This window comes from Thermobia domestica, chromosome 3, assembly GCF_964235325.1.
Source record: "Thermobia domestica chromosome 3, izTheDome1.hap1.1, whole genome shotgun sequence".
NCBI lineage: Eukaryota > Metazoa > Arthropoda > Insecta > Zygentoma > Lepismatidae > Thermobia > Thermobia domestica.
Window position 1 is genome coordinate 18,183,982 of NC_137456.1, and position 288,358 is coordinate 18,472,339.

The window sequence follows — 288,358 nt, forward strand, 5'->3', positions numbered from 1 at the left end:
TCACACTTCTTCTGCTAGGGTTCTTCTCGTCATCTGTGAGCTGTACGTAAACTTTAAGCAAAAGAAGGAATGCGTCATCCCAATCAGGAAGGGACGTCCCAAACATGATTTGCATCCCAAGAAAACAGTGTTGTGTATCTGGTTGGACATGGAAAGGATTATTCACAGTGAATTCCTATCCTGTAATCGTACCATCACTGCTGCTTTATACTGTGTTCAACTCTTACAGGTTCATGCAGCACTTGAAGGAAAAGTCCGAAACAACATGGCATCATCCATATGGACAAGGCAGGAGCACATGTGACATAGATGACAATTGTTGCCATTTAGCAGCTTCAATGAGATTCTTCCTCATCGAGCATATTCTCCAGATATGTATCCTATAGACTACCATCTTTTCCAGTCTCTATCGAATGCACTTCGGGGCATATGCTTCGAAAACGAAAGCAGCTGCAAAATTTCATTTATTGCTTCTATGCATCTAAACTATCAAGTTTTTTTTTTTCTTTTACTGTAAAGCTATCCAATTCTGCTTGAACGTTGAAAATAGATTGTGAACAATGCACGGGAATGCATTAGTAATCTATTATTTGGTAAGTTCAATCCCCAAACAGGAAATGTGTCCATTGGTTCCAAACGGCACGAACTAATGAATCAACCCAATATATAGCAACGATTCTCAAATGTAGTTTTTTTTTTCTTGTTTGACAGAAAGTCTGAATTTGATGGAAGACCGAATTACACACTGATAAACATTTTAAGAACTGATCATTTTGCAAGTATATTGCAGTATAGATCCCTTGTTCTTTCTTTTATATTGTTTCAGAAGTTGTGAGAAACACGTTACCTTGAAATATACATCCTTTAAAGTTCGTATTCAGCTAGGAAAGAAGTTACCGATACTCGATATCGTGAATAAACTTGCAGATCAGGTTACAAGTTGCATATGTTGCGAATAATACATATCATATATTTATATCTTTAAGATCGAAGTTAATTTGCGTACACACACACACACACACACACACATATATATATATATATATATATATATATATATATATATATATATATATATATATATATATATATATATATATATATATATATATATATATTCAAATTCTTACGCGAATACATTTATATTTTAAAAAAACACTTTCACACTATATTACAGTTAATTCAGGTACATATCGTTAGAGAAAGACTTAAAATTGTACGGGGCAGTTCTTTTGACTAGTTAGCGTCAATCGATCGTTGTCCAGTCTTAATTTATGCAAAATTTCATGGATTCTTAGTCGACTAGTCACTGACAGATCTCGTTGTCTGCTAAAAACCCAGAGTTTCTCTGAAAAAAAGAAAGTAACATAATAAGTGGAAGTGTAGAAACCAAGGATGTTATAAAATAGAGGATCTGCCCATACAACAAAATCGTGAAGCCATACGTCACAGCTTCGCCACACCTACTCTGCCCACCTCGCGCCACTAAGATCGCAATCTTTCGAGCCAACAATCATGGCGGAAACGAGAGTAGCCAATGAGGCGTGCCGGCTCAGACGATGTTCGGTTGTTGTTTTTTTGGCTTCATTGAGTTCATACGATAAGTATGGGCAGATCCTCTATTTTATAACATCCTTGGTAGAGACAATTCATATTGTACTGTATATCAGTGCTGCCAATCTGAAATGCTATAAAGTCCTATCGCGAGAGGCAAAAAAAAAAAAAAATCAAATTTTGCATCTGAATTTCAAAGAGTGCACTGTTAATAATAACTATAATAATAAAATGTCAAAATGATGCTTATGTATATTGGGTGTAACTTTTTTCAATTATCAATAAATTTCGATCTTCCATGTTTATAAAGTACATTATGAATAATTATTTTTTCTTACTTGAGAACGAGTATATTTTGTTATGATGTCAGAAATGCACTGACTCCATCACATCCTTCTAGCATCACTTTATACTGAGCCAAACGATGCTAGAAAAGCTTTATTCTTCACACATTGCGTGTGGAACGTTTGAAAATTCATCGTTTTTAGTTTAATACAAAGTATTTTACATTCCTTTTTTCATTCCTTCATTGTTTCGCTTTGTTCATTCTTCAAATACCGAAGCACAAATTTCATTTGTTAGTACTTGATTTTTAAGAATCACAAATGGTTAAGTCACTCCTCACTAGCATGCGCTTTGCTAATAACAAAGAAAAGACTCTACGCTAAAAGTTGCCAACACTGACACTCCTTATTGATGATTCATTATGCCTACTTCCCGCTCCTAAAAATTCTGTTGGCGTGAACTATACATATAGTGAAGGATCCCGTACATGCTGCCAATTTCAACAAAAATTCCCTTTACCTCATTCCCAATAAATAATGTCAAAAAATCCCACGAAATGAAATTTTATCCCCCACGGGTTGGCAGCACTGCAGTGTATCCTATTTACGAGGGCCGTGAAGAACGATTGCGCATCACGCGTGGCTCCGATCCCCAACACTGTGATTGCGTGCGCGGCAGTTAGCTTCTTTGTTCACCTCAGTGTGAACCAAGTCTCAATGCTGTGCGGTAACCCTACTTGTTTTTGTAGCAATTCAAAATGCCCGCGCCAATCGAAAAATCCGCCAATGATATGTGAAGTACTAAGTTCATGCCAAGAGGGGCAACAATAAACTCAGAAATCTATTGTGAAACTGTCCAATGACTTCGCCATTCAAAATGAGAGACAAGGAATGCTGTCGATAAAAGTGTTGATCCATAACGATGCCCGCCTCATGCATTAACATGAACACAGCAGGAACTTCAGCCTCTGTGTTCAACATCTAAAATGGGAAAATCTTTGGTCATCCTGCTAATAACCCTGACTTGGCACCAAGTGATTTTCACTTATTCCCGAAACTTAAGAAATTTTGGGGTGAAAAACAGTTCGCAAATAATGAGGAACTCAAGCAAGCAGTGACAGCTTAGCGGCAGATGAATATAACATCGGCATTGAAAAATTCTTCCCACGTTATAACAAGTTTCTTGACAACTATGGCAATTACATAGAAAAATAGAGTAAGGTCCTGTGGCTTTCTAAATAAAGTTTTGTGCTTATATCTTTTGTTTTCATTTAACCATGACGAAACGTTCTTTACTTTCTGGACGACCCTCGTATAAACGGTAACTGTATCAATACGTCACGAGAATTCCTAATAGTAACACACATACTAACAGATGTTGTTAGCGTGTAAGCAATTTGCCAGTTTAAAACGGTTGTGATAATTTAACTGCACTTAAAGAGCGCATTGTTTTAATGTAATAATTTCAAGACGTTAAACTAAAAATAAATTCATTCCATTTCATTTTTTTTTTTTCAATTTAATTACTTCAAAATGGAGACCGCTCCATCTCTTCATTCTTTTAAAGTTCGTTCTGGCAATGCTCTTGGAACATTCCCAACTGGTTTAATTTTATTTTTGATGCGAAAAATGAACAAAACACTGGACTCATACGAAAGTTAGATCGAGATTGTGCACATCTATCTCTGACAGAAGAAAATGTTCACTGTTTATCCTCTATCAAATATCCCATCAACCGCCCGCAAGTCCAGCAATAGTATTCACAACTGACAAGTAGCACTTCACTCCGTTGAATCCGGTATGGTGGAATGCGACACATATCTTGAAAGAGCCAGTTCTAATAAAGGTGCATATGGATTCTCAGCATCAGCATTGGGTTCGGGAGGTATGGAGCTGTAAAGTTAACATGGGATTCATAGGAAATACAACGTGTAGGCATTTTCTTGACGTCTCTTTCTGCTAACATTATGTAAACATACTATTTATAAAGCACGAGAGGCAAGTGGGAGATAGCATCCAAATAGACAACAAGACTGATTTTGGTTGAAATCAAAGGATTGTTATTGAAGACACTTTGTAAGCATTTACAGAGAACAATCGATGTACAGGTCAAGAAACAGAGCACGAGAAGCACAGAAAATTTGCTTACAGTGTGCACACTCGACAAACGTTAACTCATTACACATGGAACATGGGTCACTGTCGATTGAGTCAAAACAGTAGTCGTGAGGAGAAATCCACATTGCCAGTGCTTTGTCCAAGTAACCAGCTTTGTACAAAGCATACTGAATCAAGTTCCTGAACCTGGGAGCGAAGAACTGATAGATCGTGAACGACTGCAATGCTAGGAATCAGTCACGGTGCTATAGATGTTCACTTCACTCATCAACACCAGTGTGTCCGTTACGCAGCGCATGAATGACTTGTACTGCCTGAAGAAGTGCACATCCAATGGTTGAATCTTACCTGTATATCCTCCTGGAATCAGCCTCTTCTTGAAATCAACATATGAGGGTTTAAGGTTATTTTTTATGTCCTCGTTTTTCTTTTTGTTTTCTCTTTTTCATATACTACTATACATAATCCAGCTAAGTTCTTGGAATCACCCAGGAATATGCAGACCCTTGTGACGCGTCTTGGTCCACAGCGTTATACTATATTGAAATTAGCAGAAAGAGACTTCAAGGAAATGCCTAGACGTTGTATGTCCCATGGATTCTTATGTTAACTTTACAGTCCCATACCTTCCTAACCCATTGTTGATTGGCGCTGGGAATCCATATGCATCTTATTCTCTCATGATATGTATCGCATTCCGCTATTCCAGATTCAAAGAAATGAAGTGTTACTTGTGAGAGGGCAGGCAGAGAACATGAAAATGAAGGGTTTTTAAATGAATGATAAATGAAGTTGCTCTCTCAGCCCTAGCCCCTTCCCGAAGACGACAGTCGGCTGCATGAAGAGGAGAGCGGCTGTTTGAGTCAGCCATTTTACCACCGCTCTCTAACTTGAACTTAATCATATTAGCCAAGAAGCAAGCAAGAACCACTTTACCTGTATGAAAGAAGCTCATGTTGGAACAAGACCATATTAAAGCAAAGTTATCGTAGTCTGTGTCCAAAATTTTATACATTCCAACTCCAGGAATTACTTTTTGCACATATTTAGGTAATTTGTTGTTGAAATAAACATGAAACAGGGCTGTCTTGGGTTGTATTTGTTTTATATAGCCGTGACTTGCAGTTGTCATTCCAGACCTGTGAAAAAACATTGAAAGACTTCCGTATCCATGTAATAAGTAGTACACTCACAGTATAGACTTAACCAGAATCACTCTGATTCGATCAAGGATGTTATAAAATCGAAGATCTACCCATACAACAAAATCGTGAAACCATACGTCATAGTTTTGCCACACCTACTCCGCTCGCTCCGCGCCAGTAAGATCGCAATGTTTCGAGCCAACAATCATGGCGGAAGCGAGAGTAGCCAATCAGACGTGCCGGCTCAGACTATGCTCTTTTTTTTCTTTCTTCATTGAGTTCATATGATGAAGATATGTATGGGCAGATCCTCTATTTTATGACATACTTGGATTCGATGCCTTGGTATGAATAGTAAGTGGCTAAAAGGAAAAGAGTTTAGACAAATGTATCAGAGTTAGGATTGTGAACTCTAAAAAAAAAAAAAAAAAACTGCACAAGCTTATAATTTTCAAAACAACTACAGAATAATTATACTTTAAGCATTGAAATATATATAGTTGAGACGGACAAAAATGTCAGTCTGCCGGTAAAATATCAGTCGGTTGGTAACCTTAAGTTAAGTCTTAAGCTGCTTGTAGATGGTGAAAGAAAGATTGAACAAAACCATTCAAGATTTCAAATTTACACGTTCAAAAACATTGTTCAAGACACTTGAACAAGATTCTCGAATGAATTTGAAACCCCTTTTTACACGATCATAAAAGTATTGAATCGCATTTTGTCTACTTCTTGATAGTGGTAGATCGAAGCAAGTGATCTAAAAATATGCAAACAGCTGAAAGTGAAACTGCGATTTGATTTACTACAGACTGCAGGCAGTTAGTACAGGGGAGTTCAAATTTGCCTGCACTGTTTTTTATCAAGTTATTGTTACACTAGACCTTTCCCAATAAGCAAGCACGTTTACAATAAGTTTAACATAAGTTAGTCCTTAAATTTCCTTGATAGACCTAACCTTTGAAATCCTCTTTGAGTATGGCTTTCCTAAAGGTAAATTTCAAGTCAATGATTGGAATCATGATAGCTTTGACGTATAAACCTGTGTATGCTTAGACCAGATGTAAGAATAAAGGCTGCACAAGAATGCTTGAGTGTTAGACTTGGACTTAACGATTCTTTCTGTGCATGGTTTTGCCAAGTGCAAATTTTATATCATGTTAGAGAGGAGTGTCAAATTAAAGGAATTTTAAGATTAGCTGTACAGTATGTATATATATATATATATTTAAGAAAGTTTGAAACAAGCTCGCAATCGAGAAACTAGCAGGTTTGCTATAGCCTCGGTTAAGTCTACATCCACCTAAGTGCAAACTGCAAACTTGTGCAAGCCTACAGACTTGACCTTGAAGGTTTGAGTAATGCTATTACAGGTCTACAATCCTATTAGGAGTATCTATTGAATTTAAGTTGCATTTTAAAGTAAACTAACAACAGCAATATTTGATGTGGGTGGTTCCACTTTACATTTATTGTAGATGGTTACATATATATTTGGCAACAATCAAGACATCGTTCATTATTATGAAAACACCATTCAAGAAAGTCCGAAACCAATAACATTACTATAACACTAAGAAAATGCCCTTGTAAACTTCAGTGCTGCGTAAGAGACATAAGTAACAATTTTAAAAAAAATGTAAGTTAGGACTAAAAAGAAAATATCGAAAACAAAGGTGGATTACACTTAGTACCAAGAGGGGAGAGTCGCTAAATGAATTATTTTTGACAAAAATAACATAGATGATATTATAATAAAAGAACTAACACAACTGAATATCGAAAGCTCTTTTAAGAAACATTCTATCCTGTTAAAAAAAAGAAAGGGGGGGGGGATTGAAAATTTGAAGGCGTGGTTAAAATTGATCCCTTTCTGGTACTTCCATGATTAATAAACTAAACACTATTTACTTTTAAAAACCAACTTATCATTATGAGTAATGCATAACATAGCGTTATTTCCTTAGATCATAATTATTATATTTTGTTTCTATTCAAACACCATTCTCCTACAGTTTCTTCACTCACATCTGTTTCAGGACCAGCTCTAGGTATTTTGACACCCTAGGCGAGAAATATATCGGTGCCCCTGTGACATTGTCCTAGTGATATTTCTACATCCTCTGATTTAACGATATTACCTTTTTATTGCTTATAGAAAAGCAATTAACTTAAACAAAAAAAAATATCCTCCATTACCCTCCTGATCTGAACGTAAGTTACTTTCATTTCGAACAAGTACGTGGTGAAGCTTGCTGGCTGCTTGGTTTAATATTTTTGCGTAGCTTCTATCATGGGATAATAATTGCTCACTCTATCAATGTTACCAAATCTACAAAGAAAGAAAATCATGTGCCACGCTGGCACTAGTATTTGCCGTCCTAAGACAGGCTGTTCCTGTTGTTTTACCTCAATCTAATGTTCAAATTGCTTCTTTCCTTCTGTACAAACCAAGGATCTTATAAAATAGAGGATCTGCCCTTACAACAAAATCTTGAAGCCATACGTCACAGTTTCGCCGCCCCTACTCTGCCCACTCCGCCCAATAGGATCGCAATATTTTGAGCCAACAATCGTGGCGGAAATGAAAGTAGCCAATCAGACGATGGCAGAAACGAGAATAGCCAATCAGACGTGCCGATGCTCGGTTGTTTTTTGGCTTCATCGATTTAATAGGATGAAGATACATATGGGGAGATCCTCTATTTCTAACATCCTTGGTACAAACAAACTTCCTATTTACAATATTTTACAACCTTCCTATTAGTTTACGTTTCTGTTTGTATATTGGAGTGAAATCTTGGAAAAATTTAATTTTCAAGCACTTTCATACTCAACAGTAACGATGCCAGAGGTGGCAAATGAACCATCCCCCCCCTGACCACCTCCTCACTAAATATAATGGCCCTTATGCAGTCATTCTGACGCGTGATTAGTGCCATACTAATGAGTTCGACTAATATATGTTTCCTGCAGTAGTCAGACCTTTAGTAAGACGCTAATCATACGTCAAAACGACTCAGCATAAGGCCCAAAGTGTTTTTAATGGAAGTGAAGGAATATAAAATTATTTTCGGGACACAAAAAAAAAAAAAAAAAAAAAATAGCTGCCCTCCAAACAATGTTCATATCTGTGTCTTCGCTTGCCTCCCCCTCATAAAACTAAAGCCAGTGTCGTCACTGATACGAACTAGATTGTTCTAGCTTATCTTCTGTTTCTAGATTACTGTAAAATTAATCTACCTTTTAATCTAAAGTAATCTCTCTACCAGTAGCGTAGCGTGGTATTCCGAAATGGGGATGCCAAAGTTAGTCACTTGTCTGATATAATACAATACAATGCAATGCATTTTCAATGTCTATTTTCCTTAACAAGTGAAAAGATTCACTATGCAGCAAATGTTGTTTCGATGACTCATGTTTTAGAGCTTTCTTCATGAAATTACCCAACTCAGAAATACCGTTTGAACACCACTCCGACACCTTTGCCCCAAACATAATGCAGACGAAACATAACATTTTATTTCCTACAGAACACCCAGAAAGCCAAGAAAACCTATCATCATACCACGAAGACTGAAATATTTGCGACTGATTGCTAGTTGTCGTTTTTATGGAAAGCTTTGGGGTAGGTCGTATCCCTTTCAGAGAACAGCGCTGCTCGTAAGTCAACCAAGATATGGTAGTTGTTAACAAAAAAATTAATTAAATTTGTGTCTGGTACTGTTATCGTAGTTACCATTTCCTAAAAGTTAGTAAGGTACTATACCTTGTAGCAGCCGAACACTTTCCACAGCTTTGTTTCTTAGTTATAAATGTAATTTTCTTCATACTACAGTAAAAAAATAAAAATAAAACAAATATTCATTTCAAATCACAACGAAAAAAAATTATACCGCCAATTTTTCTTGACCACCAACGATCAATGTTGCTAATCAAAAGCATAAATCTAGTACAGAACGCAAGGGCATAGCCAGGGAGAGGTGAGCCAATAATTTATCACAAGAAAGGAGTGTAAAGCCATGTTCATTAAACAACTTGCAGAAGCTTTATATTTAGCACGGCATAATTTGCAACCATCCCATACGATTACACAACACAAATAGAAGATTAACAGGCTGAGTCTGCTCATTAAAGCCCACAACCAGCCATTAAAGTTTAGGAGAGAGGCACAAATATGCTAGGGGGTCCAATCGTCACAATTCTGGATCTCTTTTATCAATAACTACTCTTAATAAATAGGAGGCCAAAACATTTAGGGGCCCAGGCTCCCGTAATTGCACGCTTGGTGGGGCATAGAGTAGCAAATGCGCAGATTACGTTAGACGCCAATAAGCAATTGTCTCAGCTTCTTTTCTGCCACTAGCATTGTGACGACAAAAACCGGCTCCACTTTTGTATAAATATTGTTTTCAGTATAATTCCCTTTATTTCTTTCTCGTGGGCAGCTTCTTTCTCCGCATATCATACTTCAATCTCGTTAAAAAAAAAAAAATACCCAGATACGGAAGAGCACAAGTAAACTTTGTGAAGGGCAGAGGGTGGCCTACCGGATCGGTGACCGTGATTCTACAGAATGCATTATAGTTATGCTTGTGTATGTGAGTCCTCTCAAAGAATATCTGGCTACATTCTGGGACATGATATGTATTTATGACGTAGATTATTATTAGTTTGCCTTTAATTACTATTACAATTACGATGCATTTAATTACGATTAAAGCATAACTATTTTTATACTATCACTTACATAAGCGACATGCTTCATAATGGCGTTGAACTAACTATTTATGTTTTGTTCTATTTCCTTGACAGCGGTCGTACGTTCTATACAGAAACCACAGCTTAGTTCAAAATATATAGAGTTGGCAGTACTTGAGCATACGCCAGCTTATATCTAAAGCAAATGTTGGGTTGCAAAGGGATGGCGGGGAGTAGTTGGGCATGCGCATTCGACAGAAAGCAGACGAAAACCCCGATGCTTGCAGTAGGCCTGGATGCCCGAGGAACATAGCGTACAACAAGAGGAAAGACAGAAAATGTGCATCTGAGTGATGCGCATGCGTAGGTTCCGCTTGCCAAAGTAAAGCGAGAGAGCGCATCCACACCACAAGATTGCAGTGGAAATAATTGTGATAATTATAAGCAAACAATTTATAAATATAATGAAATACGTACTTTTTTTCTTATTAACAGGGGATGCCGGGCATACAGGCGTTCCCTTACGCTACGCCTCTGCTCTCTACCTAAATAATCATATTTAGATATTAGTGGCCCAAAAGTAGGTATACAGTACCATCCCGTATTTTATATCATTTCTTATTGTTAGCAAACAGGTAGACCTAGTTTCTTAGCCTATATATTTGTTCTTAATGTTTTTCTTTACTTATAACTTTAGCCCGGAACAGTCGAAGTAAATAAATCCATAAACTAGAATATTATACTTGATCAATGCAGGGGTGTATACCTACTTTTGGGCCACCCTATACAGAATTATCCAGCGGCTACTGCCTATACAACCCAAACACCCATGGACGTTTGGCTCGGTTGCAGACTGCCAGGCGTTATGTTGACTTCCTTTTCGTAATTAGAGAATACTATTGCCTTCCGCAATGTAATTAAAATATTTAATTAAAAAAGAAAAATAGCGTTAAAAAGGGGCTGTGGTGGCACACTGGTAGAGTGTTCATCTGTGGTGCGTAAGATCTCTAGTTCGATTCCAGTTCGCACCAAGTAAGTTTTGTTTATGGTGAACAAACCCATGTGCATGGGTTTTCTGAAGATTTTTCCGTTTCCTCCCATTTTTTCATTCTAGTATTTCTTATGCATAGTCGGTAACGTACTCGTCTTTGGTGTGAGCAGTCCCGCGTTCGATTTCCCGGTGGGGACACTCGGTCGAGGAATTGCAAAACGTTTTTCAGACCAGCCTTCCTGAGTGAGGTGTTCCTCATTCAGACCAGGCAAGTGCCGGGATGGTACCTACCATACAGGTCCCAGTCTACTTCCTTCCCTTTCATCGGATAGTGTGACCGCCGAGGGACATCATCCCTCATACGGGACGGGCTAGCATGGCCATAGATGTCAAAAACCCAGAAATATAATTCCTAATCCCGAATCATTCACTCTCATCACCGTCTCTTTTAGCCTACACGATATAAACGTGCGATATAAAAGTAAAAGATCTCATTGATAAGGAGTTTGGCAAAATTCATTTATATATTTACCGTATCCGTCCGTCTATTCGAGCATAGGCGGAGTTAGGAATTGTCTGCTGGGGGGGGGGGGAAGTGAGGGTGGCAGACCTTTTGGTCGGTCTCGGAGGTCTTGGTAAGTGGCCATTTTATAGGTGGCATTTTTATTTATTTTTACTTTTTGTCAAAAAGTTGGGGGCCATGCCCCCCATAACTCCGCCCATGCATTCGAGACAGGAAAAATCTTGAGAAGTACTGAATCAAATTTGATCATAGTGTAGAGGGTCAAAACTTAGGACTCGAATTCCGTTCGGGTCCGATACTCAAACCGGAAGTGGTCAAAATTAACCATTTCCGGTTTAAACGTTCATTGCTGTAGAGCGAAAACGGTAATAGATAGAGAGATGCGGATTTCTGCAAATAATTAAGCGACGCAAAAATAAATGACATTTTCATCCTTAACACTCAACTAAAACCAGTTTGTTGACATCCACTACAACTTCCGGCTTCAATATTGATCTGCATAGAACAAAAATAATAAGAGACAGCGAGAAGTGTTTTTTTTTTTAATTAATTTAACGTCCTGAGAATAGGTACCATCTTAAGTCCTAATCCTCTATTCAAACCAGAAGTAGCACAAATCATCCGTTTCCGGTTTTAACATTCATCACCATTGAACAAAAACCGTAGTAGATAGCAAGAAACGGCTTTAAGATATTCCATCTCCACTGTTATCTCTCTACTAAAACCGGAAGTGGTTTCAATAATAACTGAGAAAACATCACACTATAATAAGAAAAACAAACTACTTCACGTGGTGTACACGTGACGCTGCTGCTTGTTGAAATAAGCGTAGAAAATGTTTTTAAAATAATACGTTTATAAAATGCATTAAAAGGGATCAGTTTTTTTTAAAAAAAAATCAATCTAATTTCAATAATAATATATATTTGTGACTTAATAACTCTTGAATCACCCGACCTATCTCGATCAAATTTTCAATATAGATGAAGTTCGGGACTGGATTTTTTTTTTGTCATTTCACTTTGACAGTGCAACTTAGGTGAGGTGGAGGGGGAGATAATGAAAAAATGATTAAGAATAACCTGTATTAGTGTCGAATGCATAGTATTCGGTGTCGCTGAGAAGATCAGTGACACTTCCGATGCCGTTTAAATCCAAATTCAGTCCTTTATATCCAAAATGAAATGTATTCTCCCCGTGCGAAGAACGGTCATTCTGCTAATAAATTATTATAAAAATGCACCAAAATTTTTTCCACCTTTTCTTTTTCTTTTTCTTTTTTTTTTTTTTTTTGTGCGTAAAATGAAGAAACAGGACTAAAATTAAAACATTGGACGCGAGCCAATCACTTTATCCATAAAGCTTTGAGCCATTAACCTTAGGAAAAATTTATCAGTGTACCTCGCTTATGTTAAGCACTAGAGAATAAATCCAGGAAATACACTGGTAAAATCGATATCGCTGTCAGTTCAATGGTAGAACAACAGTCAACCACACAGAAGACCTGGCATCGATTCTCAGTTATTCTACAGTTAGTTCCTTTTCTTTCTTCGCTTACTTGTGGTCCCCAGTTCGAGCCCCGGATAAGTAAGCTTATGGTGGAAAACATCGTGTCTGTGGGTTTTCTCGGGGTTCTCCCGTTTCCTTCCACATTCTCATTCCACCAATTCTTCCATCATCTTTCACTTGTCTTTATCATCCGTCTCCTTTAGACTAAAAGACATAAACGTGGAACGTTAAACTGAAATATTTCATTTTGCTTTTTTTTCAATCATTTCCATTAGCACTAAGTACGCCAGAAATTTTTACTTTGCGGGTTTTCAAAATAAAAAGGGAGGTGCTCTCAGAATAGTGATATACATTTTTAAATAAACTCAAAGTAAACAGTATATTTTGTTACGCAACTATTAGCAAGAGTAAATGGTTCTATGTTCCCCCCCCCTCGCAGCTTTCATTTATGGAGCTCAATCTGCTAAAATAATAATAATAATAATAATAATAATAATAATAATAATAATAATAATAATAATAATCCGCTCAATGAATTTACATGAATAAAAATATACTTTACTAAAAAATAAGCTAGCGGCAAATGCGTTCCTCCATAACACTAGACTCAGTCTAAAATAAGTATATATATATATATATATATATATATATATATATATATATATATATATATATATATATATAATATTCGTGTAGTAATTGTGTTATGTGTATGCATTTCAATATCTCATCTATATACATGTATATTAGTATATATATATATATATATATATATATATATATATATATATATATATATATATATATAGGCCTAATTCTTACCTCGATCGATCTCTTCATTTCTAAAAAGATTTTGACTACACGCTTCTAACTTCCGTCCGTTGATACACCACTTGCAGAGTAGCACTTACCAACTGAATCTGGTATAGGTGTACTATATTGTCACATTTTTCCTGAGAAGGAGGTAGGTGAATGACCGCTCAAGACGTTGCCGATTTCAGTCTTCTGCATCTATCCATCAATCTCATTTCTCGGAAACGACTGCGAAGCCCAGGACGGTAGGTATGAGCGGGTCTGTTTTGTCAATTGTTTTGATCGAAACACCGCCCGAAACAATGAGGTCATGTGGTTCTCGAAGCCGTACATGAGAACGAAGTTGCTTCGTATTTTGAAGCGAAATAAATAAATAAGAATATTGCCTTCTTTCCTAAACGCTAAACCTTTTTTAACTTGATATAATAAATAGCCTATATGATACCGATTGATTCAATTAGATTTGGGGAAGTATTCCTTTTCCATCCCGGGGTGTGTGTAAAGAAATTTTTGGGGGTGTTAGAGGGTGTTGGAGGGATGTAGATTACTCCCTGTTCATTAAACATAATTAGCTTTTACGTCTCAAGGCTTCAGGTTGTCAAAGTACTCTGTATGGAATAATAATAATGTAATTCGTAATCCTTCCCACTGGTCTAGTGGCTATCGCCTTCGCCTTTAGTGTATGAGATCCCAAGTTCGATTCCCGATGCAAAATCGTTAAGGTGGTTCGAATTCCATGTTAAACTGTAGGTTCACGTCTCAAATAGCATTGGTACTGAAAAGAGATGTTAAACTTTAATATTCAAACTATTAGGTCAAACTTCGAGACAGAAGTTAGTCATATTAAAAGATGCGTAATTTCTTCCCTCTGGGAGTAACGTTAATTCTAAGCATATAACAAAGTAATTTTATTTTCTTCCCTCTGGAAGTAACGTTAATTCTAAGCATATAACAAAGCAATTTTATTTTCTTCCCTCTGGGAGTAACGTTAATTCTAAGAATATAACAAAGTAATTTTATTTTCTTCCCTCTGGGAGTAACGTTAATTCTAAGCATGTAACAAAGCAATTTTATTTTCTTCACTCTGAGAGTAACGTTAATTCTAAGCATATAACAAAGCAATTTTATTTTCTTCCCTCTGGGAGTAACGTTAATTCTAAGCATGTAACAAAGCAATTTTATTTTCTTCACTCTGGGAGTAAAGTTAATTCTAAGCATATAATAAAAGGAATTTTATTTTCTTCACTCTGGGAGTAACGTTAATTCTAAGCATATAACAAAGCAATTTTATTTTCTTCACTCTGGGAGTAACGTTAATTCTAAGAATATAACAAGGCAATTTTATTCACCTACTAACTTACCATTTGTTTACCATCTGGTGAAGGAATTGTATTTCAGGCCCATTTGTTGGAGCGAAAGTGATTGAGACACATCGTTTACCTAATTCAAACACATAGAAAGAACGTTCCACTTCATACCAACGTCCCATCATCTGAAATGGGAAATATAGTATTATTAGAAAGAGAGAGAAAATGCTTAAAATATATTAGAGACAGTGGTAAAGGCTTTACATGTCTTTCAAAAATTAAGAAATTTAGACGACGTTGGCAAACGCTAGGCTAAACAATCAATTACAATGGGGGCCAGTATTTGCAATTTATCCTACTTTTTCCAATTGGTGGGTCTACCGTCTGCTCTGCTAGGGAGAGGTCAAGTACGTTGACAATTGAGTCGTTTAGCTAACGCTCGGCTAAACAATCAATTAGAATATGGACCAATATTTGCAGATCGTTAGCCTACCTTTTCCCACTGTTTGGTCTACTGTCTGTTCTGCCAGGGGGAGATCAAAACTCATGGGCGGCGATTAGGGGGGGGGCTAATTTATATAGTTTAATTTGGAAGTGTAAAAGGGAGTCCACACAATTTGGAGAAAAGATCTCTGACTTTTCCTTGACTTTCCATGACGAAAGTTCCAGATTTCCCTGACCCCTGAATAACTTAAAAATATAGAAGAAAAAAAGAAACCCAGCCTCCACAGTCCCCATAGTTGGCCTTGTTTTCTTCCGCTTCTCTTTATTTCTTTTTTCAATTTTCTTTCCAAAGGAATGTAAATTTACAAACATGTGCATTAGGCCGATATTGATTAGGCCTACATATTACACAAAATGTAAAGTTACAAACGAAAGTGTGCAGCATACAGAGTACTTAAGATATGAAAAAATTACACATTATAATACCAATTACACAGCATTATAATATTGCCTATAGTAATAAACAGTTCATACATGATTTTACTGATTATTAAAAAAAACACACACATACACACACTATGTAACACACACACATTACTTTTGTTGGTGCAGTTGTTAAATGCAACCCATTTAGAAATTTGTTTTCATACTTTCTCGCATAGTTTTCTTCTTATTGATCTTAATATCCTTCTTGTCGTCTCCGCAGTTTAATTTTCTTCTCTTCTTTCTCCAGCTCCTTTAGGCACCATTTTTCAGAAAGTGGACACCCTGGTAAAGGTTTTGTATGTATTACTGTTTCATAGAAAAAATGGTGCCATATGATATTTGCCGTTGCGTGAGTACGTATTGGTTATTTGTCTTCCCATGTAGTTAAGAAAGCTACAGGAATTGCGTTTTAATTGCAATTCAAAGCAATTAATACTGTAATTGCATATTTCTTTAAATGTCATAGCATAAGCTGGCAGTACTTACTGTATTTTATTTTCTAAGAGAAAAAAAAACATTCATTTAATGGCATGTGTGGAATTAAAAGTATAAGTTGTTCATTAATCCCCAGTTTCAATATAACTTCTGCAAAACAAGCGTCATTATTCATTACTATGATTAATATTATCCTTTCTATTTATTTGTTTTGCGAATTTATTTTTGAATAATCTGATCAAACAGTTTTCCAGACAGAATTTTAAGATGTTCATGAGCAAGATCTCAAATCTCTTCTTACATTTTCAATATTTAAGAGTATAAAGTGCTAGTAGCTACCTGTATTATTCTTATGAATTTACTTAAAATAGAAATACGATATACGGCATTTTAAGTGAAAAAAGATTGTATCCTATTAGTTATACAACCTTTCATCAAACAGTGTTAGAAACAACCAGGAAACCTAACATTGATATACAATTGTTCAGATCATGTCTTGCCCCCCCCCCCCCACTTTTAACGTCCAACCGCCGCCACTGTCAAAACTGTTGGGTGAATCACGGTAAATTGATTGTCGGACAATATACAGTTAAACAACGTGGGACTAACATTTTTTAGCTTTATTTTTTGCAAACACAAATTTTGAAGCATATCGATATTTAGCCCACTTAGAGCCTGATATATGTGCTGCTAAAGATAATATCCTGTATGTTCTGAAGTCGAGTAAGTTTTGGAGCCTGTGAGTTTTAATTGACGTGTTTTACATTGGTATAATTAAGATGTGTCGTTGTAAGGGGGGGGGGGAAGACACTTCTGACGGTTAAAAGTTAATGCACAATTTTGGTTTAGGGAGGGCCAAAAGTGTTCTAGGGGGCTGACCACACCTGTCACCATCTAGTTATGTTGTCTTGAAAAGAGGAAATGCCTTCACATTTATCTACGTGAATGTTGGTTGGCATGATCCTGTAAATTGAAATTAGGCAAGATGACAAAAAAAAAAAAAAAAATAAATAAATAAATAAATAAAATAAAATAAAAAAAAAAACTTCCTTAGGCTAAGGGAAACGAGTGATTAAGGCAAGTGAATTATTGATGATGTAAGAATTGATGGAATCAGAATGTGGGAGGAAACGGGAGTATCCCGAGAAATCTTACGGACATAATATTGTCTACCAAAGCTTACTTGGCCGGGGTCGAACTAGGAATCCCATACACCAGAGGTAAGCACTTTACCACTGAGCCACAGTGCCCCCTCCTCATTGTTGGAACAGAACAGTTAATACTTGTGACATTATTAAACATTCACAAAACTATGCATACGATATCTTTGTATGATATCCGAACACACTCTCCCTATCCCCAAGGGCGCCGATCCTGGGGAGCCCGGGCCCCCCAAACCTCATGTGGGCCCCCTATTGTATTTATGAATATACAATATTTGGCATAATTTTAATGCAATTTGTCTTAAAATTCTCATATATATATAGAGATAGATAGATAGATAGATAGATAGATAGATAGATAGATAGATAGATAGATAGATAGATAGATAGATAGATAGATAGATAGATAGATAGATATACCTTCTGCATCTGAATGCCCATCCTCCAAATTTACAGAGAAATCGGCGCCCTTGCCTATCCCCACTTCCTATATACACTCACTCGACTTTCAAAATAAAATATTATCTATGAAGAATGCCTCTTCCGAGCCACGTCACGACTGATTTTATCCGAAATGCTTTCCTACTGTGAAATATAAACGTTATCATTATCATTGTCATCAATACACATAACTGTTCAACTCACACCACTGATTAAGATCGTTCTGTAGGTTTATTTATTTGTTTAGTCCCGATCGGGGATAAGCCTTCATTTGCTTACGTCACATGTGTTATTGCATACTATTCTATGTGACTAAGCCCAACCGATACGTTGTCATAGTAACTTCATAGCAAGCACGCATACAACGTAACATTGAAGGACATGAAAAGGTAAAAAAGAAAAAAAATAGAACAATATATATGATTATTATTGGCACTTCAGTCTCTGATATGACGTTGTGGAGGTCTCTTGTCAAAGAATTATATCTAATTCTTTTTTCTAATGTGTCTTTGGTGACAATTACGGATTGTTAATGGATTTTTGTTACTTTCTTCAACGAAGAAACAATGATTTCACATTCAGTTTCAATTATTTTAACGTTCTTGTTACTGCAGAACTTGTACGAACTTGTTTTCACAACAATCACCCTCCACAGATTTTGCTCAACTACTGAAGACTGTGAGACTAACCAAAACTGTGTAAATACAACCAATGGAATTAGTCAGTGTAAATGTAACGAGAAGCATTTCTTGTGGAACTCCGAATGTAAAGCCGGAAAACGTTACATGGAACGGTGTACGTTACACGAAGAATGTGAGCTTTTTGATTCAAAAATGCAGTGTCAAAATGTGTGCACGTGTCACAACGGATTTGTCTTCATTGTGCAAAATAGAAGTTGCATTAGTAAAGATTCCGTGAACGTCACAGGTTTGCATCGATTCTCTGAAATTCCGAGTGGAATTTACTCAGATGAATTTACAATGACAGACGAAGTTTTGTCTTCTTACGGAGGGCCCATCATTGTGGGAATTATAACTTTTGGGTTGGTTATGCTTTGTTTGTTTATGGCATTGTGGTGTCGATTTAATCAGCCGGCTTCTTATAGTTCAAATATGCCAGATCAAGAAACTGATATTACTGCTGATTTTGAAGGTGGTGATAAAATTTCTCTAAACATATACAGCGTTTCTGGAACGGAACAGTGGACTACTTCGGTTTAGTGTACGAAAATTTCCTACCGCATTTTTAAAACTTTTTTGTCTAACTAGGACACTTTGACCAATGAACTAACTCCAATTCGTATTTTTTACAGACAATTGAATACCGCAGATTCTGCTCAGTGTTGCAAACTCATAGTAAACTGTTGTGTAAACGCATACTAGAGACCTGCACGGGCCGGGCTTGGGCGGGCCGACTGTATTATTTCTTTGGGCCGGGCCGGGCTTGGGCCGATTAATTGCAATTCTTTAATAATTTTCGACATTCGTTAAACGATAATTAGAATAAAGGCAAACGTTGAAGAATTGTGCCCGTAAAAAATGTTACAAAATGAAACTTCGAAAATTTATCGGGCCCGGGCCGGGCTTGGGCCAAGAATTTTAAAAAACTTATCGGGCCGGGCCGGGCTCGGGCCGAAAATCTCCAAAACTTTTCGGGCCCGGGCTGGGCCGGGCCGAGGTACATTCGGACTGGATTGGGCTCGGGCCGAAAAATTCGGCCCGTGCAGGTCTCTAACGCATACGATAATTAATTCATAACCAGAAAAACACACTCACTTATTCCAACAAACAAAGAATAAAACCAGTGGCATTCAACAGTTACGCGCCAGTTCTACCGCACCGGTTGAAATTTCTCAGGCTCTCAGAACCTGTTATTAAAAATTGTCTTTCCACTTCTAGTTACGAAAAAAAAAAAAAAAAACTGTATCACTATTTTTGAGAAGCTAGTAGACCCTATGTTTTGTTTCCCTTGTCAGCATTTAAAGAAAAATTAAGACATGCTACGGTTTAATTTTCTACAGCACCAATGGAAATTTAGTTCTGCTTTACTGTCGCAGTTTGTTTCTGTAACACGTATTTAGTTTCCCGTCAGAAACGAAACGCAAATCTTGTTTTGCGCTTATGCAAACTAATACAAAATGGAGTCCTTGATGCTTTCTGTGTTTTGGCTTGCAAACAGGCATTGGTGCTATGTTTCAAAGTCAAAATATATATATATATATATATATATATTAGCTTGAGGGGAAATTGGATTGGACTAGAAATTTTCTGCTACGAGGGAAAAAAAATATATGAACTGGAAAAGTCAACATTATACTGTGTAAGCATTCTTATTAAATTATTTTTCATACATTTCAATATATTTTTCATGATGTTTTCGATATTTTTCCTGATGTTTCTTGGAAATAAAAGATAAAACATACCATTCTTTTGTCAAAAGTTAATGCTTATATAGCAAGTGTACTCCCGTTTGAATATTTCAGACTAGGAACACAGAAAACCCGTCTAAAAATCTGTTTTCTAACTGATTTTACTGGACTGTTGCTATAATAACCTTTCTTCTATATGACACCTGTTAAAAGCCTAAAATGAACGGAAATTGCTAGGTATTAACATTCCAGAATCTAAGTTTATAGTGTGATTGAGACTGGAAACTTTTCTAATACTTTCATAAGATAAAAATCCAAAAGATTTTTTTTTTAAATGCATGACATTCGTTATGATACCGAAAAGAAAATGGCGTCATTGCTCTAGTCTGTTGCATACGAAAGCAACTCGTTCATTTCTTCAGTTAAGAGCAGGAAACAAGTCTATTTTAGACACTTTTCAATAAATAAATTACAAAGTGATTTTAAATCAAGGGTTTAGTATGGTTATATTTTTATAATGTAAAGAATGAAGTTTCTTTTTTTTTAATTTGAAGATAAAAATACATATGAAGCGATTCTTTAAAATTAAGGTAGCCACACATTAAAAGTTAAAAACCTGTGATGTCAATGCAAGAGAAGAAAAGAAATAACAAATAAAGAAAAAAAAAGAGAAACTTTCGAACTCAGTAAACATATTATAAGAAATAAATAAATTTACTTATTTTGAAAGAGTGAATCTTTTTTAGAAAATTGTTTAACTTTTAGTGAAATAAACATTTTATGTAACTTCAGAAAACAACAGAAACTAAGGTATTTATTTGTGAAAAAAATCGGAGATATTTTGTGCACTATTTCATAATCTTAATAAAAAAATAACTCCGACTAAATCGTAATGATTTGTTATTTTATGATAAAAGTAAAATCATTTGGTTTTACGATTAAACATTTCAGTGTTACTCCTTGAGTTTACCAATTTCAACCAAATCAAGTTAAAAATTAGAAGATCTGTTTTTATAAAATTAAATTTCCAGCATTCCTTTTCAGCATTGAGACTGTACGAGACATGTACCTACAGTGTAATCCACACCATCGTAAAGCATTCAGATTTTAATGCTCTTTTACTAGGAATCGACCCCGGGACTACTAGCACTAAAATTTAAAAAATGTGTGCAATATATATATATATATATATATATATATATATATATATATATATATATATATATATGTATGTGCACCAAAATTTCATTATCCATTGTTTTCGAAGTAAAGAAAGCAATTAAAGCTTCTTAGTTACAAGGAGTCTTATTTTGACCGAACTGTAGGACTGTTGATAATCTTACGGGAAACATCAAAACGGTTGCTAACCATATATCTACTTCACACAGAGAATACTTCTTTCATTCTTTTAAAGTTGCAATAGAGGATGCCTGCAGTTGGAAAAAGTTAAATGTACAGGGTTAGCTTAAATGATTCATCGGGTTCCAATCAATGGTCTACCAGATATCATGCCATGTGATTTCTTAATATGAGGTTATGTTAAGGACAAAGTTTATGTATCTCCAATGCCAAGAACGCTGCAAGAACTCCAGGACTGCTGCTGTGACGAACATTGACGGAATCATGCTAGTGAACGTATGGACGGAACTGGGTTACCGTTTAGATGTGTGCCGAGTGACCAAGGGAACACACATTGAACATTTGTAGAATGTACCAGATATTGGTTAGTATATGTATTTTTTTTTCATATACAGTGGAAAATTCGAACTTCTGTAATTCGAAAACTTCTTTATTTCTAATTTTTCTCTTGGTCCCTAGAAGAGGCTAACCATTTACAAAAACTTTTCTAATTCGAATTTTTGTATAATTCGAATTTTTCTACTGGTCCCTTGAGGTTCGAATTATTCAGGTTTCACTGTATAACCTTTCTTTGCACGTCGTATACTTATAAATAAACAACACTTTGAAACATAAAGAATCATTTAGGTTAAACCTGTATTTTAAAGTAACAACAAACCTGTAAGCACAAACTTTATGGGAGGTTCTAGCTTCTTACTACGAGTATCATTACTGTACGATAAAGACAAAATCAAAAGAATGCTTTTTTTTTTTTCACTGGGAAAATGTTCAAAATTAACATTATCACGAACATAGGTATTTTTCAACTTGTGATGTTACGCTGTTGTAACGAGATTAACGCTACAACTGTGAAATTTCTACAGGAACTGCAACTGAAATTTGTGTATCCATGACACAAAGTTGCAGAAGTTAGCATAATCCCGAAATGATATTTCTTCAATTTGAAGGGCAATCGAATTTTGTCAGAAATATTTAATTCTATGATAATAATTAAATTCTGAATGCTCTGCTAAATTTTTAAAGTTTAATCTTCCGCAATAAATAGAAAGTGATCTGTCAGATTGGAAGTCGCATTTTTTAGTTGGATCCTGTAATTTTTTAAAATTAAAATTCTCAATGTACTCTACCAAAAAAAAAATTCATTTTTTTTCCTATGTTGTTTTAACCCACAAAAGATATTGGAAATTTCCCTAAAGTAAAGGTGATTTCATCGCACTTTTTATGACATTTTAAAAACAAAGACAGTATTTTCAGAAAATCGCTTGAAATTAAATTTTCTTGCTTTTTGGCGTATGTTCCAATATCATATATTTAAAATTTCCACTTCAAATTGAAGAAGCAGCCACTAATCCTTTCAGAAGCTCAAAATATTACCGTTAAATTTGATACATGCGATTTGATACCGTATAGGAATAGATTTTCGTTTAAAAACTCTAGGTATAATACGAACACAGTTAAAGACCCAGTTGAAATGATGGGTTTCCACACACAGATCCAGAATTTAGACAAAGGGAAGCTTTACGTGTTCATATGTGTTTTATCCATTGTAAAATACAATAAAATGATGTAGGCTAAATAAAAACATATGTATCCGTACAAGATCATCGTTGTGAGGAACCCACACATAATCACAAGCAGCAGAGACTAATATTCGTTCGTTGGGTTGACGATAAGCAATAAACTCTTAAAACGTTTGGTTTTCAGATTAAGCGCATTTTCACTTCGATAGTGTGGTTAAACAAAATGTGAGCTTTTGCGCTAATAAGAATTCGCGATTACTTCATGAGAAACATCATGCCCCGAGGATTATAGTGTGTGTCATAGTTTCCAGCCACGGACTGATATGACCTTTCTTCTTCGAAGAAATGGTAAACAGTAAGCGGTACTTGACGATGCTACCAATAACTTGTTCTAGCTTCTACAGCTGTTTGCTACAGCTTTCTCCATCGACACGCAGTGACTTATGCAGGATGGTGCAAGATCGCATACTGCAAATATTGTGTTGAATTTTTTACACACGATTTTCAACATGCAAGAGACTATTTTCTGTGGGAGTACCTCAAGGAAAATATTTTTTCGAAACACACCCAAGATTTGATGGGGCTAAGAAGACTTATGTTTAGACTTGCAGTGAAATTACCAAAACATGTGCCGTCGGGTGATCAATAACATCCATATTCGTTAAGGGAAGTTTCAAATCCAAATTATAGCCATGTTGAACATATTAGGCATGAGAACAATTCTCCACAGTTTATTCTTTTTTATATATACTAATTACATTGTAATATTCTTACTATAATAAAAGTTTTATAAAAATAATAAATAAACAAGTGTGGTTTGGTTCACAATGAAGACAAAACTTTCATCAAATATATATAGTACCGCTTAAAAATTTTTGAATACCCTGGATTTGTGTAAGCATCTACCGCGATCCTATTATTATAACACGAGAACTTTACCGCCCTGCATCAGCGGTACCTCTGCCTATAGCATCAAATTTGACGACAGCTGAATCGAGGTCTGAGAGGTACTGCAGTTGATACGTATGTCAAATCATAATTATTAAAATTGAAACCAAAAAAGATAATTTGTTATAGATATTGCATAGTTTAAACAAAAGTGTGGAAGATGAGGCAAGATTTCAGTTTTGTTTGGAAAGTATTGACAAAGAGGGTCAATGTAGTGACAAAAATTTTAAAGAGAAAGTAGCTTTCCAAATTCTGCAGCTCTTTATTGCTTGTTAATATGCTAATGTTTAAAATGCCAAAGAAATACCATTTTTTGAAAAGTGCTTCGTCGTAAACATTTTTTCAGAGAAAGGTGTTTTTAGCTTTTTTTTTTTTTTTTTTTTTTTTAATCCAGCATATCTATAAGGTAAGGTAACTACAAAATTTGGACAACTACTTTCTCTTTCAAATTTTTGTCATTGCATTAACCCTGTATGTCTACACTTTCCAAACAAAACTACCGTAATATATGGCCTCACCTTCCACACTTTTGTTTATCTTATGCAATATATATAAAATTTTCTTTTTTTGATCTCAATTGACGGTAGCATCTGCAGTGCCTGTCAGACCTCGATTCAACTGTCGCCAAATTCTATGCTTTAGGTAGGAGTACACCTGATGCAAGGCGGTAAAATTCCTGTGCCACAATAATAGGATCACAGAAAATGCTTACAAAAATCCGGATTGTTCGAAAACTTTTAAGCAGTTCCCTTTTCTCCAGATATTAAATGTGAGAACTTAAAAAAAACGTAACATAGTGTACAATATCTGCCCCTCACAGTCTTAGCCAACTAACAACCATAGTTTTATTATTTTTTTAAAAAAAATAAGGCTTGTTTTATTAATTCTGGAATTTAAAGTTTGAGAATTTGCAGTTTTCATCGTTAAGTTGCTTGACTTGATTTTTGAGTTTAACGTCCCTATCAGCAGCTAGGCTATATGAGACGGGACCTACTGATTAATGTAGAATCCGAACCACATGAGCTCTCGCCGGGAATCGAACCTGGGTATTACATACCAAAGGCGCGTGCACTAACCGGTTAGGTTGCTTGCAAACAATTAAACATTATTTTCATTTTCTAACTTTTCCTCTTCACCAAAACCATTAGATTAAATGATAATTTGTGTTTCTTTTACTTTAATTACCGTATGTGTTTCTTTAAAATTTAATCTATTCTATTAAGTTGTTAAAAAACACAGAGAACAAGTGACTACACACTAAAAATATTTCCTATGTGAGTATATATGCTTGTCAGCGACAATTGAACACCATAATGAGTGCTTTTAACCTGAGCTTTATTTAAATTGTAATTTACTGTATAGTGCAATAATGTAACTAACACATATTTTATCAAACCACGGGGGGAGGGAGGGCGAATATCACTTGTGTTCTTTGGTGCTGAACCTATGCAGTGTCGTAGTTCGAGGGAAATTTCCCTAATCTAGTGAAATCTTGTAGGTAAATTTAGCAGAAAGGGAAAAAGGGAATTTTTTCGATATAATGTGAAGATCCAGGGAAATTCTCATGAGTGATTGACCAATATAAATGCTTAAATTTTTCTTTGTTCTTCCAAATATAAACCAATAAAATAGCAATTGTTGTTTGGGTGTGTGTTAAAAGTAGCATGATTTTCACCCATTATTTGCTTAGTGTATTTGTATTTTTTAAAAAATAAAAAAGTATAGGAAAGAGAAGGGGAGCCGATTTCTCTTTAAATTTTGGGGGGGGGGCATTCAGATGCAGAGGATATATATATATGAGGATTTTAAGACAAATTGCATTCAAATTATGCCAAATATTGTATATTCATAAATATAATAGGGGACCACACATGAGTTTTGGGAGAGCCCGGGGCCCCCGTCCCCCAGGATCGGCGCCTTTGGGAAAGAGTAAAAGCAATAGAAGCAAAAAAGCAATCGAATGAAACAAATGTGGTTGGTGCTTCCTTTAATATAGATAAATTAATCTTATCATACAACTTCTGTCGTAGGAATTGGATACTCAACAAACTAGGGAAAAATTTATAAGAAATGGGAATTTTTTGTGTCCATCGAGGGATATTTTGTGAAGGAAACCTACGAACACTGCGCCTATGTTCTAAAACACTAATTCGAATGGGAATTACATTGGCACCATTTTTGCTGTTAGCAAAGGTGAATATTTTTTTTAGAGTTATATGTATGAAATGTTGACTACTTTGCATTGGGTCTTTTCAATTTTTTTCAGTATTTCTTTGGTTTGTTGAACACCTCTGGCATGAACACACATTATAGATTAAGAGGGGAGTAGGGTTTGGAGCAAGGATGTTATAAAATAGAGGAACTGCCCATACGTAGCTTCATCATTTGAACTCAATGAAGCAAAAAAAAAAAAAAAAAAACAACCGAGCATCGTCTGAGCCGGCAAGTCTGATTGGCTACTCTCGTTTTCGCCATGTTTGTTGGCTCGAAACATTGCGATCTTAGTGGCGTGGAGTGGGCAGAGTAGGTGTGGTGAAGCTGTGACGTATGGCTTCACGATTTTGTTGTATGGGCAGATCCTCTATTTTATAACATACTTGGTTTGGAGTCTATTTTGACGCAGGTTTTCTGTTTACGACTTCAAATACAGGGCAACTTACGGTATAGAACATTTTTTTTTTCTATTACTTTCGCTAATAACAATTTCAGAATTTTAAAATAGCATTCCATTATGCATATTATTCTCATGCGCTTACACTTCAATAGAAGCAGTTATCTTTCAGTGTTGTGCTTTGACCAGGGGCGCATTCACGGGTGATCCACTAGGTCTGAACCCCTCTGCAAAACTTCCTAACTCAACATACATTTGTGCATTTTTTGAATAAAACTATACTTGTTTAACAGGAAAATGATTTATGTGGCAGGAAAATTTGATCTTACACTTCTCCACACCTACACTTCGAAAGCTTTCAGTTGTCTTTAATCATTTTTACGTAACGTCCATGTTTCTGGCCAGTACAGTATAATACTCCACACGAAGCATTTTATGAATTTATTTCTCGTCTCTTTATTTAAGGTCCCATAAAACAGACTTTTCTTCCTCCTAAAGGCTTCTTTCGCCATTCCTATCCTTGCTTTTATTTCACGTTCACACTTCATGTCATCACTAATAATACTGGACTAAAGTAATGATAATCCGTGAAGTAGTTCTAGTTGAGATTTTTGTCTCCCGAGAGGACACAAAGAGTGGCAGAGTTAATATGTGTATAAAGGAATTTTTGGTAAACCAATCTTCTTAACGAACACACCAGTAACAACATTCCTATAGGGGCCGCGATGGCTCAGTGGTAGGGCGTTCACCTCTGGTGCTTGGGATCCCACGTTCGATCCCAGGTGAACTTTGTGGTGGACAAACATTGTGTGCATGGGTTTCCTCGGGGTTCTCCCGTTTCCTCCCACTTACTTCATTCCATTCATTACTCTTCATCATCGTCCCCTTTTAGCCTAACCGGCATAACCGTGGGACGTAAAACTCAAAGATTTCATTTCATTTCATTTCAACATTCCTATATTAGAGGTTTGAACTAGAATCCCGTAAATGGTACTCGAAAAGACTACTATTGCTATTATGCAGTATATAACGAAGATTTTGCCGCTAATTTCATGATCTGTTTTGACCTTGATAACGAGGAAATATTGAATTTATAAAAGGAATATAAATAAAACGTAGCTTATTGACTTGGGAGGGTAGGGGGCGGGCTTTTATACCAGCAGTAAATTGCCTTCCTTCGTTGTAACATACATTTATTCGTGACTTATTAAGTAATCAATGATGGTGAATCGATTAGAACATGACGTATTTTTCTCCGTGTATTTTTTTATCGCTTCTAAATAAATACCCGTCCCTAACGTCACAATAAGTCAAATAATAACACATTTACACACACACACACACACACACACACACACACACACACACACACACGAATAAAGACTTAATATCATATATTGTTCGAAAATGAAAATGAAATAAAGTCTATACTTTCACGTCACACATAGCCCTGTAGTCTGACGGATCCTTATAAAAAAAAAGTGAATTATTGAGAAATAATTGGTGGACTGAGAGTGTGGGAGGAAACGGGAGAACCTCCAACAAACACGATGTTGCTCACCACAAACTCAGGTGGCCGAGAATTGAACCAGGAACTCTTCCACTAGAGGTGAATACTCCAGCATTGATCTACCTGCTCCCTGTCCAAATATTATTGGATTTCAGTATTATTTTAACACTGGTATGTACTAATTGGATGTGGAAGTTGGTAGCTAAATAAGGATCAACATGGGGTGAGTGTTTCCGAAAGAAATACAAATTTTTACAATCTTTTCTACCACGCATTATACACTCCAAAATCTTTTGAAACCAGTCTTGGGTCTCAGTGACTCAGAGCTGAATGCTCACCGCTGCTAAGTAGGGTTCCTAGTTCGATCCCCGTTTGTGCCAAATGAGCTTTCGTGGTGACATACTCCGTATTCGTGGGTTTTCTCGGTGCTTCACCCCCTTTCTCCTAATTTCTTCATTATCATCATCACCGCACTTCTTAGCTTCGGAGCGTAATGCGTAATCCTTGATCGTTAAATTAAAGAAAAAGTTTTCAATCAAATCTTGCCAGGTTTCGTCCAAAATCTTGGCACACTCATCGTCCTAAGCTCTTAAGAGGTCATTATCGGTCGTAAAATGTATATCTTTCATTCTGTTTTTAACCTGGGAGAACAGTGGAAAGTCGCATAGGGCGAGGTTAGAAGTTCAGAGAAGGTTTTTTTTTTATTATTATTATTTCAGTACTGACCAAATATTCGGAGCAAACTTTGGAGCAGTGCACTGGAGCGTTATTGTGTTGAAGGAATGTGACCATCTTTGAGTTTGGGCAGAGCTTCTGTCTACAGCTTTAGGCAAGCATAAGGTTGCCAGATTTTGTAAATGAAAAACCAGGACACCAATCTCAGGCTATATATAATTTCAGAGTTCCTACTCATTTCGTCAGAATCAATTAATTACTTGCCCTCTAGGTTACTACTCACCATTTTCTAGGTTCATTTTATACATAGTTAACACGAATGAAGCTCCACAAAGGATTATAAAGAACGTGAAAAGCTGCCTGGCGTCCCTTATCCGAATTCCGATTTGTTATATTTGAAAAGTCCTAAATATTGCACCAATTACGAAACACCCTCCCATTTATGATTAAAGAGATACTTTTTCTCTTTGTTGCGTCATTACCTGAGTCAGAAACATCACCCTAAAAGAGATACAAATTTAGTATTTAGCAAGAAAAATATATTTACGCTAAATTCAGAACGATAAACAGAAAGTAAATCTTATTAAAGATTCACACAAGCTGTCCAAAAGTTTTGGCAGAAAAACATCCAGTAGACCCTATCAAAATCAAACACGACACATACCTTTATGTGTTTAACTGCCATTTCTTGTGCTGGAGTAAGTTGTTACGAAATTTTAAACTGAAAATTACTGAAACTTTTATCAGATAAAGGGAAAAAAATCCAAAATTATTAAATGCGTGCACAGCATCTTTAGAAATATTTATTCACACATTGGAAAGTATATTAAAGACTACTCGATTTTGTAATCGTTCAAGTAGAATTTCAAATGAAACTTAGATATAAGACTACACAGTAAAAAAAAAAAAATGATTGTGTTAATTCAACTCAAATTTAACACAGGCTAGTGGTTCCAGCGTGAATACTACTATGCGGTGGTAATTCAACACAGACCCCGCGGTGTTAGCGTTTAACACAGGCGGTGTGTTACGCTTTTAACACACAACCTGTGTTGAGTGGTGTTAAATTCGGATATGTGTTAGTATTTTCGGTGTTGATTCGACACCATGTCAGGGTCGGTAGTGTGGGGAAAAGTGTTGAGTGTTACCTGTGGCGATGTAGCACCAACATGAAGAAAGTAACACAGTGTGTAGTGTGTTAATTATTTTGTGTTAATATTACACCATGTCAAGTATTAATATAACACAGTCCCTGTGTTATTTCAACATCATTTTCTTCTTATTTCAATACACAATCTGTGTCATAATTCAAGCTCAAAGCCGTATATGTGAGTAACACTGTTTTGGTGTTAAATAAACACTCTCTATGATAAAATTCAAGGTCAGACCACCATATTAACACCGTTTTTGGTGTTAGCTCGACTCCAGTTCTGCGTTGCTACGACACCTATTTCGGTGTTGAAATAACTCCGTGTGCAATGTTGATGAAACCATTATTCTGTGTTGGAAAAGCTTGTGGTGTGCATACTTACGATTAAGGAAGATTCTACTTTTAAAATAAGAATAGTAAACTACAGAACACTTCATTTAGAAAATATTCATAAACTTTTTTGTCGTCCTCCGCAACACTTTTTGTGAAGTATTTCTTGATGGTTCGAAACACAACCTTCACCAACAACTTGTTCAAGAATGATAGGAAACTCTTACCTACATCCTTATAGTATGTTTGCCTCTTAATCGTGTTTCCACTGGTTTTCCACCATTTTTGAAACAGTCTCCGGTGTTGACTAGTGAGCTCTAGTGCAGTGTAGAAGTGACACATTAATACGGTGTTGTTTCTTGCTGTTGACATATTTCTTCAGAAACATTATGTAAGACAATTGAGGACATATCGTGCAGTTTGCACGTTGAAATTTTGCGAATACCTGAATTTGTTTAAGTATTTCTTTCTACTGTGTTAGATTGTAGCTTCAGACATAAGTCTTTATAATTAGATGCCCAACATATTTGGCAATCACGCAGAAAACAACACCGAATATTCTACACTTGTGTTAAATTAACACACAGGCTGTGTGTCATTTCAACTACTGGCATTTGACACACAACTACAAATGGAGAGTGAGTTGTTCTAGCCATCTGTTGGTGTTATATTTTAACACAATTGTGTTAACACATAAGCATATCGTTGAAATACCACAACGATTTTTTACAATGTACGGATCTAAATGCGACAGACACTCAGGTAACATTCCATATTACTCTTACAAGACGAATAGTAATTCCCCACAGCAAATGTATAAAACAGTTTGCAAGATTTGAGCCTACTTCCGGTTGGAGTTTTTAATTCATGTGTGATCAGCGTTTTCTTTCTTCTTGCATGCAGTATGTAATAAGCAAATACATTACACATACAATAAATTATAATGTCAGTGATATATAGTGTTCATTAGGCAAAACACTCCAAACAATAAAGATTCAACTTTTTGTTAGAGTGGAAAAATGGTTATCCATCTTTTTCATTATAATTTGGCCATGAAACAAACGCCTGAGGGATATGCAATCCCAGCATACAATTATATGGTGTTGGAATGTATAATGCGTAGGATATGATGCTTTAGTTTTTTTTTAATTTCAACACTTTCAGTGTACTCGTAAAAATGTAATAAAGAAATAATGACCACGTTTTTTAAATATTCAATTTGAACTTAAGAATCTACGCAAAATTTGCAATCGATCAGTGAAAACGCCATCTTTCTAGAGCGTGTAGTTTCAGAGATCTCATTGTCAAAATGATTGGGCACAAACATATAAACGTTCACAAACGTATTGTTTAAAAGAACTCCAAAGATGGCAGCACAATTCATTTGCATTGGTTTTGGAGAAGGCTTATTAAAATACAAAGACTTTGAACAATAATTTTAAAACATAAACTTTATAAAAAAGATCTATTTAAACAATTTATTTAAAGTACACGTATTTTAAAGTACACATGTTTTACATTTTTTACAAATGTCAGTTAACTTACCTTATATTCTTCTTACAGTCTATTATCCTTCTTTGGTCATGAAATAAGCGAGAATAAGGTGCAATAAATGTATATTTTAATATTTTATTATAACGTACTGTTTACACACGAACTCGGAGATGATTGATTTGTTCCTAGTTTTATATTTTTTCATATATGGCCATAATACTTTTTTGGTTTATTGGTCACTTTGAAATAGAGGAGCGTTTGGTTTCGTTATAATACGTACCGAAGATAATAACTGTTTTCCTTTTTAATTTGCGGCCTCTGTTATATTTCCTACGTGCAAGAAAAGTTTCATCTACTTCCAAGGTTGTTCGGGTTCCTCCTATTTGGATGGTTTTAAAAAGTAATTTTTTAAAAAGAGCTCTTTGTTGATTTGTTCTCTTGGAAGAGGGAGGGGGGGTGGAGTGTTCTAGAACTTCACCTCTTTTGGTTTCGTGTTATAGAGCCATGTATTACACTGGTATAAAATAATAAATTCAGCCATTTTTACTTTAATTTGGTACTATTTTTCAGCCCGCTCCAGAGCTAGGACTGTGGCAACACTGACAGACCCTTTAGCCCCACAAAAGTTCGTTTCTTTTGCTTTCCTCGAAAACTACTCATGAGATTTCAATCATGCTATTCTGTTAAGCTCCATGTGATCTGTTGACGAATGTATGTTTTATCATTGGAAACTATTTTAGTCTAATAGGAGGCATGGTAGCTCAGTGGTAGAGCACGTACCTCTGGTGCGTCGGGTCCCCGGTTTGATTCTAGACCAAATAAGTTTGTGGTGGACAACATCGTGACCCTGGGTTTTCTAGGGGTACTCCCGTTTCCTCCCAACATTCTCACTCTCCCGATTTATCCCATCATCATTCACTTTCTTTAATCATCCATCTCCCGTAGCCTACAAGGGCGTTATCGTGGGACGTTAAACCGGAAGTTTTCATTTTACCATTTAAAATAAATCAATAGAATCTAAATGTTAATATGAAGTAGCTCTTTAACTGACTTCAGGTGTTTCAAAATCATTAAACATTTGTAGTCTTTTAATGTATCGTATACACCGGCGTGTTTAGTCTTGTAAAGTTTTTCAATATTTGCTTTGATAGGATAGGCGCATTACAAAACACTATCGAACACTTGCAAAAGTAAAATGGTTATCTTTTCATGGACTGGTAGATCGTGTTTCAATGTTTATTTATTTATTTTTTCCATCTCAGTCAGCTATTGTACACGTGTTAATTCCTATCCACGGCATGCCACTGAAACGTTGAGAGCTGCTACTAGCACACTTTGCTCTCAGTTGGTCGATAACGTTCACTTAATTCTGGTCTACAAAAACTACGCTCTCATAATCTAGCCCGAACATTTCGCATGAAATTATTTTTGGAAAGCAACTGCCGACCCCTAATATGAGAGATGGGTTCGAAAAGTAAGGTTACAACGGCTAGTATTTACTGAAAAATATATATTTGACAAAATGTCAATTACAACGTATTTAGTGAGCAGCAAAAACGTACGCACGAATTTATTTCCAGGTGTTCAAATTCAATATGAGGATAAAATATACTAAAATTTGTAAAATTATCCCCAAAATAAGTCGAAATTTACAGAAAAGTCAGGATTTTGGGGGATTCGGACCCTAGAACGTACTCCCTGAGTACGTACCTGGGTGAGTAGGGTTATCTTTCTACGTAATTGCTGCCATTGTTCAAACACTTGTTAAGACTAGGTATTAGCTTAAGTAATCCATAGTCATAAAATTCCAACGACTGCGGCTGGAACCACACTTTAACTTCGTTCTTGTCTTCTTCATCATCCAGAACGAAGTTTTCATAAAGAGGGACAAATGCTTTGTGAATTTCCATTGAACGCTTACCATTGCTTGTAGAAAACTATAACGAAGCCCACTTCACATTTGGCGCCCACAATCGGTACATCCATTGCAAATACGTGTTACTCACACTAGGCTCCACGTAGCAATGAGAAACAGCCACGGGAAAGAAGCGGAAGGCTGAAGCCAATATAGCCAACTTACGCACGAAAATTTACTTATCCGCCTGCGAAGGTTGAAATCTTACTTTATGGATACGCCTCTGAAAGTTTCTTAAGTGTCTTCTTTCCTTTTACTCTAATCCAACGTTCCTTACAATTCCCATTATGACATTCCAGTTAAATGAATAGATATTTCTAAAATCAATAAACACAATATGCGATGTGTTTCCGTGACCTAGGGACAAACTCAGAGTGATGATAGATGATGAGTGATGACAAAAGAAGTAATTTGAGAACAGGAACAAGTGTATGGATGTGCACCTTTTGGAGATAGAGGCCACTGAAACTTGGTCGCAACGGATCAAAAATGGCCACAACCCGAGAATCGTGTTAAGATCTGGTTAAAGGCAATATGCATCATTTGTATCAAAGATTTCATTATTGTAGGAATGGGTTGGAAGCAAAAACGGAGAAAGGATATTCCTCCCTCTCCCAAAGTAGGATATTTCGGATATCTGAAACAAAAAATGCGACAAAAAATCGTCAATTGTACCCAATAACGTTGTATGTTCCAGGTAGAATGCTGTCCACCATCTGAACGAAATTGGGAGAAAACACGGATCTGTAAAAGTATCAACTAAGGATGGGATGAAAAGTCTAACTATAGGAAACATTGATAAGGATGGTGGGCAACAATGTCTTTCAGAAACAATGTTCTGGGGGGGGCACTGCTGATAATATTCTATTTATTATTATGTTATAGACGTATTATTTTGGCCTGTTCCGAGGGGCACTCCCAGAGATCCGAGAAGGGTTGTTAATGAATTGTTGTTTCTTATTGTTGCAGTTGATTACCATCGAAATCATGACTGATGGTACACCATGGAGGAACGGATCGTAATGAGCACTTGGACTCATAAACGACCACATATAGGAAAATCAAATAGAAATATTTTAGCATGATTTCATGTAAGGTTTTAGAAATCTTTCCCTCCAAAACCAACAATTTTACGATGGGAGAAAAAGCTCTTTGCAACTGGTTGCATAAAGATAAGGCCCGCTCAGGAGTCCACCGATACAATTGGAAACGTGTGTGGAAGTTGCAGCATGTATAAAAAGTTCGCAAAAAAAAAAAAAATCGTAAGCGGTCACATTAATTGGTCCATACTCGACATTACGAAAACAGATGAAGAAGAATTTGCAGTAAAGGCTTATAGACTCACTTTGTTTGTAAACTAATTGACTAAGAGTGACATGCAAGAACGTGAGCAGGCTTGTGGGTGAATGCTCGTTGTCTTTATAATTCTTTCTTCAAGGAGAAAGTATTTTTCTCTGACGGGTGTGCAACATATCGCAGTGCAAAAGCCAGAAGCGTTTATATCTGGAGTAAAGAAAACCCACATTTTTATGAAGAACTTAACACAGCGCATGTCATGATCTTGGCTGCAATGTCTGCAGCCCACTTGGTAGATCCATATTTCTTTGAACGTGCTGGGAATCACATTGAGTATCTCACCATGTTACATTATTGGTTTATTCCATATCTGCAAGATCGAGGACTATGCTCGGTCGTTTACGGTCCCAGCAGGATGGAGCCTATTATGTTATTGCCGTTAGAGAATACCTCAATGAGGTATTTCCTGATAAATTGATCGGACATGGTTCTGTCCATTTGCTTGCACTTTTGGACTGGCCACCCCGAAGTCCTGATCTGTCATGTTGTGACAATGCATTATAAGGGTTCATTAAACAAAAGATTGCTGCCACATGTTACGAGGCAGTTACGAAATTAAGGATGCTGTTCGATGTGGAGAATCATATTCTGTTATGAAAACGATGATGTACACATAGACACTCAGGAATAAATAGTAAAGAATAGTCACACTACCTCAAAGTTGTCCTCTGCCATGATCCCACATTAATACAATGTGAATATATGTGAATATGTGAACACCCGATAGGGGGTAACGGACTTTGTGGTCACCCTGTATATCAACTAATTTTTAATGGGGCACAAAGGAATAGAAACAATGAAGGACGGGAGAAATACTACCAGGCTTCAGACTCAAACAAAATTTTTGTAAGAATGTGTAAAATAACTGACCATCTCGTCCAACAGTGCAATCGATAAGAGATGATACATATTGCGTTACGAACTCAGTTAAAACAAACGCTGGAGTGGTCACCGAAGATATTATCAAATACAGAAAAGAACATCATAGCGCGTATAATTATCAAAATATCAAATAATTCCATATTTTTTAGTTTTGTATTGAGATCGAAGATGTTCACGGACTGTCTCTATTAACAAACTCGGCCGAGACACTTGCAGTAAGAAAAGCTACTTTTTATCCTTGTATTATAGGCAACTAACATTTATTTTCTACTGAGCAGGTTGCATAGAAGTTAGGGAAGGTTATAGATTTTAAAGGAATATGAATAACCAAATAACCAACGTTACTCGTCAAGGTGTTAACGGATTAATTTCTTTAATGAACTCGGCTGAACTTTCGCTTTCGTTCAAGAGTTATCGTGTGGAGTAACGGACAGACAGATGGAAAAACAGTGTAATAGCGTTATCATAGCAACTCCTACAGATAATAAAGCCTACTAATGATAAATAGCCCATTAACTTGTAATTTTTGTCTACTGTAATAACTAATTGTAGCTTGTTTAGTCCCTGTAAATTTCTATTATAATTTTAGGGGGAACGAAATTTATTTTGGAGGCATGTCTGTATGGTCAGTGGACAACAGACTTGTAAATGGAAGACAGTAATATATTTTGCCGTACTTATTTTTCCTCTACTCCTTAACACGTGGGTCATGTAACATAGAATATTGTTTTTACTACCGCTTCATTATCCTTGACAGCAATTGATCACACGTATCCTGTTGTTTTGATAGTGAACCAAACAGAGCCAAGTATTTTGGCGGATTATTTTTCTGTCTGTTTCTGTTTTCTTTCCATTCTGGTAAGGGAAGTGACTATATTAACGCAGCCGTATCTCTGTAATGAACCAATGAGGCGCAAGCAATGACCTAAATACGACTCTAATGACCTTTGTAGTAGCACGCATGTTTAGTCGTCTAATGAGCGGAAGCTTGTTCACTTCTATATACCTATATTTAATTTACGTATAAAAGTTGCAGGAGTTTTGTTTGTTTGGGGATTTCGTGCAGATTGACGAGCTGTTAGCAGAAAAGAATTGGTATACAAACACAATATTATTTCTTGTTAAAAAATTTCGTCTCCTATATTCATAATAATTCTTATTCTATTGACAACTTCATGTTTACACAGCTTTTCCTGCACAAACTTAGAATACGTGTGTACAAAGTTGATGTATTGTATTTATGGCATTCAGTGCACCAAATGCATGTGTAAATTGCATCTTGATATAAAACGTGTCAAAAAAAAAAAACATTAATCTGATTAGTATATGTTATTTCATAATCCAATTAACTATTCAGATAGTTAATTGATAACAATATACAAACATAGACCTACTATTTACGTTCAGTTTAACGTCCCACGTTTATGTACTAAATCTAAAAGAAAAGGTGACGATGATGTGGACAATATTGATGGAACGACCAAAGTGGAAGAAAACGGAAGAACTCCGAGAAAACTCAAGCAGACGGTGTTTGCTCACTATGAAGCTCACTTGGCGGAATCGAATTAGGGATCACATAATATACTGTTGACTAGAACAAAATAATAATCGTAACAATTGTCTAAGAACTAAAGTTTGTGTCTTCAATAAGAGTCTCAGTCAGGATCGCAACTAGAGAGAAGCAAGCGTAGCACGTGCCCCGGGCGCATGGTTAGAAGGGCGCCTAAAAAGGACAATATATATATATAAATTGGGGTCGTCGAATTTCGTATTTGTTCCGGGAACACAAACCCTAGTTACGGGCCTGGTCTCAGCTCAGAACCAATTTAATAAAAATTTCTTTATTCTAGCTTGAATCTTTAAAATTATGATTCAGTTTAATGATTTATCGTTTGTGATTGAGCAATTTTATGAATGTCAAAAAAAGGAAAAAGAAAAAAGAAAGAAAGAAAAAGAAAAGAAAAGAAATCGTACTATTTGAAGTCGAAGGAAAATGTAGATAAATATTTTCTTTAGTGAATTATGAATTTTTGAATTGCAAAAGTAAATTGCATAAGTAAATTGCAAAAATAACTTCTTTTTTTAAACCACAGTTCATGTACCTATGTGTTTATAAAATTTTGAGACTTTTGGTTCGGTGTTAGAAATTAGATTGTTTCAATAACTTTCAGTTACATATTTGTGATGGTTCTGGTACATTGTTCAATTTGTGAAACGTAACTGGAAGATTACTGTACTGCACGAGAATTAATATATTAACAGGCTGGAAAACAATCTTATCCATGACATAAGGATAGATATTTTTAAAAATGTGGACAAACTTTATTAGGCAAGAGCATAACATAACAACTATCGCTCTAACTAACTCTATGGCCTATGGACCCGGAGATTCAATGCCGCATTCACAAAAGCTCTACATTGACTCCTGTCTTTAGCCAACTGGATCCAGTTTCTACTTTGTATTCCTATTTCTACGAGATTCATCTTAATATTGTCCTTCCATCTGCGCCTAGGTTTTCCTAATGGTCGTTTTACGATTGGATTTCCTATTAAAACTTTGAAAGCGTTCCTACTTTCTTCCATTCTGGCTACATGACCTGCTCATCTGAGCCTTCTAGATTTGATAGCTCTAACAATGTTTGGTAAAGGGTTTATGTATTTCCTCGTTATGAAATTTTCGCCATTCCCCATTCACGTCCCTGTTGGGTCCCAATATTCATCTTATAATTTTATGCACAAACACTTTCAGTCTGTGTTCTTTCCTCAAAGTAAGGGACTATGTTCCGCAACCATACAGCACAACAAGCATGCTTATCATTTGATATATTTTAAGCTACAAATTTCTCGTCAGAATGCGCAACGACAAAAGATTTTGAAAACAATAATAACACAGCTTCCCCGCTTTCACTCTACATGTTTAAAATCGAATGCTTTACTCTAAATTTTGTTCGAGTATTGATTTTGTTTCATAATTTTAAAAAAAAGTAGGTCAATGCCCTGTTGCTACAATATTTTATAAGAAACTAGATTTGGTGTCATCGACATTAATTTTGAACTCTGATCAAGTGACCTCATCGTTTATAGGGCCTTGACTCTCTCTCTCTCTCTCTCTCTCTCTCTCATCTCTCATATTTATTGTTTACATGAATAGATACAAGCAAAGTTCGAATACATAAAGAGTGTAAAAGAGTGTAATGCGCTATTCGAACCAGGAAGCAAAACCTTATCAATTAGAATTTGCGTCCACATCTTTTGAGCGCTTTTCTTAGAATTGTGCTCGGATGCTTTGTATGTTCTATTTCTGCACTAGCTACAAATGTAACAGCAATTTTTAAACCCAGTTCTTATGTATACTGTTCGACCTTTTTCTGTTTCTTTAAAACTAATAAAAGTTCTATTTGAAAACATATAACAACATTTTCCAAGGATTCACGTTCGACCCTTGATAAGGAAATGCAGTGGCGTACGCAGAATTCGTCAAAGGGAGTTGAAGATCTAGAGTATTTATAATCTCAGGTGTTTGTGTACGTATCTTAACATGATAAATATCGGGAGCACGGTGGATCAGTGGTAGAGTGTTTACCTCTCCTGTGTGGGGTCCTGGTTCGATGTCCGGCCAAGTAATTTTGCTGGACAACATCGTGTTTGTGGGTTTTCTCGGGATACTGCCGTTTTCTTCCACATTGTCATTCCATCAATTCTTCCATCATTATTCACTTGCTTTAATCACCCGTCTCTCTTAGCCTAATGGGCATAATCATGAGACGATAAACTGCAAGATTTTTAATATAATAAATATTTACTTTAGCATAATTTCTTGTTCACAGGAGAAAAGTGGTAAAACTTCGAAATGTTACCTTTCGAAAACTCCGAAAACTTCTTGCGTACGTGAATGAAGACATATATAGTTTTGAATGCACACAAGCTCAATTAATATTGTTTAATCTTAAAAAATATATATATATATTTTTATTAAGACCTTTAAAAACTTGATGACTGGACTGATAGAAATAGAAAGCCACAACTGTCCGACAAGCGATTGATGAGGATGCAAATTCAGTGGCGAAACTACGATTTGTGGGCTCGTCAGTAGGACAATATTCATGAACTTTTCGTGTCTTCTGACTAGTTGTGTTATCCAACATGGCATAACGTAGTGTTAATATAAGCACAAATTTGAATTAAATATATAAATTAAGTATGTGTATCATGAGGATAATACAAGTATTAATATAAATTTAAAAATAAAGAAGGGGCCGCGGTGGCTCAGTGGTAGAGCGTTCACCTCTGGTGCATGAGATCCTTGGTTCGATCCCAGCTCGCGCCAAGTGACCTTTGTAGTGGACAAACACCGTGTGCGTGGGTTTTCTCGGGGTTCTCCTGTTTCCTCTCACTTTCTTCATTCATTTCTCATCATCATTGTTTCCTTTAGCCTATCTGGCATAACTGTGGGACGTAAAACTTAAAGATTTCATTTCATTAAAAAAAATAAAGAGTAAAATGTTGTCACGACATCAATTAAATTACTTTTTTAGTGATCATAAGGTTGAAATAATGAAAAGAATCGTATTTCGTATGCCAACGGATATACATGTTTGAAGACCTCTACATACGGACAAAGCTTTTTCTAGGATGTTCATCAGTCTGTGCGTGTAGAGGCTTCAAGGTTTCGTCTTTCAATGTGTGAACACTAAGTTTTAAACTTAAGGGGCCTTATGCAGAGTCGTTCTGACGCGTTATTAGTGCCATACTAAAGACTTCGAATAACATAGGCCTATGTTTCATGCAGTAGTCAGGTCTTTAGCATGACGGTAATCATACGTTGCTAAAGCATAAAGCAGATCTTTATAAAATTTCACAGGGATATTTTTTTTTTTTTAATTTAATTTACCATCTACACACAAAAATAAGAGCAATTCACTGGTGGGACACTGGAGGGTTTAATGTTACAACGAACAGTTTAGCGAGTGATTTTCCACAGAAGTTCATATTTTAGTAGTGAACCACTGCATATTGTATGTTGTGGTGGTTAAGTTCGATATTTTAATACTCCTTACTAAGATATCTTTCACATTTTTATTAAAAAGAAAACATTCAACTCGAGTGGATTCATAATTAATCAAATGGAGTCGAAGTGTACTTAATAGTTCCAAATGGCCACAGATGGTGCGTCTATATTAAATATTTTTGCAGATAACCATCAATGGCTGCATCTTAAGCATTTTAATAGGAATTTTCCCCATGGCCAGTAATGTCGCTACACCTAATGATGAACCCCTCCCCCCCCCCCCAAAAAAAACACTTCCGCTCTATTCGAACGTGCACATAAAAGGGTAGAGAATTAGGGACTGGCATAATGACCCCAGAAACTATGCTAAATGTATGTTTAAATCTGTACTTATTAATATTATAGTTACTGATACTGTTGTCGAAAGAACATTTTGAAACAATGCAAAATAAACTAATATAATTTTAAATTTCTGAATATCGACAGATGAACGTAGTTGATGAAACCAAATTAAAAATTGTGACCCTAATGGCAAATCGCTGAATGCGTGGTCATAGTTTCGATTCTCGATGAGGATGATTACGTCGCATATAATCCCGAATAGTGGTTCGAATTCCACTTTAAGTAGACAATTTTCTCTTGGTTAGATTATAAAATTCAACCAATCAAACATTCATTCGAGTACATAGTTAATTATAGTAAGTAATATTTGTGGTAGCAAATACAAGTCTTCTCAGACTAAAAAGACGTATAGAGAGCGCTATTATTACAACTAAATACGACAATGCACCATAAAGAAAGTATAGAATATATTTTTCAACTATTTTGCAGCGGTTTAGATGCAAAATAAATAAATAAATAAAATCAAAATAATTGAACCAGCCCTTAGAGCAAAGATCGTGATAAGCAAAACAGTATTCCGACTAAATATAGCGATTGTTTCTGGGGAAGAACCAAGTTCTAGATGTTAAATCTAAGAAATACGTGAAAAAATGCTGTCATGAAACGGAAAAAAAAAAAAAGTTTTACACTCTCTTCTATCAAGATTTTAGTTGTTATCAAAAGTGCTTCTTCTGTTTTCAATCTGGAAAAGAATATTTTTTTTTAATTCATTAAAAAATCAAACTGGATTGCTGTGAAAGCCGGACCTAGTAACATACAGTAGTTGTGCTCCAAATTAGTAACGTAGTTGTGCTAACGCCAGGCAAAGGTTTGATTTTTTTTTTGTGTGTGTGTGAAAAGCAAAAAGAGCAAAGTTTGCAATATTCAAATTCTTCTCAGAAAATTAATTTCATTCTTGTTTATAATAATAATAATAATAATAATAATAATAATAATAATAATAATAATAATAATAATAATAATAATAATAATAATAATAATAATAATAATATTCTTGAAAATGAATTTTCGGAATTTTGTAAGAATGTAATATTTTTTAAACAAATAAAAGTGACATACTATTTTCTTTTGCATTTTACTATATATAGAAAAGAAAAGCTCTGTGTCCTAATAGGAGACTTTAATTAGCGTTCTATTTTTATTATTAATTAGTGATGTAAGTTGCAGAAATGCAGCAGATATTCCATTTTTATGTGACCCACTTTATCTATATCCCTCATAAAGAACATAACAAAATATTTTGGGAATATCTTCATAACAAATCAACGAAATAAAGTTGTACTCAGTTTATTGCATGACACGAACATAAATATATAGTATTGGGAAGAGAAGATCGTATCCACACGATATGAGCAACGCGAGATTTACTTCAATTTCATTTATTTTCATGATATTCCTTCTTTCAGGAAATATCTTTTAAAAACATATAGTAAATAAAAATTGTAATTAAATTAATGATATTGTGCGATTGCTTCGGACATCATGAAGTCTTGAGCGGATTCCATAATATTCCAAATATTCATCTTTTATAACTTAAATTAGTTTTCTTTTTAAATAGTTTGCTTTCTAAAATATCAGCGTTTTATTTAAGCGGCATCGTATCGCATTTGCTACACAAAATCCTAGAAATACGATGCAAACGAAAAATTGTATCGCAAAATGTGATGCATCTATGATCGTAATTTATTACACCGAAGTGGGCTATTTTTGCAACAGAAAACAGTTTATCATTGTCTTTCCTTTATGACAGAATGGTTCTCTTTCGATCTTATATACAGTTAAAACTTGGTGATTAGTCTTCTTGGAAACCCGACGTTCACGTTCAGGTGTCTGTTGGCTCTCAAGAACACAATCTTCTACTGACTACAAACCAAATTATTGGAAACAGACAGTAAAACAGATGACAAAAAGCATATCCTCTTCGGCACTTGATTCAGTCTTTAAGAAATTGTCTCAATCAACTCTTCAAATCCAAGACTCGAGCTTACTTTTCAAAAACTAGATTACTATCTAAAACACGGGACCTTAGCAATACTCTTTTCTGCCCTCCTATTTTTTTCATATTTGTTTCATAGTATTGCCCTAGAGATATATATCTGTTTTGCTATGCTTGTTTATTTTACATTGAAGTTACGAAAAAATAACAGTGTTCTGTTTAAAATGTTTAAAATATGGAAAACGAAATGGATCTGAGTTGTAGTTGGCTCCAAATAGAAACTGGACTTAGTGTGAAATAAGTTATTTTATTTTATTGTAAAAGATGAACTTCACTTCGTGGTGCGTAATTTAAATTACCCGTTTCTTCAAGTCATTATGGGTTTAAAACTTTTTTTAAAAAATAAAAACAGCTACGAGCTTAAACAATCTGTAGAATGTCGAAGTTAAAACTTTTTAAAAATTTGCTGTTACTTTTTTCTTACTTTGCTTTTCAGTATCATACTTGCTTGTGATCCATAGAAAATCTTGAATTTTTACGTCCCATGGTTATTGCCGGATAGGCTAAAGGACACGGTGATGACGAGAAATGAATGAAATAGTGAAATGCACAAAGTGAGAGGAACCGGGAAATCCCCGAGAAAACCCACGCACATAGTGTTTGTTCACCATAAAGCTCACTTGACGCGAGCTGGGATAGAACCAAGGACCCCATGCACCTTAGTGAACGCTATACCACTGAGCCACCACGGCGCCATTGTGATGCATAGAATATCTTTACCATTTCACTGTATGAAATAATAATAATAATAATAATAATAATAATAATAATAATAATAATAATAATAATAATAATAATAATAATAATAATAATAATAATAATAATAATGTTTTTCTTGCTTGCCCAGAGTGCACCAATACAAAACTTGCAAATTGCGATACAAATTTCAATTTGTTTCGCTATAAATTTTGTGGAGGAGAAGTAAACATTTTTACTCTTATGTAATTTAATATTTGTTGTTTCACTAATTACATTTAATTATTACATAATTATTACATATAATTATTAGATAACATGAATATAATTTCGATATTTACTTCGTATACTGTATAAAGTAAATGGCGATCTAAAACTTTACATCGAAATTAGAGTTTCTTACATTTAATATTATGTAACTCTGTGACTCAAGCAGAGCTTCCTCGTAAATAAATAGTTAATGAATGCGTCTTCGGCGCGGGAGACCCGGGTTCGATTGCTGGTAAGAGCTCATGTGGGTCGGACCTCACGTTAAACTGTAGATCCACGTCTTGTATAGCTTCAATCCTGAAAGGAGTACTAAACGCTAATATAATGATCGTACAAGGTAGACTCTGTACGGTTTAGTAACAATGGAAGAAAGAGTAGCTACTCACAAAACTGATAAAATGAAATAGAATTACTAATTACCTTAGTGAATTATCGGTACTCTGTAAGGGAAATATGTGTCGTTCATTCTACTGATCTAATTATCTCAGATATACTGTAGTTAGGCAATTTTAGTGTATATATTTAAGAAATTAGTGATAAACTTACAATAAATTATCAAAGTTTCCTTCACTGTTAGCTGTTCTATCTATCTTTAAGTTTTTTCTTTAAATAATCATAAGCATAGTTAGCATAGAAAACAAAAAAGAAATTTGTTTTAAAAAGCTGTTATTATTAATAATAATTTACTACGTCTATTGTATTTAATGTCCATCGCATTTGTATTTCGAAGATGTTTACATGAAACACACTGTATAAACCGAGTGTATATACAAAATATAGAAAAAAACTAACCTTGCTAACTTCGAAATTCCTCATCGGTGGAAGATTTGGACATTTCCCCAACTGTGGATACTGTGTTTTTGTTTCTCGGATCAAAACAATCAAAACTACGCTAAACACAAACAACTTCACCCATATATGCATCATGTTTGGGTTTTAGTCTGTTTTCAGTAGCAAAAATCACTTTGCTCACAGTTTGTTGTGTTATGTTTTGAGCACGGATCCAATCACTCAATGTGAAGCGAATTACGTATAAAACCTCCAACAGCTGTCTAATGTATGCGATTACAGACATGATTGGTTTCTTCCTTTTTGCCGCGACAGTGTGATCACGACCTTGTGACCTGGCAACACCCTTGTATCACTATTAAAGTTCGTTTTTATTTCTTTTTTTCGTTTTCAACTACTTCATTTATTTCAGATTATCATTTGTTGCACTTTGCTTACGCAGATACAAACATATCGTTTTTGGCAGCATTAGCAACAACAACTGAAATAGAAAGTGTACATTTTAGAATACGTTGTTGATAATCAAAGTCCATTATATTTGGCTTCCTTTATATTTTAGCATCGATTCACAAAACACTATATGGGAGGCCATTTGCAAAAATAATTTAGACCTTCATTCCTATTACGAACGAGTTAATTATTGTAGCCCAATTTTGTGTTCTGACCTTGGCCGCTATAGCACAAAAATATATATTTACTAAACTTTTAATCTTTTTTATCTTTCCCAATAAATAATAGCTATGCTTTTCTCTAGCAGCACAATTGGTGGGCCCTTCGTAGGCCAGTGGTCGCAATTGCAAAGCTTCCAATCGCAATTTTATATCTTTCGTAGGTGCTACGCTGGCAAATTCTCGACAAATCTACCGTTTAGAACAGTTGGCAGTTGATTAGGCTACCGTTTCCCACTGTTGGATTTACTGGAGCATTTATTGATGAGACCACAGACAAAGAATACGTACCAGGCCCGTATCCACGGGACATGAGGGGCCAGGCCCGCCCTAAATTTTTACGATAGGCTTGCAAATGAACTATAATATGGTGATGAACTATAATATATTTGGATCGGGTCTCTCCTACATTTTAGGGTTGGCTACGAACCTGATACGTACAGATAGTAAACTCTGCCAAAAACTTGAAATATCACGTGATCAGTACACAATGGCGTCCCCTACTAAGCGACAAAGAAACTAACTTTCGTTCTAACATCAGCTCTGTGGAAATTTCGAATCTAATCGTCAACTAGGACTTCCACTGAGAATCGAACCTTGTCTCCCGCGCCAAATATGCATACACTAACCATATAACCACGAAGGAGTTATGTACTCCTAGAATATGTATACATATATCCTGTAGTATCTAACACTGGTTGATAATATGTTTTCCGCACGAATACTCGTCTTTGTGGCATATCAATTTGCCGGCATATTATAAATATGTACGCAAATAGTGTATATGCACTAGGAAAATAAGATTATACAGAGTGATCGCAAAGTCCCGTTAATCCCTATCGCGTGTCCACATATTCATAGAAGGTCGCATTGTATTAACATGGAATCATGGCAGAGGACAATTCTGAAGCAGCATGACTATTCTTTACTATTTTTACAAAATGTCTGTGTGTACATCATCGTTTTCATAACAGAGTATGATTCTCCTCCATGTACAATGTGAAATTCTCCTCAACGTTGTTGGTGTGATGGCAGTAAATGCACGTCGAACAGTATCCTTAATCCTTAACCAGGCGCGCTCTTTTATTCACCATTAGTAAATGCGGGGGGGGGGGGGAGTTTTAACCCCAATGTTATTTTACTTTTGCGATTAAAATATTGTTCAGATTTATTGGCAAACAAATTTATGGTATTGCATAGACTATTACAAGCCACTTAAAATAGGTTTTCACATAAAATATTAGATAAGAATGAAATAAAGAAATAAAAATCAAATTGCTTGGTATATTTTCTGTTTCTTCGATCATACCTGGGGGTAAAATTTACCCTCACGAGACTAGTTACAGGTAAAGTTCGTCAACTGTCTTGTAACGTGAGGCAGCAACCCTTTGTTTAATGAACCCGCATAACGCATTGTCTCAAGATGACAGATCAGGACTTCGGTGTGACCATTTCAAAAGTGCAGGCAAATGGACAGAACTATGTCAATCTATTTATCAGGAAATACCCGATTGAGATATCCGGTAACGGCATAGTATAATGGGCTGGTGCTCCATACTGTTGGAACCATACACAACCGAGGAATCCCTGATAATGCAGATATGGAATAAACCAATCACGTAACATGGCGAGATACACAATGTGATTCGCAGCACCGTAAAAAGAAATAGATCTACCGAGTGGATTGCAGACATTGCAGCCCAGATTTTGAGTTTAACGTCCCTTCCAGTAAAAAGGTTATATGAGACTGGACCTACTGATTAACATGGAATCCGAACCATGAGTTTCCGACGGGAATCAAACCCTGTCTCTCATGCCAAAGGCGCGTACGCTAAGCGCTTAGCCACAAAGAAGCTCGCAGACCAGATCTTGACATGTGGTGGGTTGAATTCAAGTTCTTCATAAAAATGTGGGTTTTCTTTGCTTCAGAAATAAACGTTTCTGGCTTTTGGACTGCGATATATTGCACACTCGCCCAAGAAAACACTTTCCGCCTTGAAGGAAGAGTTGAAAGATATCGAGCATCACCCACAAGCCTGCTGACGTTTTCCCATGTCACCGTCACTAAATTCGTTTACCTTTAACTGCAAATCCTTCTTCATATGTTTTTGTATTGTCGAGTACGGAACACTAATTCCTGTGACCGCCTATAAATGGACTTTTTTGGTGAACGTTTGACAGAAGACACAACCTCCACACACGTTTCCAGTCGTGTTGGTGATCGTCCTGAGCGGAGTTTGATTTTAGTAGTAGGCCCCCCCGTATATTACGTCGAGTCAGCAAAAATTTTCTCGATTCTGATTGGCTGAGAGAGGTCACGTGACGTTAGGCCCCGCCCACGCGGGAAATTCAAATTTTCAGGTCACGTGGTATGACGTCATGAGTCACCCTGCGGGGAAATCCCTCATTCTCTTTTATGACCGGGATTTTTGAAAATTGTTCCCTTTTACGGGTAAGATGTGTGTTTTGATTGGTTGACAGCTGTCACATGATCTTAGACCCAGGGATATTTGAAAATTCGTTCCCTTTTACGGGTAAGATGAGTGCTTATGATTGGCTGATAGAGGTTACATGATCTTAGACCCGCTACACGGTGAACAGGTCACATGGTATGACGTCATGTTTTACCCTTGCGGGGAAATCCATTACTAATTCGTTTCCTTTTACGGGTAAGATGAGTGCTTTGGTACCTTGATTCTGATTGGATGATAGAGATCACGTGATTTTAGATCCTAGGATTTTTGAAATTAGGGTGTCCTTTCTGATGTACACTTTGGTATCTCGATTCTGATTGGTTGATAGAGGTCACATGATTTTAGACCCACCACACGGTGAACAGATTACATGGGAATACCCCTCACTCATTTGTTTCCTTTTACAGGTAAGATGAATGTTTTGGTACATCAATTTTGATTGGTTGATAGAAGTCACATGATCTTAGCACCCCCACAGCCCATGAGTGAAATATAGAGCGATATGTCGGTGATCCTGGATTTTAGAATTTAGTTCCCCTTTTTGGTACCTTAAAGTTCCCATGGAGGGTTCAACCACATCCTTAAATAACCCTTTTATGGTATCATGATATTGTACTGAAGTTTACCTTAAATATTATCGTTCTCTTTGGTAGATAAGATGATTACCAGCTTTTTTACCTTGATGGAGATCCTGTCCTTGAATTAGTAGCCTATGTCTCTGGAAGTAACAATGGTGAAAGAGGGGTGTTGCTTGTAGATTTCTTATAACACATTGTTGTGAGTTTAAGCGATTTATTGCTCAGTAAGCGCTTCATTAATGGAAACAGTGTTGCCAGATTTTTCTTATCTAAACTGCTCCGATTCTTTTCGAAACGGTTCCACAGAGTACAAGAAATTTTAAACTAAAAAATTTTTCGAACTAAAAAAATTTCAAAACTAAAAAAATTTTAAACAAAAATTTTCAAACAAAAAATTTTCGAACTAAAAAATTTGAAACAAAAATTACAAAATATTTTCGAACTAAAAATTTAAATATTTTTTTTTAACAAAAAATTTTAAACTAAAAACTTTCGAACTAAATTTTCAGATCAAAAATTTTCGAACAAAAAAAATTTTCGAACCAAAAAAAATTCAAAAAATTTCGAACCAATTTTTAAAAACAAGTTTTCGAACTAAAGTTGTAAACCACATCTAAAATTTTTCAAATCCAATTTTTTTCGAACTAAATTAAAAATCAAATTTTGGACACTAAAAAAATTCTTTAATTATTTTTTCGAACAAAATCATGTAAACCAAATCTTGAATATATTTTCCACCTTAAATTTTCAAGATTACCATGATTTGAAAACAAGTGTTCAGGGTTTCAAGAAATAATAAAACACATTTTTTTTTCAACTTGTTGTATTTTAACGAAAAGTATGTGGTCTTCTCATACAAGTTTATTAACATAATAAATACAGGATCTAGTTTAATGAATATGTTGGACGCGTCATCATCTTCGAATCTTGTAGCCGTATCCTGTAAAGAAAAAGAAGAAACGACGGATTACTTTATGAATTTCTTTTTTTTTCTGAAACAGTAAAAATGAGTCAATATTGATAAGAGAGAAATAAAACTTACTCGTAAATGATGGATCTGTTTAGGCTCATCTTCCTCCTCGGGTACGAGATGACAGCATTTCTTCCACTGATGGATGTTTATGAACTCTTCTGGGTACTGCATTTTTTCTTGGTGTTGCAGCTTTATGGTCAAGGTTCCTCCTTCGGTACGAGATGACTGCATTTCTTCCACTGATGGTGTTGGTGGTGGTTTATGAACTCTTGTGGGTACTTCATTTTCTTCTTGGTGTTGCTGCTTTGCGGTTAAGGAAGGGAAAAAGAAAAGGAAAAGGAAAAAAAGAAATGACGGCCTTATTGGGTATTTACAGTTTTTTCTTCTTCATCTTCTTTTTCCAGTTCCATCTTTTGTTTTTTAACGTACCCGTACGGAACCGTATCATAAGAATTGAATTCTTTAAATCGACGTTTTGTGTACTGGATACTGTACATTTTTTCTTCCTTTCGTGTGATGATGGTATGGTCTTTAGTCCTGCATATCTTATGGGGGATAGTGATGGTGACTTGTCCACGGCATTGATTTGTAATCATTTCTTTTAGCGTATTGAAATTTAATTGTTGTCCTGCATTGTAATTTAATGTAAATCCTCTAATTTTGCATATGTAACTGGTGACGTTGGTATCCGGATTGTATATTTCTAGGCTGTAATTTTTTGGTCCTCCACTGACAAATGTCTTGATGTATGCTCGTGGTCCGTAAGACTCCATCTCATTCGATAAGCATCCCAAGTACGTTGAAGGTTCAATGGTTGGCTCCCCGGGCTTCTCCGTAAATATTACAGAATCCGTGTCGAAATATAAAACACGTTCCTGCAACATTTCCAGGTACTTGTACAGTTCCAGACGTGCCTGACATGTTGTAAATGCACCTAACACGACATTGGTGTTTCGGTTTTGAACAGGCACATGTTCATTGTACTCCCAGAACGCATACAACATCGTATCATTGATGGGTACAATTTGATGGAGTTTAATGTCGGGGGAAGTGAGTTTTTCATAAAATTCTTCCGGCCGATCAATAATTGTGGTCTGGCTAAAGTTTGATCTTTGGCAAAGCTTTCCCCATAATGAGTTCACACAAAGCTTAGATAAACTTCTTCGTGCAGGATTATTTTCAATTTTGGACGGATCCAATGCAATACCTTCACGCTCCAGGACGGTTTGTATGAATTTTGATTTGTCTTCTTCGCTGACACAGGAACTGGGCCAGCCAGACGCTTCCATTTTTGATTTTAAAAATGTATTGATATATTCCGTGAACAAGCCACCTGTTTTCGTGATGGGATCATATTGTTCAATGTCATAGTCCCAAATTTCAAAAATTTCCACTGGTTGATATCCTAATTCTACTGCTTTCTGGATTTCATATGATACCCATGTTCCAGTGAGGCACCGCTCCTGGTCGTTGTGTGTACACGTTGCTGTAGGGTCTGGGTTCATTTCTTCGGCACACGCAGCACACAGTGGAAAGAGTAGTTTCTTGTTACATCGGTAAGGCAAGAGACCATGATAAAGATGGCGACTTGGTAATATCGACATTTTGATTAGACCATTGACTTTATTTATTGGTGGTATATTTTCATCACCCTGTAGATAAATTCGTGGATGGCCTACAGGGTATTTAGCACACTTATTTACATAAGGATAAAGCGAGACAATATCGAAATATTTTATTACTTCCCCCGCTTTTTCGTCGACTTGGTGGTACAATTTCACGCAATTGGTCCTTCCTCCAAAAAAACTATCTCTTGGATTTAATGGTCTGCGGTTCATGTACGGGTGATTTTTCAGATACGTCGCCATTGCAGGATTTTGTTTTAAGAACTGATTAAATTCGCACTCCCACATTTCATGTACAATGTACCCCAATTCACGCAGTCTTGCATTTTTGCGTTGCGTTCGTTCATAACGGAATTCCATGGTGTCTTCTGGATTGCTGTAGATGGGCTGATTACGACCTGTAGTAAAACATACTTTACACCCGTGGTAAAAACAGCCGGCATGCTCGTAGACGTGCTCCTCTAACGTCTCAGGATCTTGGTAGTAACCATCAACATGGAATCCCGCAATAAACACTTCTTTTTGTCGGGCCGCATGTAAGATTTGTTTTTCTTCGGTTTTTTCAATGTAGGCCAGCCATTGCATTGCAGCGATCGATTGGGTACTTCTCCATCGATAGCCATGTGCCGGTAGAATTCCTATGGTGTTGGGTTTAAGGAAATTCCGGCGGAATACTAGATTGGAAGCACTGGCAATCGTGATCGTCTCCAAGAAGGGATTCACTTTGGTTTCTGTTTCAAATGACGTCATAAACGAAACACATGCTTGTCGCAGTACATTGACATCTTGAATACAATACTTGAGAATTTCTTTCTGAAAATCAAACGTGTCATTACGATGATCGTTGTACCACTGCATGAACTTGTTTCTGTCTTCGACGGCCATTTCATCTGCACCATAATACTTTGTTTCTGGAAGTGGTCCAATATACGATTGATTCTCCTTGGTGTTGAAGAAATGCGGGAAGTAGCCTTTGGTTGCGGGTAAATTGAACGCTTTTGACAATTTACTTAATGCCATAGGCAAGAAGTTCAACGAGTCAATGAACGTCAGATTATTCAACGTTAAACTCAGTATCTTGGTCCCATTTAATATGACGTCGGGTCTCCATTGGCATTGTTCTACCATGGTCTTTAGGATAAAATGTCCATCGTATCCCTTAGCGTTGTGCGCGACACAGAAAATCCTATTTATATTGGGACGACGTTCCCGCAAGTACTGGAGAAAATTATAAACTGGATCCTCTCCTTGGAAAATATGCTGGCGCTGACCACACGTACTGCAAGACTGCTGGATATTATTGTTTTCAACACATACATAACATACTTGTTGTGCAACCAATAAATTTGGAATGTGTACATACGTATTATCGCCAATATTCGTGTCCTGCATAGATTCTATATCATAGAATATCAACAAGGCTTTCTTTGCGTGCATGAGTGAAGGAACACCAGGTTTCAAACATTGTCGATCAGGAAGCATAAAACATTGATGCGATCCCGGAACAATCTTCTTACAAACATTGCAAAAGATCTCATTACAATCGTGAATGCGTTGTCCACTTCGTACAAAGGAATATACTCTGTAGCATCTAGTACATTGCTTCACCATTTTACATATAGGTTCCCCTTGATGATATACAATATTACGATGATTATTAAAACATTGTTCGCCATAAAATTGACGATTGCAGTCGTTGCATAATATCAGCGTTTGGTTCTTGTCGCATAGTGGTCTCTGTAAACATTTGGAGCATGTTACAGGACAATTTTTCACATGCTCATTACGTTTACTATACTTTTTATGGCACGCTTCACAGTAGAACTTGGTTGCAAAACAAGCAGTTAAAGATTGGATGATATCAAAGTGGCCAGCCAAACAAATCAAATTTATGGGAGTGCGATTTTCATCGTTGGGCCCCTCGTACATGATGTCACGACCTGTGAAACTGGTATACACTGTAATTTTATATTCTTTGAGGTATGACTGAAATTGTCGAATTTCATTTACACTGGCACCATGATCCAAATTGACTCCTGCATTTGCACATAACGCATCGACTTCATCGTCCACAATACATTTTCTCTGATGTTGATACTGTGTATATCGTTTTACATCTACATTCTTGTATTTTTTCAGGCCAATAGCAATAACAAGGGCGTACGCTAGACACCTTGAATCTTGATTTTGTACACGTACAATCCCACGCTTGCAACGTAACAATTCTTCATTTTGAAGTATTCCTTGCCGCAAACCGCCATAGCCACGTGGAATATCCACACGATGAAAATGAACGGTGAATGGCTCGTGCAGGAGAAATGCATTGTTACTTTGTAACACTCTTTCAAAGGAGGCCCACATCGTTTCCAGTGTTAAGTTTCGGGCTTGGCGAAAACTCACCCAAAATGGTTTATTGGTATTCCGTGGCGATATTACCGATAAACCAACCATCGCCTCATCGTCGACATTGGCTAACAAATGGTCCAGCATTGCTTGGAAACTGTTATGTACATACTGTATGATATCGGTTCCTACGGGCGGTGCGTTGAATTGAATTTCGAGCATTCTGCCTTCAATGTTAAATCGTCTATAATGACGTGTGATTTCATTGCGAACAGTAAAACCCGATTCGGCCATGTTAATAAAAGGAGAAAACAAACAAACAGGTACGGTAAAACAAATATGTAATGTGGGGAAAAAGGAATTATGCAGCGTGAATTTACTACAAAAGAAAAGAAGAAAGAAAAATCTTAATCACCTGATAACATTCATGATAAATTCTTAACTAAGCAATTCATGTAAAGGTCCTGAGTTTGATTCCCTGGCGGTGACGTTCAGAATCTCATTATGAAAGCACGTGTACTAGAAATCAAAGTTAAAAAATAAATAATTATGTTACTGAAATGCGTGTTTTATTGCTGTCAAACTCGAGAGCATTACATCAGCATGTAACTGACCTATCATTCTATAGTGATAAAAAGAATGCATGAAATGAATGAATGTTTCATCAGTGCTGAGATGTGACAAAGCACGCGTAAGCATTTTTTCTACTCACAACGACCTTTAAATGATGCGTTTACAAGTTGAAGAGATTTACCAACCATTAACGATACACATACGTAATTGTCGAAACAAAATCTGTATAGCGTATTTTTTTTATTATTATTATTGTGACTAAGCGGTTAGCGTACATGGTTCGGACGTGGAAGTCCCTGGTTCAAGCCTCGGTGGGTTTGCTTTCCACGTCGGTGCATGTCAAACCTTTTCTGTAATTTAATATTCTCACGCGTTATCATATATTCTTTTCAAAACTAAGCTAAATGGTTGACGTGCACACCTCATAATACATAAACGTACATAAATCGTCTATAATGACGAGTGATTTCATTACAAACAGTAAAACCCGATTGGACCATGATTAAAAATGAAAACAAACAAACAGGTACGGTAAAACAAATATGTAATGGGAAAAAAGGAATTGAGCAGCGTGAATTTGAGTTGATTTTTTTTGATTTTTAGTTTAGCGTCCCTTTCAGTAGCGAGGCTATATGAGACGTGGACCTACTGAGTAACGTGGAATCCGAACCACATGAGCTCCCGCCGGGAATCGAACCCTGGTCTCCCACGCCAAAGGCGCGTATGCTAACCGCTTAGTTCGGGAAATCATAACATTCATGATAAATTCTTAACTAAGCAATTCATGTAAAGGTCCTGAGTTTGATTCCCCTGGCGGTGACGTTCAGAATCTCATTATGAAAGCACGTGTACTAGAAATCAAAGTTTTTTTTTAAAATAATTATGTTACTGAAATGTGTGTTTTATTGCTGTCAAACTCGAAACCATTACATCAGCATGTAACTGACCTACCATTCTATAGTGATAAAAAGAATGCATGAAATGAATGAATGTTTCAACAGTACTGAGATGTGATAAAGCACGCGTAAGCATTTTTTTTCCCACTCACAACGACCTTTAAATGATGCGTTTGCAAGTTGAAGAGATTTACCAACCATTAACGATACACATACGTAATTGTCGAAACAAAATCTGTATAGCGTATTTTTTTTATTATTATTATTGTGACTAAGCGGTTAGCGTACATGGTTCGGACGTGGAAGGTCCTGGTTCAAGCCTCGGTGGGTTTGCTTTCCCACATCGGATCGCTGTCAAGTCTTTTCTGAAATTTAATATTCTCATGCGTTATCATACATTCTTTTCAAAACTAAGCTAAATGGTTGACGTACACGCCTCTGGCCCATGTTCAATCCCAGGCGGTTGCTCGAATATCACGTTAAGCTGAAGGGGCCGCTAATGCTTTTAAAGGGAATCGAACCATATTATTCTCAGACATAGTTTCTGAAATTTTGTAATGCATTCTTTTCAAAACTAAGCGCACACATTTTTCTGGCCATGGTTCAATTCCCGACGGGTGCTCGCTGAAGGGACGCTAAACCATATCATTTATCGTGCTTAGTTTTAATGTGTGGGGGTTCCTGATTCGTACTCCCACTTTCCCATTCCACTAATTTCTTCATAGTCTAAATATTTCGTACTAAAAGTAAAACAGTGTATGAGTGATCCGCCCACAAATATAAAATAAAAATGATTTTGGAATCTTGGGTGACTCACTGAACTTACCTCAAATTCAATGAACAAAAAGTCGGTGTAGTAAAGCTTCTTAAATGAAGACACTTTTCAAGAACAGATCTTCTTCACACGATAGTTGAGAGCGATGTAGGATTTGAAAAATGAAATTTAGATTTTTATTTAGGTCGCTGTGAAAACGACGTCACCGTCAGCCAATCAGAAACGAGGAAATTTATAAAATGACATCACAACGAACCAATCAAAACGCTCGCTGCTTTTCGTCATGAATCACGAACCAAAACGATGTGTAACAATCGATCGTGACGTCATTCAAGTTTCTCAATAGTTACAACATCTAGTATCACAGTTCTGATCCCAAAATGCTTTCTGTCAGGATCATGTCACTACTTGTCGTAACTGTGACGACATTTCATTTTCCACATATTCCATACGAGAATGTCAATGTTTGCTTTTTTTCCATGAATCATGCTGACACGTTCGTAGTAAAACTAAAGTAATGCGATCCGCTGACGTTTGCATTTTTTCAATCATATGTGCTTCTATGTCGTCACACAAAGAAGTCTATCAGCATTTTATTTTCATCCACGTTACACTGTCAGATTTATTTTCTTAAAGTATATGTGTATCCTTTTCAAGAACCATGGTTCGAAACCCACCAAGCGCGATTAAAACCGAATTCATTCATAGCTAAGCGGTTAGGATACACGTCTTTGGTTTGAAAGACCTGAGTTCGATTCCTGGAGAAACATTTCTTACGATTTTTCTTAAACTTGGTTTAAATTTCTAGTTCGAAAATTTTAAAAGTTTAGTTCGATAAAAAGTTTGATTTGAAAATTTTTAGATGTGATTTACATCTTTAGTTCGAAACTTGTTTTTAAAAATTGGTTTAGTTCAAAATTTTCTGTTTCAATTTTTCGGTCGAAAAATTTTTATTTGAAAATTTAGTTCGAAAGGTTTTAGTTTAAAATATTTTTTCGTTCGAAAAATTTTTATTTTTTTTAGTTCGAAATTTTTTTGGGTTCGAAAATTTAAAAAATTAGTTCGAAAATTTTTTGATTTAAAAATTTAGTTCGAAAGTTTTGTTTAAAATTTTTTTTCGAAAAATTTGTTTAAATTTTTTAGTTCGAATTTTTTTTTGAAATTTTTGTTTCAAAATTTTTAGTTCGAAAATTTTTTGTTTGAAAATTTTTGTTTAAAATTTTTGTTACAAATTTTTTAGTTCGAAAAAAATTTAGTTTAAAATTTCTTGCACTCTGTGGAACAGTTTCGAAAAGAATCGGAGCAGTTTAGGTAAGAAAAAATCTGGCAACGCTGTTTCCATTAATGAAGCGCTTACTGAGCGTTTAAAAAATCGCTTAAACTCACAACAATGTGTTATAAGAAATCTACAAGCAACACCCCTCTTTCACCATTGTTACTTCCAGAGACATAGGCTACTAATTCAAGGACAGGATCTCCATCAAGGTAAAAAAGCTGGTAATCATCTTATCTACCAAAGAGAACGATAATATTTAAGGTAAACTTCCGTACAATATCATACCATAAAAGGGTTATTTAAGGATGTGGTTGAACCCTCCATGGGAACTTTAAGGTACCAAAAAGGATAACCATTAAAAAAAAAATCCAGGTCGAGGGTGGATCGTCGTCATAGCACTCTGAATGTCTAGCATTGGGGTGGGTGTGTAAGATTATGCGATTTCTATCAACCAATCAACATTGTGGTACCAAAGCAATCATCTTACCCGTAAAAATGGAAACAAATGAGTGATGGGGTTTTCCCACGTATTCTGTTCACCGTGTGGCGGGTCTAAGATCATGTGACCTCTATCAACCAATCAGAATCGAGGTACCAAAACACTCATCTTACTCATAAAAAGGGAACGAATTTCAAAAGTCACAGGGCTTAAGATCACGTGACCTCTATCATCGTGGTACCAAAGGACTCATCTTACCCATAAAAGGGAACGAATTTTAAAAATCCCAGGGCCTAAGATCACGTGACCTCTATCAGCCAATCATAAACACTCATCTTACCCGTAAAAGGGAACGAATTTCAAATATCGTAGGGTCTAAGATCATGTGACAGCTGTCAACCAATCAAAACACACATCTTACCCGTAAAAGGGAACAAATTTCAAAAATCCCGGTCATAAAAGAGAATGAGGGATTTCCCCGCAGGGTGACTCATGACGTCATACCACGTGACCTGAAAATTTGAATTTCCCGCGTGGGCGGGGCCTAACGTCACGTGACCTCTCTCAGCCAATCAGAATCGAGAAAATTTTTGCTGACTCGACGTAATATACGGGGGGGCCTACTACTATTTTTATGCAACCAATTGCAAGAGAAATATATTTAGTGTTGCTTACGAGGTGAGACACTGCTCGCATCTCACCTCGTCTCAATTAACAAGATGACAATGGATTTTTATATCGAGACAGCCTCAAATGTCGTGAGCACTAACATAACTATATACTGTAGTTCTCACCACCAAGGTTGAGATCTACACGGTGAAAGTTTTGAGCCGAAGCAGAAGCGCAACTCGTGCAGGGATGCTAACCGGCTCAGCTCGGTTCAACTGAGCGAACAGCTCGAGCTGGCTTGGTTGAGATGAGGCACCGATTCGGCTCAGGTGAGCCATCTTCTCGAGCCGGCTCGGTTGGAATGAGCCATCAGCTCGGTTTGTTTCGGCTCGGGTGGGTGGGTGAGCTGTTGGCTCGGCTCGGTAGGGAATGAGCTGTGAGCCGAGCCGCTCGAGCCGTTGAGAGCCCTAAACACGGACCAAGCAGTTTTGAACATGTGTGGCCGGCACCCTCTAACTTTTAACGACTTTTGGTTCGAGCCCGGATACTTGCTCCTCCGGAACTCAAACCCAGAATCTCGTGAACGATGTCCTTGCCTCCTAGACTTCACGACTACCGAGGTCAGCAGTCAACTATTTTTTAGTATTCAGATACAAAGCACCTATCTTTCATGTTTATACACGGTGTTGTTGTAATAATAATAATAATAATAATAATAATAATAATAATAATAATAATAATAATAATAATAATAATAATAATAATAATAATAATAATAATAATAATACTATAGTAGTAATAGTAGTATTATTAATGATAATAATTATATTGTCTATGTAGGATACTTGAAGAAAGTACTTGAAACTACACAGCATTTGGCTCGACTCGACTCGAAACTCGAGTCAAATTCGAGTCGAGTTGGAGGAAATTTTTCGAGCCGAGTTCTCGAGTCGAGCTCAAATATGTCTGTTTCGAGTCAAGTCGAGTTTCAATGAAAACTCGCTTGTGCCCATGCCTAGGCACAATCCAGCATAAAGGATTAGCAATCGTTTAAGCCTAATTTAAAATTACTTTTGAACAGTGGCGACTTTAGGGAATAGGCCGGGTAGGCACAGACCTACCCAAAAATTTTATATTAATATTAACGTTTATATATTTTTCAAAATTTTTGGGTAGGTCTGTGCCTACCCGACCTATCCGCCAAGGGCGCCGATCATGGGGGACAGGGCTCCCCCACCCCCACCCCCACCCCAAAGCTCATGTAGGCTCCCTATTGTATTTATGAATATACAATATTTGGCATAATTTGAATGCAATTTGCCTTAAAATCTTCATATATATACCTTTTGTATCTGAATGGGCCCCCCAAATTTACAGAGAAATCGGCACCTTGCTATCCTCTAAAGCCACCACTGTTGAAAACTAATTTTAAATTAGGCTTAAACGATTGCTAAGCCTTTATGCTGGATTGTGCCGTTAAAATTTTCATTTGTACTACCAACTGGGATATATAATAAACGAAAAAAGTGGCAATGCTGGGTTGATAGCAGGGTTGTTTTGTTTAAAACAAAATGTTTAAAACAAATGATTAAAACTTGTTTTAAACAATTGATTTTGTTTTAAACAGATTTTATATACGTTTTAAACATTTTGTTTTTAACACGTGTATTTTAAAGACGTTTTAAACATATTTTTATTTTATTTCATTTTTGTAAAAAAAAAATCTGCCAGAGAAAAAAAATGGTCGAAAAGTGCTTCTCATTCAAAAGACTATTTTCTTCCCATGTGAATGTTTTGATTTCTCGTGGCTACAGCAGGTGAATGAGGTGCTCTACAATTTCTTTTGAATTTCCCCCCTTGTTTTTAACGTTTATTGAACTGTTTAAATGCTTATCAGTTAACATGCGAGAAAGTGTCGTAGTCGAAGGTTGGACTTCTTATAGAACTGATATTAAAAAATAAATAAAAAAATATCATGGAAACAAGTTTTTGTGTTGTATTCAGAAAAAAAAACAAAAAAACAAAGAGTTCTTTGCTAAATTGTGCTTCTGAAATATCGCAGACATTCGTTGATACAATGTTGGTTCTCAGTCTTCATATTATCACGAAAATATCAACTTTGATCGAATTTTTTAATTTAAGAGATCAGACATTTCATCATTAAAACAGTGTCGCCGTAGAGATACCAAAAATGTGTAAATAAGATATAAATGGTATTTCTAAAAACATGTACGAAGGACACCAGGAAATGAAAACACTTATATAAGCAAAAACAATTTTCTTCAGTGAAAGTGTGAAAGTCACGCATACGTCATAGAAACTATTATTTCATAGTCTAGAATAGACTGATCCGGAAGGACTTGAGAGTGAAAATAACAGATGAGGCGAATATAAAAACTCTTGGTTTTTAGACCAGGGGATCTTGTCTTCTCTCGGTCGTAGTGAGGATCGAGTCTCGGTCGGTCTTGGCTCGTATCCGATATCGCGAGAAGTCTCGTCTCGTTAACTTTGTCTCGTTTTGGACAATACTTGGCGGACTACTGTATTGGGAATCCAGAACATGTAAGTTGTATATTTTATGGTTTTTCTTAATTTGACACATGAGTATGGTCAGGCAAATGCGATTTTCCTTGTCCTCGGAACCTTAAGTTAAGATATACTAGGATTAAGATAAATGACAAAGCGATAGATGTTAAGAGAATATTTAAAACGATTTTTATCATGTAATGCTATTTATTGTCGATCTACTCGCAATGTACTAATAGAGTTTATCTAATAACTGCATTATTGTCGAATAATTTCAATAGATGTCAGAATTGAATAACATTGAGACAATGCAAACAACACATTTTCAAGTGGGTGACTCAACGATTGATTCCGTTAAGTTTATCGGGTTTAGAATAGCTTTGTAAGAGTCAAACCCACATCTGTGTAAATAAAAATCTTATAATAAACGAGATAGCTAAGGATAACATCTGTGTCATCTATGTGTTCTCGTAAAATAACTTTAACCTCTGTTTCCCACGTCAGGTTTTGTGGATATGGTACTCAGGTACTCAATAACCACGATATTACTGAGGTAAATAAAGCAGATAAGTGATATAATGGTAATCATCATAACAACCTAAATTACATAACGTATTTAACACGGATTAAGTAACGTTTTATCTGTGATATGGCTCCCCGAAATGAATTATGAGGACTTATGATTGTACTGCCTGAACATAATTATGTGTAATGCATAAACCTTGTGCTTATTTTTATGTGTTGTGTTGGTGATTTAAACTTGTGGTTCGCTGTCAGTGCAATTTGCATCCTTTATTTTGCTAATTTTACTAGTTAACCATGGCTACTACTCGATCGCAAAGTAGGTCTAATAGTGCAACACCGGTTTCTATGATCCTCCCTCCAGTCTCCTTAGATGTATTTTCCGATGGACCGTCTGAAAGTGTTGACAGATTTTTGGCAAATTTTGAACGTTTGGCCGAGATCAACGCGTGGACACCCGATCGGATTAAAGCTATCTTTCCCACATGTTTAAGTGGACCCCCTTTGTACTGGTACAAGACGCAGGAAGAGTCTTTACGTCACAAAGATTGGGCGGGTTTGAAAGCAGCTTTTGAGGAGCAGTTTGGGTCGTCTCAGATACCACTAACAGCACTTAATGCCTATAGGTCTCGTGTTCAAAGCCCAGGTGAACCACTAACACACTACCTCTTTGAGAAGAAGTTCTTAGCGGATAAGTACAACCCCACCCTTCCTTTCAAAGATTTCTTGGCAGACGCTGTAATTGCTATGCTTCCCCAACACATGCATTACTTTTCTCAAAAGGTGTTCGCAAATTTTGAGGCATTGGTTCAGGAAGCTTTTACCAGACAGAAAGCTGACTTGTTATTACATCAGCGCATCGCGGAACAACAGCAGGTCGTGTCATGTGACCCTCAGATTCCCGCAGTGGCGTCGCAAGCTACTGCCAACCCCACCGTATATTCTACTCCCCAGGTTAGGCAAGCAGATCCATACGCCGAAATAATGGATAAGCTGGATAAGTTACAGCTCCAGTTTAACTCCCATAAGGCTCATGTACATTTTGCAGAAACTTCATCTCGACCCCCCACCCCCCGCGCTACTTCTCCTGCGCCCTCCTACCAACAGGATTACCGCAGAAGCCAGGACGCATGTAGCAACTGTGCTCAATGTAATCATCGGCACGATAAGCCTCCTCCGGCTAAAGCTAAACAAGGGAACAAGAATAAGGAATCGAACTCGGCCCAGCCGAAGAACTCTAATAATCTGAAGAAGAAGAAAAAGAAGCAAAATGGTACTTTCCCTAAGGGCAATACAAATTACAACGCCTACTATGGACAATTTCCCCCGGCATACCCTCCGTATGCCCCGCCGTATCCGTATTACGGATACCCCCACCTACTCCTTACGCTTTCCCACCCACTCCCCCTCCCCCGATGGCCCAGCCACCTACACAGTTCGAACCTGTCTCCGATCCAAAAAACTAGAATTGCCTCAGGAGCCTTCAGCTCCTGAGCCACCTACTTCAATCCCACCCCAACCGTCTGAAACCAATCATGGTAATCCATCTCCCACCATTCTCACTCTACCACTACAGTCCGAAGGCCAGTTATTTTATGTTCAGGGCTCGATAGGGAACATAAAACGCCGTTTCCTGGTCGATACAGGAGCGGAAAGCTCTCTCTTGCCGTGGACAGCCTTACCACGCAATGTGAATGTATTTAAGATCGAAACGAACTTGTATGGTGTAAGCGAGAAACCATTATCGCTTAAGTATGCAGCATACATCAAAATTAATTTGGCAGGAAAGTCATTCACGGTTTTATTTAGGCTTATTCCAATTCCTAAATTTCCTATCATTTTGGCTAACAACTTTTTGAAAACTCATCAAGCTGTAATTGAATATCAGAATAATACACTCACATTACGTCACTTTGGCTGTCGCCCGGATTCAGAACAAAAAACACCCTTAGGCTCTAATCAATTGCCTCCTGCTGTTGCTTCGAAAGTACAGACAAATCAACACTTTACGTTGGTTTGTAAACAAACCACAACTGTCCCTCCACGTTCTGTTATTTTCATTCCACTTGACATACCGTTAGGTATCAATTTTAGTGCTGTTCATATACACACACCAATTAACAGTAACTTAAAACGTTGCTTTATTGCTCACACAGTAGCTAGTTCAGACAACATAGCGGTTCCTGTTGTAAATCTGGCTTCCAAGCCCAAACGCTTTCACAAGGGAACGCCTTTGGCTATTGCGTCTGTTCTACCAGACATTCCTGAGTCGTTACAGGTAAACACAGTACGTAAGTTGTTTACACCTACTAATGAGCATGCGACTAAGAAAACGAAAGAACGGCTGGCTAAAATTGGTCACCTAATCGATCCTCAACAATTCAAAATTAACAAGGAGTTAAGTAATGAACAACAGCAAAAATTAAGGGATGTGCTAACAAAATATGCTAGTGTTTTCAAATGGTCTGATACTGACTTTTCTCATATAGATGCTTATGAAGCAACTCTTGACTTAAAGTCTAGGGACTCCTTTCGATCCCCGATGTTTACCATACCTCACCGTTTGCGCCCGAGGGCAAAGCAACAAATATTGAAATTATTGGAGATGGGTATCATTGAATTAAGTAATTCAGCCACCCGGAACAACATTCTAGTGGTTCCAAAACCTAACTCGGACGATCTGCGGGTCTGTTTGGACTTACGCCGACTGAACTTAGCCTGCCATCCTATAAGGGATTCCCCGGCCAATATGGCGGACGTCATTGAGAACTTAGCAGACGCTAAGTACTTCTGCTCGTTCGACCTGTCCCAGTCTTTCTTTCAGGTCCCATTAGACCCTGAGGACCGCCCTTTTACAGCATTTTCCGTCCCGTCCTTAAATTTAAAGCATTCCATGTACCAACTAACGGCCATGCCCATGGGGCATGTTAACAGCACGATTATGCTCCAGCGCATTTTACGTGACATTTTTGAAAATGTGGATCCCAACCACCTCACCATGTATGTGGATGACCTATATTTAGGGGCGAGTACGTTTGAGGAACTGCTGGTAAGTCTAGACAAAGTACTTGCAACTGCACAACGTTACTCAGTTCTGTTCAATCTTAAAAAGTCAATGTTTGGTGTGACAACGCTAAAGTGTCTCGGTTTCATAATTAGTGCAGGTCATATTCAACCAGACCCCGCTAAAATTGAGGCTATTTTGAACATCCCCAAGCCCCAAACTGTGAAACAATTACGGTCTTGGTTAGCCTCGGTGAACTTCTTTCGAAATTTCTTTGCCAATATATCACTGAACCTAGCACCACTTTATCAAGCTCTAAAGGGATCGCCGAAGAAATTGGTGTGGACAGATGAATGCGAGAGTGCATTCCAACAAATGCGCCATGCTCTCACTAACCCACCCCTCCTTCAGATATACTCAACCCAAGATGCAGAGCACGCTCTGGTGGTCGACTCGAGTTTAATTGGCGTTGGCGCCTGTTTACTTCAGAAACGCGCCACTGATGCTGACTGGCACCCAGTACAGTTTGCATCATCCCGTCATCCGCCACGGAAGACGCCCCCGCCGATATATGAGCTTGAACTGTACGCGGTCTACTTCGGGTTACGTAAATTCTATAAGTATTTAATTGGCCAAGAATTCACCATCTACACGGACTCACTAGCGGTCACAGCCATGAAAACCTCAAACCACCTTAGTCCCAAATTACTGAGGTGGCGAGATTTCTTTGGCACATTTTCTTTCAACATAAAACACTTGACAGGAAGTAAGAACGGATTGGCAGACATATTGTCTAGGAACCCACTTTCGGTTACACCGGAAACAATAGCGGAAGCGGAAGAGGCCCCACATGAGTATCAAATGCTGGCCCTCGATAAAAGAGTAGATTTAGGCGAATTACAGCGCCAGGACTCATTTTTCGGGAAAATTATACGGGCATTACAAACGGAAGACACCTCCCAGCGCCATTACAAACAATGGAAAAAGCAATTCACGATTTCGAATGGGCTATTATATAGGAAAATTAAGGCCATTCCTAACGACAGACTTGTACTTTGTGTCCCTAACAGATTACGGGATTCGATCTTTGATGAACTACATACACATTCATTAACCCACCCTGGCTTTACGAAATTACATCTGCTATTGAAATCGAAGTATTACTTCCCGCAGATGAAGCAGTGGCTGCATCAAAAATTAGCTAGGTGTCATGAATGTTCTCTGTTTAAAAGATCGTACAAACCATCTGTCGAAACAGTGCAACAGTTACCGCACGAGACCATTTTCAAGTGCTTTTCCATTGACTTGGCCGGGAAGTTGATCGCTTCCGAACCAGATCAATACCAATACTTTTATTTGGCGACAGATCATGCCAGTGGTTTTGTTATTACGGCACCTGTGAAATCTCCAACATCAGAAGCTTTTATTAGTTTCTTTATGGACCACATTGTGACGCCCTACTCCTGTCCATCTCTCCTTTTTATGGACAAACAAACATCCCACACGTCCACGAAGACGCGGCAATTCTTATCAAGTATGGGGGTAGAAGTTCGTTACGCCCTCCCCCACCATCATCAAACTTTGGGGCACGCTGAGAATCGAATCGGAGCCATCCAGAATGCATTGCGTTTCCTTACCAAGGAACAACACGCACGATGGCCGGACTTTCTACAGACCGCCACTGCTAGTGTAAATAAGACACCCCTCACGGAACTTCGCGTCAGTCCCTTCTCGATCCTGTTTGGTATCGAACCTGCGTTCATTATTGATCGTGTGCTTAATGCACCCGACCAAGAACTAAGCAATCACGAGAGGCTAACTCTTGCACGGGAAACGCGGGACTACGTGTTATACCGAAGGAATCAAATATTTGAACGGCAACGCGAAAAATTGCATTCTAAGAAGCAACCGACAGAGTTTCTTCCTGGATCTAAAGTCGTGGTGCAACGCATATATGCCAAACCCGGTGATTGCAGGAGTATTCAACAACTATTTGATGGCCCCTTTGAAATTCACAGCCGTCTAGATGGTAATTCATATCTAATCATACAAGATGGGAAACAGGTACCGATAGCAAAATCACGCTTGAAATTGTATGTACCGGATGAAAATCCGAGTCCCGAATTTCAAACAAAGTATAGACAATATCTGTAATTCCATTGATGGTAACAGAGCATTCGTGTAGTTTTTCATGCATAAATGCACCATATACATACATATATATGCTCAAACGCCCGACTTTGTCTCTTGTTTTCGCATATATCCTACCCTACCTTAGCATCCTGTTATTCCGCAAACCCCACCAACCCATGTCTACCCCCTATACCTACGCCACTATTTAGTGCCGTATAACGTAATTCCGGTTACAATTCTGATAGCAACAAGTGTCAATGCGTATCATTCACTGTACCACGTGAGTTGTATACAAACGACAACTGCTGGAGGCACCTCCCTGTTGTTTACACTGTGACACGGGCCTAGCCCCCCCCCGCCTCTTACTCACGTCGCTATGCGTGTCACGTTACATGCACAGTACATACAGCAAGTACTACCTTGTATTTTGATTGGCGGGACACAACGCGCTTCGCGAACTCCCACAAAAAAAACTTACATGCACTTGTCACTACTCAGTAACATTCATTTTCTACATTGGTAGACTTCCCCTCCCTTCCCTCCCATGTAGGTTCTTCGCATTCGCAAACGGAGCAGATGACTCCCTCCAGGCATTGCATGCACATAACCACACTTATATGTAATAACTGTTAGGCCCACATTTAGCGTGCCTCCGCGTGGCAGCCATATTGGTTCTCTAACACATGTGTAATGACTCAACTTCGTTAGCATGTAATGAACTAACTTGTTATTTAGTGTGATTTGCATACGTAGGTTCTTATACCCACTGCCTGTATGTATTAGTGCATATGCAGCATGCTATACGAGTAATCCTACACGCTTTTCTGATAACCGTATGCTACCCTACCCTTCTTCCCCTCAGAGACAATTCGTCATACGTACATATATATGATGCATTTATACATGCTAGAAATTGACTATCCAAACTTTCATATTTTATTTTATTATGATTGTGTGCAAAACTTAAGTCCCTACCCACAGGATTCCGTAAGCTTATTATGGTACTACAGAAGTGGACCACGCTTCGTGTTACTCCATGATGCATTTTCTGATACCACAACTGTGTATAAAAACAGTTCTTTGTATTGTTAGAGGTTTGACTGTATTCCAACAATAGAAAACGAAAGGGAGACCGGTGTCCCCCGGGATTGTAAGGGATTTGGTTCCCCCCGGAATGGTACAAGTGTCCCACTTACATTTGTTTCCTATAATTTAAGGACTTTGGTCCCCCTGACGTTTTAAGGGATTTGGTCCCCCCAATGGTACAAGTGCACCACTTACATTCATCCCCTCCAATTTACGGGCTTTGGTCCCCCTGACATTTTTCGGGATTTGGTTCCCCCCGGAATAATACCAGTACACCTCTTACATTGGTTCCCCTGAGATTTAAGGGCTTTGCCCCCCTGAAATTGTGGAGGAAATACCCACCACATTGGCCCCCTAAATGGTCACAGTACATTTTATATAAGCTATTCCATCTATCTTATTTGATATAATTAATATGCGTAAGTACCTATACATAAACTATCAAAATTCTTGACACAACATTGAGATCAGTTCTCGGCGAACAATACGTAATCGCATAAATTACTTTACGGTTACATAAGAAATTCTTTATGTGCATAACATGCGCCCCCCCACAAAATATGTATCCACTCCACTGTTTCGGACAATAACAAGATATATATATAATAGTCGGCTTATTTCAGTGTTATTTATAACTAATTTTAGGCAACAAATGCATTTCTTACTGGAAGAAGGAGAAAGATTTATAGAAGCACTCTACATAGGCAGAGTTTCAAGGTTAAAAAAAAAGACATCCCTAGGAAAGATACAACATAGGTTGTATGTAGCCCCTTTCCCACACCCACCCATTTCTTCTTTCTTGCCAAACAATACAACCACACAAACACAAAAACAATATGAGAAAGTCTCATACAGCACCATGTAAGCTCATTCCTTTGGCAATGAACTTACGTGCCTTTTACCCCAATGAATGCATTTGTTCCCACGTTTCTCATGAAACACACTCTCTTATATATAAAAAATCTAGAAAAAAATAATAAACCGAATGAATATATGTGTAATGACTCCAAATCCCGCCGCGTACATTATAAAAAAAATAAATAAATAAAAAAAATAAAAAAATAAAACACCTTGGTACTTACCATGCAGCTAACAAAACCCCAAGCCAGACGGATGCAGCCTCATATCATTCTACAACTCAATATCAAATGGAATAACCCCATCCACGCGTTTGGTGGCTTAGACAAATTTCCTCCAAGGGTTTCCTACATTTGTACGGTTGTGATCACGCAGCCTACCATGCATACGCAATGGCATGCATCAGTGCATGCTGGCTCAGCGAGGTAGCAACCCTGCACGGACATTCCACAGCTTGACCTCAATCAGGTCAATGCATTCTTCCCTGCTATAATTAACCACGCTCTTTTCCTCAAAACGATTACAGGAAAATCTTAGGGAGAGAATCTATAAATGCAATACCAAAAAAAAAAAAAAAAAAGAACAATACTGAAATTCAATTTGCATTTCGTTAATTTCGACTGCCTGTAAGATGAGTTCCTCTTCTCCCAGAACATATCATGTGGCGTGTCTATGTTTTTGGCATTTTTGCACTTCAAACCGTCAAGGCCCAAAACCCAATAGAAACGAAAGATGTGGTTACAATTACTAGTGCTGTGGGTACTGTTGGATGTGTATTATCGATTCTGTTTCTTTTATGTTGGTGTCGTTATGGTAGATCCAAGAAGCGCTCCCGATTTTACAAATCGAATATCACATCCCAATTCACGCATTCTCGTTCTCCTTCTGCTCACAATAACATGGACAACCAACATCTGTTAACACGTTTGGAAGGTCAATCACCATCAACACCTTCGCTACACAATCCTGTACTTCAATCCCGTACTACTCCATCCCGACCTTCATCTCCTCCAGTGGACTCCTTGCTCAGTCCAAGATTTTTCGCATCCACACCATTGTAAATAATTCATACTCCATATGATTATTTGGTGGTGATATTTTCTATCATTCTTATATGCCAAAAAAAAAATTAAAAACTACAAAAAACCTTATGCTATCTCCCATTTCCTAACCACATTCACTTATGCCTCCTAACTCTTCATTCCCCTTTTCCTTTTCTGCCTACACTAACATTTCATTTCCTCGGCAGATTGCACTGAAAGGGAATTACAGGTGCATCTTGGATGCACATTATTTTATGAACGGCTAAGGTTTGTGCAATAAAGGAAAAACCAGAGGAATATACAACATTCCCCTGATATTTATGTATATGCGTACTTAGGTTAATTGCTTTACATTTGTTATATCTGTATATATATATATATGTGTGTATATTTTCTATTGTTCATATGTGTATTACGATTGTAATGTAACCAGGTTTCAACGATCCATTGCCTGCCATACGAGTAAGACAATCCTTTCAACATTACTTAAACTGTCATTAATATACAACTCTTAACACTTTACTTTTCTGGATTCCCTCAAAACACTTAATTGTAGGATGTTTGTCCCTATTGGACATGTTCTTTAGGTGTATTCGCGAATGTACTCAACGTAGTTACGTTACATTTTACACCGATATTACAACCTCATGCCTCATTAGCCATTCTTGGTACCATTGGCTAGTTAATGTTATTTTTCCTCCCTATGTCACCGATCTACATATTCTAGGCATGAAAGTGACGTTTGCATCTAGTGTCTAGGAAGTGTGATTCACGAGTTTCACGACGTACAAGTGTTTTTTCCAGTGCCTCGCCAAAAACCTTATACAGGGTGACCATCGAACTGTGATCGAATTCCACGATTTGGGCATCCATTACAGGATTGCTTAGTATATTTTTTTTAAGTGGGGGAATATCACGAAAATATCAACTTTGATCGAATTTTTTAATTTAAGAGATCAGACATTTCATCATTAAAACAGTGTCGCCGTAGAGATACCAAAAATGTGTAAATAAGATATAAATGGTATTTCTAAAAACATGTACGAAGGACACCAGGAAATGAAAACACTTATATAAGCAAAAACAATTTTCTTCAGTGAAAGTGTGAAAGTCACGCATACGTCATAGAAACTATTATTTCATAGTCTAGAATAGACTGATCCGGAAGGACTTGAGAGTGAAAATAACAGATGAGGCGAATATAAAAACTCTTGGTTTTTAGACCAGGGGATCTTGTCTTCTCTCGGTCGTAGTGAGGATCGAGTCTCGGTCGGTCTTGGCTCGTATCCGATATCGCGAGAAGTCTCGTCTCGTTAACTTTGTCTCGTTTTGGACAATACTTGGCGGACTACTGTATTGGGAATCCAGAACATGTAAGTTGTATATTTTATGGTTTTTCTTAATTTGACACATGAGTATGGTCAGGCAAATGCGATTTTCCTTGTCCTCGGAACCTTAAGTTAAGATATACTAGGATTAAGATAAATGACAAAGCGATAGATGTTAAGAGAATATTTAAAACGATTTTTATCATGTAATGCTATTTATTGTCGATCTACTCGCAATGTACTAATAGAGTTTATCTAATAACTGCATTATTGTCGAATAATTTCAATAGATGTCAGAATTGAATAACATTGAGACAATGCAAACAACACATTTTCAAGTGGGTGACTCAACGATTGATTCCGTTAAGTTTATCGGGTTTAGAATAGCTTTGTAAGAGTCAAACCCACATCTGTGTAAATAAAAATCTTATAATAAACGAGATAGCTAAGGATAACATCTGTGTCATCTATGTGTTCTCGTAAAATAACTTTAACCTCTGTTTCCCACGTCAGGTTTTGTGGATATGGTACTCAGGTACTCAATAACCACGATATTACTGAGGTAAATAAAGCAGATAAGTGATATAATGGTAATCATCATAACAACCTAAATTACATAACGTATTTAACACGGATTAAGTAACGTTTTATCTGTGATAATATATACTTCTTTAGAGAAAGAAAGAATCCGAAATGAAAGAAAGAAAAACCACATGACAAGGTGCAATCTAGAGTTTTATATGATTGCTGCTAGAGAGGGGCGTCCGTTTAGAGGTCATCCGCCTCTAGCCTCAATTTCAGATGTTGGGAGCAGTAATGTAGATTTAGAAACCCTTTGCTGAGCAAAATCCACAGAAAAAATTTGAAGTCCTTATACAGAATAAATACGGACTTTGATCACCATTTCTATTGACCGTAAGGAACTATAGGCCTAAAGGCCGTAAGGAACTATAGGCTTTCTTGGTTATTTTTTGGCCTAGGATTTCAATTGTGGATCTACTTTCGAGTTTTGGAAATGCTTAAAATTCTGGAAATTGGGCCTAAGCAACGTTCCAGTTTTGATCATATATATTTCCTCCGTATTTATTCGGTGTAAGGACCAGGGTTGCCAACTTCTCTTAAGAAAAAAATCGGGACGGAACAATCGGTGTTGGAACCCGCTCCCCCCTTCCTCCGGAGAAAACTACACGTACGGCGAGTCGTTGAAACAATGTAAATAATCAGCTGAATAACACGAACCTGAATGAATGTGGCACCTTTTTTTATTATTATTATTTCCTCACCCACTGCTCATCACTAAATATAAGCAATATATGCAACAAATTCAAACTAAAACAACTGCAATTTATTTAATATAAACAAAGTTGAGAAAGAAAACTGTATAGATTTTTTAGTCACAAATGAGTGCATAAATTTGTTAAGGAATTACTGACAAAATTACTGAAATCAAGTCTTATTCTTTGGCTATTATTATGCAAAAGAATTCAATTCAAAGTAATTGTAATTTATTTAACATAAACAACGTTTAAAAGAGGTTGCAAAAACAATATTTTTAGTGCTGCATGGAATATATTATCATCATAATCGGCTGGATTATCAACTCAAAACAATTAGGAAATAACTATAAATTAAAGACGAGTTGCTATTTTTTATGAGTCAAATTAAAACACACATTTGTTACAAGTGATTCTGTACATAAAACTGCATGTAAAAGAATGTTATTTCTTTGTAAAAATGACCCAGTAAAATATTAATTAACTTTGAAAATCGATAAAACGGGACAATATGCGTCCCGACGAATGTCCGGTCGGGACGCGGGACAAATAAGACAGAAATCGGTACAGTCCCGACAGAATCGGGACGATTGATAACCCTGGTAAAGACCTCAAACTTGTTCTGTTGGACTTTGCTTATCAAAAGGTTTCTAAAACTGCCTTACTGTCCCCAAAATCTGAGATTCTGGGTGGGGTGGCTGCCTCCTGCCCCTGTCTAGCGGCTGTCATATGAAACTATCCTACGCCATTTTACGTGGTTTTAGTTACATTTATTTCGGACTTTTGACTGCGAAGATATTACGTTTTGAAATAGAATTCATTTCCTGAGTAAAACTGAACCTTATTGAAAATGCAGTTGGGTCCATTGTGCTCTGAACGCTCCAAACACTAGTTTTCTTCAATAAATTATTGGCTTGAAAAAAAGGAACCAATTTCATAGGCTTAGAAAATATTCTAAAGTTAACACAACGCGAAGTGTGCTCCAAATATTACTTTTCGAAAATTTATTATTTTAAAATAATTTTATTAGCATCAGTGATCTGAAATAGTAATCAAATTTTGCAACTAAAATCTCACCCGCCTCATGATACGTGAATTTAGCCCCTAATGACATAACTAGGAAACTTTCAGAAACAGTAACTTTGAAATTACTTGTCTTAGGGCCAAAATAACCGCACAAGCGTATTTCTGGTGAAATTCTAACCTTAAAACATGTAAATGAACCTTTGCATTTGAAATTTCGAATTACAATCAAAGATGGCCGCCATGATGTTTGATAGCACCATCTGATGTGTCAGACCACTTTCAAGTTTCATCATTCTCCCTCAACCCGTTCTCAACACACAAGGGTGGTGAGGACTTTTATTTCACCATGTATATTGATAGATGGTGTGAAATCTCCATAGTAGGTAAATTTTAAAATCTACCTAAAAAGCTTATTACAACCGAGAAAGTACTTATGAGAGTTACTGGCAAGAGGGTGTAATAAAAGGAGGTCGTGATATGAAAAAAGTTAAGAATTACTAATCTATACTGAAATACTCTGTGCCCAACACATTCTAGTCTTAACACGGATAAAATAAATGAAAAGGTCGGTTACAAGCAGTGGTGCTATTCAGCCGGTTCCGATCGATTTGTTAGAACCGGTTGTTAAATATTCCGAGTTCGCAGAACCGTTTGTTATAACCAGACATAACAGTAAATTTTACCCAGTTATACTCAGGAACAGTAAATTTTAGTTTAACTATCTTTGTTTTTAGAAATTCTCACAGCTAAAGGATTAAACATATGATTTCGAGAAGCACGATTTATTTCTTAATCTCAAATGCTCAGATATCAAGAATGAAAACTGGGATCACATGAGTATAGTGATGAGGGTTATTTAGGTCTACGTATATTTGAAACGCATACATATTATCAACACTTGCCGATCCATTGCTGGATTAAGGTCTTTATAATACTTTTTTGATAACCATGTATGTTTCCTAGATATTTGCAGTAGTACCTAATTTCGTCACACCATCTTGTATTAGAATGCTGTGTAGGTCGCTTCTTGTCACTTGTGGTAACCAGTAAAAAACTGCTTTTATCTACCTTGTGCGGTTTGTTTCCTAAGAGAGTTATATCTATTTATCTACTTATCCATCTACTCTCTCTCTCTCTCTCTCTCTCTCTCTCTCTCTCTCTCTCTATATATATATATATATATATATATATATATATATATATATATATATATATATATATATATAATGATATGTATGTATATATACAGAACCGATTGTTACAGAATTAGAATAACATCACTGATTGCTAGTAAAGAGCAAGAAATCTTACAAATAAGCTATTACCCGATTTTGAAATATATGTTTAAAATCGTGTTTTAAACTGTTTAAAATGTTTAAAACATGTTTTTTTCGTGTGTGTTTTAAAACGTGTTTAAAATATTTTAAACACCTTTTTCATGTTTTAAACACATGTTTTGTTCTTTTTTAAAAAACTGTATTTTTTCCAATGCTGGTTGATAGTCAAATGAAAATTGCCACCATTTAAAATAATTCACAACCGATTTCAAATTTCTGATAGTAAGTTATACTACGTTTGTGCTATTGAGGTTTCATTTCTTTGTTGTTGATGTTGTTGGTAAGAATGAATAGTAATTTAAAAAAAAGTAGATGGCGATACTGGGTTGACGTCAAGTGAAAATTACCATTACTTGAAATATATTCCAAAATACTAAAGAAAATTGGAAACGATTGGCTATTATCACTTGACTATCAAGCCAGCATCGTCACTTTTTCTCGTTTGTTATTTTTTCCGCTTGATAGTGGAAATGAAATTTTTAACGGCACAATCTAACATAAAACATTAAGAAACACTGAAGTCTAATGCGAAATTAGTTTAAAATATTTTGAGTTGTGGTGATTTTTACTTGACTATCTAACCAGTGTTGCCACTTAATTTTCGTTATTATTTAATTTGTTATATTCCGGATACCAGTTATAAGGACTTAACATTTTTGTGTTCCGTTGCTCTACGCAGAATTATGTGCACACTGGTGCGGAATGACCCCCTAATTAATTCCGCTGATCGATCAGATCGAATCAACTCCAGACTTTCAATTCAGATGTCAGTAGATTCGTCGTCTTCGACCAGTATACTATTCAATCGAAGTTCTGTTTAAAAAATCGAGTCGAAAATGACATCAATTCATCTGAATCGACCACAAATCGACTAGATGAAAAGGCCCCTTTACTTCTTGGTCCCTATTTCGTACAAGCATTCGCAACACAATTCAAAACATGTTACTGTTAGGCCGGGCTCCCATTATTTCCGAATGGGATTGCGAATGCGAATACGAAGTGCGAATTCATGAGCCTCTACTAGATCCGAAGTTTTGCGAATGAGAATCAAGTTGCAATGTCTCTTTCAAACCTTCAATGTGAAATATTTTTACTTGAAAATTCGTACCTTAAAGTCTTACGAGCACGAAGAAGACGAATGTGGATAAATGACACACACACACACACACACACACACACACACACACACACACACATATATATATATATATATATATATATATATATATATATATATATATATATATATATATATATATATATATATATATATATATATATATATATATATATATATTTATAAAATCAAGAAGTGAGGAGGGAGAATTTAACTCATTGCCTCAGCTAGAATAAATACTTACGGTTCGTGTATTAATTAAATGTTCATATTTTAAAGACAAAACAAAGAAAAATGTACATATCTTTCACTCCAAGTTCCTTGCTTACATCTGCCCATAATTTGTTCACAACGTGTCGTTTGTGGTAATCTGGATGAGCTTGGTTCCACAATGGAACTTTATCAAAACATTTTTATACTTAGTTGTTTTTCTTTACCTCCACACCTCGCAACGTCGTTTGCTTTCACGCAAAACAAACTTTCTCCTCTCACCTTGCGGTCAATTCCTCTGCAAGCGACTCTCCATTCGTACGAATTCGGACGAACAATCCTAGAGGTTGGAATGTTCGAATTCGCATCTTTTCGTCGGTTTTTGCAATTCGCAGGTCGGAACTAGTCGAGGCGCTCCAATTTATTTACACATGCTGGGAAATTCGCATTCACATTCGCAATCGCATTCGGGTTCAATGAAGACGCAACCTTATGCCTATTATTGCAAACCAAAATACAAAATTTACATTGTGCTCGAATAGCCCATATTCCCACCGTAAATCAGTCGCAAGTCTGCCGTTAAAAAGGTGACAATGCTAATTAATATACCTGTATATTTCATTCTTAAATTTATTCTTTCTAATTTTCTTATTTACCCACTATTTCTTGGGGCGTCCCTCCATATCGTTTTGCATTATCGCAACGCAAAATTTGCTTTTTGGTCTGTGATAGTCAATACCAATTTTCATTTTTCGAAATGACATTACTGATGCTATGTTTAGACCGAACATTTTCTGAGAACTTATCACATAAAGTTTTTAACACTTATTTTGATTTCCGCAAATTATGTAAAAACTGTCAATGAATGGGACCTTATATGGGATCCGTTTTGTATCAGCTTACTTAATATTTCGCAAGTGTGCATAACACAATGCAAAACATGAAAAAGGCAATTTTAACTGACATTGATTTTTGCAAACCAAAACGCAAATTTTGAATTGTGTTACACATAGCATAGTGCAGCACGTATACGAGAGGAAGGAGAATCTTTACTATTATCAGTACTCTCCTTTGCGTGATCGTCGATTGTTTTTATCCTCTGGTGTCTGCATTTTAGTCGATATTTGTATTTTCGTTGTTAGATTTATTTACATATTGTAATTGTATTCTGAGTTAATATGAATGTAAGGATTCCCTTTTCAAACATGTCTGGTAAGTGTAATGAGTAGGCAACTTAAGGAAACTGTTATTTGTTGCAGCTGTGATAAACGTAATTTTGTACCGGGTGTTTCGTGGTTAGCGCTGGTAGACCTATTTATATTATTAGTACAAAGTGTAGAGTTAAATCAGTGTTTTCTTTTACCGTTTAACTCAAGGTGACCAGAATTTGTACTTCCAAAAAGGGATGCATATGAATTGGCGATTGATGGGGGGGGGGGGGTGAAGAGTTTATATCTGACTTACAGAATGCATTTTGGGATTCCACTGTTTTCAATTTGCAAAATACACAATTATGAGTAATAACCAGCGTTTCTAACTTAAGTACTACCCAACAATACTTTTAACTACTAATAAACTATATAGGCCTACCTCATTATTAAATATCCGTCATTCTCTACTATATCATCTAGCGTAACTCACTTTTTTTTTTTTTTTTAATGAATAGGTATTTAAAAGTTCTTTGGGGTTATGTTTAGTACAAGGGGTCCAGAAGCACGTAGAAAACACAAAATTTACAGGAGAAATGAGTGATGCAAGTACTTAAGACTTAACATAATGTAACCAAATCTAACCTAACATAAACTAACGTAAGCTAACCTAAACTAACGTAATATTAGTAGAAATAAGCGAAATTCTATCATTTTTTGGAAAATTATGCGGAACTCCTACACTAATATAACATAAACTAAACTAAACTAACGTAACCTAACTTAAACTAACCAACCCTACCCTAAACTAACTGAATGTGAACAGAAATTACCAAAATTGTTACATTTTCTAGAGAAAAGAGCTGGACCCCTTCTGCTAAACATAGGCCGTTCTTTGTTTGCACTCAACATTTTGTAGAAATTGGTACAAGGCTGATGAAAATTAATGTTACTGATCAGGACAGCTTTCAAAGTATCTGTAATCTGTAGACAGTTGGGTTTTCTCACTTGTCCACAAAGCATTCGTGTGCGAAAATACACATTCAGTTGGAGCATTAGTCCCGGGTAAAGAGAGACGAAACTCCACAACTTTTAGAAGATTTGAGTACGGTACGTTAGAACAGAAATGGGAAAATACTTCTACCCAGCACTTGTCAGGAGATGCGCTATTTGAGTTTCACTTTGTCAATATTTCTGGTGTCAAGAGTGTAGAATTTGCATTGACCATTTATATTTTGAATAATAATTACGGGACACCTGGGTCATTTTTGCTTAAAAACTTGACATTTATGCGTCCCGTTTGAGAATAAGAAAAAAACGGGACAACGGGTGAAAAAAAGGAAATGTTCCGGCTAAAACGGGACGTCTAGTCACATTGGTTTTACTTTAAAACTATATATGATATGTACGTCTGTTAAACTGGTACTAATAGATTTAAGTGATAGCCAAAGGCATTTCATTGCCCTGTTATGATCGTGTTATTGAAAGCTGTCTGGTGTACATTTTTCTGTAGATTTTGGTAGCCTGAGAAGAGTTCAGATAAGGGGTCTCCCTTTTTAAATATAAAATGATTGATTTATAAAGAGAGTAATGTTGAGCGAATTTATGTAGGTGCCAGGCTAGTAAGTCACCTGTGAACATAGAAATATCGTTAAGATTGATGGTTCGTTAATACGCAATTGTTGGCAAAGCTAGTTTGTAGTAACAACTTTTCAGGTGTCTTCCATTGCTCACATACCTACCGTTGCTAATTTGCCTGTTCGTATAGATGATCCAGTTTCGTCGTGCCCTAAACCTTAAAAATGCAAAGCTTGCTTGCATTAACCACGTAGCACAAGTTGGTGCGTGCTTTTCACATTTCTTTCTTTATGCATTTCTTCTTTAGTTCCTTCCAGGTAAAAATGATAAAGTTTGCACACGTATTATAAAGTTGCACAGCTGATGGGCAGACGCCATGGAAATAGGATTGTAGAAGGCATAAGAGAGATTATTTTCAGGTAAAATCGTGATGTTGAAGTGTTCTATTAATCTAACCCTTATTCTTAATGTACATTCTAGAGAATTTAGTAATGGGTTTTGTACCATTTAGTAGAAAAGATAATCTCGAACACGACACTGGTACCAATATTCGCTCTTTTATGTACAAATGCACTGTGTGTAACTTGTGCGAAAATATTTTGGCTCTGGGGAATAGAAAGTTATTTTGGCAAATATTTCTTTGTAATGAACAACTTTTAATCACTAATAGACCGTAAGGAACATATTTTAAATTATTATCCAGATTACTAATCTGAAAATATTCTTGTGACAATCAAAATTCTTTAAATGGCCAATATTTCGAGCACTCTCAAGTGTTCCTAATCATAATGAATTAAAAAGGTTATGTAAGTAGCAAGTTTATCACATACTGTGATTTCAAACTTCCATAGGTATAAATTAATTATCAGAACTATGGATAGCAGCATGTAGTTACAATAATCGGAAACGCGAATAATGGGGTTCAAAAATAGTTACTCCACATTGGGAATAATATGGTTCAAATATATTGTACACTAATAATTGGAGTTTTCGGTTATTGTAACTATGTACTGGTGTTTAATTAGTTCTGATGATTACTTTATACCCACGGATGTTTGGAACTCTAGAATGTGATTAATTTGCTGCGTCCATGATATAAGGCTGTTACATTATCCTGATGAGGAGCGCGCTCGCAATATTGATGATCATTTGAAGAACTTTGGTTTCCACAAGAATAATTTTAGGTTAGTAACCTCTTTCCCATTATAGATTTTCTTGGATTTGAAATAAATTAGCCGTCCACTTCAAATGTAGGTCTTTGTTATGTGGATCTCATAAAGCAGATTTCTTTTAAATTTCAGCTTTATAAGTGAAATTAAGTACGCTGTTCTGCGTCTAACGATTATGACCTACGGATGATTTATGAAAATGAATAATTATGAAAGTGCAGGGGTGTTCGGAATGGGACTGACGATTTTTAATTTGGTCAGAGATACAGAAGAAGAAAATATACATTTTAAAGGAAAACTCAAACAAGTTTATTTGGTCAGACTTACAATTCATTCTAGCTCAGTGTAACTCCACGTGAGCTTCATTTGTAACTCATACAATGTCTAGCCTGAACTCAATCTGTCTCCATGTATTCTGCAACAACTGTGTTACTGAAGCAATCGCATTTCTAATACTGTTTTACTAATCGCATTTTCTAATACTAAACTGTTACGTGATACTGTTTTTTTTTTATATATATATATATATACATATTATCACAGCCTTGCTCAGTGTGTTATTGTGTATTAGTACATCAATGTATGGATTTAAAAAAAAAAAAAGGAAATGTAGTCGAATTGCGTTGTGTTGTAGATTACAATTGGACACCATTACAGGAAATTTGATCAAACGCAAACAAAATTCGTTATACCATGCGTAATTCCCAAACACTTTTTTTTTTCGTTCTTCAGTGGTATTCTCGTCTGATGATTGATTATCTCTAAATAAATACATATTTTAACGCAATTCTGAAACTAGACATGTACTGAAAACCATGATTGAAGTTTGTAATTATTATCACAGTAAGGTGGGGTGATTATCTCGGTTTAGTTTGTTAATGGAGTTGATCTATTAATATCTTAACTACCATTAAAGCCATCGTTAGTAGTATCTTATTTTCTACTGTTGAAACAAAGGTTAATAGAAGTTATAACTATAACTACTTATAGTTACGTAATAGTAACCTTAATTCACTTACGTTATAGTTAAGGTTATAGAAGTTAAACATCTCGCCGTTAGGTAGCAGTTTCAGACATCGTTCAGCGGTTTGGCATCTACCGAACGAAATTCAAATTTCTATTGGGTGATTCTTTTTATATCTACCAAAGTTTATTAATTATTTTGATGTTATGAACTAAAAAAATAAACGTGAGAGCACAGTGTTCTTTAAACAGAAATAAGTGAATCACTTTATGCATTTATTTAACAATTATTTAATTATTGCTATTAATACTTAATGCCCTCTTTACGAACTTGAAAGAACGTGGTACTCATTTTTGTAACGAATTTTTAAATGTTCACATATTAAATCCTACTGAACGTCATATTTTGATTAAAGGAACATTGTTCCATCTATGAGCCAAGCCTGAGAATTCCACTGAGTATTCTTAAATGCATTTCCTTCAATGTGTTTTTCACTCATTGCTAATAATAATAATAATAAATATTGTGTTAGGTGTCGTATTATAATATAAGGATTCGTACTTATTTAATAATCCACCAGTTGGAGTTAACCCGTCATCTTTCCATGTCATTTTGCACTGTTAGTTTCGTCTCGATCCGTTCACTAATACTTCACACTTCCAGATTTAAACTGTCGTAACTCTAAAATGTCTTTTTTACAGGTAACAAAGAAACGGAAGGAAAAAAAAAAAACATTGTATTTACAGAAAGTTGATTATTTTTTCTGTTTTTGAGAATTGCAACGTTATTTCAGTAGATATAGTATTAATTATGTTAGAAAACATTTCGTAAATACATACGAATTATAATTATTGCAGATTAAAAACTGATAATAATTTAAAAGTTACGACAGTCTTATTCTGGGTGTACGAGTCCATCTCAAAAATAGGAACTTCCATCCCTTTGTTCTGTTCTCTTACCGAACAAAGGGATGGTGTAGATCATATTTCGAAAGTGTACATCATATTTCCATGCTTGTGGCATTTCAAACATTCTTTAAACGCAAAGAATAGAACAAAAGAATGCATTACGACGTTTAATTAGTTTCAGAGTTAATTTATTCACGTATAATTTTCCAAGTGAACTGATCTATAATTATTTTTATTGCAGGTGAAAATGGGAGATAAAATGAAGTGAGTTGTGCAGCATACGATTTAGTATGTGTTTAGTCATGTTGAAGTTTGTACTAACATCAAAGACATGTAGAGTACAAAACAAGATATTTTGTTTATATCGAGTTGGAAGCTCCATATCAAAGGTAAACAGTTTTAATTAGTGACACTGTTTAAGGTACTTTCTCCTGTTAGTCTTTATGTTAATCATTTACTTTTGTGGAGTTTCAATATTATTATTATTACAGTATTTTTGTGCTCTTAATCTCAGTTATGCCTTGCAATTCTTTATTTTATATTTCAGATACAGCTATAAAAGTATTTTACACTATAAGCTAATGAACAGTGCAATATTGAAAGGAATTTTTCAGGTCGTATGATATTTCGTTTGACAGAACTAAGGAAAAGCAATGAAAAAGTCTCAGTCAGTATGGGTAGACATGGAATTCGGAACTATACTCGTACTCAGCACAAGCTTTCCGTGACGTAATTTCAGTAGCTCCAAATCACTAAGCATAAGTAATTGCAAGTAGTATTGGAACTGCACATTATGAAAGAGTTTCCTACCACAGAACTTTTTTTTTTTTTTATTTTATTTATTTATTTTCCTACACATAGTTGAAATTATTAGTACTTTAAAGTAACAAGTAGCTAATATACTATACATAATGCATACTCGAAATTACATAAACATTCCGGTCTTGACCGGAGATTCCATTTGTGCGTTTTCTAACTTCACAGACAGATATATGTTAATGCGATCAGGAACTTGTTTAAGTAGTATAAAGAGAATAATTGTGGCTTTTTTTTTTTTTTTTTTTTTTTTTTCATTACAGTGCCATAAAACAACCACAGCGGCTGTCGCTGTTAATACATCACCAAATTCAAGTCCCAGTGGCAATCCTAGTAAAGATTCTTCATTCACATGTACGAAACAATCCTTTCACGCAGTGCGTAGTGACAAACGTGATCTAGTGTTAGAGAGTACAGAGTGTTCAACAGATAAAACTAGTCCTGTGTCGTGTAATGTTAGTAATGAGGATGCTCCAGTGTTATTTATCCGTCCTTTGGGACATATGGTGGACACAAAGGAACTTGTTCCAAGTGCTGAAATTTCCTCCTTAACCAGCGGTGACGGTGAGAAGTTGGTTACTTTTCTCAGAGAGAACAGGTATATGCAGAAGTTGAAAGCATCCCTAAAGGAGAAACCAGATCCACCATTTTCTGTGCCTCCAAAGGGAGATAGTTTACTGGCAAGTGGAGTAGAAGATGTGATTGCTTCTGATATTATAGTAGATGAACGTATTCATCAGAAAAAGGGACCAGTGCTTCAAGATGCGATACAACCTCGGGATCTTGAGTGGCAAGAGATGCAGCTCCAAGTCGCGAAATTGCCACAGTATTATATGATGCTGTCGAAGATTCGACTTACTAGTAAGTGCTTATTCATTTTTTTCCTTGTGTGTGTGTTTGATATCTGTCTTTTCTTATGAATCAGTTAAAACTGATTTTTTTTTCCTCTTAATTGTGCAATCAAATTTATTAACTTCATTGTAGTACGTCAAGATTGAACATAGCCATGTTTTGGAGTAGTTCATCTTCTGTTTTTAAGGAAGTTGATTTATCAGAAATTCTACTCTGTCAGGTTGAAGAGGCGGCACGGTGGCTCAGTGGTAGAGCGCTTACCACTAGTGCATGGGGTCTCTGGTTCAAATCTCTGCCAAGTAAGCTTGTGGTGGACAACATCGGGTTCTTGGGTTTTATCCGGGTACTCCCACTTTCTCCACTAATTCTTCTATCATTATTCATTCACCTCAATCATCGTCTTTTTTTTTTTGCCTAAAGCAGGGCACAAAATTTCCGATCGCCAGGTCGCCATTGGCGACTAGAAATTTAGAGCTGGCGACCAGTGTTCAGGAGGAAATGTTTCTGCCTAAACTCACAGGGCTGCGCAATTTCTCTTTCTCATGAAAATAATTGTGAGAGAAAATCGGAATATAAAGTCTTCGCAACGTTTTAATTCGCCCCTCCTTTCCCACCCTTAATCGAAATTGTTTGCTTTCTGAGAGATCGTTTCCCGCGCTATTTGAAGCTAGAACAGCTGCGGGGACAGCGCAGTGCCTAGAATAGATCAACCAATCATGTCACAATATCAGTGATAAATATATAAATAACAAAATAAGTAAATACATATTTTTTTTAAAAAAAGAGGTATTTCCATGAGATACCGTTAGCACTGGTAACCTAACTGCTTTCTCTTTCCAGCCAATAAATCAGTCAATAAATAATTGAAGATGTAGGGAGAAACTAGCCCTAGCTGTGCAATTAATCAACAGTGCCTCTATGCGAATAACGAAGAACCATTTAAACAAACGCGAATCGAAATACCAATTCGTGCTGGAAGAAGAGGGGGGGGGAGACCTCTCGTAATTTATACGTTAAGAGATACTGGCGACCATCATTTTTGGATCGGCGAGTGCGTCTGAGTTTGAAATTTTGTGCCCTGACCTAAAGGATATAATCACGAGACGTTAAACTGTAAGAATGCATTTCATTTCATTTCCCTCCTCTCCTCTGTCCGTGTGTCCGTTTGTCCGGAAGATAAAATAATAATCTAAAGCATTGCTGGATGGATCATGTATGAATCTTAGCCAGGATATAAAGGGTGAAAAGTTAAGAATTGAGTTCGTAAATAGAGATTATATTTAAAAGCAGAAGTGCTAGAAATCAACTATTTCCGGTTTTAACGTTGATCATTATACAGCAAAAAGCGGCAATAAACAAGGAAAAAGCTGTTTCCAGCAATCACTTAAGCATCTCAAGGATACATTCCATCCTTAACTCAGAGCGTTCACCTCTGGTGCTTGGGGTCCCGGGTTCGATCCCAGCTCCCGCCAAGTGAACTTTGTGGTGGACAAACACCGTGCTCATGGGTTTTCTCGGGGTTCTCCCGTTTCTTCCCACTTTCTTCATTCCACCATTTCACTCATCTCTCATCATCATCGTCTCCTTTAGCCGTACCGGCATAACCATAGGACGTAAAACTCAAAGATTTTATTTCATTTCATTTTTCTGTAGTAAAACCGGAAGAGATAGAAATCCAGTATAAATTCTGGTTTTAATATTGATTTATATAGAGAAAAAATAAGAGATGGTATGAAGTGTTTTTATTAATAGATTTAACTTTCTAAGAATAGGTAACATCATGTGTTAACCCTCTGCTCAAACCGGAAGTGATAGAAATCAATCACTTCCAGTTTTAACGTTTGATTTGATTTCAGCAGCGAGGCTATCTGAGACGTGAACCTACAGCTTAACGTGGGAATCGAAGCTAAATCTTCCATGCCAAAGGCGCGTACGCTAACCGCTTGGTTTTTTACGTTAATGGCTATCGAGTAAAAACGGTAAGCTGTTTTCTGCAATCAATTAAGGTCCTAAGAATATATATTCTATCTCCACTCTAACCTCCCTACAGGGTCGCGGTGGCTCAGTGGTAGAGCGTTCAACTCTGGTGCATGGGTTCTTGCTTCGATTTTAACTCGCGCCAAGTGAGCTTTGTAGTGGACAAACACCATGTGCGTGAGTTTTCTCGAGGTTCTTCATTCCATCATTGCATTCATTTCTCATCACCGTCTCCTTTAACCTAGCCGGCATAATTGTGGGACCTAAAATTTAAGAATTTCATTTCATTTTCCAATCTCCCTACTATAACCAGAAGTGGTACAAATTTACTATCATTTCTGGTTTCAGTATTGAGAAGATATGACACCATACCAATCGAACTCCTTCACGTTATACTTGTTATTACAGACTTAAGACAAAATACAATCGCAGCTTTCTCAGAAATTAAAAATGTTGGGTATTACACAGAAAATTCAAAATGAGGAATTAAAATTTGTAATTTTATCAAGACACCAAATCAAACGGTTTTAAATCAGATAATCTTTGTGAGATAGTGATACTTCTACTACCACTGTCCCAGTTAGTATTATGGTGATAGTACTACATATTAATACTAGCGCAAGTAACATTAACCGCCGAATAATTCTTCTTGTGAAAAAAATCGAAAACCACTAATAACTACCTTAATCCTTTCCAATCCAAAGGAGGCACAATGGGTCAGTGGTGGAACACTCATCTTTGCTGCAAGTGGTCCCTAAATCGATCCCAGGCCATATATAAATTTGTGATGGACAGCATCATGTCCGTATTTTTTCTCGGGAGTTTTTCCGTTTCCTGTCATGTTATCATTCTATCAATTAATTTATAATTAATCACTTTCATTGATCATTCATCTCCTTTAGCCTATAGGGCGTAATCGTGGGACCTAACATTAAAAATTTTATTTCTGATACTCTCACACTCCTCAGTTTATTTCGGTACGTGACGTTTGGGCGCCGCCGTTTGAGCGCGGATGTTTGGGCACTGGACGTTCGGGCGCGAAGCCATTTGGGCGCCAGACGTTTGGGCGCGAGTTAAATTAAAAAGTCATTATGTTAGGCGCTGAGTACTAAGTTCTAATCAAGATATCACAAGGTGTCTACTGTAGTGGAAGTCCTTGATTTATACTGGATTTTGTTTTACATACTAGGAATACTAGAATTTCAAAATTCTAAAAACTGAATTAACAATTAAATTTTGTAAATTTAAGGTTCAGCCAAAGTTAAGTGTGCTTTTTATTTGATAACTTTTCAAGCTAAGGTAAGTAGACCAGACTAGATATGATTGCCTGCATTACACACATAGTGATCCTATTCCATTAAAACACTTAAAGCAGACCTTCTACTGTAGTTATGCGATAAGTGTAAATGTCAAACACATTTCTAGTGGCTAAATTGCCAATATATGTACACTTAACAATTATTTTTCACTTTGAAATCATTCTTTTTTTTCCTTTCGCTACTTTCTTCAATGCAGATTAAATGCTTACAATGGCACAAAAAAAAGTGTGTTAAGTTTTGATTTTTACATTGGAATGTTAAAAAAAAAGTGATACCCGAAATACGGCATACTGCAGTTACTAAACTCAATGTCTTAGACACCCTGTATTAACATCTTTCCCTCAACTCGATTGGGATTTAGGATTTTTAGATTTCTGGGCTCTCGGCAACTAAGGCCATTTAACCCGTCACGTTTGATTGAGCACACTATCCGGGGAAACGGAAGAAAGGAAGCGATCTGGACCTATAAATGAGGTACCACCCCGGCATTATTAACAGTTCGTCTGATTCCTTCATTTCCTAGTTTTCTTATATAATACAAAAATTACATCATTAGATCATCAGAAATACAAGAATCGTGAACAAGCGAAAAATCAGTCCATGACGAGGTTAGGCAACAAATACCACAAACGCATTAAACTATTTAATTTAGAAAATATACAGATAAATGAGGTGAGATAAAAATAGAAGTGTAGGAAATGTATATCTTGATTCGCGCTTAGTTTTCAGTGCCTAGCTTACTTTATATGTCGTAAATTGTGATTTTTACTATGTACCTTGCGCCCAAACGTCTGGCGCCTAAACAGCTTTGCGCCCAAACGGCAGCGCCGAAACGTCCGCGCCCAAATGGTGGCGCCCAAACGTCCTGTCCCGGTTTATTTTGGGCAGCAAAACGAATGTCGGATCATTTGTAATTATCCTTTTTTAAAAGAGAAAACGTAATATGAAATCAACTAGTGATTTTATTATTGGTTTTAGTTTATAATGATTAGTTATTGCTGATTAATTAATTAGTATTATTATATAATTTTGCAATATCCTCTATACACCTGATCACTTACACTGTGGCATTTTCCTACAAACACATTTACACGAGTTGAACGCATGACCTGCTGTTCACATTAAACCAGAGGAGCTCCCGAGAAACAGAAAAAGTACAACTTGCGCAATCTGGCGGTGGGAGTCCGTACTACGCAGGGTTTGAAAAAACCCGGGCTTTTTTGAAAAAGCCCAACCCACCTGGGCCCATATGGGTTTTTTCGGGTATTTTCGGGTTTAATTGGGTTTTTTCGGGTTTAATCGTTTTTTTTTAAATATTTCAATGTCTTTGGGGCAAAAATGTTAAAATGTGATTTATATTTCAAGATTGCCATTGTCACAACTTGCAACAATTTTCTACTTACTGCTGTTTTGAAAAAAAATGGCCGCCATTTTAAAATTTTACATTCGATCGCCGAGAAAATCTATACAGCAAATTTAGCGTATCTCGTGCTTCCACCGTCAAAATTTCAACTTAAAAGACTGAAAATTGCGCTTCGTAGCGTGGATACTCGCTGTTTTTAAAAAATGGCCGCCATTTTGACATTTTACGTTGGTATGCCGCTAAAATCTATACAGGAAATTTAAAGTATCTCGTGCCTGTGTTCTGAAAATTTTAACTTAAAAGGCCAAAAGTTGTACCCTGTAGTTCGTGTGGTAGAGGCAGACAAACGAGTTGAGTTGATTTTGTGTTTAATGTCCCTTTCAGCAGCGAGGCTGTAAGAGACGGGACCTACTGATTAGCGTGGAATCCGAACCACATGAGCTCCCTCCGGGAGGCAAACCCGGCTCCCACGCCGAAGACGCGTACACTAACCGCATAGCCATGAAGGAGCTCGGCAGACAAACGAACAAATGTAGATCAAGTCATCCAGAAGCCTGACTGACGTTCGCCAAATATGAATACCAAAAGTGGACTATTAATTTAAAACAAAGGTACAGTTCATGTTGTATGAAATAAATAAATGTTTTAAAATGTCTTATATGAAATTAACATCTTCCAGCGTAAATAAACCTGCCATATTTTCTCCATGAGAATACGGGACACCTCAGATCCCCCCTTCCTCAACTTTCCAATGTCACAATGCAATGAACTGTAGTCTGGTTATGAACAAAGGTATAATAGGCCGCGGTGGCTCAGTGGTAGAGCGTTCACCTCTAGTGCATGGGGTTCCTAGTTCGATCCTAGCTCGCGCCAAGTGAGCTTTGTGGTGGACAAACACCTTGTGCGTGACATTTCCCTGTTCCGACTAAATTTACGGGGACGCGGGACGCTCGGGCCCAAAAACGGAACACACTCGTTTTTTTACGGGACGTATGGCACGCTTAAGCGTAAAATAAATAGTTTTATTGTTGAAGTACTCATTTCCGATCCTTCTGCGTTTAATTCGGGAATTTCCCGAGCATTTCTTTCACGGCGTGTACATCAAAACTTCCACTAGTACGGAAATTTGAACTCAGCACTTGAAATAGTAAACGTTACATAATCTTCGGAATCCCGAGCATTAAGCTTCTTAAATTTGACAAGAATTTTTACGCTATTGCTGGTGTTGATTCTACAGAATGCTTATTTGAAGAGTAGCAACAAATGACTGAATTAAACTGTTATTGTTGGAAAACCAAATTTCAGTTGAAGAGCCTTGTGTTTTACATCAATAGTTTTACTAATGTATTTACATATGTACTATTAGCACCAGCACCTATGACCTTAAAGCCGTCAAACTTATGAGTGATAATGCCCCTCGGTGTCGCCAAGTCGACGAGCATACTATTCAGAGAAAATATTTTCTAAAGTACAAAATTGCTTATTTTACTTTAAATAGGCTATAAGCATAATCCATACATTAATTTGTTCTATAACTTTCTTAAGCTAAGGTAAGTTTTTTTTTTTTTTTTTTAAATTCATTTATTGCACTCAAAACTTTATAAGGGTCTTAAGTTGAATGTTGTTACATACCTTAACGTGAAAGCCTCCAATTTGCCCAAGAAAAGTCTAAAATCTAATAAAAATCACTTACAATGTGATCACCTTAGTTGTACCAATAATATACTAACAAATAGGTCAAAAACCCAGGTGGGTTTTAAAGTGGGTTTTTTCAGGTGGGTCCAACCCGAAAAAACCCACCGGGTTTTTTCGGGCTGGGCCCACTTGGGCAAACCCTGGTACTACGTGAGGGAACAATTCGTTGGGTAGATTTTCCAAAGCGGGTGAAAAATCACTATGTTAGACCAAGTCCAGTTTATGATTGAAACAGTTGTCTTCAGTACTCAGAAAGCAAACGAAACGTTTATGTACTTCTTTATTATGGAGAAGAATTCTTGAGAACCGACTCAGCGGACAGCTACCGTTCTCTCCTCGAGTGCTAGTAATATTGCCAACTCATAGATTAAGAAAGTTACAACTGTAATTGCGTAATAGGCCTATTCCAACATCTGCATTTAGTGCTACGATTACATCAACTACTGTTCACATTTTGTTTTTGTTACTATTACAAAATAAGTGTTTTGTATAAGGGAAGGCTTTCTGGTTCCCCAGATGCCTTTTCCTGAAGGAGGCACCATACCTCACATACGCTTCTCAGCTGTGAGGGAGGAAGTAATACTTTTAGGTAAATTCCACTGAGCCTATTCGTTTCTCCTTTCTTTGTGCTTCAGATCTAGAGCAGTTTCAGCATTTGACGAACGATTAACGAAAAATTGTTCCTTACCAATGACAACGATCACACGAAGGCCTGAAACTGGAAGTAACCTTTCAGAACATTATTCCGAACAAAATGCTTGTCACTACAAAGTGTATATTGAATAGTAATCAGCAAGCATGAATTCCCGTTAGCCTAGACTTACCAAATAAACATTATCGAATGCAGGACATTCTTTCAGAAAAAGTCTAAGTTTTCATAGAAGAGCAGGACTTTTCTTTTTCTAATTTTTGAAACTGTTTTTTTTTTTTTTTTTTTTTTTTCTACCTTATAATTGTTTTGACGACATTGAAGCCGTCCTGTTTTAAACAGGAAAACCTTTTTTGAATCACTGTTCAGGCTTTCTTCAGTTCTAAAACAGGATGATGACAATAAGGTTAGTTTTAACTAGTGTTGCTCATGAAACGTGAAATTTTTCGTATTATCTTGTCTTCAAGATGACAAGTACATTTTAAAATTCGAGACGATGAGAAACATGAGATAATTCTCGTCTCGTTTTTAAGAAGAGACAAGAAGCTTCTCGGGATTTGTGGGAAAAGCTAGTGCACTAACTATATTATAACACACTTTTCGTGGACGCGGAATGTTTCTTATAACTTCTAGATGAAATTAAGAATAATAGATTTTATACATAAATTTCCAAAGCGAGACAAGAAAAGCTTTCCGAGAATAGAGACGAGACAACCTTTTTTCTTGTCTCGTGAGAAACATTAGTGTTCGCGACTTGGGTATGCTATTCACATCACATTGGTTTGTGTGTTCAGTTATGTCTCGTTTTGCATATAAAAATGAAAGCGAACACAGTTCATTTTTCGAAGAGTAAGGTATCCGCACCAACTGAGCGCAGTATTATATGAAAACGAAAAGAACCTATTGATAACAAAAATAGACTATGATTACGCGCTTTTCAAAAAAGGGTGTATCCTAAAGACACACGCACATACCTATTTAAAAAAAAATCGAGATTGAAATATGCAGTAGATTTTTTCGTTATACATAGCTAACATAATTTAAAACCTGGTACAGCTTTATTTAAACAATCAAGCTCTCTTTTTATAGCAGAATACTGAACATAGTTCCAGTACAAGTGATATCAGGTTCAATCCAGTGTGGAACATACATCTCTGGAAAGAAGTGAGCAATGGTTCAGGTACAATTATGATATTAGATTCTCTGCTTTATATTTTCGGAGTTGATTGAGCTGATTTCGAGGCCCGAGGAGATTACTATCTCTCACGAAGCTACGAAATTTCCCTCGGTGAATATCTCCGACCGAGCTTAGCGACTGTTATTCATATAAGTATTTTGTCAGTACTATATTCATTCCTCCCCGAAGGAACGTGTGTTATAATCCCTGAGCTATAGTACTCGCGCCGAGTCGTGAAGCTTGGGCTCGTAAACCAATCATAGAAATATTTTGCTTGAGCTCCAACACATGGAAAACTTCGGTACAATTCGTGGAGCCGCTTCCCGAGCGCACACTTGGGGAAACGTTAAACAGCTGAAATTCCAACAATGTTGCCAAACTTTGAAGACATAGTAAACGAGTATATAAAAATGGCATTTAAAAATTGCCAATAATAACACTGCACAACAATAACTACTGTAACTACTATTCTAAAATGGTAACAATAGCACAAATAGTAACAACGAAAATATAACGCAACAAAAAAGAATTAACAAAACGGAACTTGACGCCAATCCCACAACACTGTACTCTCAGGAGATGTTTTCCGTGTAGCACGAGAGAAGACACTGACAAAATTTGATGGGTGAGGATTGACGACCGGAACACACCCTCGCGTTCTATTGTGTGGTGAAATCGGTAGATCTAGGTCAAGCTTCACGACTTGGCGCGAGTACTATAGTACTACTGCTGAAAGAAGGGTGCCTGTGAACTCGCGCAAGCGTAGTGCGCTCGTCACTTGTTGGGCGAGTTGGATAGAGGATCTCAAGAAAGCTAGGGTTCAATAGTTCTCCTTGCCATTTGGCAATTCATTCTATTTTCTGAACATTATTTTCTCTTGTGTTAATAAGTATAGAATTGAAGTGTACAGAATAAGCCAAACACTACTGATCAAGCTAACATTTGATTTAATTTCTAATAACTATGGACATTTTGTGTTGCTTCCAGCGTTGGTTGTGATCACGACTGTAACCGGCTATGCGATGGCTCCTGCTCCCTTGGAATTGTCAACAATGTTACTGTGTCTCTTCGGGACTGGACTTACTTCGTGTGCTGCAAATACGATCAATCAATTTTTTGAAGTTCCTTTCGACGCTCAGATGTCCAGGACAAAGAACAGAGTTCTAGTGAGAGGGCTTGTGACGTAAGTATTAGTGCCTTGCGCACAGTGGCGGATCTAGATTTTTTTTTTGGGTTGGGGGACTGGAACAAACTAATTTAGAAAATCAGTGGAACTCATTTTTGCTGCTCAAATTTGATAGCAATGTATAATACACTTGCATATAGTTAAAAATAGGCTAGTTCATGAGAAAAAAAAGAAGTGGCATTACCTGATATTTTGCCTCATCTATTTAAAAAGTTTATTTTTATTAATATTGTTACATTGTTCAATGTGTCTCATTGTAATATTTTTTTCTGTATTCTTAATGAGCTAGGATTAAAAAGAAATCTTCGGGAGATACATCGTATTGAATATCGCTTCGTGGCCTGGTGGTGACCATAAGACAAATATACGTTTTGGCGCCATGGTCCTTTCTCAGAAATGACCATGGGCAGTCAGAGTGTTAAAGCTAAGATTTTAACAATATTTGCTCGTGTAATGAATAAAGAATGTTCATGTAACTGTTTACTATAGCACTTAATAGAGATATCCTATTACAGAGTGTCGAATATACAATGCAACCCGGAGTTTGGGATAGTAGAACTTTTGAACCTGAAGCGATACACAAATAATGGTTATTCCAAACTGAAGCTTTGTAACATATATTTTTAAAGTAGGAGGCAACGATTGAAGTACCCTAGGAACCACACAGTGTTGCCAAATGTAACCGAAGGTGTAAATCAATTTTTTTGCAAAACATGTAAATTGACTCATAACTCATACATATGGATATTCTGTCGTTAATTTTCAGTTTGTTTAGTTGGAGTAGCTTGTAAACTAGAGAGTAGAAAAAATAATTTTTCATTTCTACCGATAACTAATCGGATGAGGCCTCTGTAAGGGGGAACTGGGGAAATCGTAGTTTTCATAAATTAACACTGAATTGGAAACATTGCTAATGTTTCAGTGCATCAAAAGATGTGTTAAGGATTTGTCTACATTATGCAATTCCTGAAAGCAACGAAAAAGTAACTTTAAAATTATTATGATAAAACTTTTACTTACATGCACCCGGCAACACTGGTATTCATTTCTACTTAAAGCAAGAGGTATACAAGAACATATTCTCGAACTATACAAGATTTGGAAACGAACATTCGCAGTGCCATTGAGAACATTAACACTTCTGCTCTTCGTAAAGTTGCTGCCAACATGATTAAACCTTTGAACCACTGTTTGAATCAAAACAGGGGACACTTCCCAGCATCTCTGTAGAACTAATAACTCGTTTCGTGATAGTAGCAGTGTTGCCGGATGCATGTAAGTAAAAGTTTTATCATGGTAATTTCAAAGTTTCTTTTTCATTGTTTTCAGGAATTGCATAATGTAGACAAATCCTTAACACACCTTTCGATGCACTCAAACATCAGCAGTGTTGCCAATTCAGAATTTTAATTTATGAAAACTACGATTTCCTTAGTTTTTCCTTACAGAGACCTCATCCGATTAGTTATCGGTGGAAATTAATTTTTTTTTTCTGCTCCATAGTTTACAAGCTACTCCAACTAAACAAACTGAAAATTAACGACAGAACATCCGTACGTATGAGTTGAGAAAATAGTTTTACTTCATTAACAGCAAAAAGCACAATTCTGAATTCTGAATTCTGAATTCTGAAGTACAACTTCAGTAACCATTTGAATGGCTGATGAACTTTCACATCACACAATGGCCTTCGTCGCACAATGTAGTGTAATACAATTACCAATAATTATTTAAGATAGATCTACAGCACCGAATTTCCTGTGCTCCCTCAATAAAATGACACAGAATATTGAAATTACATTTATTTTATTAGAATATATTGGATTTATTTTATTTGGCTTAGGATATAGTGGAAGATTAGCAAAACGTTTTTTTTTTCTTTCTTGTAATTTTCTAGGCCTCTGCATGCAGCTGCGTTCGCTACAGTGTGTGGTGTGTCGGGGCTTTCATTGCTAATGTGGGGAGTGAATGGTACGACCGCAGCGTTAGGAGTAGCTAATCTTCTTTTGTACACGCTTATCTATACTCCTTTGAAGCGAATGAGCATTCTCAACACGTGGGTGGGTTCTATAGGTAGGTACGTGTGTATTATGTATTGCTAGAAAACTTCAAAATATTTTTATGGACATACCATTTTTTTTTCCTTTTAAAGTTTATTTGCACAGATGTATGCTGAGTGTTCAGAAGAGATGTATGCATTTTCTTTATATTCAGCAGCTTCGATCTCAACCAGACGCCAACTGCTTAAAAAACCTCAATTTCGTAGCATTTTTAGTTCCTGAAATTCGTGCGACTTCATGTCTAGAAAGGGTCATAAGAATCATTTAGAGTAAGTTGTCTCCATTTTACAATTTCAAAATAACTATGAGTCAAAATGACATGTAGTTAATTTCAAAATAAAATTCTTTGTGGTGGCTAGACGCGTTATTGACGTTTACCCAATAGCATATCTTTAACACTTCAACCAAAGTATGGGAACACGAAAAGCCGACTGCCTAAAGCACTTGCGTTTCTGTACGCGTGGTTCCGGGTTCTATGCTCAGTGCAGGTAGTTGCTTAAGATATAAACCTAAATAGTGCTTCGAATTGCACTTTAAACCACAGGTTCTATCTCATACAGTCTTGGTGTTAGAAAGGGACGTTAAATTCTAACGAGAGAACACGACCTTCAGTTTTGGATCTGACAATACCGTACAATTTTCTTCCTGGTGATGTTTTCAGGTAATTGTGTATAATGAGTACGTCGTGTCTTGAAGTTAACTGTACCAGACTATGGAGGACATACCCATACACTACGTAAGTTACCATGAAATACAATGAAAGAGAATTAGATATATTATTTTCACATAAGAAATATAATCTGATAACACTGTGTTGTTATGACCATAAGTTTCTAAACGGCAAAATGTGCTACCATTCATAGCTAAACGGCTATGAATGGAGACCTGTGATTGGCTGAGAGAAATGCTGGCTCTTGTTGTTGTTACGAAAAGGAACGCTGTTGCTGTTGAACACTCCTCTCTCTTTCTTTCTTTCGTTCGTTCGTCCGTCCGTCCGTCTGAAAAGAGATGACCGGATAGGACTGAGTTGAAACCCATTGTCTTCATTGAGACTGTTGCTGTCACGTGAGATAACTAAGCTTCGTTTATCTGTTCTGTTCCGGAAATTCCTGCATTTGGCAACTATGGCAGTATTTGTGAAATTTACCCTTTGTGTCCTGACTTTTCGAGTTCCTGAAATCTGATGTAACTGTTATGTTTTTTGCTTTGTTGTTCTATGATGCGTCTGGTTTGGCATGTATGTATGATTTACCACATTCACAAACGATGCGATATACTCCAGAAGTGCACAGGTCTAAGTTTGGTAACTTTTACTCGTTTAAGTAACGATCTAATGTTGGCTGTAGATTGGAAAATAACTCTTACACCATGTCTTGCAAATGTTCTGGTGAGTTTACCGGAGATGTAGCCGATGAAAGGTAATACGGTAGTAAAGAGAGTGAGTCCTTTTCACTGTTGACTCTTCCAATCACTTTGTTTTGTGAAATAACGTCCCTGTTTATGGCTGTATTGGTATTTGTAAGACTGTAACTTTTTTTTTAAAGCATCAAATGAAGGCGACTGACTTCCTCTGTAAACTTTCCCTGTCACTGACGAAAACTGCTATGTGAGCCAAAGTGTTTAGTTCTGTAAGACATTGTGGCTTATGATGGTACCTGCTGGTATTGGGATTTCTGAGGCATAACAAGAAGGGAAGCTACAGCCATCTCATGTGAAAGCAAAATCTCAATAGAGACAATGGGTTTAGACTGTCCTATTTTGCCAACATTTTCCAGTATTAAAAAATAAAAAAAATGAAAATAAAAAAAATAAAATAAAAATCAGAGGCTATTCTCGTAACCACAACAGCAGCAGCCAATTACAGGCCTCCATTCATAGCCCCACAGCCCCACTTTTACATAGTCACTATATATATGTGTGTCCACGTGTCTTCGGTCTTTTCATAACAATACCGAAAGATGAATGCAATATCTGCATTCGAAACGTCGGAAGTCAATATTTTCACCTGGTTGATAGCCAGAGGGAACTTATTTGACTCACGTCACCAGGAAACATTCAACTCTTATTTGAAAATAAGTGTGTTGTATGATTCCAAAAATCTTTGTCTAAAGCTATCATTGTTTAGTAATTCTGACCATGCCGGACAGATAGGAAAAAAAGACAATTTTTGTGTATTAGTTCGTTGGTTTTGCTGTTTGCGTCTTGTTATAAGAATAATATCGTTTAAATATTGATAATTTGTTAATTATTGTAAGGTAGGCTTTAGAAGGGAAGCATATATATATATATATATATATATATATATATATATATATATATATATATATATATATATATATATATATTAAGTTTATCCACAGCCATTTTGTCGAAAGAGTTTTAGGCTTATTTTTCATATTTTCAATTTAAAGAAACAACAACAGTTTGTACTAACGCTGTTTTCGTTTTCTAACACGAATCTGAATTCTGAAGAAGCAATTTCAAGATTAGACCATTTTAGCCACAACTAAACTTTTGAATAAGTTGTGCTGTGATGTTCCTCTTCTAACTACAGTTTTTTTTTTTTTTTTTAAAAATGATTCTGGCACACAGTTTATATCAAATATATGGGTGAAAGTATGGAAATATTTCCTATATAACTTGAATTGATTTTACCAATTGCATATATGTATATATTCTGCTTTATAGTTGGCGCGATCCCACCTATGATGGGTTGGGCAGGATGCACAGGGTCATTGGAAGCAGGTGCCTGGTTGCTGGGAGGTTTACTTTATGCCTGGCAATTCCCACATTTTAATGCCTTGTCTTGGAATCTTCGGCCGGATTATTCCAGGGCTGGATACAGAATGATGGCTGTAACTAATCCAGGTAAATCATGTGAGATTATGTTACTTACTGTTGAAATCAAATAAACTTTTGCGTAATTCAAATGCTTAGTGGATCATAATTAAATTTTGTTGGAATCTCATTACAAACTGAGGGTATGTTTTCCACATAGTGGGTGTTGAAAAGGAAATTAAACTGCGAATAAATATAATAATAATAATAATAATAATATGGTAATTTTTCTCTTCATGTTTTATATGTAATAACAAAACATGTTGCATGTTTAGTTGATAAAACCATAATTTGCACCGTGTTTTCTACAGTCGATTATGATATAAATAAATGAGGTCCAATATTTTGAAGGAGATAGAGGGGTTTGTATTCTATAGGGCCTGATAAGTTACTGCCTGTTTTTAAATAATTGTATATTCTTTATTTATGAAAAAATATTTATGAGACTAATATATATTTAGAAAGAACAGCATTTTGGATTTTGCTTCACATCTTGTTTTAATTTTATATTTACACCAGCATTCTCAGCGCAAGTCGGCATTGTTACCTTTGGACGATTATGCTTTTTCAGCATACACGTTTGAACTATCACGGATCAGAAATGACTGTTGTACCTATTTACAAATCCTCACACATGAAATATTACTACATCACGCTACAAAATGTTGTCAAACAGTTCAGGCTATTATACTAAACCAAGAAGATTCTGTGAACTCTATGCGTCTGTCACGATCATTAATAGACAATCGTACATAATATGGTTTCTATGTCTTAAAAAAAAGTTCTTTCTTCAGAATGGTGGCAGTTGCATAACGCGTGAGATGAATTTAACGATCATCTCTTTGCATTGATCGCTATGAGCTTCTCACGAATATTTCATTAATTCTGGTAATGTTCTCTGGTGTTTCCGAAGTGGATGGTTTTCCCGATCTCCTTGCATCAGGTACACTGCCTGTTGTTATATGTTGCATGGCTTCGTCGTTCGATCGTCCACCGCCTTTGCACTCAAACAGCAGATTCTCAGGTCTCACATCGAGCTACTATTCTGGCTCGCCTTTCCATACTTAAGATAGGCGGCACTTCAAGTCAAACTGCAAAGAAAAATTATCAAACAAAGCCTAAATATTGTTGTCTCTGAATATGTTAGTTTATAAAAACCCTTTCATAAATAAAGAAGTTACAGTGTTATAAAAATAGGGAATAACTTGCCTGATACCCTGTATATAAACATCCAAAACCATGCTTTTTAGCTCAGAGGTAAAGTATTGTTCTTTTAAGCAGAGATTGCAGGTTTCTGTTTACTGTCCATTCTATCTAACCTGATATGTAGTCAAACTAACTTTCTCTTCCACTAGGCCCTGGCTACGTCTAGAGATGTGGGTCGGGTAAATACCCAGTGGGTAGGTAAATAAAAAATGGGTATTTACCCGGGTATTTACCCCTTTTGTATTTACCTACCCAAAAAATGGGTATTTTACGAAAGTTCAATTATTATGAAGTTTTAAGAATTGTTAACCATACCGGTGATGTTTTTCTGTTTATGGGGGCTCTCGAGCGTGATGTCTCATTCATTCACTATAAATATGCAAAATAATAATCAATTTACCCACCTTAGGTGCGGAGCGGGTTAACCATGGCGCACCAGCGGTACAATTTTGGATATTATATGTTATTCTAGGTTAAAGCGTTATCTAAAATCTATTTTTTTAAATAATTTTCCTAGAAGAACTTCATAGGTAAAGAGGAAATCAAAATATTGAATCGAATGTTTTGAAAGGGGGAAATGGTGGGGGTGAGTTGTTACACTTTTCAGACGAAGCCCTAGTGTACACCTATATGTACATCAAAGTTTGATCAACGTCGATGAAGCCAATCTTGAGAAATAATTCACACCACATTTCCGATTTTACGTCATCGCTCACGAACAAATCATATTGAGAATCAGAATCACGAGTTAAAACTTGAGGGATTAATGTCTCCTTGGGATACCTACATTAACATCCACTTGTCGTCTCAAGATTGATCTTGGGCTATTTTACTATACTTATCCAACTATTCCCTTTCTTCACAAAGGTGTGAACGGCTTTTAAACTTGGATTAGTTTCACACCAAGACTTAAAAAAATAATAAATCGTAGTATGACTTCAAGCATTAGATTGTCCAAGCATAGAAATAATATATAAACCCTCTTTGTCGAATCTTTGGGAGACAGCCCCAGTTTTAAATGTAAAGTCCGCAATACGCCACCAATTTTCAAGAACTCTATCAAGTTATTGTGTATTTTCACTTGAGAACAGATGTTTTGAGACTCCTTCAATCCAAGAGGTTTTCCTGAAACGTGCAATTTTGAAATTTTAAAATTCTCAGGAATGTTTCACAGAAAACAACTCAGACACCCGACACACAAATAAAAGATAAACGAAAGCTGGATGATGGATATAAAGCATTACATCTCAGAGGCTATAACTAGTTGAATAAAGACACCCAAAATTATCAAAAACTTGCCGAGTCGAACATTATAGACTTCAAGTTAATCATGAAAAAAGTGTGCCCTAGGTCTAGTGACATTTTAGAGTAGTTTTATCATAAAAGGAGAATGTGAGTTCGATATACTTGATGTAGTCGCATTTATTATATGAAAATATGCTGAAGTAAAAAATATTACATCAATTTCCATAAAATGTACAGGCTTTTCTTAACTTTTTATGGCTTCTCAGGTTCAACGTTACTATTTAGGATTTTTGATAGAATCTTAATATTGATCGTTCTTAAAACAAATATCGACGTATGGAATGTTATCGAAGTCTTACAGGAAGTGTTGAACGAAAGCCTTGCCAAAGCGATCTTCGTTAGTGGGGGTCCTTTGTCACCTGTTGATCACCCTTTGTGTATTGAATTTTTTTTAAAAAAGAAAATTCGTCCTTCGTATGCTCTCCCATCAAGTTATCGCCTGATTACGAGTTACTTGGATGCTCTACACAGTGAAATCCAAGAGGAAGTTAAAATGAAGTTAGAGGAATTCTCCAAATCTACATTTACAGTGACGATTGAACTTACTTGAGATATCGATCTATAATTTATTTCGTAATTTCAAAGTTTGAACCTGTTTTTGTTGATTTTGCGTTGTCGAAAGATGCACATTGCTTGTCTGAAGAGATTATGAATGTTCTGTAAACAATATAACCCTGAAAAAAATTTAGTAATCATAGGAGACAACGCGTATAACATGAGAATAGCTTTTATATTAGTAAAACAGAAGTATCCTAATATAGCATCTTTGGGTTGTCTCGCTCATCTCCATTTGCTTTGTTCTAACATCCTCGGATGTCCTTCGGTAAAGACATTACTGGAAAGTGAAACTGATGTTAATACAAACATAGACATCACTTGCAAGTACTATTTACACAAATCTCAAGGGACAAAAGGGTTACAATTTCGTTAAAGTTGCTTGGAAAAACAAGATGGAAAAGCCATTTACACTGCCTCCAAAGTTTGCTTATCAATAAAACTAGGCTTCAGACGCTCGCTGTGAGTGAGGAATTGTCGTCATTACTTTCAGAAATCAAGGAAAGAATTGTTGATTATGTATTCTGGCTTTGTATTGAAAACCTTGCAGCCATTTTGAAACCTATAGTGGATTTGATTAATTGCTTCGAGTAAAATAAGCCTCAGATGCACTCAAAATTCCAGAGCCTTCATCAAACTCTGACAGAACAGTTACCATCGTCAATTCTTTCAAAAACAGAAGAGTAATCAATAATGAAAAAAATTAAAGTATGAAGTGAGTTCGGCTTCAATTCATCTGGCTGCAGATTTCCTCAATCCCACTTTTCAGGGCCGCAAATTGACCGCTGAAGAATTGCTTGATGAAGTAAACTTCGTTTGTAAAGTTGGAAAAGAAATTGGGTTGAATTCTGTTTTACTGAGAGCACATTTGACTGACTATAGAGACAAAGAAGGAATATGGGCAAGGAAGTTTTTGTGGGACAGAGTGGAACAAATGTGCTCACTACTTTGGTGGAGAGGGTTTCGAGGCATCACTGAATTGGCTGATGTCGCCATTCGAATCCTTTGTGCTCCTGTTACATCTGCTGCCATAGAAAGAACTCTCTCTACATTTTGTTGGACCTTAGTAAAACAATAAATTGTTTATCGTCGGGGAAGGCAGGGAAACTAAGATATCTTTCATATAACTGGAAGCTTTTAAGTAAGAAATTACCTGAAGTTTCACGGATGCAACACTCAGAACCAGGGTCTATAAGGAAGAAGTCACTAGCTGTTGACATGGAACAGAACAAAACATCAGAGACATTGGAAGGGGAAAATATGAGTGAGAGAAGAAAATAAAGAAACGAGTGATAGTGATGTTGATACTGAAGAATTACTCTGATCTTACGGTTGATTCTAAGTAGAACAGTAAAATTTGTGATAGTTTTATTTATAATGCTCCGAATATGATAGGGGTTAATTGCTGTTCTATACTGAATAATTTAAGGTATAAATATTACCTTCACTTAGTTACTATACAACTTAACGTTTTTTTTTTTTTATCACATTAATATTTTAAATTCCAATAAATACTTTCACAAAGCATTATTGGTAGTGTTAAACTCCGTTTAGTGAACACTTCTAAAAATCAGGAATTAGTTACTTAAGTGTTTTACAAAGTATTATTTCTTTTTTTATGGATCATTTTCTTTCAACGGCATATTTAGTAAATAATTTGATCGAACAATTTATTAAATTCAGTTACTTTGATTACTCTGCAACTTTCGTAATTATATAATTACTTCTACAGAATGGCAAATTTGTAAATGTGTAATTTGTTTAGTTTCTAAATATTTTCTAGGTTATTACTTACTAGAGTCGAGTTTCTTTACTTTGATATAACTATATCAACAACTTAGATGTTACAATATAGTTTCCTAATCAGATTTAATTTGTTAATTTAGTAAACCAGAAGAGAAATATAAGAAACTTATTGGTCCAATTTCTTGCATAATTGACAATTCAGTACATCTCATTGCCTAATAGATGAAATACCAAAAATAACATTATTTTGCGTGAAGAAAGTAAGAAGCTGTATTTGGAATATCAATTCGGTTTTGTTAATTATTTTAAAAAGTGACTTTACATCAGTACTATTCACATTTTTAAGGTAAACTTTAGAACCGTAAAATAGGAAACCAATTATTAATAATTCATTTTCCTCAATTAATGACTTTGGTAAACCTAAAGAAAAAGTCGTTGTTCATTTTAGTTGATACCACTGTTACTTAAATAGTTTAGTTAATGTGCTCATCGGTGATTTGAAAAACTGGTGAAGGTATTGTAAGATAAAAGATGTGCCAGATCGAGAAAAATGGAGAAAGCAATTTTATCAAACTCGAACCTAAAGAAGAACTTAAATTCCGCGTCCGCTGCTGGCAGACAGAATACTTTATAACAGTATATGATTAGTTTGGTGGTGGCAACTGACTTCACATTCTTTGGTCACCTCATGTTCTGTCATAAATTTTATATTTTCGTGTTGGTTTGGTCCACTATTGAATTATATACCATGCAACTGATTGGATGCCTCAGGAGCACACTAAAGTAAGAATTTACGGGGTAGAGTGGTCAATTATTTTCCGCCAAGGGTAATAGAAGGAAATTTAGTGTAAGTAGAAAGAAAATAACGGTGAGTAACTAGGAAATCCGTACTGTGTTACTTAATAAATATCAAATTCATTCTTTAATCGCAAGAAGACATGATTAATTTAGTGGTTATTTAGTGGTCCTGTTGCAGGTGATACAAATGACCATTACGTTTTTCATTGACAACAATAAAATTCATTTATTAGTAATTGAAACAAAATACCCACTAAAATACCCGTTTTGGGTAAATACCCGGGTATTTACCCGCTGAAATAAATACCCAGGTATTTTACATCCCTAGCTACGTCTGATAAAACGTTAATATTGGTGTTCCTGTTACCACCTTCGGTCTCCACACGAGAGGTTTAAAATATATCTAAATACGTATAAAGAATAAATTTTAACTTCCATAGTAACACATATTTTTAAGCACTTTATTCCATTAATATGTATAAAGATAACTAACACATCTATTGGTATACTTGTAAATATAATTGATCGTTTGGTCGCTTATTTGGTTGTCGGATGTAGAGATGATGTTTGCATGGCAAGGTTCGGAATTGAAAGGACGACATCCATATTAATTGTAATATAGGAGGAGACACAATCGGTATGTGAAAAGTATCAGAACAACAACATAGTTATTATTTTTTTTAAGGAGTTCGGGTTACCAGACGAATCTTCTTTATATCTTTAGCATGTCTGTCCGCATGTTTGTCCATCCATGGGAAAAAAAAAAGCCAAGGATAAAGAAACTCGAAAGATAAGAATAAAGCTCGCCGATGGAGCTGGTATTCAAACCGGAAGTGCTACAAATTATCATTTCCGGTTTTTACGTTGGTCACTATAGAGCAAGAACGGTAATAGATAGCGAGAAGCGGTTTCCGGAAATCGATTAACCGTTCCAAGATTATGTTTCATGTCTATCCTAAACTCTGCGCAAGCTGGAATTAATAGAAATCCAGTACAACTTATGATGCCAGGCACCAGTCCGAATATTATTTTCAAAAGATGGGGATTTATCGTAATATATACTTGTTAGAACACGTTATTGTTCACTGCGATGATAATTCTAATAATTAGACATTATTATAATCACTTAGAAGCACTATATTTCCAAATAATCAATATTTGCTTCGCAGCAGTTCCATACACTTAACTTGTATGGCGTCTTTCTCAATTATATACATTTATTTATTTACAAAGCCCGTGTGGACTTTGTGGTGGACAAACACCATGTGCTGGGATCGTTTCCTTGGGGTTCTCCCATTTCCTCCCACTTTCTTTATTCCACCATTTCATTCATTTCTCATCATCATCGTCTCCTTTAGCTTAACCGGCATAATCGTGGGACGTAAAACTTAAAGATTTCATTTCATTTTTATTTACAAAGCCTTGGCAATGAGCAGTTACCATAGCATAGCAACCAAACTACGACGTATCAACAAACCTTTTTTCTCTCTAGCGACAGAAAAATAAAAACATTTTACAGATATAAATTATTCATGACGTTTTCATAATTTTCTTCCTCTTCTAAATCATAGCTGCTGCCAGATAAAATAGCATTTTTTACCCAACTTATTACATAAAATAAAAGTAGTAAATTCATGTTACCGTTGTAAACTTCCGGTTTCATTATTGATTTAGATAGAGCAAAAACGAGAAGAGAGAGAGAGAGAGCTGTTTTTGGAATCGATTTAGCGTTTTAAAAGTAGGTTCAATATCCTTTCTTAACTCTCTGTTCAAAGCAGAAGTGGAAGAAATAAAATATTTCCGGTTTCAGCGTTGAGCGCTATGGAGTAAAAACCGTAATAGATAGCGAGAAGTGGTTGTTTGCAATCAATTAAACGTTCCGAGAATATATTCCGTCTCTACTCTTAATCTCTTTACTAAAACCGGAAGTGGTAGAAATCAAGTACTACTTCCGGTTTCGATATTAATTGAGATCATATTGAGAATGTATTCCGACGGGAAATTATTGCCACACTTACGGAACCTTAGTTTTATTTCAATTTGTTATTGCTACACTTACGGACCTTTATATAGCTTTTTGTTTACACTTGTTATTGTTAATTTTATATTCTATGTTATATAGTTTCAGTGTAAAATGGCTGCCTTGCTGTATCTGGAACTTTGGCAAATAAATAAATATCACATCATACAAACCAAACTTCTTCACGTGATGTACACTCATGTCGAAAATTATTGTCGCATGTCTATAAATATGTTGTTGTAGGAATATAATTTGATAACGAATTCGCCCGGTATTTCTTACAATGTTAGTATGTGTATAATCGGAAAAGACATGCATGTGGTAAATTTCATGTCAAAAGAGCAGTAAATAATAACAATAAAACGAAAATAAAACTTTCTTCTCCATTTAGCAAGATTTTGTTTTATTCATTCTAATTTTCGTATTTATAATTCTTTCCCTATGAAATTTACCACAAATATACATTTCCCGATTATACACATAGTATCAGTATTAAAAATACCCTGAAAAATCTTTTATCAAAATATATTCGTACAGGAAGACAGTTATAGATATGCGACAATCATTTTGGACATGAGTGTACACATGAAAACTCGCTCATCCTATCTGCTAATAATCAGACGTTTTCATTTAAACTTTTTATTTCAATTACAAGATTGCAGAACTATTAGAAGACGGATTGTCACTTCATTTAGCAGTAAATATTCAATGTTCTACAATTGAATACAAAATAGAGTTTTATCTATCTATCTATCTATATATATATATATATATATAATATGTATAAGAGAGAGAGACGATAAGACGATAGAAACCAGAATATATAATATTATATTACTCACAACACTATAAATATAATATTTACACCCGCTAAATTCATGCGATACTTTGCAGACATCAGTACTATCTACGGGTTCGATCACCCAATCTAATGAAAGACAACAAAGTTCTTTAAATTTGAAACAAGGGTAGAATCTCGATAGGATTGGTTTTCTTTATAACCTCCCCCCTACTCTTAATGAAAGAATTAGTAAAATTAACTCTATAACTATTGAGTTCTTATAAATCTGTTTTAAATACAACTAATATCTAATCTTTAATATGTTAGCAATAATCAGCATTTGCTTTAAAGATGAAAATTAAATATACTTGCTAATTTTAGCAGCGGTGAATTAGTGGCTAAAAGGAACAGCAATGCTCTCTGAGCGATATCATGTTTAAGCGAATTGAGGTGAAAATTTAGATTTTGCACGATTATCTTACAAAATGTTTCTATTCCTGACAAAGTCAGCTACTTGCTTTTCCTTTTTTGTAGTTGGGAGTAGGAGAGTTAATTTTGATTGCTTGTCAAGTTAAAGGAAATAAACATTAGTGTAGACCATCCATGTACAAAAGCCGGGCCTCGGACTGGTTGCGGCCCACTGAACCCTGTCATCCGGCCCTCGTGATCTCTTATTGGAAATGTATTTCTCACATATCCTCTTAACCTGAATTATTATTATTATTATTTTTTTTTTTTTTTCGCTGGATAACCGATGTTCACCTTAAAAATGTCCTTCGTGTTGGAACATCCAGGTGACCACCGAATATTGAAAGACAAGTTCAAACAAGGATGATGTAAAATAGAGGATCTGATCATATTTATCTTCATCCTATTAAATCAATGAAGCCAGAAAACAACCGAGCATCGGCACGTTTGTTTGGCTACTCTCGTTTCCGCCATCGTCTGATTGGCTACGTTCGTGTCTGCCTTGATTGTTGCATCAAAACATTGCGATCTTATTGGGTGAAGTGGGCAGAGTAGGGATGGCGAAACTGTGACGTATGATTTCAAGATTTTGTTTTAAGGGCAGATCCTCTATTTTATAACATCCTTGAGTTCAAAACATGAAGGATCAAATTTCCTACTAAAATAGTAAGTAAATAGACTAAAATAGTAATTTTTCTGCGTTTCTTTAATAAGTAAATTCTTTGGTTACAGTTATACTGGTTTCCCTGTTCCCGTGGTGTTACTATACGATAAACAATTTTCTCCATTCACTATGGTTGTTCAATTATTGTAAAAGGGCTGCGGTGGCTCAGCCTCTGGTGCATGGGGTTCCTGATTCGATCCCAGCTCGCGCCAAGTGGACTTTGTGGTGGGCAAACACCATGTGCATGAGTTTTCTCGGGGTTCTCCCGTTTCCTCTCACTTTCTTTATTCCTCCATTTCATTCATTTCTCATCATCATCCTTTAGTTTAGCTGGCATAACTGTGGGACGTAAAACTGAAAAAAGAATCAATTCTTGTGTGAAAATATTATGCATTGTCTCGTACGGCTCTCGACACCAGTAAGACTTTTGTGATTGGCCCACTTTCTGTTCCAACTTGCACATGCCTGGTGTAGACTGTAGTAAATAAAATATTTTACTAATTGCACACCAGAGTGATATTCTATATTTTCGTTAGCTACGTATGGTTTTTACTGTAACTAAACACTGTTGCCTGTTGTATAAGATGTAAGATTCTTATTCTTGAAACCATTTATGTTAATAGGCTTGTGTCGAAGAACAGCGTTGAGGTATAGTGTTGGAATACTTGCTTTGTCGTGTCTGGCACCTGTTCTTGATGTTACAACGTGGACTTTCGCCATAGACTCCCTTCCTCTTAATGCCTACCTCGTTTATTTGGGTAAGTGAAACTTTTACATTAAAAAGTACCATCAGTGAGATGAAAGAGTTATGCTGTAAGATTGTGTATTTTAAATGAACGAGTCTGTGGAACGCATTCTGTTTAGTTTCTGATCTAAGAAGGGAGGCACTTCATAAAGGACTACAAACAAAGATTTTAGTTTTTTGAATTTCTGCATGATTAAATATAAGCTTTGTATGTAAAATTTGTTGGGTTGAAAATAACCTTTTCAATGTCTAGGTTTTGAAGCATGAAATACGAGGTTCGTCCAGAAACTAAAGAACGTTTTGGCATGGTTAAATAAAAAGAAATCAGTACAAAACTTTATTTACAAAGCCACGTGGCCTTACTCTACTTTTCTATGTAATCGTCATAGTTGTCAAGACACTTGTTATAACGTGGGACCATTTTTTCAATGCTGACGTTATACTCATCTGCCAAAAAAGATTTGAGCCAGGATGTCACCGTTTGCTTGAGTTCCTCATCGTTTGTGAACGCGAACTGTTTTCCACCCAAAACTTCCTTAAGTTTTGGGAATAAGTGAAAATCATTTGGTGCCAAGTCAGGGCTGTAAGCTATAATATCGTTATAAGCCCTAAGTTCGTTATTTTTTATAATTTTTGGAACTAATTAAAATGTAGTTTACTCACGAAATGTTCAATGATAACATTCAAGATAAAATATATATTAAACTGGTGTATTATCTGAAGATTTTCTGCAGTTGCCTTTTTATTTTTCACAAATTTCCTTCTGTATAATTGAGAATACATCCACTGTTAATGGCTTCTTTAAGTATTATATTCAAGCTGTCTAGAAAAACATGTTTATACATGTCTCGCCACAAAACAAGTTAAATGTTCAGGTCTGGCCATAAAGAAAAATATCATGCGATATTTTGTCCATATCAACATATACATATTTATAAAAGTTATCGTTATAAAGCAGGATGATCTAAGATAACCTCCCACTACGATCTACATCATGCACGCTGGTCCTTCCTTGATTAAACATAATGCACCATTTCCTCACTAATGACTTGTTCATTGCACTAGCCCCATAAACATTCTTTATTTGCCTATAAGTTTCAGTAGCCTTAACTGTTTGCGCGTTCAGAAACGAATGACACTCCGTAGTTCATATTTGGCGGGATCTTTGATTGGCACCATTTTGAATCGCTACAAAAACAAGGAGCGTGACCACATAGCTTTGATACTTTGCTCACACTGGGGTGAAGGAAGGGGGTACCAGCCGCGCACACGACCGTAGTGGTTGGGGGGGAAGGGTCAGCGCCGCGCGCGATGCACAATCGTTCTTTACTTTCTGAACGGCCCTCGTAGTAAAATCATATAGAAATATTATTGATTCCGTGCCTGTTCCAGGAACGAAGTTTGGTGTCTAGACAGAAAGTTACATTGATGGTAATGTAGCAACTTTTAACGCTGTCGAGTATCTGCGCCATCTTTGTTTCTTAAGATCATTAGAACTATTTTTCTCTTTGAAATGAACTACAATTTTAATGGTTTGAATTTTTTCTGATTTCTTTTTCAAAATTTATTTAAATATCCATTACTTCTTAAAAATAACATTTTATTATATCTACTTGTGATTGTAATATTTAATACTCAAATTTAATTTAAGTAATATTAAATATGCAAATTCATGTAATAATAGAACCAAAACACAATTTAAGCACAAACACAAAACTGTAATCAAACTATGAATGTTTGTTTTAATATTGTATACTAAAACTAGGAGCGGATTAAGGGCGGATCAGTGGAGCCCAGGCTCCAGGGCCCCTAGGCTCAGGGGGCCCCAAAAAATCCTTCTCTTATGTACTAAAATATAGCAATCAACATGTTATAGGCTTCAGACCCATGCATCTTTTTCCCGCTCGCTACGCTCGCGGTATAGCTATAACTAAGTCTTCTTCCACCAGCGTCTTCACTATACTTATTTTGCGAGAGAGAGAGCTATTTGAGAAAATTTATGCGGTGGAATTATTTATAACATGGGCACCCTTGAAATAATCTGCTCCAGAGCTCCAAAAACCTTAATCGACCCCTGACTGAAACAGTACATCACAAAAATAGCTGTAGCATATTTTTCTCACTCACGTTTTAGTTTTATTATTTACCAGTTTCACTTTTGTGGAAGGCACGGTGGCTCAGTGGTAGAGTGCTTACCTATGGTGTGTGGGGTCCCTGATTCAATCCCCAGTCGGTAGACAACATCGTATTTATGGATTTTCTCGGGGTACTTGCGTTTCCTTCCACATTCTCATTCCACGTATTCTTGCATCATCATTCACTTGCCTTAATTATTCGTCTCCGTTATCATAAAGGGCATATTCGTGAGACATTAAACTGAAGAATTTCAGTTTCACTTTTCTTACGTGGAATTACTTGAATATATTTTTGTTTTCTATCAATGATCATAAAATCCATCTATTTTTATTTTAAGAAAATGAAGTTCAAATTTTACATTTCGTTTAAAAACAAAATTTTCAAGTTTTTATTTCTATAAGAATCTTAACTTACGTTGCAGCAATCAAAAATTTAAACTAATATTGAAGAGATTCGAATTTTAGAGATTCGAAATTCTGAACTGGAACCAACTTACTTTCTGCGTTAACATGTTTTGTTTTTCTGGTGCTGAATCGTAATCTCGCTCCTCCCTTCAAAATTATGCCGGAGGGCAACGACACGCCAGCTCCAGTACATTCCTGGTTATCACACTCACTACTTGAAAAAGAAACAAAGGGGGGGAAAATTGCCCTCGTAAGTGCTTCGTGATTTTTAAAAACCCTAAAATTTTCGCGACACACCCTATGGGATTGTGCCACTCTGGTTGGAAACCACTGGCCTAAAGAATATAACTGTGGCACGTTATATATAGTTTTTTTTTTTTTTTTATTTTTATAATCTGATTTCGGATGGTAATAATTACGGAACATGGGACATACCGGCAAGGAAATGAGCGTTGTTTGAATGAGAGTGCCCTAGTTTCAGAAAATCGCCATTAAATGTCCTTCAATGTGTCTTCTCAGTTTGCAGTTCGTCAAATGGCGTCCGCTCAACAGAAGGCGTTTTGTGTGCTGCAGTTTGCAAAGACTGAGTCAGTGATTTCGGTCCGGCGTACTTTTCGTCGGCGTTTTGGCATTGATCCGCCTGCACCCAAAAACATTCGTCGTTGGTATCGCTAATTTGAAGAGACAGAATGCTTGTGCAAAGGTAAGAGTCCAGGTCGAACTCGCACTTCCGATAAAATGGTGGGAACAATTCGGCTGGTGGACACAGAGCTGGTGAATACAGCTAAAACTTGAATATTTTGTAAGTATTTTGCAATTTATTCAATTTTTGTAGTGTTTTTATCAATACATATGGACTTTTAAAATCAGATCTTTTTTTTTTTTGGAACGCCCTGTATTAAAGATTTTTTTTTCTTTCTTTGTAACTGTAAGTTAATTTTCGTTGTTTTCCATTTCAGCGTGGAAATTCTACCAAGAGAGTGATAGTGGAAGCTCAAGGCGCTTGTTTCGGTTTTCTCTCATCCATCTGCCTGCGTTGATGATGCTAATGCTAATTAGCAAGAAACATTATTCAAAAGATGAGAAACAGGAGACTTCTGGAAATAGTAATAAGAACATAAACATTGTCCTCAGTGCACAAGAGTCACAACTAGAGTGTTCTTGAAGAAGAACGTCATTGTAGTATTTCGTGTAAAATATAAATAAAAATTTGCAATAATTGTAATCGGTTGCTGTGCAACCGTGATACACTTTTAGTATTTGTATATATGTAGTCGGATTGAAATAAGACAAAGCAAATCGAATGTATTGTTCATTAGATTAAAGAAAAAGCGTGTTGTTACTAGTCCTGACTGTGAGATCTCACTTTGAGAATGCGGTAGAGTAACTCCATTGGCGTGATTGAAAATGTATTAAACTTGAAACATCCAATGAGTTAAAAGATATATTGTATTATTTATTAATTATTTTTGTTTCAGTTGTTGTAATTGTAATCTCTATGTTGAGAAAAGGATTGCTGAAAGCCATATTTGATAATTAGGCGTGTGTATACTGTATGTAGTATAACACGACAATTAGTGTATCTTTACAAATTGGTCATTGCTATTTATTTATGTTATCCGTATTGTACAGGGCTAGCATAAATGATTCATTCATTTTGAAAAGGCTATATTTTCAAAAGTATTACACGTTCACAGATGAAAGATATATGAAAAGAACCATTAACTCACCAAATTTATATACTATTTACAGATGTTCAATATGCGCCCCTTTGGTGACACGACACACGTCCAGATGATACTCGAGCTCATTCCATACGCTTTGTAGTATATTCCTGTCAATTGTCTGCACTGCGGCACCGGTGCGTTCTTTGAGCTGGACTAAGGATTGTGGTAGTGGGGGTACGTAAACAAGATCCTTAATGTACCCCCACAGGAAGAAGTCGTAGGGCTTAAAATCAGGAGATCTGGGAGGCCAGGAGAACAAAGCTAGGTCATTCTCACCAATACACCCAATCGAGCGATGCGAAAGTTCATCGTCTAGGTAGTAACGAACTGAGATGTGCCAATGAATTCGGTGCCAAATTCTACACAATACAAACTTGGTGAGTCTATGGTTCTTTTCATATATCTTTCATGTATGTACATGTAATATTTTTAAATATAGCCGTTTCAAAACAAATGAATCATTTATGCTAACCCTGTATTTCTTGTAATGTATTTATCTCACTTGGAATTTAAGTAATCAATTCCCTAAACAATTGTTCTGTTAAGTAAATTTTAAAGTATTTCCGAGATACCTTTTCTCAGGACGAAAATATTTCCGAAATATTTTCAAATTGAACGAAAATGACAAGTGGCACGATTCCAATGTGTGTATAGACCAACACTGAAAACATCTTATCGCTAGACGACTTGGATCTCAATTTGCTGAAAAATATTTTGTAAAGGTAATCAAAAAGTATATTTCATTCTTCTAGTAATAATCATTTTTAAACTTATCTATTTATGAAATACAGGGAAAGATTTGTACGTTAATGATCTGAAAAATATTTTAAAGAATATCTTAATTTATGATTGTTATGTTTTAGTAATTGCGGTTTTAATGCATTGAAGAACTAAATTGTATTGATTTTACTTCGATCTTTGCTTTGCATTTTTCTTTCCTAAATGGTTGAATTTGTGCGCTAGATGGACTTCCGGTGTTTGAAGTTGTATATAAATAATAGCAGCATTGAAGTGTGATGAGAATAAACGTATAATTTTGAATATTGCCTATTTTATTTTTAGAATACATTACTGTCCTAAAAATTAAAGGATAAAGAAGTTTGATGTAATATAATGATTTTAAAATTAAATTTCTTAGTCTATAATATAAGAAATCCGAAGTTCATCATCACAGAAACAATTCACCGCCAGTGAAATTGTGCCCTGTGTCAGTTCAATCCAATCAAAATTACAGTTGTATGGTGTTGAATGGGGGTTGCTTTTAATCTTCATTCAATATCTGTAGTGATTAAGAGATTGAATATTTAAAGCCTAGATCACTGGAAACAGACACTAAAATCTTAACTTTAAAATAAAGGTACACACCGTTCGACATTTAAGTAATGAGGCTAATTTTATTGTGGCGAAACTGTGAATGCGATCCATAAACCAATATGGGCGTTCGAAAGAGTAATCCCTCCGTTACAATCAGGCAACACCACATTGTCACACGCGAAATATGACGCCATTACCAGCAGTAACTGAGAAGCTCCTTGGCACGCTAGTAGCATGGAGCAGAGAGCGAATATCAAATTCTGTGTTAATCTGGGTAAAAGTGCCACAGACTGTTGATTTGATGCGAAGAGTGTATGAGAATACGGAGAAACTTGACGTCTGTGACAGTAAGTGTATCATTGATCATGAATTTGTACCAGAAAGGCAAACAGTGAATACTCAGTTTAAGTGTTTTGGAGCGTTTTCGTCGTGTTCGGTCTGAATACTCAACCCTAGGTAGCTGGTTCCTTATCCATGACAATGCACACTCTCACTGGGCAGTACTTGTTCAGGAATATTTGGCCAAAAAACAAGGGTGTGTGCTGCAGGAACCTCGCCCCCCTATTCTCCAGATATGCCTTTAAGGAGCGACTATTTCCTGCTCCTAAACTGAAGTTACCATTAAAAGAACGACTTCTTGACAATGTTGAAGACATCCAAACAGCTGTGACAACGACATTACGGAATATACCACAAACTGAGTTGCAGAGGTCCTTCTACTTCTTACGTGATCGTGCCACTTGGTATATTAACGCTATATTCCATAACACCTGTATATTTGTTTGTTTGGTCACAATAAAATCAGTCTCATTACTCAATTGTCGGACGGTGTACATACTGTTTTTGTGAAAATTGAACCACCAAGAAGTAATGACATGGATAGGTGCAGGCACTCAGGATTCGTACCAAGGGTATGACCAGGTTTATAATTAACGATTAAATTACAGATTAAAATTTTGGTAATTTTAATCAATTTTTTCAGGAGTTAATTGATAATCGTTAAAACATTCGTATGTCAGGAATCACGTAAAATATTTTTTGTGCTTATGATATTTTAATTTTACTCTTTATTAATTATCAGTTCTGTTTGAAAATAGGAATTTTTCAAAAAATGAAATTTTCCCACGTCCTTAACTTTATTCATTAAATTTTATGTTAACTTTCGCAACTCAAGACAATTCTCATTGCGTACCAGTAAAAACTACAAATTTTAACTTTAATCAGTTATATTGCAAGGATCCGTATACCCACACGTATTGTAAGCCGCATGTTTTCACTATAAAGACGTGCTTTTACAATTATAAACAAACAGTGGCAGACGACAGAAGGAGATTGCACTTCTAGATAAACGAAGAGAATTCGAGAAATTACGAAGAAGGCCGACAACCGTTCCAAGAAGATGGCCATAAAAAAGGACGATGGAACCAAGAAGTTATCAGTACCAGTACTGATCGCTGATCTACAATACTCTTCTCCCGTAGCTACTGTGGACTGCGGAAATACCCTTTAATACCATACTCTCAGGGCTGCTATAAGCTACGGAGTGCAGGGGTATTACAAGTGATTCATTGGGTTTTGTATGAAAGTCTTTCACAAAGTATTACGTACAAAATAATGATTGATACATCATTTGAAAAAGGACATTTTCAAGTTTCTTACACATCATTACAAAATTTCTATGTACGCTCCTCGTGTTACAGGACACACATGTATGTGGTAGTCAAGCTCAGCCCATACACGTTCGAGCTCTCCATTGTTTCCTCCGAGACAGGTGGTCGCCCGGACCTTTTTTCCTTTCAAGAAGCAGCCTGTGTCCTGAACCTGTCGATACGATCGCAAAATGCTTTCTGTTGATTATTCGCCATTTTGTAAACTATGATCACCCTGCCACCCGGTGAGTCACAACGAAACCTCCAACGACATAAACAAAACTTTAAAGTGTGCTTTTTCGATTGGTTATTTGTACAAATAGGTGGGCATTAAATAGTTGAAGTTATAAAACTTTAAAACCTGATGAATCATTTGTAATAACCCTGTATAATCTTCTAAGACCTTCTGAGGCTGCCATGAGCAATAAGAATATCCTTTAAATACCATAGTCCCGGGATTGCTATGTCTACGGAGTATAACCGATCCCGTTTGAGGTCGGTCTGGGCTACGACAAATATCCTCTATTTCCCGAAGCCATATCGTGTGCCAACCCTTCACTCTTACTATACATTGGAAACATTTAGAGAGACTTAGGAATATACAAAAAAAACTTCGTAAAATTTTATAAGACTTTTTAAATAAAAGAATGAAGGATTGAATTTCCGTGTACATTATTTAAACTGTACCTACAGAACATTGCAGTATTTTTATAGGCTTAATTTTTAATTTTAATCCGTTAAAATTTTTATTTGTTTTTCCAACTATGGGTAGGGCGGATCCAGGACCGACTTTTGGGGGAGCGATGGGTTGTCATACTGCTACTTATGGGGCGTTTACACTTCTAAATCGACTCGCTGCATTTGCCACTAAATCGAAGCAACTAGGCCGAATGAGATTGATGGATGTGTTCAATTATTTCAACCACAGAAAATAGAACGTCTTTTAATTCAGTTGCCAGTCGATTAGTCGCCTTCGATCAACAAGCGATTAAGTTGAAGTCCCGTTTACACGGTCGATTAAGTCGAAAGTGACGTCAATTCAACTGAATCGAACGCAAATCGACTAAGTGTAAACGCCCCATTAGAGCTACTTTTAAGAGCTTGATGACGAATGGAAAGACAGTAGAAGGTTGTAACAGAAAGCCAGTGAAGTGGATTTACCCGGTGTTACTGAGGACAACAACGTTGGAGAGAGAATTTAAAAAGGAAAATAAGAAAATTGGAATATACTCTGATGATAAATTGTCAGAAGGTAAAAGGGTGATGCAAAGAATGTTTTAATATATGGATGATTATATATATATATATATATATATATATATATATATATAGAGAGAGAGAGAGAGAGAGAGAGGCTTTGAGATGACGAGCAAGCTCAGTATATCAGCGTGAGTTGGTCCTAAGCTTTATTACGCTGGGTACCTTGTTAATTCATTTTCTTACTGCTGCTACCCACTCAGGATTGATAAGGTTCCTACTGGTTAGCAAAGTCAGGGAAAAGAATGGAAAGCGAGGAAAGTCAGGAGAATTTTATAAAATATAATTATACACCAATTTCAGCTTATCCAACCATTATAATACCCATTTTTATGGGAGGTAAGTGAAATGTACGTATGAGCAATTATTTACTGTTTGTCTACATCAAATAAATGTTATCATGTATAAATATTCACCCTTATTCCTTATTTATGTGTCAACCTCATTCGATACTTGTCATGAAAGTCAGGGAATTTCCTGCCAAAAGTCATAAATGTCAGGGAAATATATTTCTCCAGATCAGTACGAACCCTGATAGTGTGTACAATCATGATTGCACCGATTTTGATGTGGCTTACTGCTATTAGCAAACATTATATGGACGGTATAAGTAGTAACTTTTGTTGAAATGTACATTCCAAACCACTAGAAAATAATGTTGACCTGTTTATTGTAATACTCAACTAATTGATCACGTCTCGCCCCAAAATTTCTCGACTATGTCCTTACACATACGGAAATGTGGAGTGGCCCCGCAGGACTTAGTTTCTAACGCTCTCGCCTTTGGTGCGAGCGGTCCCAGATTCGATTCTCGGTGGGGTCAGTCGGTCGAAAAAGTGTAAAAGCTCTTTCAGGCCAGCCATCCTGAGTGAGAGACCCCTGGGCTTTCCTCATTTGCACCAGTCAAATGCCGGGATGGTACCTAACGATGTCCCACGACGTTTCCTTCCTTTCCCAATCCTTTCTTCCTTTCCTTTCCTCGGATAGTGTGAGCATGGCCACAGATGCCAAAAGCCTAATCCCCTAAGAAATGTGGAAATGAAATAAAACCCAAAGAACATGTAAGTAATTTATTTGTACATTTTTGTTTTTGTGATTTCCAGGAAATAACATACTATTAGTAAGTTAATTACACATATTTTCAAAAGAAAACCATTAGAATGGTTCAAGTTAAAAATAATAACTGAAAGGAAAAAAAGATTGTAAAGAGATCTTTTCCATTGATTATCCCAGTAATATGTACAATTACGTTCAAAAGTGCGTTCCTTCCGAGTTCTCACTACGTCCGTTAGAAAACTATCTTAAGGATGAACTTTCGGTATCCCTGGATCTATTATCCGAGTCGTTCAGCTCCTTTTGAATGTGAAATTTTAGCATTACTTACTTTTAATGCCGAGAAAAACCTTGTATTCTGAACCCTTTCATCCTGATGACACGTTCGGTTGATTCTATATAGCGGTGGCAAGTTAAAATGTTAAAATTACAAATATATCAAAGGGCAAAATAATGTAATATATTGGTAAGTGTTTACATGTTAAATGGACGACGTCACTTGTAGGGATAAACATCCATGTCCAAATCGAGATTTACACATTTCAGGATAGTCTGCCGCCTTCTGTTACAAAATGACAAATTAGTAAAACTGTGGCGTGTACCTTACAATACCGGTTCTCTAAGCAATTATGTTGTGTGATTAGACAGTTTACAAAATGTTTCTTCACTTTAAATGCTTTTGGCTTATTCCTTTTTCTGGAAAAAAAAAATCTTTATTTTGCTTTCTACTGTCCAGTGTATTTTCTCAGTCTATATTTTATATGTCGCTATTGTAGTAGAGCACGGTGGCTGAGTGGTAGAGCACTTAGCTCTGGTGCGTGGGGTCCCTAGTTCGATCCCCGTCCAAGTAAGAGTGTGGTGAACAACATTGTGTGCGTGGGTTTTCTCAGGGTAGTCCCGTTTCCTCCCACTTTCTTATTGTACTAATTCCTCCATCATCATTCACTTGCCTAAATCATGTCTCCCTTAGTCTAAAAATTGTAGCGGTTGTACACTCATACGTCCGTTCGTTACTCCACACGCACACGGTAACTTGAACGAAAGAAATTTTTTTTAAATTCCACGTTTGCAACATAGCTCAAGCGATTATTTCGGTCGAGTTTGCTGATGGAGTCAACCTGTCATCTTCATGAGTAACTGAGTATCCATATCCGATTTTCTACTCTTGAAACTACGAACAAACTTCTAGAATGGTACGAGTTACACATCGCGAGCTATTCTCTGCGGTTGACATCTACCGGACGAAATTGAAACTTCCAAAGAAAGAAAGAAATGTTCGTTTTGCGTCATCCTTTTACTGTATGTAGCAGTTTCTTTCTTTTCTTACCGCCTCTGCTTGTTATATATACATACATACATACATATATATATATATATATATATATATATATATATATATATATATATATATATATATATATATATATATATATATATATATATATATATATGTCTGTGTGTGTGTGCTTTTCAGAAATCGTGAAGTTGGAAGTCTCTACACACCCACAAACACACGGTCCATACGTCCCCAGGAACATGTCGGGCTCACAGTAAAAACTACTTCACTAATACTAGGAATATGCTCGAGATTTCAATGGGATATGTCAGTAACGGAACAGTATATTTGGGTGTCCAAAAGTCGTTGTGTAATTATTCCGTAGAGAGTCTAGAAATGTACCACAAAGAATCCAAGACATAAACGGGCCACAGTATCAGAGATGGCGTGGGTCAATGAAAATGTAACACATGACCATAGGCGGAGCTATGGGGATATCCCCACCCCCGTTGACAAAAAATAAAAATGCCACCTACCTCGAGTTGTAGTAAATAAAACTAAATAACAGAAAGAAAATGGTCAAAAATGAGTTATTCATATTCACTCTACACTATTCTAAGAAGTATTCCACAATTCCGAGACCGACTAAAAGGTCTCCTGCCCCTACAAGACAAATCCTAACTCTGCCCATACCCACGACGCACTCTGACCCATCACCCATCAAAACCCATCGTCGCCCTCCTCTTCACTGACTGAAGAGTTTACACTTGTATTAAAACAAGGCTGTGAAATTGTCACTAATCGGAGTTTGAATTACTACGGTCAATCGCTCAAGCATCGCTATGTTACAATACTGGTGGATCTGACTTCTACGATATAAAATGGTAAAGTGTTTGTCATGAACCGTATTACTATGAATTTCAATTTAATTATATATAATTATTTCTTTCCTGAATTACAAATACTTTTCAGTGGAAAATAGGATGAAATATGTAAGTCTCAAATCAAGGTAAATTAGGCGAATGTAAACAAAAAAGCAGCGTAAAATTCAACTTTTCTCGAAAGCCAAGTAGTAATTCCTATTGCTATTATTACAATTACAAATATCAATATCCAAAAGTGGCTGAAGTTCTTTTTTGAGCTATACTCAATTTAGGTAAGTATTGATAAATAGAAACAAATTTTAAAGGAAGAAAAATAGAGGCCTTGAAAGTAAACCGTAGACAAGTTCACCAATGTTCGGAAGATGCTGTCTACAATGCACTAAGCAGAGTGGGTGCTGGGTCGCAAAAGGTCACGTCCTGTTGACCCACTGCATCTCTGCACAGGATGTCCATGAGACATTAACACCCTGATATTCGTAAACTAACGTCCGTTGGACGCCCAACGCCATAGAGATATGTCTGTATTATGTGCGTCGAATATACGGTGCTTGTGAGATTCGTATTTTCTTGTATTCGCAGATAATTGTTCTGGAAATTCTAGCTTCTTGAAACGGCGAAACAGAGGACACTGAAGAGTAGAAAGCACAAAAATAATTCATAAAAGAAGCAGCCAAGGTGATTTGTCATTTTTACCTTCTATATCAGGGTTCCTACTGGTCAGAAAAGTCAGGGAAAATGGTGCAAGTCAGGGAAGTTCAGGGAAAAAGATTGGAAGTTAGGGAAATTTTAGAAAATATGTTTTCAAACATTAATTGTATATGAATTTCAGCTTAGCCAATCATTATAATGGACGTTGTTCAAATTTTTGTGGAAGATAAGTGGATTGTACGTATGAGCAATTGATTATTATTTGTCTCTATAGAATAAATGTTCTCATATATAAATATTCACCCTTATTTATTCCTTATTTATATGTCAACGTCATCCGACACCTGTTGTGAAAGTCAGGAAATTTCCTGCCAAAGGTCAGGGAAAGTCAGGGAAATAGACTTTACCAGATCAGAGGAACCCTGTATATTTTTGTCATTCTTTTATTTGGTCTATCAGTGCTATACATGTATGTTAGGTATATAATTTGCCTGAAGTGTTACGAGTGGCGAAATGAACATGTGAATGTACAGCGTGTTCGATAAATCTGGAAACAGGAAAATCATAATGTTTTTAGTTTGTTTTCTTGCAGATCAATATGGGTAAAGAGGAACGTATCCATGTCATTTTGCTCTATGATTGGAGGAAAGATGGCTGAAATGACTACATCCCGAATGAGCTTCCATCTCGTGTATTAAGAAGTTGTTGTACGCTAAGAAGATTCAACCCCTTGCGCAACTACAGGAGCGTAGTAGAGTTAAAGTGTGTCCATAAATCACACTAAATAACCTTGGCAAAAACAATTGTGTAGACTAGAGGATTGTCATGCAGTATGCGAGATCAACTCACAGAGGCTAATTCAAATGACTGCCTCCGACGAATTGACGCAGCTAGACAATTAAAACTGGTACATAATTTCTTCCATAGATGGCACTGTATGTCATAAACGGCTTAGTACCAGTGGCGCGATATTTCAATGTCAGACCGGAAATTTTTGGAAATACCCTCGTACAAGATGAGACAGCGCTCTTCCAATAAAAACAGACAAGATTATCGATACGAGACATCATGTAGACAGTTTTTTCGAGACGAGACAGCTTCTCAGTTCTTATCATACAGGCAAGCCTAAGTTGAAGTTGATAAATGAGAACTCGGAAAGAATTCATCTTTGAACCTTGTGTAAACATCGCAGCAAATTAATACGACTCTCAATTGAGTTGTCCGGAAATAAATTATTTTGGAGGCCATGCAAAGGCTGTCTCTGTGTCACTTTCGTTGAGGACTTCCAGTGGGTTCTTCTCCCTCGGTGGAAGTGAAACATGGCGAACTAGGCTTGGTTTCCTTAAACGATCTTTGTATGGATTCTGTAATGGTGGCAGCTTCTTGCGTTGAGCAGTAACTGAAAAAAACAAAAATATCGTTACACGTTAGAGAGAGCTTTAAAATGTATTTTCAGTGGATTAACCTAATTAAAAAATTAAAACCATTTTGACTTTGTGAAATACGAGGGTGGATTGGAAAGTTCGTAGCCTAACTAAGAAGGAATCAATTATTTTATGTTTGAATACATTAGCTGCGTAGCTATATTCGTAGGTAGTCACTGCGTAAAATTTCATTTCTCTGTTGTTTTAGGTGAGGAATTATAAACCGCTAAGTCGGTGGAAGTGATGGAAATTTGTGACATGGAGAAAATCAAGCATCGAGGTGTCATTAGGTACCTGCATAAAAGAGCTTAACACTATAGGAAATTCATATGGACATAACAGAGACACTGGGAAACTCCGCTCCCTAGTATTCCATGGTTAAAAAGTGTATAGCTGAATTTAAGCTGGCAGAAATAGCATTGAAGATGACACTCGCAATGGCAGTCCTTCAATGTCGATCACTACAGAAAATATCAATAACATTTGTAACCTGATTTTAAATGACCGCAGAATCCAAATCGGAAAGATAGCTGAGACTGTGGGCATTTCCTATGAGCGAGCTCAAAACATTATCGTAAACGAATTAGGGTTTTCTAAGGTGTCCGCGAGATGAGTACACAAGTTGCTTTCAGTTGAACACAAACACATTATTTGAACTGTTTGAAAGTGATCCGTAGGAGTTTTTGCCAGATTTGTGACTATGGACGAGACATGAATACATCATCATACACCGGAATAAAAACAGCAATCGAAGCAATAGAAACGACCTGGATCTTCTGTCCCAAAGAAAGCCAGACAAGTTTTGTCGGCAAACAAGGTTATGTCATCAATTTTCTTGGGATGCTAGGGGCATTATCCTGATTGATTTCTTGGAAAATTGAAAGTGTCAATTCTGAATACTGCTGCACCGTTCTGCGACGTTTGCGTCGGAAAATCAGAATTAAAAGGCCAGGAATGCTGAGGTGCTAAGAAGAAAGGTGTTGTTTCACCAGGACAATGCGCGCGTTCACTCCATTGCATCCATGGCAGAAATTTACTCTTGTGGCTTCGAACTGTTGCCGCATCCGCCCTATTCACCTGATCTGTGTCCCTCGGACTTTCACTTGTTTAGAAACATGAAAAAGTTTTTTTTGAGGAATCAGCGATTTTCTCCGGACCCAGAGGGGAAAAGTGCTGTACTGGGATATTTTGCAGGGCTCGAGGAATTATTTTTTAAAAGTTGTATAGCAGAGTTACCGGAGAGATGGCGTAAATGTATCTCGGTCGAGTGGATTACGTAGATAAATAAAACATAACTTATGCAAATATATTCTAATTTTGTAGGTCAGGCCACGAACTTTTCAATCCACCCTCGTATTGTATTAAAGATACAGTCGCAAACTAAAAGGTAGGGGCTACTGTAAATAACTGTCTTACTTCCATTTCTTAATGTTATGCTGCAATCAGTGCTGAAAATACTTATTATACTACCATAATTAGATATTTTCGGAAAACTTCATCCAACCAAAACTCGTCCTATCTTTAGAACCTTCTTTCTGGCTTCAGAAGAAAGTAGATTATGTCATATTCTAGGTTTAATATCCAAATATATGAGAAGATATCAAGAAACTTGTTAGAGACATTTTCGAAAGAGCCGTTGGCGTAAAAGACATCCACACAAGTAACCAAAGCTTTCTGAATTTTGTGATAAATATAAATGAATTGCACAATATTTTATGGTTGTTAAAGAAGTATTTCAGTTTTTTTTTTAAAAAAAGTATTTAATTTTCATCCTCCAGTAAACTATTCTTGTACTTTGGTCTTGGAAGCAAATTAGGAAGAACTAACTTGCAGAAAGTTTTTGAAATGGTATTTAAAAGTTTGGTCACGACAAGTTGAGCAGTATAGCCTGGCATGTGAGAAAAATCTGAAAACAACTACCACTTTATTTAGGCTAATAACACTTTTCTTAGAGGTGGATCTAACCCGGGGCCAGGGGGGCCTAGTCCCCCCAATTTTTTAAGTGACAAAAATAGTTGAAGCTATTATTTATATCTTTTTTAAAGTTTATAATAAACTCATGATATACCTACCATAATCTAGGTCCTGGTTGTCCCCTTTCCCCGCTCTTACCTTCTAGATCCACCTTTGACTTTTCTAGACACTCTGAGCCTTATGCAGAGTCGTTTTTAGTGTTGTATTGCTTGACTAACGTGTGACGTTAACTTGCGTATTTAGTAACTCGTAAGTGAAGTTAACAACGATATATGTCAAAACGGGCCAACCACTACTTTTCTGCAGGGTTGTCCAAATACAATAGAAGAAATCAGTATAAGAGATAATAGAACTCTCTTAACTTGATTTCTCTTAAAGTGTTTGAGCAACCCTGCTGAAACGTCATGGTTTATTTATTTACTTATTTTTTCGATATATATCGTTGCATCTCCAATTTCATTTCTGTATTCCATATAAATCTATTACCACTTCCGGTTCTAATGTTGATTCCTGTGTAGAGCAAAAAACGGTAAAAGAATGCCATCAACTGTTTTTGATAAGAAATCACGTTCATTTATCTCACAAGTAAGGGACCATATGGTTGTCGCGCAAATTAGATGCAGACATACGCCATCTGATTGAGCATGAAAAGATATGGAGAACACAGAAATTTAAGGTGCTAAGGGCCATAGGGAGCGGAGCGAGGAAAGAGGAAACATTGAATTTCGGCAAAATTGAAGAAAGTCAGGAATGACGGGAAAAGTTAATTTCGTGCAAACAGGGAAAGAAAGTCAACCAAAAGAAAGAAACTAAACATAACAAGGGCATCAAGGACGAAGAAAGATCATAATCAGGGTTGGCATCCGGACCGCAGTGTTGCCAGCTCTGTATAACATTGATATGGAAGGTATAGCAGAGTATAGCAATTCATGCACAAGGAAAAATATTAGTAACACAAAAGACAATTGAAAAGACTCTGTACACGTGCGTAAAAAGGTTTAACGATAGTCATGAGTGAATAATGTACATGAGGGAGGACAAATATAGACATAAAAGTGAAGGGGGTACACATGATAACACAGAAACGAAAGTGTTTGGGAGCATCGTTCCATGATGATGATGATGATCGTTCATCACAGATACATTAGTGTTCTCCAGTATTAATGTGTGGCAACGTGAGAACTTTCTCCGCCTTCAGTCATTTGTTCATTACCAGTTTCCCTCTAGGCGATTCCAAAAGATGATACGCTTTGCGTTTTTCAAATGTGGCTACTCCAATGAACATCCTGGACAGTTTGAAACACCTTCCGCATATTGCTTTGAAAAAGGACTCACAGAGGAATGCTGCAGAGACACGTGTGACCAGCTTGCTTTTATCCGCTGTGATCACTGCGAGAAATGTTTTTGTGTTGACCACGCATTCATTCGTGATCTTCACGTCAACTGCAATTAAACTACAAATGGTGCGTACTGTTCTCTATTTTCCTGCATTTGTATTCACACGGGTGTAATATTCACTCACGACTACGTTAAACCTTTTTACGCACGTGTACAGAGTCTTTTCAATTGTCTTTTGTGTTACTAATATTTTCCCTTGTGCATGAATTGCTATACTGTGCTATATCTTCCATATCAATGTTATGCAGAGCTGGCAACACTGCGGTCCGGATGGCAACCCTGATTATGATCTTTCTTCGTCCTTGATGCCCTTGTTATGTTTAGTTTCTTTCTTTTAGTTGACTTTCTTTCCCTGTTTGCACGAAATTAACTTTTCCCGTCATTCCTGACTTTCTCCAAGTTTGCCGACATTCAATGTTTCCTCTTTCCTCGCTCCGCTCCCTATGGCCCTTAGCGCCTTAAATTTCTGTTTTCTCCATATCTATCCATGCTCAATCAGATGGCGTATGTCTGCATCTGATTTGCGCGACAACCATATGGTCCCTTACTTGTCAGGTATTGAAACCAGAAGTAGTAAAACTTGTGCTACTTCCGAAGAGAGAACGAAAAACTGGTTTTGCTATGTATTCAGCGTCTGAAGAACAGGTTTTTATCTCTGACCTTATCTCCCTATTAGAACTGGAAATTATAAATTTATTACATCTCACTTCAATATTGAATTCGCGTAGTTTCCGTAGATTAAGAATATGAAAAACTCACTTGGGATATTTCTTTTCTTTTTTTTTTAATTGCGTTTCTTTCATTCTGTAAAATAAATTTTAAAAAAAAGAAAAAAAAGCAGACAGGAATATCATTAATTCCTACACATAATTTCCAACAATCGCTTACTGATAGAGGATTTACTCTAATTCGTGGGATCTCTTATTTCAGTCCTAAAACATGCGAGTTTGGGGTGATCAACATACTGTCCGTTGGTTTCTCCTTCCTTCTTTTCCTTCTACATTTTCGTTCTACCAGTTCTTTCATAATCATTCAAAGAAAAAAAGACTAATCTCTTGATGCAATAGCCATTAGGGGCCAACCGGTTTATGATATTCATGCCTTTGGGATGATACGTGATCACATAAGTTCCCCCTCAATGTTAGTGCTGGCTTTCTAGTCGAGAGTTCACTACTTCTTTTTCTCAAGTACAAGGTCTGTATGATAAGTAATGAGACTCGCCGCGCCGCGGCGCGCGTGTCGCTGGAGCGGGTTTGTCGGTGATGGAGGATGTAGGGAAGGGTCCGAGCAAAGCAACGCACCGCGCGTCAGTTGGCTCCGAGCCTTAGTGGAGCGCGGACAAGCCTTGGACAAAGCCCTTGTGAACATTCTTGTCACGGCGGAAAATCAACAAACATGGAGGGTTCCATCGAACAGCGTTATGCGATCAAATTTTGCGTTCGCCTGGGGAAAACGGCTACTCAGACGCTTTCTCTCATCACGGAGGCCTACAAAGAGGAAGCCCTATCCAAAGCCCAGGTGTTTCGTTGGCACAGTGCGTTCCGGAACGGCCGGGAAAGCGTTGAGGATCTGGAGAGGGCTGGACGCCCGACAACAGTGACTACGGACGAAACTGTGGCAAAAGTGAGGGATCTCCTGAACTCAGACCGTCGATTATCGTTGAGATTGATTGCTGATGAACTCGATATGAACCACACAACAGTGCACAAGATTGTGACGGAACAATTGGGAATGAGAAAAATCTGTGCGAAACTGGTGCCGCGAGTGTTGACTGACGAACAAAAGCAACGACGTGTTGATTGTTGTCAGGAACTGTTGAACCTCATGAACAGTGACCCTAACTTTGAAGATGACGTCATAACAGGTGACGAGTCGTGGGTGTTCCAGTACGACCCTGAAACGAAACGTCAAAGCGCGGAGTGGCACACTCCTGCGTCCCCGCGCCCCAAGAAGGCCAGAATGTCGAAGTCAAAGGTGAAAACAATGTTGATTGTTTTTTTTGACAATGTGGGGGTGGTCCACAAGGAGTTTGTACCCCAAGGACAAGCCGTCAACGCCGCCTTCTACAAACAAGTCCTTGAGAGACTGCACAGGAGCGTCAAGCGGAAAAGACCGGCGATCGCTAGCCGGTGGAAGTTGCATCACGACAATGCCCCTGCCCACACCGCCTTCTTAGTGACCTCCTTTTTGACCCGGATTGGGGTGGAAGTCCTTCCACAACCACCCTACAGCCCAGATGTGAGCCCGGCCGACTTCTTCCTCTTCCCGAAGCTGAAGCCACGCTTGAAAGGAACCCGTTTTGCAGACGTCACAGCCATCCAAGCAGCCGTGACCACATTTCTAAAGGACATGCCGGCTGCTGACTTCCAGGGGGCGTTTGCAGCGTGGAAACATCGATTGCAGAAGTGCATCGACGCAAGAGGAGAGTACTTCGAAAGCTTTTAAGTCCCTGTACAGATCAGATCAATAAAACAATGTTTCCAGACCTGGTCTCATTACTTATCATACAAACCCTGTAAGCTCTCCACTTATCCTCATGACGCCGGCTGGACGCCACAATATGCCATCATCATCTGGTGACTAGGAACGGTCACCCATCTTTCATAGGAACAAACACGCCACTGCTTGACTTTGCTGATCTCATCAGTGTTTTAGTGCAGCTAGAGACTTGATAATCCATAACCACTCAGTTTCATTAATTCTCTCTCTCCTTTAGCCTAAAGGCGATGAAAATTATTATTTTTTTTAAAAAAAATTAAGATTATTCATGATTTAACGGTTAATGCTCATGACTTCAGTGTAAGGAGGAAGACCCATGCTCGATGTTCGATAGATGTACATATAGTTCGTATACCAATGTCAAACTTCATGTAATATCAATAAAAAAATACATACCCAAAATAAATAATTTTCAGTGAGCAATTTAATTACGTTTGGATCCGGTTTTACAAAAGTAATGTTAGTCTTGTAACAATGGTGTATAACTGATAAAAGCAATTTTTACAGTTAAATTGGCTTATATCACAAAATTCTGATGTGAACTTATACGTAACAGCATTTACAGACTTGTAGTCAGGGCCGTACTGGGATATTAATGAGGGCGGTGGACAAGTTTACTAAAAGGGCGCTCATACAAACGGGAATATATATATATATATATATATATATATATATATATATATATATATATATATATATATATATATATATATATATATATATATATATATAGAGAGAGAGAGAGAGAGAGAGAGAGAGAGAGACTTTGAAAGAAAGTATGGGTGCCATTTTAACCTCGAATCGAAATCCTCTTTACTACAGAAAAACTTTTTACTTCCTGTAATAACATTTCTATCAAGTAAAAAGAAGCTAAATGTATCAACAACTTAATATAGCACGCCTATGGACGCAGGAGGCTCATTGCCGCGCTTACAAAACCTCTCCTTTGATTTTTGTCCTTAGAAAACTGAACCCACTTTCTACTTTATATTTTAATCTCTTCGAGAACCATTTTAATATTGTCCTCCCATCTGCGCCTCGTTCTTCCTAACGGTCATTTTCCTATTTGGATTTCCAGTTACAACTTCAAATGCGTTTCTAATTTCTTTCATTCTGGCTACAAAAACTGACCATTTGAGCCTCCTGACTGTGAGCCCATTTCACAGTCCTTTGCACCTTTCAAAAACAAACCGTGTAACTTGATGTTGTATCACTGCGCACACGACTATTTGCTGATTGGTGAAGAGGAAATCGTTTCGTCTTGTTTCCCGCAATATTTCTGCTGCAGCACGTGCATGTATTTCTGCTACTGTGATGTGCATTACTCGTCTCAATCTCACACCATTGCCGTGATATACGGAAAAATACCCAATACTATATAATCCCCCTCCTTTAAGAGCAACTGAACATTGTTATTTTCCCCAAACTGTAATTATAGATGAAATTACAATGAGTTATATCAAATTATCAACTGAACGATAAAGAGATGGCGCTGGTATTTAACAGCAAGCATATTTATCATTATGGGAGATTATTTCTTTTTCATCTATTACGTAAATCATTAAGCATATCCATGAAAAACAGATGGTACTTTTCCCCCTTTAGTTCAATTTATTGATGTGCTTTCTTAGCATGCGAATGTACAAATACTAACTTCAGTACTACAAAGTAAGTAAATAAATATTCTATGAGAACATGAAAATTAGCTATTATAGGTCTTAATTTTCTTCAAGTGAATTGAACAACGTTGATATCGTTTGATAAAGTATTTGCTTTTCTTCTGCACTTACGGGTTTGCCTTGTTTATGTTTAACAGAATAACTCGGAGCAGCAGGTAACCTGCTGGCTTCCTTGGGCGACATCTTTAAATTGTGGCGCGCACTTCTTGTGTTTTGTCATTTGTTGTAACAGTTTTCCCTTACAAATTCGATTTTGGTTCAAGGTTTCGATCCCCTATAGATACATACTTTGAGTCGAAACCTAAATGTTCTTACTGTGCCTTAACAATTCATGAATTACCATAATACATTGCATTTGTTGTGTACTATTTGCTCATGGAAGAATAAGCTGTTATTAGTCTCATTTTCAATATTGCTAACTCATAGTTATTTTTCAGTTTTTCAACATTTAAGAATTTTTATAATATTGGATAGGAATGTTCATAACTTTTGAGTCTTATTCTTTTTTTCTGGCTGCAGTGAAATTAAGAGGAGGTACTATGTGCATGTTAAATAATGTGTCTTTATTCCTATGTAGAATCTAAAAAGTTTCTTGGAATTTGTTGAATAAGATGTCGATAGTCTTTATACTCTCATGACTGATAGTTTATGGCGTAACTTTTCTGTTAGGTATCAAATGAAGGATAAGACACGAGGATTCAAAATATATTTTATAGGTATTTTATTACATATAACAAAGGAAATAAAATAATAAATTCTCTATTCAATAAATAAGTAAACTCAGTAGTTTTCAAGTTCTTGCAGAATGAACAATTACTTGTTCCAAACACTCGCTCGCCTATAATGGAAACGTACAAGGAGCTCAATTTTGAAATGAAATGAAATGACATTTTTCGAGTTTTACGTCCCACGATTATGCAGGCTAGGCTAAAGAAGACGTTGATGATGAAAACATGAATGAAATGTTGGAATGAAGAAAGTGGGAGGAAACTGAAGGACCCAGAGGAAACCCACGCACAGGGTGTTTGTCTACCACAAGGTTCACTTGGCGCGAACTGGAATCGAACCAGGAACCCCATGTGCCAGAGGTTAACGCTCTACCACTGAGCCACTGCGGCTCCCGAAAAGCTAAATTTTGAATGGAAGTCGTGAGTACAACTGTACATGTTTCTCGATCTGATAATTAACTCCTTTGTGGCTATATGATCCGCGTACTCGTCGTCGGGCGGGAGACCCGCGTTCGGTTTCCGGAGGAAGTTCATGTAGTTCGGATCACTCGTTCGGCTGTAGGTCCAAATCTTATAGAACCTTGTTGTTGAAGGGGACTATAAACTTTAATCCATCCATCCAACCATAGATCTGCTAGTAGGAACACTAAGTCATCATGTAATAGTGGCTCTGAATCCTAACATTTTAGTTAGATTCTCAGTTAGAGGAAACGTTAGGAGTGGGGATAGTAAGTTTTAGTGTAATTTACACTGGTAGAAAAAATTCAACGTTCTGCCCTTCTTCCTCCTGATGCGTGCATGCGTTTATATAGTAGTTCAAAGAGTCAGGAAAGCAGCGCGTACGCCACTGCAAACGAGACAAAATGGTTCCTGATTCTCTTATCACAAGCCCATGCCATTTTATTTTTAATCTCATTGTTTTCCCCCCCTTCAGTTTGTTTATTCATTTCTTAGCACAAAATTGCATATAACATTTTTTGTTTAATTAGTTGGCAACATTTGTGCACTGCAGTCTGCATTGTTTACAAGGAGTGCAAAGCTTCGTGAAAATCAGATTAGACTTGATGACCCTAACAATGTTTGGTAAACGGTATAAAATTATGCAGGTTCTCCTTATGAAGTTTCCACCTTTCCCGATTCCCGTTCCTTTTAAGCCTATACCCCTGCATTTCCTTTTAAGCCTATATCCCTGCAAGCGTTAATTAAGATTTCTGCATTCCTTTCTATTATTCTATCAATACCTATTAAATTTACATCAGCAGCATACACCATAACCTGGCAAATACAATTCAGCTCTAGGGCCTGATTGCTGTCTTTGATTTTCCTTATCGTGTTCTCCAGAACAAAGTAAATAATAATGACGACAACGCATCTCCTTGTTTCAGGTCATTCTCAACGTGAAAGCTCGTGAACAAGAATTTCTCTACTTGAACCTTACTTTGGGATTCCTTTAAACATATCTTAATTAATCTACCTTTTTAGGTATTTCAAATTCTGTAAGCATGTTGTACAATGTTTCTCTCCTACCAGAGTCTAAAGTCAATAATTAATATGCTAGGATGTTGTATTCTCTCATTTCTTTTCAAGTATTAGTCGAATGGTAAATATCTGGTCAATAGTTGATCGATTTTACCTAAATCCGTTCTGATAATCTCCAATAATTTCATCTGCGTATGGAGTCAATCTTGCTAATACAATGTTTAAGAGGATTTATTGGATGTTGACAGAAGAGAAATGCCTCGATAATTATTACATATGTTTTATTGCTTATCTTCTGAACTGGAACAATGATTGATTCTCTTCACCTTTGTGGTAATTCCTCCTTGTTCCAGATAATGAGAATGAATTTGTGTATCTTGCTCTATAATTTTTCCCCTCCAGCTAAAATTAAGTCAACCAGAATTTCGTCTACATCCGGAGATGTGTGTTTAACTTTTTTAAATAGCGATTTCTATTTCTGTCTGGTTAGGTTCTGGAATATACGGTTATGCTGCATGCATTTCACTTTCTCCATGTGCGTTAGTTTTTGGCTATGTGTTAACCAAATCGTCAAAGAAATCTTTCCATCTATTTAAGATGCTGTCTGTATCAGTGAGAACTGTTCCTTTAGGTTTCTTTAATATATAAGCACGAAGTTGATAGCCTTTCTTAAGTTTGTTGATGCATTTATACATGTCCCGAATATTTTTGTTTTCACTATTATCTTCAAGTTAATTAATTTTAACTTTCAAAAGTCGCGTTTCTTTGTTCTAAAAGTTTTAGAAGTTTTCTGCCAGATGACAATGAAATTTTATGTAGTTATTTCGTTTGGATTTTGTAGCAAGCGCAGTTTCTTCTGTTTTCTCTTCTCTGCTACTTTAGTACATTCCTGGTTGAACCATGGTTTGTTCCTCCGTATTTCTGCGTGCTCCAATATTTCTACTGCTGAAATTTTAATGTTATCTCTATTTTCAATCAAGTATCTTGAACACTAGTACACTTCGAACATTCTAAAACCGCGAATCTATTCGACACTTCAATCTGGCTCCCCTCTCACCTGATTCTCCTCTATTAAAAAAAAAAAAAAAAAAACGCTCCGTTATCAGATATTGAATATTTCCTTTATTCAACGATAGTCTCTTACTATTTCAATCAACTCTTCTGAATGACCGAACATCAGTTGTGCTAGGCTGTTCTTTTCTGTCTACTAAAACATGATCAGTTTAAATATGTGTTTTTTCATCTGATGAAGTCCAAGTATATTTATGAATGTCGCGATGTTGGAATTTTGTAATCTTCACGATAAGGTTTCTGGATATTGCACAGTTCACGAGTCTAACGCCGTTGTCACAACCTTCCTTATGCAAACATTTATTCCTTATAATCGGTTTGAAAATACCCTCTGGTCCTACCTTCGCATTGAAACCGCCTAACAGAATTTTCATATGGTATTGCAGATGATCAAATACCCGTTCTATTCTTTCATAAAAAACGGTATTTTTTAAATCGCCATCCTTATTTTCTGTTGGGGCATGTGCATTTAAAACAATAATAATACACAACCGACCCTTAAGAGAAGTAAAAGAAAATCTATCATTTACAAATTCAACCTATGTAATTGCTGATATTACGTATTCGTTTGTGAACGGAAAGCCCTGTTTCTAGTTGGTAATTTTTAATTTGTTCCCCGTAAAAGAACGTAAAATTTACCAACTTGACCTCCATTTCCTTCTCATCCAACTTCCTGATATCCCAATAGGTCCAACCTCTATTTCTAAATTCATTTTTTACAAATTTTAACGCGCCTACCCTATAGAGACTTCTTATATTTCATGCTCCAAATGTCATGTCGATTTTACTTTGCGGAGTTCCTGCCAAGTTATCAGTTCTGATCCGAGGATTCTGCGAACTTATCTGGACAATCTTTTTTTTTTTTTTTTTTTTTTTTAACAGGATGAAGTTGTTAGCCTCACACCAAACTCTCAAGCTGGATTATCACCCCTTGTCTATCCGCGACTGCTTACTCAGTATATTCGCAGCTAACCTCTATATCCCAGAGGCCTTCTCCTCGATCCACAACCTGAGGACGCGCCGTGCTGTGGTGACAGGAAGACCACATTTTACGGAAATTAATACAGCTATATTTCAGAAATACAACAGGTGCTGATTATCTGAACACTGCTTTAAAACACAAAGAAACAATGAATATGCTCGGATATATGGATGCATATTAAGACTGTGAAAGTTTCGATGCCGTAAAAATCGTAAATTAGAGACTAGTGTCAGTGTAGTATTACATAAATGCATCGTACGTTTGACTATCCGAACTATTCTTGATGTATTACATTGTTTCGTTTTATAGTTATATAACTTTATAATATTTTTGTAAGTGATTATACTCTTTACCTGTTCTCTGCCAATAGCAACTGTATGAATTTATAATACAAAACTGAAATACAGAAGAATGAAATAAAAAAAAAGTTATATTTCGCAGGGCATCTTATGTAAAGGGCGCCTTGTATTCTTCACAGGTTCTGTACTACCAGTGAGTATTTGAATTTATTAAACAAAGCTAGTATACAGGATAACTAAAACCACTTATCTATAATGTGATGTTTCGTAGGGCGCCTTATATAAAGGGCGCACTGTGCCATTCACGGGTTCTTCGCCAACAGTAACTGTTTGTATTTATTGTACAGAACTGTGCTATACCAGAAGAGTAAATAAAATCGTTCATCTTTGATGTGGTCTCGGAAGGGCGCCTAATGTAAAGGGCGCACTGCACCTTTCGCGAGTTCTTTACCAATATAACTGTAAGAATTTATTACTAAAAACGTGTAACTTTATTTATACTGTGATATTTCGGAGAGCGCACCGGGACACGTCCCGGTGTCCCGGTGGGCCAGCACGGGCCTGCTTGCAGTATTTATGCTTTATGATATTTAACTAGTAAAAAATAAGACTATTGTAAAATCTCTGTTTTGAACCGGGCTCTAGTTTGAACTTACCGGCCGCTGGGGGCGTCTTAGGTTGTCCCATACACAAGACGTAATCTTGAAGATCAGTTGGCAGAGAAGAAAGAATCCGTGCTCGGATTTGCGTTGTGATACTGGGAACGTAGCGTGACTGAAATAAATTAATGAATCATGTAAGTTCCACTGTTAAGCTATCAGCTTGAGTTAATGATTGATTTTTTTTTTTTTTTTTTTTTTCAAAATTACCCATACATATATTATTTTTGTATTTTTTCAGATACAGCACGTTGGCAGTGTTACCTTATACATCGTATAATGTAACATGGCCCGGAAGTTTTGGGCAACCAGTGTATATATGAATTTAATATTTATTACAATTTTATTTTTAATATATAATTAACCAATGACTTGATTTGAAGTAGACCGCAAAATTTGCGTTAAGTTCCTTGAACTAATGATTTTAGTATATTTAGAGGGAAATATATAGTAATATCTTTACATTGAATAATTATTTGTATATTTAGCTAAAATATAATATTATTTTAGGAAATAAGGTAATTTCTGGTCGTTTTTAATCCTTTCCAGTCAATTTTCTTTCATATTTTTGGCTTTGGGGATCTTCGAAAGAATTCAAAATTTTTATTTCAAAAATCTTCTTTAAAATTTTATATTTGTAAAGTCAGCCATAGTAGCTTCTTGGAGCATCCCTTTGTTTAATCTAAATTATCTGTGATTGGATCTTCCGCAATCACAGGTGTGGTTGAGATTTTTCGGCTTCTTTGATCTTGATAGATACACCTATCATCGTATAGTTACGTCACAATGAACCTCCAATTAGGGATCTTCTTCCCATTGTCATTGTCTTTTACCGGAAGCAGTGTTAAGTTATGGACGTACGATAATCTCCGTCCATAAAAAAACGTGAAAACAGAAGTATTTAAAGGTTACGACACAAAATAATTGATACCTTTGATGTCTTTGGGCAGTCTGTGTATACAGAGAGTGTTTTGCTGTGCTCAATGGACGATGAAGCTACAGTTGTGAGAGCAAAATTCATACGTCAGGGTGTGAGTGGTTGACGTAAGCCATCTTGGTGGTGCAGCTCAGTCGCCCGGATTCGAAGGAGGATTCCCATACTTTTTTGAACACCGAGAAACCGCTCAGTTATAGCGGTGGTGTAATTTATTTCTTCAAAATTACCAAAACCGGACTAATCAGGTAGGAGAGGAACTAGTATTCTATTTTCCATGGAGGGAACTGACCAATAAGTGTGTAAGCAGAAAATCCAAGTAGTTGTTTTCGGACGTACTAACCTGCAAAATTTCTATATTATCGGATTTCGTCATGGCTTATTCTTTTAGTGTTGTGATGTTTTATATTATGTGCTAAACGCTGCGTAGTTTTCCCTAAGTTGTACAATATACAGACTCTGCGATGTAACATAAATCACTCGTTCAATGGAGGGGGGGAGGATTGTTCTTTTGGAGTTTCAGTGTGGATGTTTGTTACCAACAGTCCATGAAATGTGTATACTTTCGAGTATATACATTTCACCCCAAAATTATGTTTTGGATATGTAATTTCGTATATTCTTTTTTCTGTTATTTATTATTTTCCGTACTGCTATATTACAAAATTAATCCATTCTCTGGTTTGTGCTTACCTTCACTGTAGTTTGAATACGATGAGACAAAATGTATACAAAGTTTCGGCTCACATTGATAATAAGGGTGCTTGCGTAGCTATTGGTAATGGGAGATACTCGTCAGTGACAACACGTTCGTTATGTATTTTAAATTCCTTTCACCAGAAACCAGAAATTCGAATTTTTAAGCACATAGTTTAAGACTTTTTTTTTTTTGTTTTAACAACATACAAAAGTAGAGCTGAATGGTCGACGTCCCATACGTCCTCGGTAAGAAGCAGGGTGTGTGCTATATTATTAATCTGTTGAATAAAGTGATGTTATATGTTTTAGTTTAAGTTAGTTAGATAGTTAGGCTAGGGACTAGGTTAAGTGTACTTTCTTTTCATGTAGATGTATCTAGTGTATGTGTTATCTCAAAGGAAAATGTTTTTGTTGTGGGAATCAAAGTGGATTAGGTCTGAGCTCATACAAGGGAGGTCACCTTGTCGGTATAAATCCTCCGCGCTGACCCCACCTCCACAACGGTATCTGAAGAGAGAATACTAAGAAAAGAAAGTAAAGCATGTAGCACACAGCCGTAATAAGTGATACCTGTGTAGTACAAGGCTCATGTGGTTATAGTAGTAAATGTCTTTATTTTCAAATTGTTTTTGACTAAACTAAACGTATGTAGAATTGTTCATGATATGTGCAGAGAGTATGTAATGCAATGATGGACTTACCCATTCAGCTATGTCTAGAATTTTCCTCAATTTCCAACCTTTACGACATTTTTTTTTTAAATGTATTCTCCTGTTATCTCTTATCATACAGAAAGTTAGTGTAAATAAAGCGTGCGAGTCGAAACAAAATCTTTCATTGTCCAGTGCAGAGCTAATTATTTTAAAAAAACGATGTAGTATAGTAACTTCAATAGTATTGTTGGTACTCAGAAAGTGAAGTGTTTAAAGCAGTACGTAACGAAAGTAAATATAGCGTCTTGAAAACTCACAGAATCGATTTCACTTAGTGTGACCGGGGTTGGAATCACAGACCTGCCAGAAAATTTCACTTCGTTAATAAGATCAGCTAAATTCACTTTGGCATTCAGTTTTTTTTTCCGAAATTCCATCCCGTTGCGCGATTTAGATTTGATTCGAGAATTTTTTTTTTATCTGGGTTAGTAAACACAAACATTTAGATTTTCGAAGCATTCACCGTCAGTTTCACTCTTGGGTCAGTGTCTTGTTCTGTCGGGTTGTGGTTTGTAATCTTATCTCTTGATGGGATGCAGGCTATGACCTGCGGATCGGGATGCTGGACTGCGAGTGAGAATGAGGGAGGCTTAGAAATCTTCACATTTTGGGACGATTTGAGTTCTACTTTCCGGAGATGATTGGTGTAGTGGATGGGTCAGTGAGTGTTGACAGCTTGCCCGTCTGGGCCCGGTGGGTTCGCGTTCAGCAATCAGTGACACATTCACGCAATCATAGTCTTAAGGAAAGTGAACGTCATACAGAAACACAATATCAGTATCATCATCATTATTTTATTTTATTTATTTACATTTTTATTTTTTTTACATTTTTATTTTACATTTTTATTTACTTTTATATGACTTTTTTTTTTTTTTGTAAAATTGGCGTTCCACAGCCAGGATCTGTTATTTCAATCTTTCGCGAGTGCTAAGTGAATCGTATTGAAAGACCAGTGTAATGTAATGGGGACTGTTGTGACAAACGACTCCTTGAACGATGTGTAGTCACTCTTGAGTTTGTATATGTGTAACTTGGGGAAAACAATTTATATGAAATGGAGATGTCTGCTGGTAGCAGGTCGAGTACTGAATCCCGTAGTCCGGATGAATATGTATGTTGTAGTGAAGAAATACAGGGCTTTAGTGTTTATTGTGACGGTTGCTCTGGATGGGTGCATGCACAGTGCTATGGTATAACCGACGAGCAGGTAGAAGAATTGAATAAGTGTAGTGAGCCCTGGTTTTGTAAAACATGTGTGGCCAAACAGCTGACTGTGCAATCGCTTTCCAAGTCACAGGAAAGTGGAAGTGAACGGAACACCGCGACGCACGACACGGGAGAGAAACTCTTACACAACGGTGGAGAGAGTGTCGGAACTGCAGGTTCCCCTGCATCCGTGACAGACCTTGCAAAAATGTTAGAACGTTTTAGTCAAACTTTAACTTTAACTTTGGACCAAAAATTTGAAAAGGTTGACAGTATTATGGACCAAAAATTTGAAAAGGTTGACAGTATTATGAACCAAAGATTTGAAAAGGTAGATAATAATTTGTACGCGATGAATCAAAAATTTGATTTGTTAAAGTCGGAAATGATGCAAATTGTAAACGAAAAAGTCGATAATGTAAACAAGGACGTATCGGACCTCCGTAACGAAGTTCGCGATTTATACACTTCGGTGGGGGAATTTCAGGATACGATAACAACGCGGGTAGACACCGTTGAGGAGAATCTCCGGTTGTCAGTAGAAAAGCAAAATCGCAGATGTGATCAGCTCGCAAAAGAACTATCGCATCTCGAGTCGAGCACCCAGAAATCTTATGACGTACTCGAGGCTAAGATCCAAACTTTGGTGAAGGATCAGGAGCAAAGTAAACCAGGTCGTGTCGGTCGCAAGCGGTCACGTGACTTTGTTGGTTGTGAGGGGGTTGACTCTGACGGAACAGACTCTGACACCCGAGTGGATGTACCAGTCTCTTCGGTTGGGGAGACTCGTACGGTCCCAACGGTGACAGTCTCTGTCTGTCAGCCGACCAACGTTCACACTAAGAATGTCTGGCCGTTTGACTTAAATTCACATTCGTTGGTCACGAACAATTCTAGTCCCACCTGTGGGGATATCATGAGTGGTCAGGTTGCCTCTAGGACTTTAAACTCATTATTGACGTGGTCTCAGGCTTCGGTCTCGACTTCCAATGTATGTAGCTTAAGTTATGTAGTGTCCAGTAGTGCCGCAGACAGGACTCCTTCGTTTGTTGGAATTCCGGAGGGAGTATGTAGTCACACAGTGGTATCGATGCCAAGCAACTTACCTTTTGGACCAAATTATACTTCTTATTCGAATTTTGGACAAAATCATAATAATGCAAAGAGCCCTGTGATTGGCTGCAACTCTCCCCTGAATCCCGGCAGATATGAGGGATGTTCTGGAAATAGAGCGTTAAATTTAAGGCTGTCGGAACTAAATCACTTACCAAACTTCACTGGAGAATATGGTTTGGCCAGGTCTTTTCTTGAAAGTTTAGAACAGGCGTTTAAGATAATCTCTGCGTCGGAATACGAACGCATGGTTTTGGTACCGTGTTGTTTGTCGGCTGGGGCCAAGACTTGGTACCAAACGGTCTGCAAAGACATCAGCAGTTATGCGGACTTTGTGCGTCTATTTAAGGAGCACTATTTCTCGGCCAGGATGGAACGCCTGCAGAAGAAATTTATCCAAGGAATGAAATTTGACCGGTCCAAGTATAACCGGCTAACTGACTTTGCCTGGAAGGTCATAGCCGAATACTATGCTGTGGCACAACATCCAGATGAGACAGAACTCATTGAAATAGTCCTAGATTGTCTGCCAGCTGGAGATGCAAAATTGTTGCGAGCCGTGGAGCCCAAGAATATTCAGCATCTGATTGTTAAGATAGCCGAAATAGAAGGTCATCCGGAACCTATGGAACCAGTAACAGATAAGAAATTAAAGCGTCTGCACATTCGGCAGGCGAAGATAGGAAAAAACACCGAAAAGAACGGAAAGTCTCAACAGACAAAAGACACTTCGTCGCAGACGGAGGAGGACGAAGGAAAGAAGAATGGTGATGCCAAGGGAAATGGAAATGGCAATCAATTCTTGGGGAACCGAGGTCGAAGAAGAAATTTTCAGGCCAGAAGACCCTGGTTCAACAACCGAAGGCAAAACTGGGGGAACGGAAACCAGAATGCTCCATATGTTTCCAACCCTAACTACCAATCGGGAGCAATGAACTTTGGATGTCATCGAGGTGCATCCCAACAGTGCGCGCCGAGTTCGAACCACATACCGGGAGCGCAAGCCTATCCGGGATACATGCCGAATTTGCCTCCTGGAGGAGGAGTGGCAACTCCCACATCCGCTCCTTCCCCAGCGGTGAACATGGCTATGTCCACTGGTTGGCCTCCGCCGTATACGTCGTTCATGCCGCCGATGGCGCAGTCATCTGAAGCGAATGGGAATAGTTCGGGAAATGCATGTCGCAGCCCTCATTAGGGGAGACTGTGGACTGCGATATGAGTTCCTCGACTCCCCAAAAAGTAGAAAGTCCGATAACGGAACATCAAAATTTTTGTTTGGCATCAACCTGTCCAGAAGTTAATTTCGAACCTCAAAATTCAAAATTAGATGTTTTGGTAACTTCCGGAATTCGGGGAAACAAATCGAGCACGCCTCTGTTCTCGGTTCGTTTCGTGATAGACGAGAGGGAGTGTGACTCCAGTGCGGAAAAAGGTGTTCTTTTATCCTATCCCTCACCCACTCTAACTTGTTCGGTAGGAGAGTTATCTTTGGTTTGTATCCTAGATTCTGGAGCGGATACGAATTTGCTCTCGGGAGATGCTTGGAGGCGAATAAAAGAGATCTATCCTTCTGCCAAACTTCGACCGAAAACTAATATCTCCTTAAAAGGTTTTGCAGGAGACGAATCATTCCAAGTTAAAGGTTTCCAGATCTTAAACTTCACTATCCAAGGTTGTGTGTTTGAAGTCCCAGTCTATGTTGTCCAGAAATTAAAAGCACACTGTATTTTAGGATTCCCATTTTTCGTTCGGTATAACCTTTCTCTAAATTGCAAGTCTAAAGAAATTTTGCTTCAGTCAGACTCGGGACAGACCATCTCTATTGACATGGAACAGCAGCATTGTTGCCAGGTTACTGTCGCCGAATTAACTTCAGATAAGGAGGACGACTCTTTGTTTCAGCCATCGGTCACGAAGGAGGAACTTCGGAACTTTGTTTCTCAGAGAACCGATCTCGATTCGGATTCTCAGGAGAGGTTATTTTCTTTATTATTTCGATTCAGGTGTCTCTTCACAGAGAATCCCCGTATCATAAAGGTCGAGCCGTATAGAATACAGCTTTCCGACGACCTCCCGGTGGTAGGAAAGTTGTATCCTGTACCCATTCATCTTCAAAAAGAGTTTGAGGAAGTCTTAGATAAGTGGGTAAAACTTGGGATTATCGTTGAAGGTCCTTCACCATACAGATGCCCTGTACATATTGTGCGTAAGGCGTCTGGAGAGCTAAGGCCCGTGATTGATTTGCGTGGTATCAATGAGCGTGTGATTGCACCAAAGATTCAGGTCGAGCCGATCTCCGATCTAATCGCGCGAGTCAGTGGTGCAACCATTTTCACCTCGTTGGACTGTACGCAGTCATATCATAGTGTCCCGATCCATCCAGACTCTTACAAATATGTTAGTTTTGTTTACAAAGGACGTCAGTATCAAATGACTCGTTTAACAATGGGTTTGAAATCATCACCAGCGGTTTTCCAGTCTGTCATGCACACCTTTTTTGGATTAGAAACCTTCAAAAATTTTCTTATAGTTTACCTGGACGACGTACTTTGTTTTTCATCTTCCATAGACGAACATTTCCAGCATTTAGAAAAGGTCTTCAACACTCTTCGTTCGGCTAATCTTTCTCTCAATTTTCGGAAATGCAACTTCTTCAAATTCGAAATTCCTTTTCTTGGTCATCTTGTTTCAGGATCTTCTGTAAAAATAAATCCTAAAAGTAATGAGGCCATCCGTCACTTTCCCCTTCCACGAACTAAGAAGGCTCTACGGAGATTTCTTGGCCTCGTGGGATGGCGAAAGCGACATTTTCAAAACTTCGCAGGTTTAACTGCTCCATTTTACGATCTTCTTAAGAAGGACCGGAAGATAGAATACTCTTCGGAGTTATTAGAAAAGTTCGATCATCTAAAAGAACTTCTAAGTAGTCCTCCTGCTCTTGCTCAACCTGATTTCAATTTGGATTTTCATTTGTTCAGTGATGCCTCTGCGGAGTCATTGGCTGGCTACGTGGCTCAATTTCCCCCGGGACAGGATGACCCGGAGGTTATTGCGTACGCGAGTCGGCGAATAAAACCGCATGAGGCCTCCTTGTCAGTTTTCCAGTTAGAGTTGGCAGCTGTTCTTTTCCTCTGCGAGAAGTTCTCCTACTTCATTTTGGGTCGACGGACTACGGTCCACTGTGACAATGCTGCAGTCACATATGCTTTCAGTTTGAGAAATCTTGATGCTCGAACTACTCGTCTTTTGCTCAAGCTGCAACGTTTCGATTTACAATTTGTTCACATCAAAGGCTCTGACAATGAAATCGCTGACCTATTGAGCCGTTATCCTCCAGAAATTCCTGAGGCAGAAGAGGATCATTTTATAAATTTCTTGACCGCGGAGGACGCTGACCTCTTGGATGTCACGGAACTGAGGCGAGAACAGCGGAAAGATCCGTATTGTAGAAAGCTACACGCCATTTGGAAGGATTCTCGAGACAATGACAGGATACGTGTGGAGAAACATTTAGTTTATATTAGAAATTCTCAAAATTCTGTCTGGCTGCTGGTCATTCCTGCCAGCTTGGTGGAAAATATTGTTTCGGCGATTCACAACAAAGGCCATTTTGGTGTGAAGCGATGTTTGTCGTTCGCTAAGGCCATGTTTCACTGGAAAAGTATGCGTGCGACTTTTACGAAGTATATTCAAGAATGCCTTCCTTGTGCACGAACTAAGTACTCGTACAGGGTGATCAGAAAGGAACCCTGCCATGTTGAGGCCTCTGCTTCCTTCGAGAAACAATGCCTCGACCTGGTCGGGCCCCTTCCTAGGAGTCAGGGTTATAAGTATATCTTGTCTATCCTGGACGTCTACAGTCGCTTCGTGTGTTTCTTCCCCCTTAGGACGGCTCACACGAGGGAGATTGTGGCTGTCCTCGAGAAAAGATATTACTATCAACTACCTTATCCTAAGTATTTGGTGAGTGACCAAGGTCCGCAATTCTTGTCGCGCGTCTGGCGAGAGTTTTGTCAAAAACACCGAATCAAACACATACTTACCACGCCATACCATCCTTCCTCCCATGGCATTATCGAACGCAGACATCGTGACCTCCACCGCATTCTCCGCCTCTATTGTAGCGAGAATCAATCCAAATGGAGTACCTTTCTAAAAGCCGCCCAAGATTTGTGTAACCATTCCTGGTGTGATGCACTTGGATGCACACCGGCAGAGCGTTTCCTATGCTATTCTGCGTCCAAGAGCTTCAAGGAGAATTTTATCTGGCCAAAAGAGTCACTTCCTGTCAGTGAAGACAAGAAACTCGTCATATCTAGTCCAGCGACGGTGCCCAAGAAAGAACGTAAACAGCAGAAACATCAGGATACCATTACTGAAGGCTCATTGGTAATGGTTAAAACACATCACGTGTCATCGATACCAAAGAAAATATTTGCCAAGTTTATGGATACCTATGTGGGACCATACATTGTTTCCGCTATAACTAGAAATTCAGCGAGATTACAAAGTTTAAAAGGAGAGAATATTGGTACTCAGAGTTTCGATAATCTCAAATTATTTCGATGCTCTGAAGAAAAGAGGAGAGAGCTGTTGGGAGGTTGAACAGAAACAAGACATAGTCGAGAAAAAAAAAAGAAAGAGAATCGTAGGTTAAATTTTGATTAAGGTAATTTTTGTTTGTTTTGAGTCTATTTTTGTGTCCAATTTTCTTTTCGTTCGTTTAGTGTAGGTATAAATTCTTTGTTAGGATTAAGGTCTCTGAAAAATTTTCAAAACATTTCCTATATTGATTGCATTGCATTAGTGTATTTTATGAATAAAATGTTAGGTTAGAGAGAAGAAAAAAAAAAGGAGCTTAACTTAGGACTTCTAAGTTAGATTTTTTTTTTTCCGAAGCTCCCGGAGGATGTTACCTTATACATCGTATAATGTAACATGGCCCGGAAGTTTTGGGCAACCAGTGTATATATGAATTTAATATTTATTACAATTTTATTTTTAATATATAATTAACCAATGACTTGATTTGAAGTAGACCGCAAAATTTGCGTTAAGTTCCTTGAACTAATGATTTTAGTATATTTAGAGGGAAATATATAGTAATATCTTTACATTGAATAATTATTTGTATATTTAGCTAAAATATAATATTATTTTAGGAAATAAGGTAATTTCTGGTCGTTTTTAATCCTTTCCAGTCAATTTTCTTTCATATTTTTGGCTTTGGGGATCTTCGAAAGAATTCAAAATTTTTATTTCAAAAATCTTCTTTAAAATTTTATATTTGTAAAGTCAGCCATAGTAGCTTCTTGGAGCATCCCTTTGTTTAATCTAAATTATCTGTGATTGGATCTTCCGCAATCACAGGTGTGGTTGAGATTTTTCGGCTTCTTTGATCTTGATAGATACACCTATCATCGTATAGTTACGTCACAATGAACCTCCAATTAGGGATCTTCTTCCCATTGTCATTGTCTTTTACCGGAAGCAGTGTTAAGTTATGGACGTACGATAATCTCCGTCCATAAAAAAACGTGAAAACAGAAGTATTTAAAGGTTACGACACAAAATAATTGATACCTTTGATGTCTTTGGGCAGTCTGTGTATACAGAGAGTGTTTTGCTGTGCTCAATGGACGATGAAGCTACAGTTGTGAGAGCAAAATTCATACGTCAGGGTGTGAGTGGTTGACGTAAGCCATCTTGGTGGTGCAGCTCAGTCGCCCGGATTCGAAGGAGGATTCCCATACTTTTTTGAACACCGAGAAACCGCTCAGTTATAGCGGTGGTGTAATTTATTTCTTCAAAATTACCAAAACCGGACTAATCAGGTAGGAGAGGAACTAGTATTCTATTTTCCATGGAGGGAACTGACCAATAAGTGTGTAAGCAGAAAATCCAAGTAGTTGTTTTCGGACGTACTAACCTGCAAAATTTCTATATTATCGGATTTCGTCATGGCTTATTCTTTTAGTGTTGTGATGTTTTATATTATGTGCTAAACGCTGCGTAGTTTTCCCTAAGTTGTACAATATACAGACTCTGCGATGTAACATAAATCACTCGTTCAATGGAGGGGGGGAGGATTGTTCTTTTGGAGTTTCAGTGTGGATGTTTGTTACCAACAGTCCATGAAATGTGTATACTTTCGAGTATATACATTTCACCCCAAAATTATGTTTTGGATATGTAATTTCGTATATTCTTTTTTCTGTTATTTATTATTTTCCGTACTGCTATATTACAAAATTAATCCATTCTCTGGTTTGTGCTTACCTTCACTGTAGTTTGAATACGATGAGACAAAATGTATACAAAGTTTCGGCTCACATTGATAATAAGGGTGCTTGCGTAGCTATTGGTAATGGGAGATACTCGTCAGTGACAACACGTTCGTTATGTATTTTAAATTCCTTTCACCAGAAACCAGAAATTCGAATTTTTAAGCACATAGTTTAAGACTTTTTTTTTTTTGTTTTAACAACATACAAAAGTAGAGCTGAATGGTCGACGTCCCATACGTCCTCGGTAAGAAGCAGGGTGTGTGCTATATTATTAATCTGTTGAATAAAGTGATGTTATATGTTTTAGTTTAAGTTAGTTAGATAGTTAGGCTAGGGACTAGGTTAAGTGTACTTTCTTTTCATGTAGATGTATCTAGTGTATGTGTTATCTCAAAGGAAAATGTTTTTGTTGTGGGAATCAAAGTGGATTAGGTCTGAGCTCATACAAGGGAGGTCACCTTGTCGGTATAAATCCTCCGCGCTGACCCCACCTCCACAACGGTATCTGAAGAGAGAATACTAAGAAAAGAAAGTAAAGCATGTAGCACACAGCCGTAATAAGTGATACCTGTGTAGTACAAGGCTCATGTGGTTATAGTAGTAAATGTCTTTATTTTCAAATTGTTTTTGACTAAACTAAACGTATGTAGAATTGTTCATGATATGTGCAGAGAGTATGTAATGCAATGATGGACTTACCCATTCAGCTATGTCTAGAATTTTCCTCAATTTCCAACCTTTACGACATTTTTTTTTTAAATGTATTCTCCTGTTATCTCTTATCATACAGAAAGTTAGTGTAAATAAAGCGTGCGAGTCGAAACAAAATCTTTCATTGTCCAGTGCAGAGCTAATTATTTTAAAAAAACGATGTAGTATAGTAACTTCAATAGTATTGTTGGTACTCAGAAAGTGAAGTGTTTAAAGCAGTACGTAACGAAAGTAAATATAGCGTCTTGAAAACTCACAGAATCGATTTCACTTAGTGTGACCGGGGTTGGAATCACAGACCTGCCAGAAAATTTCACTTCGTTAATAAGATCAGCTAAATTCACTTTGGCATTCAGTTTTTTTTTCCGAAATTCCATCCCGTTGCGCGATTTAGATTTGATTCGAGAATTTTTTTTTTATCTGGGTTAGTAAACACAAACATTTAGATTTTCGAAGCATTCACCGTCAGTTTCACTCTTGGGTCAGTGTCTTGTTCTGTCGGGTTGTGGTTTGTAATCTTATCTCTTGATGGGATGCAGGCTATGACCTGCGGATCGGGATGCTGGACTGCGAGTGAGAATGAGGGAGGCTTAGAAATCTTCACATTTTGGGACGATTTGAGTTCTACTTTCCGGAGATGATTGGTGTAGTGGATGGGTCAGTGAGTGTTGACAGCTTGCCCGTCTGGGCCCGGTGGGTTCGCGTTCAGCAATCAGTGACACATTCACGCAATCATAGTCTTAAGGAAAGTGAACGTCATACAGAAACACAATATCAGTATCATCATCATTATTTTATTTTATTTATTTACATTTTTATTTTTTTTACATTTTTATTTTACATTTTTATTTACTTTTATATGACTTTTTTTTTTTTTTGTAAAAGCAGTTTTGCACTGAAAATGTGACAACAATAGTAGGGAAAAATAAATGGTATAATAATAAAATAAATTAGTACGAGGGCAATTCGAAAAAAAAAACGCCATTTGGTCATCAATGACGTAACTCGCAGATGCAGAACTTTTATTATGCGCATTAGAAAAGTACATGACATTATTTTTCAACATATCACCATTAGGATTAAATCACTTGTCATAACGTTTTACAAGGTTTGAAATTCCTTCTGAAAAAGAATCTTCCGTATTAGAATGAAGCCACCCTCTAAAAGCATTGTTAAGTGCATTGTCATTGTTGAAGCAGTGCGACGCAAGCCACTGTTTCATGTGCCTGAAGAGGTGGTAGTCGCTCTGCGTCAAATTTGGGCTATAGGGAGGATGATCCAAAACATCTCTGTGGAACTGCTTCCACTTTTTACCGCATTGTGCACGCCAGTTCGTCCATTTTTAAACATGCGACACCGTTCACGTACGGCACCTTCACTTATCACGTTTGGTCCGTGAACACCACACAGTTTGTGATGAATCGCAGCTGCTGAAAGATGTTTCGCACTCAGAAATCATATTATCCCACGCACTTCACATTTGGCGGGTTTTTCTATTGAAGCGTTCATTGTCAATTGTTATAGCGGACGAGTGAACTGGAACACAACCTTCTCCTTCCACTGTCTACTGAACTACTGCACACAGCGGCACAGGACTGATGTCGCTTTTCTCGGCCATTTCTCGTGCATGCGCAAACGCAGGTTTGTTAGAATTTCCCTTGTATATAATAAAAAAATTATCAGGTCGAGGGAAGAGTATGGAGCCTTTTACGCACAAGATGGAGGTAGTGTCCCAAATCTCAGAGTATATGAGTATGAATGAATCGGAGCTAATGTCATTTGACACCTGACAATTGAAGCTGTAGATGTGCATAAAACGTTAAAATTCTTAGAATGAGACCTAAGGAATTGAGCCGTTAAATCCTTCGCAGACTCGTGAAGAATCTTGTGCTGTTTATAGGCAAGAGCAACGACCAAAAGATTGCTTAGTCGCTTTCAGTCTGGAAATGTCAATGTCCAAAATGCTCCTCGACGTTGGTGACCAATCACAGATAAAGAGGATAGTGATGAGCAAATGCAAGACCAAGACCAAGACCGGAGTGGTCTTGGTCTTGGTCTTGCACATCGAGTCTTGGTCTTGGTCTTGCACTTGAACCCTTTGTCTTGGTCTTGGTCTTTGTTTTGCACACCCAGTCTTGTTCTTGGTCTTGGTCTTGCATGCAAGAGTCTTGCAAGTCTTGCATTTAAGAAATCTCAAACTTTTCATAGGTAAAGTTTACTATGGATATAAGGAATAATAAACTCTGCAATGCACCAGTAGTACGGAAACACAATGTATGTTTCTAAATGTAATATAATTTAACGTCGTGTAAGTATGATGATAGTGTACAACATAGCTGATGACCTTTATTTTTTTAATGGGATCCAGCGCTTCACTACTTATAAGATATGCCTAAATCACAACATTTCGTAATCTGTTTATATTTTTTTAACAGCTCCAACACTCCACTGGTTCCCAAACTGGGGAGGCTACCCCTGAGACGCATGAAAGAAAATCAGACGGCACAGATTATTGAAATACCATGAATTGCAAATTAATTTTTACACTCTAAAGGCGTCACATTTTTTTCAACCACGATTAGCTAATCCTTGTATTAAACAAACTTCTTAAATATTGAAACTTTGTTTTACTGATTCCAATATGTACTCTATGGGGCAGAAACATTCACATTACGCAAAAGCGATGAAAAAGTTGCAGACTTTCGAAACATGGGCATGAAAAAAAAAAAAAAAAAGGATGAGATAATTAGCTGTGTTGAACGGAAACGAATGAGAAGGTGTTAGAAATATTAGCAGTAGGAACAAAAAAGAAGAATTTTGGGTATTGTTAAGAGGAGGAAGAGGAACTGGTAAGGATATTGGCTTAGGAGGAACTGTAGTATGAGGGACGTGCTAGAGACTATTGTGGAAGAAAAGAGAGAGAGGGAGCGAAGCAGACTAGTTGAAGGAAGGTATTAAAACAGAAAATTGCTACGTCAAGACAAAGAGACTAGCTGAGGACCACCGAACGTCGAACTTTGTCTGTTGTAGCAAATAACCTGCCAATAATGGCAGAATAGCTATTATGACGATGATGATATGTTTAGGAATATTGACCAAAAAAAAAAAAAAAAAAAAGAGGAGAGAAAATTAAAATGATAATTATTATAATCAAACCTCCTAATATTTTAGAATAATTTGGGTAAAAACTGAAAACGACTCAACTGTCTATGTCTTTTGTGTAAACTCAATTTATATAAATACTGTTGACCTGTATTAGAAACACAAAATAACGGCATCAAACTCCAAGTTATTTAAAGTTTCACTTGTTAATATGGATTACTAGCAATAAGTACCCCCTTCGTTGGGTTAAACTATAATAATAATAATAATAATAATAATAATAATAATAATAATAATAATAATAATAATAATAATAATAATAATATACTTCGTTAATCAATCATTTTTTTACTATTTGTAAAGCGCTCTCTAATATCGGTCATTTTCGATTATTTTTATGTTTCTCTCTCCTCCCCAAGTTGCGGTGCTGAATTTGGATTTAAACGGCATCACAAGTGTCATTATTCGTGTCAGAGACCCCGAAAACTATGGATTCGGCACTAATATTTGGTCATTTTTGATCATGTATGTCTCCCCCAAGTTACGAGGCTGAATTTGGTCGTAAACGGTATAGGAAGACTCAGTATTCAACTCAGCGACCTCGAAAACTATGGATTCGACACTAATATTCGTTATTTTCGATCATTTATATATCTATCTATATATCTCCCCTCTCCTCCGCCAAGCTACGGGGCTGAATTTTGATTTAAAAAGCATCGGAAGTGTCACTATTTATCTCAGCAACCCCCAAAACTATAGATTCCATTTTAATATCGGTCATTTTCGATCATTTTTAAATATCTTAAAGTGATATGACAGAAATCATCTCAGGTCCGATCGTCATCTATGCTGAAAATGAGATCGAGTTCGGTCGTATGGTTCATGAGTTATTAAGTTTTATTATATATATATATATATATATATATATATATATATATATATATATATATATATCCCCTTTCCCTCCTCCTCCCCTAGGTTCTACCATCAAAGTGAAACAAACTCTAAAAAGCTTTCCAGGAAAGAACCTCATACATGTTAAAAATTTGATTGAGATCGGTTTAAGTTATTCAGTCATAAACTTAGTCACTTTTATTTTTATTCATACTGATTTTTGTACATCTTCCCCTCCCCTATGTTGCTCCGTCAAAGTGAACTGACATATAACATTCCAGGCTTGAACCTCATCTATATTAAAAATTTGATCGAAATTGTTCGTTTTGTTCAAGTTATTAAGCTTTATTTATTATTTTATAACTCCCCTTTCTCCCCTCCCCTAAGTTTTACCATCAAAGTGAAATGATGGAAACACTCCCAGGTCCAAACTGCATCTATCGAGATCGATCGGGTGGTTCAAGAGATTAGGAGTCACAAAAATAGTCACTTTCAATGTTATAATATAGATTTATTATTGTAGTATAACGTTATATCGCTCAATCCTCGATATGTCGTATACCTAAGGAGGCTAAAAGTTATATTGATAAACAATTATTCAACGTGTAAGCATCCGCGCATGAAATCAAACTTCCGGTCACATGTACTAAGTTTTTGTCAATGTCGTGAAAATGTTATTTCGATATTAATTTTATGAGCACACATTAAAAATTTCCAACGTATGCTTGAGTCTGGAAGCCAAGGCCGTACCCATATAGTTGACACTGCATTTCTCTTTAGTTTTGGAAGAAAAACAACACTAATATGCTTTGAAATGAAATGAAGTATCTAGTTTCACGTCCTACGATTATGCATCGAGGCTAAGGGAGACGATAATGTTGAGAAATGAATGAAATGGTGGAATGAAGAAAGTAGGAGGAAACATCAAATTCCCGAGAAAACCCACGCACGCGGTGTTTGCCCATCTAAAAGTACCCATGGCGCAAGCTAGAATCCAACCAGGGACCCGTATAACCACACGTGACTGCTCTACCACAGAGCCGGTACTTGTGCAAGACTCTTGCGCAAGAGTCTTGGTCTTGCACCCCTTGGTCTTGGTCTTGGTCTTGCAAAAACTGCAAGACCAAGACTCTTGCGCTCATCACTAAAAGTGGATGATAATCTGGCGTGTAAGCAGTCATGCAATCGTCAATGACTTAAATATTCATCACCTAACACTGTTAAACCATTTGGAGAAAGCTGGCTACAAATAAGAAGCTCGATGTTTGGGTGCCACATGATTTGACTCAAAAACGTTTACTTGATCGAATTTCTATTTGCAAATCTTTATTGAAATGTAGCGAACTCGTGTCATATCTGAAAAATTGATTACGAGTTTGTTTCGATTTCTGCAGAACTCCCTGAATGATGTTAAGTTAGTTTCAAAAGAGGGTTGTGAAAACGGGTGTAGCCAGCAGGTTTATCTAGGAGGAGCCCGTCGTTTTTGAGAAGAGGCCAACTACTATGAAGTCACTATTATAGCACATTGCGTCTCTAAATTATTTTCCTTTCTTCTAAAATCTTGCACATTCTGTTTCTCTTTTTGGAGCATCAGTATAATGTTCTGAGCTGCTTTTCGTGATTTCTTTCTTAAAATACTTTAGTAAAAACATATTCGCCTTTTCCTGTGCACAAGATAAACAAACTTTTTGGTGTGGATTACTGACAAACCACTGTTGCCAAACAACCGGCCTATTTTATAATAATTGTCAATCTATGCCAATACGAGAATTTGTATCGTGAACGGAAACGTAACCACTTAATTACTTTTAAAACAGAAATGTATCAAATCCCTTTGACTTGGAAAATCTTCTGGGTAATAGTATACATGAGAACCCCCTGTCTTCCGTGGGCGAGGATACTTCATATTATATATTTATACGTTACCAAATTAAATCACTGCGTTGTCTTCCACAGATCACATAGCCTAACGTTGTCTTCATTATATGTGCTTAACATTCTATTTTTACTTTCTAGAATAAATTTTGTTGATTTCGATTCGAAAAATGTTAAATATTTTTAAATTTATATCGTGATGCAGACCAAAATCCTTGTTGCATATAATGTAATGCGCTATAGCATATAAAGTACAAGGGCAAATAGGTACGTTCTTTTTTATTTTCGTATCAGTGGATAAGTAAATTAAAGTGGGTTTGTTACCCCCTTTCTAAGTTCCTAGATACTCAATGAATAATCCCTAAAAGTATGGGCGTCCAGCTTCTTCTGGAACTCAGACGGTCTTACGTATACTATATCCAATAGGCCTATATAAAATATATTCATGCTTCATATTGGACATGGTCCGCACAGGAACTCTAGATCAATCAATTGTAGCAGATGTAGCAAGATTCATTTGGTCATTCCTTACACGAAAGAGATGCCATACTATTTTTCGATCGGTAAATAATTTATTTATTTAAAGAAAGAAGAAAATATAATGTATTGGGTGTATCCAATATATTAAAGAATATACATAAAAATACATAACATATTAAATTATAAAATAACAAAATACAAAATATTAATAGAATAAAATAAAAGAATAAGAAAAAAAATAACTGCTACAGAAATTAACAAGTAAATTTTCTACTTATAAGTGCTATTACTTCTCTAAAGGAAATCGGACTTTATAGATTCCCTTTATTAATAGAGTTTAACGTACCCGGTATTCAGAGATGACAGGACTTCGGACTTCTAGAAGTCATGTCTATCTTCCGGTGTCGAGTAACTTAATTCAATATACTTATTTCTATATTACGAACTTTTTGTATTTCTTATGCAAAGAATAAAGAGAAGATAGAAAATGGCTCACATAAGCAAATGCTTGTGTGTGAGCCTGATAATAATTTACCGTAAAATTATTAATTATAGATATGTAAACTTTGTTATTTTTAAATAACTGAAGCGAGGTAATCTTACGATGATGTTTTAAAAGGTAGTCATTTTTTTGGGGGGGGGGCAGAAAATTATTTGCGGGGCATGGCCCCGATGCCCCCCCCCCCCGTGACTACACCCCTGTATGAAAACCACGGGTCACAATATTTCTACCAGAAACCATAGAAATTCTATAGCGACGGGAGCGCAATGTTAGCGGAAGAATGGCAGAAGAGCATCGAAGATCATTTCATAATGTTATTTTGAAATAACAGTAAACGTAGATTAACGTGACCGAATGTCAGAAGTGTGCCAAGATAAACGTACTCTAATCCTAGATGGGTTCTTCACGTATTCACGCAATCTCGATGTGATAGGACGGTGTGTGGATCCCGTTCATTCTGTTAGTCTCCCCCCTCACTCGACTCATAAACTACGACCATTGGATATATCTTTTATATCACCATTCAAACACTTCTACGCAGTAGGAGTGCAAACTGCAGTTTTGATCGGCAAGGCTTACGTAAAAACTAGCACAATGCGGGATTGTGCCGTACAGTCCAAAGATATTTACCAAAGAAGATTTCTTGCCAATTGCCGACGGGAGCGAAACATAAGTCAATGAAACGCCTAGTTGGAACGCATCAGATGAAAATATTAAACTTCAAGACAAACAACGGAAACATAGATCTAATTTCTGGTTTTCGTTGGCTAGTTTTAGACGGAAGCATTTATCGTAGCATTTCTCGAAGCAGATGTGCTGCCAAAAATCTCGTACAAAATTCTATGACATCAAAAGTATATGGTGCTTTTACACGGTAGCATTTTGATAAGCATCTTGTCGTGGCGCAGCAAACAAATCACTGCAGAAGAGCGCAATTATGACTCCGAAACTAACGCAGAGATTTCAGTCGCTATTTCTTCTAAAGCCCTTTGTCGCATATTCTTATTAGGACACAAACGACTTTTAACTTCGTACAAACAAGGATGCTCCTCATAGTTTTCAATCAGCATAATAATAGATCCTCACTCCAACTCATTTTTCTTTACTACAATTCAATTTTTCACACAAAACAAAGAGCATGGATATTTGGCACAAAATCTTCCGCTTCCTTTTAACATACCATGGCGCTACAATAGGACCAGAAATGCTGAGGAAAATGCTACAAAATAGAGCAGGTTCTATCGACAAGAAATTCCATAGGATATGCCACGTCATGGGAAATGCTATAGCATTTGCTACTTTACACGGTAGGATATCGATGATACGATTTTTGCTACGAAAAATGCTTCCGTCTAAAGCTAGCCTTTCATACTCGTTTAGCCTACCTTCGGATTCTCTCCAATCACAGCATGAAGCATATCATCAACGACCTCTGAGATCTTCGACGCAGGTTTGGCACGTTTTAAATGCTTTTGTATTGTGTCCTAGAAAAGAGAGAAAGATATACATAGAAAAAAGTGTTAAAATAATGCAATACTTGTTACCTAGAATTCGTATTATTATATACTGTACATAACTATATTTTTTTAAGCAAGCAAGTTCCAGGTAAATTTTCTGAAGCAATTTTACACCGGAAATATAAACAATAACGAGAAAGGAAATGAACCATAGTCATTATTAAATGTATTATTCCAACATTCAGCTGCTAGAATAAGATAAATCTCCGTTAGTACGACCGGTCATCAGATTCGAACCCGAAGCATTCCGATTGCAAAATAGAAATGTAAAACATTAGAATGCGTCCCCAGAACCCGATGAAGATGTCGACTTCTTCAAGAGAAAACAGAGTGTTGGAATTCATTCTTGGTACACTCATGTCCAAAATGATTGTCGCATATCTATAACTGTCTTCTTGTAAGAATATAATTTGATAATGATTTTGCAGGGTACTTTTAATAGTGATACTATGTGTATAATCGAGAAATATATGTTTGTGGTAAATTTCATAGGAAAAGAATTATAAATACGAAAATTACAATAAGTAAAACAACATGTTGCTAAATGGACAAGAAAATTTTATTTTCGTTTTAGTGTTCTTATTGTTCATATTGTTAACACGTTTTATTGTTCTCTCTGGCCGGCTACATGAGAGAGCAGGACAAATCTTTGAGGCGACCTGGATTGGAAGGAGGAGCGTCACAAATTCTTCTAGCTCCTGGTACTTTTCTCCTCATGTCATCAAAATTGGAAATTTATAAGAAAAGTTTTATATTTCCAGCTTTCTTCAGTTCTATCTTCTTGGTGACTAATTGCAGATACTTATTACTTCCGTGGTTATCATTGGCGTATTTAGAGGGGGCTTCCGGGCTAAAGCCCCCCTCCCGAAATCTTATTTACTATAGTAAAGTATATGAAATATCTTGCAGAATTTTCATATTTTGAGGCAAAGCCCGACCTCCGAAAGTTAGTAAAGCCCCCCAAAACAAAATCGTAAATATGCCACTGGTGGTTATAGCTAAAGCTAAAGCTTCATAGTTTAGGAACACGGGAATCTCTTGGTTCATTTCCTAAACTTTACAATAACTGAGTAATGAGTTCATAATGAAACAATGTTTCCTAAAAATATTTTATCGCCATATTCTATACAATACGAATCTGTCGTTTACTGTTCCAATTCCATATGGAGGATGCAGAGGCAGAGAGCATAAAGCAAATACTGTTCATGGCGATTTGCATAGATATTTATTAGTTACCAGTGACGGACTTATCCATTTTCTACTGCTTTGAAATATCAAAAATTCAAAATTATTTTATGATGCAATAGCGACTGCGAATATTTTCTAAAGTATTAAATTTTGAGATGATCACTAAAAAAAAACTTTTCCTATAATGAGTCTGAAGTGTAATGTTCGTTTAAAAACAGTGTCAGTCCTTCACACACACACATATATATACATACATATTGTATTTTTTTCGACACAAAGCTTTCTGTCGAAAAACGATACTTTTACTTTCTTTAAATTAAGGAAACGATTATTTTAGATTTTGCATTTTAAGGAAGAAAAAGAAATGACTATATGTAATATAACTCCGTCACTCGATCTGAAAATCCTGAGAATTTCAAATCAGGACGATACCCAGGGTTTCAATCCACGGCTCCCTAATAATGAATCGATTATGTAACAATTGAACCACGCCAGCTGTATCTATCTATCTATCTATCTATCTATCTATCTATATATATATATATATATATATATATATATATATATATATATATATATATATATATATATATATATATATATATATATATAGGCGCGGATCCAAGGGGGAGCTATAGGGGCTCAATATACACTGGATAAACTGGGCTTCAATCCTACTTTACACCAAATAAAGGGGCAAACTATGGTTTAATGGTTTAGCTCCTCCCTTGATCATATCCTTATCCGCCACTATATATATATATAATATGTTAATGTGTGTGTGTGAGAGAGAGGTATGATCAAAAAGTAAGGTGAATGTACTTTGGCACCACCTATCAACGTTTGAGCGAGTTGGGTGGTGTGACATGTCAGTTGGCCGTGAGGACGTATTAAGAGTGTTGCGAATCATGGAGTTGGAGCAACTCGTCAACATTAACATTTTGTTTTAAGCTGCAAAAAGGTGCCAAAGAATCTTACGAAATGACAAAATCAGTGTATGGCGATGAAGTGGTGATATTGAAGATTGTTTACAAATGGTATAACCAATTCACAAGCGGCAAGGAGTCGGGTGAAAACAAGCAACGATCGAGACGTCCTTCGACGTCAAAAACAGATGAAAACGTGCAAAACGTAGTACAAATGATTCGTTCAAGAAGGCCAATGACTATTCGAGAGATTTCTGAAGGACTAAACATTTCGTACGTGTCCGTGCAAAGCATTTTACTTGCTGATTTCCAAATGAGTGCGAAATTTGTTCCCCTACTTTTGACTGACGAACAGTTTTTGGCCGAAAAAGTATTCCTATCTGTCCACATCCGCCGTATTCTCTGGATATAGCATCGTGCAACTCTTGGCTCTAACAATCAAAACATGCTAAAAGGAAGATGTTTTGACACCATTCCCGACATTGAAAGGATAACGACGACGTAGTTGAAGACCTTGAAGAAAGAATATTTCCGGAAGTACTTTTAATCGTGGAATGAACGTTGGAATAAGCGCATCGCAAGCCAAGAGGAGTACTTTGAAGGACATTGATTCATATTTGATGCAAACTTATTACTTTGATCGCAATAAAATGAGTCGCGTACTTTTCGATCATACCTCATACAAATGCCCCACTCATTAGATCTCCCTTTAATAAAACTTAGCTGCACCACTCCAAAAATCTGATTTTTCCATAAAGCCTTCGGTAACTTACATCACAATTCGTATGTTCTGCCCAAATATATAGTTCCTATTTTAAGCGGTTTGGCCTGAGTGTTGATCAGTCACTTACTCATTCAGGGCTTCTTTCACATTTTGAGATTTGAACATCAAAATGTTTTAGATTTCTATTTTACATTATTTCTAAAGCACAAAATTCCGTCCTGAAAACTCACTGTATCTTTTAGTTCTTTATTGGTCTTCCACAAGGTATCATGCTATTAAAAAAAAAAAAAAAAAATCTTTATAGTTTATTTTCACTACCTTTGTTTCAACTTTGTTTCTACCTGCTTTCTTGAAAACGTTATACTGTAGGCTAACACGTAGTTTCTTTAGCTCGTAAAACATACTAAATCACCATTCATCATTATACAGTAGACTCTAGTTAATCCGGCCATTCCTTGCAAAAAGAGGTGGCGGATTGTTGAGAGTATCTGAAATTTAGTTTAATACATACAGCACTATACTTTACTAGGTACGCATTAATTGCAAATTTGGAGCAAAGCGATCGACCTTTATCGATTTTAGATTTTTTTTAGTGCATCAATTATTATCGTGAACAAACACGACATGCAAATAGTTGTGTTTGAATTATCAGCGAAAAGTGTAATGGCTTTGAAAAACTATGTTCGTACAACAAAATGAAAAAGGCTTTGCCCTATTTCTAATGCTGAAATTGGTCTGCTATTTCTAATGCTTGTAACCCAGTTTTTCGGTCATTAATCCTCAATGATATGTCCGATCGGGACTTCTATGACACTCAGCGCACGCTCTCGAATTATCATGTCAAATTTGGTTAAGAGTCTTCATCCCGGCGAAATTAAAATACCGCTAATTTTACAGTAATTATGTGATATCTTCAAATAGATAAAAGATAATTGAAATATGGAACAAGAGCGCCCTAGACAATATTATTTTGCGTGAGGTACCGTTATCACAAGTCACTTAATGGCTTTCGTATTCAGCCGTTTAGAAAGGCGAAAATAAATGCCGATTTTCAAAATGGCTCGAAATCGAAAGCAGATAAGTGAGTCATGATAACGGTTTCTCATGTAAAATGATATTGTCTAGGGCGCTTTTGTTCTACATTTCAATTATCTTTTATCTATTTGAAGATATCACATATTTAATGTAAAATTAGCGGTATTTTAATTTCGCCGGGATGAAGACTCTCAAGAACGGTTCAGGCATCTATGAGGAATATCCAGACAAAGGAATATCTTAAGTCGAGTAAAGAGGAGCTTCGCTCCAATTGAATCTAAAGTTACATATATTATCATATATAAAAATTCAAAAAATCTTAGTTTGATTTGATTTTGGGTTTAGCGTCCCTCTCAGCAGCGAGGCTATATGAGACGTGCATCTACATGGAGAGCTCGGAGTTTGTACGTAGAGGCTTTTCAAAGCCATGGTAATGAACTGCAATGGAAACCACAGTAGTACTGTATGTATTTATCTTCAGTTACAGTATAAACAAATACTATAATCGTTCACAGATTGTTGCGTCACATTGTTGGCACTTACACGACAGAAGCCATGTGGGGCTGATAGCGAAACTCTAGTGTGTAAGGATTAGAAACTTACTTGAAAATCTTTGAAATATTCTTCTCCATAACAAATTTGAATGTCACTGGGACACTGCTTCCAAAATTTATCCAGATTGCCACGGATGTGTGTCTCTTCAGAAATTGGAGTCCTGTAGTAAAATTAGAACAGATTGGGACGTAACAAAACTGTTATGAAAGAAATTTGAGAAATTCAGTTTTATCAATAGGTAAACTATGGTAAAATTTTACAGCATCGTTTAGAGTTCTAATTCCGTACCATACCAGTCCTCGGAAAATTTTGCGGACCGTAACGAAACGCGAAAGCTGGAGTAAGCAATTGTTAGTGATGCATCGATTATTGCAAACTAAAAATTATATTTTGCGTTTCGTTGACTCATACCCGTACAGAATGAGACCACAGGTAATTTACTCAATGATTAGGTACCCAAGACTCATTATTATAATTAACTAAAGCTATGTTACCTTAACCTAACATCACTAAATCCTTATTAAATCTCTTTTAATATGAATATTAACTGATAAAAACTGTTATCGTAAGGTACGAATTGTTCATAATAAAATCTTACCATCATTATAATAAAATACAAAATTTAAGTATGTTTAAAGAAAAAATGACACTATACATATACGAGGAAGGATCAGAAACTGAAGATACAAGGATGACTTTTCTGGGGTTTCGTCTGCTGTAAAATAACATGGGGTGCGGTAATTTTAATATATAGAGTTGGCAACTGTGCAGAGTTTCAGCAACCCACCGCCTACGGCGCTGGTTATAGGTAAACACAAATGGCGATTCGTTTGGAAAGCTGGTCTCGCGAAGAAGTCCGATCAGTTACTCTATTTCTGTAGGCAAAACATGTAACCGCGTCTGAAATTCACTGGCAGATGGTAGAGGTTTACGGAGAGACTGTAATGTCTCATCAGCATGTTGCAGGATGGTGTCGAAAATTTGCGGCTGGTAGAGAAAACTTGTACGACGAGAAGTGCAGTGGCCGAGCCAGCATGGTATCAACAGATTTGAACACAGCTCGCGTGGAGGAGCTGATTCGGAACTCACTCCAAGCGATTTTCACCTGTTTCCGCACTTGACGAATCACCTTAGGAGGCTGTCGCTTCAGACGAGGAGATAAAACACTTCGTGACAATGTGGCTAAATACGCAAGAACAGGAGTTCTTTACCAGAGGGGAATCTTCAAACACATCCCATTATGCGACAACTGCCTCAACCAATATGGAGACTGTCGAAAAATAACCTAATGTATGTACTATCTGTTGACTGTGTTGGTTGTATGAAATAATATATGTACACGTTACATGCAGGCTAACCTTACTTTTCATCACTTCTCATATATGCATATAAATATCTTTCAGTTATACGACACCCTTAATACATATTTTGGAAAATATTATTACAATTGAAGTAAGTATTTAAGAGGATCGAATGACACAATAAATTTCCTACTCTTATTACAAAGGAATCTTAGCTGTTAATTGAGAATTAAACAGTATAGTAAGGAAAAATGAAAACAACACAATTATATTTAAAAACAGTACTAAAGTAAGATTTGTTATGTTCATAATGCTGTTTATCGCTTAGCCTTACCTACCAAACAATGGCTGATTATAGAAGCGCCATTTGCTACGGACCTTTCTGCCTCCATTGGGGTGACTGTTTCCAGACACGCATGTATCCATGAAAGGAGCACGTAAACATGTACTACATTTGCTTTTCTACCTAATTTATGTAACATAACGCTTTTCTACCTAATTTATGTAGACCCCTACCATAACATTAATAAGGAAAATCAGATCTACACTACTTACTTGTATAGCGTTGGCTCAACTGTATGAACGGTTACAGAAAACTTTTTCATTTCCCTGCGGAGAGCATCTGCAAACGAAACAGCTGCATATTTGGACATTGAATAAGCAGAGAAACCTGGAAATGTGTATCGACCTAGAATGAATGAAATCAATCATTAATTATTGGTTGTACGGGTTGTGCATTAAAAATGTAAACTTGTAAAAGTGAGTTCTTCAAGTAAATTATTATTGCCTACGACTTTCATTCCAACGATTTTCTTGCAGAATGAGTCAGAATTGGCAGCAGTGAATGTTACACGATTTTCAAAAGTTGTCTTATAGAATTTGTTGCATGCTCGTTCTGGAAATATTTCATTATTGTGAACCTTGGATTTCACCGGACTTACAGCAACATTATCACCCACGATGGAGATGTTTTCCGCAGAACGACTGACACGAGGACGTCCCGAGGGTTTAATGTCCCCAACCAAACCGGTTTTCTCAAATTTAGCAATTAGTCAATCTCAATTGTAACAAATTACGTTGATCAAACATTCCACGGAGTTTGCGAACAGTCTCTGCACAATATATACCACATTTGTAATAAGTTTTCTCTATGAGAACACGTTGTTCCGTCGTGAAGAGGACTAGCTCAGGAGAGTAATGCTCCCGGAAGTAGGATCGAAAAATACAGTTGTGATTGGTTGGCGTTATCCATTGGCGTTTTGTGGTTGATTGGTTGGCGTTTCTTGCCACATTGCATTCAAATAGCAGAAATCAAAGGATTGCTGCTGTCGGTCCTCGCTAGCGCTATATGCTAGTAACGAATATTGCTTTTGGTGTGAGTTCAAACCCAGCCCAAGAAATTTTTTTACACTTTTTTAATAACACTTTTTAAAATTAAAATAAGTTGAAAATAATACTCAAAAACGTGATTTACTTACTTCTGTGCAGATAAGTAGTAGTAGTAGTAGGAAAGGGTTAGGAGCCCCGTAGGGCTCGTTTTGTTCCCCTTGTACTCCATGATACAAATTTTGTGACTAACTTAAAACAGCTGGCTAGGATAGCGCGTAAAACAGCTGGCTAGAGTAGCGCGCAAAAAAACGTACTTCCGGGAGCATTACTCTCCCGAACGGGTCGTTCGTGAAGAGCTACATTTCTACCTGTACAAAACAGATGACAATCATTCGGTACTCCGTGACTACTAACCACAAAGACAACAGATGAAAATCGTGTAACGTTCAGTGCTGCCAACTTACTAGAACAGAAATGGCGGGCATTGGTTTTGCAGATACATTTCTCGTGTGTTTATGATTAATCGAACATTTCCAACATTTGTTTTATTCCATTCTACCTATCTCGCTCTCTACCCTTCTTTGTTTAACCTATTCTTTTTTCTTCTGACTGATCCTAAAAGCCCATTCCTGTGTGATATATCGCCAAGTTGGAAATGACTACACTGAACGAAGGTGAGCCCAGGTGCCATGTCCGACTTTCCACACTAATACACCGTTTGTAAGCATGTATCGAGAAAACAGTTTCAAAAAGAAATTTTAAAATGTGGTAAAAGTACTGTCGTTTATACGCAGCATTTACTCGTATATTTCAAACGTTGCTATTTTATTCTCGGAAAATCAAATAGTATCAACACAGCATACAATCAAACGTAAAGCCTCACATTGTACTACGTAACTTATATGAAATTACGGCAAATTATATGAAATAACAGGCAAAATTACGCTGGCTACAAAATCCGAATGAAATGACTACACAAAATTTCGCAGATATCAGGCGGGAAACTTCCAAAACTTTTAGAACAAAGAAACGCGATTTCCTGAAAGCTAAAATTAAGGAACTTGAAGATAATAGTAAAAATAAAAACATCCGGGACATGTATAAGGGAATCAACGAATTTGAGAAAGGCTATCAACCTCGTGCTTATATATTAAATAAATCTGACGGTACAGTTCTCACTGACACGGATAGCATCTTAAATAGATGGAAAGATTTCTTTGACGATTTGCTTAACACGCAACCAAAAACTAGTGTTCGTGGAGAAAAGGAGATACGCACCTCAGAACCGTATATTCCAGAACCCAACCGAATAAAAGTAGAAACCGCTATAAAGAAATTAAAGAAACACAAATCTCCGGGTGTAGATGAAATTCCGGCTGAGTTAATTTTAGCTGGAGGAAAAAAAATTGTGGAACAAGATACACAAACTCATTCTCCTTATCTGGAACAAGGGAGAATTGCCACAAGAGTAGAAAGAATCAATCATTGTTCCAATCCACAAGAAAGGCGACAAAACTGACTGTAATAATTATCGAGGCATTTCTCTTCTGTCAACATTCTATAAAATCCTTTCAAATATTCTGTTAGCAAGACTGACCCCATACGCAGATGAAATTATTGGAGATTATCAGTGCGGATTTAGACGAAATCGATCAACTATCGACCAAATATTTACCATTCGCCAAATACTCGAAAAAAAGTGGGAATACAATACTCCGGTACATCAACTATTTATTGATTTTAGAAAGGCATACGACTCGGTTAGGAGAGAAACATTATACAAAGTTCTTGCAGAACTTGGAATACCGAGAAAGCTAATTAGATTAATTAAGATATGTTTAAATGAATCCCAAAGTAAAGTCCGGGTAGGAAAATTTTTGTCCACGAGCTTTCACGTCGAAAATGGCCTGAAACAAGGAGATGCGTTGTCGCCATTATTATTTAACTTCGTTTTGGAATACGCTATAAGGAAAATCAAAGATAGCAACCAGGGCTTACAGTTGAACGGTATTCACCAGGTTATGGCATATGCTGATGATGTAAATTTAATAGGAGATGATAGGAGAACAATAGAAAGAAATGCAGAGATCTTATTAAACGCTTGCAGGGACATGGGTTTAGAAGTAAATGCAGAGAAAACTAAATACATGGAAGTGCGTCGGGACCGGAATACAGCAAATTATGAATGCGTTAACATACTAAATAATACTTTTGATAAAGTAGATACTTTCAAATATCTAGGATCAATATTAACAGAGGAAAATCATATTCACGGAGAAATTAAATGTCGACTAAAAGCAGGGAATTCGTGTTACTATTCGGTTCAAAATCTCTTGTCGTCGCGAATTCTGTCGAGGAATTTAAAACTTAAAATATACAAAACGATAATAATGCCTGTAGTTCTGTACGGCTGCGAAACATGGTCACTTACTCTGAGGGAAGAACATAGACTGAAAGTATTTGAGAACAAGATCCTGAGACGAATATTCGGACCCAAGAGGAACGGGAATGGGGAATGGCGGAAACTTTATAACGACGAACTACATAATTTATATGGTTTACCCAACATTGTTAGGGTCATCAAGTCTAGGAGGCTTAGATGGGCGGGTCATGTAGCTAGAATGGAAGAAAGTAGAGACGCTTTCAAAGTCTTGACTGGAAGACCAATCGGAAAACGACCATTAGGAAGACCTAGGCGCAGATGGGAGGACAATATTAAGATGGATCTCGCAGAGATTGGAATACAGAGTAGAAACTGGATGCAGTTAGCTAAGGATAGAAGTCAGTGGAGAGCTTTTGTGAACGCGGCATTGAACCTCCGGGTTCCATAGGCCATAGAGTTAGTTAGTTAGTTAGTTAACTTATATGAAATTATTTTTTTAAAAATCATAAGAATGGAAATTACACTACACTTGGCTCACCGGGGTAGCATCTGATGCGTATGCGTATATTAGCGTAAAACAGATTGAAGTAAGACTCAACCGAAAAAACAACTGTCTGTCTCAGGATTCCAGCGAGAGTGTTCACGCGTCCAGTGTAGTGTAAGGCGTTTGTAGTTTTGGGTCAATGAAGGCCGATCCAACAGCATATCTATATGCCGCAAGTCCAATATTCAGCAGATAACGTTGAACTGTGAACGATATTGCACGATCTGTCATGGCCATGTGGACAAGTTGTTTGTCATCTCGTAATGTGGTTTTACTGCGCGATTTGCTGCCCGTTTGTTGCTGCGTTCACATACGCATAGCCTATTTTGCGTTACGAGAAGCCATCTTCATGTAGGCCGATTATGTATCTTCTATCAAACGTAGTTTATGTTGCGTTCTTTGAAGTCCATGGTATATAGAGACATTTGTCCGCACACATTCTGTTCGTTTGTCCACTTTCCACTGAGTGCTGCATAAACTACTCAAAGCACAGCGCCAAAGGCATGCACCAACCTACTAATAGTGCTATAGTTTTTGACGTTATGTCCTCTGAGTTTGGACGCTTTCTTGACTCGAAATATACAGGGTGTTTCAAAAAGTACTTTCCAACTTCCTAAATTTATTCAAACAACTTACAGAGATGGTTTTAGTGTCATTTTAGCAAACTAGATCACTTTTTTTTGTTTATCTATGGTGACTATAATTTTAACAGCTGAAAACAGGACAAGTAAAAAAAAGTAGTAGTAAACAATTGTGTGTGTATATAGGGCCTATATTCTGGAAACAGATACACTCATATACAGTGGCGAAGGGTGATAGTTTCAAGAGGGTAGGCCCAAGGTTCTACTACTACTAATAATAATAACGATAATAATAATAATAATAATAATAATAATAATAATAATAATAATAATAATAATAATAATAATAATAATAATAATAGTAAAATGAAACAGATTAGACATAAATATTTTACTACAGAAATACAAGAAGACGAATTCACATAAATTTAATGCAATTGTAGTTCATAGGCATGACTTATTCGATCCGGATCTCAATTTTCAAACTGAAATTGACGTATGTGACTCATAGATGATCTTAATTCGCCATAATGCAATTTGTTTTAATTGGCGTGATCGGGTGGGGACGATGGACTATCACATTGTCTGCGCTTCACAAGAAACATATGTTGTTTAGTCTACATGTACTGAAACAAACTCTGCTTGTAAAATTTTGTCTTTAATTATATTGTTCAAAACACATGACAAGCATTCAGTCAAGATATTTTGTGTATATATATTTGTACCAATGCATGCAGAACTCTCTTGCCCTCTGTTTGTTCTATTTTCAACACAGGCGTTAGTCTTCGTTCGTTAATAACACATTAATTTTCAAACACTGGCATAGAAGGTTTTTAAATAGGAATTACAGTATATTACGTATATTCATATTCTCCACTTACTAACATTTTCTCTCATTCACTTTTGCAAATGTAAGAAAAAAAAATTACAATATCTCAAAAACATACACTCTTTCTAACAGTGGCGGCGATTGGACTTTAAAAGTGGGGGGGCAAGACATGATCCGAATATTTCTATATAAATCTTAATTCCCTTGTTGTTTCTAACACTTTGACTATTGAAAGTGTTAGACCTAATGACAACACAATTTGAAATGTTGCATAACTAATAGGATACTATTTTTTTCTGTTAAAATACCGTATATCGTATTTCATATTGTATTAACTAAATTGACGAGAGCAACGCAAGTAGGTACTAGCCCTTTGTACTCTTAAACAACAAAAATGTAACAAGAGATTTTATTCCTTGCTCATGAACATCCTAAAATTTAGTCTGGAAAATTGTGTGATCAGATTATTTAATAACAAATGCAAAACAAATAAATAGAAATAATAATATTAATCATAGTAAAGAATAATGAGGATTGTTTTGCAAATGTTATATTGATACTGTGGATAAATGAACAACTTAATTTTTAATTCCACACAGGTTATTACTCTTAGAAAATGAAAGACAGTAAATACCACAAGCATATACTACAACATTTAAAGAAATATTTGCCTCTGCAGCTTCCAGAAACATATTCGTTGTCATTAGGTGCAGTCTTCACCTTCTTGTAACACATCAAAACATAATACGAGGGTCATTTAACTCGAACTGGCAACACTGCTACGATTGGAGTGTCATGTGGGCAGGAGACAAATGACGAACATAGTGTGTTCCGTTGATGTGTACGAGTCAATTCAACGCTATTACGGTACCATATTACGATGTGTGTGGCTAGTAGACATTGTTAAAGTGATTGTTGTGTGAAATACCGCCGTAACGCAATGTTCACGCTTGCAGAACAGTGTGTGTTTATGAAATTCCAGGTGGTACGAGGGCGAAATGCTAGGACGATTCACAGAGCATTAGTACAGGCCTATAGTGAAGATGCTCTACCGTATCGGATAGTGGCCAGATGGGTTGCAGCATTTCAGGCGGGACGACAGTCAACAGACAAAATGCACGGTGGAGGGCATATGCGAAGGCATACAACCAATCCAGTACAGACTCTGTTACGACGATGGGGTTAGGAGGTAGTGGAGCACCCGCCATATTCCCCGGATATGAGTCTCTGAGACTCCACAAAAATGAAAGAATTTCTCAGGGGCAAACGTTTCAGAGACATTCCCAGCGTTGTTCGTGCCTTATGGCGCACTGTCAACACCTTCTCACAAAGTGGGGCTTTTGATAGGTATTCAACGGTTACCAGACATCTGGCGAAGGGTTCAACAGGCTGGTGGAGATTACATCGAAGGACTGTAAGCTTCTTGAGGTGAGTGATTCACTGCATTCCATTTCACAACTATGTTGCCACTTCGAGTTAAATGACCCTCGTACTTAGCATCACTCCACACTCCAGTTATACAAAATAATCCTAAAACACAGAATTATGTTGAATTCACTAAATTTAATTGTATATGCTCTCGTACACCCCTAAACACAACACTTAACTCGTATATTACACTGCAAAATAATGGAAAAGGTAGAAGTTGTTTCTTATTACTCTCCTTTTCAGGGTGCGAATTGGCGGGGGGGATGCCAGGGATTTCCCCCCCTGACAAAAATCTTTCCCACCCTGGAGAAGGAAAATTTTATCCCTGGCAGGGATAACTTTTTCCCCCTCTGGAGTATTTTTAAGTGGACATAAAGATAAGTAGGTCTACTTTGCGTAGCTAACCTAAATATTACTTGAGTGAAAATTTATGAAAGATCTCACATCTCAACTGTTTTGTACTTGTTAGTGTATATATATATAGTATATATATATATATATATATATATATATATATATATATATATATATATATATATATATATATATATATATATATATATATATGGGGGAGGACTGGGTGCGCATATGGGTGAAATTCATCCCCCCCTGGGAAAATTTTTCAATTCGCACACTGCTCCTTTTAATCAATAATCCTTAGTATTAGGAACAAAAGAAGATATTTTAGAAACTGTCGATTTTTTTTTTTTTTTTTTTTTTTGCAATTAAAGCATAACTTGTGAAAGATTTTTTTTTTCGAAATATTCTCTCAATTTGTTTCAAAGTGGCTGACTAATATATCGAGCCCTTGTAAGAAGTAGTGAAAACTATGCTGCAACTGTTGTGCTCCACGGGAAGATAATCAATACTTATTCATGCAAAGACAAGCATTATATGGCACCATTTTTTTTTCTATGGACCAGTAATACACACAAAAACTTTACATTTCCAAATGAAACTATATACATTAATGGGCTACTTCAAAAAAGTGGGGGGGCAACTGCCCCCCTTTGCCCCCCCTAATCGCCGCCCATGCTTTCTAATGAACTCAATGAGTCTGATTTCGTACAGGTTTGCGCCAACGCAACGGAATAAAGGGGCATTAGTTTGCGATAATAGGCGTAGCGCCTTTAGAATTTTTTGTTCCAGTTTTTGCGTTGCGTTAGAGTCCGCAAAATTAAGGAAAGTTGGAACGGAATGGAGCCCACGTTATCTTGCTCTTTATTTGTTTGATATATCGAATCGAAATCGAAGGTCTCGAGAGAAACTAGTAGGTAGAAACGAAAGTCGATAAGCGCTGAAGCCGGTCTCTTTCGCAGGTTATACGCTGGTGAAGAAAACGTCATTTCCAACACGTTCTCTCGCGGGATTTTCTGAGTAGCTTGGCGGTAGTTCTACTGCCGCCTGAGACACTGCTCGGTGAGCCTCCCAGCAGTGGTGCCAACCATGATTTTTTTATCGAACAATTTTTTTTTCAACTTAAAAAATATCATGCGTTCTGTGAAGGAAAATAAATTAATTATAAATTATAATTTCTGAAAGTAAATGGGTAGGCCGGGCCTCAGGGCCTCTTACCACCCTTCGCCACTGCTCATATATATCTAGAAACGTATTTAGTGCAAACGAAATTTTTCACTAAAGTCAGAGTGTAAACCAACACAACAGTAAAACCATAAATCACATTCGTATGCAAGATTTCCGGCTAACAAAAACTCAAAACTCGTAACACCACATAGGAATAAAACTATATAATAAATTACCAAAACCTGGGAAGCAGATACAAATTTGCAGTTTAAAATTCATTTTACATTATTGTAACATAATCGTCTATTTTGTACCATAGAGTAGTTTTTCCCGTAGTAGTAGTTCCCCACTTCTTTTAAAACTTTCTGTGTCGAACGGTGCTTGCAAATGGCAGTTATTGAAACATTTTGTATCGTGTGACGAAGGTATAAACTTAAGAGTTCTTAAGACGGATAATTAATTGAATACATAAATTACTCCAATCGTACTTGCTTGAAGTCTCTATTGCATTCAATCAGTCAGGTATACTAACTTGGGAGGTCAAATGTTGCCATCTCATAAAGGTGCTCATTATGGGGGGGGGGGAGGATGAGTCAATTAATTCCGAGTGTACTAAGCATAAATTATTTATCAGAGTCTTCGAATAGCCATGGCTAAGGATCATCAATTTGAAATATCCGAGTGTTGCCCTTCGTCTACACGTTCTGGAAACAAATACAAGATTCCTCTTTCCGCACTTAAATTGCACAACAGACTGCTCGGAACGCACACGATAAAAAAAATGTAGACAGCGAACACTTCCTTGCGTTTTCTGACATTTTCAGTGTTGGCAACACCCAACCAATACCCTCGCCCGCCAGGTGCCAAGCTACAAGCATCTCACACCATGCCCGTAAAGTCTGGGTTTGTTATTTACTTCTTTCACTTGTATAAAACGGGACAAATACTACTTTTTTTCCATCTAATGACAGGACGGCCGGGACACGCCCCGAAAACGGGACTGTTCCGGTCAAAAGGGACGTATGGTCGCCCTATATTTACCTTATAGTTAGTTAGATTCAATCCGTCTTATGCAGAGTCGTTTTGACGTATGATTAACGTTATACAAAAAACCTGACTACTGCAGGAAATATAGTTGGTCGAACTCTTTAGTATGAGACTAATCACGCGTCATAATGACTCTGCTTAAGGCCCCATATGACTTCTGTTGGTAATTTTGCAGAGCCAAACCCTCTGCAGCATGTCAGGATTGACTTCAACTGCGGCATAGATTGTTGCTCTGACTTAGCGAGAAGTTCATGGAACACTACGCCACTCATAAATGTTAGGTCTACTAGGAGGACCAATGCTATACTCGGTACGAGAATTCGATTGGAAAGTTTTCCAAGACTTTGACTCTTCAAACTGAAATACATAACACGCGCTCGATACCAGTGAAGGCAATCATCTTTGTTACAAGTGTCGCTAGCGGTTGCGGTTGCTGCTATTCGGTATTATGTACTACGTGAGTCAAAACTTGATCTATTTTGCTACAAGAATGATAACAAAGCCAGCTCTTCACGTAGTCTTCATATTTTTTTTTTTTTTTTTTTATGAATTTAGAAACCTTTAAAGTTCTTTTTGTAGCACCCTATATTTTTTTCTGGTGTTGCAATTTTCAAGAACAGCAGTGTGTTTCGAGAATGCGCTCATGATAATGTCACATTTCTACCTGTTAGCAATGTTCAAGGACTCAATTTAAAATTAAAAAGTTTGTTTGATAGTATTCGTTTCTTTTAAAAAGCTGTGGAATTAGTGTTTGAGAAAATGTTTACTGCATAACACTGAGGAGTATATATGAGTAATGTAGGAGCATGTAAATGAATCTAAATGCAAATAATTGTTTCCCAATTTGTTTTTGCAATTCATAGATAATAATTGACGCAAGCTAAGTAAGAGTCACAACTCAAAATTGATGGTGTATGAAGGACATTATTTCCAGCTGTAGTACTAAGAATATAAATTCATTGACAAATCTATTTTTGAATGCCCTTGAATACATATATTCTGTGTGTGTAGAAACAGCAATTTGATAACAACAAATAATAAATGATTTTGATAATATGTTTAACACGTATTTGTTGACACACAAAGAAAAGAAGCTGCTGCAAATACAATACGTAAATAGTCGAAAAAAGAACAAATACGTTCTATTATTTATGTAAGTAGTTCTGTAACCAGAATTCCACTTTGAATAATGAGCAAAAGATTTTTTTCAATGTGAAATCAAAATATAAGGAACAGAATAGAAGAAAATGGGGTAGTACACAATCAGCACATCAAGAGTTGAGAAGGGGCTGCGGTGGCTCTGTGGTTGAGCGCTCACCTCTGGTGCATGGGGTCCCTGGTTCGATCCTAGCTCGCGCCAAGTGAACCTTGTAGTGGACAAACACCATGTACATGGGTTTCCTCGGGGTTCTCCCGTTTCCTCCCACTTTCTTCATTTCTCATCATATCGTCTCCTTTAGTCCAGCCGGGGTAATCGTGGGACGTAAAACAAAGATTCATTTCATTTCAAGATTTGATAATACTCAATCTGTGGTTCATGATACAATAAACGGCCTAAGGTTATTTTTATTTAGATTTACTACAGGCTGTTCTCGATACGTTCATGTTAGTTCTTTAAAATAATACATGTACTTATTTATTCAACTTCAAGCCATTATTATTATTATTATTATTATTATTATTATTATTATTATTATTATTGATTCAGACTCTAGTAGCAAGAAAGCTTTCGGCAAGTTGGCGCGTGTTTGGCTTTTGACTTTCTAAGCTTGCACTTGAAACGTATGCTTTCACACAATCTGCCTTTCGTTGTACTTGCAGGCAATGCTATACACCCTTCCTAGAGCGTCATAGCATCACTAGCCGTTCATTGGCTATTGACTTGCCGTCAGCGTAAAACGCTTGCGTCTAGCTTGAATGGAACGCTGAATGCAAGGTTGCCACCGTGTAACATCGTTACTGGAATCCAGCTTGCGGCATGCTTGCACGCTTTCCCATCAAGCTGGATGCAAGCTACAATATAAACAAACACAGTCGTTGATAGATTGTTACAACGTTATGTGGCAGACGCCAGATGTTGGGACCGGATTACTGAGAGGACGGATTGGTAAGAGTCTAGTGTAGTATGAAGGGGTTCTTTAAACTATTATTGCGGAGCATGGTGGACCAGTGGTAGAGAGTTTATCTCTGTTGCGAGCAGTTGCGGAGGTTGGACGTTAGAAGTGGGGGGAAGACATGATCTGAACAATTGTATATCAATGTTAGATTTCCTGATTGTTTCTAACACTGTTTGATGAAAGGTTGTATAACTAATAGGATACTATGTTTTTCACTTAAAATGCAGTATATTGTATTTCTATTTTATTAAGTAAATTCATAAGAGCAATACAGGTAGGTACTATCCCTTTATACTCTAAAACAACGAAAGTGTAAGAAGAGATTTGAGTTCTTGCTCATGAACATCTTAAAATTCTGTCTGGAAAATTGTGTGATCAGATTATTTAATAAATTTGCAAAATAAATAAATAGAAGGGATAATATTAATCATAATAGTAATGAATAATGACGCTTGTTTTGCACAAGTTATATTGAAACTGGGAATTAATGAACAATTTATACTTTTAATTCTACACATGCCATTAAATGAATGTTTTTAGTCTTAGGAAATGAAATACAGTAAGTACTGCAAGCATATGCTATGACATTTAAAGAAATATGCAATTGCAATATTAATTGCTTTGAATTGCAATTAAAACGCAATTCCTGTAGCTTTCTTAACTCTATGGGAAGACAAATAACCAATATGTACTCACGCAACGGAAAATATCATAATGCACAATTTTTTTTCTATGAAACAGTAATACATACAAAACCTTTACCAGGGTGTCCACATTCTGGAAAATAAGTGCAAGTCAGTGAAAGGTCAGGGAAGTAAAAATGTATCAGGTGAAGTCAGGAAAATGGCAGATTGGTCAGGGAAAGTCAGGAGAAAATCGATTTAGGTCCATTGTTCAATTATTGAATTTATGAAATATTGTTGATTTCTTTACTGTTACTGGATGCAAAATGTGGTGTTCTCAGTGATGATATTGAGGGAGTAAGTGTTCTCTGATATAGTCGTTGAAACTAATTTTCTGCGAAAAACACATCTAAGTACATCCTGGCATATTTGCTCAAAAGGGTAGACGCCGTTCTAGAAGAATTGCATGGTGCCACGAGGATATCTGGACAAGTGGCTGAGAACGCAAAGAAATAGTATCTTCAGCTCACAGTGAAAGCTCAAACTGAAGAATTTAAGGAACACTCGAATGAATTCATAGCCAATGATAGAGATGGTATTGGACTTGATGAGTTTTTTACTTAGTCTTAGGAAATGGGAAGAGCTTCGTTGACTTATGGTCAGTTATGAAATATGTTTTATCTTCTTTCACGGAAACGCATTTTTTGAAAGTGGTTTCACAATAAATAAACTTTTCATTGTTGACAACTTACAAGAAGGCTAGTATCTCTGGTGGCTCAACGGGTTATATATGATTCTGTGATGAGAATAGGTGGATCATCAGGATTAATAATTACAAGAAGTATGGTAAATTCAGTGAGAGGTTCAATGAGACAATATCAGGTGTATTTGGAAAAGAAAAGAGAAATAAATGCTGGAGACGAGAAGAGGAGAGAGAAACGGAAGATTCAGCAACAACTAAAGGAGCTGGAGGAAGAAGAAAAGAAAATTAAACTGCGGAGACAACAAGAAAGATATTCAGATCAATGAGAAGAAAACTATGCGAGAAAGGATGAAAACAAATGTCTAAATTTGTTGCATTTAACAACTGCACCAGCAAAAGTATGTGTTACATAATGTGTGTGTGTCTGTGTGTTTTTAATAGTCAGTAAATTCATGTATGAACTGTTTATTACTATAGGCAATATTATAATGCTATGTAATTGGTATTATAATGTGTAAGCATATAATATGTATTTTTTTCATATCTTAAGTACTGCACACTTTTGTTTGTAACTACATTTTGTGTAATATGTTGGCCTAATCAATAACGGCCTAATGCACATATTGGTAAATTTACATTCCTTTTGAAAGAAAATTGAAAAAGAAAGAAACAAACGAGGAATAGAACAAGGTCAACTATGGGGAGTGTGGAGGCTGGGGTTTCTTTCTTTTTTCGATATTTTAAAGTTATTCAGGGGTCAGGGAAATCTGCAACTTTCGTCAAGGAAAGTCAGGGAAAAGTCAGAGATCTTTTCTCCAAATTGTATGGACAGTCTGTTTACATTTGCAAATAAAATTATATAAATTAGGACGTCACTTCAAAAAAGTGGGGGGGGGGGGCAAGTGCTCCCTCTTGCCCCCCTAATCGCCGCCCATGGTTGCGAGTAATCCATCGTTCGCTACCAGTCCATGAGAGTTTGTGGTTTGAGGATCCATTTAAGTTGAAGATGTGAAATTCGGTATATGAACTCTTAAGTAAGAATAAGGGGATATATGTTTCAGTGTTTTCGATAATTCTGCTCCTAAGTAGGGAAAAAGAGACCATTTCTATAATAACGAAATTTCCCTTTATTTACTTACGAAGTGTCGAATGAGGATTTTGCTTAATGCTAACTTTAAAGCAATATCCAAGTAAAATCTGCCATTTCAGTTATCTCTGAATATTTTAAATACGATTTTGACAGTATTACTAAAGGACTTCCCGAGTAGGTAGTACCATTTTTTTTTCTTAAACCAGAAACCGGTACTATCTATCAATCATGAGAGGGGTAAGGCTATACACAGTAGTCTTTGAAACTGCACACATAGTGATGTTTACAGACAGCACGGCGGCCCAGTAGTAGAGTGTTTATCTCTTGTACGTGTTGTTTCTGGCTCGTTCCCTCCGGCCAAGTAAATTAGTGGCAAACAACATTATGTCCACGGTTTTTCGTGTATTATTCAAGAAAAAAAAATAGCATAAATATTTTAAGAGAATATATTCATTTTGTTTTCGTTGTTAAATAGTTTGGGGAGTCCCATAAAGGAGATAGCATCACTGATATTTTTGCGGTTATCCTGCAGGCTAATCCATCTCTGGATCTAAAGTCTTCAAAAGAAAGAGGATCTTCTATCTTTAAATTCGTTTAAATTATAGGCAGCGTGTTTTCCATCAACAAGGCTTACATCAGCTGGGCGTTATTTTAAGATACGAACCACAGGATATCCTGTGTCCTCAGATAAGGATTATCAGCTATACAATTCGATTAACTTTGAAATATCCTTTATGTTTGCTAAAGATTATGATATTCTGTGGTGCCATATGCAACATGATAGTGAAATTTTGCTAATCATGATTTAGATTTATCTTGCTTTATAATAATATTTGTATTTTTAATTATACTGTTTATTAAAAAATATTTATTTTGTACTCTTTATTACAAAATAAATACAAATATTATTTAAAAAGTAATTAACAGAAACACAGACAGCATGATAAGTCATCAATTGCCGTTGAGTTCATTTTTCTAGTCGCTACCTTAACCTAGATTTTTGGGTAATTCAAATTCTGGTCACACTGTAATTTATGTGGGTGGCAACACTGAAAATTCTTCCGATTCGTATTTTCGGGTGTAGAATAACATTATGTATTACTGAGGTAAATTATATTTCATGATCACTTTTCACTTACGAAAAACGCAAAAGAAAAATTTGTTAGCTTTTGAAAAATATTTAATGCAGTATTCTGGGCTAAATATTTGAATCATCTTTTCACCTTTACTTCCATTATATCAAAAAGAAAAAAATCCTTTCTTACTCATTGCTCTCGTAATAAAAGGATTTTTCTGTTCAAGTCTTGCGTTTCTACATCTATTAACATAAACTGAATTTTCAGTGAATCGCTTTTATTCTTCCATTGAATCATACATATTGACCCCTTCCTCCTTCCACAAGCGAAATTTTCGAAAACACTGAAATACGTGTTATCTTTATTTTCGATTAAGAGTTTATGCAACGAGTTCACACCTCCAACTGTAGCGAATTCTTATATTAAGCACTTTTTTTTAAAATTAATAATGGGAAATCTTAGTATTATAGAAATTGCTCCCTTACACTCTTCAGAAGCAGAATTTTCGCAGAAGCAGCAATACGTATTTAATTATTTTTTATTTAAGATAATAAAAGCGATTTTCACATCTCTAACCTAAGCATATCTTGAAAAGGGCACTTTCTTTTCTTAATAAATAAACAGAAATTTGGATGTTATAGTAATGATCTCCTTTTCCTTCCAAGGAGCGAAATTTTCCAAAATCCTGAAACACATGTGCCATTATTTGTGTTTAAGAGTGTTCTAGTATTTTTACTTAAGAATTCATATACCGAATTTCCGTCTTTAACTTAAGCAAATCTTTACACATGACACTTTGTGAACAAATAAGGGGAAATTTCAATATTATAGAAATATTCCCTATTTCCCTCTTAAGAGCAGAATTTTCAAAAACGTTGAAACATGTATTCTCGTATTTTTTAGTTCAATTTATAAATCAAAATTCACGTATCCAACTTAAGAGGTTTCATCACGGCGAAATTAAAATACCGTTAATTTTACAGTAATTATGTGATATTTTCAAATAGATAAAATATAATCGAAATGTGGTACAAGAGTGCCCTAGACAATATTATTTTACATGTGATACCGTTACCATGACTCACTTATCTGCTTTCGATTTCCAGCCATTTAGAAAATCAGGATTTATTTTCACGTTTCTAAATGGCTGCAAACAGAAAGCTACTAGGTGGCTCGTGATAACGGTACCTCATGCTAAATAATATTGTCTAGAGCGCTCTTGTTCTTCCACATTTCGATTATATTTTATCTATTTGAGGATATCACGTGGTTACTGTAAAATTAACGGTATTTTAATTTCGCCGTGATGGGGCCTCTTAAAGCGAACCCTCATATTGGACATTTTCTTTAAAAAAAAGAGGGAAGTTTGGTCTTTTCTGGATAGAATCAACCCCAGTTTTCTCTCTTAGGATCGGAATTTCTGTAAACAATGAATTATGTGTTCTCATATTTATATAAGAGTATATAAACCGAATTTCTGATCTTCAACTTAAAGTAATGACATCCACATCAATTGTATTCCCTTAACCAAATAAGCATGAAGATCAGTAATATTCCGCCTTATGCAGAGTCGCTTTGACGTATGATTAGCGTCACACTAAAGGCCTGACTACTGCAGGAAATCTATGATAGTCGAACTCTTTAGTATGCCACTAATCACGACCCAGAACGACTCTGCAAAAGGCCCATTGTGTTTAAAACGGAGAGAGGGGGAAACACTACATAACATTAACACAAAACTCCAAGTAACACCGATCCCAGCCCCCGCCAAGTGAACTTTGTGGTGGACAAACACCGTGTGCGTGGGTTTTCTCGGGGTTCTCCCGTTTCCTCCCACTTTCTTCATTCCACCATTTTCATTCATTACTCATCATCACCGTCTCATTTAGCCTAGCCGGCATACTGTGGGACGTAAAACTCAAAAATTTCATTTCATTTTTCCAAGTAACACAAATAAACAATATAGGTGACGAGTTTGATTTTAATAACAGTTACATACCTGCCAAGCTGGCAACGATCACTACTCGACCAGAGGCTTCTCTGAGAAGAGGAAGAAAAGCTTTGGTCACTCGAATAGGTCCCAGGGCGTTTACATCCAGGATATGTCGGAAGACTTCCACTGGACACCATTCGACTTCAGTCACTGCGGCCACTCCAGCATTGTTCACTACTCCCCACAGAACTAGGAAATAAAACGATCATTTAAATTACAGACTCATTTTTGCTTTATATTGTTACCAAAGTTTTGTCTTATATCACATACAAGTTGAATCTTTATATACAGTGTGTGAGTAAAGTTGCGCATTCCAAAGTTTGATTGCGTATACCTTTTGATCTAAAAATGATAAAGACCTGAGACTTGAAACAAATGTAAGTCAACATATGTTCTTTGATAAGTTTTGAGATAGACATGCACCGAATAAGTTCACGAATTGGACATTAACAAAAAAAAAAAAAAAATCGTTAGTGAAACTAGTGACTGACCACTGGCAGTGGATGCACTAGCAACTACCTTCCGAAATATGGTACGTCGAGTTCAGTTTTGTTTAAATTCGTCTGGTGGCCACTAATGCTGTTAAAAATATACGAATACATTCACTTCTGTTATTCGAGTATCCGAGTATTCGTTTTCAATATTCGAATTTGAATAATTTTTCACTGTTCGAACAAGTTGTTCGAATAATTATTCGTTATCCGAGTTAGGAATATTCGAGTAATCGATTATTTGAACATTCGAATAATGAGTTATTTGAATTTAAATCATCATGTTTCGCACGAAGCAAGGTAAATCTGTTGGAAATTTCTGTTGCAATAGTGAATAATTTATTTACGAAAAACTGGATTCGCTTTGAAATTAAACACCCTGTATATATTGTCGTGATAATAGCACTTTCTCATGAACTCAAATTGTCCTTGTGAAAATTACCTCTATTTTCAAGTGAAGATCGTACGTATTTGGCAGCTTCCTGTACATCTGAGTCTTTGGTTACATCCAACTGAAGAACAACGAGATTCTCTGAACATTGTTTCTGTAAGTCCCTTGCTCCTTCGCCCTCTGGAAAGAGACACCCTGCGTACACCTTCACTCCAAGAGCGTCCAAACGGATTGCGAGCTCCTTACCAAACCCAGAGTCACATCCTAAAAGAATAAATAAATAAATAAATAAATACTTTTAGTGTTATGAACAGCTCTTACACAAAATACAACACTGTAAAATATCAATATATTGTAAAGCTTTGCTTATGCTGTATAGGTAGAGCAAATTGTAGTCGGGAATCGTTTTCTTCCAGTACAAATTTTATTACAAAATTCCCTCTTGTGTGGTGTGAAGTAGCTGTGTGTTAGATGTGAAGTGACCATGAGATAATTGTGTAAACTCTTTTTTTTATTAAATTGCATTATCAACGACAGAATTATGAACTCTTGAAAATTCATTGGAAGAAAACTTTGATCAGGATTGTACATTCTCAGACACCTGTTGTAAACGCATATTTGTTTATAAACTCGACTAGCTTCCTCATTACCCTTCATCATTCCAGATGACTAGGGCGACGCCAGCCTCGTTGGAATTATCAGGTTAGTGCTCATTCCTTTATCTCAGTTAAAAACCTTTCTCTTTCTCTTACTTTTCCCACAACTAGTCATTTTTCAAAATTAGAAACGTTTGAATTTTATTAAAATTCAATCACAATTTCACAGTTAAGTACCGTGTGGAGGTGAGTGGAGGTGACCAGCTGAAGACACAATAATCGCTGTGATACTCCTGGTTTCATAGGTGATCCGGCTGTACTGGCGGTAACGCTGGTGTCCTTCGTCGTCACATGAGTAGTAGTTTCGCTGGTGGCCCTGTTCTCTGCCATTGTAGTAAGTCGTAATCAGACACACATAATTAATGCTTGTAAACATAAGCACGTGTAAGTTGTTTGACAACAGCGCCATATTACAATATTATACGAGTATATAATTGAACATAAGATTAAATAAGTTAATATAAGACAAAGGTCAGATATTAAAATTTCCAAAGTTCACGTTAATTTTAAAAATAAGATTAAAATCAAAACAAATATATCTAATATATCTAATCTTTCATAGGATGTCTAAAAACTTTCTTAGTGCTGCACTTCGAAACTTGAAATTTTCTGTTAAGAGGCTTATTTTGATTTCTGTTCTTCGCGTAACACAGTTTCCATTTAATGAAGGGAATTTAACACTATTTTGCCAGTAAATTTATGGGGCCGTGAAATATATTCGTTTAACACAAGTTTCCGTTTAATAAAGGGTCCGTTGAAGACAGGTTTTACTGTGTTAGACCTCTTCCCCAAAGCTTGGACATTTCCCAACAAAAAGTTTTGGGTGCGCGCCGGTGTTCAATTGTGTGGCCTCCACGAAAGTGTGGGCTTACATCCAGGCTACATCGGGACAAATCGACGAGCAGACGTTCAGACGTCGAAAGATCACTTTTTCGTTCACGTAGGGAACATGATGCGTGTAAATCAGTTGAAACATGGAAGTCGATTGTTTCACAACCACCATGCTTGCTTCTGTCCTATCGGCGCTCGAAAGCAAAAACGTAAATAATAATGACTTAATTTAGCTTTTACAGCGAAGACTGATTGTGCTTACAACTCAGAAACTGCTTCAGTGACTTGACGTTAACTGTGGTTGCTGATAAGATGCGCAAAACATTAATTTCCCAGAGCATTCTTTCATTTCATAACAAGTCATATTTTTTCTTGGTAATAGAAACAATATCAATGTCAACCGTAATTCTTTAGCCATTTCACAGTTCATTTGACTATCAACGAGATATACAACGTTTTATGTGGCACAGCATTGACACAAAATTACAATATGGAAGTTTGTAATGCGCTTCTGACATTATAACGCTTTAAGATAACAAACCGTCTTCTTATGCTTTATTTATATCCACGACATAACGTAAAATGCAAGCACTACAGTTAAAAAGCGTGCTTTAAGAGTCTTCACTACAGCGAAATTAAACTACCGCAAATTTTAGAGTTTTTCTGTAATATCTTCAAAACACATAAAAATATTCAGAAAGCAGAAACGTAGTGAACTAGACAATACGATTTTGCATGTGATACCATTATTACAACTCATCTAGCTATCTGATTTCGATTTGTAACTGTAGATAGACTTAGCTTTTTTTTTTTTTTTTTTTTTTTTTGCGGGTTCTGTAAATAGCGGCATACCAAAAACAGATAGGTGAATTGTGGTAAAGGTATCACATGCAAAAACATATTGCCTAGTTCACTACGTTTCTGCTTTTCGAATATTTTTTTATTTGTTTTGAAGATATTACAGAAAAACTCTAAAATTAGCGGTAGTTTAATTTCGCTGTAGTGAAGACCCTTAAGCCACTAATGACCAGTTGAAGAATATTTTTTTTTTATGAACCAGTCATAACCCATTGTTTTGAAGTAAGAGTTTGTAATAAGCATAAATTATTCGAATTTTACACCTTGTTGACAGATATAGTAGAAAACAAAACAAAAATAAAATTTCGAATACGTATTTTTATTTTGTTTCGAAGTTCAATACGATTAGTAAGTTCTTTCTACAATCTTCAGCCAAATCTTGCGTTTGTCTTTTAGTTTTTTTTTCTTTTTTTTTGACACTTTTACTTCAGAAGAAAGAAAGTTTCTTCTGAATTTCCGTTACATTTCACAAGATATTTTTACAGTAGAAGAATCGAAATTACTATTTGTGTAGTCAAATACAGAATAAAATTTCAAAAGTTTACAATTATTACTGAAAATGAATGCTAACACCTGTTTCGAACATTTTAAAAGCATTTCCATAACTGTTCTCCAAGTGGATCTGTTTAAGAACCAAAGGTAGTTTCGTTAAATTTAACCAAAAAATCCAAAATAAGTCTTTTGAAAACAGCCCTTATTTGTAAAAGAATATATAATGATCGCTTTTAGTTGTTGCAATGGTCTGTCTAAGCAGCTTGATAGAAATTAAGCGTAGCTTAACAAAAAGAAAAAATGCTTCTCTTATATATATATATAAAAAAAAAAAAACATGACAGAAGGAAAAGCTTGGTAAGATGAGTGTAGCTGGCTCCGAATTCTACTTCGCCCCAGGCGCCAAATCTAGCTAAGGCTCTGGCTATCCTGACTTCTAGTCAATGGTCAGCCGGCCTTAGGATACGGAAAGTTAAGAAAATGTGCTGAACAAATATTGCTACCAGTCTTCTTAAGCAGTGTTTGCATCTTCCATTTCATTTCTGTCATTGCTTTCTTTTTATTTGTTTATTAGTCTTTTTAAGATAAAAAGCTATATTTTTAACACATATAAATACACAAGGTCTTTATCACATCGACGAGTCAAAAGCACTATTTGTATTCATGATTACCTTTTATGGCGCTGACGTCACGTGCCAATTATGAGTTCATTAGTGCAATTCACTTTAATTGAAATAACCCATAGCTTGAAATAGTCGGAACACCACTGTTTATATTGTAGAATTTCCTGCCGTGTTCTTAACATTTTTTTTTATCAGCGTATAAAGGATTAGCATATTTACACTACGCTCCGTCTGTGCTTCCTCAAAGGAATACATTTACGAAAGAACAACACTAGAATCAAATCCAAATAAAGCAACTAAGTAGCATGACTATACAATGCTATGAATACTTTTCCTTTCTGTTTGTTTGTTTGTTTGTTCAGTACATTTTACGTCATTCTTTGGTGACATCATCTCTTTTCATTACGAGTCTCCAAGTACACAATATGTCTTTGCTTATGTCTTTTGAGATCAGTGTTTAATCGAAATAATGAATGGGAAAACATGAACTTCAGGCGTTCACTGAATACAAATCGTGCAAACGTAACAGTAGTTGGTTTCATTTATCATTAGATTATGTTGAACACACATTCTATGTGGAAATTTTTCAAGCAGTACTTAGAGTTCTGATAGACCAGCGTTTCTCAACCTGGGGGTCATGACCCTTAGGGGAGTCGCGAAGATAAGTCGAAGATAGAAATATAATTAGATTTTAATACCGGAAAATATATTTTAAGTATTTATTTTGAATTTTGTTCTGATAGGCATATTTTTACTGTTAAGAACGACAAAAAATAGGTCTACTAAACATTTTCAACAGGTACAGAGTTGTTTAAAAATCCGGTTGTCCGGTTCAATCTTCATGATGCACACGCACATTATCAAGTCATTTAAAATGCTGAATATTTTTTTAACAACTGCCCAAGTTTTTTTTTTTTTAAAAAATCAAAATTAGAAATCACTTTATTTTTTGATCATATGACCCAAAATTAAGGGAGTTATGAAGTTTCAAAATTTTCAAACGGCCTCCATTTTGAAACAGTGTGACGGTTCGGATTTGACATTTGTAATATGAGTGAACTGGACACCACTATACACAAGAAATGGATTCTACTATTATAGAAATAGATGGATATCATGAGATTTCCGCAATAGGTATATTAAAAATCCCAACACAAACTTGTTACAAACCAGAAATTATAAGGGGATCGCTGGCAAGAGGATGTGATAAAATGGGGCTCGTGATAGAAATTAGATTGAAAATCACTGTTATAGACTTTACAATTGTTGTTAATTTAGGACATTTTCAGAGGTGCCCTGGAGCCGGCTATTTCAACGGGCTCCTATAGTTACAAAAAAAAAATTCCAGTGCATAAATTTTCTTTGCTGCCTTCCACAACCTCGTTGACTTATCGAAACACCGAGAACTATGTTGTAATATTGTAATGTGCTCCAAGTTTACAATAATTAGTTTAATTACATTCATTATTAAAAGTTAAATGTTCATATACTGCAGTGTTACACACAAATTCCAAAAAACAAGCCAAATGGTCAACAGTCCCTGCAAAAATACTAATAGAGTAAAACGAGAAAAATCATATACAAATAGGTAAAGCTGTACAAGGCTACATTATTAGAAAAGTTTTGTTCCTACATTTTTGCTCTGCAAAGGATTCTTTATGTCATTAAACGACATTGAAATGACTGAGATATATCAAAGAAATTGTCACTACAAGCTAATAATTTGGTTTGTAATAGAGGCCCAAAATAGCTCACTCCCTCACAAAATAAGTATCATGAAGACGCTGGTGGAAGAAGACAACTCTAGCGATACCGCGAGCATAGCGAGCGGAAAATAAAATTAGCATGCGTCCGAAGCCGGTGATATAATAATAAGTTGATTGCTATATTTTAGTATTAAAGAGAGGGATTTTGGGGGACCGACTGAGCCTGGGGGCCCCGGAGCCTGAGCTCCATTGGTTACGCCCTTAATCCGCTCGTGCATCTAGTGTATGGCATGGTTGATATCGTAGAACTACGTGTATTCCCTTAACTTTCCTGCTATACGTTCACAGAAATGTATTAGGTGAAATCTGTAGGGGCCACTTATTTTTTTCTAGCCCTGGGCTTCCATCAGGGCCGGCTCTACCATGTGTGTAAAACGTACCTTTGCACGGCGTGGCAAATTCGCTATAAATAATAAACTATATTATTTAAAATAAACATTTCTTGTTGGAAACATACTTCATGATGATGGTAGGTAAATTTACTAACTTGACCTAATTGAATACTACATTCGTAAAACATGTTTAGGTAGCATTAGTTTAAGATTACATGGACAGTGCTAAAGGAAATGATCAAACAAATCCTAGCATGAAATACTTGATTGTTGTCAATTACAAGAATTCAATTCTCGAACAGTAGCGAACACCTGTTCCATTTAGTTAGTTATCACAGTTTCGATATGAAAACTAGTCCATCATTAAAGGTGGAAACAAGTCTTTTTAATTAAATTTTTTATCAGATGTAGAAGGAATAGTGTTGCCACGAGACGAGACGATACGAGACTTCAGGCTGTCTCGTCTCGTCTCGTGCAAAGCATGTCTCGTCTCGTGTCTCGTCTCGAAGAAATGTACTCGTACCGTCTCGTGTCTCGTCTCGAGATGTTCTGTCCCGTCCCGTCTCGTCTCGTCTTGTTTGTCTCGTTTTGTCTCGTCTTGTCTTGTAAAAATATAGCGGCATACCATGGGAACGAAAGTAAAATGTAGCAGGCTGCACCATGCTAATCAAGATACAACTAACAAGTGAAGAGAGGGAGATTATATATCGAAGTGGAAGATGGTTTATATACCAATCGAAAGCACTAATGACACCTATTACAAAACTGTAATAAAAATTTTCCGAATGCATATACTGTGCGAGTTATATGAATATACAGGGTGTCCAGAAAATCCATTTCCACCCCTTGAAATCGCAAACGATGAGACAGATGCAAAAACTGGAAAACACGTTTTTGATCATTATAAAAGTACAATGTATCAAAGCAAACATTGTTGTCCCAGAGCCACCCGCAGAGTCCCAGGCGGGATCCAACTCAAAAATTACAAAAGGTAAGGGGGTCAAGTAGTATATCGTTCGAAACGTCTTGGGAAATGAAAGAAGACGAACAAGTCCCAACTCTCTAAAATTACCCTGTGCAAAATGGCGGCCGGTCAAACTGTCAGCAAACACGTCATTGTAGAGTCTATGGCCACCCTCCAAAGAAAGAAAAAAAACTGAAACGGTAAGACAGATGTCAAAAAAGAAAAAAGATGTGTGTTATCTTTTCAAAAGTACAATGATTGAAAGTAAAAATGTTTGTCCCAGGGTCCTCCACAAAGTTCCAGACGGGGTCTTACTCAAAATTTTCAAATGGCAAATATGGTCAAATAAAGCTGTTGAGAAATAAAAGAACACAGAACAAGTCTCGATCCTCTAAAATTACCCTGTGTAAAATGACGGCCGGTCAAAATGTACATCTTCATTTCTATTTTCTGAGCACGTTCACTTTCCATTTTGCAATCGGCACTTGTTTTCACTCTGAGACATTTGTACGTATTTACTCTTCCTGGTGCAAGGAATTCTTTCGTTTGAATCATTTTATAATTGATAAAACAGATAACGAGCATAAGTACCACTGTTGTGCAGTCATAAACATAAATAAGTAGAGGTAAGAGTCTTTACTTCTGATGGCTCCAACCTCTACTTATTTATGTTCGTGGAAGTACATTATATGTTAACTAGTCAGTTCTATACTCAAAGATGTCAAATGTTGTCGTTTCTTTTCTTTATGTCTTAATTTGCTTTTATTTTATTATTTTTTTTCTTTATTTAGATATTATTGGGCTCAAAGAGCAGAATCTCACAGTAGGGGCATTTCCTTTCTTTCCGTTGAGTACAAGAATTAAAGTGAAAATAAACTAAAACCCGGTTACAGAAAGAACAACTAAAATGCAAGATGTTTGCATAGTATTATCGTAGAGCGTCCATACTTGTTCTATCAGCTTTCATTTAATAACAGCTTTAAACGATGTGCTACTTGACCTCCCTTGCCATTTGAACAATTTGAACATGACCCCGCCTGGGACATTGTGGAGGACCCTGAGACAAATATTTTTACTTCCAATCATTGTACTTTTGAAATGATGACACACGTGTTTTCCTGTTTTGACATCTGCCTCACCGTTTCAGGATTTTTTTGGTGGTGGCCACGGACTTTACAATGACGTTTTTGCTGACAGTTTGACCAGCCGCCATTTTGCACAAGGTAATTTTAGAGTATTGAGACTTGTTCCGTCTTCTTTCATTTCCAAAGAAGTTTCGAACGATATGCTACTTGACCCCCTTACCTTTTGTAATTTTTGAGTTGGACCCCGCCAGTACACTGCGGGTGGCCTTGTGACAAGAATTTTTGCTTTGATACATTGTACTTTTAAAATGATCAAACACATGTTTTCCAGTTTTTGCATCTGTCTTATCGTTTGCGATTTCAAGGGGTGGTAACGGATTATCTGGACACTCTATATATCCATATAACTCGCATAGTATATGCATTCGGAAAATTTTTATTGCAGTTTTGTAATAGGCTTCATTAGTGCTTTCGATTGGTATATAAACCATCTTCCACTTCGATATATAATCTCCCTCTCTTCCCTTGTAAGTTACAAGTATTACCCAGAACACACAAGACAAGAAATGTCACGGTAGCTATACTGTGAAGCCTTCACCTCTGGTGTATGTGGTAGTCGGTTCGATCTCGGTTAGTGCCATGTGAGCTTTGTGGTGGACAAACATTGAATGTGTGTGGGGACCGCGGTGGCTCAGTGGTAGAGATTTCATCTCTGGTGCTTGGGGTCTCGGGTTCGATCCCAGCCCCGCCAAGTGAACTGTGTGGGGGTTTTCTCGGGGTTCTCCCGTTTCCTCCCACTTTCTTCATTCCACCATTTCATTCATTACTCATCATCACTGTCTCCTTTAGCCTAACCGGTATAGGCGTGGGACGTAAAACTCAAAGATTTCATTTCATTTTTCGAATGTGTGTGTTTTCTCGAAGTTGTCTAGTATCCTACCACTTTCTTCATTCCACTAATTTTCCCATCATCATCCATTCGGCCAAAGTTGAACAAAGGTTTTAAAAATAAATTCAAATAAGCTCACAAGGCAAGGACAAATAGTTTACAAGATAATATATCTCTGCTGTTAGTTGTCTGAGGCTCCTCGACCCCGGCTTCTTTTTTTCACATTCTAAAACATTGAAATTTGTTTCACCAGTTTCAATACACGAATATACAGTAAATTGCTGATAGGTACGTCGAAGATGAAGACACTAATGTTAAATAATGTTTACACGACAAGCACAGTTAGATGTAAAGGTGTCATCATCCCCGACACTATCGTATACTATCAGCCCACTTGCTTTATAGTATATATATATATATATATATATATATATATATATATATATATATATGGAAAGATATATGGATAAATAGAGAGATAGATATGTGTGTACACTTTGATTTCATATATTCCAGCCTTTAGGTTTTACAGTGTTAACCCATAACAATCCAAAAACTATTTCCATTTTAGCATATATAGATTTGTTGCAATTATTTTTTTTTTAAAAAAAAAGCTCGGAACCAAATAATTTTATTGAGTAATGGAAAGTATTTGATTGAAATTTTATATGTTACTGCACACTAAGCTCTACTTAAAATGCCATAGTAATGGGAGCTGAACGACACATCGGACGAAAGAATGCTTGGGGCCAGTCTTCACCTCCATGGTTCAAATCTGTTCCCATAACCGCGGGGTGTGTGCTACTATATGGTGCTTGCCCCGTTTGTGTAACAAACTCATGACAGTACACCCAGATTAGCTAATGGCAAAAAAAAGTTGATTTTTGGGTGGCCATTTTGGATTAAAGTTCCTTATATTGTCGGGATCTATTCGCAATCATACAACGTACATCTTCATACCAAGCCGAGCGGTCTGCGGCGATAGACCATCGGCTTGAAGGTCCCGGGTTGAGTCCCGGAAGGGTCATGTGTGTGGATTTTAACAACATTTGTTTTTTCGTACTGTGTCAGGGGGGGGGGGATCGTACGGGATAAAAGGATTTCAGTCTGAAAAAAATGGAGAGAATATCCTCCCCAGGATAGTTTCATGGGAGTAAGGAATTAGTAAAAATATAGGATATACATTTTATAGCAGGTTTAAAAATATGGTTTGGGTATCCTATTTCTTTTCTGTTAATTATATTCTTCAATGTTCGAATTTTGATCATTCTCATGATATTTTCTGCTTTCAACGGAGTTCCATGAATATTATACCAAATGTTCTTTACACTTATCAAGTTCGAGAGGTTTTATGCGCCTGTAAGAAACAATTTCTGAAGATAATTCAGGTCCTAATGAATATTATTCACTAGGAAAGGGAAGTATTCCCCTCCTCTCAACATGAAAGCAGAGGGCAATTTCGCACTCTGGTCAGATCAAACATTTCCGCGTAACAAAACGAAGGTCCCCCTGTAAAACCTCTTCACCTAAAGTTTTATTGTTAGTATCATAAATTTGCTGAAAGCAAACAATTTGAAGGGTTCGTCGATAATATCTTCGCTTCCTTTGTCGTCCGCCCGCCTTCCAAACGGAGAGGTGAATTTTACAACATGACTGCTGTATAATAAGCGAGCGATTGGTAAAATGGTAAAAGTGTGTTTTTATGTTTGTGTGTATGTGAGAGAGAGAGAGAGAGAGAGAGAGAGAAGACAAAATTTTAGTTGCAAGATGACATACTTCAATTGCCGTTTTCGGTTCATATAGCAAAAAGAATACCGCCACCAGAGAATAAAGACAAGTGTAGACCTTACCCAGTTTTCAAATTGAATAGATGGTGGTGGTAGTTCGGTTTCTTGACCTTGTAAAAATCTTCCCTGTCTTTGATTTTGTTTGTCATCATTGCAGCCAGAAATAAAAAAAAATGAAAACTCCTCAGTTTACAGCAAGGGGAATTGGGGACAAGACATTAAGGATGATATTCCTGGAAGCTCATGTATCACGATTGTTTCATTCAATAGACAGAGGACACTTTTCTATGAAGGCTTTTCAACATGTTTTCTCACAAAGGGGATTTTCCTTTTGCAATCTATATGAGCACTTGCAATTTCAATCTTGGCCATTCCCACCAGCGTTTTCATTTTCGAGACACGAGACGAGACGAGACATTTCACGAGACGTCCCGTCTAGTCTCGTGTCTCGTCTCGTTTTCGAGACGGGACAAGTAGTCTGTCTCGTCTAAGAAGGTTCTGTCTCGTTTCGTGTCTCGTTTCGTTTACAAGACGAGACGAGACACGAGAAATGTCTCGTCTCGTGGCAACACTAAGAAGGAAAATAAAGAAATAAAGATAAAAGAACTAGTTGCACTGGAATGCAAACATATATACAGATTGTGATTCTGGCTCGATATTGAATTCTTATAAAAGGATTACCATCTTTCCTCTGCAGGTGTGTTTGCTTTATTTTCATTAACATAATGGATTATTATTTAAAGAAGAAAAAGCAGACACAACAAGATTGTAGTGTTTAGGCCTTTCTGACTGCGATTGCTCTTTCCATCCCCTTCGTTGTTAATGATGGGGTAGCATATTTAAAATCGTGGCTTTTAAGATTTATTCTTTCTGGAAAGGGAGGGGGATGATGCCATTACATGGGTCAGCAAATTGCCTAGGGCCGACCCTGGCTTCCATATGAGTTAATCTGACCCTGGAATCATGTAAAAGCAAAATCTAAGACCTGGATAAACTAGTACTGCTCACGAGACTCATTAAACCTCTCGTCTCGTCTAGTCGCGATTCTCGTATGGAAAACGAGACGAGACTTGTCATACTTCTCTATTGTCTCGAATTTGAAAAAGGTATTTTTCGTCTCATAGGCAACTTTAATAATATTCCAGAAAATGAACCTGAAGAAGAAACACTTTCTCCTTCCCCCTTACTGAGTCTAGATTTATTTATACATAATTTTAAGAACATAATAATTTAAGCTATTTAAAGCGCTATCAGGGCCTGTGCGCTTTATTTATTCTTATCTAGTTAAGGTCATTACGAGCTCTGATCAGGGGCGGATGCAGGACAGACTTCTGGGGGGTCGGTGGGTTGTCATACTGCTACTTTTAAGGGCTCCAAACTTTGGGATGGGTTTTATTTTTATATATAAAATAAGGAAGTTTCTTCTTCTGGGGGGGGGGAATCGCCCCGATCGCCCCCACCTGAATCCGCCCCTGGCTTTGATGTTCTAGATATTTTCCAACCTTAATCATAAATTTGCAGTTCTGAAACACAAACATTTCCTTGAAGATACCTGTATTAATTAACAAATAATTATTTTCCTCCCGTGTGTATTTTATTAGTATAAATAGCATATTTTCTTGGAGAAACGAACAATACTCTTTCGCGATAAACAAAAGATCTGGATCCTTTTATGACACGAAAAGTTTTTATGTCTTAAAAAAATGAAAAGAAAAAGAAAGCGAAGGGGAAGAAAGTGGACGTTTTTATTGACTGGTTAATTCAACTGTGCGCGTGTATATACTGCAGAAAAGTGGGAGTTAAAATCGACCATTTTTTCTCCTTTTTAACATCACGCAAAATAGAGTTCATTTTGACATGATCTGGAACGAAAGTTACTCCGTGAGCACTAGCACAATTCATTGTTTAGAAAACATTACTTAAAAAAAGAAAAAAAAGAAGAAAGAAAGAAAAAAGAAAATTTTCTTCTAACATCCTTTTTCCTATCGACCCATTCCATTCTATTTTTTTTTTATTTTTTTTTATAATATGCAAACTTTTTGCCGCAAGTATCGTAATGGTGTTGGTACGTGTAGACTAATTCTGGTTACTATTTGGATTATATTATTTTGGGCAATAAGCATTTTTTTATATGTACTAACCCAGGTTATGAAGAAGAAGTTAGTTACAAATATATAATTGTCAAGTACACAAAAAGATATTCATATATTAAATAATGAAATTGTCAATATCTGGTTGGCAGGCAACCAGATAAACAATATATATATAAAGAAATAAAGATGGAATCAATATAAAAGAGACGAAGTGTGAGTATTATTTAATGTGGCTCAGTAATAAAGAACCAGTGCCCTGATTTATCGTTGTAATTTCGAAAAATATAGGCCTATATCATTCTTACGACTCGGTTAGGAGAGAAACATTATACAACGTTCTTACAGAACTTGGAATACCGAGAAAGCTAATTAGATTAATTAAGATATGTTTAAATGAATCCCAAAGTAAAGTCCGGGTAGGAAAATTTTTGTCCACGAGCTTTCACGTCGAAAATGGCCTGAAACAAGGAGATGCGTTGTCGCCATTATTATTGAACTTTGTTCTGGAATACGCTATAAGGAAAATCAAAGATAGCAACCGGGGCCTACAGTTAAACGGTATTCACCAGGTTATGGCATATGCTGATGATGTAAATTTAATAGGGGATGATAGGAGAACAGAGGAAAGAAATGCAGAGATCTTATTAAACGCTTGCAGGGATATGGGTTTAGAAGTAAATACAGAGAAAACTAAATACATGGAAGTGCGTCGGGACCGGAATACAGCAAATTATGGATGCTTTAAAATATTAAATAATACTTTTGATAAAGTGGATAGTTTCAAATATCTAGGGTCAATATTAACAGAGGAAAATCATATTCACGGAGAAATTATATGTCGACTAAAAGCAGGGTATTCGTGTTACTATTCGGTTCAAAATCTCTTATCGTCGCGAATTCTGTCGAGGAATTTGAAGCTTAAAATAAATAAAATGATAATCATGCCTGTTGTTTTGTATAGCTGCGAAACATGGTCACTTACTCTGAGGGAAGAACATAGACTGAAAGTATTTGAGAACAAGTTCCTGAGACGAATATTCGGACCTAAGAGGAACGGGAATGGGGAATGGCGGAAACTTCATAACGAGGAACTACATAATATATATGGTTTACCCAACATTGTTAGGGTCATCAAGTCTAGGAGGCTTAGGTGGGCAGGTCATGTAGCTAGAATGGAAGAAAGTAGAAAAGCTTTCAAAGTCTTGACTGGAAGACCAGTCGGAAAACGACCATTACGAAGACCTAGGCACAGATGGGAGGACAATATTAAGATGGATCTCGCAGAGATTGGAATACAAAGTAGAAACTGGATGCAGTTAGCTAAGAATAGAAGTCAGTGGAGAGCTTTTGTGAACGCGGCATTGAACCTCCGGGTTCCATAGGCCATAGAGTTAGTTAGTTAGTTAGTTGGTTAGTTATAGGCCTATATCTTTAAACATTTATAATACGAAGTGCAGTCAAAAACTTCCCGGAATGTTCTATTTTGGCATTTGTGATCCAATCACAGTGAATCTTGTACAGTGCAGATCTTAAGTTGCCTAGTTATGAATATGACAAATGTGAACAGGTCATAACAGACAGTTTACGAGTGATCTGTTGGCGTAATGCCGAGGGTTCAAATAATACACAAACATCAAGCTCATGTCTAATTTAGAGAAATCTGCTTCAGAGACTTACTTTGATAGCCTTCAAATCAGTTTACGATGTCAGGGCTGTAAAAGAACCAGCACCGATACACGTTTCGCCACCGTAGAAGTCATCAAAACTAAGGCGACGGCTGAGCTTCGGAAGATACCAAAAGAGGAGTTTGGTCGGTGTTTTCGGCAATGGCAGGAGCGGTGAAGAAAGTATATTCTGAAGGGGCCAACTTTGAAGGCGATTAAATGACGGTGTATTATATTGTAATAAAGGGCTACAATAAAATTATGGGAAGTTTTTGACTGGTCCTCGTATATAAAGCTACATAAATTGACTGACTCACTGACAAAGATCACTGATATGGGGCGATCTGTATTATTATTATTATTATTATTATTATTATTATTATTATTATTATTATTATTATTATTATTATTATTATTATTATTATTAACAACAACAACAACAACAAAGGGGAACTAAAGGGAACATGTTTTATTCGCGAAAAACACTTAAATTAATTGGTATTCTTTTTAAATAATTTTACATATTATTAGGAATTAATGGATTTATATGGGGTTCTTGGTTCGATCCCCGGCCATGTAAATTTGTAGTGGACAATATCGTGTCCGTGGGTTTTCTCGGGGGTACTCTTGTTCATTCCTACTTCGTCATTCTACCAATTTCCTCCATCATCACTCATTTGCTTCACTTATCCGTCTCCCTTTGCCTCAAGGGCATAATCGTGGGACATTAAACGGAATAGATTTCTGCTCGCTCTAGCTAGGGCTCTGGTATCATGTTTTATAAATTTTGAAAATTTTATAAATACCTTTCGTGGGTCAATCTTTTCTACAAGTGATAGGACGATACCTCCTCCATGTTAACCAACACACACTTAAAACAACCAAACAAACAAAAGAAATATTTTTTCTAGCGCAATTCCCATTTCCATAGTGAAAAAAGACTCATAAGTAATGGGAATATTGCTTCCCAGTCGAGCAAATAAGAGTTTGCTTAGGCTCCTTTGGCGGGAACTCTTCTTCCCATTGCCTACGAAAGGGTTAAGAGGCCCTATCACTGCGAAATTAAAATACCGCTAATTTTACAGTAATTGAGTGATATCTTCCAATAGATTAAAGATAATCGAAAAGTGGAACAAGACCTCCCTAGACAATATTATGTTACGTGAGATACCGTTATCACGACTCACTTATCTGCTTTCGATCTCCAACCATTTAGAAAATCGGCATTTATTTTCGCGTTTCTAAATAACTGCAAACGGAAAGCTACTAGGTGACTCGTGATAACGGTAACTCATGCAAAATAACATTGTCTAGGGAGGTCTTGTTCCACTTTTCAATTATCTTTTATCTATTTAAAGATATCACGTAATTGCTGTAAAATTAGCGGTATTTTAATTTCGCAGTGATAGAGCCTCTTAACTTGACACGAAGTAACACAGATAAGAGAAATTTTGTTTGTTGTGGTGATGAACCTATGAATTTCTACTTTTTATTTAACTTAGTAAAGTTTAACTTAGTAAAGTTTATTTTTTTAATGTATTATATGAGATAAGTAGTGACTTACTTATTATTTTCCCAACATAATTTTATCTTGACCTTTAAACAGTTATTTTATGTTATCTATTGTAAAAACAGAGCATAACTGTGAGCCCAGATGTTTTTAAGCTGTGCATCTGTTTATCGTCACTCAGCTAGACACAGCCTTTAAAATACTCTGACTGATGCCTGAAAGGAGCTGGCTTTTGGCCAAATTTTCTCAATGAACCAAGCAATTGAGTTTTATGTTCATTTAAAAAAAGAAAAAAAGGGGAAAAACTCCTCAAGTTGCAAGTAAAACAAGAACGGATCCTTCTTATCGTCTTCATATCTGAACAATTCTGTTCTAGAAGGTTTTATTTCTTCAGAAAAATTGCAGCGAATCATTGATACGTACAGCTGTGCTCAAAAATAAATCCTACGCATTTTTTTTACTAGAATAAGTTTAGTATTTCAGCTTGAAATGAAACGGCAAAGTACATATATAGTGTTTCGTTTATTATTATTATTATTATTATTATTATTATTATTATTAGACCTATTATTATTATTATTATTATTATTATTATTATTATTATTATTATTATTATTATTATTTACAAATAAGAGTCCAAGTTTTTGCGTCCTTCATTTGATTTTTTCCTTCAAAATCAATGATAATGCACTATACATCATACACGTTCAACTAACTCATCCATTTTGGATCAATCTTGACATTATGGTAAACCTTCAACTGCAATACAAGAACGGCCGTAACTTGTAGGGGGGCAGGGGAGGCAACTGACCCCCCTCAGGGAAGCTCCTCGCCGTTCGTGGGGGGCCCACTTTAAGACAAAATTTTTTTACTCCATGTACGATACGAACATGGTTATAAATGAAGCATCAAACATGTTCACTACATTACATTTAAAAAAAACAGCACACAAAAGGTAAATAAAACAAAAATATATCGTGGTCCCATTTCAGTAAAAAATGTCTACTAGTAGGGGCCCTAGAAATATTTATTCGTATACTTTTGAGATTTGTCAATATTGTTCAATTAATTAATTTGTCATGCTGGAACGGTCCCAGGGACGTAAGTAATGACCCCGCAGACCTTGCCGTGCGGGAGGACCCACAGGCTTCTGGGGGCCCATAAAGAATAAGAGAAGGATGGAGAGAGGGGTTTTTCTAAGGGGCTCAAATACGAGTATTAATGCTTGCCCCCCCCCCAGAAAAAATCTAAGTTACGGCGCTGAAAGGTTGTGAAATACAGGGTGATCCAAAACTCTTCCACATTTTAGAGGCTATTTATTCAAAAATATAAAATTGTATTGAAAACAGTTTGTAATTACTTTGGTCTGATTTCAATTATATTATGTTGTGTGTTGAAATGACAACAATCGACAATACTATTAGCAATAATAAACAATAAAAACCTCCCACTTGCTACTCGGCTGTAGCGCTGTCAGTGGACGGGTAAGAGAAGTGAGGTTGTTACCTCTGCTCACTGCTCTTCTGCCGTTTTCAGTCGTTATTATGGTTTGATGAGGAGCTCATCGCGTGTAGAAAGATAAGGAGTGGCGAAGGTACCTACTTGCCGTACTGAATTCATACCAAGAACCCACTTCTTGACATTTATCACAGTGTTTAAGGGATTTGGATTACCCCAAAACTCCCTTATATATTTATACTGTCTTTCCGTGTGTCCGTCTGTTCACCCGGGAGACAAAAAATTAGGAGCGTCTTTATAAATCACCACAATCACGTTTTTCTCAATACCACAATCTCGTAGTTCTGTGGTAACAGTTTAAAAACATTTAATCTTAAAATGTGATATTACAATGCTGAAACTGTTCTTGATTGGAAGGCTATCTTGCGATGGGATGAGAATTTGCCAGCAATTAGTTCGATGTTGAAAACAAAGTCATCTGGTCGTCCTAAAAGTGCCCTGAGAATATTGGGGCTGTGAGACAGTCTGTTCTGCAAGGAAGCTGTTGGATTTCCTAGGGAGAGTTGTAAGAAGAATATTACAAGAAGACTTACAGCCATTATAAAATGTTTTCAGTACTATTTTATATTTTTCTATCTGCAATATTTTTTTGTTTTATTAGTCTTTAAAATGTGGGAAGTTTTATTGGGTCACCCTGTATAATTGTGTGCATTCCTCTCATTTGTAAGTTACATATAAAATAACAAGTAGCAGGTTGACGTATATACAATACAAAGAGTTTGATTTGCACGATGTGATATTTGCTCTATTAATATTGAAACCGGAAATGGTAATGTATTTCTACACTTCCGGTCTTAGTAGAAAGATAGACTGACGATATAATATATCCTTGGGACGCTTAGTATTTCTGATTAAAAAAAAAAAAAAACACATTTTCGTTATCTGTTACCGTTTTTACTCTATAGCAATCAACGTTAAAACCAAAAGGGGTTAAGTTTTTACCATTTCTGTTCCGAATAGATAGTTAAGAGTGAAGTTGGCACGCATTCTTAGAGCACTAGATAGAATTTAGAATACCGCTTCTCGCTATCTCGTATCACTTATGTTCTGTGTACGTCAATAACAAAACCGGAAGTTGTAGTGAATTTCTGTCATTTCCGGTTTTACTAGAAAGATAAGGAATGATGAAGGAACCTACTTGCCGTACTCAATCCATACCAAGAATCCACTTCTTGATACTTATCACAGTTGTTTTAAGAGGTTTGGACTACCCCATAACTTCCTTATATATTTATCCTCTGTCATTCCGTGTGTCCGTCAGTTCACCCGGGAGACAAAAGATTATGACCTACTTTATAAATCACCATCAATTTTCACTAGGATGTAGAAAGTCAAAAGTTAAGAATAATAAAAATAAAATAAAATTAACTATTCCAGTTTAACGTCTCACGATTATGTCTTTAGGCTAAGGGAGATGATTATGAAGGCAAGCGATGAAACAATTAGTAGAATGAGAAAGTAGGAGGAAACGGGGCTACTTCAAGAAAACTCATGGGCACAATGCTGTCCAACACAAACTTACTTGGCCAGGATCGAACTAAGGACCCCATACACCAGAGGTAAACGCTTTTTTACACTGAGCTACCGTGCTCCTATGTGATAAATAATTACATACATGTGAAAAAATATGCCTTTATTAAAAAATGTAAAAGGCGTGGGAGATCCGAGTTCGATTTCCAGTGGGAGTTCATGTGGTTCGGATTCCACGTTGATCAGTAGGTCCACGTTTCATATAGCCTAGCTGCTGAAAAGGGGCGTTAAACTCAAAATCAACTCAACTCAAAAAAAGTAAAAGTCAAAACTTACTATTTAGTGTTTGATAAAGTCCTTAATGGATGACTGTTTCTCGTTAATAAAAACATATTTTTACGAAAATATTAAAAATAAAATAAAATCGTTCAAAAACTATTTCTCATGCACGGAGATTTCTTTTTTTCTTTCAACTAGGTGGAATAGTTGAGAGTCTCCTCCATTTTATTTCATTATTTATTGCTTAGTTCGTTTATTTAGTGCACAATTCATTTAACATTCCTAATTGTATATGTCAAGTATTAGTTTTATGATTCTCATACATTAGTCACAGCGTGGTTGATAAAGTGTGAATGTGTATTGAAAAGCAGTGTTTAGAATTCCAGAAGAAAGAGTAATTCAGGAAACATTTCTATTGCATTTTTCTCATAGTGCTTTAATGCTTTTTTGTGTTCAACAATTTGCTTAAGGCAGGTACATTTCTTGACTATTGATTTATAGAGAAAGAAGCGGGTGTTATATACAGGGTTTTCATAAAGTCTGGACGGATTTAATTTGCTTATAATTTTCATAAAAATGCTCATAATGAAATCAAATAAAGTGCAAACGGTAGCGGAAGGATTATATTTTTACTTGGCAACACTGTTAGATAAGCGGCAACTCTGAACACGTTGAGAGAGGGAGAGGAAGGGCAAGGGTCGGTTTCTTACCAAATTCCATCCATTGTTCCATCACCCGACCTTACCCCCTGCGACTTCTGGCTTTGGGGTCATGTGAAAACGGAAGTTTATGCAAAGAAGCCAAGCGGTTTGGAGAACTTAAAGGACAAAATCAGGGCATCTGTGGCTGGCATTTCGGATCAAACACGGCGGAACGCTGTGAGTGGATTCCAGCGCCGCCTACGCGAATGTGTGGAAGTAAATGGCGCCCAGTTGGAGGTGTGGTGGTGAATGAACTGAGTTGGTGCAGATTACAGGTAAAAATTTAATCCTTCCGCTACCGTTTGCACTTTATTTGATTTCAATATGAGCATTTTTATGTAAATTATAAGCGAATTGAATCCGTCCAGACTTTATGAAAACCCTGTATATATATATATGGAAAGCAGAATACAAGTTAACAATAATCCTCGTTAGTGCAGACTGTAGAGAATTTGAAAATAAGGTAAAATGTAAATAGTATAACCACTATGGTTGATCTAGCTAATGACTACTCTTCATTCCAGGTAAACTGATGTCGGATTAAAATAAAGTTTCTCTTTATCACGCTCTCGCTTCGAATTTGTGTAAAGTAAATATTGCTGCTGTTCCTATTAATATGATACTTAACCTTCGTGTGCGGAGATTGGTGGTGATAAAAGGGAACAGCAACATTTATGTTATACAAATTTTAAGCGAGAGCATGGTGTAGAGAAACTTTATTTTGATCCGGCATCAAGTTAGGCGGAGTGAAGAATAGTCAAAGAATTAAATATAACTTTTATGTGTTCATCGCTAGTCTACACATAGAAGTTGAGTGACATTTCAGATGATAAACAAAATCATCTGAGTCTATTTCGAGATAATCGTCCAAAAAGTACTCAGCACTAGGAATAAACTATTATTCGTAGATTTTACCCAGGAAAATTACTTATACCAGAGGATAAGAATGAAAATTCAGTTTTATGTCCCATGGTTATGCCGCGTAGACTAAAGGACACAATAGTGATGAAATGGCGCAATGAAGGAAGTGGAAACAACGGGAGAACCCCGAGAAAACTCATGCACACGGTGTTTGTTCACCATAAAGCCTACTTGGCACAAGCTGGGATCGAATCAGGGATCCCACACAACAGAGGTAAACGCTCTATCACTGAGTCACCATAGCCCTTTCTACCATGGTTGTTAATGATATATTAGTATATAATATACAAATAAAATCTTTTGAGCTGTTTTGGGGAAAATCGGATTTTTCAAAAAAAAAAAAAAAAAAAAGAATCACTCTTCATAAACTTCTCTTATTTTGGGGGTAAGAAGAATATTGAAGAAAGTCTTCTAGAAAACCTTAAGTTTAAAATTTGGTACGGATTAGTTGAACGATATATTTAGGCGAGTGTACATTAGATTGGAACGGACGAATGGTTATTCAAAATAATTTTTTCAACACATAATGGCCATGAAACATGTAAATCCCTTGAAATCTCGAATTACATCTTCTTTTTTTTTTTCCACGCTCATAGTTACTTCTCTCTCTTGCTTCACACTAGGTTTTGTCAGTCAGACACGACTGAGTTTGCGGTGAATAATTAGGGGTTACAGCTCTTGTAGAAAGTAGTTCTCGCACAAGTAATTTTTTTTTACGTCACAATAACTTATGTTAAACAGAATCCGTGAACTAATGGGGTTTGAAATGATCGTTAATAATAATAATAATAATAATAATAATAATAATAATAATAATAATAATAATAATAATAATAATAATAATAATAATAATAATAATAATAATAAAGCAATAGTAGAATTATTATATTAACTAGCCAAACAATAAAATCTGATGAAAAAATCAACTGACATGACGGGTCATGAACCCGGGTTTGCCACTTGGTAGATTTTTTTTTTATGACACCACAGTGCTTTGAGTTCTGGCAAATTGAAGTACTAGTTACTGAGATAATATGTTTGCTAAGCATATTTTACTTTAAAATATCTTGAAACCTTATATTCCTGGAGGTGTTAATAGAATTTAAATAATTACAAAATAACGACTAACATTTTTTTTCTTCTTTCTAGGCAGGAGCTCTCCGTGGCTAAGCGGTTAGCGTACGCGCTTTTGACGTGGGAGACCGGGTTCGATTCCCGTCGGGAGCTCATGTGGTTCGGATTCCACGTTAATCAGTAATTCCACGTCTCATATAGCCTGTCTGCTGAACGGGACGTTAAACTCAAAATCAACTCAAATCTTTCTAGGCTGTGGAACCAATATTAAAACCTCAGTCTCAACTTGAGGAATATTTCTAGACATTTTCTCATAAAGAAAGGTCAATTTCATGTGAAGAAGAAAATGAAGAGCAACTCAACTAATGATTGTTTCTTCATAAAGGTCTTAATGTCTGGACTATCTTACATGAAAGATTTCTAATTAGCTAACAGTATTGTGTTACAGATATTAAGTGGTCTACGTAGGCAGATAGTCTGACCTCGTATTCCCGCAAATCCGAAGTTTTATAACGTACTTGAATTTCAATTTCAATCTCTATTCTGTGTGATATGCAAGATTTTCTGAGGAAAGGAGAAGAGGTATTCGAATGTCAAGAACACCCGGGAATCGAAGTAAATCCATGAATGCAGACAAAGATTTACAAACTTATTTCCTTCAATTGTTTCAAATTTGATATTTTAAAGTCAATTTCAATCATTTTCTATCTTCTGTATGATCAGTTTTTTTTAAAAAATTCTTTCTCCTCACATACTGAATGTAGAACAATAATACATCATGCACACAACGAATTTTAATGTTATTGATATATGGCATTTATTGCGCAACACGCTCCGAATAGAGATTAATCTTAAACCGGATTTTTTTTTCGTGCATGAATTCAACAGGAAAAAAAAAGCGGGGCCGTGGTGGCTCAGTGGTAGAGCGTTCACCTCTGGTGCTTGGGGTCCGGGTTCGATCCCACCCCTCGCCAAGTGAACTTTGTGGTGGACAAACACTGTGTGCGTGGGTTTTCTCTGGGTTTCTCCCGTTTCCTCCCACTTTCTTCATTCCATCATTTCATTCATTACTCATCATCACCGTCTCCTTTAGCCTAACCGGCATAACCGTGGGACGTAAAATTCAAAGATTTCATTTCATTTCATTTTCAACAGGAAAAACCTATTTCAGTTCTAAACAGGCTTACCAACTGTCGTTTGCCGTTTGAAATGTTAGGTGTAAATTGAGTTGCGTCTATCCAGGCGTATGTGATAGCAGCGAAAGTTCTGGCACGACCTAATAGATTTATAGCAGTTAGGTGGACGTACTTTTGTTGCTGACTGTACGTGACGAATGTATATATATATATATATATATATATATATATATATATATATATATATATATATATATATATATATATATTAATTGACTGGTATTATTAGTTTCAATACGGTATATAAATAGCTTTATAGAAAGTAGGCCTTGTATTATGCTTGAACAGTAACCAGCAAAACTGGATACACACGCACTTTTGTTCTGTTCTAACTTCCATATGGATTGACTAATTGTAACCCAGGTATTTAGTCATCATCATCATCATCATAGATGTTCTGCCATTTTTGGCAACTCACTTGCTGCAACTGAGAAGCTTCCATGCTCCACGGTCTTTTGTTAACTTCTTCGTCTTGATGTACGATTCTTTTGTTTTGATATCGTCCATTAATTGTAGTCTCCTTCGACTCCTCCCTCTCTTTCCTGCTATCATACCTTCTAGTACGTCCCTCATGATACAGTTCCTTCTTAACCAATATCCCAACCAGCTCCTCTTCCTCTTCTTAATAATATCTAAGAATCTTCCTTTCTTCCCCACCATTTCTGACACCCTCTAATTCGTTTTCCGTTCGACCCATCTAATTCGCTCCATTTTTCTCCATACCAACATTGCGAAAGCTTCCAGTCGTTTTTCATCATTTTTGCGTAATGTCCATCTTTCTTATCCATACAGCACAATCTCCACACGAAGCATTTTATGAGTCTCTTTCTCAACTCTTTGTTCAAGGTCCCACAAAATAGTATTTTGTTCCTCCTAAAGACTTCTTTCTCCATTCCTATCCTTGATTTTATTTCACGTTCACACTTCATACCATTATTAATAATACTACCCAAGTATCCAAAACTAGTCACCTGTTCTATCTTATTCTCTCCTACTTTTATATTTAATCAACCACTTTGTTCCAATCACCATGCATCTCAGGGGCGGATCCAGGGGGAGCATCGGGGCAATTGCCCCCCAGAAGAGGAAACTTTCTTATTTTATATAAATATATATATATATATATATATATATATATATATATATATATATATATATATATATATATATATATATATATATATATATATATATATATATATATATATATATAACTAAAACCCATTCTAAAGTTTGGAGCCCTTAAAAATAGCAGTAAGACAACCCACCGCCCCCCCCAGAAGTCGGTCCTGGATCCGCCCCTGATGCATCTTGTCTTTCTAACATTTGTTTTCATCCCATATTCTTCACATTTTTTTTAGTACTGTAAAGAAAACTACGTTCTCTACAGAAAAGGACTGTGTGAGTTCGTTCTTAAGTTATCGTTTAAAAAAAATAACGTGTGTATACAATTTTTCAATGTGACTGTACAATTATCTCCTACGTCACAACAATCAGATTCAGAAAAGCTAATATGTAATGACATCATACGTTAGTTTATCATGTTACTTTGTTCAAAGTTATCTAACCTCATTCTCAGCTGTTTTTAACTGATAACAGCCAATTATTTTTCCCCAATTTTTTTTTCATGTTATTTCTTTGATTTGCTTCCTGATAGCCAAGTATTAGAAATATACTCCCACATCTGCACCGGTGTTACTAACTTGAATCGTTGGACTCTGATCTATACTATGTCCACAGTCATGGGCGTCTCTGGCGGGGGGGGGGACGGGGGGAACGCTTCCCCACAATATTTTGAAATACGAAATATTCAATATTTTATTTTAATTTAATTTATTTAGATACTCACTAGCAGTTAGATCATTTCCTTTGATGCCCCCCCCCCTCAAATTTTAGATGCCAGAGACGCCAATGTCCAGAGTAGTGTTCCACACAAGACGACAAATAAGATTTCCTCGTCTCGTCTTATAAAATTCTTTGACGTCTCGTCCCGTTTTTTAAAAAAAAAGCTCTCAAAATTTTTTTTCTCGTTCGTTTTGTAAATTTATGTACAAAATTTAAGGGCTGACTTGTCCTTAATTTCACAAAAATTCCACAGACGGTGTGATACGAGGAGTGATCAGAAAGTAAGGTTACAAAGCCTGCAGTGAAACGTGTATATATTATTTCATACAACCTATACAGCCAACAGATAGCACATACATTAGGCTATTTTTCGACATAGTCCCCATATAGGTTGAGGCAGTTGTCGCATCGTGGGATGAGTTTGAAACTCACCTTTTGGTAAAAATCCTGTCCTTGGTTTAGCCACGTTGTCACAAAGTGTTTCACTTCCTCGTCTGAAGCGAAGCAATGGCCTCCTAGGTGCTCCTTCAGGTACGGGAACAGGTGAAAGTCGCTTCTGTCACCAGATACCTTAACGTGATCCTCGTGCTGTCCTGAATTAGCTCCTCCACGCGACTTGTGTTCAAATCTGTTGAAGCCGTGCTGGGTCGGCCACTGCGCTCCTCGTCGGTCACATTGTCTCCACCAGCCGCAGACATTCGACACCATTCTGCTACATGTTAACGAGACATTACAGTCTCTCCTTAAACGTGTCCCAGCTGCCGGTGAATTTCAGCCACGGTTACATGTTTCGCCCACAGAAATCGAATAACTGAGCGGACTTCTTTGCGAGACCAGTTTTCCAAACGAGTCGCCATTTGTGTTTACTTACAACTAGCGCCGTAGGTGGCGGATGACTGAAACTCTGCACAGTTGCCAACTCCATGCATTAAAATTTCCTCACACTCCTCATTTCTTTATAACAAATGAAACTCCAGAAATATCTCCCTTGTAACCTTAGTTTCTGATCCTAACTCTAGGAATGGGCACGAGCGAGTTCTAGTGAGTTTTTATTGAAACTCGACTCGAGTCGAGAACTCGGCTCGAAAAATTTCCTCAAACTCGACTCAAAATTGACTCTAATTTCGAATCGAGTCGAGCCAAAACGAGGCAAATGCTGTATAGTTCCAAGTACTTTCTTCAAGTATCCCACATAGATAATACAATTATTATCAATGATACTACTACTACTACTACTACTACTACTACTATTATTATTATTATTATTATTATTATTATTATTATTATTATTATTATTATTATTATTATTATTATTATTATTATTATTATTATTATTATAACACCGTGTATAAACATGAAAGATAGGTAGTTTGTATCTGAATATTAAAACCTTATTGACTGCTGTCTCGCTAGTCTTGAAATCTAGGAGACAAGGATATCGTTCACGAGGTTCTGGGTTTGAGTTCCGGAGGAGCAAGTATTCGGGTTCGAGCCCAAAACTATTAAAAGTTATAGGGCGCCGGCCAAATACGTTCAAACCTGTCGGCCCTGTTTTAGGGTTGTCAAGAGCTCGAGCGGCTTGGCTCACATCTTATTCACTATTAAGCCGAGCCAACAGTTCAGCCAACCGAGCTGGCTCAAGCCGATGGCTCACCTGAGCCGAGTCGGTGGCTCGTCCTAACCGAGCAGGCTCGAGTTGTTCGCTCAGTTGAACCGAGCTGAGCCGATTGACTTCACTACACGGGTTGGGCTTCTACTCGGGCTCAAAACAGTCAAATGTCGGGGTGATACCTACTAAACAGGCCCTAGCCGATACATTTCCAAATCCTTTCCATTGTTATCGTTGTTGTTAGGTATCCAGTATAAAATGGACTCTGAGCCGTGTCTGGTGATTGTTAAATAAATAAATAAACCTACTGAAGATAGTGTATGTGAATATGGTTCTCAATGCTATAAGAGCAATGAGTTACAACATAAAAGGTTAGCATTTTGTTCAAATATATTACGTAAAGCAATGTTTTCAACGCTAGCCATTGTCTTCATATCTCCGAAACAAAGTAGGAATCGACTTCGTGTAGACGGTATTATATTGTTCATAATCTTCATGTCTATTGCAAGACAACTAAATAATCAAGGTTCAGTGCTAGAGCGTTCAGTTCTGGTGCAAATAGTCCGTAGTTCGATTTCAGGCTAAGTGAGTTTCTAGCACACAACATCGTATCTGTGGGTTTTCTCGAGGTTCTCCACTTTCTCATTCCACCAATTCTTTCATGATCATAATGAAATGAAACGGAATTTTCGAGTTTTACGTCCCACGGTTACGCCGGCTAGGCTAAAGGAGACGGTGATTATGAGAAATGAATGAAGAAAGTGGGAGGAAACGGGAGAACCCTGAGGAAACCCCACAAAGTTCACTTGGCGGGAGCAGGATTTGAACCCGGGACTCATGCACCAGAGGTGAACGCTCTACCACTGAGCCACCGCGGCCCCCATGATCATAATCTGTCTCATTTAGCTTAAAGGGCATAATTGTCAGTCATTAAAGATTTCACGTCATTTTAATTTCATGTTAAAAGTGCTGTCCACCGGTCTCCACCAGTCCCAGTGGGAGTGAGGAAAAGTGGGGCCTATATATATTAAAGGCACTGTCCCAGCATTCACCTGTTGAGACTGAGAAAAGCTATAGCCGTTATGTAAAAGGTACTGGCCCAGCATTCAACTAAGAAAAGCCAGATCCTATATTTTAAACGTATCGTCCCATTTATCTGGTAAGACTGAGGAAAATTGTATTTTTAAAAAAACTGACACGGTGCCAATCTCCATGATTCGAAACGGAAATCTCCTAATTGTTAACAGGTAATTCTATCTGTTCTTGTAAGGAAGTTCAGTAGAAGTTTTGGCAGTGACGGATCTAATCCGGGGCCGGGAGGCTTAGGCCTCCCAATTTTTTTTTGAGTCACAAAAATATGTTAAGCTATTATATATATATATATATATATATATATATATATATATATATATATATATATATATATATATATATATATATATATATATATATATATATATATATTAAAATTAATATTAAACTCATGATATACCTATCACAGTCTAGGTTCTGGGTGCCCCTACCCCCGTTTTTACCTTCCAGATCCGCCACTGACTTTGGGTATAATAATGACAATTTAAAAAACGGTAACTTAGAAGATTGTAACATTTCTCATCTGTACACATGATTTAAAACTTGCTTTTGCATTTTTCATGGTAATTTTAAGACGCTATATTTTACAATGTACATTTTTTAAAATACATAATGACGCGAATTTTTTACATGCTTTGATTATATAAATCTATGAAAATCTCATTTCTTTTATATTAACTTCCTCGTAGATATTTGGTTAGCATTAGACCTAAGTTCGATTCCCGGTGGGAGCATGTGGTTTGAATTCCACGTTAAGATGTGGATTATTATCTCATATAGTCTTGGAGCTGAAAAAAAGAACATAAGATCCGAAAAATAAGAAAATAAATAACCACTGAATTTTATTTCTGTACCTCCTTCGCTTAACTATGGTCGATTGAAGTTGTTTTCCAACATATTACAAAGCACTTACCGGTGACAATGATAGCTTTATCACTGAGATCTTCCAGATAACGTCTCGGCAAAGCATTGTTGATTGTCTTGATAACGAATTCGGTCAAATAAACAGTTAAAACACATAATCCAACATTGACCAAAAAATTTGAGTAAAAAAGAGTTCTTAAAATCACAAAACTCACTACAAACACTCCAGATGCTGTTAGTATATTCGAACTCCACTTCATTTCCATAGTTTGTTTTTGTTTTGTGTTTTGTTTTGTTTTCACTGCTTAAAGTAATTTGTTTTTATAGTACATTCATCGAGAAATATTTTTTTACGAGTAAATTTTGTTTGTAAGATTTTTTATTATAAGAATTTATTTCAATATCGTTTGCAAATACATGATTGACGTTTTATACACTTCGGTTACTTGTTAAACACTTATGACACTAAAGACGAAGAACACGCTTTATGAACTAAATTCTCCCGCCACAAACTACTAAGGCGGTTAACGTGACAACTAATGAGATGTAATTCTGAACATGTATTGAGTGGTGACTGCTAGCGCTCTTCAACTTTTCTCTCGTGAGCCAGTGCCAGTAAGCTGATAATGCAAAGGATTGCCAACTCCTTGTACTATTTAATACTACTCCTAGCATAAAAGATTTTGTTATAAAGCAGTAACACAAAGAAAAAAAAAGAGAGTTAGTACCCGGCTATTTGAGGCGATCACAAAGCATATTTATTGCTCATGCGTACTCTTGGAATACGCTGACCATGTATTTAAATGTAGATGGCTAATCATCAACGCGAGAGCAATAAAATCGCTGAGAAAACGTTGGCTCGAGCGTATTTGGTGCAAGTCTTAACAATAGACCGCCTGCTGTTTAAAAGATTTCAAAAGGAAAAAAAAAAGAAAGACGTGTTGCCAATCAAAGGGATTGTAGCAAGAAACAGCTGCTTGGAAGATGGTTTGTGCAGAGTATTGGAACTCTGCTATTACACACCTGGACCTGGCAAAAAGACCTGGAAACCCTGACTGGCTCACAGTATGATTTACACATCTGGTGAAAGTAAAATTACTGAATAGCCACTTTGGCCGCGTTCGCTACAGGGGGTAATGCTTTCTCGACTAGCCTAGGACTTAATTTCTTTAAGGTCGTACCAATCAGAGGCTTATTAGCATTTCAAACAGCGTATTCAACACGGTAGATTTTACTAAAGATTAAGGTAATTCGCGTTTTAATAGCGTTGGCCACAGGGCGAGACGAGACAAGATTACAAATAAGATTTTCTCATTTCGTCCCGTAATTGTTTTGTAGAAAGCTCGTCTCATCTCATTCTCATAGATTTTGTTCTTGTCTCGTTTTGAAAATCTATGTACGAAATTTATTCCCTGATTTCTTTCCTAATTTCAAATAGAAAATACTGAAATTCTTTCGCGCCACGAAGTGTGATATAACATGATTAAAAACATATTTATTACTTTAGTATATTGTCAGGCCCGTAGCCAGCCCCAAAAATGTAGGGGGCTTGGCAGATGTTAGGGGGGTGCGATCCAACCATATTATAGTTCATCATTATATTATAGTTCATTTGCAAGCCTACCGTTAAAATTTTAGGGGAGCAGCAAAAATTTAGGGGGGACCGGCCCCCCTAGACCCCCTGGATACGGGCCTGTATATTGTGCTCCCCTAAATGACTTGCGGAGTTTTAAACGTTGATAAATGCTCCTCATTATGTTTCTACAATCACTTTATCAATTCATAGTTCTAAAGCTAGGTTGCCATGCTCCAAGAATCTAGTAGCTGTCATTAAAAAAATCTTGCAACCCTACAATATTTCTCCATGTAAACATAATCTTGAAAGGGATGCCATGCTGCAAGAATCTAGTAGCTGTCATTAAAAATGTACGCGCCTTTGGCGTGGGAGACCCGGGTTCGATTCCCGGCGGGAGCTCATGTGGTTCGGATTCCACGTTAATCTTTAGGTCCACGTCTCATATAGCCTCGCTGCTGAACGGGACGTTAAACTCAAACTCAACTCAACTGTCATTAAAAATCTTGCAATCCTACAATATTTATCCATGTAAACATAATCTTGAAAGGAACACGCAACATTTTTTCCATCTTGCAAGGAGTCAAATCATGTGCAACTTTCTGGGTTGTCTTGCTTGCTACCTGCTATCGCCCTTTCACTAACATAAAAGGAAAACCAGTTTCACAGCTTCCGAAACGATGGATTATTTTGGATGGGGAGAGGAAACGCGAGAAAATACACGTTTTTAATGAAGAGGTTCACTATTTGTCCACTAGAGTGCAATGCTGCATGACTGGAGATATCTTTCTTGCTCTCAGAAAGTTGTACTGTGTAAACATTAATAGAGAAAGATGGGCTAGCAAGATTTTTTTTAATAACAGCTACAAGATTCTTGCAACATGCCAACCTAGTTTTAGACTAGGAATCGTGTAACACTACAACAGTGTTAGCCCTTCTTGCTGGTTTAGTTGAACGCGGTCCTGGGTTCGATTTCTGGTGGGAGAGAACACAATAGCTAATTTTACAATTATTCTCTTTCATTGATCATCCGTCTGCTTTAGCCTAAAGGGTATAATTGTGGGAAGTCAAACTAAATAATAATAATAATAATAATAATAATAATAATAATAATAATAATAATAATAATAATAATAATAATTTGGTTTTACAAAAAACGTGTTTGACAGCTATGGCTTGGATGTTAGTGTCATGTTATTACTTTGTGTGCTAATTATGATCATCCATTGCGACTTCAAGAAATAGGAAATCAATCGAGAAGTTCAAGACAGAAGATGAACTTTTAAAAATTGAAATTTAAAAATGATGTCTGCACTGTCTTTTGTCCATACTTTTATTACGAGTATTAACCTTCTATTGTAGTTTTTCTTTTTTTTTTTTTTTTTTTTGGTAGGCACAGGAAGCAGCTTGAAAAGTACAGGGTCCGGCAAAAAGAAGTCCCGTATTTCGAGAAGCAGCTGTGTGAGTTGTGGTGGAGATACGGCAGCGAAGAGGGTGTCGATCGATAGTGGTATACGTGCTATTTACAGTAGTAGCAATGGCGTGGTGAGAATCGTGCGTTTGTTGGGGAGAAATATATAAATATTTAGGTCTATAATAGGGGTTTTGTGATTACTACTCAACAGGCATTTCGTATTCGATTCGGACTTGGCCGCCATGATTCTGTTCCGGATTGAAAAACTATTCAAATTTGGAATATCAAACTTTAGAGCAACAAGTTCTACACTTAAAGTTTATTCAAGGAACGTTCAGTACCTCATGTAAACAAATACACGTGGTGATTGTTTGATTTTATTGGTTAGAGAGCCTTAGAACACCCATGCGGCAGAAGAAAATAGTCTTTGCTTATAAGGCTCATTACCAGAATTCCTTAGAATTAGACAACAGAAACAACACTTTATCTAAGAACTAAATTGAATTAATGCAATAAAAGAGAATACGCATGCATTGAGAGTGGTTTTGACCCAACTTAAGCGCGAATCATAGTTAACAATATGGTCACATGCGGGGAATAAGTAAAACATCGACAGGGTACAAGCACGTGCTTCTCGAAAGAAGCGCTTACCGATAGCCAATCATCCGGTGACTGGCGGAGTAATACAATACTGCAATGTTTACATCAGGATCAGAAGGTTCGTTGAATGAACTTTAGAAAAAAATCACCTGGCCTGCCTCAGACCGTAACAACGCTTTGGAGATTGTTGGATGAACACTTTCATATTTTGCATTACTATTCGTTTTTTTTCTCTCTCTCTCTCTCCGGACCGGAACAGAATTGTATCTGCCAAGTTGGCTACGAGATGTCCAGAAAAATTATGATACAGTGTGACCGAACAAAACCTTCCACATTTTAAACACTAATAAAACAAAAAGTATTGTAGATAGAAACTTGTATATTCAAAAAATGTAAAATGATATTAAAAAAACACTTTGGGTGAAAGTGCAGGTCTGTATAAAATTCTTCTTACACTCTCTTCTGTAAGACCAACTGCTGTAGCATGTTTCTTTGCGGAACGTTCTGAGGGACTCAATATTCTGAGGCATACGAGCAGTCGACCAGATGATTTTTTTTTTTTTAACGCCGAAGCCGTTGTTTGGAAATTCTCGATCCATTGAGTATTATTGATAGTATCCCCATCAGAAATATTATTATTACAGTAGAACAGTAAACTTTAAACGAAAAGCTCTTTGCACTGGAATTACAGAACTGCTGATTTAGAAAAAAATATTTCTTCTATGTACGCGAGACAGGTTTCTGACAAAAACATAATAACGACTGAAAATGGAAAGCGGTCGCTCCCGACGATCCTCGCAGTCTTCCTGTCCCTCTACTAGCAATGCTAAAACCGATCAAAAAATGGGAGTTTTTTATTGGACATTATCATTGTATTTGGTATTGCAGGGGCGGATCCAGGGGGGCGATCGGGGCGATCGCCCCCCCCAGAAGACGAAACTTTCTAATTTTATATATATAAATAAAACCCGTACCAAAGTTTGGAGCCCTTAAAAGTATCAATATAGCAACCCACCGCCCCCCCCCCCCAGAAGTCGGTCCTGGATCCGCCCCTGTGGTATTGTACCATTTCAACACCACAGTAGAACACAGTAATTCAAGTAAGAAGAAAGTAATTACGAACTGTTTCCAATACCATTTAAATTTTTGAACCAAGAAGTTACTATCTACAATACTTTATTGTTTTATTAATCTCTAAAATGTTGGAGGTCTTATTGGGTCGACCTGTATAATAACGTTTAAATCATATTTATAATTTGAGTATATTCTGTAATGACTTGCATCTCTTTAAACGTTGATAAACACTCTTCATTGTGTTTGTAAATCGCTCTATCATTTAATAGTTTTTATTCTATGAATTATGTAACACTAACAGTAAAACAGTGTTTTAGAAGTAAGATTTGGGTGAACTAGTGTTGCCAAGAGACTCGACAAATCTCTCGTTTCGCCTCAATTCTTTCTCAAAGGCGAAATTTTATCATATTCCTCTTCACGTAGGCAATACTACTCACATCAAACAGTCTCTAACGCTTTAGACCGCTCTACTACATCACAATAACTTATTTTATATTCATCATTGTATATATAATTTATGTATTAGCACAACGATCCATTCCTTGAACGGGTTTCAAACCCACGATAGACAGTGCACCAGCCTAGTGCCCTTTAGAGCGTCCAACCATACCAGCTGCAGCACTAGACCACAGTATGAGGATGTCTGCTTTCTCGCGTAAATCCGCAAATTCTCGTACGTATGGCAACGCTGCTTGGCGTGTTCATAGCTTTAGTAAAACGTACTGCGCATGAGTTGAGGTTAGTGGTTGCGTTAAATTGTTGTATCAGAAACTCCAAAAAGAAAGCACAAAGTAATAAATCTTCGCTGCCACTGGCCTAAGTTGAAGAATTTGTCAAACAATGCATTTTTTAAACTAAATATTTCCCTTGAAGTGAGTAATAATAAGCCATTATTGACGTACGCACGTTTTACAAGCTAATTTCGCAAACATACCTATTTGCCAATAATTTGTTTATTCGTCTTTCAAATGGCTTGTTTGCTTTCAAAACATTTTACGAATATTGCAGAATGAACACGTAAGTCAGAACAACTGCCAAAATATTATAAATAAAAATAAAATCATTGGCAAAATGCCTGAACCGTTTGAAATGAATTTTTGAAAATAGTTAGTACTTGGATCAAGCTGGGTTATTTGCATTTCATTTTTATAATGAACTATTTTCAAGTTGTATAATTGATCAAGTCTCCGCGGATCATTTTGCCTGTGATGTAGACAATCCAAAAAGTCGTACTGTGTTCCAGGTTGCCTGCTGTCCAGGTAATTATATTTTGCCAAAGCTTATTCCTACCTAGAATTTTTTTTCTCTAGCTAGGGGACCGCGGTGGCTCAGTGGTACAGCGTTCACCTCTGGTGCTAGGGGTCTCGGGTTCAAACTCTGCTCCCGCCAAGTGAACTTTGTGGTGGACAAACACCGTGTGCGTGGGTTTTCTCGGAGTTCTCCCGTTTCCTCCCACTTTCTTCATTCCACCATTTCATTCATTACTCATCGTCACCGTCTCCTTTAGCCTAATCGGCATAACTGTGGGACGTAAAACTCAGAAATTTCATATTTTCTCTAGCTAGCTGATCCCAGTGGAACGATTTAAAACAAGTCAAAGTTAGTTATGAGTAGTTTAAAATGAATGCATTTTCCTAGAGTTTCAGAAAGTAGTAAACATATGTATTAAAAGCTCAATTTTTCTCATTGCATTATATGGTTGTAAAATTTATCAAATGGCATATACGAAGACCATCCGGAAAGTGGTACCCGTTTGCGCCGCACGAAGCGCTGACGACTCGGGGAGCCGCTGGGCAAGATCAGACCGCGTCAGTGGCTTGTCTGCCTGCTCTGTGCGAGGTTGCGTGATGTTAGCAGTGCCTGTGTTGTGTCTGTGCTCGTTTATAATGATTAAACGAATTGAGAACCCCGCCAGTTGTGAAGTGAGGGCCGTGATTAAATTTCTTAATGCGATATAACCTTGTGAAATTCATCGCCAATTAAAGGAGGTGTATGGAGACAATGTGAAGGACGAGTCGTTTGTTCGGTGCTGTGTCGTAACTTCAACCTGGGGAGCAGGAGTACACACGACGAGGAGCGTTCAGGGAGACCATCTGTCATTACAGACGAACTGCTGAGGTCAGTAGACGAATGCGTGAGGAACGATCGGCGCGTCACAATTGATGAACTCTGTGAACATTTTCCTAATGTGTCTCGAACAATTGTACATGAAATTATCAAAGACCATCTGCATTATTCAAAAATCTGTGCAAGGTGGGTCCCTCGCATGCTCACAGATGAGCACAAAAACAAACGTATGGCTGCAGCACTGACGTTTCTGGAAAGTTATTCCGATGAAGGAGACTGTTTCCTGAATCGCATCATTACAGGGGACGAAACATGGGTTTGTTATGCATCACTTTACGAACCTTAAAGACTTTCTGGCGGGAAAAAGATTTGACAGTGATGAAGAACAAACGAGGCGTGACGCTGGAATACAAAAACTCGTCACACGGTATGACAAATGCCTCAATTTGCTTGGTGATTATATGAAGTAGTGTAAAGTATGCTCTTTCCAATAAAAATGTGTAAAGTTGTGTTAATATGTACTACTGTGTCTTTATTGCACAAACGGGTACCACTTTTCGGATGGCCCTCGTATATCACGTACACTATATCTGAACACGTGTAAATGGGTTTTCTTGGGGTACTCCCGTTTGGTCCCACATTTATTCCATCATCACTCACTTACCTTAATCATGCGTCTCCGTTAGCCTAAAGGGTATAATCGTGGGATGTTAAACTGAAAAATTTTCAACTCGTGTAATGACCGCTTGTCATTTTTGGGGGGAAGTACAGAAGGAAAACGTATTGTCCCGTGTAATGTCCGCATCACATTTTAAATTCTGTTTTTCTACTATATACTTTCTATGAAATAAGAAAATGGGAGTATTTCCCAACAATTACAAAAAGAAACAGAACAAATCTAGGTTGGAAGTACCGTATTAGCAACATTAAATTGCAGTATTTTTGTTTTCTTTCTGAATACCTTTCATGTACTTCAGACACGGTGCAAATATCGGTAATCAAACTTAACAACTGAAAGACCCATGTAATGTCCGCACCATGATATTTAAGTTGAAATTTTGGATAAAAATGTGCCGACATTACACGGGCATATACCGGTACGGGTTAATAATATGAGCAAGAAGGGTTGCGACGTGTCCCAAATTTTAAGAAAATTATCAGTGTCCATAATTACACTTAAGAGAAAATAAAATGAAATCTTTGAGTTTTACGTCCCACGGTTATGCCGGTTAGGCTAAAGGAGACGGTGATTATGAGAAATGAATGAAATGGTGGAATGAAGAAAGTGGGAGGAAACGGGAGAACCCCGAGAAAACCCACGCACACGGTGTTTGTCCACCACAAGGTTCACTTGGCGGGGGCTGGGATCGAACCCGGAACCCCAAGCACCAGAGGTGAACGCTCTACCACTGAGCCACCGCGGCCCCCTACACTTAAGAGAGATGCATTATATGACGGAACACCTAACTACCCAAAAACCATAACTGCATGTAGGAAGTGCACGTATATACAAGTTGGTGCAATTCTTACGGGGCAAGTTTTCTTGCTAAGGGTCTCTCATCTCTAATTTATTTTCCTATTTAGATAATATGCTTAGCGGTAGAGCACTTGCTTCTGGTGCGTGGGGTTCTTGGCTCGATCCCCGCCTAAGTGAATTTGTGGTGGACAACATCGTATCCGTGGGTTTATCCAGTGTAGTTCAGTTTCCTTCCTCATTCTCATTCCACTCAATTCTTCCGTCATCATTCATTGTCTTAATCATCCATCTCCCTGAACCTAAGAGATAATTGCGGGACATTAAACTGAAATATTTCATTTTTTTTTCTTAGTGGCATTTCTAAATTTCGATCTACGATGTGCATCTATCATGATATCGATGTGGATCTATCGCTATAGTCCAGAAGGTATAATGTTGTTGGCTTCCAGCGCTTGGACCTGTTCGTCACTGGGGGTGTGGTAAGAGGAGCCAATCACCACCAACCGTCTACTGCGCTCAGCGAGCCACGAGTAACCAAGCTGACCACTCCCCATAAGCGTCACTACCACTTTTCGCGAGAAGCGAACGACCTTATAGCTTCGATACTATAGGATTTTACGTGTTGGTACTAGTGAAATCACTTACAATCTTGTTATTCTTGGACCAGTTACCTTATGAGCTCATAACTCCTAATCTTCAAACCGCTAACAAGCTGACGCTATCAGTTTTCTGTTATATATATATATATATATATATATATAATTTTGGTTTAACTTTTCATATATTTCTTTTTCCTTCATGAATATACATTATTTTGTATTATTCTTAATAAAATAGACCTCGGTTTGCAAACAATTTGGTTTACGAACGAGTTTTGTTAACATTTTTTTCCTTCTGTTTATGAACCACATTTCGGTATACGAACGAGCACACTCGTCTGCACGAGAATTCCACGCGCGTAGTAACGCTTTTGCGCATTTTCCCGTAAACAGAGTTCTTGGTTCAGAAAGTGTTTTTTGTTCCTTTGTGGACTTTTTAAGTCTTTTAGCCTTCATATACTGTTTTGTTTAATTTAACGCCACTTACTTGAATTTGTTCCTGCAAAAAGAGCTTCAGTCCCGAAAATGGCGAAATTGAGTTAACATCGGATTTTTGTTCCTATTAGGTACACCTATGTTTCTATGTATAACGAGTTTCAGTTTCATTAGTCTAACATTTTATAAACACACGTCAATTTTGGTTATTCTAAGCAGCATGGTCTTGAGTCAGTGACTGAAGTCCTTTCTGCATGAAGAATTATATTTGTTTTATAAGTTAGTGGCAATAGCTATTGATTTCGTCCCATTCGGTGGGTAGACCTGCAACGTCTGGAACCTGGCAAAAGAAAGAAAAACGTCTTAATACAATTTTGTGTTGAAAAAAAGAGCAAAACAATAATAACTAAATAAAACTGCATGCATTCAGGGCTTTGTCTGTAATTTACATAGCAAGAAGAACTTCAGTCCGCAGCGGAAACCATTTTTTTTAAAACCATGGCAATGAGCATAAAAATGGTTTTCCTATACAGAATTCGATTAATGTAATTTTGATCTACACGATTCATTTTGATTTTATAGTTTCAAAACTACAATGATTTTCTTGTTTTCCTCAAAACTAACTTTGTTTGACTGAAGTCCTTTTTGCATTACCTGATACATTTGTTTTTTAATTTTATATTCATAATAAGAAAAACGCTGAAAATGTGTTGTATACAATACATACAGTACCATGTATATTTCTTTGGCTAGAACGAAATCATTTTATTTACATTAACTTCAATGGAAATATTAATTTTGCTTTATGAACAGCGTTACGGGACGAATTATGTTCGTAAGCCTACAGTTCACTGTAAATTGTTTCATGTCAAATTTGGGAATGATGAATCGGCAATATGAGTGACTTTAGAGTTATCAAAAGCTGTCAACTCTATGAGCAAGACATATATAAATTAAGTGTCCTTTGTGTAAAATTCTACCCGGAAACTTAATGGCAAAGAATAATTTGATAGGTTAAGAACAAAGTGGTAAGATAAGACAATGGAAAGTGGGTAACAATTGAGACTTAATTGGCTCGACAACGCGTACAAGATAAGTCTCTTCTTTCTGTAATAACGAATCTTCAAGTACGCTAAATTATAAAACGAATCCCTTAGGAAATAAACCCTGTAATATTTTCAAATTTAATAAGAGGGTTATCAGATGTTTGGAAAATATCCCAGAGATATTTCAATTTTTCAGCTTCCACTTTAATCTACTTGGTTTGGTTGGATTGGAGTTCATCGTCCTTTTCAGCTCCGAAGCTATATGAGATGTGAGTCTACAAGGAAAAGTAAAAGCTGAACAATAATCCAACCTGGTTCTTACGTCCCCAAGGCCCGTACACTAAGCATAGCCATTACGAATTTCTTCTGCGTAGACTAGGAGACATGGCGGATCAGTGGAAGAGCACATATCTTTGATGTAATGGGTCTCTAGATTGATCCCAACTTGTGTTAGTTTATGGCGTACAAGATTGTGTTCGTGGGTTTTCCAAAGTTTTTTTCCATTTCCTTCTGCATTCTCATCCCACCGATTCTTTCATAATCTTTCCTTTTTATTAATTCTTTTTCTTCCGTGGAGATACCATAGTCTAGTGGTTAGAGCATTGGATTCATATCCGCGTGGTTCCGGGTTCGATTCCCCAACTTTCGGCGTCCACCGAGCGTTGTGAGGCAAAACTGGGGAGTCACGTGACGGCCATTATATAAGTCTAGAAAGTTCTTGATACGCCTGCTAGAGGCAGAGTGACGCAGCATGCTGACCACGTGCTCGCTGCTAGGCTGGATGTAGTTCAGCCAGTCGCTAACAGATGGCGTTGGAGCGGCTCAGACCCATAAAAGGCTGTCATGCCAGTAGTTAGTTTATTTCCATCCTTTAGTTTACAGGCGGTAGCATGTAAGAGTTCTATCAAAGGGGGATTCAAGGAACCTTCCTCATATTCTTTCAGGACATATAAACTATATATATATATATATATATATATATATATATATATATATATATATATATATATATATATATATATATATATATATATATATAGTGGCGGATCCAAGGGGGGCTAAGGGGCTATAGCCCTCCCCCCTTGACGCTCAGATATACACAGGATAAAATGGGCTTCAATCCTGCTTTACACTGGATAAAACGGCAAAATATGGTTTAGCCCCTCCCTTGATCATATCCTGGATCCGCCCCTGTATATATATATATATATATTAACGTTGTAAATGTTTATTTTTCATAATATCTTGTTGAAGAGGGGGATTAAACAGCGAAATCCTCCTTGTGTACGCACCTGCATACAGGACATGCTATAGGAAGTTAAATTAGACTTCGTTTCATGCATTGTTCGATATTCATAGGCAACGCAAAGTTTTCAGCGTCGGTTGAGTGTAGGGAGGATAAATGGGCATAAAGGGTGACAAATTGAGAGGTAATATTGTTGAATTAACGCCATTACGAACAGTCTGCTGATTACACATCATTTCAGTTGAATGTGAACATCTCTACCTAAATCGTTAAAAGTGTAACAACATTGTATGTGTGTTAAAAGTATTTTTTGTAGTAATTGTATACAAGAATTATTTTTAAAAAATCAATTGACACATATAAGAGCAACTAATAATTCATATAATGATATTTGTGTATTACATTTCTCTAATGTATTCTATTTGCCTGTATGTTATGTTTCTTTTCAAGCATTTGTTTTTGTTTGCCTCTCGTTTTCTCTGTTTACTTGCATATCTGTTTTCTGTCTCTTTCTGTCAGCATTTTGTTTTTTTTTTTCCACGGGGGGGGGGGCACGGTGGTTCAGTAGCAGAGCGCTTATCTCTAGTGCGTGGGGTCCCTGGTTCGATTTCCGCCCAAGTAATTTGTAGTGGAAAATATCGTGTCTATGGGTATTCTCGGGATATTCCCGTTTCCTCCCCCATTCTCATTCCACCAATTAAATGAATTGCATGCATCGTTAACCCAATTCAAAAGTGCTGATCAGGTCCGTGCTGGCCCACCGGGACACCGGGACGTGTCCCGGTGCGCCCTCCGAAATATCACAGTATAAATAAAGATACAAGTTTTTAGTAATAAATTCTTACAGTTTTATTGGTAAAGAACCCGTGAAAGGTGCAGTGCGCCCTTTACATTAGGCGCCCTTCCGAGACTACATCAAAGATGAACGATTTTATTTACTCTTCTGTATAGCACAGTTCTGTACAATAGAAATAAATACATGCAGTTACTGTTGGCGAAGAACCCGTGAAAGGTACAGTGCGCCCTTTACATAAGGCGCCCTACGAAACATCACATTATAGATAAGTGGTTTTAGTTATCCTGTATACCAGCTTTGTTTAATAAATTCAAATACTGACTGGTAGTACAGAACCTGTGAAGAATACAAGGCGCCCTTTACATAAGATGCCCTGCGAAATATCACATTTTTTTTATTTTATTCTTCTGTATTTCAGTTTTGTATCATAAATTCATACAGTTACTATTGGCAGAGAACAGGTAAAGAGTATAATCACTTACAAAAATATTATAAAGTTATATAGTTATACAACGAAACAATGTGATACATCAAGAATAGTTCGGATAGTCAACGTACGATGCATTTATGTAATACTACAGTGACACTAGTCTCTAATTTACGATTTTTACGGCATCGAAGCTTTCACAATCTTAATATGCATCCATATATCCGAGCATATTGATTGTTCCTGTGTGTTTTAAAGCAGTGTTCGAATAATCAGTACCTGTTGTATTTCTGAAATATAGCTGTATTAATTTCCGTAAAATGTGGTTTTCCTGTCACCACGGCACGGCGCGTCCTCAGGTTGTGGATCGAGGAGAAGACCTCTGGGATATAGAGGTTAGCTGCGAATATACTGAGTAAGCAGTCGCGGACAGACAAGGGGTGATAATCCAGCTTGAGAATTTGGTGTGAGGCTAACAACATCATCCTGTAAAAAAAGGATTGTTCAGATAAGTTCGCAGAATTCTCGGATCAGAACTGATAACTTGGCACAAACTCCGCAAAGTAAAATCGACATGAGATTTGGAACATGAAATGTAAGAAGTCTCTATAGGGCAGGCGCGTTAAATTTTGTAAAAATAAGTTTAAAAATAGAGATTGGAACTAGTGGGATATCAGGAAGTTAGATGAGAAGGAAATGGAAGAGTCAAGTCGGGAAATTTTACGTTCTTTTACGGGGAACAAATTAAAAACTACCAACTAGAAACAGGGCTTTCTGTTCACAAACGAATAAATAATATCAGCAATTACATAGGTTGAATTTGTTAGTGATATATTTTCTTTTACTTCTCTTACGGGTCGGTGGTGTAATATTATTTTAAATGCACATACCCCAACAGAAAATAAGGATGGCGATTAAAAAATACAGTTCTTACGAAAGAATAGAACGGGTATTTGATCATCTCCTGCAATACCATATGAAAATTCTGTTAGGCGGTTTCAATGCGAAGGTAGGACCACAGGGTATTTTCAAACCGATTATAGGGAATAAATGTTTGCATAAGGAAGGTTGTGACAACGGCGTTAGACTCGTGAACTGTGCAATATCCAGAAACCTTATCGTGAAGATTACAAAATTCCAACATCGCAACATTCATAAATATACTTGGACTTCATCAGATGGAAAAACACATATTCAATGATCATGTTTTAGTAGACAGAAAAGAACAGTCTAGCACAACTGATGTTCGGTCGTTCAGAGGAGTTGATTGTGATAGTAAGAGAGAGACTATCGTTGAATAAAGGAAATATTCAATATCTGAAAACGGAGCGGTTTATTTTCCTTTTTTTTTTTAATAGAGGAGAGTCAGGTGAGAGGGGAGCCAGATTGAAGTGTCGAATAGATTATCGGTTTTAGAAGGTTCGAGGTGCACTAGTGTTCAAGATACTTGGTTGAAATAAAATTTCAGCAAAAGAAATATTGGAGCACGCAGAAATACGTAGGAACAAACCATGATTCAACCAGGAATGTACTAAAGTAGCAGAGAAGAGAATACAAAGGAAACTGCGTTGGCTACAAAATCCGAACGAAATAACTACATAAAATTTCATTGTCATCTGGCAGAAAACTTCTAAAACTTTTAGAACAAAGAAACGCGACTTTTAAGTTAAAATTAATTAACTTGAAGATAATAGTGAAAACAAAAATATTCGGGACATGTATAAATGCATCAACGAACTTAAGAAAGGCTATCAACTTCGTGCTTATATATTAAAGAAACCTAAAGGAACAGTTCTCACTGATACAGATAGCATCTTAAATAGATGGAAAGATTTCTTTCACGATTTGCTTAACACATAGCCAAAAACTAATGCGCGTGGAGAAAGTGAAATGCACGCAGCATAACCGTATATTCCAGAACCTAACCAGATAAAAATAGAAATCTCTATTTAAAAAAAAAATAAAAAAAATAAACACAGATCTCCGGGTGTAGACGAAATTCTGGTTGACTTAATTTTAGCTGGAGGGGAAAAATTGTAGAGCAAGATACACAAACTCATTCTCACTATCTGAAACAAGGAGGAATTACCACAAGAGTGAAGAGAATCAATCATTGTTCCAGTTCAGAAGAAAAGTAACAAAACAGATTTTATTAATTATCGAGGCATTTCTCTTCTGTCAACATCCAATAAATCCTCTCAAACATTGTATTAGCAAGATTGACTCCATACGCAGATGAAATTGTTGGAGATTATCAGAACGGATTTAGGTAAAATCGATCAACTATCGACCAGATATTTACCATTCGACTAATACTTGAAAAGAAATGAGAGAATACAACATCCAGGCACATCAATTATTTATTGACTTTAGACTCTGGTAGGAGGGAAACATTGTATAACATGCTTACAGAATTTGCAATACCGAAAAAGGTAGATTAAGATATGTTTAAATGAATCCCAAAGTAAGGTCCGAGTAGAGAAGTTCTTGTTCACGAGCTTTCACGTTGAGAATGACCTGAAACAAGGAGATGCGTTGTCGTCATTATTATTTAACTTTGTTCTGGAGAACACTATAAGGAAAATCAAAGACAGCAATCAGGTCCTAGAGCTGAATTGTATTTACCAGATTATGGCGTATGCTAATGATGTAAATTTAATAGGTAATGATAGAATAATAGAAAGGAATGCAGAAATCTTAATTAACGCTTGCAGGGATATAGGCTTAAAAGTAAATGGAGAAAACTAAATAAATGGAAGTTTGTCGGGATCATAATACTGCATTTTATGGATGCGTTAAAATACCAAATAATATTTTCTTTCCACAAAGTGGATACTTTCACATATCTAGGATCATTATTAACAGACCAAAATCATAATCACTAAAAAAATTTGATGTCAACTGAAAGCAGGGATTTCGTGCTATTATTCAGTTAAAAATCTTTTGTTGTTACTAATTCTGTTGAGGAATTTGTAGCTCAAAATATAAAACGATAATCATGCCTGTTGTGCTGTATGGTTGCGAAACATGGTCACTGACTCTGAGGGAAACTCGCAGAGTGAAAGTATTTGAAAACAAGATTCTTAAACCAATATTAGAACTTCAAAAGGAACGGGAATGGGGAAAGGAGGAAATTTCATAATTTTATAAAGTTTACCAAATATTGTTAGGGTCATCAAGTCTAGGAGGCTCAAATAGTCAGGTTATGTAGCCAGAATGGAAGAAATTAGAAACGCGTTTGAAGTTGTAACTGGAAATCCAAATTGGAAAATGACCGTTAAGAAGACCGAGGCGCAGATGGAAGGACAATATTAAAATGGTTCTCGCAGAAATTGAAATATAAAATAGAAACTGGGTTCAGTTTTCTAAGGACAGAAATCAATGGAGAGCTTTTGTAAACGCGGCAATGAGCCTCCTGCGTCCATAGGCGTGCTATATTAAGTTGTTGATACATTTAGCTTCTTTTTATTTGACAGAAATGTTATTACAGGAACTAAAAAGTTTTTCTGTAGTAAAGAGGATTTCGATTCGAGGTTAGCTATTTACGTTAATACTAAAACAAATTTGGTGGTGTTTTTGATATAAAATGGCACCCATACTTTCTTTCAAAGTCTCTCTCTGCCCCCCCCTCTGTCTCTCTTTCTCTCTTTCTCTCTCTCTCTCTCTCTCTCTCTATATATATATATATATATATATATATATATATATATATATGGACGCCCTCTTAGTAGCCTGTCCACCGCCCTCATTAGTATCCCAGCACGGCCCTGGTGCTGATTCATGCTTCAAGTACACATGTACCAAATAAATGTTGATGTGTTGCTGGGTTATGTGTTTCTTATGACTCCAGTGTATGAGCCGCATGTTTAATTTTTGACATACTTTGGATAATCTTTGGTTCATATAATCCAGATAATAGTATCTCCTTGCACACACTTTTCTGTCTCTCTGGCTGTGTAAATGGTTATCTCTAATGGCGTATGTGTTTCAAAATGTGGATTTATTTAATCATTGGAATTAAACGTTCACTTTTAGTACTAACGCTACACGGAATGACACCTATTACTGAAATATAATTCGAACCACCATTCTAGGTTCACCTTGGGAGACGGTTTGATTCGTTTGGATTTGACTCTAGTGTTCCCTTCATCAACGAGAATACGTGAGACCTGGATCTACAGTTTAACCGATCTGAACCAAATTAACTCCCACCAGGAATCGAACTCGGGTCTCCTGCGCCAAAGATGAGTCCTAGTTATAGCGTCAATTGAGGTAGATCTTCTCGTGACTCGAATCCGAAACCACTCCCACGATACTTAAACGATACTTAGATCCAGCAGAAACATATATATTGTAAGGATCCCCACATCACGACAAAAGCACATGTCAACCCAACACGTGATATTGATTGTAAACAGCCTAACAGACAAGAAGCCGACACGAAAGACGCCGAGAAACACCGAAAGAAGACGGACCTCACGGAAGGACCCGAAGAGGACAGATAAAAGGCGGACCACCGAGGAACTCAGCATCAGTCGTTCAACTGATCAAATAACCTACACCGCCCTGAGGTCGCACTGGACTAGGGGTACACCTATCCTTACCCGAGATTGCACTGGACTAGGGGACCTTACTACAACCAAGCCTCGTGAAGCTGCCTTGAGCTGAGGGGCTATCCTTCAAGACTCACCAGAACCGGCAGGTGCCTTGGAGACTGCCTTGAGAGAAGGGGCACCGTGCAAACACCTATTTCCTTTCATCTGGATAATAACAAGATAGACACTGTGTTACTCTTTGTAATCAAAGACGTGTTGTATTTAATAAATTTTATAATAAATTGGTGAGATCATAAATATCTCGGTCCATTATTGACTCTACCAAAGTCATTACAATACTTTTGGAAACGAGACAGCACTTTGACGACATTTTTTCGAGACAAAATAACTCGAATCCGAGCCTCGTGGGCAAGACAAGGACACAGAAAATGTGAACGTTAGTAATTTTACTTCACGAGGTACTGTGTGCTAGTTTACCTTTATCCCTGCATAGCTACTATTTCTTCCTTCTCTAATTCTCTTCTTCCCTTTCTAATCGGTGGGCGGTTCTGTAATTCAAGTCTTGCAGGCGATATAGTTTGGTGGGGAACGACTTTAACTGTTAGAATTAATTTTGCATGATGATCCCTGCATCTACTAACTATACTGGATCCAAGCCTCTATTGTAGTTCGAAGTTCACGTTAATAGTCCTTCGGTATTGTGCAAAAGGATCCAAAACTCAAAACCATAAACTCTTAAAATCGAATGTATATGAGTTTATTTAAAAGAATTTAAAAATAGTTAATGTACAGAAATGTTAACAATTTGGTTTTCGTGCTTACAGGAACAATCTAATGTACAGTACATATATGTATGTTATGAATAGAGACCGGATGTTAGGCAAAATGCCTATTCTTTAATATTAAAGATATGATCAAAAATAACGTTTTAAAGTTTATATGGGGGGTTATAGTTTCGATTTAAGCCAATTTTATTTTGCCTATTTTGCCTATTTCGACCTTTACTGCCTAAATAATTGCTTTAGTGCCTATTATTGCCTATTCTATGTATTTTCTTCAAAATAAGCCTTCATTGGGAAAATATATAATTTACGTAACATAATACACACATATTTACTTATATTATGTGTTTGTAAACACAAGCTCGTGGTACGTTATAATATATATACAGGATGAACTTTAAACATGTTCACATACTTCGGGAGGTGATTCGTGACATGAAAAGAAGATAAAAGTCCTCTTGAATTTCACGAATCATCATCTGAAGTATGTGCGCACCTTTATGTCCCGTTCCAATTGTCAGGATTCGATTTCAATTCCAATTTGGCACCCCTGTCACTCGAACACGACGCAGAATTCGACAACATGTAACAGCACTTTTTGTCTTCTTTTTATGTCACGAATCACCTCCCAAAGTATGTGCAATGCATAACTTTCATCTTTCAGATTCACCCAATATGTTCAATGCATAACATGCCTCGTTTTTTGTATATACAGTAAAAGAAGATATTATTTAACAAACAAGTATGTTTCTATATTCTTTGAACATTATCTATGATTTGAATCTATTTTTTAATGGTATTGAGTATTTATCTTCATTATTTCGAGTTACATTTTAGTGCCTATTTTACTGCCTATTTTTTAAATTTTAAGTGCCTATTTTCCAGGTTTTTAGTGCCTAAACATCCGGTCTCTAGTTATGAATAAGTATTTTTTTTAAAAAATAATGTTATTTTATTTTCTTTATATTTAAAAAAATAGATTCTACTGTATTTCTGACGTTGTTACCCCCGGCTTAGCCCAACCCACTTGTTTAACCTCGCTAATCTGGAAGCACGAGAAGTTAATGCGGTGTTGCAATTTGGTGCACACCTTTGAACTTCCCGAATCAATTACAGTTGTACAGCTTTTGCTTATTGGCGTGACGTGGCAACAAGAGAGTGCTTTCAAGAACGTTAAGTTCATCAGTAGCCAACCACAAGCGCGATATCTTCTCCTTTAGTAGTGCTACGGTAGTGTTACGTGATCGGGGGACGGTTCATACAGTGATACAACTATATTTCTCGACTTAATATCTCAATATCACAGAGAAGAAAATTAAACGTAAGACTGTAACCAAACCAATATTAGATACTACGTATCTATGACATCAATTAAAAATCCAAGTAAAAAGCAACGACTTCTTATCTTAATTCCAGCTTGTGTGGTTGTTTATTCCTTTTGCAATCAGTTTTCAATTGATAAATACTTCTATTTTAACTTTGTTCCATTGATGTTTATTGGATCATATCCATATGAAGTGAAAATGAAGGCAATTGTTCACTTTCTGGAGCTACACTGTTATCATAACTTCAAGTTGTAATGGTGCACGTAGTTCCGAGTTCAATTCCCGGTGGAAAACCAAAAGAATTCATTCTTACAATCATTTTCATTAATTATCCTTTTTCTTTACCCTAAAAAGGATGACCATAGGACGCTAAAATTAAAAAAAAAAGAGCTGTGAGCGAAAACCGCATTCAAGTTAATGGTGGCCACTCCAGATTAGCATATCAGTAGCACACCTGCTAATTTCATGTGTTGTTGCTTTTTAATTCTAGTAAAGTTGACATTTTCTTTTATTAGATTCACAATGACTGCACTCATGGACGGCTGAAGAAAGAAAATTGGGGAGCCTCTTGTGAACCATTGACTGTTGGGACAATTATAATGCACATGAAACTAAATACGTGATTTCTTGGTACAGCTCGTAGAGGCGTATTTGTTCGGTTTTTTTCTCTACTTTTTACAATTTAATTAAATTAAGTGATTAATATTTTATAGTTATGGGTCTTGGTTTAACAAAAATTGCTGTTTGTCTGCTAACTATAAGAGGGTAGCTGAGCTATTTATATTGTATAAAAAAAAATGAAATTTTTGAGTTTTACGTTCCATGGTTATGCCGGTTAGGCTAAAGGAGACGTTGATTATGAGAAATGAATGAAATGGAGAAAGTAGGAGGCAACAGGAGAACCCCGAGAAAACCCACGGACACGGTGTTTGTCCACCACAAAGTTCACTTGGCAGGGGCTGGGATCGAACTCGGGACCCCGAGCACCAGAGGTGAATCCTCTACCACTGAGCCACCGCGGCCCTATTTATATTATAGTGTACCCGCGCTTGTGTTTATGAACATTATACGTACTCCTGTTAGTAAAACAACAACCGCATGTATTTACGATGGAGCACTACACCTCACATAGGATTACTACAAGAAGCAGACGACAGACCACCAGCTTCACCTTCAAGTCACATGACAACATGGGAGCAACACTGCCACCGCCGCCCTGAGCACCTATATAAGGAAGATGATTCAACGGATAGTGACCAGTTTGCGATTGGTCTCCCCTCCTCTGGCTTGCCTGAAGCTCTAGGAGAAACCCAACCTCAAAGCCTCTAGTCTGTTGTGGAATTCTTGGTTTCCCCTCTACCTAGTTTAGCTTGCTCGGAGCTCTGTTGGGATTCCAGCCTGTTGTTTTGCCTGCTTTGGGATTTTGTGACTCTTAACCTCCTCACTACTTGCTTCGGAGCATTGGGGTTTCCTACCACACTCTACTTACCTTGCTTCGTAGTCTGTAGAGATCCTGCACTAAGGCTGCACGGTCGTGGACCACCTTGCAGGAAGTTATATTGTAATATTTCTGTAAATACTACAGTGAAACCTCTCTAAAGCGGACAGGCGTAGGGAATCAAAAATTGTCCGCTATAGAGAGGTGTCCGCCTTAAAGAGGTTTCAATATTTTCTTACGTAAATTAGTAAACATTGTAATATGCAATTACAATATATATATATATTGCATGAATCATGTATTCACGATTATTACCAAAATGTTACTGTACCTGCATTATCCTGCGCCATCCAATACTCTATGTTCGAAGTACAACATGGAAATAAGATGTTATAATTCTCTGCAATTTACATTTATCATTACTTACTACGTTTTCGGTATGTTCTTTAATGTGTGGATTAATTGGAGTCCAGTAGTGTCTTTTTTTTATTTTATTTTATTTTTTTTGAGAAATATGTGTAACCGCGGGCGAAAACTACCGAACTTGTCTTCTGCTTGATTAGAGATTCCAGCGGGACAGTAGAATAATGTGCCATCCCAAATAGGGGGCAACTGTCAATCACTTTTGTGTCTAAAACAGGTTGGGTGGGAATGGGATGCAAGTAAAGGACATGAGAGTGTTGTTCAACAGAGACGCTTCGTCTGGGTTGCTGAGCAGACAGTTGAGGAAGCAAAATGTTGTCAAAATGCTTCGTTGGTGACACATGTATAAATTACTAAAAATGTATTTTTAATGAACTTTTCAACTTGTTTCTAGAGAAAGTGTCCGTAATACGGAGGTAAATAGTACTTATTAAAGACAGAAAAGACTGTCCGTGTCCGTACTAGAGAGTGTCCGCTTTAGAGAGGCTTGCCAATATGTTTTTTTCCTATTATAGTGTTTGGGGATTACAAAATATGTCCGTTACGGGAGGTGTCCGCTTTATAGAGGTGTCCGTTAGTAGATGTTTCATTGTATTTATTTTATTAGAAGATTTTAAAAACCGGTAGTGGGAGTCTATTCCGGAATCTAATTTACTGTACATAACTCCACCTATCCTCATAAAGGAAAGAAATTTACAATATAGATAGCAATGTGTAATTTCATTTTGATTATCGCGTTCTTCCACGTATTCATAAATGCGTCTTGTATGATCTAGGTGACAGCATAGAGTAACTTATTCGTCCGATCAGAAGAAACAAGAGTTGGAGCGAAGTATAGAAATTCTGGGAAGATACTATCAGCTAGATACACAACTAACTTAATTCTGGGAAGGTATGTCCAGTTTAAAGATAGCTTATCTGATAATCTTAACTGCTTTTCTCCCCGATATGTCTTCTAAATATCCTTGTTCTCAGTAAAAGTTTATGAAAAGTCAGTTTCACATTTTATTTATTTATTTATTTTTAAAAAGACAAGATTTATCAATTTACAGGTAAATTCAATTATTTCAGATTATTTCCTTTTAAATCTTTCTGTACATCAACACAAATAACATCACAATTAGACAAGCACTTTATGTAGATCCAAGTTTGTATTTCCATTGCATACACAAATTAAGATCAACAAATGAAATTGACGCTTCAATAACACCGTATGGCGTATATGTATTTTTGCTATCGGAAACAGGATATACATATTTGATTCCTAAACCAGAATTAAAATTTCATATTGTTTCTTTCTCAGGACTAAGTCTTTAGAACAGTGGCGTTCTCTGTGGGCTACTGGCGATAGTCCTAGAATATTACAAAATAAAGTTATTATAACATAAGCTAAATTATATTGATAATTTTATACTTTTGTATCTTCTTTCAAAGATACAAGTTTCTGAGAACTGTATGCATTTAGAAACATTCACTAGCTTCTTTGCATGGAGTCTGTCTCGCTTCCTTAAGAGGTCTTTCGATATGACAACGCAGGAGAAACTACTTTCTAGTACGACCCGCTCGGGAGAGTAATACTCCCGGAAGTATGTTCTTCCGCGCACTACTCTAGCCAGCTGTTTTACGCGCTATCCTAGCCATTGTTTTAAGTTGGTCACAAAATTTATATCATGAAGTACAAGGGGAACAAAACGAGCCCCATATCATGGAGTACAAGGGCATAAGTACTACAACTACTTATTTGCAAAAAAGTAAATAAATCACTTTTTTAAGTATTATTTTCATATTATTTTAATTTAATAAGTGTTATAAAAATGTAAAAAAATGTGAAAAAAACTTTCCTCAGGCCGGGTTTGAACTCGCGCCAAAAGAGACTTCTTACTACCATATAGCGCTAGCCGTTTGATTTCTGATATTTTAATGCAACGTGGCAAGAAGTGGAAAACGGCAACCAATCAGAACTGTGTTTCTCGTTTCTACTTCCGGGAGCATTACTCTCCCGAGCTAGTCCTCTTCTAGTTACTCTAGTTCAGCAAGAATTGTGTAGTTATTAGCACATTCCACTTCACTTCACCTTTACTCACAGCGTACGAACGAATTGTCAAGTAACACTTGTTGCCTCTAGAGAGAGCAGTTTCTTGGGCGTGAACGAACAGTAAAGGGAAATTTTAGGAGTAATGACAAGGCATTTTGGGAGTCTCTGGGAATTGTCTCGGACACCTTGTGCGTCGTTCCGTAGCGGTTTGCGTCAACCCAAGAAAAAAAGTGTTCCCTAGTATTTTCCAATAGTTGGCATAGTTGTTATATATATACTACGCACTTGTTTCATTATTTGCGTTTCGTTGCAAAGACTTACAGACTGACGCTCCTTCGTTGTTAATCGAATATTTTAGCGTTCTTTAATCGCATATTTCAGCGTTCTTTATTACTCGCACAGCTTCCATTTACTGTAGTGAGTAGGGTTACCACCTATCTAAAGCAAAATGTAGGAACACTTCATGCAAAAAATGAAGGTAGAAATGTACGATCGTTTTTCCGTAATACTAATAAGGTCTTGCTACTGAATAGCAAATCATATTTATTTACTTGAGACAAGGAAAATGTGCTGTAAGTTTTTTTTATTTTGAAGACTATATAGTAACCTGGAAAATAAATACATAAATAATAATAATGTAAGGTGTTATAAAGGTTAGTGGTAGTCCAAGCCATCAAACCAGTATACGCCACTGCCTTACAATGAATAGAAAGTTTTATTAAGTAGTAATTTGTATTTATTCACTGAAAAAAAAATTATTTATCCGGTTTTCAATTCTTATCATTTGGTGACTCTTTATAAACGAAGTTAACTTCGTGTCTTGTTTGCTGATTTAGTACAGTCTGCGACAAAAGAAATAGCATACTCATTGTATATACACAGTAATACGTGAGTAAGCTATTCTTTTTCGATTTTCTTTGGATATGTGAGATCCAGGTACGATTTAAGACAAGGATTATTTGAGTAATTTCACAGTTTTTTTTTTTGGTACTTTTGCAGATTTTCTTTTTATTGGACTTAATGAGACTTATGCAGAATCGTTCTGATGCGTGATTAGTGCAATACTAAAGAGATCGACTAACATTTGTTTCCTGCAGTAGTCAAGCCTTTAGTATGACGCTAATCATACGTCAAAACGACTCTGCATAAGACGGAATGAGTTTCTAGAAGGACGCACCCTCCAAATTTCAAGTCCACTGCTGTGATCTAACGCGCCATACAGTGTTCGTTATACACTGGGGGCACATTAAACTAGGTTCCTTGTGTGCAAAGCAAGAGAATGTAGAAAAAAATACAACAATGAACAGAAGCAATACATATATACATAACAAACATCTGTAAAACATATCTTATCAAGTAACACTAAACAATGGTTTATTTTATAACTACTCAAAGGCCACACCGAAAAATTCGGAGAGTGATGTATTATCTAAATTGTTAGATTTGTAATCCTATTTTCATCCCCTGTAAAATTGAGAATCTCAGGAAAGGAGGGGATAAGGCCCTATATCTTCTCCCTTGGTGTGACCTTGATTACTTCACACATTTAGTATATAGTACATACTATATACAATATGTCTGGTTTAAGTATATACATCATATCAAAATTCAGAAACATACACACAAACTTTTTAATTACAAGTACTATAAAATATTACAGTGACATTCAATAGAAACAACACCTAAGATAATTTCTCCAATATTTTACAACTTTAAGAACGTGGAAATGAAAGTAAATTTTATATATACTAGTGCTGTCGAAATCGGTTTTTGAAAAAACCGAAAACCGGTTTTTGAAAAAAGTGAAATTTCATAAAACCGAAATGTCGGTTTTGAAAACCGCTTTTGCGGTTTCGGTTTTGAAAACCGCATTTGCGGTTTCGGTTTTGAAAACCGCATTTGCGGTTTCGGTTTTGAAAACCGCTTTTGCGGTTTCGGTTTTGAAAACCGCTTTTGCGGTTTCGGTTTTGGAAACCGCATGTGCGGTTTCGGTTTTGGAAACCGCATGTGCGGTTTCGGTTTTGAAAACCGCTTTTGCGGTTTCGGTTTTGAAAATCGCATTTGCGGTTTCGGTTTTGAAAACCGCATTTGCGGTTTTCGGTTTTCAGAAAACCGGTTTTCTGAAAAACCGAAAACCGCAAATGTCACAAAAATTCAACAGCACTAATATATACACACATAACACAGTAAATTGTACTTAAATCAGTGTTGTATTTACATAGGACGATCCTGTGTGGGCGCATAGGATACCAAAACTTCTGTGGCGACATAAGACAATATGAATACAATGCGGTTGCATTCATACTTTTATGGTTTCACAGAACTGCATATTTAGTATATACAAATCTGACTTTAAGAGCCTGCCATACTAAAAATAATACAAAATTTACTATTTTCCTTTTGCTTGTTTATTCATAAGTAAAAGGAGATAATGATATGCAACTTACCACAATCATAGATAATGTTATTTTACAACAGAAAATATGAATCTGAAGAATTGTCAGTGTTACCATCCATAGAAATTACAGTGTTTCCAGAATAACATTTCTCCCAAAATCTAAGTTAAGGAAGCGACTAGAGGAACGAACTCAACCGCATTTGATTATATATTATGTTGTTTTGGTATCCTCTAAACTATTTTTAATAATAATGTATTTAGTTTGTAATAAACAAAATAGTTTTAACATACAGTTATTGAAATGATATAATAATGTTATTTAAAAAATAGTTCATACGAAACCAAAACAACATGATACGTAATCAAATGCAGTTCAGCTCGCTCCTCTAGTTGCTACCTTAACTTAGATTTGAGGGAGTTACTATTCTGGCAACACTGTAATTTCATGGATGACAACACTGAAAATTCTTCAGGTTCATATTTTCTGTTGTCGAATAACGTTATCTATGATTGTGGTAAGTTGCATTTTATTAACTCCTTTCACTTATGAAAAACAAGCGAAAGAAAAATGGTAAATTTTGTATTATTTTTAGTATGGCAAGCTTTTAATGCATTATATTCTAAACAATGCAAATGCCAACAGTCTTAATATTTAATACTGCAAGGAAAATGCAGGTATTTACTGTACAATCTTATTTTTCCTAATACCTGATCACCTACCTCTCTTGTAAATAATAATAATAAAAAATCACACAACTGATCGTACTTTCTCATGGCTAGTGTACGAGCCTTTAGTGTCAGAAAACTCGGGTTCGATTTCCTGCGGGAGGTTATGTGGTTCGAATCCCATGTTAAGCTGTAGGTTCACGTCTTATGTAGCCTTGGTACTGAACGGGACTCTAAATTCAAATCCAATCCACACAACTATACGAAGAAAATTTTAATACTTCAACTTGAAAATAAAACTTTTTTTTTTAAGAAAACACCATTCACAGAGCAAAGATTTACAGAAAAAAAGAAAAAGGCGACCAGTTTTTATTGAACAATACTACATTAGAAAATTATCTAGCTTATTATTTATTTATTTCTTAGTTTTATGTACAAAAACACTACATTTGGCTACCGTTTGAAGGGTAAGGGGGAAAAAGAAGGAATGTTACAAAACTGTATTTTCGAGAAATCGACGTTTTAATATTGAAAACCACATACAAAATGAATAGGATTAGTCAAATCCTTTGCCCCTTTCCTTCGACATTTCTACATCTACGCATGCGTGGTATATACAGTCAAATAGTACCAAGAGTCATCAACAGATGGGGCAAAGCAGCCGTTAAAGCACACACATGGACATTCCTTGTTTATTCCCCTCTTACCCTTCATTTTGTCAATATTAAGTGCGTTTTCAGTCAATCTTCAAAACAATAGTCTTTTGTTTGTACACATTACAGAAAAATATATTACTTATTAATATTCTACTCTTAATACTATTCTTGTCAATATTAATATTTACATTCATTCTATTTGAAAATGCAGTTGATGTACGTTAAGTATGCCGGGTTACAAAGTAATGTAAATACACTGTAAGGTAGGAAATGCAGTCAGAAAAATGGCAGATTTTTTTACGTGGAATTGGCAACATTGATACAAAAGCTGCGCATGCGTGCGTTAAAGCATGTTCTAGTATCCTGTGCCTGCAACAAGGGAATAATCTTGAGTTCTGTACTTCCGAGTAACAGTAAATTGAAATGTTTGCCGTTATAAAAAATTCCGTTAAATATGAGGTGAGGATTGTGATTCCATTTTTGAACTCACAAGGACACAATGTAGCTGATAATCCATCAGGAATTGTGTGCCATTTACGGACAAACACTAGCGAGTGAAGGAACGGGAAAGCAATGACGTCGTATGAAGAGGAGTGTTACGATATGGAATTCTTCTGATTCATGACAACACCCGTCCAATCACTGCTACCTGTACCGTTGAGATAATTCAAAAATTCCGATGGAAACTTTTAAATCTCCCTCATACAATCCCGATCTTGCACCTAGTGATTTTTTTCTTGTTTTTTCACCTAAAAAGGTGGCTTAACTTTGCAATTTTTATTGATAGTGAAGCTCTCAATGCACCGGTTTTCTTCTGGCTAAAATTTCAGGCAGCAGGTTTCTAGACCAGTGGTTCTCAACCTTTTTGGACCGACGATACACTTTGCTGAATATCTAATACATCGCCACACACTTGTTTGATATTTTTAAAATAAATAAATAAATAAATAAATAATAATAATAATAATAATAATAATAATAATAATAATAATAATAATAATAGTAAAACCAATTAGTTTTTATAATGACTCTATATAGCACTGAGCATTATTGCTACCGCTTTAGGTGTTGACTGGTACAGACTGTCTTGATTTTAACTAATTATTATTAAATTCTTCGTAATTTTTAAATTCTAAAATTTCGCGACACACCTTAGATGACTGCATGATACACCAGTGTGTCGTGACACTTCGGTTGAGAATCACTATTCTACACAGAGGGTTTACGAAATATTTTGCCACGGTATCAAAAATGCTTGGAGCTTTATGCTATGCACACTGAGAAAAGTTTGTTATTCGGATAGCAGAGTATTGCATGAATATACGGAATCGATATGTTTACTACGGAAATCTGTACGGGGCGTACGTTGTCCAAGTGCTACCTACGTACTGCCTTTTTCTCGCTCCTATGTTATATCATGTAGCTGCAGGGTGTCTGGCATTTAACAGTCTTCCGTATATTACATACATATACGTATGTTACATACGTTAGCTATATGTTATATAGGGCCTACGTACATCTGTATGTGCGATCCTTACCACCTATATACAGTCATACGGAAAGTATGTATAGGTGGAACACTTATACAGAGACAGTATTATAAAACATACGTTTTCAGTTATACGATTGCTGAGGATGTTATATACAGTCGTACTTTAAGTCCAGGAACTACAGGATTTACGCATATAACATACGTATTTTCTTGTTTGCAATAATCAATCGGCTGCATTTTTTGGGGGAAAGGGGCATGTACCTCTCATTTTGAAAGCAACAATAGGTTTGATAATTATGTATTTGCACACATTTCTCAATACCTCCCACCCCATTTTCTAACTACATTAATTGTCACATAATCTTCCAGGAATCAAATTACGTGATCTTATTAGTTAAAATAATCAGACACCAGAATTTGATAAAGTTTTGATCTTCAAATTCTAGTTGTGAAAAACTTAGGTATAGTAATTACGTACATCACAGCTTAATCACAGATGGTTCCAAAGTGCGCTATTGTCTAACTCGTAACAAAAACAATAGAAGTAAAATTTCCGATTATGATGTAGGAGAAAGATAATACTATTATCTTCAATTTCCTATTAAATATCTTTTTAAAAAATCTAACACAATAAGTTTAATCTGATGAGAAGTAGAATAATAACATACAGCAGTTAACCGATAACCACGGGACTGGACCCTGGTCGGATAACGAAAAAAAAATCGTTTAAAATGAAAATCACCACTTCATAGTCCTTAAATTGTATAGCATCTCTATCTATAATGTTGTTTAAGAAGCTTACAGTATTATAGTTCAATAAATTTAACTTAATCAAAACAAAAGTTTCGACCACAATCTACTATAGTAATACTCAGTTGAACGATATATTGTATATCGAATAAAGCATCCTAGACTACTATTACAGAAAATTACAGACTTATTTACGGGTTATGTGTATAGGGTAAGTTAAAATTATGGACCCGACTGTCAAATTTAATAAATATATGTTAATATGAGACATACGCTTCAAAAGGTTAACTTTCCGAATTTAGTTTTCATCCAATGGTTCCACTTTCTACCGCTAAGAGTCAGCAGTGAGCAGTTAAAGAAAATGGTGTTGGTTGGAGAACAGAGATCTTTCTGTGTGCTTGATTATCATGTGAACTTGTATATGATAACTGTGTAACGGCATTTCTGTACCAAATATTCGACAGAGACCCATCTACGGGGAAGGCCATTCGGAAGTAATATGAACATCTGTAAACGAAAATTGATTAGTTTGATGTTGCTCGCAACATTCTACAAAAGGTTTGGCGGGGTCGCAGTGGCTCAGTGGTAGTATGTTCGCCTCTGATGCATGGGGTCATTGATTCTATCCCAGCTCTCGCCAAGTGAGCTTGGTGGTGGACAAACAACGTGTACGTGAGTTTCCTCGGGGTTCTCCCGTTTCCTTTCACTTACTTCATTCCACCATTTCCCATCATTAGCGTCTCCTTTAGCCTAGCCGGCATAAGCGTGGGACGTAAAACTTAAAGATTTCATTCAATTTCGAAAGGTTTGGCAGAAGATAGACTATCAGCTTGATATGTGCCATGTTACGGGAAGTTCTCACATACATAGAACACTTGAGATATGTTTGAAGAAAACGTTGACAGTTCACCTTTTTTAGGACATGTCTCACAATAGCATATGTTTGTTAGATTTCACAGAATAAATTTCTGAATTCTGGTCATAATTTTTACTCAATATGCATGTAAAAGCTTCATAGACATAATGATGTGAAACATTTCAATCATTTTTTTTTAGAATATGGTATTAAAATTTTCTTAAGTTTCTTGCATGTCAAATTGTTAGGAAATTGAAAAAATTGTCATTCTCGAGAACTTATTAATGCGGGTTACGCCGCATTTTCACTAGTCCTCTTTTATTTGCGAACAAGAAAGGATTTTTACCTTAATCTAATATTATTTGTCAAAAGAACAATAGACATAGCAAATTATTATACAAATAAATAAATAAATAAAAGTGTTAACAATTATGCATAGTATACCCACTTAAAGGTATTCATAAAAGCTACATTTATCATAAATTAATATACTCCTACAATCAAGCTATTCAGTATGGAGATTCCATGAGGTTTTGCTTTAGAAAAAATAGAAGAAAAGGAATTCGAAAGACCGAAGAATTTCAGTTTAAATAAAAGATAGAAATGATTATAGATTATGTTACCTAATTACAAACAATGAACAAAAATATTTTTTGAAAAAAAAAAAAAACTGAAAATTACTACTTTGTAACAATTAAAATTTTATATGTATTTTAAAATTAACACATCACTCTTCAGAATTCGTACACATGATCCTGTTCAAAAATGCATTTTTCTTTTGATACACAGCATTCAACAACAACAAAAAAAATCAGTCTTCAACATGTTTTGACTGTCTGAAATCCCTACTCCCCTATCCTACTGGTGATATTAAAGTAGAGGTCTGCACGAACCGGAATTTTTAGCCCGGGCTTGGCCCAGTCCGTGAATTTATAATGTCAGGCCTGACCCGAGTCCGAAATATGTTTTGACTTTTAGGTCTAAGCTCGTGTGATAATCAAATGAGCCCGAAAAAAGCCCGAATTGCAGAAATTTAATAATTAACGCAAAATCGTATTTTTATTTACAGCAATTAGAGGTTTAATTCTGCAGTTGTGCTTTAAAAGTTCTCCAGAAAGAACAGTCCGATAAATGTCATTGTACAGTATATTTATATAAAATTAGGCCCGAAAAGGCCCGAGAAATATGGTTGTATATTTAAAAAATTATGGCCGGAGGAACAGTTTGGCCCGAGTTCGAGGTGTTCTATGCTTTGTAGACCCGAGTCCGCCCACTGACCGGACCGGGCCTAAGCCCGTGGGCTCGACCTGAGCCCGTACAGACCTCAATATTACAGTAATACACTGTTAGTAAAACTTGACAAACTTCTATACCGAACACTCAATGATGGCAGAGCAATGTCGAGTTTTTTTTTTTTTTTTTTAAATTGCATTCAGCGAGTGCGTGCTCGGGATGTCGTCCCCGTATTTGAAGGGTGATTGTGTACTGGAGTTCTCGGCTTGAAGGATTCGAACATAAAACTTTTTTTTAAAGAAAAAAATCTAAAGTATTTAACGAAGAAAACATTGAAAACTCTTATTTTAGGCATCATAAAAATAAATGTTAATATCTCTTGAAAATTACTATAGAAAGACACTACAAATAAAACATTAAGTGATTTTTTTTTAAAGTTAAAAACTGAAATTGGCAATATGTTCTCAAAATTGTAGGTATTTATCTATCCTTGTTTTACGATTCTAATGACTAAAATTGTCCCATTTTCGTTACTTGTTTGATGATGTGATCATAGAAATCAATCTTTTCGTAAATGTTAATAAGCTGGCGCAGGGAGCGCTCCATATGCGTTGTTAAACTTGTCCTGGAATCCATTCTTCCTGCCATACATGGCCTCCTCGTCCGCGGCCCTTTTCGCTTTCCTCTTCTCCGCCCTTTCCAACTCTCGTATTATCTGGCACATGCTAAGCACAGAGCCCCACAGATAATACAGGTACACTGCAAAGAAACATTTTAAAAAGAATTTATTAGAAATGAGTTTAAAAAATATATATATATATATTCCTTACCATAAAAGGACATTCTAAGAATATGTAGATCTAGGCTTCAAACAGGGTTGCCAACTTTTGAAAAGGGAAATATCGGACACCTTCCTGGAGTACGTATACTCATAAAATTGTGACATTACCGCTCGTTAAATAAAAGCGAACAACCTGAAAGTGGCTATTTCACATGAAATTGAGCAATTCAGAATTCGAATTTAATAACTTTCCTTACTTTTGAAGCATTTATTAAACATACTCATTCCAGTTTTGGTTGAGTCAGCCCATGTAGTTTTTATAGTCTACCATCAATAATACATTGTATTTAAAACAGGAAAGCAAATATAATTTGGGAATGTAATTATGACATGCACAAAATATATCTGAAAAAAAAAAGTTTGCCTTTATTAGGGCTGGTAATGTCTCATAATGCCCACATACTTTTACTGAATCTGGATGCATTATTTAATTGGAAGATGTAGCTGAGAATGATGCTGCGCTCTTGAAAATGTACTTTTGTTGACTTTCAGCAGTTTTGATAAGCTCAGTAAATTTTCCTGCCTTCGATTCTTCAGCAAATTCCGTGCACGACAGGTTGATATCAAAGCGAATTATAAGCTCTGCTTTAAACATGTTCACCGACAAACATTATAGGAAAAGTGCCGAATATCGGATACTGTTTGATAAAAAGGAATAAAATCTTTACCAACAGATATTTCATTGATATAGCCTTTTCTAAATGTTCTGTTATGTTTGTACATTATAATTTGAAAGTTTCGAAACAATAAAAGAAATATTAAAAGAAAGATATATATATATATATATATATATATATATATATATATATATATATATATATATATATATATATATATATATATATATACTTTGGTACAAAGTGGCATTTTTCTCAGTTCTGAAAAAGGTTGCCCAATATCGGATAGTAAAGGGTCTTAATATCGCACGGAAATTAAATGAGAAGGATTAAGGAAAACCAGAATTGGAGAAGATTCTGGATTATTTGAATTATATTACATGGTGTAAATAAAACATAAAGTTGCAAAATATGTAGATGTAACTAAACGTTGTTCTATAAAACAAACTACTTTCTGTAGTAGGTTCTACCAAAAAGTTAAATTATTGGCAATAATCACAAACAAAAGATTTCCACGTTTTTGAATCAGTGCCTGCATATAGTTCGTGTGTCCGTTTAAGACATTGCATACATCGTATCCATAGTTCACCACCTTTGTCAAGTTTATACTAGGGATGGCCAAAATTTTCCGGAATCCGGATTCCGGAAATTTTGTTTTCCGGAATCGGAAAATTTACTTTCCGGAATTCGGAAAAATTCCGGAATTCGGAAAAATTCAGGAATTCGGAAAAATTCCGGAATTCAGAAACATTCCGGAATTCAGAAAAATTCCGGATTTCGGAAAAATTCCGGAATTCAGAAAAATTCCGGATTTCGGAAAAATTCCGAAATTCAGAAAAATTCCGGAATTCGGAAAAATTCCGGAATTCAGAAAAATTCCGGATTTCGGAAAAATTCCGGAATTCAGAAAAATTCCGGATTTCGGAAAAATTCCGGAATTCAGAAAAATTCCGGATTTTGGAAAAATTCCGGAATTCAGAAAAAATCCGGAATTCGGAAAAAATCCGGATTTCGGAAAAAATCCGGAATTTAGAAAAAATCGGAATTTTTCCGAGATCCGGAATTTTTCCGATTTTACTTTCCGGATTCCGGAAAGTAAAAATTCTGGAATTGGCCATCCTTAGCTAGTAGCTGTTAAAAGAGAAACACAATAATGAATAGGCTATATATACTGTATTAATTTCTTGTAGTTGGATATGTCTTTATCATTTACGTAGACAATTGCTACTGCAGTTATTTACTACTTTATGAGAAAGGTCTTATTTTCACACACAAAAAAGTCGCCGGTATGTCTCCAACATTATCGCGTTCCCACCTGCAGCTACTCCAAAGCACTGCAAACTACTTTTTAACCAGGCGAAAGGCAGTGAAGGAAAATAAATCTCAACAAATATTCTAATAACATTTGCTTATTGTCAACATACCTACAGTGAGCGCAGAAAGTGTTCGTACACCGTGCATACTTTATATTGAAAACAGCTAGCATGAGAACGGGAGGTGGAAAATATATATATAACCAGAATTAAGACTACACATTCATACATTTTATTTCTATATACAAGAGAAAGGCCAAACAAACACAATCACTGTTTTGTTCAGAAGAAAAGAGAGAATTCCTTTTTTGTAAACGCAAAAAGTCACCGTACACTTATGATTGAATTAATGCTTATAAAGTATATGACGTTATTTAATATTTTGTGGGATTACCCTGTGCGTTAATGATTGTCTGTAGTTTTCGTGGCATTGATTTCACCTGTAGTAGTTCGTAGTTCTGTAGCTTCGGGACTGATTATGTCCCATTCTTCTTGAATAGCTTTTCTTAGGCCTTCTTTAGTAGACAAGCTGTGCCTTCTGATTCTTGTCTCCAGAACAGATCATAGATGTTCTATGGGGTTCATGTCTGGGGATTGGAGAGGTGTGCGAAGCTGTTTCAAGGTATTATAGAGTCAGGGGCGGATCCAAAGGGGGGCGATTGGGGCGATCGCCCCCCGCCCCCACAAGAGGAAACTCTTATTTTATATATAAATAAACCCATCCATAACAAGTTTGGAGCTCTTAAAAGTAGCAGTATTACCGCCGACCGCCCCTCCCCCAGAAGTCCGTCCTGGATCCGCCCCTGGCAAACCTTGCAGACAGGCCTCGTTCAACAGTACAAACAATAATTGCGATATATAATGTTTCTATCACTGTGCGAAACCATAAAAAAAATAATAAAAAAAATAATAATAAAAAAAAGAACTGGAAGACCAAGAGTGTTGAGTGAACAAGTTAAACGTTACATTATTAGGGAAAGAAAAAAGGTTCCAAAAAGTAGTGCTGTGCAATTGGCAACGGATCTGGAAACACGCGGTGTTAAAGTATCAGCCAGTACAGTGCGGAATATTTGCAGGGTATCATGGTCGGATAGCCAGGAAAATGTTCTGGGTGAACAAGACAAATCGTATAAAGAGACTAAAGTTTGAAAAAGAGTATAAAGATAAGGGATCAGGCTTCTTTCTGGAATAGGGTCATATTTTCGGACGAAAGTAAATTTAATTTTCTGTAGTCCAATGGGAGGCGTATGGTATGGCGCAAGGTGAATACAGAGATGAATCCTCAAAATCTCGTCCCTAAAGTAAGACACGGAGGAGGGTCCGTGCTCGTCTGGGGTTGTATGAATGCCTCAAGAGTGGGTCGTCTCCACTTTATCGATGGAGTGATGATCCACAAAGTGTATATTAACATATTAAAGGAAAATCTCCATACTAGTGCGCAGAAAACAATTTATTGTTCAGCAAGGCAACAACTCCAAACATACAGCGGAAAATACTCGATTTTGGCTACTCTATACAGGGGCGGATCCAGGACGGACTTCTGGGGAAGGGGCGGTCGGCAGTAATACTGCTACTTTTAAGAGCTCCAAACTTGTTATGGATGGGTTTATTTATATATAAAATAAGAAAGTTTCCTCTTGTGGGGGGGCGATGGCCCCGATCGCCCCCCTATGGATCTGCCCCTGAGGTTTGCTATCTTTCTCAAAGACTTACCCTTCTTATGCACTTTAATAATTACTTTTCTTGTCTCCTCATTTGTTTCTGTTCGGTTGCTTCCCATTTCGACAGCCCACCGTGCAGTTTTTTCACTCCTATTCACAACTAAACTCATTCTGTTACTCGTCATGCTATACAGAGGTGTATACTCAGGTGAATACTAGTGAACCCCAGTTGTGGTATCTTTGTTTCGTATTCGTACGTCAGGTGTACGATCACTTTTTGCGTCTACTCTATACATTTTCTACGGAATTTATTTACTTTCTGACCATTAAATTTGTCTTTGTGGTTCTTTTTTGTTATATTCATAAAGCTTAGTTTTTATTATTCATATTGTGTGTGTTATTACACTTCTTAAATTTTCTGTTTCTTTTTCGCAGGCATTCTCGTTTCAATAGCATAGGTGTACGAACACTTTCTGCGCTCACTGTATGTACAGTAAATACAAATTTATAATTTTTGACTTTACGAAGTATACAATGTAATTGTTCAATAATTAACATAAGCAGGCATTCATTAATTTATATTAATATAATAGTTAACAAAACTAATAAGCGGGTGATTGATGATTCAGTGGTAGAGTTTTCATCTATGGTATTCTAACCCAGGACATGTGGGTTTTCGATGGCTAATTTTGTGTTCGAAAATTTTCCCGGTGGTACTCTTGGTTCCCTTTCTTATATTTGTTCCATCATCACTCATTAACGAATTTAGTTTATCAAAACTCTATAGCCATATATTCATTCTGTCCGTCAGTGAAACAAACAGTCTCAAGAACTATCTGATGGATTACCAATCAATTTTGGCCATGATGTACAGAGTCAATAATTAAGAATCGAGTTCCCTGATGAATGTAATATTCAAACCGGAAGCGGTACAAATCAACCATTTCCGGTTTCAACTTTAATCATTATATAGTAAATAGGGTAATAGATAGCGAGAAGCGGTTTCCAGTAATCGACATATATAACATTCATGTAGATAGAATGTTACCCAGTTTGTGCATCTGCTGAAAATAATAAGCTTAGGTATTTAGAGAGCATTTTCCGCTTTAGAAAATGTGTACTTGGTAAAGAATGTAGAGAATTAGCTGAGTCAGGCACGTAGCTAGAATATGGTAATAGGAAGGGGGGGGGTCTGTCACGAAATACTGTGGTTATTTACCAGGGGCTCAATCATTCTAAACTATTTTATTGGCAACATATATTGGTTCGTTTAGCCAAGATTTCTAATGGGGGCATGATATGAAATACTGTGGTTACACACCAGAGGCTCGATCAATCTAAATATTTTACTGACAACACACCCATATTGATTGGTTAGGAGAATAAAATGAGGATATATTAGTAAGTATTTTAATAAGAAGCTATGAAGAAATCTCGAGTAAAAGAATATAAAAAAAAAAAAGTATTGAAAAAGATATCGTCTTCCGAGGTCATTCGAACGGTGTCGAGAATTTTGCGTCTGGGAAATTTGCACCCTACCTCAAGGACAGGGAAAATTGCGCCTGCGATGTACCTCCACCGGGAAGTTTGAGCCCTGCGAAATAAAAGAACCTATTGGAGCTTACGCATTTCCTCGGAGGGGCTGACATTACAACATAAACAATCCTCCCCCCACAACCATGCCATTTGTGATTTATTTTCATTATGGCTATATAAGGGGAGAATAAACTTCAATATAAGCCAAAAGAACACAACGGATCAACGCAATCACTGCTTCTTCCAGAGATGATTTTGGGGGAACACTGGCCTCCCCAGAGCTCTCAGAGTGCCCCCTCGGAGGAGACCAAAATAATACGTCTATAATATAATAATAAATAGAATAGTACCAGCAGTGACCCCCCTCCGGAATACTAAATGTGCCCCCCGGAACATTTTTCCTGAAAGAACGACTGAACGCAATTGTGTGTTTGAAGTGTAATTCCAGCAAGTAAACACACTGTACATAGTTTTCTTGATAATATTACTGAACTGATTTTACATTCACTTTACATTTTCTTTTCTATATTTTGTGTCCTGAAAAGCCAAACAACTCGCAAGGATTGTGAACAGAGATATCTGGGTTGAGCCAAACATCTTTTTGTAGATTAAATTATACTCTTTGATTATATTAATAAATAATTATATATCAGTCATTTATACGTTTATTGTAAATTTTGTAGTATAATGAAAAATTGTATTTGTATGGATTGCCCTTTAGTGAACTAAAATTGTATTTTTTTCATTTGTTCGGAATATTATAACGGATGGAGTAACTCACTGAGACGATGAGAGGCAAGCCTAGTTCAAGTGCGAGTGGAAGTTACTTTACACAATACAATAATAAGTTGAATTGTAGGGCGCTAACATCCCAGTGCAAATATATAGCCGGCGCATTTTCCCCTCTTTTTGGGGTAGGGCGCAAACATCCCAGTGCAAATATATTGCGAGCGCATTTTTTCCTATTTTTGTGGTAGGGCGCAAATTTCCCGGGCGCAAAATTCTCGCATTCAAGGAAAATATAATGTCCGTGAAGTTGACAAGCCACTTATGTCAGACTCCAATTTCGACTTTAAACGTCGCTAGTGCTACGTTAGTGTTCGATAGTGACGCAAATCGTTAGTACTCCAACTGCATGCCAACACGCCCACTTCTAAGAATCATCTCAAAAATGATGTTAACCGTTAGAGCAAGTAAGTGCTCATTGGTGCCATTAACATTAACGTTAAAGCCTCCATCGTACGGCCCTTTGAGTAATAATAACACCACGTTTTTTGCTAGTCTCAATGCGTCCCTATATTCTCGCGAACATTCTGACTTACCCAAGTTAGTTACTTTTTTTTTGGGGGGGGACTATTGTTTATCTGTTATTGTTTATTGTTTATTGCTAGTCTGCAGAGTAGTCCTTACATTAATATGCCATTTTCCTTGATAATCATTGCGTATTTACAAGCAATTTGTTATTACTGTTAGAAGATATCAAAAAAACAACAGATAAAATCTACTACTTAACGGTTCATATTTTTCTTTTACAGTACATAAACGATTAATAATAATAATAATAATAATAATAATAATAAGACTATTCCAGCATAAAAGTTATCAATTGCATCACACTGGCAACAAGCGACGCATATTTTAACTTCATAAAAAATCGTTTCTCACGATTTTCTGGAAAACTACGTATGATAACATCTTCATTATGTCAAGTTGTTTACCTCAGTGTGATATATGTCTTACCTCTGGACAATATCACAGTAAAACAAAAATTAAATATTCGGAGTACATCGTACTTTTGGACTACATCTCATTAACCATGGGAAGATTGAGTAGTGTATACTTTAGGATGTAAGTTTCAGCTTAACTTGCATCATACATTCTTAGGATTACAAAAAGGAAATTTGTTCGTTTGCATTTGAACAAAATTCTTAGGATTACAAAAACAAAAAATAACTTTTCCGAAATCCGGAATTTTTCCGAATTTCGGATTTTTTCCGAATTCCGGATTTTTTCCGAAATCCGGAAATTTTCCGAATTCCGGAATTTTTCCGAAATCCGGATTTTTTCTGAATTCCGGATTCTTTCCGAATTCCGGATTTTTTCCGAATTCCGGATTTTTTCCGAAATCCGGAATTTTTCCGAAATCCGGATTTTTTCCGAATTCCGGAATTTTTCCGAATTCCGGATTTTTTCCGAAATCCGGAATTTTTCCGAATTCCGGAATTTTCCGATTTTACTTTCCGGATTCCGGAAAGTAAAAATTCCGGAATTGGCCATCCCTAGTTTATACGGCTGTGAACAAAATATTGAAGATTTTGGATGCCTTGAGAAACCCCATTTTCTTTCCCTTGACGGCAGCAACAACCTGGAGCATAGCCTCAGAATCCCACTTCTTCCTTCGAGAGATTTCTGTCAAATGTAATGACCGAAGAATGACATAAGCAAACAGCAATACCGTTCACTAATATCTAATATCCGATATTTGGAACCTCTGTACTATCCGATATTTGGCAACGTAGGTCGTGTGCCAACTTTCAACTATATACATCACGTAAACAGAAACGAACTACCAAACCATCATATAATTTAAGACTACTCTTCTTAGCCTATATCAGCGTTTCCCAACCTTTTTCAACTTGCGGCACACTTCAGGGTAACTTGAATTCTCGCGGCACACATATTATTATTATTATTATTATTATTATTATTTGAAAATATAAAATACTGTAGTATTTTTTTCTGATTACTGACATCCTTCTCACAGAGAAGAAAGCTAGACCACTGTTTTTTCCCCGTGGTAAATCATTATGCTTATTTTTCATTTTAATTTAAAAATAGAAAACAATTACAATCAGATATAGGGCTCAAGTTGTTAAAAGTACACTTTTTTTTTTCGAAAACTGTATCCAACCTTTCATTAAGAAGGAGGATCACTAAATAACGAACGAACAAACGAATCTCTTTTACTTTTAAAACACAAATATAGGTAATTCGTATGCATGTTTACTTTGCCGGAAGGATTGAATAATATTTTAAAATTTCAAGTTACGAAATAGTCTACAACAATAAAGAAGCAATAATGGTCATAACAATGATAACAAATACTTTTTTTCAAAATTATAAATGTACAGAAAAATGTTCTACAGAAAAGTAACACAGTATGAAACTTTAAATTTTAGATTCATAGTAGTAATTTGAAATACAAATATACCTTTTTCTGTATGTCTTGCAATTTGATTGCTATAGAATTAATAATTTTGTTCCGATTTCCTCGCGGCACACCAGCGACCCATTTGCGGCACACCACTGTGCCGCGGCACACCGGTTGGGAAACGCTGGCCTATATTATAAGTGTAGCATGAATATGATTAGGTTATCTTTATGGATGGCATAACGCAATCAACTGTAGTACTGAAAATATTTCTTAAGGTCAATATCACAAAACACTTCACCACACAAATAAACATGCTGAGAGAGATATCATAACTTAAGTGTGAAATGGCCCACCTGTTGGTGTGCAGTTACGATAACGGCCGCTAGGCTGCAACACCTCACACAGAATATTTCTTGGTATCCGATGTTGGGAAACCATCCGATATTCGGCATCTTGACCCTAATTACATCACTCTAAAATAATCTGACACGTGTGAATAGAACAGAAAATTGGACTAGTAAGAGAATTACCGGACATTTAACGTCCGGTTTTGAGGTCATACAGGACACGGGCAAGAAGTTCAAAACCGAACTGTCCTGTAAATTACCCTACCTTCAAATTACAAGGTCCAACAGTTTAACAAGATCTAAAATGTGTTGGTATATTTTATCAAATATTAAAGTAAAGTATGAACTATATATTTTATCATCCTATGCTTTGAACTTAAAGATTCACTGAAAGACAGTGTTATTGTGGTGGGAATTTATGAAATGTAAATTCGCTTAAATTTGTCTTTGCTGTTGAATCATAAATATGGCGTTCAGCTCCTCCTTTGACTATCAATCTTCATTTACACGAACCTGTCTCGCTACCATATCCAGCATATCGGATAGATTTCTCAATTTGGAATTCCATTTACGCAACCAATTTTAAGTAATAATTTCAACAGAGATAAATCTCAGTTTTGAGACTAAACATTTTCAAAGTTTGCTTCATACAAATCAGAGAATTTTCTTCGAAATGTATTGCGTAATACTTTTTTTTTTTTTAATTTAATAATTGTAGAACCGGTAAATTCACACGCTCAATCCTGGCGTATATCTATCCAAAACTGTGGGAATCAGCACTCCCCATTTCATTTCCAAACTGTGGAAATTAAAAAATTTCTTCTTTACGTTTTCCTATTATTTACGTACATTTCTTAATTACTAGATCTTCTCTATCAGGCATACATCATGAAACAAGGCTTGCCATTCCAATTTCATTTCTATTAACTGTTCACATACGAGGGTCATTCGGAAAGTAAAGAACGTTTTTGTATAAACACTTTAATAACTGATATACAAAGGCGAAATTTGTGTTACATACTATGTGATACTTAAGTTACTTTTCGACACAGTCGCCGTGTAAATTTAAACACTTGTCATACCGTGGTACAAGTTTTTCTATGCCTTCGGCATACACAGTTGCCGCCAAACTGTTGAACCAATCACTCAACATTTGTTTGGCTTTTTTCGGCTTTTTCGGAGAATTTGAATGGTGCCATTCCATGGATTGGCGCTTTGTTTCTGGAGTGATGTACGAAATCCACGTCTCATCTCCAGTAACAATACGATTTAAAAGTTCATCGCCATCCTTATGGTAACGGCTGAGAAAAGTCAATGCGGCTCCCATTCACTTGGTTTTGTGTTCCTCCGATAACAGTCGAGGCACCCACCTTGCACTAGTTTTTTTTGTGACCAAGTTCACCACTGACAATTTCGTACAACAAAGTTCTTGAAATTTCAGGAAAGAATTCGTGCAGCCCATCAATAGTGAATCGCCTATAACCTCACACTTGGCGGGATCAGTAATTGTATCGCACATTTTACAGTCGCACAGCGAAGCAATAACGGACCGTAGCGGATCGCAGCTGGTGCCAGACTGAGGCTAAAGCATGCCCAGGTCAATAAGCCAGCGGTAGCGGGGGTGGGGGAACACGCGCACGCGCTAGCGCAAAACGTTCTTTACTTTCCGAATGACCCTCGTATAAATACAAATTGTATTATTTAGTATAGCACTAGGTTTTGGTAGCATCATTTTCCCATTATTTACGTCAGTTTTCTCTTTAAGTTTCTTTTTATCCCATTTTTTAAAAATGTTCCCTTTGTGGTTCCCCACACAGTAAAAAATGGTTGTGTTAATTCAACTCAATTTTAAGTAGTTGCAGCGTGACTACCACCATGTGGTGTTAATTCAACAAAGACCCGGCGGTGCTGGTGCTTAACATAGGGGATATGTTTTTAACACACAACCGGTGTTGAGCGGTGTTAAATTCAGATCTGTGTTAATATTTTACACACCGGTTAATATTTTACCAGATTGATTCGACACCATCTCAGAGTCGGTAGTGTGGGAAAAAATGCTGAGTGTTACTTTGTGGCGGTGTGGCACCAACACGAAGAAAGTAACACAGTGTGTTGTGTGTTAATTATTTTTTGTTAATATTACACCATGTCAAGTATCAATATAACACAGTCCCTGTGTTATTTCAACACCATTTTCTTATTATTTCAACACACCATCTGTGTCATAATTCAAGGTCAAGGCCATATGACACCGTTTTGGTGTTAATTCAACACCTCTGTGTTAAAATTCAAGGTCAGACCACCAGGTTAACACCGTTTTTGGTGTTAGTTCTCTCTACTTCTGTGTTGTTGCGACACCTATTTCCCCAGAGCAAAGAGGGGATTGTCAGTGAAATGTCGAGATATTAAGAAAATAGAGATTCTAAGTAATTACTATAATCTTTCTGTTTGTGCGAAGTTTGAGTGAAACAGCGGGACACATTCACAGATCGTCCTAGATAGGTAAAAAATGAGCTGAAACCCTTTAAATTCTCTGAGATTTTAAATAATTACTGTAACTTTTCTTTCTGTGCGAAACTGAGTGGAACAACAGCACATATGCACAGATCGTCCTAGATATGTAATAAATGATCTGAATTCTTTAAAATTGCCTGAGATTCTCAGTAATTATTGTTACCTCTCTGTTTGTGTGAAGTTGACTGGAACAATAGGACACAAGTATTTATCGTTCTAGGTGAGCTGAAGCCTTTTTAAATTGCCTGGGATTCTCAGTAATTACTGTAACATTTTTGTTTGTACGAAGTTGAGTGGATCAGCAGGACACATGCACACATCGTCCTAGGTGGGTACACAATGAGCTTAAGTATTTTGCATTGTCTGGGATTCTCAGTAATTACTGTAACTCTACTGTTTGAACGAAGTTGAGTAGAAAGCGGGACACATTCACAGATCGTCTTAGGTGGGTGCACAATGATCAGAAGTTTTTTTTTTTTTTTAAATTGCCTGAGATTCTGAATAATAACTGTGACTTTTCTTTTTGTGCGAAGTTAAGTGGAACAGTGGAATACATGAGATTGCCTTAGGTGGGTAAACAATAAGCTAAAGTCTTTTAAGTTGCCTGAGATTTTGAGTTAGTAATGTAACCTTTCAGTTCGTACAAAATTGAGTAGAACAGTGGGACGCATGCACAAATATCTCTATATAGATAAAAAAAATGGCATGAAGTTTTAAGTTTTCTAAGGTTCTCAGTAATTACTGTAGCCTTTTTGTTTATACGAAGTTGAGTGGAAGAATGTAACACATGCATAAACAGTGCTAAGTGGGTGCACAATGACCTCAACTGTTTTTTATTGACTGAGATTCATAATGATTACTATATCTCTTCTGTTTGTACGAAGTTAAGTGAAATAGCGGGACACATACACAGCTCGTCCTAGATAGGTATTAAATGATCTGAATTGTTTTAAATTCAATTCTGAGTAATTAATGTAACTTTTTTGTGTGCGAAAATAACTGGAACAGCGAAATACATGTACAAATCATCCTCAGTGGGTGCACAATGAGCTAAAGCCTTTAAAGTTACCTGAGATTCTCAGCAATTACTGTAAGTTTTCTGTTTGCATGAAGTTGAGTGAAACAGCGTAACACACGCATGCATCTTAAGCACCTAATTTAACTAGACATCTTAAGATTTTCTAGTTTTATATACAGGTTTTTTCACTAAGTCGAGTTTCACTATTACGTTGTAGCTTTAGGGTTCATCAGTATGTAAGTGCAGTTAAGATCACAAAACATTAGAACGTCAGAAGTAAGATATACTAATTTATTTTTTATTGGAACTGAGAAAATATACCTTTATTAATTATAAAATTTAGTAAAAGCATTCTTTTCATACAAATACCGTCTCAGATTTGTTTAAAATTTAGTTAGGTTTATGACATTCGGACAAGCACATTCTTACTATGATTTTGTAGCAACTGAAATGTATGATCTTGTATGCAAAGGAAACAGGTTCGCCAATCTAAGTAGCTTAGGCTTTGTGTAGTTTTCCATTAGGTATATAGTATATATAATAAATAAATAAACCTTGCAATATAATGAAATGTAATCATGTGAAGGTCATTAAAGTCATAATACTTTTGTTATACTAAATGTGAACCATGTTGAAACCCCACGAGAGAAACAATGACGCCAAAATCAAAGGAGACAAAAAGCTGAGCGATTTCTAACGTGGTAGGATAGGAGGATAATGTGAACTAGGTACAAGTCAGAGAAAATTTTCCGAAACCTCCAGGTTCTATTTACTCTCCATTAGTTGGATTATTTAAGACAAGAAAAAGAGAGTGTGAATCCAGGTTGCGGCCAACCAGACTCTACGCAAGGCCAATTGAGTAACACCAAAATTTCAATTACAAGGCTACAGTCGTGGGAGAGCTGCAAAACATGAACTTTTGCTTACCACAGTCAATATTTCTAAGCGGAAATAATTGAGCAATGAACATGGTGTGACACAATATTAGCCAAGCGTGTTATAAAATAGAGGATCTGCCCTTGTGTATCTTCATCCTATTAACTCAATGAAGCCAGAAAGAAAACGAGCATCGCCACGTCTGATTGGTTACTCTCGTTTCCGCCATGAATGTTGTCTCAAAACATTGCGGTCTTATTATGCGGAACGGGCAGAGTGAGGGTGGCGAAACTGAGACGTATGGCTTCACGATTTTATTGTATAGGCAGAAGAAAATATTATATCATGCATATTGAACAGGCGATTGGAAAGTAAAATAAAAACGATCTTGGAGTAAGATCAATTTGGATTCCGGATAGCAAAAGGCACAGAGATGTCATTAGGTTGATGAGAATTCTATCAGAATGAGTTTTTGACGTAAAGGAAGAGTTGTGTTTGTATTTCATCGACTGGCAAAACGCTTTCGACCTATTCAATTGAGCCAAACTTCTGAAAATACTGAAAATACTTAATAAGGATCAACTGGAGAGACCGACAACTCATTCGCAACCTATACATAGGACAACGAGCGAAGCTGAACTTGAATGAAGAAGAAACTAACAGTGTGAAGATTGGAAGAAGAGTCAGACAAGGATATAGTATGTCGCCCCAATTATTCAACATTTACAGTGAATGTTTAATGAAGGAAGCATTAATGGAAACTGGAAGTGTCAAGATTGGAGGGCAGCTTATTAACAAGGTAAAATATGCAAATCACACGGTTATTATAGCTTGGGAAACTATGGAATGGAAATCAACATCGAAAAATCGAAAGTCATGAGAATATCCCGTGGAAACGAGTCCCTTACGGGTCAGAGTAGAACAAAGAGAAATTGAAAAGGTCGATAATTTCAAGTACCTGGGAAATATTTTGACGAGAGACGCTTACGGTACACCAGGACACAGTCCTCCAATCAGGACACAGTCCTCAGAAACCGGCTTCCTGTAGAGAATTTCTCCAATCTTCGAGTGAAGGATGGACCTTAGGCTAAAATCACGGAACTCATTAAGAGTCTTCATCCCGGCGAAATTAAAATACCGCTAATTTTACAGTAATTATGTGATATCTTCAAATAGATAAAATATAATCGAACTGTGGAACAAGAGCACCCTAGACAATATTATTTTACATTAGAAACCGTTATCACGACTTACTTATCTGCTTTCGATTTTGAGCCATTTTGAAAATCGGCATTTATTTTCGCGTTTCTAAACAGCTGAAAACGGAAAGCCACTAGGTGACTTGTGATAACGGTAAATCACGCAAAATAATATTGTCTAGGGCGCTCTTGTTCCATATTTCAATTATCTTTTATCTATTTGAAGATATCACATAACTACTGTAAAATTAGCGGTATTTTAATTTCGCTGGAATGAAGACTCTTAATACCATTGAACAATATATTAATTTGTATCCTTTGATTACCCTTAAGTTTCTATATCAAAGGCTTTGGTTCAATAAAAGGGAAAATTTATAAATAAAGATGTATATTTACTCATTATACCTCTCTCATATAAATTCTCTATGTGTTTCTTTTCACTACTCTTATATGTTTATGTATAAATATATAAAAATATTTCTTACACATGGTAAATCCTCCGATGCAGCTACAGCATATGAGGAATCCGAGATCAAGAGTGTTATTCTTCAGAAGAACCATGCCTATGATGTGAAGGCATGACATCGTCACTAGACGCATTATGTCTAGCACTACCCATGGTAACATCAGCGGAAAGCTACACTGTAAAAAAAAAAAAAAAAAAATGTTTAAGTATGAAATTATAAATTATTTACATCATTCACATTCAAGTTGGAACAGGGTGTGGGCCATTTACAGAGGATTTCTGGTGTCGAGCGCCGTACCACGAGACAATAACATTTTTAATAAGCATAATCAATGGGGAAACTCATTGATCGTATATACATTTAACATCATAGGAACATAAAAACTGTTATAAAAATAACCAAAATATTCACTTGCTAAAGAAAAGCAGAAACAACCTACTTACTTACTTATGATGCAAGTTATAGCACAATGGCAGAGAAGGGGGTGAAAACAAACGTTGGCTTCTGTGTTTTCTCAATATTGCCAAATACGTGAGATATGTCTGACAGTCGCGATCGAGATTTGGAAAAATATTCAATTCAGTTTAAGAAATTATGTATGAAATACGTTTTAAATAACGGGTCGACAGGATCGGAAGAAGGGTTTCAGAGGGTCAGGGCCGGCCCAGGGGACGGTTATTGCATATGGCTGATTTATATAATATATTCTAGCACTACATACCAGAGTTGCCAACTTGAAGGAACAAAATTATCGATTCCGTCGTTAAAATTATTATAAAAAATATTGACAATTATAGAAACAAATATAATACTGATAATAATTGCAATACTATATAATAAATTTATTTAGTAATCTTCAATTTCGAACTCCAAATGGACGTCACTGTCCTCGCTATTTTTTAAAAAATCCTTGTTTACGCTACTTTGACAACGACAATATTTCTAGCCCCGTAGGCATAATTGAATTTAAAGAATGGATGCAAGGTTGCCATTTGCTAATTCTCAAATCGTTATTGATTTATTTTAGCAGAAATGACTGTTAAAAACCTCATTGTGTGTGTTTTATAATTATTTAATGCATATCTACAACTTACTTGCACATTCAAAAAACTGGAAGAAAGCGTGCTGTCTAAAATTATAATATATTTAGGTATAATCGCAAGGGCATTATCGTATAGCCTTAAGGCTTAAGTTATCGTAAATCACGATAAATTATTGCAGGGGTGGATCTAGGACGGACTTCTAGGGGGTAGCGATGGGGTTGTAATACTGCTACTTAGAGCTATTTTTAAGAGCTCCAAACTCTGAGATGGCTTGTGTTTATATATAAAATAAGAAAGTGCCCTCGCCCCCCTGGATCCGTCCCTGAATTATTCTATGGTTGGCAAGCCTGATACATATACCCTTATAGGTAGATTTATTTTTTTTAAAACCAAGATTGCCTACTATATTCTGTTACTAGCTTGTCATGCTATCATTAATTCTCTGAAGTTTAAATGTCCATCTTTGATGCAAAAGTGATATGAGACATACACCAAGAATACAACGTAAAATTCAAAATATTTTAGTTTCTACCATAAGCTCAAATAAAAGTTCAAATTCGAATCTCCCGCGGAAAGCTAACTTTTAAGTCACGAGAAAACTCTATCATATTATTATTTTTAAGTTTGATTTGAGTTCTTATATTTTACACTCCCCTACAACACCGAGACTAGGCTAGAACCTACTATTAACGTGGGTTCCGAACTAGGATCGGAATTTGAAAGATCAACCGTTACACAGCATAGGCCGTTCCCATTCCACTATTTCGGCTTCAAGAGAGAGCTCTTTTTTTGTATATTGGTATAACAAACCATTAGTATTCTTTCAAACCTTGATACAAAATCATTAATTGGTTGTATATTAAGTCACTCGCATAAACAAGGCAACTAAATATTGGAGAAAAGACGCTGGTGGCTTGATTTGATTGGTTCGCAGACAACTGACATCATCCACATGATGACTTTAGACATCGGATTTTTACGCAAATGCATATTTTGTTTGCTTATATGCATCTCTGTTAAACTTGGTAGGGATTTCTAACAACAATAATATAGATCGAATTTGAAGTTTTGTAGTGCATATAAATGCATATTTCAAAGGTTACAGCATGCATTAGTGCTTAAGGGCATATTCAGCATATTATGTTTTTATTTCAGATCTATGCTTATAGTATGGAATAAATTTAATGTTAGTTTCTATTTTCAATGCATTTACATGTCTATGCCATGTAAGAAAGGAAGTAAGAATGTCTAGTTTATGGAGGACCAAAAAAATTAGCAATCAATCAACAGAGCAAATACGCTTACCATTCCCAAGACGATAAGAGGCATCTGATAATGATAAAGATATTATAATATCGCGTCAACATCAATTCAGAAACAAGAGACACAAGGAATGCTTCGCTCTAGTTGAAGTTCGACATGAGCTCAGTCAATTCCTGGTAAATTCAGGCGCTAGGTGGAAAATATTGCCAGAAACTCCGACTACACAACAATTAAAGACATAGGCTAGGAAAACATTTTCAAGCGTTAAATTTAAACTTGCCAGAAAATATACGTAGATACTAAACTTGCTCCTCTCTATAAATAACAGTAACATCTACTGACATTAAAAGGCCATTATTTGGCTACAAATGTCACAACTGACACCAAAAAATGAACAGAAGCATCCTCTATATTGTAAGATTAATTACCGGAAAAAGTAAATCCTTAAAAATGATTGTCTTCTTTCTTTGTCCAGTGGAAACGTGTATAAAAGTGGGACATGTATTATTTCGTGTAAAGGAAATGCAATATAAAATGCAAATGCGACGAAAACCTAGAGATCGTGGTGTTCTCATATCACTGTGTTTATTTTAATCTCATAATTTGTGTGTGTTTTAAAAAAAGTTAGGAAAATATAAACTGTAACTGCCATAAAAGTAAATTAAGAGAAGCTCCTGAAATGTAAAATTTTATTTCACCTACAAAGGTAAGATTTCGATCTTATATTTCACCTACAAAACTGTTACAATTCTGTTGCATGTTTGAAAAAAAATCTCTCTTTTATTGCATTGTTAGTGCATATTAAGTGGGAAGTATTTCGATGAGAGACGCTTACTGCATCAAAGAGATCGGGTCAAGAATTGTCATAGCTAACGAAGCATTCAACAAGAAAAGATCACTTAATATTGGACTTAATAAGAAGGTTCAATATTGGACTTAAGAAGAAGTTGGTAAAGTGCTATATTTGGAGCATTGGACTGTATGGTTCAGAGACTTGGACATTACGGAAGTTAGAGAAGAAATATTTAGAGAGCTTCGAAATGTGGTGTTTGGAGGAAAATGGAGAAGATAAAATGGACAGAGAGAGCAACAAATGAAGATGTTTTAAAACGAATAGGAGAGAAGAGGACACTTCTAGCCACCATTCTTCGTAGAAAGACCAACTGGATTGGACACATCTTGAGAAGAAATTGTCTTCTTCACACCGCCATAGAAGGAAAAATGGAAAGGAAGCGAGGGATAGGAAGAACACAGCTGATCGATGATTTGGAAGATAAGAGAAAATATTGGAAGTTAAAAGAGGAAGCTGAAGATCGATAAAAGTGGAAGAAACATTTCCAGGCCCAAATCTAAAATTGAAAAAAAAATCCTCAGTAGTCCCAGGACCTGCCGAAAGGCAGAATACGTAATAATAATAATAATAATAATAATAATAATAATAATAATAATAATAATAATAATAATAATAATAATAATAATAATAATAATAATCAAGTGCATATTTTAACACATATAACAGCAAGTTGCATGCATATATCATTAAATTTAAGAGCATAAAAATCCAATGTCTAATGATGACAGCAGTTAAAAATCTATTAGATAAAATATATGTGTTCTAATGAACTAATGTCTTCAATGAAAGAGAATCAAGATATATTTCCCGTGAACTTTAAATGCTTAATTCGTGTTTCTGAAATAATAAATCATGAGAGAGATTAAATATATTTTTAAAACATTTTGCAATCGCTAAAGAAATGACATTTATTTTTGCTACTTGTAGCTTTTTTCTCTTTCTGCTAAAGAGAAAAGTAGCCATCGCTACCTTGCCGATAGGCAGTGGCGTATTTACGATTTTGTTTCGGAAGGGGCTTTGCTAACTTTCGGAGGGGGATCTTTGCCCTAAAATGTGAAAATTCTGCAAGATATTTCATTTACTTTACTATACTAAGTAAGATTTCGGGGGGGCATAAGCACGGAAGCCACCCCCCTAAATACACCACTGCCGATAGGCATTACTTTTTCATAGAATCCATTACTGTGTCGGTTAAAAACATTGCATACTGCGGTGAAATTTAAAAATTAAGTCGGCTGAATTGCACTTGTAAAATTTTATTACTGCAAAGTTAGGTTGTCGAATTTCTATACTAAAAAGTTACGTTTATCATTTTAGTATTATAAAAGTTGTGATGATTTTTTTTAAATACTAAAACGTTTTGTTGTAAAGTTTTCTGTTAAAGTAATACAGAAAGTTATGTTATATTGCAAATATTTTAGTATTAGATGTTGTAAAACTTTGATACTAAAAAGTTACATTGTAAAATGCTAATAGATTTTTGTGTGTTAGCGTGGTGTGGCAACAGCCAAGTCCTTTCAAGGACATGAAGTCATCAACAGACAATGATAAGCGCTCTGTCTTCTGCTTTAGACGGTACTGCTACGTGATTGGAGAACGATTCATACAATGACACGACTATAGTATAAATTAATATAAAAGTGATTTTTTACGTACACACAGAGAAAAATGAGTGCAAATTAAATAAAATATCCTTACCTGAATTGCCCCGAACATCATCACCAGGGTTAGTAACGCATATATCGATACGAGGACCATGAAAGTTATAATCCATGTACGGGTGTCTGTAGGGGAGAGAAGGAATTTGATTCAGTTTTATACTAAATGAATAAATAATCATTTTTCAAGTATGAAACATAAGGAAGAGATTAACTTTAAAAAAAACCCGTTATATCGGTATTTGAAAGAATATTTTCACATTGCTTACTACTGAATACTTTCATATTGCTTACATAAATTGAACTTGTAAATACAATTACATATTATACCCAGATAAGTGCAAGTCAAACATGCAAAATCATATAAAAATCATTTGGTATTTTTTAAAACCAAAACTGAGCTTTACCTGCTTTTTAAACAATATTTAGTACGTTTTTTATTATTACGGCCAATGAATATATCTTTAAAATGGAATTTCGATTAAGCATAACCAGAAGGTTGTACGCAATAATATTTCATACACTTGTATAACGGGTGAAAGTCCACCATCATGCCAAGTTTGTTCTCGACCGGATGAATTTTCGGTGTATGGGTTGTTGTTTTCGAAAATAACTAACTCTATGGCCTATGGAACCCGGAGGTTCAATGCCACGTTCACAAAAGCTCTCCATAAACTTCTATCCTTAGCCAATTGGATCCAGTTTCTACTTTGTATTCCTATTTCTGCGAGATCCATCTTAACATTAACCTCCCATCTGCACCTAGGTTTTCCTAATGGTCGTTTTCCGATTGGTCTTCCAGTTAAGACTTTAAAAGCGTTCCTACTTTCTTCCATTCTGGATACATGACCTGCCCACCTGAGCCTCCTAGATTTGATGATCCTAACAATGTTTGGTACAGGGTATAAATTATGTAGTTCCTCGTTATGAAGTTTCCACTATTCCCCATTCCAGTTCCTCTTGGGTTCGAACATTCTCAAACACTTTCAGTCTGCGTTCTTCCCTCGGAGTAAGAAACCATGTTTCGCAACCATACAGCACAACAGGAATGGTTATCGTTTTATGTATTTTAAGCTTCAAATTCCTCGACCATCTATAACTTGGAATCCAAAAATTCTGCTCAACAACATTTCACACACTTGTATACCAGCTCAAGTTCTATCATCATGCCAAGCTTGATCTCGATCAGATAAGTTTGATGTAGGGGCTTGCGTTTTTCAAAATATGACGTAACATTTGACTGTCCATAACTCGTGAATCAAAATCCTGCACAACATAATATTTCATACTCGTGTACAGCAAGTCAAAGTCTACAGAGGTTGTTTCCGATCTATGGTTACGAAATTGTACACCTTGTGCAGCACCACCAAGCGGGACGAGAAGGAAGCTGCCAGTCGTGTGGACACCTTGAACCCTTGACTGTACGTCTCAAGTGTGGTACGTGCATATCGAGACAAATACCACCGAAAATATGTGCTTATTGGGAAGGCTACATAACTGCCTTTTCCGACGTGAACTACAGTTATAGTGCTATTATCAATCTGTGCAAGAAGCGTGGATTGACTGTGTTGAAAAATGGTATATCACAGGCGTTGAAAGGGACAGGTAAAGATTCCTTTGTGGCAGAAACAGGCCAAACCCAGGCCTCCCACTAGCCGCACACGAGCTAAAATTCGGGAAATCGTTGCTCTAGTTACGAGGGAGAAGCCACCCACACAGAGGAGTATCGTAAACCGGCTACAGACCTCACTGAAGACAGTGCATACCATCATTCACCGTGATTTGAGGTTGGTAAGGCGACGGAAAGGTTCATAAGCTCTTGTCAAAACACATCCAGGAAAGTTGCACCAATTGTCGAAAGCTGTAAAGCGGTATTTGGCCGGTGAAAAAGGGACGTTTGTTGTAACATTGGACGAAGCATATGTTATCTGGTTGACTATCACAAACCACGTGCTTTTTTTTTATCTGTCGACAAGTGCAAGAGACTTTCAAAGATGGTTCAGTGAATGCAAGGAAAGTTTTGGCACAGGCTTCATGATCATTGCTGGATATTCGTATCAGGGCAAGCTGACCACATATCGTGTTGCCAAAAATACGAAGGTGAATTCGGAATATTATCAGGAGAACGTTCTGACACCCGTTTATGGCCATGACATTTCTCACATCTACGGAAGAGACAATAATCATGTGTGCGTGCATCAAGACAAGGCGTCAAGTCACACATCTCGCTCATCCTGCCTCCTCCTTCAAACAAATAGCAGAAGAAACTGGAATTCGCACCATTTCATTCACAGACAATCCAGTGAAGTCCTCTGATGCATCATCGATGGACTTTTGCGCCTTCGGTCTTCAGAAACGAGCTTTGCTTCACAGGAGACACTGCACCGTTGAAGGGCTATGGAAAGCTTGTCAGGCGGAGTGGTTGCAACTTGACATTACTACACTGCAAGCCAGTTTACTACGGTGGAAACTTTGCTGTCGGGCAATTGTCCAGATGCAGGGGCCACCAAATAGAGTACTCACGATGGTGGCGACATGGTTTCTCTTAAGGTAAGTGCAGTTTGAAATCATCACCATAGATCGGAAACAATCTCTATATCACCATGCCAAGTTTGATCTTTATCGGATAAGTTCGGTTGAACTCGTACGATATATATATATATATATATATATATATATATATATATATATATATATATTAGGGTGGTCGTTATTTATATGGGCAAAAATAAATTTAGGAATTTCCTTGGACTCACCCCCTAAAATGGTTCCATATGGGACAAACTTAAGCCAGGAAAAAAATTAGATCCATTGAATAATTTTAAATGGTGCCCCAAACGACCTAAAATTTTGAATGCGTTTACAATACATAGTATATGGGGAAAAGCTGGAATAAACTCTTGTAATTTACAAACGGCTTAAGGGAATGGAAAGATATCTTGGATAATGGAACTAGAGGAAATGACCAACCTAATTTTGTATAGCATTATTATGGCGACCATCTTGAAGTCCGCCATCTTGAATTCAGGTCAAAATTTTTAAATAGGAAGAGGATCATGTTACATATCATTTTGAGGTGGCGTTTCCCCAGAAACACAAATCTCGTATTATTTTCAAGCTACCAATAATCTTGTAAGAGTTATTACGTGTGAAAAACGAAATGCTTCGATGTAATGTTATTTTATTGTAATTATTGACCACAGATTTGTAAGAATTTTGGAAGTATTTTACATAAACTGGAAACAAACTGCTAGAGAAAGTTAAATCTTTGTTTCCCCATGAACTACCAATAAGTTTTTCCATCAAGATGATTCATAGACCATTATGAGGAAAAAGAAAAAAATATAACATGGAAGAAATTGAAATATCCCTTATTTATGTAATACTGTAGCTTTGGGGTAAGTTTTCGATAGGTTTTCAATCTTATATATTACACAGTTCACTTTTGTCACATCTAGGAAAAGATTATCTATGAGAATTCACTATGTGCAAAATAAACTTTTTCTGATACTCATTTTTCGTAAAAACGATGTTGTAATATTCTGTTAGTTTCACTCCCCTTTCTGCTGCATCGTTTATTACAGAGATGAATTTAACTATTGTCTTTCCTTCAAGATAGTCATTGTTATCTGACCATGAAATCGGATCACACTCAAGAAACCCTTTGGGTATTTTAAATCTCACGAGAAAAAATTGTTTGTTGTATCAAAATCACTGATTTCTCTTTTCGCAAGAATTTTTATATTATCCTTGCGTCAAGCCTCTTTGCTGCTTCACGGTCTCTCCTTACAGTTTTAATTCTTCCTACCAATTTTTGTTTTTCCACTATGTTAACTTCATCATCAAAAAACTCCAATGCTACGTATTCCTCCTTCAAGTACCAGAGATGCCGAGAAAATTTAGAAAGAGCCACTTCAGATAATTCACTATCTATTTGCCTATAACTGTACAAAGCTTTCAAAAATTGCAGGTCTTGTAATGGTGAATGGGATACTTGATCACATTTAAATCAAGCTTGGACATATAGTCGTATCAGAAAAATTCATGCATTCCGAAGACCCGTTTCTATTTGCTTCGTTAAACGAAACTTTTGGCGAAAGAGGAATATTTTTAAACAGTATATTGCTTTTCCCATCTACCTTGCATGGTGAATTGCTCCAGGCAAACGAAAGAAAACTCTTCAAGGAGGTATGCCATCCAAGAATCTCAGTTCTAAAGATTTACTGTAATCTTCTCTGTGGTGTCCTGCTTCTACAAGTTTGATAGCAAAATTCAATACTTCATTTCTTACATCTGAAATGTTGTTCCTTACGTCATTATCATAATCAATTCTGGAATAAAGTTAGTACAATCTATTTTAGACCAATCGTTCTGAAAATGCTTAAATACGGGAACGTCCGGTCCAGATGCAAACGAAACACAACACTTGTCAAATACACATTTTAAAACCAATTCATAAATGTAGTGTCTACAAGAAAGGTATAGAAGATCATTTTGGAGCATCTGCTCTAGCAGAATGAAAGCACCGTTCACATGACACATATTGCAGGGAATAGTGTGACAACAAACTGCCTGCACGAACTTTACCAAGCTCCATTCTTCAAGCTAATGAACTGTAGTAGAAATAATATGTTCGTTCTCCTCTTCATGATGATAAACTGAGAACACCAATTAACCTCTCATGAGCATCTCCTGTAATAAATACTGATAACCCGTCGCTAGTCTCTCTACCAGTCAAATTCGGCAGTAGTTTTCCGTCTCATTGCACAACTAACACACTTGATGTACTCCGAAATTGTTTTTGTGGTCTTATGCAACTTCGCTACGGATTTTCTCTCAGCATCAATGCATATTTATTACTAGTTCCTTTACATTATGGCCTAATGTTTCTGCCGTCGCTGTCAGAATATGTATTCTCGTTCTATCAGTGGACTTGTATCGATCAAGAGCAGCAACACAGGCACATATTTACATTTTATCTTACATACTCAACTGGGTTTTCCTCTTCATTTCTTGAAATGCTTACCTCCGTGTATTTTGGTGTAAAATTCATACAAATCATTTTCAGAAGTGCATTTTTCTTTTGCGTTCCTCTTTCTAATGAAGCCGTGCATATCCCTCTTGTTCTTTTCGAGCCAAACTCATGTCTTTACATTTAGTTGTGTAAGAGTTATTACTTGAGACGAATATTCGGACCCAAGAGGAACGGGAATGGGGAATGGCGGAAACTTCATAATGAGGAACTACATAAGTTATATGGTTTACCCAACATTGTTAGGGTCATCAAGTCTAGAAGGTTTAGGTGGGCGGGTCATGTAGCTAGAATAAAAGAAAGTAGAAACGCTTTCAAAGTCTTGACTGGAAGACCAATCGGAAAACGACCATTAGGAAGACCTAGGCGCAGATGGGAGGACAATATTAAGATGGATCTCGCAGAGATTGGAATACGAAGTAGAAACTGGATCCAATTGGCTAAGGATAGAAATCAGTGGAGAGCTTTTGTGAACGTGGCATTGAACCTCCGGGTTCCATAGGCCATAGAGTTAGTTAGTTAGTTAGAGTTATTACTTGTGAAAAAGAGAAATATTTTTACAGGTAATAATTCTTAGACGACTAAAGCTATCTTTAAAATAGTGCCAGATTTGTGTTTCTGGTAAAACGCCACCTCAAAAAGATATGTCACATGACCCTCTTCCTATTTGAAAATTTTGATGTGAATCCAAGATGGCGGACTTTAAGATGGCCGCTGTGACAATACTATACAACATTAGGTGTGTTTCTTCCTCTAGTTCCATTATACAGGGTATTGTCGCGTTCCTTTAAGCCGTTTCTAAATTACAAGATTTTATTCCAGATTTTTCCCATATATTATGTACTGTAATCGGATTCAAAATTTTAGGTCGCTTGGGGCACCATTTAATATTATTCAATGAAGTTAATTTTTCTCTTTCCTTAATTTAGTCCCATATGGAACCATTTTAGGGGGTGAGTCCAAAGAAATTCGGAAATCAAAAATTAAGGACCACCCTAATATATATATATATATATATATATATATATATATATATATATATATATATATATATATATATATATATATATACACTCTGACATAAAGAAAATCAAATAAAGGACGAAAACATACAATAGCGATAAATTAATGTTAAAGATTGAGTATAATAATTACAACAAACATTCTGGACCTTATGCAGTTTTGACGTATAATTAGCGCATTATCAAGGATTTGACTGTTATGATTATCAGAAGTATTCAGAATCTCTGATTAGCGCGTAGTAGTTGACTAATTTAATCACATGTGATTAATTAATTTGGGTTAAGTTCCAAAGTTGGTTGTCCGTTCCTAGCAAAATTTTGAAAATTTACCTGGAAGAAATTAATAATTTGCTTGTTTGTGTGCTTGATAATGTATAAGGAGAACGAAAGTTGTGTTTATTTTCTTATATGAACGGTTCTAAACATGGAACTATTTGGCAAGTGGATGGAACTACTTGGTGCAAGGTTACTTCATGAGCATTTGTTTCGTAAACATGGCTGGTGATAATCGAAAAATCTACTAAAAGTAAGTAAAAGCCATGGCTTAGTAAATCTAAAAATAGATTGTAGAAAATGCGGTAAGCAAATAACTGCAAAGAAACGTAAAGAAAGTTATACTTGTCATTGAAACGGTAACATAACCAACATGACAGCAAGGTTCTAGAACACAGGTCCCCCCCTTCTCATTTAGTTGTAATAATATAATGCTATCGTTATACGTACTCTTTAATCAACCCTCGTATACGGAAGAGGACTTCTTGGAATTAGTGCGAACCAAGACAAAATTCTTAGAATTTGAATGCTGCGAAGTTTCTTGCTCATTCAAGTTTCTATGTGTGTTGGCGGCTGCCCACCTACTCTTCTCTTCGTATGGCTATATATGAACGAAGAATTCAACTCAGCTTAATTTCCTTCTCCTCACCTTCGAAAGCTAAATTGCAGGGCTTAAGGCAGCAGCGGACTATATGCAAAAATGAGCATATTTTGTATTAATGACAAATTATTAATATTATTATCTGTTTAAATGTGGTTAATGTGCTTTCAATAATCCAATAAGTACTCAATTATCTTTTATTAGTGAAACAGTTACCTAAAAACTGAATGTTTTGTGGGAACTATCTTTCATCCCCATAATGTATTCATGCGTCTTCATTGCAAGAGAAGTGGATAGCAATGACTGGACGCAGAGAATGGAACTTTGGCAACGAAAGAGATTAGAATATACTACCATCCACTCTAATGTTTTATACAGTGATAAACGCTATCTCAAAAGTTTCAATGCAATTCTTTGTGTTAATTTCATTAGTAATGTTTCAACTAGAAAAGTAATTTAAAAAGATTTCAATATGAAAATGCATCTAAGTTTTAATTATCTACAAAACCTACAAAATGATGTAGTGGAGTAGCCAGTGTTAGCAAGAATGGAACCAGCATGCAGCAGGAGTGAACATTCTAATAAACAGTGCTAAAAATCCTCATCTTCATCGAACAGTGACCACGCCAACGTCTTCAATGATTCGACTTTCGTAACCGTAAAGACTCTCGGAAATATTGGTATTCGGTCGTCGCGTAATACTGGGCCACATTATTACAATTTGAAAAATATTTTAGTGCTTGTAAAATGTGAAGTGCTACCATAATTAAATAGTTTGAAATATACGTATCAAATATGTGTTTGTGTGTGTTAATTGACATGCAAGTGACGTAAAAGGGTGCATGCTACATAATAATATTTTGTTAGAGGATAAGTATTGTGCATGTATTTTATTCATCATATTTATAGTTTCAGCAGTGCAACAGGTTGGTATTGTTTTCCGCGGAATACATGGAAAAGAAATAGATGTCGCACCCAACGTTCCCCGAACACTGACCGTACACTGGGTAACCACGAATGGAACAATCAGCTGATTCAGCTGAGGTGGAAGCAAGGAATAATCACGAACACGATACGTATCATAAGTCCATGGTTTGAATTCTGAGCTTCACCAGTTTAGTTCTTGGTTAATGTTTACTTGCGGGTTGGTATTCTTAGTCCAAGAGTCAGTTTCCTTTCATGAATCAGTACAAGACATTCAGGGATCAAACCCGATACCATTGAATCTGTTTATACAAACGGTAGCCTACAGGAAACGAACCCTGATACTCTCATAATAAAGACAGAAAACAACGTGCCCTGCGGGGCTCTAACCCGCCTTCACTCGCTAACGGTCGCTCGGCAATACTATTCGAATTAAATATTAAACTTTAGTATACAACGGAACTAATTATTACACTTTTAGCCCAAAAAAACTAGGCGGACGACCAACTTCGGAATAAATGCCTTAATTTAGAGCACAGAATGCTCTGGTTTAGCCGCGGTTTAACCACAAAAAGCTTACAACATGAGAATTCAAAGGCGACCAATTACCTGTCTTTCTTTCCTTTTACCTCGTCGGTTGATTTATCTATGAAGCAGCTATTTAGCCAAGTCCTCTACAATGACAGAATTGTTTCTTAAAGTGAACAATGAGAGATGAGTAGAAAATTTCCAATTTTCTGAGGGATACATACAACTGATCGATAAATTATCTTCCCTCATAATTACAACATAATCTATCTATTGTCACTAATATTAATTGACTTCTACTTATTTTCCCAGTAAATACATCCACCAGAAATGAATACATTAATTATAATTCGATTTCGTAACTATTTATAAGTTGTTGTGATATCAAAACACAAAGAAAACATTTCGTATTTCATATATTTTCAATTTTACAGACCACGCATGCGCACGTCTAGATTTCCGTAGTTGCCACATTTATTTTTTCCTCACTCGAGGTATTGAGGTTATATTAGTTAATGATATTCAAATCAACTTATTAGCTAAACTCTCCAAACAGACTCTGAATGGCAAAAAGTATATCTTCGTTAGTATAGGCCTAATACGACACTAACTAATCTCGTGACTAACGCTTGGTTAACGAATTTTCTCTGAATTCCGCCCTCTTCTCTTTTACTAACTCTGTTGCTTAAAGCTATTCAACACAATCTCCATTTTTAAAAAAAAAAAAAAAAAAAGTATGCTAATATCATAAGAACAATTAAGAAAGAATATTGAGAATTTAGGAATTATATAAGTTATTCAGTATTTAGAAACTTCCTTCAGATACAACTTGATAAGAATTATTAGTACTTTCAGCCAAAAAAAAAAAAAAAAAAAACGAAGTTTACTTCTGTTGCGTTGTTATAGCTGTTTGTTCTGTGCTGTAGTGCAAGTTCTAAAAATTTATAACCGAAAAAGGAAATACAAGAATAACCAGTTAAAATCTTCTTCTTTTTTTAAGTTTTACGTCCCACGGTTATGCCGGTTAGGCTAAAGGAGACGGTGATTATGAGAGATGAGTGAAATGGTGGAATGAAGAAAGTGGGAGGAAACGGGAGAACCCCGAGAAAACCCACGAGCACGGTGTTTGTCCACCACAAAGTTCACTTGGCGGAGGCTGGGATCGAACCCGGGACCCCAAGCACCAGAGGTGAACGCTCTACCACTGAGCCACCGCGCCCCCAATAACCAGTTAAGAATGTTAAAAGAGCATTGCCAGAGCAAACTTAAAAAGAATTATTTTTTCTTATTAACTTCTACAGGTTGTATACCAATTGTTTTGTGTACTTTATTATTAAACTCATTAAACAATTCTTGTAATATATCTACCTATTTATAATTTCCTTGAGTACTAAATTTTTTCCACATGTTTTGTTTAAGAGTTCTGTTAAAACGTTTAACAGTTGTTTTACGTTGTTTTAAACGATATGTTGTTTTACGACGACACATGCTCAAAATGGAAGGCTCAAAATGGAAAAATTCGCAAAATATCATCTCTCTATGACTTATGGTTCTCGAAATATGGCTCCTTAAATCTCCCGAAAAAGGGAACTTTTTTGGCCAATATCTCGGAAACGTTAAGAGTGATGCGGAAAATTTCATTATTTTTCTCAGATAGTTTTTGATGATCCATCGAATGGTGGGCTCAAAATTGAAAAAAAAAATCGCAAATAATAGATACACACAGACATAGAGAGGTCAGTAATGAAGTTTTTAACTTTTATAAGTTCGTTTAAGATATTATACATCTTTTAAGATACATTTGATTATGTCTAACTTAACACGTTACCTGCCATGTGGGTCCGATCGGATTTACTGAGTGATCTAAGAAAATGTTCTTGTAGGTCCGATCGGACCCACAATTTCTAATTCGTCGAATTGACGTTAGAGTACTTGTATTGTAAAAATCCTGTCTCTACTGTTAATGAAATGTAGTGTTTTTATTACACATGTAGGTTTTTTGGTCTTTGATATTGATTATTAACGCCGCTAGAGGCGCTAAATAGCAAGTAACAAGCATTTGCTGCTTTTGTAGACCCGATCGGACCTACGTGTTGCTTGTTCAATGACATGTTAAAAAGTTTAACAATGGATTCATTATTTTTTCTAATTTATTTTCACAAGATATCAGTGTCCCTGTCATTTGCTGAATTTTCAGAAAAGTCTAGATCACTACACTGCTATTACTAATGAGATCGAGTTCTGCGCATATTTCTTCGTTTTTCATTGCACAAAGATATTACTTATTAGCACTAAAAGCAAGATGAATATATCCACACTTCCCACTTCTGCACATGTACTAATAAACAAATAACTTTCTAACAGAGTTGCCAGTTCAACTGTAATTTATCCCCTTGCCCATAAACAAAATATACACACGTAGGTCCGATCGGATCCCCAACTTTTATGCACGCGGATTCAATACCTTGCCTTAGATTATGTTTCAATATTAATATTATGTTTAAAAAATATGAACAAAACAAGAATAATGTAAGTAAGTACGCTTGGCAGTCTACCGGTGAACAACAAAATTCACCATTGGCAGCTAACGTGTTAATTGCAAGAAACAAAATGTTGTACAGTGCACGTATATACAATTTTAAAATAAGCAAAACATTTACGTAAAGCATAGGTCTAATTCTTTCTTTTATACTATTTAAATTTATATTGCTGTTCATTGATAAATGATTGTACAGGGTGGCGCAATTGAATATTTGAAAGTTGAATATTGCGTAGGCTTGATACCTTGGAGTAAATTGCGGAGGGATGTGCATTGGAAGGTGATAGGGTGCCATTTTATAAGAACACTGCAACTAGAGACCGGATGTTAGGTAAAATGCCTATTCTTTAATACTAAAGATATGATCAAAAATAACGTTTTAAAGTTTATATGGGGGGTTATAGTTACGATTTAAGCCAATTTTATCTTGCCTATTTTTCCTATTTCGTCCGTTACTGCCTAAATAATTGTTTTAGTGCTTAATGTTGCCTATTCTATGCATTTTCCTCAAAATAAGCCTTCATTAGGAAGATATATAACTTATAAAATATCAATAACACACACACACATATTATATATATACCGTAAAGTAAAAGAAGACATTAACAAACAGGTATGTTTCTATATTCATTGAACATTATCTGTGACTTGAATCTAGTTTTTAATCGTATTCACTATTTATCTCCATTATTTCGAGTTACATTTTAGTGCCTATTTTACTGCCTATTTTTTACATTTTAAGTGCCTATTTGCCTGCCTATTTTCCAGGTTTTGAGTGCCTAAATATCCGGTCTCTAACTGCAACAGTTGTAATCGACCTTTGCAGCAATGTTAGCTAACAATGAAATATTGCTTTAACAATCGCTGCACTTCAATAACAGACTCCATTTCGTAATAAGTGCGAACAGACAGAAAACACATTGTGTAACGCTTCAACGATATCTATGTTACGTTAACTGTTCTAGTGTTCTTATGAAATGGCAGCCTATCCTCTTCAAATTGCCCGCCTGCAAAGCACTTCAAGCTATTGCGTCTGCGCAATGTTCAAATATGAAAGTCGCTTCCGCATTACTCTATACAAATGTGAAAAGGTCGAGCTAAGAAGTCAAACTTACAGTTTTTAGTTTTTGAAAAAGAACTTGACAAATGACTACTCCTAGGCAAAGTTGTTTTTTTTTATGAAGGTGTTAAAATTCGAGTAGATCATCCAAACAAATCCTAATTTTATTACGGAACTTTTTTGCAACTCGGCCGTATAGTCAAAATTCTATTGTATATACCGGGTGTATCAAATGTCTGGGGTCATAGGCCAACTCCATTATGAAGGAAGATATGAAAAATGGAAAAAGAAAGACGTTTCGAAATGGTCGATTTTCAATCAAAATAGTGGATTTTTTCCCAATTGTACCATCCATTTGGGCTTCTCACTTCAAACACCTTATGTTAAATGAAAAAGCAACGTTGCCAGTTTAGCAGGAATTTTCCTTGTGCCCTCACCATAGCAACAATACAATATTGTTGGAAATGAATTGGATGTGTCCTAAGTTCCCTCACTAACAAATCTGTATATATCCTGTGTGACTTATGCATGTCCTTACGTTCCGTTCAAAGTGCTGAACTGGATTTTTTTTACTAAACATCCCCAGTAGCAGAAACAACTTGCAAACCGCTTGCTGTAAGCTTGAATTGCAAAGTCGGTCAAGCTTGCATCCAGCTTGATTGGAAAACGTGCAAGTGTGCCGCAAGCTGGATTCCAGTAACGAAGTGACATGGGTGCAACCTTGCATTTAGTATTCCATTCAAGCTTGACGCAAGCTTTTGACGCAAGTCAAGTCAATAGCCAATTAACGGCCAGCGATGCTATGACGCTCTACGAAGGGTCTAAAGCATCGTTTGCAAGTACAACAAAAGGCAGATTATATGAAAGCATGCGTTTCAAGTGCAAGCGTAAAAAGCCAAAAGCGAAGCACGCACCAACTGGCCGGCCCAAAGCTTTCTTGCTACTACGGTAGGGCGTCTTACCAGTGTGGAGTCCAAACGACTGCTATTATCGGAAAAATTCCAACATTTTAGATTATAAATCACTTATTTCAAACAACTTTACTCCCTTTCCATTTCTTATATGTTTATTCATAACAGAGCTGGTCTGTGGCCCCGGCCTTTTCATACACCCCGTATATATATATATATATATATATATATATATATATATATATATATATATATATATAATGGATCCATTTTTTCATTTCTTCATTTTTTCAAATAAAGAAAAAATATACAACTATGAGCCATTCGCAATGATGACAACTCGTCGGTTTTTGAATGTTCAAGGTAACCGACTGAGAATACACGCGGCTGAGCGAATACAAACATACATATATTACATGATTGAGGCGCCAAGAATCAAATCCCGCCAAATCCATTTTTCATACAAATTGACTTATATATCCTATCCTTTAGTTTTAAACATGCTAAATTCAAAGAAAACATTATATCGTAGCTAAACCCGCCACATTCTACTGTAAAATAATGTTGAAAATGTGGCTTGGTTTCAAAATCTGTCAGATCCGAACAGAGCTAGGCCATGCTTGGTTTCAAACTCCACCACGTGCAAGACAGCCAATGAGAGTGCCGTGCTCAGTCATGTGGCTTCCCAGAATGCTCAGCGATTTTGGGTTAATAGGAAAAGACTTGAGACTAGAAAGACACGATTCTGAGACCAGAGCAATATGAGCATATCCTTGGTAAGTATGGTACAGCTCATAAGATAGGGGTAACAGTACCAGTTAAAGATTGGAAAAATGGAAGCAGAATAGGTACAAAAGAAGCCAGGCAACTGGCATTTCAAATCCAACCCATCCAAACGAATCATTTTGAAGCAAAATCAAATGAAATCGTGTGTTCCTACGAAGACGAGAAAGAAGAAGATAATACGTATTGATGTCATTTAGAAAAATAATGTAAAAATACATTCTTTCTAAGATTTAACAACATTATATTCTGAAATCTGAAATAGTTTTAATATTTCAAATGGCCGTGTAATCTAAGTTTGATAATACATTAAAGTATTTTCCAACTTTATATTTTATTATTGATATCCTATGATGTCATAAATTATTGGTTTTCCCTCTTTTTATTGATAAATTGTACTTAGTTTTTAAACCCCTTTGAAGCAAAAACATAAATTTAGTTCTGATTTTCAACACTAGCCAATTCCTGTCAGTTTCAAACTCCGCCAAATCCTTCATTCAGTATCGAAACCCGCCACATTCGAATTTCCAACCACCATTTTTCCTTATATTTTAAATTGTGATTATTGGATTGCTTTCATATTTTGTCACTCTGACACAATATAATTAACAACGTGATTGAAAAAAAATGTTTGTATTTCCAACGGTATGTTTGTGTCAGTTTTTTGTGACTTTTCCACCACAAAAGTGTGTAAAAGGTTTTGGCGGGGTTTGATTCTAGGCGCCTCAATTTAATGATTGACTATAGCAAATATGTTATTCGAAAGTCACTTACCGTCTCGTATACTTTCCGTGCATTGCTGCATAAATAGCATTTTATATTGGTTTATCCAATCCCTAACTTGATCAGAAACTATTTTCTCATTCTGAATTCCCCAACCCAAAGCAACCAGCGCTCCTGATGCTTGAGCCTGAAAAGAACACAAACAGAAACACAAAATTAAATGAAAATAAGAAATTGTTTTAATTTTTGCTAATTATGGGTAGAAATGGCTGTAATTTCATTGTGGTGGTGTAGCTAAAGAGAGCCAAAACGAGTGGGGCCTTCTGTAAATACTTCTTGCTCCGCTGGTGACCCCTAAAATAATGTTTGTTGCAGTCATTTCCAACGTATGACAAAGGAGCGTGGTTTTACAGTTTTTAGAAAAGTACGAAGATAATCCCAAAAGTAATGTTTCCACAGCGTTGGGGACGCAGGATACCTGTTTGTGCGGCTGCTGGCAACACTGATGCGTTTGTTGTTTCCCTCGGTTCCTAACAAGACTGCGCACACGCAGTGATGCTAGTTTCAGGGAAATTTCTCGCGGCGTAGGGAGTTCAGCAAATATTTTTTTAAGGAGGAGAAAAAAGGAGATTTTACGAATATGAGATAAAATGTAGGAAAATTTAGATTTTCAACAAACGTTATGTTACTAAGCACTGTGGTAGTATGACGAAAGAGATTATCCTCGTAGAAAGAAACACTGGAGCAAAGGAAGGGAGGAGATGACGTAGGTGGACAAGTGTTGGCAGTGCCCGTTTAATTATGTATCAATGAGTAAGTATGACTGGAAAACCAACAACGTTATCGATGCTCTTGTTTACCTATTATCACTACCTTTAATCAACAACAGGTTTTCTTCCAGTACCTTCCCCTTCTCATTGAGAAAGCAAGAAGCAGACTGTGACGTCATAGAGCATTCATTACAGCTTTTAATCTAAATTTTGAAAATGTCTCCAGTAAAACATGTTACATTTATATTTGGCTTATATATTTATTCATTTTCAATATTGTTTAAGGTAACCGGAACATATTCAACTTTCTAATGCGATTTTTTTTTTTTTTTACAGTGTAGCTCTGATTTTGCTTACATGGGTATATTTAAAAGAATTATGAGAATTATAAGTACTTGTTGACGGCAAAGAAACATGTTTTCATGGTCTTTGCAGCCTACATGTGACGAAGGAGCACCGTCCTTACTTGAAGTGTGACATATGATATACTAAAACAGGGCAGACACACTCTCTGCGTGACGTCATCTTCAACACAGTATTTTATTTGTTTATTTATTTATTTGTTGTTAAAACATGTTTTCGTTGTTATAACTTACGACATTAACTTGTCACATTTGTTTTAATTACTTTATTTATTTGTTGTTAAAATATGCTTTCGTTGTTATAACTTACGAAATTAACTTGTCACATTTATTTTGAATTACGACGTTAACTTGTCACATTTGTTTTGATTTACGCCATTAACTTATCGCATTTATTGTGACTTACGACATTAATGTGTTACATTTCAGTGCATATTTTAAGACATTTTCACTAGGCGACATTAGAACTTAAGAACAGCTTGGATCATGATATGGTTTATCAAATTAAGGTCTTCGTAACGCCCCGTTACAAGCTGACATTGTGTCACACATTCAAGTTGCATCGCCTAGAAGGAACACGTGAATACTGAAGTTACACTTAGTACCACACTTTCTGTAACATATTTTATAAGGTATAAGCAACGGCGACAACTATTCAAAATTTATGTGGGTGCATATCAATGGCGGGACGTTTTTATGTTTTCAGGGAAGTCTCAATATTTGATTGATTTATTTTTAGCTAAAATCTTTTATGAATACGGTCAGAAAGGGCTGTGCTGTGATAAAATAAAGTATAACGGTGCTGTAAGAATAAGTTAGGGTTGCCCTAACTCAGTCGGTAACACAGCTGTCTTAAATGCAAGAGAAACTGGTTCAAAGCCGGATCCAAACTAAAAATCTTGTGGGTGCGGCGTACCCAGGTACTCGGAGCGCGTGAGTATAAGTGACACTGTCCTTAATATATCGTTTAATCTTTAATGGTTAATGCTTTAATCATTTAATGGTTACTGTCATATTAAAACCTTAGTACATCTAAGTTCCATATGTTTATCTGTGAAGTTGACTAATTTTTGTATGAAATCCAACGAGAATGAAATTCAGAATATTTAAAATGAAATAATGAAACACTAGTATAGTAGAAACAGAAACTGCAGTAACTTAATCAATTAGGTAGCATTAGAATGCTTTAACACATATTTGACCGAGATTGAAGAAAATATTAGAAGATCCGAGGATGGATCTTCAAATCGGTGGAAGATAAAACAAGATCTAAATTAGGGCTATCCAATAGGCGGTCCGCAGGTTGTAAAAGCAATTCTGTGTGGCTCACAAATGCCCCAATGATTTGTCATGTAATATATTACATTTTATTGACTTTTATTTATTACTTTTGTTGAAGAGTTTAACGACTTGCCTCCCTCCGTATTTCCGGTTAACATTATTATTGCTGTCGGATTATTGTAATCGGACACCCCTAGTCTAAATGCATCAGAAGACATGGAAAATATGGGGGATTCAAGCATCATCAACGATACGCTATCTAACCTGGATCCCCTTAACTAAATTTTAACTAACTCTATGGAAATATTAATCTAAAGATAACCAACGATATAAAGTACTAAAAGTAATCACGATGAACCAAAACAAATGCTGGAAGAGACGCAATGATTAAAGGTTTTATTTACCAAATGAAAATTTTCAAAATAACATAACAAAAAATAACATAATTTTCATAATAACATAATAACAAAATAACATAGTACAACATCGATTTTTTTTCTGCATGGTCTATCTATTGTTCTTTCATACTTTGATGGCATAACAAAATTTTGAATTCATTCCTTGATATATCAGATATACGTAGTTTTGTGTTTTCCGTAAGAAAATATACAAATCCTTTGCATATAACACAGATGTGACAAATATGAAGCAGAATTAAAGTAAGCAAATAAAGAAATAGATCCAGGAACTTAAGTAAAATATACATTATTATTTTATGAATTTAACACAGGTATTGAACGTATATAAACTTATGAATATATCTAATTTCTTTTACTTATAGTACATACTGAACAAATACGTGTAACTTTGAGTACTTCTGTGTAGATATCACAACGACTTCACTTAGTAATTACAAAATGAGATTATGTTACCTAAAATCGGATATTGACGATATATTTAATTTTTCTGTGTGCAAGTTGATGCTTTTTCTTATTCTACACTATGTTATTAATATTTTCCACACCAAAAGTGAGTTAGCGATCGCGCACTTGACGGGCAAAACATATTATATGTCACCACTTCGCACTCCGGTGTGATAATAATCAACAGAGCGGAGGCTATAGAGAAAGAACATTAAAATCACCGCTCCAATTTTATTTCACTTGCATCATAGAGGCTGAGTAATGTTATCTGAATACCTTACTTTCGTATTACAACGATAGATTCTATTAGTGAAGAAGTCATCATCATAGATTTAGCGACACTGAATCTAGTCAGTTAACTGCAATGACTTACTGATTCATACTACAGTACCTCTGCTAATTATCTTGAATAACTCTCCTTGCCACCATGAATCTCCTTGCCACTGTGTCTCCTTACTCACACAAGTAAAGGATAGGAGACTCACAAAGGAAGTGAACTACTATGTATAGATGTTAGAGTGAGTTTGTAGCAGACGTAACAAGATATCAATTGGATTTTTTTCTAATAAATCCATATCCGCTCGAGTACGCCTCATTGCGTCTCTTGAGGCCTTTGAAGTTGCCAGCATGCAATAGGTTTTGCAATTCCGATTTAAGCAAAGCGCCTACGATGTCCGTCAACCCGCTGTACGTATCTTCTCTACTGGTTGCCTAACGCCGTAGTTTTGGCCTTTAACAATGTTAATCTTATGAGCTCAAAACGGCCCCTAAAATGTTGAATAGAATAATAACGACATGGTTTTTGAAAATTTGAATAAGAACTGGACAATCTACACAAAATTTGGAATCGACCAGTGAAAACGGTATGTTTCTAGCACTTGTGGTTTTCGAATTCTCATTGTCGAAAGGATTGGAGGCAAACATATAAACCTTGCATTTTAATATATAGACTAGCTGAACTTGCGCTCTGTACACAGTGCATCATCCACATATGAGCATGAATATCCTTGTTATTCCTCACATCTGTACATGTCCCTTTACAAACACAAGTGAAAGACGTCTTGATAAAAATTGGCAAGAGATACTATAAGGGGAGATTTTTTGGATTACTTTTTCAATATCTCGCACCGTTTACAAGATTTGAGCCTACTTCTGGTTGGAGTTTTTAGTTCATGTATGATCAGTGTTTTCTTTCTTCCTGCATGCAGTATGTAATAAGCAAATACATTACACACACAATTAATTATAATGTCAGTGATATATGGTGTTCACTGGGCAAAAACACTCCAAACAGTAAAGATTCAACTTAATGTTAGAGTGGAGAAATGGTTATCCTTCGTTTTTTATTATCATTTGGCCATGAAGCTAATGCCTGAGCGGTATGCAACCCCTGTATATAATTATGTGGTGTTGGAATGTATAGTGTGTAGGATATGATGCTTTAGTTTTTTCTTTTTTTTTCTAATTTCAACACTTCCAGTGTACCCGTAAAAATGTAATAAAGATATAATGGCCATGTTTTTTTAAATATTCTATTAGAACTGGACAATGTGCATAAAATTTGCAATCGATCAGTGAAAACGTCATCTTTCTAGAGCCTGTAGTTTCCAAGATCTCATTGTCGAAAGGATTGGCCCCAAACATATAAACGTCCACAAACGTATTGTTTAAAAGAATTCTAAAGATGGCAGCACAATTCTTTTGCATTGATTTTGGAAAAGGCTTATTAAAATACAAAGACTTTGAACAATAATTTAAAAAGGATAAACTTTATGAAAAACCGATCTATTTAAATAATTTATTTAAAGTACATATACTTTAAAATATTTATCTTTATTAAACGTGAAATCATAAATAACCGTAAATCAAATGTTTGAAATCCAAAGTTATAGGTTGAGGCTCAGGCGTCTTTGTTGGTCTGGTTTACAAATTTACAAATTTACAATCTTACGAAATATAATTTGCCTCTCACCTACATACGACTCATATTCAATTTTATCACCGGACGCATAGCCTACATCTCTATTAACAACGCATTATCTTATCCAGTCTTTCTATATTCAGGCGTACCACAGGGATCTGCTTTGTCTCCACTTCTTTACCTTCTCTATGTGGCAGATATTCCACCTCTTCCAACAACTGTCAGTACTTTTCAATACGTGGACGACACTGCATTTCTGGCACTAGGCAAAACCATACAACAGATCAACAAACATCTTCAGGAAGCTATTGATTTATTCACATCCTGGTGTTCCAAATGGAGACTTAAGATCAACGCCGAAAAAACTCAAGCAATTGTTTTGTGCCTCCTGGCAAACGTACTAGGGTTCACCGCAATTCCACACTGCTAAATGTTCATGTTCAAGGAACACGAATTCACGCTTCCAACACAGCCAAATATCTAGGGCTTCTTTTGGACAAACATCTCACCTGGAGACCTCATTTACAATCTATTTTATCAAAAGCCTATAATCGAATTAACTTACTGCGTCGCTTGACTGGCACCAACTGGGGTCTTAAAGCCTCTACAGTTCTCACCACATATAAGGTCTTTCTCCGACCAGTACTGACTTACGGTTTCACAGCCTGGATACCTGCAGCACCTTTCTTTTATTAAAAAAAAAAAAAAATACAAATCTTAGAACGTTATATCTTCAGAATCGCTTACCGTATATCCTTACGTAGCCCCACTGCCGATCTCTATAGTCGTGTTACTTTTCCCACGCTTCTTTCACATATAGAACATCTTCGCTTGAAATATATCACTGATCGACTGACAATGAACCACCCACTACTCATGGACACAGTACATACTGCAGCCGACTTCGTCACCTTCCCACCATTACGCCCCACCCCTCTCTCTCTGCTTTTTACTCTCTATCGCTACACTGTCCCTCCGGACCATCCCGATATTCCTCTTCTAGATGCATTTCATCTCGACATTCATTCTCATTTCATCTTTCCATCACATCATTTACAGTAATCCTATCGTACTAACAGGGCACCAACTGTCTTACATCAATGCTCCGCGTTGCCCCGGGGCGAGAAGATAACTTCACTTGTTCTTCTAACATTACCTATGTGTTGTGATGTATACTGCACTTATTCATTCCTTTATACCTCATATTCATTTTATCATTACCTTATGCTTATGTTTATGATCAAAAGATCATAAAATCCAGTGAATTAATATGCTCCTAAATAAATAAATAAATAAATAAATAAATAATAAATATCACTTATCCCAACAACAGTACCAGATATTTCCATCTTCCTGTTCACCTCTTCCCGAGTCAAGGGCGTAACCCTTGGGTGGGGCTAGCTTCGGCTAGCAAAAAAAAGTCTTTGTTGCTATTATAGCATTTTAATAGATGGATAGATAGATAGTTAGATCTTATTTTACTGTCATGTACGTGTAAGCATATCAGTAGGTTGTTCAATTCGTGAAGGAAGTGAACTCACTAAAGTTAATTCAACGAACCTTCTGATCCTGATGTAAACATTGCAGAATGGTATTACTCCATTAGTCATCGGATAATTGGCTATCGGTCAGCGCTTCTTTCGAAAAGCACGTGTTTGTAACCTGTCCGTGTTTTACATACTTCCCGCACGCGGCCATATTGTAAACTGTGATTCGCGCGTAACATGGGTCAAAGCCACTTTCTACGCATGCGTATTCTCTTTTATTGCATTAATTCAATTTAGTTCTTAGATACAATGTTGTTTCTGTTATTTAGCTGTAAGGAAATTGCATTTCTGATAATAAGCCTTATAAGCAACAAAAAGCATTAAAAAACAGCTTACTTGACAATGGACTTATTTTCTTCTGCCGCATCTATGTTCCAAGGCTCTTTAACCAATAAAATGAAACAATCACCACATGTATTTGCTTACATGAGGTACTGAACGTTCCTTGAATAAATTTTATAAATCAAAATGTTAAGTACTGGTAAATACAATGTATTCGCCTTGTTACTGTTTGTTCGATTCCAACAAATGGAGACAGTGGCATGCCTTCCTATGGTTCCATCAATTGGGCATATATATTTCCTCCTTTTTTATTCGTTTTCTCACACTTAAATCAAGCGAGAGTATATTTCTTAACTTACGATACGATATAATGTAAATTAATATGAACCTGAAATTCAATATGTCTTTTACACTAAAGTTACACAATTCGTGAACATACAGCGTAACCTAGAATCCGAATCACATCCATTCCCATCAGATTGAACTCGTAGAAAAAAAAAAAAAAAAAAAATAACCATTTACCCACAAAGGAGTCCCAACTAAGTTACAAAATAATAAAATTTAATACATTGAAATTTGTTTTACTCCAAAGCATTTGATCTACAATGAAGCAAATTTAAGTTTAATGAACATATTGCGTAACGCTAATGGATAAAGTAATCTTTAACCGATTCAAAAAATGAACTTATTATTATTATTATTATTATTATTATTATTATTATTATTATTATTGAAATAGTATACCTTTCCGGTGGTCCCATATAAATTTCTTCAGAATGTGATGGTAATCTTTGGGGCTAAGACTATGAAATATCTCAACGCATGCTGAGTTAATTACGGCAAACTAACATGTTTACAGGCAACCATATATTCTTTAAAGTAATGGTGGTTGCATAATAGTATAGGAGTTGTACTGCAAAGTTTCGTAACACTTTCATAGTATTGTATATTAAGCTTTCTCTGTTGTTTGTAGCATTTTAAACAAATGGTTTTCAAGTGTGAAGTCTGTTAAGATTTTTCTCGCTTTAAGCTTTTGTTTAATCAAGTACTAAGAATCTCATAGCCTCTAAAGTCCTGGCACTAAGCGGTCCACATTTTTGTTTTGTAACTATTGCTTGAAATACGATAATTGTTGATGCCATCTACTGAACAAGATTAGTAATAAACACATGTGGAAGGTACATAAACGTTACAAAAGAGTTTCTACTACGATGCAAACCTCAGAATAGAACCAAAACAATGAAAACCAGAGGTGCACATATACGCACCTATGGACTGAAGAAGATAGCATGTAGAGTCTATAACTGTGTGTTTCTATTATCAGATACTGCAAATAGTATGATTTATTGCAGGAGAATTTTCGAGAGCGTATTAAGTTATTGTTTAATAGTTTAATAAGTATATAGAATAATCACGAACACTTTAAAAATTTCGAATATCCGTACCATCTTTATTTTTCTAACCGATTGATTTATACGGGAAATTATTATTCTGTTTTCTTGGAAGGAACTAGTATTTTAATGATTTGATTTTAATAAATTTCTTCATTATATCTATTTAAATGTCTATTACTTCATTTAAGTTATTTTTTGTACATACGAGTATACAGGGTGTTTCAAAATGATACCGGACTTTTAAGGATTTGTACTATTTATTACATTTAACGCACAATTATAAATAATACATAAAATGAAACAGTAACTCAAACCGTTTTTGCTACAAGTGTTCAATGTGAGCATCATTTGTCACACGGCACACATAAAGTCGATGAGCGAGTTCTTCCCAAATCTTGATCAGTGTGTTTGAAGTAATTGTTGCAACAACTGCTTCCATCCTCTTTCTTAAATTCTTCAATTTACATAAAACTCTCCGTCATTGGAATTGCTAATTCACGACTAGTCTTCCAGACTGATTTCTTTGTTCTACGCGTGAAAGACTCTATCATTCGTTCAACATGTTCTTCAATCACACTTGGTCGTCCCGTACTCTTCGCGTTGCACAGACAGCCGGTGTTTTCAAACTTATGATACCATCTACGGATGCTATGATCACTTGGTGGATTGCAACTGAGCTTAATACGGAAAGCACGTTGCAATGTAATTACAGATTCAGCCTTTTGCAAAATGTAAAACACATGCAAAAATAAAACTTTATCTCCACTAGTCGCCATCTTGGCTACTAGCGCTTTCTAACGGCAGACATAGGAAACAGAGCATGTGCATGCGTGCGCACAAAACTATTTGAGTTGCTCTTTTATTTGGTGTATTATTTATAATTGTTAGTTAATTATAATAAATACCAGAAAGCCTTAAAACCAAGATATTCATTTTGAAACCCTCTGTATAATGTCAATGTTTATGAATCAAATTAATTTGAGTACTATCGCTTTTATAGATAATGTAAATTAATTGTGTAAAAATAAGGTTCATTTAACTCAATTTAACAGAGAAATTAGTAGAGTCATATCACTAAAATTCTAGTCTATTTCACAAGACTTAGAAAATAAGAGAAAAATAATTCCCTCTAAAACAAAGATGGCGTAGGTACTCCACACTGTTAATAACAAAGAATAATATTGCTTTGTCATTAATAACCAATATAGTTCTTATGTATTGTGTATTATTTTTACACAGGCAACAGTTTGCCAGTAATATTTTGTTTTCGCCTTTGTTTTAGGCGCATAAATGTATGATATCCTCTGTGTAAGGTTTTGCATATGAGCGGCCTGGACATTAATTTTTGACTGCTGTAACATATGTGCGTAATTGCGTACACACCTATCAAACAGACGCGCCATAAGTGCAATATATCGTTTGTGTATGGAAAATCATATACGCCGCGCTACACGGGAAAACGTGTGTATGAAATTCCATACACATAGCAGTCTACGTGTTAAACCAGTTCCACAAGACTCTTACAAGTTAAGAGTCTTCATCCCGGCGAAATTAAAATACCACTAATTTTACAGTAATTATGTGATATCTTCAAATAGATAAAAGATAATTGAAATATGGAACAAGAGCACCCTAGACAATATTATTTTGCGTGAGGTACCGTTGTCACAAGTCACCTAGTGGCTTTCCGTTTTCAGCTGTTTAGAAACGCGAAAATAAATGCCGATTTTCAAAATGGCTCGAAATCGAAAGCTGATAAGTGAGTCGTGATAACGGTTTGTAATGTAAAATAATACTGTCTAGGGCGCTCTTGTTCCACATTTCGATTATCTTCTATCTATTTGAAGATATCACATAATTACTGTAAAATTAACGGTATTTTAATTTCGCCGGGATGAAGACTCTTAAGAGAAAACTGATTATATATTTGAATGAGATTGGACGACGAACAATTTAACTTACCAATGAAATAATGCCCACGAAGAGTGAGCCCAATCTCACTGAGAACCAGAAACAACACACATACATAACCGGCATCTTGAACTGGTTTTACAGTTGAACTTCTACAGGAACAAAATGAAACTCTGAAATAACAAGAAAAAAAATAGCCATCAGTATTCATCATCAATAACGGTTGTCAGTCATATACGAGCATTCCTTGACATTGTCAAACATTGACATTCGACTATAGAGAAGACAAATGCTCGTAAGTAAGTCAGTGTGTTAATGCGTTCTTGACACGCGACACATTGTAATGACAGAATGGAAATTAGTTACCCTCTACTTAATTAGCAGTAAGTTTATAAAATACAATTTGATGAAATCATTGCATTTATATCTCATAAGAAACATTATTATATATCTCCCGAGCAGTACACAGTATTCTGAGTCACAATTTTGATCATGATCTATATATATAAAAGAGAACGTACAAAATCCTTTGTCCGCTCATCACGCTAATACGGCTGAACCAATTTCTTTCATTTTTGGGGGGTTGTTAGGATTTGGACCCTAGATGGTTTTTATCATATCACTTTAATTTTCAATTACCAGTGTCTTGAGATAATTGACCATTCAGGTGTCCATACGTACAAATCCTTTGTTATTAGTTCATCATAGGTAAAAATAAACGTATTTATATGCAACCCGCATGACCGTGTGACTCGGCGGGTTAACATAAATGACAGGCGCTATAATGTTAACATTTACTGCAATTTGAAAGCGAAAAAGTAAAAATTATCTAAGTAACAAAGTTTATTGCGTTCCGGGGTGACCGCAGCGAAGCGGGGCGGGTTAACATAAATGACAGGCGATATAATGTTAACATTTACTGCAATCTACTATGGTTTTTATCATATCACTTGAAAGCGAAAAAGTAAAAATTATCTAAGTAACAAAGTTTATTGCGTTCCGGGGTGACCGCAGCGAAGCGGGGTGAACGCTGCTAGTAATATAATATAGGCCTATTGTGATCACGTCCACGCAGTGTTCGAAATGAAAAAAAAAAAAAGCAGAGGCGGTATGTTCTATTACGATTTTGACTCGACATACCAGCTACCTAAATGTTGAAATGCAGTGAGGGTATGTTGCCTAAAAGATTGCACTTCTATTTACATAATGACTGAAAACCATTGGAGAACTTTTCTGTAATAACTCGGGGGGGAAGGGGACATGGAGAGACTTTGATCCCCTCTAATTTTGTGAAAAGAATATCCCCTTGTATTATAGAGAGAATGTTGTATTATAGAGAATTATACACGAAAATGCTCAAAAACCGAGTGAGGATATTAATAAACCCGGTTTTACACTCGACTGTGTGGTATTCCAAACTCCCCGGAAGGTCCGCTCCCGCAGCAGACAACTCCTAAACTCGCCCATGCTCAAAACATGCCATTTATATACATTAAGGCAAGAAGACACCCACATACAAAAATCCATAATAAAGAAACCATTTAATATGGCATATCAAAATATAAACTAGGTAAATTTCTTTGCAGACACCTCATTTTAAAAACAAAAAGTACAAAAAGGTAAGAAAAGTATCGGTGTTGTCAATTTAGAAATTATTTCTGCATAAGAAATAAAACATTTTACGTACGAAGATATTCGTCAATTACTATGTATAAAAATGGATTTATTAAAGGTATTTGACATCTACTTTCCAGTGACGGTATGTTTTAATCATTGGAAAACCAGAGGCGGTATGCCTTCATCACTGCAAAACCAAAAGCGGTATGGCATACCACCGCATACCGTCTCAGTTCGACCACTGAGTCCCCGGACTCCAATCCTGAGGGTTCGACGAAGCCTTTGTCCCTGAAACTTTTTTGCTCTCCCCTCGAATCTGGATATCTTTATTTGGATATCTGACAACGAAATACATATACCTGAGACCCTCTCAAGGTTATACAGAAATCGGTGTCCCTGGCAAGCGCGCATCCCATTCAAGTCCAAATTTACATTATATAACATGATTCTTAAAAACTTCATTGTACTTTACCATGATTAAAATGACTTACAGACATGTTTAGTCCTCGTTCATCAAATCATTAGCGCTTAAATAAGGACATTTTGCAAGAAGCAATAGGTGGACAAATTAATTCTTAGTTGAGCATAATACGCAGCAGCCGAATAGATGTTTGAGGTAAACCAATGAACTCATGACGCTCTATTTTCACACCTCCGGTGAGAAAGTTCCTTTAAGTTGGCGAATATTGATATATGTTGACCTTACTAAGAACAGACAGAATGTTAACCAAATCGGACTTCCATAACATAAAGTTGGCAACGTCATTGTAAGATCAAAGTTAAACGTTGGTTGCGCTCAAGGTAAAACGACAATTCGGCTGCCGTACAAAATAGTGAACGCCGTAATATGAGGTAATGTAGCAATGTATAAAAAGGAACTGGTGGGAGCGTATTGAGAATACCGCGCGTTGCGTACGTCGTTCGTCGTTTTCTTCTTCTGTCAACAAGGGCGTCGATTTCTCCGTAATTTTTCTTTTGGGGGGGGCATTTAGATGCAGAAGGTATATATATGAGGATTTTAAGACAAATTGCATTCAAATTATGCCAAATATTGTATATTCATAAATACAATAAGGGGCCCTACATGAGCTTTGGGGAGCCAGGGTCCCCAGGATCGGTGCCCTTGTCTGTCAAGCGCCACAAACGCAATGCAAAACTTCTTTTGAAAGACTGACCGGGAATTCACGCCGGTAATAAAAAGTGTACAATATGATACGTACAAAGGTACAGGTAATAAAATAATGACAAGAACTGTAACTAAAAGCGTATAATGTAATAATTATTACAAGTAATAAAATATGCAAAATAATAATTACAAGTAATGAAAACTACACAAAGTAATAATTATGGTACAGCAATGTTATTTCAGATTTTGCTTGGAGTCAAGATTCTCCACTAAAATAAGATTTTCATGTTTTTTTTTAATTAATGCACAATTAATTAAACTATTTGTAATTCTCGAACTTAGGGAGAAACTATCCCTGCACTGTCCAAATGAAGCCCGTGTTATGACAAATAATAATAATTAAAAAAGTATACAAAGTTATAAATTTAAGTAAGTAATGGAAAACGTACATACAAAGTAATAACTATGATAAGTAATATTCGTAAAAAGTGTGCAAAGTAACAAGTAATAAACAGTAATAGACAAAGTATGACAAGTAATAAAAGGTGTACAAAGAAGTATGATAAAACCAATTGATAATGCTCCAACGCCAGAACGAATTTTAAAAGAATTGATTTTTCTTATTAACTTTTTTCTACAGGCTTTATATCAATTGTTCTCTGTACTTTATTATTATACTCATTAAACAATTCTTATAATATATCTATCCATTTATATTTTCCTTGAGTACTAAATTTTTTGCACATGTTTTGTTTAAGAGTTCTGTTAAAACGTTCTACGATATGTTGTTTTACGAAGACACATGCTCAAAATGGGGGGCTGAAAATTTAAAAAGTTGCAAAATATCATCTCTCTATGTCTTACGGTTCTCAAGATATGGTACCTTAAATCTTCCGATATCTGAACTTTTTTTGGCCAATATCTCGGGAACGGTGGCCAGTTGACCAGTGGCCACTGGTTACTATTTGGTACCAAAATATTCACCATCCTCTTAGGTATTAATCAACACCAATATCATCTCACTATGGCTTATGGTTTCCGAGATACGGCTCCTTGAATCTTCCGAAATCCGAACATTTTTTTGGCCAATATCTCGGGAATGGTAAGAGTGACACGAAAAATTCCATCACCTTCTCAGATAGCTTTTGATGTCCTATCGAATGGAATTTTCAAAATTGAAGAAATACAAATAACAGACACACACACACACACACACACAGAGAGAGAGAGAGAGAGAGAGAGAGAGAGAGAATTCAGTAACGAAATTTTTAAGTTTGTTGAAAATAAAAGGTGAAAAGTGTCACAATGGGAAATGATAAAATATAACAAAGACTAGAAAGAAATTCAGAAAAGGGAATAAGGGCGAAGAATCCTCGGTGAACAGGATTAAACATTTATTAAAAGGAGCGAAAATGTAGAATGCAAAACAGTATTGTGGAAAAAAATGTAAATGCACAAAATGTGTTACTATGTATGACTGGAGCAAATAAAGTTTATATACGCACAGTGTAAATATATGGAAAAATTCACACTTATTCCCTCCATTCTCTTAGTACACGGTGTTCCGACGAAGGTTGCCACTGAGCAACTCTCACATTATCTCTACGTAGTCTGATTCAAATGAAATTCGCAGGGACCACGGTGGCTCAGTGGTAGACTGCTTACCCCCTGGTGCGTGGAGTCTCTGATTCGATCCCCGGCGAAGCAAGTTTGTGATGGACAACATCGTGCCCATGGGTTTTCTCGGGTTATTCCCGTTTCCTCCCACTTTCTCATTCCACTAATTCTTCGATCAGCATTCACTTACCTTAATGTTCGTCTCCCTTAGCCTATAGGGCATAGTCATGGCAGTTCAGGCATTAAACTGAAAAAAATCATTTCATTTTCTTTTTCAAATGAAATTTGCACAATAGAACGTGTGTAATGCGTGTAGATCAGGGCTCAAAAATCCCGGACGCCAGGTCAAAATATGAGTCCTATGTATTAAATTGAATTTTGTATTATCATAGTGCCTAGTTTTGAAAACTGGCGCCTAGGTCAGAACAAATATTTTTGAGCATTATTGTAGAGGGCATGCTGATCTTAATTTTAATGTCTTTACACACCGACCACAGACGAGAGCAGGCTGATTGAAAAATGAAATGAAATCTTTAAGTTTAACGTCCCACGATTATGCCGGTTAGGCTAAAGGAGACGGTGATAATGAGAAATGAGTGAAATGGTGGAATGAAGAAAGTGGGAGGAAACATCAGAACCCCGAGAAAACCCACGAGCACGGTGTTTGTCCACCACAAAGTCCACACGGCGCGAGCTGGGATCGAACCAGGGACCCCAAGCACCGGAGGTGAACGCTATACCACTGAGCCACCGCGCCCCCCGAGAGCAGGCTGATTGTATTCCCTGTAGGGAACATGCTGATAATACTTTGAAACATGGCGAGTATAGTTTTGTGTGGGGATCACAGTTTATGTCTTCAATGTTGGGACGACGCCAGCAAATGCCTATTGTGTAATGGAGTGATATCAAGCATGGATATACGAGATATAATGACATTGCAGGAGGCCAGGTAGTCGTGCACCAGAAATGGAACTTGAGAAAATCGTGACGTGTCAGTGGACCCTCGATGGCGTACACGATAAGAACCCGAGGGTCCCCACAAGAGAGTACTTCTCCCAGTGCTTCCACGACACATGGGCAGTAGATCATTTTCTTTAA

At 36.4% G+C, this 288,358-nt stretch overlaps 4 protein-coding genes across 5 annotated transcripts; 1 reads left to right on the forward strand and 3 right to left on the reverse strand.

The window, feature by feature from the left end:
• Positions 1 to 1,122: 1,122 nt before the first annotated feature.
• On the reverse strand, positions 1,123 to 45,479 carry LOC145681393 (apolipoprotein D-like). Its single transcript, XM_081753045.1, has 4 exons — positions 45,197 to 45,479; positions 15,000 to 15,130; positions 4,893 to 5,095; positions 1,123 to 1,348 (listed from the first exon to the last, which is right to left on the reverse strand). Exons 1-4 carry the CDS (start codon positions 45,329 to 45,331, stop codon positions 1,209 to 1,211), a joined length of 609 nt encoding a protein of 202 aa, XP_081609171.1. The 5' UTR covers positions 45,332 to 45,479; the 3' UTR covers positions 1,123 to 1,208.
• A 31,461-nt stretch (positions 45,480 to 76,940) lies between these two features.
• On the forward strand, positions 76,941 to 113,181 carry Cox10 (Cytochrome c oxidase assembly factor 10). Of its 2 annotated transcripts, XM_081750525.1 has the most exons (9): positions 76,945 to 77,098; positions 78,920 to 79,031; positions 81,895 to 82,042; positions 82,733 to 83,330; positions 92,489 to 92,684; positions 94,585 to 94,760; positions 97,436 to 97,615; positions 107,752 to 107,886; positions 111,373 to 113,181. In XM_081750525.1, the coding sequence occupies exons 3-9, from the start codon at positions 81,944 to 81,946 to the stop codon at positions 111,576 to 111,578; spliced, it is 1,590 nt and encodes a 529-aa protein (XP_081606651.1). In that variant the 5' UTR covers positions 76,945 to 77,098; positions 78,920 to 79,031; positions 81,895 to 81,943; the 3' UTR covers positions 111,579 to 113,181. The 2 variants fall into 2 exon arrangements, with proteins under 2 accessions (XP_081606650.1, XP_081606651.1); XM_081750524.1 differs by lacking the exon at positions 78,920 to 79,031 and having other exon boundaries at positions 76,941 to 77,098.
• A 5,692-nt stretch (positions 113,182 to 118,873) lies between these two features.
• Positions 118,874 to 207,009, reverse strand: LOC145680212 (17-beta-hydroxysteroid dehydrogenase type 6-like). The gene is made up of 8 exons (XM_081750526.1): positions 206,499 to 207,009; positions 178,382 to 178,594; positions 177,455 to 177,637; positions 160,737 to 160,869; positions 158,929 to 159,040; positions 154,321 to 154,419; positions 134,411 to 134,528; positions 118,874 to 121,620 (listed from the first exon to the last, which is right to left on the reverse strand). The coding sequence occupies exons 1-8, from the start codon at positions 206,713 to 206,715 to the stop codon at positions 121,454 to 121,456; spliced, it is 1,242 nt and encodes a 413-aa protein (XP_081606652.1). The 5' UTR covers positions 206,716 to 207,009; the 3' UTR covers positions 118,874 to 121,453.
• A 31,077-nt stretch (positions 207,010 to 238,086) lies between these two features.
• Positions 238,087 to 258,297, reverse strand: LOC145681394 (uncharacterized). Its single transcript, XM_081753046.1, has 3 exons — positions 258,214 to 258,297; positions 253,375 to 253,531; positions 238,087 to 238,572 (listed from the first exon to the last, which is right to left on the reverse strand). Exons 1-3 carry the CDS (start codon positions 258,271 to 258,273, stop codon positions 238,391 to 238,393), a joined length of 399 nt encoding a protein of 132 aa, XP_081609172.1. The 5' UTR covers positions 258,274 to 258,297; the 3' UTR covers positions 238,087 to 238,390.
• Between the last annotated feature and the right edge of the window lie 30,061 nt (positions 258,298 to 288,358).

Bases quoted from the DNA above. Each gene is read 5' to 3' on its own strand.
- LOC145681393 (XM_081753045.1), bottom strand. From the start codon at position 45,331: ATGATGCATATATGGGTGAAGTTGTTTGTGTTTAGCGTAGTTTTGATT. The intron at 5,096-14,999 runs GTAAGTTAGTAG...GTTTTTTCACAG, and splicing joins CACCAGATGGTAAACAAATG to GTCTGGAATGACAACTGCAA. The intron at 1,349-4,892 runs GTAAAGTGGTTC...TCTTTTTTTCAG, and splicing joins CATGAGCTTCTTTCATACAG to AGAAACTCTGGGTTTTTAGC.
- Cox10 (XM_081750524.1), top strand. From the start codon at position 81,944: ATGTGTTTAGTCATGTTGAAGTTTGTACTAACATCAAAGACATGTAGA. The intron at 97,616-107,751 runs GTAAATCATGTG...TTATGTTAATAG, and splicing joins GATGGCTGTAACTAATCCAG to GCTTGTGTCGAAGAACAGCG. The intron at 107,887-111,372 runs GTAAGTGAAACT...TTTCCATTTCAG, and splicing joins TGCCTACCTCGTTTATTTGG to CGTGGAAATTCTACCAAGAG.
- LOC145680212 (XM_081750526.1), bottom strand. From the start codon at position 206,715: ATGGAAATGAAGTGGAGTTCGAATATACTAACAGCATCTGGAGTGTTT. The intron at 178,595-206,498 runs GTAAGTGCTTTG...TTATTCTTTTAG, and splicing joins TAAAGCTATCATTGTCACCG to GATGTGACTCTGGGTTTGGT. The intron at 154,420-158,928 runs GTAAGTTTCTAA...TCTCTTTTCTAG, and splicing joins AATATTTCAAAGATTTTCAA to GACACAATACAAAAGCATTT.
- LOC145681394 (XM_081753046.1), bottom strand. From the start codon at position 258,273: ATGGTCCTCGTATCGATATATGCGTTACTAACCCTGGTGATGATGTTC. The intron at 253,532-258,213 runs GTAAGGATATTT...TTTTTTTTACAG, and splicing joins TGATGTTCGGGGCAATTCAG to TGTAGCTTTCCGCTGATGTT. The intron at 238,573-253,374 runs GTAAGAAATATT...GTTTCTTTGCAG, and splicing joins CATCGGAGGATTTACCATGT to TGTACCTGTATTATCTGTGG.